Source organism: Dromiciops gliroides, chromosome 3 (genome assembly GCF_019393635.1).
Source record: "Dromiciops gliroides isolate mDroGli1 chromosome 3, mDroGli1.pri, whole genome shotgun sequence".
NCBI lineage: Eukaryota > Metazoa > Chordata > Mammalia > Microbiotheria > Microbiotheriidae > Dromiciops > Dromiciops gliroides.
The window spans coordinates 618,704,587-618,929,545 of record NC_057863.1 but is presented as its reverse complement, the minus strand read 5'-3'; the positions used below and the strand labels follow the sequence as shown (position 1 = coordinate 618,929,545).

At 44.5% G+C, this 224,959-nt stretch overlaps 4 protein-coding genes across 15 annotated transcripts; 2 read left to right on the top strand and 2 right to left on the bottom strand.

Moving 5' to 3' along the window:
• Positions 1-21,656: 21,656 nt before the first annotated feature.
• Positions 21,657-100,194, top strand: SPEN (spen family transcriptional repressor). Its single transcript, XM_043994657.1, is given in 18 exon segments — positions 21,657-21,804; positions 47,410-47,730; positions 51,131-51,610; positions 74,007-74,167; positions 74,947-75,128; positions 75,130-75,148; positions 77,864-77,889; positions 77,891-78,016; positions 80,989-81,114; positions 81,412-81,525; positions 82,573-82,686; positions 83,828-83,928; positions 87,948-88,126; positions 88,129-95,825; positions 96,742-97,149; positions 97,250-97,444; positions 97,838-97,996; positions 98,508-100,194. Coding segments are annotated over 18 exon segments (10,623 nt in total). The 5' UTR covers positions 21,657-21,721; the 3' UTR covers positions 98,640-100,194.
• A 2,528-nt stretch (positions 100,195-102,722) lies between these two features.
• ZBTB17 (zinc finger and BTB domain containing 17) lies at positions 102,723-158,428 on the bottom strand. 11 transcript variants are annotated; one of them, XM_043997977.1, is made up of 18 exons: positions 158,313-158,397; positions 140,428-140,544; positions 122,372-122,515; positions 113,452-113,658; positions 110,584-110,754; positions 109,747-109,896; positions 109,541-109,623; positions 108,411-108,464; positions 107,819-108,103; positions 107,589-107,731; positions 106,972-107,272; positions 106,497-106,584; positions 106,256-106,372; positions 106,027-106,147; positions 105,567-105,697; positions 104,445-104,660; positions 104,256-104,345; positions 102,723-103,097 (listed from the first exon to the last, which is right to left on the bottom strand). In XM_043997977.1, the coding sequence occupies exons 4-18, from the start codon at positions 113,654-113,656 to the stop codon at positions 102,829-102,831; spliced, it is 2,424 nt and encodes an 807-aa protein (XP_043853912.1). In that variant the 5' UTR covers positions 113,657-113,658; positions 122,372-122,515; positions 140,428-140,544; positions 158,313-158,397; the 3' UTR covers positions 102,723-102,828. The 11 variants fall into 11 exon arrangements, with proteins under 11 accessions (XP_043853912.1, XP_043853915.1, XP_043853919.1 ...); XM_043997980.1 differs by having other exon boundaries at positions 140,460-140,544; XM_043997984.1 differs by lacking the exon at positions 113,452-113,658.
• A 17,474-nt stretch (positions 158,429-175,902) lies between these two features.
• On the top strand, positions 175,903-180,952 carry LOC122748157 (steroid receptor associated and regulated protein). The gene is given in 3 exon segments (XM_043993849.1): positions 175,903-175,948; positions 180,553-180,654; positions 180,657-180,952. Coding segments are annotated over 3 exon segments (444 nt in total).
• Positions 180,953-203,096: 22,144 nt separating this feature from the next.
• HSPB7 (heat shock protein family B (small) member 7) lies at positions 203,097-209,721 on the bottom strand. 2 transcript variants are annotated; one of them, XM_043991041.1, is made up of 3 exons: positions 209,462-209,721; positions 208,270-208,403; positions 203,097-205,377 (listed from the first exon to the last, which is right to left on the bottom strand). In XM_043991041.1, the coding sequence occupies exons 1-3, from the start codon at positions 209,646-209,648 to the stop codon at positions 205,198-205,200; spliced, it is 501 nt and encodes a 166-aa protein (XP_043846976.1). In that variant the 5' UTR covers positions 209,649-209,721; the 3' UTR covers positions 203,097-205,197. The 2 variants fall into 2 exon arrangements, with proteins under 2 accessions (XP_043846976.1, XP_043846975.1); XM_043991040.1 differs by having other exon boundaries at positions 203,099-205,377; positions 208,270-208,406.
• Between the last annotated feature and the right edge of the window lie 15,238 nt (positions 209,722-224,959).

Here is a 224,959-nt window from a genome sequence, read left to right as displayed (position 1 = left end):
GACGATTTGCTTCTGCCCTTGTTGATCTTCCTCCAAATAAATGCTCTCTTCCATGCCACCAGCCTTTCCTTTTCCTGACCATTATTCACTCTAACTGGAATTTCTTCCTGTTCTTGGATTTGGTTTGAGCTGTTCTAAGCAACAACACCAACACGAGAGAACTCATGTTATGGGCTGTCCACTTAATGATAACAAGCAAAGATCACAGGACACCAGCATTCAAGAGAGCTGGAAGAGACCTCAGAGGACATGTAGCCCAACCCATACCAAATGAACACTACCCCCCTAAAACAGGTTTCCAGCCTTTGTTGCAATCAGCTATCTCACATAGGCACCCGGCCCACCTCCAGACCCCTTTCCTGATGTTGATTGTTCTCTGAGGCCAAGCAGAAAAAGTGATTCTCACTCATAGCAGGCCTTCACAAATATCTCTTCACCTCTCTAGGTTTGTTTGGCAAGTGTGGTATAATAGAAAACAAGGTGGAATTAAGAGTAAATAGAGGGGGCAGCTAGGTGGCACAGTAGACAGAGCACTGGCCCTGGATTCAGGAGGACCTGAGTTTAAATCCAGCCTCAGACACTTGACACTTACTAGCTGTGTGACCCTGAGCAAGTCACTTAACCCTCATTGTCCCACAAAAACAAAAACAAAATGAAGGGGGAGGACTAGAATTTCATTTCTCACCAGGAGACACCCCCGATGCCCACTTCAGGAACATATTCCCTTCCCCTGCTTCTCAGTTCCCTTTTATGTATTGTCTTATTCCACTAGAATGTAAGCCCCTTGAGGGCAGGGACTGGCTTTCTTTTTGCTTGTATGTGTATCCCCAAAGCCTGGTACATAAGAGCCAGTTTAATGAATGTTTAACTTGTTGACTTGACCTGACTTAATTAAACTAGCAGCATTACTCGAATGCTTAACATGTTGCCACAGAAATATAGAGGTTCTAGACTGTGTGTGTTTAAACAAATTTCCCATCTAACCAGAAGGGAAAACCCAGAGGTCAAATGGGAGTCTTGAGAAACCCAACTTCGCCAGAGGCACCCACATAAAGTCAGTATTTAAGTCCTAGTGGAAGGAGTTGGGGAAGGAACTCAAGCCACACCAACTTATAAATAGTAGTTTTAAGTAGGTCAGTATGTCTGTCTTACGATCCCACATGTGTTCCTTGCTCTGAATGGACTTAAGGATGACTCCATGCCTTAGTTTGACCACTTTAAGCTGGTGGGGCTGGTGCCAACTTCCTCTGTAATTATTGTTTGCCAGGTGCTTTGAGATCTACCAGATTAAAGGCATCCTATACAAGCAAGGCAGCCTGGTGTTATTGCTGCTGCTGTTGTTGACCTGGTATGGGCACTCTCACGGTTTCCTGAGCTGATGGATGGGAAAGCAACTTGAGATAGTATCCTGGAAAGGGGGCCTCTGGAGCCCAACAGCAACACTCACACATCCAAGCAGAGACATTTCACAGAGAATGAACTCCTGCATTGTGCCCAGGAGAGCTCCTGAGGGACTAATTAGAGAAACCCATATGCCACTTTCTGTTCAACATGGGGGTTGTCAGGACTGGGCTTGCATTGTTCAGCAAATCTCTAAGGTTTTCTGAGAATTCTGCATTTCATTTGAGGGATCCCAAAGAGTCCCATAACCCACCAGAGCAGGAGGAAATGCTGGTAACACAATCAAGGGTCCCCATATTGTATCGCTTATAAAATACACCCATGGGAATCCCAATGGATTCTAAACAACTAATTCTCAGGAGTTTAATCAGCATGCATCTTGCTGTTGTTTGTCCGTTCTCAAAGAGGACTGTGACATGGGGTGATGTCATGACTTGTACTGAATTGGATTTAAGTGAGGCAGGGCTGTGCAAGGTCACCAGTCTCACTCTTTCCCTCCAGAGCCATCTGGGTCCAGTGACAAGTTATACATCAGGATGACTGGAGATGACCCTGGATGTTTAAGGCAATTGGGTCACATAGTAAGTGTGTGAGGTGACATTTGAATTCAGGTCCTCCCAACTTCAGGGCCAGTGCTCAATCCACTGCACCACCTAGCTGTCCCAGAATACATCTTGGTGGGAGCTGGAAGGTCAGGCTCCAGTGACAAGGACTTGCATTTTGAAACTGGCAAGAAGGGTTGATCTGTTTCTAGAGGTACACCAAGGAGCAAGAGGGGCAGGCAAGCAAGCAGCATAGCATGCAGAGAGCTAGCCTCAGAATCAGGAAGATCTGGGTTCAAGTCCCGTCTCTGACACATACTATGTGACCCTCTCACTTAACCCCTTGGTGCTCCCAAGGAATAATTCAGGAGTTGTTTAATCTCCACCAGTGAAGGTCTGTTTCCACACCTGGACTTTCCCATACAGATGATATGAGAGGTTCAGAACAATAACAAAAACCAGGACCAAAGCAAGTGAGCCTTATCAAGGGCCTACTGTAACCAGCAGCAGGTACAGTGCTAGAAGATACAAAGGGAAAAAAAATGAACACAGCACCTATTCAAGGGTATCATTCCTCTGCATTGGAACAATATATAGTTGGATAAACACAACATATACATATGTATAGAAACAACACACATACACACATATATCTATATCTATAGAGATATATTTTGGAGAGGAGAAAGTAATAGCAAAGAAAAAAAGAATTAGGAAATGAATGAAATGGGGGTAACTTGGTGGCACAGTGGATAGAGCACCAGCCCTGGATTCAGGAGGACCTGAGTTCAAATCTGGCCTCAGACACTTGAAACTTACTAGCTGTGTGACCCTGGGCAAGTCACTTAACCCTCATTGCTCTGAAAAAAAAAGAAAAAGAAAAAAAGAAAAAAAATGAATGAAATGAAAAAACATTTATAAAATGTTAAGTGCCGGGAATACAAAGCAAAGTAAAGACAGTTCCTGCTCCATAGGACTTACATTCTAATACAGAGAGACAACTGATGACTCTAAACCTATGCGACTGAAAGAATGGTGGTGGTTGGGAAAGGTAAGTTCCATTTCGTAGATGTTAAATTCAAGGTGTCTGTGGGACATCTACATAGAGATGTTCAGTAGGTGAAGAGGCCCAAACTGATGTGGGACCAGACCTAAGGAGAGAGATAAAAGGTACATCAGTAGATATGGGAGGCACTTCAGAGACATAATGAGTTGAGATCATTAAGAGAATTCAAGAAATCCTGCTTTTCTTCAAACCCTACCAATTTTGACCATTCCTTGGTTAAATCATACTTGGAAAATTGTGTTTGGTGCTAGGGGCCACAATTTAGGAAGGGCATTGGTAAGTTAGAGGGCTTCCAGAGGAGGACAACTTCAGTACTGAAAAGTCTGAGTCAATATCACATGAGGATCAATGGGAGGAATTGGGAATGTTTAGAATGGAGAAGACTCAGCGGGGTTGGGGGTGTGGAGTAAGAGTGAGGAGTGTGGAACAGTATACCAGTCTTTAAACATCTGAAGTGCTATCAGGAGAACAAGCATTAACACTTGTTCTCTTATACCAGAGAATAGAACCAGGAGCAAAAGGTGTACTTGCAAAGAAGTAAATTCAAGACATTTCAGGAAAAACGTCCCAGTAGAGCTTTTCAAAAGTGAAACAGGCTGCCTTAGGAGGTAATGAGTGCAGGCCCCCTCATTGGACATCTTTTTTTTCTTGACAGGGCAATGGGGGTTAAGTGACTTGCCCAGGGTCACACAGCTAGTAAGTGTCAAGTATCTGAGGCCAAATTTGAACTCAGGTCCTCCTGAATCCAGGGCTGGTGCTTTATCCACTGCGCCACCTAGCCGCCTCCCTCATTGGACATCTTAACACAGAGACTGGAAGACTGCTTCTTAAGTAAATTGAGGGAGTTCTTGTTCCTATGTGGGCTGGAATAGATGGTCTCTGAGGTCCTTTCCAGTTTTTAAGTAGTTATTCCTTGAGAGAATATCCATGCCCGGAGTCCCTGGAATGGGTACAAATATAAAGTGTGCCACACAGGAAGAGTTTTCACTTTTCAGTGAAATGTGGCTTTTTTTGTTTACTCTAAGGTTTGCTATTCTTGGTGTAGTTAATCTTGGTTATTGTCCAATAGGACCCTTATTTTTAGTAGGAGCACAAGACTAAGTGGATGTGGAAAAAAATTAAGATTTTTTTCTTCTTGGCCTCAGAGGGCACAATGAGGAGCAGTGAGTGGAACCTGGAGGCAGATTTAGGATTGATGTCGATAAACTTCTGAGTTGTTCCAAAGTAAAATGAGTGGGTTGCTTTGAGAAGCAGTTTATTTCCTCTTGAGCAAAAGCTGGATGAGCATTCGTATGGTATGTTTCAGATATGAGCTGGATTAGGCAACCTTCCAGCTTGTGAGTTTTTGTGATTCTTTGACTCACTGGAATGTTGACAACAAGCCCCAGCATACCTCAGGGATCAAAAAGTTGGCAAAGAATCAAGAATTCATGAAACCTTCATCTGATTTCTTCTGCTCAAGTTCCCTCAGATACCTGTTTGGTTTTTTTCTCTAGCCATATCAGCTATAGTTGGCCAAACTGGTGGGTTAAAGCACAGTGCCAATCAAAACTATAGTGCAAGTTTGATATTGAAAGGGGCAGCAGAGAAAAATGGTTTCTGCTCCATAGAAACAGAAGTGTAATATCCAGCATTGGCCAACTGTTTCACATATGTACAATTGTCACTGATGATAAGGTGGCAAGGTACTGTTGAGGGCATGGTCTGAGAAAAGGCCTGGAGTCAAAGAAGACCAGAGTTTGAATTCAGCCTCAGATGCTTACTGTTTGTAACCCTGGGCAAGTCACTAAACCTTGGTCTCCTTCAAGTTTTTTTTCATCAGTAAAATGGGGATAACAGTATCCATCTCCCATGGTTGTTGTGAGGATCCAATGAGATATTTGTAAAATGTTTTGCAAATCTTTAAAGCGATATATGTTAGCTCCTTTTAAGATAAATCATTAAAACTACAAAGATGAGGAAAGAGGAGACAAAATTATCCCCATGTGTGCATCTATTAGTTTATTTAGTAAGGAACAAATTGGAATGATTAATAGCATTAGAAAAGCAGAGACACAAAATAAATTCATAAATATAATCGGCATTTCTATACAGTACTTGCAAAAATCAAGAATCAAAGAAATTCTGTCACATTATATTTGTGGTCATATAAAAATAACTATCGAGAAGACACTCTTTAAAACCAAAACAAGTATAGGGGGCAGCTAGGTGGCGCAGTGGATAGAGCACTGGCCCTGGAGTCAGGAGTACCTGAGTTCAAATCCGGCCTCAGACACTTAACACTTACTAGCTGTGTGACCCTGGGCAAGTCACTTAACCCCAATTGCCTCACTAAAAAAAAAAAACAAAAAAAACAAAAAAACCAAAACAAGTATAACCGGGGAGATTTATTGATCATGTTTGGGCCACACCAGGGTAAGAAAACTGATTGCTACTAATATCATCCAAATCAAAGCATGACAACAAATTCACACCAGACCTTAATCTATACAGAGCATTCCAACATCTTCAAAACAATTTGGTGCTGGTTAAAAACGGAAAGGAGAGCCCATGAATAGCTCAGTGCAAGACATTTCCCATTACTGGGAAAACTACTCCAAGCCCATTTTATTTGCCAGGAGATTGGGGACATCATCTTCCTATACAAGAAGCAGAAAAGCAGGCTGTTTAAGCAGAACAAGTATGGTTCAGTGGGACAACTGGAGCTGCAGAGCTGAATTGCAGTCCTGCTTCCAACACCAACCACGTGATTGTGGGCAGATATTTGGCAGGAGGCAGTGGCACTGTGTTATTGGAAACTTTTTGATTTGATGATGGTTTAAAGGCCTGGCTGGCTGAGATCTCTGGAAGGGAAAGGGGTAGAGAGATATTTAGAATGAAAACCACACTCATGCTCTAGATTAAGCATGGAGGGGGAAAACGGCAGGAATCCATTTTGTAAACATTTGGAAATGAGTGTTGAAAGGAAAACAATATTGTCACCTGAGTGATGTGGGACAAGTCACTACACCTCTCTGCTTTGTTTGTAAAATGTGGATGGGTTGGAATGGATGGCTTGTAAGGTTCATTCTAGCTCTAAATTCTGTGGTCCTAAAATCTAAAAACATTTTTGAACCTCTGTCTCATAAATGGTAGTAATACCAGTGTCCTGAGGAACTTTTGAATGCAAGTGTGCATGTGTATATAAACACACACACACATATAAATACACAGATTTTATATATGCATCTAGTTTTACACATAATTATAATAGCCCTCAGTAAGGATTTTTAAAAAACTAACTTAAAACTATTCTTTTTCCTTCCTTTCCCCTCCAAAGGAAAATCCTTGTCCTATCCTGTACCAATGAGAGTCTACCTAAATAACAGCTGGCAGTGATGCAGTACTTTTTAAGGTTTTAAAAACTCTTTACATACAATCTCATTTAAACCTCACAACCACTCTCTGAGCTAGGTGGTACAGGTATGTAATTTTACACATGAGGAAAGTGAGGCCGAGAGGTGACTTGCTCATGGTTATACAGCTCTTGTTAGATGGAATTCAATCCTAGGTCTCTCCCAATCCCAAGGGTGACACTCTTTCTACTACTACATTATGACAAATACGCATTAGAAGTTAAACTCAGAATTTAAGGAATGACAGCTAGGAATCAGGTTAGGGTTCTGGCTTTCATATCTAGTTGGCAATTTCTGTCATATTATATGACTTAGAGCACAGGTTCTAAACCTGGGCTCTGCAAACTTTTTCAAATATATTTTGACCTCTTATTTCAATATAATTAGTTTCTTTTATGATCTTTTATTTTATTTTATGCATTTAAAAACATTCTGACAAGGGGACCATAGGCTTCACCAGACTAACAAAGGGTGTCCAGGACACAACAAAGTTAAAGAGTTAAACCAGTTATTCTGTAATTCTTCTTTCAGAGCATGAAACCAATCCAACTTTGTTCTTATTGCAACCCTTGATATTCATTTGATAAGCATTTATTAAACACCTTAATGTTTGCAAAGCACTTTACTTATTTTACTTGAGTCTCACCAAAACCCTGGGAGGCAGGTGCTGATAGTAACTCACATAAGGTTCCATAGATAGATAGTGTCTGAAGTCCTGCTTCCTAGGATTAAGACAAGAAGTACACAGAATAGCAAAACATATCTAGGAAAGCAAACGAAGGAAAAAAATGCAGGAAAAACCAAAAACTGAACTTTGAAGGAAATTAAGGATTCTAAGAGGTGGAAGAGAGGCAGTCAGTGCATCCCAGTTTTGGGGACAGCCTATGCCAAGGGCATGGAGTCATGATGGATTGTCACATGTAGGGAACAGTGTGTAGGCCAGTTGTGCTGTAATAGACGTTAAGTAGTTTACTGTAAGTCTGGAAAAGTAGGCTAGAGCCTAGTTGTGAAGATTTTTTAAAAAAATTTTTTGCAGGGCAATGAGGGTTAAGTGACTTGCCCAGGGTCACACAGCTAGTGTCAAGTGTCTGAGACTGGATTTGAACTCAGGTCCTCCTGAATCCAGGGCCAGTGCTTTATCCACTGTGCCACCTAGCTGCCCCCTGTGAAGATTTTAAAAAGAAAACCCCATGGGTTTACTTTACTGAATCTTCCCTAGGCAAGGGGATACTGCTTCTTGAGCAGGGGAATGACAGGGTTAGAGGTATGCTTTAGGAACATCACTTGGCAGCTACTGAGGAGACTGGAGGTTGGGAGACCAATTAAAGCAAACAAGACGTTTTGGCTCCCAGCTCGAAATTCATCTCTATACTGTTTATGTTGTGTTTCCCATCCAAGGGTCTCATTAGAGAAGTTAGCTGACCGTTATCTTGACCTCAAATAACACCCTGGGCATGCAGGCAAGTCAAGTTTCTTTAGCTTACAGTTGGGGAAACTGAGGCCCCCCACATTTAAAGATTTTGGCCAAGTTCCCACACACATCAGCAGCATCCCTTTCAGGTGCTGTTGTTTTGACAAGGCCATTTAAAGCAGGGTATCTTATGGTGTGGAGGGCTATCATGCCACAATAACTACCCAGGCTCCATGTAATAATCTACATACCTCAAACAGGATTTCTTTTGTAAAGGTTACCATGTGTACCCTGCCTCTGGTGTCATGGAAACATTTTGGTTTCCATGGAAAATTTTCTATATACCCAGAAGTGGGTGTTTGTCGTTCTCCTAAGCAGTTCAAATTAAAGAAATAAAAGCGATTGTTTTAAAAATACACCGACTTGAGACTTTGCAATATCAAATATGGAATCTTCCTTTAAGAATGCACTGGGAAATCATTCTTTCCATTGCACTTACTGCCTAATGAAATCAAAGAGGAAATGAGATTTACTTTCACCTAAGAAGTAAAAACTGCTACCGACTATACCGTGTTGAAATTCTGGCGGTGGTGGTAGTATAGTCTAGTGGATAGGTCAGTCAGAAGGACAAGAGAGTCAGAAGGAACCTTGGTTAGTCTCTGTGCAGGACGATTAACCCCTAAATACCCCAGGCACTCCCTGAGAAAGAAAAGCCAAATTTCTTTTTCCCGGAGGGAGTTTCTCACACAGATAAACACAGGTCTGACATTGAAAAAAGGCAGCAGACTGAAGGCAGTTCCCAGGTCACTTTAGACATCTTTGAAGAGCAAGAGGAGACTGACACTCAAGCAAATGTACCTTTTGTCTCCGATGTAAAACACTGAGTATGTTGGAGCTCTAACTTTAGCCCACTGCATTTCCCCATCAACTTTCCTGGATACCAACACGTCTAATGTGACTAAACGATTAACAGACATTTAATAGACTCCTGTTTTGTGCCAGGCTCTGAGTACACAAAGACAAGAACTCCTTAATTCATCTTTGGCTTATTCCCAGAATTTTGTTTTTTGGGTGTTTTTTTTGGTCAGGCAATTGGGGTCACACAGCTAGTGTCAAGGGTCTGATGGCATATTTGAACTCAGGTCCTCCTGAATCCAGGGCTGCTGCTCTATCCACTGTGCCACCTAGCTGCCCCCTAGAATTTCAATTCTGCCCTTTTCTAGAAAATTATCACAGAAAGGCTTGGGTCAACCTCTTGATTGGGAAGACTATGGCAAGAGTCACCTTTCCACCTCCAGCTAATGCCAAATGCAGGGAGATTTAAAAGCAATTACAACAACAAAACAGAGGAATGGGCAGAAAAGGATTTAGTTCATACCAGGAGTCTCTCTCAGGACCAGGCAGTAAAATAAAAATTCACATTGTCTTAGGGCTTTAAAGCTCCCGGGTGTTTTACATGATCTCATTGGATTCTCAAAAAACACCTTGGAAATCGAGGTAGATGATACATGCTACAAGTATTAGCCCAATTTTAAGAGGAAAATGGGGGTTAGGGGGCTAAATGACTTGCCTCTTGTGTCACAGGGTAATAAGTAATGTGAGGATGGATTTAAACAGTTTTCCTGACTTGACTGCCCATAGTAAAGGGAAAACAGTTCCACTTAGCAAGAGAGATCAAACATTAGTCATAGCCAAGAACCTCAGTTTATTTGTCTTAAATAGCTATATATACACACACACACACACATATATTTTTTCAGATTTTAAAAAACACCAAGGGTGTAACTCTGGGATTCATAATCAGTTTGAACATTGCCATCCATCTATCCAAGAGTTCTTTTGTCTCCGCTAGTCAGAACGGGGCATTCCACGCCAAACTGTTATTCCTGAGTTGTCAGGTTAGTCTTACAAAGATCCCCCTGCCCTTAAAAAAAGCAAACTGCTAAAATGACTTAGAATGTAAGCTTAGTGAAAGCAGGGCTTTGCATTCCTAACAACTAAGCATAACAGAATATAGTTGGCACTGAATAAATCTGTTTAACTGCCATCCTAAAGATATGGGAGAAAGTGGCCTGTGGCAAACCATAGTCATTTATTGAAAAACTCAGCAATCTCACTCACTCACCTCATTATTTGACAAGGCAGTTTTTACAGTGGGCTCTAAGTACATTTATGGGTGCACAGTATTCAAATTCCATGTACTTATTCTGTATAGAATCCTCATGCATGTTGACCAGTAAGAAAATTACAAGGGTGTCCAAATGTGAATCCTTCCTTGAATTAGTGCATCGCTCTAAAGGGGCAGAATGTTTTGTAAACATTAGAAGGACCTAGCTGAACATGACCTAATTCGTCAGATAATTAAAAAAAAAAACCCAAACAAACCCCTAAACCCTGCTCTTGTTTTGCCAGTGCCCTGCAAACGTATTCCTTAACTTATATGATGTTCCTCAATCTCTTGGCATCCAAGTTTGTACAGGACTGTCCTCAAGTTAAGCCCAAAGCTTTAGAGAAGCTGAATTTAGTATGAAGCAGAAGTGTTTTTATACAACTCTCATCTAGAATCGAAACACATTTGGAATCTCAAGTGTGTCTTCCCCAGATGCTTCTTTCATCTGGAAGCTATCAAACGCAGACCGGTTCCATCTCTACAGTCATTGTGTGTCTCCTCCACTCATTAGGAGCTTTCCCCACTTATTACGGAGGCAGATGACGATTCTCTATTATGATGGTAAAAACACACACATACATGATTTTAGGAGTGCATGTGAACACACACGCACACAAAACCCGGCACAGTCAGGGCAGTGCGAAGGGTTGGCGCGGCCACGAGCTCCTGCTGCTGGGAACCTTCCCTCCCCTCCCCCCGCTCCAGAACAAAGGTTGAGAAAGCTCTCCCAATGGCAGCGCTTCAAGCCCAAATTAGCAGCATTCGCCTCCACGTCCTGACTTTGTAGGCTGATGTCACAACCTTCACTCGAAGACTCCATGATCCCCATTTAACTCTTTCCCTCGGAATAGACGAGACAATAGCCTTTTCCAGCGGCCAGAGGGGCGGGAAGACACGCGGGGGTGGGGTGGGGGGTGTGTGAATCGGCTAGCGTCCATCTCCGCTCGACCTCCACCCCCACCCCACTCCAGCGCGTGGGCCCCTCCTCTTCTATTGTTCTGGCCCAAGCCCGGAGGGGGCACGGTGCGGGGAGGGATAACTGCGGAGGGCCCGGTGGGCGGGGGCAGACCCACCCGCTCGGGACTCGCAGGGCTTGGCCACTTTTCCCCGAGGACAGCGGGCCCCCACGCCTCGCGAGCACACGTAAGCGCCGAGGCCGCCGTAATTTCCAAGCACTGAGGAAAGATTCCGGGGAAGAGGAGTATTTGGGGGGAGGGGAGATGTGTGACCCACGCCCTAGACTTCGGGGCTTCCCACAGCGGGGGTGGGGGTGGGGGGGCGTCTTCGACACGTGCTTACGCACACATTTCCACCCCCGCTTCTTCCCACGCCTGGCAGCCAGCCCTTCCCCGGGGGCTCCTCCTTCCCCGCTCCCCTCCCCCTACAGCCGCGGCTCGCGCTCCCCTCCTCCTCGCCTCCACAAAATGGCGTCCGGACTCCCCGGCACTACAAAATGGCGCCTGGCGGGGCGGGCGTAGGGAGACGCCGGCCCCACCTGGGCCGACTCCCGGCGTCTGCGGCCCAGCCCGTTCATCCCTCGGGCCAGGAGGCTGCGGCCCGGCTCCTCCGCTTGCAGGTCCAGATCGCTCCCCCTCCTCGGCCTCAGTAAACGGCCGGGCCGGCTCCGGCTCGGCCCGCAGCCAGCCCCCCCTCCCTCTCCGGAAGACACAGCAGCCTAGGCCCTGGGCCCGTTATTTCCCCGCGTCGGTGTCCGTCGGCCCAGGCCTCGGCCCGGCGCGAGGCGGACAGAAAGACGGAAGAAGCGGCGGCCCATCTCGCAGTGTTTGTGGCTAGACAGCGGAATGAGAAAAGGACGGACGGAGGGCGGCGTTCACAGCGGAGGCGACGGCTGCGCGGCGAAGACGGCCCTGCCAGGGATTTTGGCTTCCCTGACTCCGGGCTCTGGCTTTCTAGAAACTTCTCTGGGGAACTCAGCAAAAAACAAAACAAAGCAAAAAAAGCTCCCGAGTCGTCCGAACCGCCGGCTAGCTGCGCATGCGCGACAGGCTAGCGAGGGGAGGGGGGGGAAGGGGAAGGCGACTGGGGGTGGGGATTCTTTCCTCTACCTCTCCCAGGGCCAAGAGAACTTTTTCCCTCCCTCAACCTCTCTTTTTGCCGCATAGCCGCGCAGTCGCAGTGCGGGCCTTCCTAGGCCAAAGCGGGACGGGGGGGGGGGTGCTGGGGGAGGGGCGCGCCTGCGCCTTGGGGCCGCTGCAGCTTTTCCTTGCACATACGCGGCGACGGCGGCAGCGGCGGCAGCAGCACTTTCTTCTCTTGGACTTCGTCACCGTTCCTCGGGCTGCCTTTCGGCCCTACGTCGGTTCCGAGCGCTCATAGTTTCCATAACGTGGAGGCCTGCGCGGCCCGTGGGTCGGCCTCGTCGACGGGACTGGTTGTGGACGCTCATGGTGGAGGGGGAAGTCGAACCGGAGCCGCGCCCGAGAGAGCCTGCGAGGCGGAGACTCAGCGGGCGTTAGACGGCGGAGTGGGGCTGCGGTTACCATGGCAACGGCCGTTGGCGCCCCCGGCTCCCGGGCTGTGTTCTCCCGCCTCCCTCCCCCCCCCCCCTTTTCTTCTCAGCCGCGCCTTGGGAATGTAGTGGAAGCGACTCCCACCACCGTGTGACATTAAAAACAAAACCAAAAACAAAACCCAAACTTAAACGAAAGCACCGCCACTCGACCCGAGAACCTTAACCTTCCTCGACCATGGCTCTTGTACCCGCGCCCCCAAGTTCAGAGCCCAAGTTCACTCTGGGCCCGGGAGGAGAAGCCGGCTCCGCCCGAGCTTCCCTCCCCCTCTGCAGCTGTTCCACAAAGAAGGGTTGGCATTGGGCGTGCGCCCGCCCTTGCAGGTGCTTCTAAGGCGTCAGGAGCTATTCACAACCGTCTTCTCCCCCTCCCCCCAAAACAAGCAGCCCACCCCACTTTCCTCGTGTCCAGAAAACGAGGACTTGGTTGAGGACTTGGTTCTGGAAGGAAGCAAAAGTCATCATTCCTAAAAGCTTGACACGTCATTTCCAATTTGGTATTTTCTGAGGCTGTTGGCCATGACCTTGCCCTGAAGTGTCCTGGCGGGTGCTAGCATTCCCCCAGGTGTGTGTGAGAGTGTGTGTATGTGTGTACACGCAAGCGCGTGCACGATCCGACTATGCTGAGGTCACTTTAGGTCATCCTATGAGCCTTAGCCACTCCATGGTGGCTAACGAGGAGAGGGACCTTTCCTACTGGTGGGATTTTTGGTGGGGTGTGCCAGATCCCTTGTAAAGAGCTAAAGGCCTTCTGGAAGATAATGAAGCACTAAGAAACTATCAATTCTTAGTCCGTTCATATGGCTATCATTGAAGCTTCTGGTTCTGGTACAATGTTGCTTGCAAGGTTCACTGTCTGAAATATTTCTGTTGTGAACTCATCTTGTAGAAAGAATAGCTTAGGTGGGTCTCTGCCAAATTACAACTGGAATAAAGTTGACAAGAGAAGGAACATTCTTAGAATGTTACTTGCAAATATCCTTAAATAGGAAGCTTTTACATGGGTATTTCTTAGTGTTAATGTCAGAAAATTAGATTTCTGAGGGAAATTAGTGCGTTGACGTTTAAAATGATGAAAGAGCTATACATTTTGGGTTTAAAATTATTGTGCTGAGACTGGGCCACTAAGTAGTTTTTAAACGTGGAATTTGTGAATCAAAGGGTATGTTCCTGAGTTGTTTTTTGTTTTGTTTTAACTCAAGTATGTTGTGGGGTTGGAGGAGATAACAAAGAAATTCTCCAGTGAGTCGATAACACAGATATAGAATGCTCTTTAGAAATTCTGGAATTTAGGCAGCTCGACAGGTGTGGGTTTTTTCTTTTTCTTTTTTTTAAGAAAAAATAATTTTGGCGGTAATCCGGCATTTCACAAGTGAAATGTGGGAAATTTCTTAAGGTAGTCTGTTTTTTAAAATCTTGAAGTATTTTCAAAACCACATTCTAAAGTAGTTCTTAGAGCTTGTGAATGTGTTTTTACATGTATGTGTATTTAATACTTTATCCACAAACGCTGGAATTGAATTTAGCCATAAAATAAAAAAATGTTATTGTCTAATTCAAAAGTGCTTCCTGTTCTACCTGGTTTCCAAATAGAGGTGTGGTGATTTTCTTTTTAAGTTTGAAAGGTTCCAAATTCCCAACAATGGAATATTACAACAAATTAATAATACTATACCAACCTGAAGATTGAGTACCATCTAAAAAATATTTTTTTGCCTTAATACAAAAAAAAATTGGTGACAATTTATCAGTTTGGGTGTTGGTTTTTTGTGTTTCCAGTGCTTAACACATAATATTTACTTATTAAATACTTCTTGAATTGAAATGTTGAATCTTTAAATTTTTGCCTTCAGAGAGAATGCTGTTTATAGCATAACTGTTTTTCTGCTTAAATTCTTATCTTCCATCTTTTGCTGCACCTGTGATCATAGAAGTCACAAGGAAGCTTTAGACATTTGGGTTTGGGGTCAGTTAAATCTCTCCAAGCCTTTGTCAGGTTACTCACTTATTTTATTTAGAATGAGATTCCATCATAAGCAGTGTGGTGCATTTCTCTGAATTCATAGGTAGTCACTAAAGAGTAAATTTTGTTTACTTTTGTAGTAGTTCTAAGTTCATTTCAGCCTCTTTAGTAGATGGGGTTTCAATATTATACAAAGTTGTGGTAAGGATCTTTTCTCCAATGGGTTAATTATTGGTTGAATTTTGGGGATAGTATGCTTCCTATTTCAGAATTAGTATTTGTCTTAGGCGAATTCTTCAAAATAAGCTCTCAGATCTTGTGTATGCATAACTTTGGCAAATAATACTCCTGCCAGTTCTTTAGATGAGAGAATTTGAACTGATAATAAGTGATTGCTGAAAGAATCTTCATCAAATGATTCTAAATGTAGTCATGAATATCAGGTACTCTGGCAATGTTTTCTGAGACCTAAGGGATGGGCTATTTTAGTGGCCTCCAGGAAAACTGCTAGAAGCCTAAGAATTCATTAAAAAAAATTAAAGCAGGTTACTTCTGTTGGTTTTTAAAGGAACCCCAATTTAATTGTCTATCGTTCTTGGAAGGATTAATAGTTTAAGCTGGTTTACAAAATGGCTTCAGGGCCTCTGTAGATCGTCTGATGAAAATATATATGTCTTTCTAGGCTTTAGAGGGAGATTTAGCAATTTATTTATTTATAAATCAAAGGACCATAGATATGAGATTTAGAGCTAGAAGAGAAACCTTAGAGGAAATATAGTCCTCTGAACCTTATTTTATAGATGAGGAAACTGAAGCTTAGACTAGTTGAGAGACTTATTCAAGGTTACAAAGATAATAATTGGCAGAAGAGGCATTTGAACCTAGATTTCTTTATACCATACCATAGTACATAATTCCACCCGGATCAGTCTTCTGTTTCAGTACTTTTCAGTTGAATTAATGAGTGAAACTCCCATTTGCTAATGGCAGGAAGTCAAACATCTTTTTAAGCATATAGCTTCTCACAACTGATTTTATTTGCTATTCTCAAATGAAGCTGCTTTATATAAGATATTGTAGGAAGAAAAGAAAGAGCTTAACAGTTACCAGTGATTTATAGCTACAAAGTGTTCTTACACAAATATGGGGAACTCTTGTGCCTTGAGGTATGACCATTTGAGAGCTTTTTTGATGTAAGTGTCCTGCTGGCTACAGTGGTGGTGGTGGTGGTGGTGGTGGGGTTGATCTGGAGACCTAAGTGAGATTCCTGGCTCTGACCTCTAGCAGCTGTATGATCCTGGGCAAATCACAAGATCTCTTTGTGACTTAGTTTTCACATCTGTAAAATGGCAAGGATAATAATGTACTATCCACCTCACAGGGTTGAGGAAAGAAAATGTTGTAAACCTTAAAGAGCTATGTAAATGGGAGCTGCTAATGTTATTAATATCATCCATAATATTATATTTATATGGCATCTTTAGGAATAAATGGTTGCTTGGAAATTTAAAAAATATACTGTGAAAAAGATTCTTTTCAGTAGATTAGAGCAGGAAAGAAGTTAATTTATGAATGTATCCTTATGGAAGTGGGCAATATTTCTATTTGATACAACAAATTTATTAAAGTCTTAGTACTTAGGGACATCATTGAAGCTACAAAGACAAAATGAACATAATCCTTGCCCTCAAGGACCTTAAATTCTACTGGAGGTGGTGATGGTAGAATGATAAACATAAAACCAGATAATATAATTTGAGGAGAGAGAGAATACTAACAACTAGGAAGGAGAAAACAGTTGAACTGTGACATTTTCAGAGGTGGAGGTGAGGAGGGACTCATTAAATATCTGCTCACTATTCTGTACCATTGCTTAAGGCCTGAGGTATTGATTATACCTGATGTAGTAGCTAACTTAGCATTCAAATCGTGAGTGGGATGCCCAGATGCTTTCACCAACTGTGTTTCCATATGCATGAGTGAACCCTCTGAGCATGCCCAGAATCCTAAAGGCAGTAAGCATTCAGAGTGAAAAGAAGAGTCTATTAATAACAAGTATTTTAGAAATTTCCCTTTGCAGATGGCTGTTTTAATGTCACCTTCCTAAATCACATACAGTGCTCAAATGAGGAAATACCCTTCGCTGTCCATTTCTTACATGAAAGAGATCACACATCCTGCTTCCTGATCTTTTTTTGTTTTAAAGATATCAGTTTATTCTTTAAGATGAATATGATATTGTTAGAGATCAACAAAAAGCATGTTATCTATTTTTGTATTTTTTAAAAGATTAATTCTTTTGAAGAATTCTGTCTTTGTTACAAGACATAGGAAAGAGAAGAGGTTTGGCCAATTCCTCTTGATACTCTGTAAGTAGACAGGAATAAATAAGGTTGTGAAAGCTATCACAACAGGAAAGGTTACAATTACAGGGCCTGACTGCATGCTTCATATTTCAATCATTACTGCACACTGATTTTAATTGGACTTTGATAGTTAGTTAGACACACAAATGTGTAGCCTTTACTTTTACCATATATTTCAATTAATTGCATTTTGTTTTTTAAATGAGATTAAAGGTGTATGGTTCTCTATTACCCAAAGTTTAATGAAAACACCCCAGAAGATATAGACCATTTTCACACACAAAAATACTATGCTTACTCCAGCATTATCTTTTTTAAAATTAGTTTTTATTGAAGTCTTTTGCTTCTTACATCATCTTATTTATACCCAGTGTCCCTCCCTGTCCCAGAGGGCCATCCCATAGTATTTTTAAAGAGGAAAAAAAAAGCACAACTGATTGATACATGGAAAAAGTCTGAAAAATGTGCAGTGTGTTACACATGTGGACTTCCCACCTCCATGAAGGGTTATGTTGGAGGTGCTTTCTCATATTTCTTGAGTTTTGCTGGATTTTTTTTTGGGGGGGGGGTGGTGCAGGGCAATGACGGTTAGGTGACTTGCCCAGGGTCACACAGCTAGTAAGTGTCAAGTGTCTGAGGTCAGATTTGAACCCAGGTCCTGAATCCAGGGCTGGTGCTTTATCCACTGCGCCACATAGGTCCCCTGCTTGATTTTTTGATATGTTATTCTTTCCATTTACATTGTTGTAATCATTGTGTATAATGTTTTATTGGCTCTGCTTACTTTAGTCTGCATCAGTTCATATAGGTCTTTCCCTGCTTCTCTATAATGATCACATATCATACTTTACAGTGCAGTAATATTCTATTACATTGATATACCACAATATCCCTAGTAGATGGGCATCTACTTTGCTTCTAGTTCTAAACTATCATAAAATCTGTGCAGCATTAACTTTTTTTTTAGAAGTGTACATAGTTTTCTCCTGAATGGTTAGTTTCTCTAGCCTCTAGCCCAATATCAGCATAATGTAAGGTGGAGTTTTTCTTTCCAGTAAATTTTTTTAATTTAGACTAAGTGGCTTAATATTCTGTCAGAGGGGCACCTTTTTGTTCTTAGAAACAGTAAGCTATTTGTTTTACTCAGTCCAGTAACATGAAAATACATCTGTTTAGACATATTCTTTGATTAACGTAAGCTGAGAATTAATTAAATAATCCTAAATTGAGAAACATGTAGATTTGTTTTTTTTAAATTAACAGTTTGTTTCTAAAGCTATTTTCAGAATCCACTGAAAAGGGGATTTTTCTGAGGATACCAGTTTGAGTAACTGTGGGTTGAAAAGGAGTTTTGTTTACTTTAAATTTAAGCCATTAAACAAATTTCTTTTAATTGATGCACTTTTATTTAGACCAAAAGTGTTTTGTTGTCCTCATTTGACACTTGGATGTCAATTGTCCTGATATTCCCAAGGCCTTTATTCCTCTGGATACCTTACATTCATTTTCAAACTGTTAGTTTAGGTCCTTCTAACACCTAAACAAAAGAATAGTCAAAAGGACAATTAACAATATTTGTAATTTCAAATGAAGTTTTAACTTGTTTCTTTTGTGTACTTTTACCCCAGGAAATAGATTCCTGCCAGAAGACCTTTAGCCTACTCTCTGTGTATTGGTTTCTCTTTTTTTGTTATAAATATGCTTTTTAATTTCACTGTGTTCCCCTCATTCTTGTATCCTCAGGAATTAAATAGCTCTTAATTCATTTTTCTTTCTTAGGCATTCTTTTTGTGTTTCTATTCTAGATCCATAGATGGACACAAAATCAGCAATATATTATTTTCTGAACCATGCCAACTTTCATGTCACTTGCTTAAAAACAAAAATCCCTGTGTCTTGAGCAAAGTCTTGCTCTCTGTGGTGATGCTTTGGTCTTTCTAAGAGGTTACAGCTAATTTATAACCCATCAGGTTTTATATGAATAATTTGCATTGTTTCTTCAAAAGTGCTGTGATTGCTTATATTGAAACTTATACTTCATTGGAAAAGTACAGAACAGTTCAGTCTCACCAGATGCCATCTCAAGTATTGTAGGCCATTGACTCAAAGAGAGAGGGGCCACTAAACTATACATAAGGATCTCTGAGGGGCTGCTTGTTGACTTAGTTTTAAAATGTAATATTATCTATGTTTTATTGTATTTTAATTTATTTTGTTAAATATTTCCCAATTACATTTTAATACTGTTTGGGCCCCATGAGGCCTGTTGTAAGCCTCATGTTTGATACCTCTGTTATTGTCCATTAAACTTTCTGTAATAGTTTGCTGTCTTTCAGACTACTTATTGACATGTTCTGGTACATGTTCAGGACTGTGCCCAGTCCTGAATCTCAAGGCAGGCTGTTTTCTCTTTTCTCCTCAATTACTCAGGACCAGATCTTCATAGTTCTTTCACTGGCAAAAACTTGCATTTCATTTAGTGGGACTTTTGTTTACATAAGGACAATGAGATTGGCCCCTAAGGGTGGCACTGTTTTATGTTTCTTTCTATTATATTATGAATGAATGCTACTGCTGTGGTTCTTTGTGGCTGTTTTCAACCTCTAGACCTTCTTTTTCTGTCCCTCTTACTGAAGTCCCTAAAATAAGCAGGGAAAAAATGGCTGTTAAAATAGAAAATGGAAACCACACACACTTGGAAAACTCAGCATAGAAAATAAGGCTGTTAAATCAGTAGACCTACAATTTGAAGAATTTACAAGTAACTTCTCAAAATCCCAAACCCAATTTGATGGGAAAAACCCAACAAGATGGCAAGGTTAGCCCTTGAAACTAGCTTATCATGTACTGTAATGGTTGCTGTGGTGTATTTATTTCTTATAGCTTTCAAGTGTGGAAAGTGGGGTTTTGCTAAGCCAGAATGTCCTCAGAGATAGTGGAGAGAGATTAGGTCAGTGGCTCTAACTCTCGAGACAGAATAGAGTGAATAAAGAAATTGATGGGACTGGAGGATAGTTTGATGCTTTTATTCTTCCTTAACCATTAGAATATAATATTTTTATTAAACGACTAAAGTACAAAATGCATTTGAAGCTTGTCAGCAAGAGTTTGAGGCTCATATGACTGTAAAATACAAGTGCTAAGTCTTGTTATGGAAAAATGTTACTTAACAATGTTGATATTCTCTGCGAATATGAAAAATAACAAAGATTATTTCAGACTGAGAATTAAATCTATATTCATTTTAAAAATACAACCAAATGTTTGTTTTCCAGGAAGATACTTGGTATTTTCAGTTAACAGCTAAGTGTTAGCCCTAAAGTTGTTTGTTCTGTCACGACGTTAAAATCCTTGGGAGCTAAGTTCTCTTCTAGGCCCTTCCATTATGATTGAGCCCATAGCTTCGCCACTTAACCGTGGGAGTGAGTGACTGCAACTGGCTTAATGTTGTGCAAATTACTCCTTTAGGATTTTGCCTCTTAGCTGAGCCTAGTCTGGCAAGGGCTCGGGCATTACTGGGAAGAGGGTACCCACCTTAGGCCTGACTGTCCAGCTTTCCTCTACGTACACTTTTTAATGAATCTTGCATTTTGAGAGGTCTTATTCGTCTCCTTCCTGCCCCATCCCCCAAGGTTTAAGTTATTGGCAAACCCTTGGCACGGTTCCGTATTACTCATTAAACTGGTTTTGTCATAAGAAGCCGCCCCACGTTCTATGATAGCAGCTACTGGGGTAGTTTGGAGGTGATCTTGGTGGACAGGGCAGGGGACCAGGAGGGGGGTGGGCCTCTACTTGTCCTTCCGTGCCAGCGCTGGGGGGAGGGGGGGAGATGTGGCAGTACGGCCAGTCGGAATAATCATTGCTTTTATTTACAGGGTACTCTCCGTGCGTCCTCTCCTGGGAGATGTCTCTCGTCCCCATTTTACAGATGAGGAAGCTGGGTCTGGGGTGGGGGCAGGGACTTCCTTCCCCTCCCAGAAGGGTGACCCCCCCTATAGATTCCTTTCCTTTTCTCGCAGCTGGTCAGGGGCAGCGCATGCTTTCAGGGAGCAGCCAGGAGCTGCTCGGCTACCTCCTGGGCCCCCTCCCTGGGGGCCTGGGCTCCGAGGGCAAGGGGAACCTTAGCCGGCTCTCTAGTCGCGCGACTGCGCATTGAGGGAGCGGCCAGTTTTGGTCTCCGTCCCCTCCCTCCCACCCGCCTCCTGGCGCCTGCGCACCTGACGCGAAGGCAAGCGAAGCCGAGGCTTCACTGAGCGCGCACCCGCAGCCGAGAGCAGAAGAGCGGGCGGGCGGGCTGGCGGGCTGGCGCGCGCGTGCGCTGGTGGGAAGCGTCCGGACACAGGCAGGCGGCGAGCTCCGCCGTCGACGCCGTCGGCGTGGGGCTTCGCCCCTCCTCTCGCTCCCCCTCCCCCTCCCCTTCCCCCTCCCCCTCCCCTGCCCTCCCTCCCGCCCCCCGAAGCCGCCAGTGCGCATGCGCCGCCGCAGCGCGAGGGTCGGGTGCGAGTGTGTGGAGGAGCCAGAGCGGAGCGGGGAGTCCGGAGAGTCAGAACCTGGGGGAGAGGAATGGTGTCTGCACGGGGGGGAGCCGGAGGAGCCGCCGCCGCCGCCGCCGCTGCCGACGCCGCAGCCGACGCCGCCGACGCCGCAGCTGCCGCCGCCGCAGCTGCCGCCGCTCCCGCTCCGGCTCCGGCTCCCGCTCCGGCTCCCGCTCCCGCCTCCCGGGGCTGAGGGTCCCGCACGGAGCCGGGGGGGCAGGACGAGGAGGAGGCGGAGGAGGAGGAGGAGGCGGCGGAGGAGGAGGAGGAGGAGGAGGTGGCGGAGGAGGGGGAGGCGGAGGAGCCGCCGCCGCCGGAGCCGCCCCCGGGCCGCTGCCCAGCATGGTCCGGGAAACCAGGCACCTCTGGGTGGGCAACTTACCGGAGAACGTGCGGGAGGAGAAGATCATCGAGCATTTCAAACGGTGAGTGAACGAGCGAGCGAGCCAGCCCGTCCGCCCGAGCCGGGCCCGCCCGCCCGGGGCCTCCCCCAACTCGGAGCCGGCGCCGGCCGGGGCCCGGTCCGGCCGGGTCCGGAGAGCCCAGCCGAGCGGGCTGAGGGCGCCCCGCCCCCGGCCTCTCGAGCGGGGAGGCCCGCCGAGCCCGTTGCTGCCGGCGGCCCCCCCCACCCAGGCCCCGGGCCAGGCCCCTCGGGTAGGGTAGGACCGGGGATCCTGGCCTGGGCAGCCCGGGGCACTCACCTGCTGGCCCGGGGGAAGAGAACCTTGCCCCTCCAACTACCAGGTCTTACCTAATCAGGGGGTGCTCAGCGCCCCACACATCAGCCCCTCGGGGATGGGAACTGCTCCTCCTTCCACCCCCTCCCTCTCCACCCCCTACCCCCAACAATCCTCATGGACTCCAGGATGGGAAACTCTGGAGTCGCATAGCAACTCCTGCTGCTGCTGCTGCTCCTGCTCCTGGCTCGACCCGAGGACGCGGTGGAAATTATCTTTGCTTTTCAAAAAGGGCTTTTGTGCGAAAGAAAACAATGCAGAAAGGAAGATTTTGGGAGGGTGTACGGAGAGAAATCATGGAACTGGTCACCTGATCATGGAAGAAGCTGCTTAGACGGTTGGGAATCTCTTACATGAAAGCTATTAAGTGGAAATGGAAAACCTGGATTTGTATCGTTGGGAGTTCGATGCCTGGAAATAACAGCTGGTGCTTCCTTCCCTCTCCCCATTTTCTGCCTTCTCCCGTCTTTTGAATAAGGAAGGAGACTGATGGGAACGAAATGGTTGCAGTGTAGAAATCATTTTTTTGGAAGAAGCCACCCTCAAATAGGATCTGTTAGTCTACGAGAAAGCTCTGGGATCTCTTAATACTGCAGGCTGTGCTGGTATCGTTGACTGCATATTTATGCTTAAAAACGTGGTGGTTTGACTCACCATTGGCACCTTAAATGGTTAAGAAAGGCATGGCCCTGCTGAGAAGATGTAATCCGCCCTCCAAAGAGTTTTATTTGTTAAAAAGATGAAGTTTGCTTTTAATGCATATTTAAGGTGTGTTGGGTAGCGTTTTTAACATCTCTTTTCTTTGTGAAAGAGCCATTAGTGTGACTGATAGATGACTGAGAGAGAGTCTACTTGTATGAGATTCGTGATTTGCATTGCCTGGCTATTTTGATCGGGTAACAATCTACAAAATATTTTCAAATTGTCAGGCAGAAATCTTGCTAGTCCAAATTTCCAAGACCATTCGCTTCCCCCTGCCCTGTCTTTTTGAATTGAGTTCTCCCTCAATCCCTTCTTGCCACTGTTTCGGTTTAGTGAGTGTAGGGAAATTGTGGAGCGTCCTTCTTAGTGAGTCACCATGGGAAAAATAGAGTCGGCTGCTCGCACATGAGCAGCTCGGATCAGGAAATGGAAGCAGCCTGGGCAGAACTGCTGTCTGTCTTGTAAATGGAGGATCATTGATTATTGGGTAGTCAGTCGCTGCTTCGGAGATGAGAAAGCTTGCCCCGGGAGCGCGCCCAGGCGCGCCCCCGCGTGTGAAAAGGCGCTGTGCCGAGCGAGGCCATTCATAAGCACCTCCACCACGGGGAGGAGGGTCCGGGGTCCGGGCCCCTGTTTAGTGACTTTAACCTCATTCTTCCCCCCGGCGGCTGCGGGCCTTGGGGAGCTTGCGGCTCGGGAAGTGGGGCTAGGGAGCGCAGCGTCCTCTTCCCCATGCCCCGCCATTCGGGCCGCGCTTTGACTCATGGGGGGTCAGCCCCGCGGCCCAGCCGGCTCGGCCCCCCGCGTGGTCCTTGCCCCGAGGTCTGGGGCTGGGAATTGCCCGGGGCCCCCGGGTAAGCACGTGCCTGGCAGCCCCGGCGTGGCAGGGCGTGTGGGGCTTGCCGGCCGGCGGGCAACAGGCAGACCCGATGATCGGGCCAGGCGGCCGCGGCTTCCAGGCCAGCCTGCGAGCGGGAGCGGTGGGGCCGGCCCTGGGCAGGCGGGCGGGTGGCTCTGAATGGCTCTAAAATGGCGGCTGGCCTTAGTTTACGTGGGAAACGGCGGAGCCGCCGCCGCCGCTCTAGGACCGCGCCGCAGGGGGGAGGGGAGGCAGGGAGGGGGAGGGGTGGGAAGAGGGGCCGCAGCTGCCCTGTCCTTCCCTCCTCTCCTCTTGCCCTGCGCCTGCGGATCCCGGGGGAAGCGGCCGGAGCGGGCCGTGCTGGCGGGCGGGGCGGGCCCGGAGCCCCAGACACGCGGGACCAGTTGGGGGAAGCCAATAAGCATTTTTGCCTTTCTCCTGGCGCTCCCTAGTGGCTCGTGGGTACTCCTTGCTGAGGGCCCCACGCGTGGGGGCGAGCTCGGAGCTGCGGGGCGGGGGGCTCCTGCCTTTGTTTCCCTTTACGGCCATCTGAGCTTCCTTTTTCTGGATTTGCTCGCAGTTCCTTAACTTAGAACCTAGACCCCTTAGAAAGGTGCACGAGCCGCGAGAAGCCTGTGACCTCGAGCGTGTCCAGTCGGATCCAATAGACTGTTGGGGTGTCCGATGGCCTTTGGAGCCCAGACTGTAACAATGTCGCCGATGTGATTAAATTGGGAACACGTCTGGGGCGAGCTCCAGTGGGCCCGGGCTTCCTGGTAGGTGCCGCGTTTGCACAATAGAGCTCGTTCCCTTCCTTTGTGGGGGAAGGGGCCCCGGAGACGGGCATAGCGTTGCAGTCTTGTGGGGCTGGGGAGGACCCTGCACACATGGAGAGCAGCTTCCCGAATTTGTGTCGTGACAAAAGTCTTTTTCTTTAAAGAGAGCCTGCCGTACCTTAACACTGCTTTTCCTATTTTGCGGATCTCCTCTAGCAAATCAGATGAAGTTCCCACCCATCCCCCAGTCTGAAGACACAGTAGAGAATATGCAAAGAGGTTGAGCGAGCCGAATTACTAAATTCCTCTTCCTCAGACTGGAATGATTTTCCAAAGATATCTCTCTAGCCAAAGAATAAATGATAGCAAGCAGTGTTTTTCTGGTCTGGGGACGCTGAAATGTCATAATCATCTCCCTCGCCCCCCAGCTAAAAAGCAGTCGGTTAAAAGTTGTCTTTATTAAAGATCCTTCCCACCTGGTTATAAATAGAGTAGATTCCTTATCTGTACTTTATAACGATTAAAATGATTTCCCACCTTTGTAATAATTCGAATAATTTCTACTTGTACTGAAAAATCTTTTTTTCTGAAATCGAATACACAGAAGCACTCTACCTGAAAACCTATTTTATCCTGCCACACTTTTTGAGTGGGTGGGGGAGGTTATTCTTTAAAAATGGAGCTTGTCCCAGAACTACCTAGAAGCATACATTTTAAAAAATAGCACATATTGTTTAAGATGTGTTGGTAGTTTTTCTCTGGACGATGCTGCTTTCAGATTGGGAGGAAAACATTGGGCTTAGTGCCAAGGAGAATGACTGGTGTTTGACTTGTGTACAAAGCATCTTCCTCCACCACCATCCCAATTTCTATTGTGGACTCTCTGTTCCTCTTTCTTTGTACTGTTTTGGTTGATACTGAAGAGATTTCAGGCATTTGTTAGGAAGTTTTTAATATTATGCACCTTTATTTACACTTTTGGAAAAATTATTAGAATGTGGTAGTAACGTGAGTGGTGCTTTTTCAAAAAGAAAATGTAAATTACCTTTGGATTGGATTTAGAAATTTCTACCTTCCTATTGATTTTTAGTCTTTCAAGAAAATTGGTGCAGGCAAATGGAGCCTTATTACATTTCACTTTTTGGTCTCTGGTACTTAAGATTTGAACAACAGTATTTAATGTTATTAATTAGTTATTAATGTTGTAATCTGGAAATACCTTAAAAGTTTGTGCTGTTCCTCATTAAAATGAGGACCCAGAATTGCAGTCGGGGTGTTTTTCAGCACCATTGAAACAGATGCAAGGAAGCCTGAGGAAGGAGACTAAATATAGTAACATTTACCCCAGTACAAGTGCCAACCTTCCATACTTTTTTTTTTCATGATTCTTTTCCTCCGGTTCTCCAAGAATTTGCTTTTGTTGTCTTTCAGCTCGTCACATTTTAAATAAAAATACATACTGGTAGAAACCAATTAGAATGTTTAATCATTGTTATTAGAAACCATGTTATTTTTGTATGATAGCTAGCTGGCTTTCAGTGCGTGGGAAATAGCCTTGGTGGGGGAGGGGAGAGATGTTCTCAGAACAAATGAGTTTTTTTTTAAAGAATCCAATATACTGATCTCCCCCCCCCTTTTCCTATTTAGGTCCAGCAGTTTGAAATATCAGTATCTGCAAACACAATCTAAGAAATGGGACTGTCTTTTAGTCTAGTTTTTAGATACTCTCCTTAAATTTTGGATTTAGCTGTTTCTTTTTTTTCTTTTTTTTTTTGGTGAGGCAATTGGGGTTAAGTGACTTGCTCAGGGTCACACAGCTAGTAAGTGTCAAGTGTCTGAGGCCAGATTTGAACTCAGGTCCTCCTGAATCCAGGGTAGGCGCTCTATCCACTGCCCTACCTAGCTGCCCCTCTGTTTCATTTTTTAAAAAAGCATGATAGAATATGAATCAGTAGATTTAAGGTTTATTTAATGATAACGTTTTTAAGGAATGGCTGGATTTTGTGGTCCAATTGAAGATTTCTAGAAAAGGCCAAATAAGGGAACAACGTTTTGGCAAGTGCCTAGGTTGTTGAATCATTGAGACCCCAAACCTATTTGTTTGTTTCTTTGGCTTTGTCCTGGAGAAGTAAATTGTTGTAGTAGAAAGAACATTTGATTTTTATTAAGTACCTTCTATATGTAGGTACTATGTTAAGCACCGAGACCTGGTCTGGTCATATTATGTTACTGAGTATAACTCTTCATCTATAAGTTAGAGGTGACATTGATATAACATGTCATGTAGATGCTTTGAGGAATATGGTATATGAATGGACTTCCAATGATTATCTATAAAGTATTTCAATTAAGCATTAGCCAGCCATACTAAAAAATGGCATGCTTAACAAAGTTTGATATTTTGAAGTGTTTGATATTTTTTCATTTGATTCTCAGGTATTAGTTTGGCAACGCAGACAAATGAAAAAGACTTTCTAATGCCATGCAATATTTTGGTGTGATAGAGTTCTAAGATATTGCTATTTACTGAGTATTTTTATTCATCAAATGCTTATTGAACATTTACTTTGTGCCAGGTACTGTGCTAAACACTGGGGTAGAAAGAAGGGCATATAAACAGTCCCTGCCCTAGAGGAATGTGTTTAAACGAAGACAGAGTATAAATGACTAGGTTTAGAGTTCCCTTATTTTTCTATATTAATATAACCCTACATTTCTGTGTTAACATTAATCTTACTGATTTTTCTATATTAACAAAAGATGAACACTAGAAGTAAAGTTCTTGGTTTGAATCTCAGCTGTTGTTTACCACTGACCTTGGACCAGTCATTTAGGCTTCAGTTTCTTCTACAGGCTTCAGTTTTCTTTGTTGATAAAGTGTGAGGGAGAATGGATTCTAACTAGCTCATCTTTAAGGTCCTTCACAAGGACCATTTTCAGAGGATCCTACATCTAGTGCTATTAGGAACCTCGGGGATCTGCTATCCAACCCTTCCATTATAAAATGGGTAAACTCTAAGGCCCAGAGACGTTAAGTGTCACACAGATGTGGCAGGGCTGGGTTTTGAAACAAGGTTTTTTGGGATACAAATTCAATGCTTCTTCTGCCCCTTTGTTCTCCCACTTTTCGTTTATGTGATTGCCTTTATTCCAACTGGAAAACAGCATGCTATTTGTTCTAAAACCTTTAGAAATAATAGCTAAAAGATATGGGTGTGTGTGTGTGTGTGTGTGTGTGTGTGTATTTCTCCCATTTAAAATATAAGAACTGGGGGCAGCTAGGTGGCACAGTGGATAAAGCACTGGCCCTGGAGTCAGGAGTTAACCTGAGTTCAAATCTGGCCTCAGACACTTGGCACTTACTAGCTGTGTGACCCTGGACAAGTCACTTAACCCCCATTGCCCCCGAGCAAAATAAACAAACAAATAAATAAATAAAATCTAAGGACACCCCCCCCCCCGACTAAAAGTTTTGATTTTTTACCGAGGTTGAGAAGAGATTGCCAACAATTACATAACCAACTAATTTTATAATTGGCATGAATAGGGTTGGGCTACCTGAAAAAAATCTCAAGGTGTGCATGCAATCAGGAGTTTTAGGTAAGGGTTTTCAGCGTTCTATGAAAGCCAGAGAAGAACCAGGTGATGTCAGTTATTGGAGATGTTGTCTAAATTCCACCTGGTAGAGCCCCATTTTACAGGTGAGGAAACTCAAGTGACTTGGAAAAGCTGTGACTAGGCACTTCAGACTGGTCCATTCTCTCTATGATACTGTGTAACCTTTCAGCCATTGGAACTCCTTTGTTAGGCCAGCACCATATCTTTCATGCCTCTTTGCAGGCTTGCCAGGGTTTCCCAAGGTTGAGTTTTGGTGGATTTCCATACACAGTCTTGGGGTTCTTGGGATCCCTCGCTTTTGAGGGTGCACCTTTCAAATAGTTATAACAGCTGATATTGATGAAATACATTCATATTCACAACTTGCTTTCCTCACCACAACATTATGAGATAGGTAGCACTGCAGGGAGACAGTTAAAGGCTGGGACCAGGCCCCAAGGTCAGTGTCAGGACTTGATGAATTCTGGCCTCCTGACTCGGCTCAGCCTTCTTTCCAGTATTGTGCAGTGTATACTTGAGGACTTCTCAGGGATTAGTCTAAAGCACACCCATATTGAATTAGAATGGACTTCCATTATGTAGTGAATACTGCTTAAGTCAGAGGGCCAGCAGTGGTAATGATAACCTTCATAACATTTTTCTTAATGTATAGATTCTTTTTTTTTTTTGTGGGGCAATGAGGGTTAAGTGACTTGCCCAGGGTCACACAGCTAGTAAGTGTCAAGTGTCCTCCTGAACCCAGAGCTGGTGCTTTATCTACTGTGCCACCTCGATGCCCCATCTAATGAGCTTTTAAAAAGGTTTCTTGAAATGTCAAATTGTGTTGGAGTGCTTATATGTTTGTTGCTGAATGACTGAGAAATGTAGGATGATTTAAAGGCATCTCTTAGGATGTACACTTTCCCCAGGGTGGACATGGCTGTTCCTTTCATATAAATATTTGCTGTTGGGATAAATGTCTAATAAGGTACAAATTACAATTGACTTGAAAGAGACAGCTGTAGAACAACTCTTCTGAGTGCAGCAGCATTGGGATAGAGAAGACTGAGTGCTGGGAAACCTGCCATTCCCTAGAGCTCAGTCACAGATGTGTGTGATAAGAAAGAGAGAGAAGTAAGGCTGGACAGAGGGTCTCTGTTGCCATTAGACAAGGGCATGATAATCTAAAAGTTAATGCCAAAGATTAGGAGCATTAGGTTTTTTTGTTTGTTTTTAAACAAAGGTAAAGACTGTGGTCTGAGAAAAAGAGTGCTGACCAAAAAGTTAAACAACCTGGGCTTGTGGTATGTGACACGCTAGGCGTGGCATCAGGAACACCTGGGTTCAAATGTTGCCAAAGACATTTACTACCTGTATGACTTGGGACAAATTACTTAACCTCTTGGCCTCAGTTTCCTTTTCTGTATAAAAAGAGGGGACTGGACTTGATGACTTCTGATGTCCCTTTCAGCTCCACAGGTATAACCCTCCCATCTATGATACTGCTCTGTTTCTCTCTGGGCCTCAGCTTCCCTCTCTGTACCATGGCAGTTGGCCCTTCAAAGTTGCTTTAGTTTGTACCTGAGCTACAAAAAGAAGCTTGCCTCCCCCAGTTTATAGTGGTCTGGGTCACTCCAGGGAGTGGGAGGGCTGACAGAGCCTGGATGGCCACCTCCTCAGACCCTTGGCTGGTTTTTATTGTAAGAGTCCCTGTTAGTTTTTTGATTTATTGGAAAACACTGTTTACTGAGAAGGCTTCATAGTTCTTCTGGGCTTGATCTACTTGGTAAAAGTTACATTTATCTTATTAAGACCTTTTCATTTAGTCTGGCTAATGGCAGTTGAATATTTCCCAAAGTAACTTTTCATAACAATCTGAGATTTCTGGTAGTAAATCAAAAAATGTTTGGGGTTTTTTTCCCTTAAGAGCCTCACCTACCTTTGTTTTATTTGCATTCATGGGCTCACCTTGAATGTATTGGACTAAGTGGCATAACATAATTGGATTGGTTGAATTAAAGTTATCAATGATCAGAGACTGGTTTTCTAAAAGATTTCTGAGTAGGTTCACTCAGTAAATTACTTTTCTTTCTTTTTTTGCGGGGCAATGACTTGCCCAGGGTCACACAGTTAGTAAGTGTCAAGTGTCTGAGGCCAAATTTGAACTCACGTCCTCCTGAATCCAGGGCTGGTGCTTTATCCACTGTGCCATCTAGCTGCCCCCAGTAAATTACTTTTCAAAACAAACCATATTTACTGCTTTTTCTGTTACCAACTTCTAAAAAACTGACCTCAAGGTTTCTCCACAAAGATTGGTAGTTACAACCAGAACATTTATGAAAATGAACAAAATTGTGCCCAAGATGTGGCATCACTGTCTAAAGTAGATTCTTGGTTTTGAGGGTAGATGACAGCTCTCACCTGGGGAAGGGGCTGGGCTGTTCCTTTCTGAGGTCCCACAGCCCAAGAATGGGTGGTGGTTTATTTGGCTTAATGGAGAATGACTCAGCCAGTCAGCCTGGTGTGCAAGAGAATAGCCCTGAAATCCGGAGGCATTGAGAAGAACCAGATTAAGTAGTCAATACTAGAAAACCCATTTGAAGGCTCAGCTTGAATGTGCTGTGAGCCAGGTTGCAGGCTCCCTTGGGGGGGGGGGGACCACATGATCATGAGGATGGGAAGCAGACCTTGTGCAACCTGTTGATCCCTTGAACTGGAAAGAGCTTTGTGTTCTACTGTGGTAAATGGTTACTGAGAACTGGACAAAGGTTGAATTTTATTTAGCATCTTTGTAAACTGGACTTGAGCAAAGCTCCTGCTTCAGTTGCCATGTTTACAGGACAGTGGTGGTGATACCACTGAAGTGATTTGCTTTCTCTTGACTAATCTTTTGAAATTTTTTTTTCTGTCATGATTGTGGGTAATTGTTGATAGTGGTTATGCGTACCTATGCCCCAGAGCTTTGAATGTGCATGCCTGCATGTTTATATCTACATATATACACATATATCTTAACAGATCAGCTTTCATTTTACAAATGAGAAAACTAGGTCCCACAGAATGAAAATGATTGACACAGTGTCACACAAAGTGGTAAATAACAGGCCTAGAATTTTATGCCAGATCCTCAGTCTCCCTTCAATCCTTGTTCTTCCTACTATTCTGGGCTCCTTTCAAGCCTCAAATAAAACTATGCTTTGTTGTTTGTAAAACACTTTGCCTTATGTTAATGATTTTTTATGCAGAACTATACTCCATTGTTTCCAAAAAGAAGAGTTGTTGAGAGGCAAGGGCAGACACCTTATCTTTGGTGATTTCCACATTACCAGATCCTTTAGAAATAGATCATTTGGGCTCTGAGGAAACTGAGGCTGAGGGGTCAGGTGACTTCCCCAAAGTCACTTGCCTCAGCAGGAACTGGAATTTTTTAACAAAAGGTCTAATTGAGGCTGGTACTTTTTAGGTACCATCTGTCTTGTGAAAGGTCATTCAGTAGAGGCATTTGCCTTTGTGAAGAAACACATTTGTCAGAAAAACCTTTTGTAAAGGAAGCTAAAGCATTCAAGTGATAGAATGAAGCATTTAAAATAATTCATGAAGTAACCAATTAGCCAAATAACCAAAGTTATTTTGGGGATAGAATTTTTGGTACTTTTTAGAGTGTCTATAAAGGGTTAGTAAAATAAAAGCATTTTCAAATATTTGGCCTCAGTTATAATGGCCAGTGTGTGGCACAGTGCTTTTTGCATGTAGCAACGGGTGTTTACTGAATAGAATCAACATGTGAGTGAGGTTAGTGTGGTTCAGTGGAAAGTGCCTCATCAGGTGAGGCCTGGGTTTGAATCTCACCTCTGATACTAGCTGTTGACCTTCAGAGTCATAATCTATAACCTGAGGAGAGTCGGCCCCAACCCAAGGGTTGTTCAGAGGATCAAGTTAAATATGGACCAGAAAGTACAATTTAAACCTTCTGGTATGATGGTGACCTCCTGAGGCCTGTCTTTTCCAGCCTATAGCTGAACAAGGATCCCTTCCCCAGCATCTGGACATGTGGTCATAGAGCTTTTCTTTGAAGATCTGTTAAAGGAAGATAGATCAGCATTTGGGGGGCAGTGGCTGTTCCACCTTGTGATGGATAGCTAGCCCTAATTGTTGGGAAGTTTTCTCTTACATTTAGTGTGTTTGCCTCTGACAGTATTATTATTTAACTTTCTAATAATGAACTTTGGAGAATTTTTCTGATTCTTTTATGTTATTTCTTTTTAAAAAAATTTTTTTTTCAGGGCAATGGGGGTTAAGTGACTTGCCCAGGGTCACACAGCTAGTCAAGTGTTAAGTGTCTGAGGCTGGATTTGAACTCAGGTCCTCCTGAATCCAGGGCCGATGCTCTATCCACTGCACCATCTAGCTGCCCCTTATGTTATTTCTAGTTTTTTTTTTTTAAGTGAGGCAATTGGGGTTAAGTGACTTGCCCAGGGTCACACAGCTAGTTAAGTATTAAGTGTCTGAGGCTGGATTTGAACTCAGGTATTCCTGACTCCAAGGGCCGGTGCTCTATCCACTGCGCCATCTAGCTGCCCCCCTTATGTTATTTCTAATAAGAATTTTTGTTCATTTAAAGAAGGACATTTAAAAAAAAAAGATTGAATGGTTACATGTGGACATTTTGTACTTCCCCAATAGAAATGCATCCTACAACATGACACACTCTCAAACAGCCCTTCAAACTCAGAAAAATAACAGGATTTGATTGTATTGAAGAGAAAGCTCAGTTAGGTGTAGGTGTCTGCTTGAATGTACTTTTGTCTGTTCCTAGAATCATACATTTGCCAAGTTATCATTACAAAGTTAACCCTTACTACAGCATAACTGGAGCACGGGAACTGACCAACAAACTCAAGACATTTTATTGGCGAAATCAGCTGCAAGGACTGACAGAATATTGTTCCTATGGTTTTGAAACTTTATTTCAAAAGAGATCATACTTTAAAACTTTAAAAGAGTACTTTTTGTACTGGAAGTTAATTGCATTGCATCTGTCATTTTCTTTCTAAAGCTTGTTTTTAATTAGCTCTAAGCATTAAAATTGTGAACCTCAACATCAGTGGCATATTCTGTAATTGTGGTAGTCACAGTGGTCTAGGAGGTCCCCAAACAGGAATCCCTACTGCATTTATGACAGTGTCTACATATAGACCAATGTTGTTATGTCCCTTTTCTAGAAGTTCAATTTAGCAAATTCTATGGTTACTTCAAATTATCATTCTTCAACACTTAAAAAGATTTGTGATTTATTCCTCTTGGAATCTCTCTCCCCCCCCCCAGATTATAGTTTATCTCTGCCTATGCTATTACCACTCCTTTTTTTTTTCCCTTTTAAGGTCATTTATTTATTTGTTTGTTTGTTTATTTATTTAGGATTTTCCCCACCTTACATTTAAAAACAATTTGTAACATTGATTTTTTTTTAAAGTGAGGCAGTTGGGGTTAAGTGACTTGCCCAGGGTCACACAGCTAGTAAGTGTCAAGGGTCTGAGTTCGGATTTGAACTCAGGTCCTCCTGAATCCAGGGCCGGTGCTTTACCACTGCGCCATCTAGCTGCCCCCTGTAACATTGAGTTTTTTGAAACTTTGTGTTCTAAATTCTCTTCCTTCCTCCTTATCCCCCCTTAAGAATTCAAGCAATTCAATATAAGTTATACGTGTGCAGTCATGCAAAACATAGACAAAAATAAACTTTAGAAAAAGGAACTTAACAACAACAACAAAATATACTTCCATGTGTATTCAGAGACCATCAGTTCTTTGTAGATGGATTGCATTTTTCATAAGTCCTTCAGAGTTGTCTTGGATCATTGCATTGCTGAAAATAACTAAGTCATTCACAGCAGATCATCTTACAGTATTGCTGTTATTTTGGCTATTATCATTCTTAAATGATCTTAGGTTTTGTACAATTTCAAAGCTTTACTTAATTTTAGCTAGCACTTCCTTCATGCAGCTTACATTTTTACTTGGTTGATGGAATTAGATTGATTTGAATCCAAGCATTATTTTGAGTAATTCTGTTCTTTATGCTCAGGTCGTTTCAGACATTTTAAAGGACTTTGTGATGCCATACTTTTTTATAATATTGAAGAAATAGTAGTAAATGAGGGGAATCTCTGGCTTTACTGATTAATTTATCTCAGATGAAGATAGAAGTTTTTAGTCCTGAAGCTATGGTAAAAATGACCATTTGGGGCAGCTCTTCTTTAGTTGATTATACAAATTCAGACTCTCTAAGAGCTTCAGGGTTATGAAAATTGGAAAGCTAAATTGGTATTAGAAAATAGTCATTCCTGAAACTGAGTGGAAACAAGTCTACAGGCAGGTGGACTGGGTTGCAAGTGTAGTATAAGATGGAGAATTGGCCTCAGAATCAAGATCTGGGTTCAAGGTTTGCCTTTGACACACATACTGGTTGTGGTCCTGGCTAGTCACTTGATTTCTCAAACCCTACACAACTCTCTACTGACTATTCAATTGTAGAGAAAGTACAAATCTGCCTTGGTAGAGGGAGTTTCCACTCTTGGAAGTTTGTTATGTCAAGGAAATAATAGATCCAGTCTCTTTCCAGATCATCAATTAGTAATAGCTCTCTCATAAAGAGTTTTTGATTGTGAAAAATATTGACCTATCTTTTCAAGTAGAATGGAACAAGGGTAAGTAGCTCATACAGTCATAATGGATTGGAGTTTGTGAACTCACCGCCTGGGTCCTGAAGGAATCTTTTCTTTTTGTTATGTGGAAAAAGTCAGTTGGCCCTGCTGTGCCCAACTAAGCTTATAGTATATTGCTGCTTCCTGTGTCTTTTTTATGTTGTGACATGTCAGCTACTTTTGGTTTCCTATCCTCCTGCAACATTCACACATACATTTATCCTTTTCTTTTTTAAAGGGTCCAGCTTTGAGTATTAGGAGGATGGGGGCATTATATAGACTATTAGTTTGATGTATCAGATTGTTGCCCCCAAAGTGCTAGGTTGGGGTGTGGTTGGTTTCCGGAGGTCTTCCGTCACAGGGGTGTCAACCTTTGAATAGAGAGTTCCTCATCATTGAAGTATTGAAGCAGAGATTGACTGAAGGACCCTTTATTTGGTAGGTTGTAAAGTGAGGCACACCTACTATGTGCCAGACACTATGCTAAGTGCTTTACAAATATTTTAGCCCCTTTGAGGGCATTAACCCATTGAACCAAGAATTGGACTGGATGAAGTAGAAGACTCTTCCTCAGCAACTGATGGTGGTGAGACAGTAGGTCTACCAGAGCAATCTAAATCAGGTCCCCTCTCACCCTGCAGAGCTCTTGTGGACTAAGAGAATTGGAAATTTGGATACCAGGAAAGATGCGTGGAAGATGTATGCAGCTTGTAGAATTGTCACTTTAAGTTCTGAGCCAAGGGGAACATTGTGAAAATCCCATTTTCCTCTGGGGTGTAGTTCTGAAGACCTATTTCATAGTATGACTCAGGAAGGAGATTGTTCATTGGTAGGAGGGGTTATGGGAAAAAGAAGTTATGTGGTAATTCTTTGCTCTTAGGGTCAGTTGCAAAAGCTTTGACTGAAGTTAATCATTGTATTTGTATTGCTAATCCACCTAGCAAAGATCTGACAGCTGGTCCTTTTGGGAAATAGTTGAGAAATTATTAATTTTATTTATTCTAGCAAACTGATGACCCAGTTCCTTAGTTTTGTACAATTGCTGTTCCATTGGAAGTCACAAAGTCATTTTCTTTTGGTTCTTAATGAAAAGTGAATATTAAAACTAGAAAAGGGCAGAAAAACTGAGTACTGTTCATTAGTCACTCGAGGTAAGGTAAGGCCTTCAAAGTTGTGGCTTCCCCAAGGTCATGCTGCTAGTTAGTTTTAGCCAGAGTTTTGACTTTGTCTCCTGTCCATACCCTTTGAACTGTTTGACTGCTCCCAATCACAATATTAAGGTGTGATCTAGGGCACTGAAATATCTTATTTCCTTGAAATTTACAGGTTAAACATTTTGGAAGTTTGGAAGATCGTCTGTATCCTTAGGGAAATGGAATGCAGGGAATACTTAGGACCATGGTTTTGTTGATGTGGTTTAGGTTCCATCCAAATAAAACTCATTTGTGTTTTCTGTATTTTGAAATGTGCTCTTTGAGGTAATGGATGACCAATGGAGGCTGTTTCTTTGGGGGTAATCGACAATAAAAATAATTTCCTTGAAAAAAATCCCAAACCAGTGATGTTAGGCTTTTATTGAAACCTCTGGTCAAGTATTTATTTTATTAAGAGGTCTAAATTTTTTTCTGGCTAATTTTGCTACTTAAGAGGGCACATTAGATGTTTGAAATGTATTCTCTCAACAATACAAAAGAAGAGCACTCTGACAGGCATAAACGAGAATGTTAGTTGTTAGTGGAGTCTTCACTAATAGGAAGGTTAAACCATCACTTTTCTTCTAGGAGTTTTGTGGTGACTTTATATGCTAACAGCCATTTACAAGCCATTAGAGGTGCTCTTGGCCAGAAGAGCAGGTGGCGGTGGTGTTTTCTTTCCATTCTGTTCAGAAAGGGGACTGTGACAGACACTGGGTTGGGTTTGTGCTTTGGCTTGAATTTTCCAGTAGGGGCAACAGATCTAGCAAGGCAGGGGGCTTCAATTCAACATCAAGGCCCACAGAGATCAGGCAAAGGAATTGGAGATCATTGAATCTGGAGAGATGAAACCTCAGGGGGACATGATAGGGTGATTCCCCAAGTTTTGAAAAGCTGGCAGAGTGAAGAATGATTTAAAACTTGGTCTTTTTGGCCTCAGAAGGCAGAACTAGGAACAGGGAAAGTTGGAGCCAGCCACCCAAAGTAAGATGGGCTGTTTTGGGAGCTAGTGCTCCTTGAGCATATGAAAGGACTTGATTTGGACGCTGGCTGGCTGGCCACTTGTCAGCTTTGTAGAGATTCTAGGTCAGTGCTGGCTAGGAAGGGAGCCTCCCCACCCCACTCCCACAATGCAGATTCTATCATTTGTAGCAGTTTATGTATTTGGCCCTTAGGCCAGGGCCTACTTGGTCAACTAGTAAACACTGATCGGGTTACAGAAGTGTAAACACAGAACTTTCCCCTCTTATGGTCAGCAGACACCAAGGGAATGTCTTTATGTGGTGTTTGGCTAATGTTGGGGTGTGTACAGTCTGTCTGGTCATGGAAAGTAGACAAGGTTCTGGCCTTGTCTTCATTTGGTGCTCTAAGTGATACAGTTGCTAGGATAACGAATAGCTTGCACTTAGGGCACTTGGAGGTTTGCAAAGATCATCTCATTTGACTTAGCCCTGGGCGGGGGCGGGGGGGGGGGGTTGGTCCTGTTATTATCCCTCTTTTACAGTTGGGGAAACTGAAGTTGTGGGAGGTTAAGTGATTTGGCCATTTAGGTCTTCTGGACTCCAAGAGCAAGGGGATAGTCATGGTACTTTCATGATCATATGGTTCCCAGTATTTATATACTTTAGGAGTTCTTAATCCAGAGATACTGTCTTTGCTTAACCGTTTTCAGCCTTCTGGGGTGGGTAGTTTGTGGACAGAATCACCCGAGATTAGTACTAATTTATCACATCTTCCCACATGCTACATATTAGCAAATTTTCTTTTCCCTTTTAAAAACTTTATTTTGTGGTGCTCTTTTAATTGCTCAGAATTTAAGCCGCGGTTATATTAACGTTTGCTTTGTAGTTTGCTTTGTATTTGGTGCCTGTGCCTTGTGGTTATTAGTGTATGTAGTCTTTTCTTTAACCTAGTTCCTTTTGATTGATCCTCTTTTGTTCCCTACCTTTCTTTTTTCTTCCTTGAGCATTTTCATTCTTAGATCTTCACCTTGTATGAGGAAGTTAGAATTCTCTGACCCTTCAAGAAACACTTAAGCACTTAGAACCACAGACTCTTGTTGGAACTAACTGCAGAAGGTAGCATTTGCTATATATCGTGTTCAGTGGCCATTTGGGCCACTTGAGAGAATTCTGGTCATTCTGATTAGTTCTTATGGTTATTGACCTGAGATACTCTAACAGTCATCCTTACATGGTTTAGAGGAGTAGTGCATGACATTGCTACTGCCTGCTAGGAACATTCCATTAACATTTCTGAACTTCAACTTTACTGCTTATAAAAGAGGGATAATAGTTCTTGATCAGCCTACCAAGAAGATCTTTGAGAACTGCAAAGCATTAATAGAAACACAGCCTTGCTACACAACTTGCTTACAAGAAGTCGTAGTTCTTCTATGAACCTTAGTTATATTAGCTTCATGAGTTAATTCTCAGGTGACCAACCTCACCATACTTGATGGGTCTTTTGCCCAGTTCAGTGCTGGACCTAATGGGGATGGTACAGTGAAAAAGGTTTTGGAGCCCAACAATGTCTTCTTCTTTGGGTGGGGGATTGGCACTTGGAGTTAAATGACTTGCTCAAGGTCATAGAGCAAGTGACTTCAGTCCTCCTGACTCCCAGGCCAGTGTTCAATCCATTGCACCACCTAGCTGCACCAGGCATTGCTTCTTTCTTAATCCTTGTGGATTTGAATGAGTCACTTTCCTGCATCAGGCCTGTATCTTCATCCTCTTAAGTGAGGACCTGAATGGAATGAACCTGTTTCTGTTACCATTAACAGCCCTTTTAGTTTCTAAGTTTCTGTTTTCTATCCTTGGCTTCCAGATTATTCAGTTGATGGGTCATGTTGTCTTTGGGTGTCTTCATTGAATGAAGAGCTGTAGGGTAAAATTTTTCATTTTCCCCAAAGTATTGAAAATAAGATAGGTGTTTATACATTTGATAAGGCAAAGCTTACTAGGTATTGAGATGTCTTAATAGTAGTAGTAGCTCCTGAGACCGCTTCATTTTCTTTTGTGAAACCACAAAGACAAATGTTTGCCAGTCAAGACTTGGTATATATTTCTAAGAGCTTACCTTTATTAACAGCTTTTTTCCAAGGTGGATTTTTTTTTTTAGTGAGGCAATTGGGGTTAAGTGACTTGCCCAGGGTCACACAGCTAGTAAGTATGTGTTAAGTGTCTGAGGCTGGATTTGAACTCAGGTACTCTTGACTCCAGGGCCGGTGCTCTATCCACTACGCCACCTAGTTGCCCCCCAAGGTGGATTTTATTGTCAAGGTAGAGTTAACCATTACAGATATACTATATACTTTACAATGTTTAACTTGTAGGAACAAGAAAGAAGTAACAAAATAGAGGGTGCTAGCAGGTGTGTCTTGTATCCTATTTGATTTAGTGAGTTATTTGGTACTTTGGGGGTTTACTAGCAGTTGGGGCTGCTACATGGTTGCCAGTGTCACTGCCTGACACAGATCTGTCTGTCTATTACCAGTCAGTTACTTTATGTGGTAAAGTAATTGGTAAAGCCTAACCACCTTGGTCAAATTCCTTCCCCAGCCCAGTGCTCTATTTCCTCATCTATGAAATGAGAGGGACTGAGTTTGAACTTTGGTAGAGTAAGCATTTCTGATCAATATCTAATGTTCAGTGATTCTGGGCAGAAGCCTGCTGTCTATTTGCAAGGAAGCTTTGGCTTTGGAGGAGCTTTTAATGCTCTTTCCTCTTTCCTTCATAGGGTCCTGCTTTGCTTTACCTCGCCACATTGCTTAATACATTTCTTGGATTTTGTCCTTCCTTTCACTGGTCCTTCTCATGTTGGAAAAGAAAGTTGACACATTCAGAGGGAGCCAAGGTTGGCAGCATTTCTCACCTCAGATTCATTGTTCTTAGAAAGAGACAAGGGGCAGCTAGGTGGCGCAGTGGATAGAGAACTGGCCCTGGATTTAGGAGGACCCGAGTTCAAATCCAGCCTCAGACACATGACACTAGCTGTGTGACCCTGGGCAAGTCACTTTACCCTCATAGCCCTGCCCCCCCCCCCCCCAAAAGACAAAATGGAGAAAAATGTAGCCTGACACATCTAGTGGCTTGATTACTAGGGATACTCGAATCCAAAATACTGGAATTATAATTTTTATCTGCATGTTTCAGCAAAGCAGCTGAACATTCATCTAGCTTAGCATTCTACAAGGCCGCCTGCCCATTTTTGATCTGGTTCAGGGGAGAGGCTTCTCTGGAAGGGTTGTAGTTATAAGGGGAAGAAGGTTCAATTTGCAGGCCTAATGAATAATGACCACAGAATTAGATTTGGAATGGAAAAGAAATGGAAATGGCATTTTTGATCTGTCTGTTCCTAGCACCTACCATTGGTGTCTGTCTTACACACAGCAGGAAGCCCCTTAATAAAGGCTAATGGAATGAAGAGAGCCCACCTGGCAGAGTTATTACAAATGGGCCTCTGTATTCTTCTTCTTACCTTTCTTAGCTAGGCCCTGAGACCACCCTTTGGCATGAAAACTTGTGCAAAGGGATCTTTAGGAGGAGTGTGTGCCAAATTTATAAAAGGTTGTGGGGTCTGTGGTGCCCCTCTCCATTTGATGCTCTGAACACACACACAACCCCTGTTGCTCTTCTGGTGGCACATTTTTGATAATCTTTTAGCATTGGAATATAGTCATTGTAAGGATGTGTCCTTCATTTTACATCGAAATACTACTTAGAAAAGTAGTGTGTGTATTATGTTGCTTCATTAATGTGTCTTGTAAATAACATTGCAGTTCTCCCTTGGATCAGATGACATGTAGCAATGTAGTTTCCTGGGAGTCTAGCCAAGAAAGATGTAATTGAGGCCAGGGATGGAGCTGGTATGATCATGGGGCAAATTTATCCCTACCCTGGATGTGAAATGGGGGGGGGGAGCATAATGGAAATTAGGAGGATGGAGAATAGGAAAAGCACATCTTTCATACTCTTAATCGAGGCTGTTCTCTGATAGGTTCCTAAGAAAACTTTTGCAACAAGGAATGAGCTTAGGTTTTTTCCTCCAACCAGACCCAGTTTAACAACCAAACTGCAAGATTAGATTGGTGCCACTTAGTTAAAATTGGATGCCATTACTATTGGTGCAGCATTTATGACAAACCAGAATAACCAAACCTCATCCCTTTTCCCCACTTAGAATAAATACTGCTGTTATAATGGTGTCCTTTGACCACCAGACATAGTATGAAACAGCCCAAAAAACAAGCCTCTTTTTATACTCCCTATGCAAATCTTATAAAGAAAAATGGTTGTATAATATATTGAAAGTCTACAAAAAAATGATAAAGTTTTAATTTGTTTAAATGACGGCTTTTTGACTTAGCTTTGACTTTTTAACTTTGCTGTCAGGTTTATTTTATTTTATTTTTTTAGGTTTATTTTATACATACATTTCTATCACACATATTTTTCTCCAATAGAATAAAGTTTGCATTTGAGCTTAAAAGACATGTTTATTTTGGGGCAGCTAGGTGGTGCAGTGGATAGAGCACCGGCCCTGGAGTCGGGAGGGCCTGAGTTCAAATCCTGCCTCAGACACTTAACACTTACTAGCTGTGTGACCCTGGGCGAGTCACTTAACCCCATTTTCCTCACTTAAAAAAAAAAAGACATGTTTATTTGTAACCTCGTGATGAGATGCTGCCTTGATGATTGAAAACTCAGAGTCCATTGGTGCTCCCTCTACATGTGTGGACATGATGCCTCATCCATTCAGTCTTACCCTGTGACATTCTTCACAGCTTTCCATAAATCTTCTTATAGGACCCTCAATACACTGGGCGGGGGAGAAAACCAACCTGCTATTAAACGCTGAACTTCTGCCACATGATTATCAACTATGTAAATCTTACTACTCGTGCATGAAGATTTTTGTAATAGAATTTTAGGTTTCACTAACATTCTGATTTAAAAGGCTTTTTTTGAAAATCAGTTTGAATTTTAATTTCTTTAGAAATAGTTTTCTGTTATCACCTGTAAAATGAAAGGTTAACTAGATAAGTTGTGAATGGAGTGTAAGTTGGCAGGAAGTAGACAGTTCATTATGTTAGAGGTGTTGGTTTATAGGCCTGGCAGAAATGCCTGGAGGGGAAAAGGGTGACTTGAAAACATTCTGCATATATACATAATGAGCACGGACAAACAGTTGTCAGGAATCTGTTTTGTAAACACTTAGACCTAACTGATGGTGTTCAACTGGAGAGGAGGGAGGAAAACCCAATTACTCTCCTGGCTTTGCTGCAGAAGACCCATGTGCTTGTGGGCAGCTTCTCTCACTTCTCTGCCTTTTGCTTTCCTCAGGTGTAAAATGAGGCTAAACTAAAGGCATCCTCTTATCTCTGTCTCATGACCATCTACCTTTAATTAAACAAACAAAAGTTAGAGATGAATGAAATCACATCCTATTTTGGATCCTGGTTATTTTAAACATTTTTATTTTTGGAGGCAATAGGGGTTTAAATGACTTGACCCAGGGTAAGTATCTGAGGTTGGATTTGAACTCAGGTCTTCCTGACTCCAGGAATGGTGATCTTATCTGCTTGTATCAGCATGCCTTCCCTCCTGGTTATTTGTTAAAGTACTCTTAGAGGCTTGGGAGCAGAAACTGACACTTAATTCATCTTTGTTTCCCAGTGCCCTGCAGGAGCTCTTGAATAACAGAGGCATCTTTCTTGCTTGGCTTCTTCCCTTGTATTAGTCTCTACTCTTTCTCTCCCCTTCACTACTTGTCTTCCCCTTTATCCTCAATTTTGATACCTCTGCTGCTATTTCCCCACTAATTATTGCACAGACCTTGTCATTTGCTGGCTAACAAAAGTTGCTCTTTGAAAAATCTGTCCCTTTAACACCAGTGTTCTTAGAACCGTGATTGCATATCGCTGAGGCAAATCTTATTCAGTAAACATTTATTATGTGCCAGTCACTGTGTGGGCTCTGGGGATACAAATCCAAATAAAGGTGAAGGACAATCTCTTCTTCCAGGAGAACTTAAAATCTAATGAGGAAAGGCATCGAACAAAAGAAAGCTGAAAAGTGGAAAGGGGGTGAGGCGCTCCAAGTCAAAGAACATGCAGCTAGTTGGTGGGAAGAAGATTATGCCAGTGCCCTCCTTCAAGTGGAAGTTTTAGCGCTCATGGCTCTGCCCTCTGGTCAGAAGGTACTCATGAAAGGTGATCACCAAGGCTGATTCCACCTGGCAGGGTAAGAAGATTTCTCAAGGGTGAATTCTTAGAACTGACATCACAAGTTGCAGATACCTCAAAGGACAGTGGTAGATGCAGCTTATTTCCAGCTCCAACCTAATGATGGTGACATTAGGATTATCATACAGGAAAAAGATTTCTGAAAAGTGGGAAAGGATAGACAAGAAGCATGAAGAATGGGTTGTGACCTTGGGGGGGGGGTGGGGGGGATGGGGGGGTGGGTAATATTCAACCACATTGATAAAATGACAGATCCATTAAGTATTGCTGCCATTGACCAGCCGGCTAACAGATATGGCTTCCATTTCATTTTCAGAGGGGAGTCGAACAGTGAATTGAAGGAACCAAAATCTAAGTAATGAATGAATGCTTGTGTGAGTTAACAGTAGTTTTGTTCCCCTGATGACACCAGTAAGAACCACTAATTTATCTCAAAACACTGTTTCCAGAAGGTCTCTAAAGGAGTTTAAAATAGAAATATTTTACCTGGAAGGAACAAGTTATTAAACTAGAGCATCTTATCAGGATTGGTTTGCTAGATCTCCTTGGACCCTTAGGGAAGGGGTGGGGCATAGGTTAGATTTTGATGGGAGACATGGATGAGGTCCTGATGGGTGGGTATTGCTTGGAAAGAGGACTCTATTAGGTAGACAGCACATCAGCTGTTACCAGAAGACATGTTTTACATTTGTGTTTGTGAATGCTCCTATTTCTTGGTTTTTAAATGGAACAAAATAGTTCTGATGCCAGCCTAGACTGAAAGTTTCTAATATGCTTACTGATGAGAAGTGAGCAGAAATGGATTTTGTTACATTAGACTTTGGTTTATGTTCCTTGCATCAGCCATATAGACTGCACAAAATATCGCATTCTTTGTCTCCTACACACAAGGTATTCCTTGGTATCCCCACTAGTACATCAAATTCAGGGTGTCCAAAACTGAGCTTTCCCAAGGACGTCATCTTTTTCACTTGACAGTTTCTGTCGGTGGCACCATGTGGGAAACCTCGGTGTGTTATCTTTGATTCTTTTCTGTCAGTTTTGTCCTTGTGCAACAGTTCTTTCCTATTCTCTGTTCCCAACTGCCGCTGCCCTAATGTAGGCTCTCACGATCACTTGCTGTTACTACAGAAGTAGCTTTATTATATGAATCATGCTCTCCACTTTCCTTCCTCTTTCCCTTACTCCTCCAAAAAAAGGAAGGGGAGGAGCTCAAGTCATGGTCATGTCACTCAGACATTCTTGCCTGTTGGGAGAAAGTCCAAACTTTGCCTTGGCATTAGAGGCCTGGCCCAACCTGCTGCTGCCCGACCTCTCCATCGTCCTCACTGTGCTACCCTATGAGTGCTCTCTGTGGCTCTACTATGGGGTTGGGGAGGTCTTCTCTACTGTCCTCAGTCATAGAACTCTTCTCTCTCCCAGTCCCTTGCTAGGCTGCAAGGGTCTGTATGTATGTGTTGAACTGAACTAGATTGTTTTAATGCTCTGCAGTAGTTTTTATTGATCATGTAATCAGCTTTACTCTGCCAGTTGTAATAACAGTAGTCTCATTTTTCTCCAGCTTATGGGATACAACCATGGGCCTGGAAGAAGAAAAGGGGAACCAAATCACTCAGCTTCCCTTGTGAAAATCTCTGACTTCCCTTGGTGACAGTTTATCATCTCAATATTTGATCCATAAGTTGAGGGTGGCCAGAATCATAGTGCCACGGTGTATTTTCATAGGACATTTTTACATTGGTAAAGCTTTTTTAAGTTTGTCTTAAAAAATACCCAATAAGGAGTTGGAATTGTGAAATTGTTGTTCAGTGAGAAATGGTAGTCACACAGCTAGTTAGTTAGTTAGCTTGGATGAGAGCTTTGCTTTTATAACCTCAAGAAAACACAGTTGGGGCAGCTAGATGGTGCAGTGGATAGAGCACCAGCCCTGGAGTCAGGAGTACCTGAGTTCAAATCCAGCCTCAAACACTTAACACTTACTAGTTGTGTGACCCTGGGCAAGTCACTTAACCCCAATTGCCTCACTAAAAAAAGAAAAGAAAAGAAAACACAGTTTCTCTTTGGCATAAAATCACCATTAAAATTGCTTAAGCCATTTAATACATTTTTCCTTTCTGAGGGGGAGGAGAATACATTGTTTTCCACCCATTTTGGTATTTATATTCAATTTTTTTGATATTTCATAGTCTTTAGATTAATGCATTAATATAAATCTATCAAATTCCTATTTTTACTCCTTAGAAGTCGGATATAATGTTCTTGATCTGAAAAATTTTTACTGTTGTAAAAGCATGTGAAAAGTTCTTCCTAACTTGTTTTTAAGCATAGAATTTATAATCCTTAAAATAATATTTTGGGTCTTAAAATAATGAGATGGAAGTATGCATTAGATTAAATATTTGTTTCTAGTAATAGACCTGGGGCATAGCCCCTGTTCTGCTGTATAGTCACATGTATTTGTTGGGAGACTCCTGTTTCTTACAGTTGTCATGCATGGCTCCTCAGTGTCTGTTCCATAGTGGCATCTCCTTTAAGTCCCATCCCCATGATAAGGTATATTTTGGGGTCACACTTAGGAATAAAGTTTGTTTGCAAATAAACAACTCTCCTGGCATCCAAAGTTTGTTTTCTAGGTTTGTATAAAGAGAAAAGCTTATGTTCCCATGTCCTTTTGTGTATTCAAATGAAACAGAATAAGCCTGTGGAACAACACTTAGATAAAACCCACCCGCCAATTTCTTCATGCAGCCAGAGTGAGGAAGTTCTTCCATTTAGCTGGTAAAACCTGATGGTATAAACACCTGGGGCTGAGCAGGAAGTGTGAGGAAAAGCCTTCTGTCTGTGGAAGATGGCACTTTCTGCCAGGAAAGTATAGAATTGTTGTGACCTTGGGAGTTTATTTTACACGGACTCTATTTTCAGTCAGTCTTCTAGCATTTGAAATCACCTATGATGGGCCAGGCACTGGGCCAAGTGCTGGGGATTCAGAGAAAGGTCAGTGAAACTCACTGCCCTCAAGGGGTTCCCAGTTTAATGGGGGAGATAGCATACAGACAGAGAAGGTATAGACAGGGGTCTATTGGAGATAATCCATACAGGGAGGGCACTGACATTAAGACTAACTAGGAAAAGCTTCCTGCAGAAAGTGGGATTGTAGTTGGGAGTTGAGGGAAGCAAGGACAAGGATTGATTCTAGTATTTCTTTCTTCTTTCTTCCTTTTTTTTCCTTCCTTCCTTCCTTCCTTGGCTGTGAGGGTTAAGTGACTTGCCCAGGGTCACACAGCTAGTAAGTGTCAGATTTGAACTCAGGTCCTCCTGAATCCAGGGCCAGTGCCTTATCCATTGCGCCAACCAGCTGCCCCCAAGATAATTGCTAATACTCAGTTTTGCAGTGTGCAATAATGAAATACTCAAATTTGAGTACTTGGGTCTAAATGAATATATGAGTTTATTATCCCTTAGGAAAAAAAAATAAAGGAATTTTGCAAAAGGACCTAAAGTGGTTTAAAAGTAGAAAAGAATACACAAGTTTCCCTAAAGAATACTATTTGAATTTATTTTGTATTAGCCACAGAGTAGAAGAAACTTAATGGTGTTGGAAAAGATCTGTTTTTCAATGAGGTCATCATTTGGCACAAAATAATGAATTAAACTGGGATGAAGTTTGTAAAAGAGCTCTGTATGGTCACAGCTTTTATTTTTAAGGAAGGTGTTGTAAAACCTTATTTTTAATTCCCTTGCTTCAGTTAGGTTAATCATTCTCTTAGATCTTCATAATTCTTAAATTTTAGAGGTTTATCTTAGCCAAAGGCCTTTGGAATTAAAGGCCATTGATGTTATTACAGAAACGAAAATATTTCTTGTGCACTTTTTTTTTTTTTTTTTGGCGAGGCTATTGGGGTTAAGTGACTTGCCCAGGGTCACACAGCTAGTAAGTGTCAATTGTCTGAGGCTGGATTTGAACTCAGGTCCTCCTGACTCCAGTGTTGGTGCTTTATCCACTGCGCCATCTAGTTGCCCCACAAAAATATTTCTAAAAAGAGTTGATTATATTATCTGTAAAGGAAACATGAATAATTTTCAGATGGAGTGGTTTCATGACCTGACAGGTTCCCTCCTCCACATGTATATTTGTGTTGGAAAATGCCTATTCTTTCATTTATCCGGCATGAATTTGTGGATTATCATTAATATATTGGCTTTGTCTTTCTTTCCCCAGATATGGACGTGTTGAAAGTGTCAAAATTCTCCCTAAAAGGGGATCTGAAGGTGGAGTGGCTGCTTTTGTGGATTTTGTGGACATCAAAAGTGCTCAGAAGGCTCACAACTCAGTCAACAAAATGGGTGATAGAGACCTACGGACAGATTATAATGAACCAGGCACCATCCCGAGTGCTGCTCGGGGATTGGATGATACAGTTTCCATAGCATCTCGTAGTAGAGAGGTTTCTGGGTTCAGAGGAGGTGGTGGAGGGCCTACTTATGGCCCCCCGCCATCACTTCATGCACGGGAAGGACGCTATGAGCGGAGACTTGATGGGTAAGTTCCAAGGTTACACTAGGCAGGTATTTTGTATTTGATATGGTGAGAAACACAAACTCGTATGTAGGGGCCCCAGATGGATTTAAAGTTTGGGCATTCTCTATGTTGGGTTTGGAAACGGAAGTGATTACTCTCCCAGTGGCTGGTGTCTTGTGGAGTCGTGGAGGATGTGTTTCCAGCAGCTGGTTGGATATCGACTCTTGAGCTATGGTGGTGGAAGATTTCCTATGGCAGCACGATTACTGGAGTTACCTTTCTTCTAGAGCCGGTGATTTCCTTTTCTTGGATAATGTTAAGGCCTTCCTGGGATGTATATTTCCGACGAGATGGAGCTATCTGGGTTACTGCTTATGTTCCAGTTCCTGTGGAATATCTTTGGGATGTTACAGCCTGCAGCTTCTCGGAGAATTTGATGTCTGGTTCTCATTTCTCCCAACCTACAGTTTATGTGTTAATTGGATTGTCACCCCCCCCCCCCCCTCCCCCAGAAATTTAAGCCAGTTGCAACGATGCAACGGTTTGGATCCTACAAACAGCGTCTTAGACCTGGAAACGTGTGATTGGACGGAGAAGAGAGAAGGCGGTCTTTGATTTCGGATCTACACGATTTCCAAGTGATTGGAATGATGTTTTTTGCTGGTGTGAGAAAGAAAGTGTGAGATGATGGATGTTCCTAAATCTTGGAACCATAGCAATTTACCCTTTAAATGCTGGAGTAAGACCCGCGGCTTCGCTTGTACGGAATGGCGCGCAGACAAGACCTCGCTAGTCCAGGGGGAATGGATTGCTATCTAGTTTCTTAAGCGGGTTGCTGCACAGTTAAAGGTATTTTAGCTTTAAGGACTTGGTGATAATCAATCTGTGGATTTGTTTGTCAGAGGCGGACTTCTGGCCTGCAGCGATGCATTTCTCATCCATTCGGGCATTTCGTCCAGCTGCTTGATTAAGACAGGGATGGAAATTTTTTGATATTTGGATGGAATTATACATTTGCTATCCCACGAAAGAAGCCTGGGGTTTGAGAATTACAGTCTGTCTGGGACTGCTTGCTTCCAGTGGATTTTATTTTATTTTTGGTCTTGTTACTAAGATTTTTTTTTCTTGGTTCGTCTAAATATCATTTGACACCCTTGCCCCTTAAGAAGGTGGATTACCCCCATAAGAGGGGCCAAAATTGGGGAAGTTATGTTCACAATTCTCTCCCTAGCTTTAATTGGGATTATAGGTCGTGTTTCCACACTTGAAAAAGGTTGGTATGTCCTGCCCTATGTATTAGCCCCTCTCCTAACCCAAGTCAAACTCTTTCCACTAACTCCGATAGTACTTAGTACTAATAGATAAATCAGAAAAGCACTGTAGCCACTAGATTTTCAGCTCTGCTAGCTCTTATGCCTGTCTTCTTTGTCCTTTTTAATGTATGAGGACTTTTCATGTCAGCTCTAACCCTTGTAGAAGTATTTATTGCTTTGGTTACATCATTAAGACAGCTCTTACCAATTCACATTTGATAGGGTGCTAAATGCACTGACTTACTTATAAATTGTTGATATTGAGCCTTCAAAACATTCATGTTCAGACTTTGAAATATCTTAAAAGCCAAAGTTGGAAGTAGTTGATTAAAGGAGGACACAATGAATTTTAAGTTGGAAGGACATTATGGAATTTTTATTTTTCATTTGGCAGTGTTTGGTTGTTTTTGAGAGGCGGGTGGGGAAAAAGACTTAAGGCTGGGGCTGCTTCTCAGTGAAGCAGAGGGTAAGAACAGAGCTTAGTGAAAGCTGAGGGAATCGGCCTGGAGGAGACTGCCCTCATCCTGGGTGCCTTCGTACTGAGGGTAGAAGCTTACTCTGCCAAACCCTCCCTCATTGAGGAAGAGTCCGATTCCATCTTCTGATTTCATGTTCTTTTTAAATTGGAAGCGTTCCCTTGAGTTGCAGTTGAAGAGGAGAAACTTGCTAGTTAGGTTGTGAAGGAAGGGCCAGGGAACTGGACACCCATGGCACAGCGAGCAGAGGCTAGGGGTGCAGTGCAAGGTGAGGGTTGCAATCCCCAGGCTCCCAAACCCTTCAGAGTTGTGTGGCCCTCTTGGTGCCACCTTCACCTCCCAGGACTGTTGTGAGGATTGAATGAAATAATGTGTAAAGGGCTTTGTAAAGCTTTCACAGCTCTAGATAAATACCAGCTTATTCCTGTCACATTCCCCAGTGAGTTAACTGTCATCATAGTCACTGAAAATCACTGCATTCTAAGAGATCTGTAGGAAGACAAGGAAGAAATGATGTTTATAAAACTGAAATATCAAATTTTAACATTAATGCTATGTACACTGTAATATTTCAAACAGCGCATACTTTTTATTTAACCCTCAACAAATTATCGTTAAAATGCCTATGTTTTTAGTATAGAAGGAAATTCTTACTAGATCTACTATTGCTCACATTAGAACATGGAGCTATTCAGATATTTCTAGGAGTCTCACCTTAGGGAGTTTGACGAGCAAAGATTAAGAGGATATCTCTCTTGACTATCAAGTGCCCACAAAACAAAATGTGAGCTTCCCATCGGAAGTTTTGTTTTTAAATTAATTCGTCAGCATCAGAGAGACAGGAGCAGCCTTTGGCTATAGCTGTTTCAACATTAATTTTGCACAGAACAACATGTTTTATTTACCTAATATTTTAAAAATATTCAGATTTTTATGAGACTGTTCATGAGTTAATATTCTTTGGCCTTAGCACTTGGCACATTCTAGTGATGCTGGTAAATGGGGAATTTTCCTAGAAGGATCCAATGACCCCAAGAAGTCAAGATGTAGTGGCTCTCTTAAAAATGTTTGTTATGAGATAACCTGTCATTTTCTGGACTTCTTTGTGGGACATTTAACTCTTTGGAAGTGGCTTCTTTTTGCTGGACCATGCTTTGCACTGTGGCTTTCATGGCTGTGTTAAAAATGTATCTGGACAATTTGGCACAAAGAAATAGTTGGCAAAAGTTTAGCAACAATCTAAAGAAATCGGATGACTATGTGATGTTTCTGAGCTCCAAGCAAGTGGCAAAGCCTTGTTTAGTGCTGCTAAGCTTGCAATCAAAGAGGAGAAGGGCTTATAGCAACTCCTTCTCTATGAAATCCAGACTTGTGATGTGTGACACAGCCAGTCATGAAAGCCCAAGATCTGATTCAACAAAAGGATTGCTGAGCTCCACTCTATCTGAAATCATATTCGGTGTGAAGTACAATGTTCAGCTTGTCAGTGTTTGCTTACAAGGTTCATGCTATGTAAAGAAACCAATTGCCGAGAGGAAGTCAGTGCTGAAGTGAATGTGTTTGCATGACTTGCTTTCAGTTCTGCTTGCCCCTCTCTGATTGATTACATATTTTTCCCCCTCCCAAATGCAGGGCTTCAGATAACAGGGAGCGTGCTTATGAACATAGTGCCTATGGACACCATGAACGGGGGACGGGAGGATTTGATCGGACGAGACATTACGATCAGGATTACTATAGAGACCCTCGAGAGCGGACTTTACAGCATGGGCTCTATTATACTTCTTCTCGGAGTCGAAGTCCAAACCGCTTCGATGCACATGACCCCCGTTACGAACCTAGGGCCCGGGAGCAGTTTACATTGCCCAGTGTGGTACACAGGGATATCTACAGGGATGAGATTACACGGGAGGTACGAGGCAGAAGGCCAGAACGGAGTTACCAGCACAGCAGGAGTCGCTCACCACACTCATCCCAGTCTAGGAATCAGTCTCCCCAGAGGCTGGCTAGCCAAGCGTCTAGACCCACCAGGTCCCCTAGCGGCAGCGGCTCTAAGAGTAGATCTTCAAGTAGTGATTCACTCAGCAGCAGCAGTAGTACCAGCAGTGACAGGTAGGTTAACCAACAGCCTTCGCGATGCCAGGGGAGCTGTGCAGTCAAACTCACAGCCTTTCTCAATGGTCAATGGTTGTCAAGGTAATGGGCTTTTGAGAGCAGTCTTTGGGTTTTACTTATTTCTGAACAATCCATGCATTCGTTTCTTCATTATTCAATGAAGAACACCTCAATTGCTAGCGTGTGACTGCTGCTCTCACCATTTATTTCTAGTACCTGATTCGAAACGAGTATTTGGAAAGATTGTTTGATCCTTTTAGTGCTGTGAGAGGCAGTGTGGGGTAGTGGACAGTCCCCTGGGCCTGGTTCCCAGGCCCAACTCTGCTGCTCATTAGCTATGAGACCTTGGCAAGTCAGGTGATTTCTTTATGCCTTAGTACCCTCATCTATCTCTAAAATGGGGATACTCCTCCAACCTCCCTTCCCAGGGCTCTGGTAGAGAGGCTCCTAGGGTAAGTGAGGTCTGGGTTTGGTGTCCCAGGACCTAACCTCACATTCTGGCTGTCATGACCCCTCCGTGGGCCCCTGTCCCCTCCTCTAGGTCCGATCATCTTGGAGGCCTCCTTCAGCTCTAGAGCTAGGAGCCAATGCAAATGTCTGAGGCCAGTGAAGCATCAAAGTGTGGATTTGAACTTGGGCCTCAGAAGGCTGTGCCCTTGGGATGTCCACCTCTGAGAGGAGGCTTCCAAGGCCAAGGATGACCTAGTTTATTTCAGACAGGCTTCTCACCAAAAGGGTGGGCACTCCAGGATGACATTTTTGGCCACAGCATCTCCTGAAATTCCTTCAGGTGCCGATGCTGCACTGTGACCTATCTCTCGCTTTTGTCAGATCACGGCTCTTCAGTGGTAGCGTGTAGCCAGAGAGAATAGTAATGTTTACATTTTGGGAAAGGCAGCCTCTCTGACAGCCAGTCTGGTGGAGACTCCTGCCCAGGGTGCAGGTGGACCAGGGTTGAGATTCTGGGATGCTCACCTCACTGTTCTCGTGAATGCTTCACCTGTACATGTTTGTAAAAGGTGGAGCAGCAGCAAATGGAGATGAGGTAGATATGTGTCACATTGATCCCCATTTACAAAAAGCATGCAAGGTTTGACTGGCCCAAGCAGAGAAGTCCTCTTGAAATTGAAGTCTGTAGCCTTGCTTTCTGGTTAAGCCGAGGAAACACCACATTTCTAGAATTGAGGAAATACCTTTTAATAGACAATTTCTATTTAAGAGGTGAAAATGTCAAGGTCAGTGCCTTTTGTTTAGAGTCAGGGAACATAAACTGGGAATTGGTCATTGCCAGAATTCCAAGGGAAAAAAACACCCTATCAATCCCAAACCACAAGGGGGGGTGTCTTTTAACTTTCATCAAACATACTTTGGGAATCAGGAGGCCCAATAGCATTCTCCTGCCAAGTAGCTGCATGACATTGAGCAGATCTATTTTCTTGGGTCTGTGGAATGAACTTGATACTTAGGAAGTTCTTTTCAGAAAACCCTATAATTAAATCCACACACTAAGATCTAAAGCTGTATGACACCTATTTCCCAGCACTGGTGTTCTCAACATTGTATTAGAATAGATTTTTAGCCTGATGGGAGTCATTCGTTGACTCTTCTTTCTGCCGTGTTAACCTGCCTGAGTCCCCATCTTTTGTCTCCCACACTGTCCAGTGCTGAGATGATGCATTCGTGATAGAGTTTTAGCCTTTAAGATTTACAAAATTTATTTCATATCTTATCTCACTTGAGCCTCCCAACAGCTGAGGAGAAGTTTATTACTTCTAAGCCAAGGTGCCAAGGCTGTGATTTAACTCTAACCTCCAGTCAGGATTTGATCAGTCTACAAACTTTTATGAAGCACCTCTGTTTGAGTTGGGGGCTTTCTGACTAAAGGCCAGCACTCTCCAAGGACCATCTTGCCCTTATGAGTAAAGGAGATTCATTGGCTGAAGCAAAGTATGAAGAACAGTTGCAGTTAAATACAGCTGAATGTTTTGGGGAAACCAATTGAAGTGACCCAAGATTTATTGTTCAATTGTGTCTGAATTTTTGTGACCCCATTTGGGGTTTTCTTTTCTTTTTTTTCTTGGTGAGGACATTGGGGTTAAGTGACTTGCCCAGCATCACCCAGCTAGTAAATGTTAAGTGTCTGAGGTCGGATTTGAACTCAGGTCCTCCTGAACCTAAGGCCAGTGCTCTTTCCACTGTGCCACCTAGCTGCCCCTGGGGTTTTCTTGGCAAAGAGTCTGGAGTGGTTTGCCATTTCCTTCTGCAGCTCATTTTATAAATGAGGAAACTGAGGCAGCCAGGGTTAAGCAACAATCCCAGGATTACACAACTATTAGTGTGTCTGAGGCAGGATTTGAACTCTGGGAGATGGTTTGGCCTGACTCCAGGCCCTGTACTCTGAACTATGGCGCCACCTAGCTGCCTGACCAAACATTAGTAATGAATTAAATGACAGAAATGAAAAACAACTAGTGTTCAAACCATCAAAATTATTATTATTTTCACAGTCATTTTAAGTCCAGTTGTAAATAGTTCCTCCAAATTTGGCCCCAAATAAAAATATTTTGAGGGCTGCTACCTAAATTAAGATGGATTGGTTCCTTTGATTAAAGCTAACACATTTTGTTTTCATTTTTTCTTAAAAATCATCCAGTTATGAGACTTTTCAGAAATTCCTGAAGGGCATTTGAAGTAACTATTCAACATTCATTTATCATTCCTTGCCTTTCCTCCCCTATATAATTCACCTCTCTACCTGAGAACAGGTCTCTTTCCCATTTGTTTGGCTGACTACAGAATGTACTTTCCTCTCTTTTTCCTAATTAAATGGATAGTTTCAGTGAATAGGTTCATAGCCATGCGTTTCAAATGAGTAAACACTGCTTTAGGAGCAGCCTGGTTGTTCAGTTTTTCTAAGTGGCCAGACCTTATACTTGTGTCAGACTCTTCTTCATGGGAGTTTACTGGAGTAATATGACATGTGATTGGGTCACCAGCTTCCCAGGACACTCTCTTGTTGTTTTATGTTCTTTTTGACTATCTAAATGAGGCACTCAACTTTCATAAAAGATATTTGATGTCAGCTTCGAGAAAGGTATTTGTTTTTATGCCCCTTGATTGAAATAAAAACTGAATCCTCTGTCTACTTTAGTTTCTCTTTGCTTGATAATGGCAATTGGAAACATTTTTTTTCTGCTACCAATTTTCCATGCTTTGGTAGTTTATAGAAATTATAGAAATTATAAATTCACAGTTCAGATTCCTAAGGCCTTCTACCATCTTTAATAACATAATAACTGCCATTTATAGAATATTTTACTTGATCTCACTCAATCTGCACAAGAATGTAATGAAAAAGTGGGACAACTATTACTATCTCTTTTATAGATCAGGAAACTGAGGCACAGGGATAACCTGACTTGCCAAAGATTACACAGCTAGTAATAGTGCCTGGGTTTGAACCCAGGTCTTCTATTCTAAATTTTGTGCCCCTCAGGAGGTGATTGGACTGTCTTACTCTAATGAAGGATCATTGGTTAACTTTTGATTTTTCTGTCGGATTGGAAGGAGCCTGAAATTTGGATAATTTCAAATTCATTTCTGTTTGACTTTGAAATATATCAAAGTGTTTTTGTTCATAGGAATCCTTTCCTAATTTTGCTTTAATTGGGTGATATTAAGTTTGGTTTGAATCCCTTGTGGGGTTTGTAGCTTATAATGGGGTGAGGTGTATTGGGAGACAGGAAGATCCAGTCTAGAATTGAAAATGAACTGTGGGTAATTGACAGAAAAAGATAAATTTACATGTGGATAATTTGAAAGTTGATGTTAATTAAATTGTGAATGCATGTTAATATAAGTATTGAATTGTCAAAATTAACCTTTCAGTATGGCTAGCACTTTCCAACTTTAACAGGTTTTCTCTATTGTGTCTCTCTTCCAATCTGTCCCTTCCCCTCTTTCTCCCATTATTTATGTGCAGTTATTTCTTCTGAAGGAAAAAAAAAAAGAAGTAACTACAGAAGTTTATTACTTCTAAGCCAAAAAGCAAACATTTTAAGGAGATGAGCTCCTTAAAAGGGTACTGTGCTAGCAATAGCTATATATCTATATGAAAATGACTTGGGTTGATGTCTTTCTTTGTTTTTGCTCCATGACTTTGAGCAAGTCATATAACATTTAGAAACTGAGCTTGATTAATCGAGCTTTGCTTAATCAAGATTGCTTCTTTGCATGGGCTCTTCGATAAAGATGACTGAAAAATGTAGGATTTTGAATACCCTCCTTTTTTTCTGAATTATTTTTCCCCTTTTGAGTTACTTTTTAAAGTAGGTTTGGGATGGAGAATGTGTGTGTATGTATATATATGTGTTTTTCAGTGAAGGCTTGAAATGGCCCTTAATTAAAAAGAAAATTCGTTTAATTTTTATTTCTCTTGAGTGATTCTAGAATAATTTAGAAGAGAAAAGGTTGGAAGAAGAGGAAACAAAGTAAGAGAGACTATTAGGCTTTCCAGACAGGAAAAACCAACTTTTTTGAGAGGTCTGTGTGAATCCTACTGCTTTGAGTGTTACTTTGAGAACAACCTACAGAGCTTTGATAAATGAGCTCATGGGGAATTTTTCCTCTGTTAGGAAATAGAATGATTGCATTTCTCTCTTCCATAAAATGTGTTATAGAAATTCATTTTTAAAAATCTTAAAATTGAAAGAGAATCACCTATGTATCTCGTAGCAGACCTGTATCAGACATATTTAATAAAGTGATTTTCCCTGCTCAGTAGACCACTTCTCTGCTGTTCTTAGTTGCATTAATTTTGTTTGTCCTAAAGCTTTTCATTTTCATTGTAGTCACTTCTTGTTAAGAATTCCATAGCTGTGAAAAGCACTCAGAATAAGTGACTAAATTGTTCACATCCTTTAACTCAGTGATTTCCCCCTTGCTAGAGCATATACCTCAACAAAGTCGGAGATAAAAAGAAAACCTCCTTTTACACCAGCATACTTTTATCGACACCTTTTGTAGTAGCAAAGAACTGGAAACAAAGTAGATGCACTGGAATGTAATGTAAATATTACTATACTTTAAGAAACACTAATTATAACACATGAGGAAAAGCATGGAAAGATTTATATGAACTGATGCAGATTGAAGTAAGCAGAGCCAAGAAAATAATTTATTTGTCGATTACAATAATGTAAATGTGCAGAAGAGCATCTAAACAATTGAACCCAATGAATGCTATGAAATGAAAATGACCAAGCTTATCCCTAGAGACCAGATAAGAGATCCCTTCTTTGGGGGGAGGAGTGAAAAAAGTTGACTCTGTTAGGAAATAGAATGATTGCATTTCTCTCTTCCATAAAATGTGTTATAGAAATTTTTTAAAATGATTCCATTGCTGATGAAGCACCTGCTGTGTGCACAGAACTGGGTTATCCTCACAGTATTTAAAGTCAAGGAGGAGGAAGATAACCCAGAACAGATAACCAAAGAAAGAGGTATGGACAGATTGCTGAGAAAGTTTTGGGGGGTGGAATGAATTCCCTCCAGAGGGGAAAGGTGGGAGGAATTTAATCAAACACAGTTTCCTTCTCTTCAGGCTCTGTTTATTTAGCAAATAGTGTATTTTTTTTTTAATTTTCAAAGAGATTATAGAAAATATTCTTCTAATGCACTTAACAGTTTAGTCTGCACGTACTTGTTCACAGGGTGGGGAACTGGACGGACTGTTGTGAATAGGGGTTATCTGTGTTTTGGTGACGTTTGAGTTGCTTTAACTTCTTTGAATAGAATTTTCCAGGGTTTGGCTAAGGTATGTGGGAAGGGATAATTGCCATTAGTTATGACAGCAGCCCAGGGCTGTGATAGGTAATGAACAGCATCTGAAAACCCTGTTAGGGAGATTTGGAGGGTTGTTGAGAGCAGGACTGATTTTTTATCCAACATTACTTTAGTTTGTAGTTCTGTCAGCATGCCAGGGCATACATGTTGATGGAATGTTAGCTTGTTTAGTCATAAAAGCATACAGTGTATGAATTGGTCATTGACTTAAGTGAGCCCAGATGGAATAGCAGTTTGAGATGGTGGTGTTCAAATAATAAATGGATTGAGTTTCTTTATTAAGTTTGAGGTACCCAGACATCTAAGTTTTGCTGTATTGCTTTTTTCTTTTTTTCAAGCACTAGATTTTATTTCAGGGACCCAGATTTCTAAAAATTATTTTCTTCCCTAATGTACAAAATAAAGAGAAAACAACTGTCTCTGGAATTTAGTGCATTTTAATCACAAAACCTGATGCAGCCAGAAAGGTCTTGTTTGGACATTGGTGATTAGAAGGCATGCTATTCATTTGTTGGTGTTTTTCTTTGCAGCTGCTGTGAGGCTGGAGTGAAAGTAGAAATTAATTCAGCTTCACTGTAGAATGCCAGCCTTTTACCGCAACTCCCCTCCTTTCTGGTTGCTGTTGAGACGGCCAGCTAGAGATAAATCGCTCAATTTTAAATGGGACTTTTTGGTTCCTTTGAGTGTTCTGCGATGTCTAGCTGAGGAGGGGGAAATGGACGTTCATGCTAAAATAGCATGTAAGTTAGGAGGGCGAGCTGATGGAAGACTCTTTTTTTGGGGGGGGTGGGTTTGCGGGGCAATGGGGGTTAAGTGACTTGCTCAGGGTCACACAGCTACTAAGTGTCAAGTGTCTGAGGTCGGATTTGAACTCAGGTCCTCCTGAATCCAGGGCCAGTGCTTTATCCACTGCGCCACCTAGCTGCCCCGATTGACCTAAGGCTTGTGGTTAGTTAGACCTGAGCCCAGATTCCCCTGCGATGCCAAGTAGCTGTGTGACCCTGGGCGAACCCCTTGACTTTTCTCAGGCCGCGTTTCCTCCCTGTAAAGAGTGGGGGAGAGCCTCTGCCCCCCTTTGACTTGTCCAGCGCATCAAACCGGACAGTTTGTGTCAGGATGAGTTGTGGCTTCCGCTCACTTGGCCGGCTCGTTTCTCAGTCCTCCGTGCCCTGGAGCGGGTGAAGGTGGATGGGGGAGGGCATCGCCCTTGGCGCGTCGAGGCCGCCTCATCCCGTGCCCCCCGCGGCTTTTCCGCTCCCATTTCCATTTCTTTTCAACTTGGAAAAGACATGCGACTTTTGCCGGAGGAGGAGGGAATGGGGTCGATGGCCGGCCGGGGGAAGCCAAGTCTGGGGTGGGGGTCTTCCAGGCCTGCCTTGGTCGGGGGTCGGAGGCCGCGGCCTGCACCGGGCTTCCCGCCCCGTGCCCTCGGCCCAGTCTTGTCCCCAAGTTGGGAGACAGGCTGAGCGGGTCCTCGTTGGGGCTGAGGGCCCGAGGCCTGCCGGGCTCGGGCGCGGCCTTTGTTCGTCCGCCCGCCGCGAGGGCTGCGCCCGAATGGGGCGCGAAATTGGCGGCTGCTTGTTTGTGTCTCTGCAACCGGCCCGAACTGGAATCAGCCTGTCTCAATCGGCTGCGTGCGCCCCTCCCCCACTCCCTCCCCTTCCCCTCCCCCCGTGGGGCTAGGGGCGGGGCTCGGCGCCGGGGTTGCGGCTTCCTCCTCCCCCCTCCCTCCCGGTGACGGTCCGGGCTGTGGTTAAGGAGGGGGAGGAGCCCCGCTTACAAATGGCTGAGTGCAAAGCGGTGGCCAATTAACCCGGATGTGTTACTTGGGGAATCTAGGGAGAGGAAGGCTGAGCCTGGGCCTCGCTGTCTGCCAGCCAGCAACATCTCTGCCCGGGGCCTTCTCACCCCGGGGCAGCCCTTCCCCGCTGATCCGCAGGCTTTGGAGAGAAGAGGGGGCGGCGGTTGTGGGTGCAAGGGTGTGGGTTTTAGATACATTGGGTGGAGCTGCTTTTTGAAGCAGCTGTTGAAATCGCAGAATGACGATTTGGGTGCCATTTCTAATAGGATTCTCAGCCCGTAGCTTGGGGTGCAAGGAAAGCCATAAGAAGGAATAGTGGTGAAAGTTGTACTGCTGACTTAATAAATGGGAGGACATCGAAACCATTTCTGCTTCTTTCCCATCTTAGATTGATTAGCCTTCCTGATACGTCCTTGTCTCCCTCCCCTTCCCCCACCAAACAGTGCAGTTCTTTGTGGGTCTCACCCTTCTATATCTTTTGTTCAGGTCTTGAAGGAGAGACTTTGCCTGGCTCTTTTTAAAGTGTCTTGGTGTCATTTAATTTGTTTTGTGCACTGTGCTAATCCATCCAGTGGGCCTTCCTGCACCAAGACAATTGAAAGCTTAGCTTTATTGTTTTTATTACTATGAGTATTTCTGGAATATTCCATCGATACCTTCTGTTCAGAGCTCACCAAGTTTGTATTGAGATTTTACCCTATAGTTTTAGATCTCTGTGCCCTGAGGGTTCAGAACTCTGAAAAAGACTGAGGGCAGGGGGGGGGAAGGGGAAACTGGTAATTTCCTCACTTGAAGTGCTTTCTGGTCATTGATTAAATAAATTACAGTGCCAGGACAAGTTGAACACACTGCCTATTTTTATAGTAAGACCTGTCTTAAACTAATAAGCAAAACATGCAGGTGCTTTTTCATGGTGGGAAAACTAGCAAGAGAATAGGCTTTTATATCAAAAGATGATCTATGAGAGCCAGAAAAATCTTAATGGGAGCAGAGGCCCAAGAGGTTAAGTGAAGGCCAGTGTAACAACCTGTACTTTTCTTGAGAAAACTCGGGATTGTTGATGTCTTCCTTTGCCTTAGTTATAAGAGATTAGAGAAGAGGATGGTAGAAATCATTTGTGACATTCTAAGATGAGATAGTGGGAGACAGTTGTTCTATATTTAACCTAGCCAAATAAGAGAGGAAATTTTTGTCTGGTGTAAATTTAGGGCATCTAACCTAGTAAAGCATTGCACCATTTTTACTCAAGGTTGTAAAACTTGAAGAAAGTTTTACCTGATAGTATGTTTATAACCATAATATTTGACTTGACAAGATATATTTTTGGTTTTTCTTTTGGAATCATCATCCATTTATAGTGGATAGATAATTAAACAGCACAAAGGAAAAGAACAGTCCAGTATTGAATGAACATATGTTGTTCCCGTAATTTCCTCTGCTTGTTAAGATGATGGAAGTTAAATTTTGATTACATAGGAGCCAGTTGTCTAGCTGCAGGACCTTGTGTTAAGAGTGAGGCCACCACCAAAATTGGGGACAGTAGTATCCTGATGACACTGACACTAATTGCCAGTTTCCATTTGGTTCTTTGTTTGTAGACACCATTTTGAGAAGTGTTCAACTTTCAGAAAGTGATTCTTCCCATAAATGGAATTTCTCTATTAAAGCCTCACACATATTTTGGGCCTTGTTTTTGAGAAGTTGTGGATTTTGGCATGATTTTTACTTGGACGTTTAGTTGAAGAACATTTGTATTTGTTTATTGGAAAAGGTCCCTAGGTCCCAGTCTCCAGCAAAACAGACTTTTAATATATCAGAATATTACAGGTGATCTCTGTGAGCCTTTCTACTCTTCTTTTAATTTAAGAGAGAAATGAGCAGTTGTACAATTTTCTGTTGCATTTGGCCTTTCTGAATTATATATCACAGCTGGAAAGACTTTTTGTGAACTCTTAGGCTCAAAAAAGAAACTAAACTTGGCCAACACCATATTTGGTGAATTTGGCGCTGGTCATTCCAGGACATGTTTAAGGCATTTTGGTCTCTATGCACTTGAAGGAGTTTTTCTACTGTTGAAAAACTTTGAAATTCATAAATAACTTAGCTTCTTAAAGTGGAATATTTTTAAAAAGTAATGTAAACTTAGGTAAGATTTTTAAAAAATTAAAGCTCTGGGGGCAGCTAGGTGGCACAGTGGATAAAGCACCGGCCCTGGATTCAGGAGTACCTGAGTTCAAATCTGGCCTCAGACACTTGACACTTACTAGCTGTGTGACCCCGGGCAAGTCACTTAACCCCCATTGCCCCGCCAAAAAACCAAACCAAACCAAAACAAAAAAAATAAAGCTCCTGGGGCAGCTAGGTGGCACAGTGGAATAGAGCACTGGCCCTGGATTCAGGAGGACCCGAGTTTAAATCCAGCCTCAGACATTTGACACTTACTAGCTGTGTGACCCTGGGCAAGTCACTTAACCCCAACTGCCTCACCCCCCCCCCCCCCAAGATTAAAGCTCCTCTTTCATTTTTGAGATCTGTTTTACCAGCATTTAGTCATCTCAAAATGATTTAAACATGCCTTTAGAAAAACCAGTGGAAGTTTACATATCTTTATCGTATAACAGCATAGATCCAGAGCTGGAAGGGACCTTAGAATCTGTTTAGTCCAGTCCCCTCATTTTAATGATGAAGACATAGGCCCAGAGAGGTAAAAGATGAATTAGTTGTCCAAGGTAAGGTCACACGGATAGTAAGTGGTAGAGCCAGGGCACGAGCTCCAGTCCTGTGCCTCTAAGCTTGGCTTTCTCAACCATCTGTCTTGCACTACTCTGCCCTCCCCTAGTTTATAATACCCACTTATTAAAAGAGTGTAGTGATGGCCAAAGATTTACCCACATCGTTTCTGAGGAAAGATCCCAACCGTGCTTCATACCTCACCCAGACTCCCTCTGGAGTCTTCCTTGCTGCACTGCTGCCCTTAGAAACATCTACATCTGGACCCTTCTCCTTATTCCCTGGGACCACCATTTGGGGAAGGATCTCTCAGGAAGACTGCTCTTCATTCTCCTCAGAACGCCAGCCTGCCGAATGGCCACCTTGAGAAATGGCTGCCCTGGTGCCTCACTGGATCACCATTTAAGGAAGGATCTCAGCCATGTTTCACCTAAGTCATGCCTGGACCTTTCAGGACTCTTTGCCTGCTGCTGCATGGCCACCCTGAGAAACACCTGCGGGGCTGCCCTCCTTTCCTCACTGGTGCCTCTCTCCCAGGACCTCCATTGTAGGAAGAATCCCAGACGTGCTTCCCACTATTCATGGCTGGACTTTGTGGACTCCTCTCCACTTCCTCCTCCTTGAATGTAGCATTGCCCCTGGCAGGGCACCTACCTCACTCTGCTCCTCTTGTAGTTTCCCTATATATCCTATCTTCTTCCATTAGAATATAAGCTTCTTGAGGACAGGGATTATTTTATTTATATAGGTAGATCTGCTGTCACCTGACATATCTTCCTGAAAGCCAGCCCTTTGCAAAATTGTGGAGTATTAGCCACAGAATGCATGGGAAAATGGGGTTAGAGGCACACACTCAAATTTAGTCATTGACAGACAAGAACCTAATTTTTAAAAATCCTGCATGTTTTCTTTTTGTAAACACATTAAATGGTTACAAAATGCATAAAACAATAAACAGTAGCAACTTAGCCTGTGCCCCTCAGTGCCAGAGCAAGCTGGTCAGGGAGGCCCTCCAAAGTTAGGTAGGAGACCGGGGGTGGCGTAGTGCAGCCCTACCTCCTCCCAGCACCTCTTCAGCTAGAAGATAGATTAACACGGTGCCTGACCTGGACAAAAACCTGCAATTTGTTTGAGGAAAGGTCCTAGCTTGGGGAGTCACTGTGCCGTGATGGTGTTTTCTGCATTCTCGTGGAAGAAGTCAAGCAGGAGAAAACTTGACATTTGCATCATGCTCACAATGCTTTGTAAGGTTTCAGCTGCATTGAAATGGGCATTCTAGCAGAATTGAAAGATTTGTATTTCTAGTGCTTAGCTCCACATAGCCCAGAGTCAGTGCTTGGTAAATAAAGGCTTTCCTGAGACTGACATTTCAGTGGGATTGTTGCCATGCTGACTTTTTTTAAACTTTGGAACATTGAATAGTTTTAGCCATTTAGACAGTGGCTTTGTGTCCTTCAGAAGAATTGTCAGCTTGTTTCAGTTGAAGGTGGTTGTATGATTTGGAAATCACACATTGTTGTGGACAGGATCTACAGGATCTAACCTGTCTGTACCTTGGTAAACAAACAGCTTCATGAGCTGCTATGTTCTGTCTTCCCTACTTGGCCCCTGGTGCCCCCTTCTCTCTCTCCCCCCCCCCCCCCCAAAAAAAAAAAAAAAGGTGGGTCCCAGCCCTACTTGGTGATGAGCTTTCCTGGTCATAAATAAGTTTTTACTGGGCCTATGTTCTGATCCTCTTTCCACCTTGGTGATGGATCTGTCAGAGCTGGACGTCTCCTGGCCCTGTCTGTGAGAACCCAAGGTCAGTGCTATACCACAACCTTCAAAAATTTTTTTAAGCCTTTTGTTTTTCATACCAGTTATTTCTCAATACCATGCCAGTCGTCCCCCCCCCCCCCCCCCAATAATTATCTGGTTTTTTGGAAGCAATATTGGTGTTTGCATCTTAGTTCAGTGGGGTTTTCATTTGTGTTGGGATTATTATGGCATCTATTTTCTAGCTTCTTTCTTTCAGTCAATTCATACAAATCTTCCATATTCTGAATTCCTCATCTGTGTCATGGTGCAATAATAATATTTTTGTTTTGTTTTGTTTTTTTCAGGGCAATGAGGGTTAAGTGACTTGCCCAAGGTCACACAGCTAGCTAAGTGTCAAGTGTCTGAGGCTGGATTTGAACTCAGGTCCTGAATCCAAGGCCAGTGCTTTATCCACTGCACCACCTAGCTGCCCCCAATAATAATCTTGTATTACTACATCACAATTTGGTTTAGCCATCCCCCAGTAAATGACTCTCCAAACGTTTCCCTTTTTGTCTCCTATCACAACTGCTTTTCTGCAGTTCATAGACTAGCCAGAATTTGTATTAGCATCCTTATGTGTTTGAGAAAATTGGCTATGTAGTACATAGATACTCAAGGCTTGCTTGTTTGTTCTGGGGCTGTCCTGTATTGGAAGTGAGGACTTCCTTCACTCATACATAAGTACATTTTTAAGGCACTCCTGTCGTGGGGGGAGTTTCTCTTTAGGCTTGGGTTGGGCTAAGTAACATCTGAGGGTTCTTTTATACTCTTAGATTTCCTGTAGGGGATATTTGAGAATATTTTAATTGTATTACTACCACAGTTAGCCAATGACTATATTAAAGTTATCAGGAATTGGCAGGAAACTCACACGATGTTAGATTAGATGAAGAAATTAGATAGAATCAATGATTCAATGTGATACAGCTGCGGAGGAGTCAATGTATACAATTTTAAGGAAGGATTTGACTTAACCCACAAGGTCTCATTTCTGGGTTTGGAAAGGGCATTGATAAGGCTGATAAGGGCTACAGAGAAAGACATCACCTGAAGATGAATAATGGTTTAACTTATTTTCAGCATTGAATTAGTGACTGGGGTGGAATATTGCAAAAGAGTTGAAAATGAGACTTTACCTAAAGGTTGTCAGTGAATGTAGTAAGTTAAGTTCCCCCTCATTGTGTGTCTCCAAGTAGAATCTTCTAGATACTTTTTTTTTTTTTCCTTTGGAGGGGCAATGAGGGGTTTAAGTGACTTGCTTAAGGTCACATAGTGGTAAGTGTCAAGTGTCTGAGGCTGGATTTGAACCAGGTCCTCCTGAATCCAGGGCCAGTGCTTATTCCACTGTACCACCTAGCTGCTCCCTCAAGTAGAAACTTGATGATTATTTAATTATACAGACTTTAGCTCTTACCCTAAGTACTGGGTGAGGTGCCTAGGGATACAAAGACTGAAACTGAAAAGCCCCAGTCCTCAGAGCTAACATTCAACATGTACATGTGTACATTAGACTTTGTACAAAGAAGTCGGTTTCCCACGTTTGTGTCAGGTCCAAGCATCTAGGAAATGAGACACCACCTGCAAAGGAAGGCTGGAAATTGTAGGAGGGGAGGTACAGGAGATGAGTGTTTGTTGTGTGCAGAGCAGCTCGTAGGACATGAGGCCAGTCCTGGCTGGACCACAGCATTATTGGGTGTAAGCTTTAGAGTTCTTGAGTATGCTGTCAATAGAATGCTTGTTCAGGGGGCCAACATTCTGTGATTCTAGTGTTTAGAGACATCGACTAAGAAGGATTTTGTTTAAGGCATCCCACTCAGATTAACGCCATAGAAGTAATGACTAAAAAAAGAAAGCCCTCGAGGTTGTAGTTTTTTTGCCAAGTTTGGACAGGCTGATAGGTCAGTGTTTATTTGGGTTGTATAATCTGTTTCCTTCAAGTTTCTACCTTTGAAGAATTTAAATTTTGCTGTTACAAGGGGAAACTTTTCTATGTAAAACAAGTGTGGTTGGAGGAATGAGGAAACCTCAAGGTTTCCTAAGGTATCCGTTGAGGGTAACTTTGATCCTCTTTTCCTTGAGTGGGGAGTGCTTTGGTGCCCTGCTTTGTGGCCATTGTGCCTTGCATCCCCACAGTAGGCTAAGGTCTCTCATATCTCTGAGGTCTTGTTGGCTCTATTTTAATTTAGCAGCATACATCCAGGCTTATTTTACATGTTGAGTGGAGGCTTCAGTGAATGAATTATTGGTTTTCCAAGTTGCAAGATTGTGAAGAAGGGTTCAAATTTGCATTCCATCCATTTTGTAGCACGTGTGTGCAGGCATGCCATATATGTGTTGTAAGACACAGTTCAAGTATGTGGAAAGAGATGCTTCTCTCGACCTCCTTATCTTTCCATTGGAGAAGCAGAACCTTCCCAAATGCTTCCACAAAAGAGCCTGTTTCTTGATCATTCATTTACTGTTCCTCTTCACATTTTAGTTGAGGCATTTAAATGAAGAATTGAGTCAAACTTAGATGCATCAGAATAACTTAAAGAGTTGCCAAGAGACAGCAATGGAAGCATAGCCATTGCATTTTATTTTGCCCATTGTTAGGGCCTTAATCATTTTTGAGATCAAGCATGTTCAGGTTTTTATGCCAAGGCTTATGGTTTACAATAGCCAGGCTTTCTGGACGGCAGTTCCATTGACATGTGTCAGAGCTATGGAACATGACTCAGTGGTGGGTTCTCTCCTACCTCCCCCCTCGCCCCCTCTGTCCCCATGGGACTTGTTGAAGAATGACAAGTATATTGATTTGAGTTGTATATAAAGAACCATTGGAATTAGATTTTTGTCTTCATCTGTACCATGTTTCAATGAAAGTATTGTGTACTAGGATTTAGAGGCAGATGACTGATGTCCAGTTCCCAGCTCTGCTATTTATTCTGTATATATAGCAATTCATTTCCCTTCAGTGAACCTCAGTTTCCTCCTCTGTAAAACAAGGAGATTTGGATTAGATCTGGGGTTCTTACCATTTTTTCACATCATGGACCCCCATGGCAGTGTCGTAAAGCTTTATGGAACCGTCTCCAGAATACTTTTGGATGCATAAAATAAAATACGTAGGATTACAAAGGAAACTAATCATTGAAATACAGATCCCGAAATGTTTTTTAAAAAAGATTCAGTGGCAGCTAGATGGCACAGTGGTTAAAGCACCGGCCCTGGATTCAGGAGGACCTGAGTTCAAATCTGGCCTCAGACACTTGACACTTACTAGCTGTGTGACCCTGGGCAAGTCACTTAACCCCCATTGCCTGCCAGCAACCCCCCCCCCCCCAAAAAAAAAAAAAAAGATTCATGGATCTCTTTACTTAAGAAGCCCCAGAGTTAGATGAACTCTAATGTGCTTTTTCACATTCCAGATCCTAGGATCCTATGACCTTTTATAACTCCATGCTACTTTGGGAAGGTGTGGTTAGAAAAGGATACATTAGTGTTTTTGAGAAAACATGTTTGTAAAACAGACCAGTTTAATTTCTTATGTGTGAAATTTTTTGCTTCACCTAGAAATCCCTAGGGAATAATTTATTCCTGTTTTTGTTTATTAGTAATAAATAAATAGAGATGAGGCAAAGCCTTTTGGGTAATTTGAGAGGACTCCACCTTCTGTCACTAGCAGGCGGGGCAGAATCCAGAGAAACAAAATGGATAGGACAATATCTTTATTGTAGATAGTTGTTTCTCAGGTCATTCTGTAAAACGTCTGTGAATCTCAATCTAAAAAACAACACAAAACAGCCAATGTTGGTAGCATAAGCTATTTTAGAAGTGGACTCTCCGGGCAGCTAGGTGGCGCAGTGGATAGAGCACCGGCCCTGGAGTCAGGAGTACCTGAGTTCAAATCCGGCCTCAGACACTTAACACTTACTAGCTGTGTGACCCTGGGCAAGTCACTTAACCCCAATTGCCTCACCAAAAAAAAAAAAAAAAGGAGTGGACTCTCCTAGTCACTATTTTGTGTCTTTAGAAACAACTTGAATCTAAGACTTTGGAGGACTTTCAGGAAGCTTGGTCTGTGGAGTAGTTTATAATGAGGTGGCTGTTAGGACCCCTCTTCTTGCAATTTATTGAATTTAAAATCTAAGCCTATAATACTTTCCCTTTTCTGTGGCAATAATAAAAGCATCAAGAGCAGCAGTTAAAGCCCACTCAGTGCACACTGAAATTAATTCTGAGAAAACAGCAGTCATGCTTCCTTACATCGCACAAAGCCAAAGCTGGTGGTGAGCCTTTAATTCACAATTCAGCCCAGCCTTTTATTGACAATAGCAGCAGCAGGCATCCTGTTACATTGACTGATTTGGAATCAGGAACAAAAAGAAGCATTTGCTTTGTATTTTACTTTTCAAGAAGTATTTATCTTTGAGACAGAAATAAAATTCTTAAAAATTATAAAGCCAGATTTTATCTGTCTTAGCCCTTGGAAGATGGTTAGTTATTATGAAATGGTACTTGGGTAACCAGCAAAATTAGATTGTGATAAACCACTGTAAAAAGGGAAAGAGAACTCCAGTACTGAGTTTATCTACTAGGAAATCCATTTCAGCATGAGTAGAATTATTTCACTGATGCAAATCCTTAATTGGAAAGGGAATAGCAGAGGGAAAGGTTCTATCCCACTATATATTATTTATATATATATATGTATATGTATATGTGTGCATATATATATATATATATATATATGCACACATACATGTGCGTTAAATAACGTTTTAATAAAATAATAATAAAATAAATAATAAAATAAAATTAATAATATAATAAAATTTAATATAATAATTTAATAAAATAAGTTTTGTAAAACTGTAAGGACTTAGTATTGCCTGTAGTTGGTAAAATACAGCATACAAAAAGTAAATTCATAATATCAAGCCACTTCCTAAAGCCTGGCTTTCCTTTTTCCTTCTTCTTTATCTGAAGTTCTTAGCTCTCTTTGTGATCTATGACCAAAAGGGCAGAATTCCGCTTTGCGAAATCCTTATTTGCATGACCAAATGACCAGAGAAAGCCCATGGGATCTTCAAAATGAGGAAAGTCAAGGTAGGAGAAAGGGCCTCTGTGCTTCCCTGTGAGAGCATTTTAAAGCACATCCCTGGTTACTCCAGCCCACCTACCCCCACCCCAGGAAAAGTGCCGCAGTCCCCATCTCTCCACCCTCCCCTCTGCTTATTGGTTTATTGTTAAGGCTTTACCTTAAAAAGGCTTCCTTTCCCAGAAGCATTTATTAAGCACCAACTACATCCCGGCCTCTGGGCTGGCTGCTGAGGATGGCAGCCCCATGAGCATGTCCAGGTATACACAGAATAAAGAGCTCGTGTATGTAGTGCTTTAAGGCTTGGGAAGTGCTTCCCACATATTAGCTCATTTGAAAGGAAATGACTTCCCTTCCAGGGAACATGTATGGAGCATCTTGACGGAGCTAAACTTTTTTTTTTTAGTGAGGCAATTGGGGTTAAGTGACTTGCCCAGGGTCACACAGCTAGTAAGTGTGTTAAGTGTCTGAGGGGCAGATTTGAACTCAGGTACTCCTGACTCCAGGGCCGGTGCTTTTATCCACTGCGCCACCTAGCTGCCCCGATGGAGCTAACCTTTTAAGGAAGCTGGAGAGTTGGTGACTGTTTCAGGCAGGGAAATTGGAAAGTACTGAGGCCAAAAGAAAGGCAGAGAAATGGAAGAAAGCCAGCTGGACTGAACTGTCGAGCATGTGAAGGGGAGAACTTTGGTACTAGAGCTGGGAAGCGGGCTTTCTGTGCCAAACAGTAGAGGTGTGTGTGTGAGTCTGGTTTAAATGTAATTACCCCCAGCTTAGAAAAAGTACAGTTAATTTGTAGGGCCTCAGAATCTGTGCTGGGAAATAGTCTTCAGGCATCACCTGCTATCACCTATGCCAGAATACAAATGCCTAGACAGCGGCTCAGCGGTACTTCGTGTGACTATTAAATCCTGCTTTGCCAGAGGATTCTGGTGCACTGAGGCAGCCCATTCACCCTGCTCAGGGAGAACTCCAGTGGTTTGGGCAAGTTCTCTTTATATTAGCTCAGTCTGCTTGCTTTAACTTCTCTTTGTTCCTAGTTCTCCCCGTTGGGATCAGAGGGAAGTCTTCATTCCTTTTCCAGCCTTTGAATATTTGAGGATAGCCATCAAGTTGCCTCAGGAGTTGTTAGGCCTAACAAAACCAGTTCCTTTAAACAGTCTTTGAGGGTCCTTTACCCTTCTGGTTGCTCTTTCATGGATTCCAGCTTATATACTTCCTAAATTGTGGCACTCAGACCTAAATACGGTTCTGAGACATGCACTGGGTCTAGCCTTGGGAGAATATAACAATGACATTTCCTCTCCTAGTGATTGAACTAAAGAGCACATGGACTTCTTTGGCTACAATGTTGTACTGTTGAAGTGCATTAAACTTGCAATACACAAAATTCCCTGGATCTTTTCCAGATGAACTGTGGATTTAGAGGTCCATTTTATTTACAATTTAATTCTTTTAATTCACTTTTAAGTATTTTAAATGCAATTCACAACTGTTTTGCACTCTGAAAATCTTAAAATGTTAAGTTTAAAAAATGTTCTATGTAAAATCGCATGATTTTGTGCTTTGAAACTGACAAATTATCCAATATTTCCTCATAATTTTTCAAGACAAGATTGAAAGGAGAAACTTCTGTTACTAGTTATTGGGAGAAATTTTCATCTTAAAAAACAGCAAACTACATTTTTATACATCATAATCTGTGATGGTACTCTAATGATATGTCAGGTATAGAAAGAAAATTTTGTGTATTAAAAAATCACCCACCTAATGGGTTTCCCTCAGATTAATAAGCTCAGAGTTGTAGGAGTCCAGATTCAATGTTTTCCATTTTAATGCAGTAACCTTTAAGGCCATGCAAAATAGGAAGCAGGAAGAAGAGGAATCTTCTAGTGTAATGTAAATGCCTGGGTTTTGCAGCAGAATAAACATGGCATTTTGGCTTATAGAGAAGTGAAAGCCTCTTTTTGCACCACTGATGATTTCCTGATTAGTTTTTGTACCGTTTTGGGGTTTTTTTTGTTTGTTTTTGGTGAGGCAATTGGGTTAAGTGACTTGTCCCAGGGTCACACAGCTAGTAAGTGTTAAGTATCTGAGGCCAGATTTGAACTCAGGTACTCCTGACTCCAGGGCTGGTGCTCTATCCATTATGCCACCTAGCTGCCCCTTTACTTTTTAAAAAAAATACAATTTTTTGGTTTTATATATCATCAGTAACACATTCATTATACAGAGAAAAAGAGAAATCAGTAGCTTCTCTTAGGTACCCCAAGAATTGAATGACAAGGTTAATTCTAAAGCTAATGAAGTCATGATTTGGCCATGACATTGAACAGAGTTTTTAACTATTTCAGAATGTTTTACTTTATGCTATTGTGGTCATTAAAAAAAAAAAACTGGTTCTGCTCACTTCACTTTGCATCAGTTCGTATAAGTCTTCCCAGCTTTTTCTCAAGCCAACCCCTTCATCATTTCTTAATGTACAGTGATATTTTATTACATTCATATATTGCAGTTTTATTCAGGTCATTTCCCAACTGATAGGCACACACTTAGTTTTCAGTTATTTAATACAATAAAATGTGCTTCTGAAAATATTTTTGTACATATGTGTACTTTACCTCTGTCTGACTTCTTGGTAGTAGGAGAGGATGTATATGTCTAGTGGTGATATTAGTAGGTCAAAGGGTGTCCATAATTCAGTCCCATTTTGCTTCTCATTCCAAATTATAATGCATGGATCCCATCTTTGTGTGTTTTTTTCCATAGTTTCTACTTTAAATTGTGCTGCACCAAATTTTGCTTTGATAGCAAAAGGAGACCTCAAAGGAATTGCTGCTGTTTCTCTGATGTACTTTATTACAAAGCCTTCTAGATAGTAGTACTTGAGAACTGGGAGGTGCAGTCTGAGATCTTCTGCTACAAACCTTTCATAAAGCACAACAAGCAATGCTGTGAGTGAGTGAGTAAATGAGTGTGTGTGTGTGTGTGTGTGTGAGAGAGAGAGAGAGAGAGAGACAGACAGACAGACAGACTCCTTACTTCCCTGTGAAATGGGGATCAGCTTGTTCTGTGTATTTAAGAGTAGGTTGGGGCAAATGCCTTGGATTTTTGTTTGTTTTTGTTTTTTGGGGGGTGGGGCAATGAGGGTTAAGTGACTTGCCCAGGGTCACACAGCTAGGAAGTGTCAAGTGTCTGAGGCTGGATTTGAACTCAGGTCCTTCTGAATCCAGGGCTGGTGCTTTATCCTCTGTACCACCTACTGCCCCCCCTCAAATGCTTTTAAGTCTATAAAAATGTAAGCTGGCCCTATTATCTTAATAGTCGAACCTTATTGAGTTTTTGTCTTTTGTGTTCCACTGTTGATTACTCTCAGATAATACAGTATTCTTTTGCTTTCTGATTTACTTAAGTGTTTGCTCATGTATTCCCTGTAGATTGCTTTGGAGTTGTGTTTTGTGGCAAGTACCGTAAGAAGAAAATCCTCATATTTTTTGGTGGACTACTTCACCCTGTCTTCCACCTTGTAGAGCCTCTTCTCATTTTTTAGTCTTGTTACAGAAACTCTATTCTGGGGCTGCTTGTACACTGTCTTGTGTTCATGGAACAGCAGGTACTTGTTAGTCTTTCTGTAGCTGCTATTTGCTGAAAATGCAAGGTAGGAATTGGTTTGATAATTTCTAATTTCAGTATTATCCCATGCGTAACACTGTATTTCTCTTGTGTGTGTAATGACTTTTATCAGGGATTCTGTTAGCAGAAGGAGAAACTGAGCCAACCAGGTCCTTAGACTTTTGGGAGAAGTTAGCCAAGTGAGGACCTGCTCTTATCCTGGGGATCTTCTAGACTTGAATCTAGGGTTCTTTTTCTGCGGCAGCTTGGCTTTTATTGCAGTGGAGGCGAAGTCTTGGTATGATCTTGGTATAAAGGATATGCTTACTATGAAGTTACCACCATTGTTTTTCATCTTTTTCATTGTGCACTAGCTGGGCATCCCAGCTCCATAAGATGCTTCATCTTTCTGAGCCTATTTCCCCGTTTGCAAAATGGGAAACTGATTTCTAGAACCTTCTCTCAGGGTCCTCATTTTAAAGATGAGGGAGGAGACTGAGGACTTACGTGACTTGCCTAAGGTCAGACAGGGAGTTGATAGGAAATTGAACCCGGGCTTTCCGACTCTTAAGTCCACCATTGCTTCTGGTATGTCCCACTGTCTTGACAATTCTCTATAAACATGTGCTATGTGCTGCTTTGTCTAGCCCCCCTCCTCTTCCTTCCCCTCCAGCTGATGATGACCTGGCTTTGGGGACTCAGATTTGTTTGTCTGGGTTACAGATTTTTATACACATTTAATTTTTAGTTAAAAACAATTGGCAAAAATTGTAGTGGATTTTATGTGTGATGATTTTGATTTGTTACTAATATCATGTCCTACTTCACAGCTTAAAGGAGACTCAGTGTGGATCATTTTCCCTTTCTTTGGTTTGGGTATTCTGTTTCCATGGGTGAAAAGGAGTCTAAACTTCTCTTATTCCCTGGTTGTTTTCTGAAATTTAAATAAACTTTCAGGGGGAGAAAAATGTTGAGGCAGCTACCACACAACTCTGTTACATTTCACCAGTGGTTTGCAACATAAAGAGTTATGACATCTAAAACTGTTGTTCTCTTCCCCCCACCCTAAAATTGACCTTTGCTCTCTACTTGGTTTTAGAGGGCTGCCCGCTCCTTGGCCATGCTTGTTGGCCATAGGAACTCATGAAGAAAGCCTGCTAAACACAGAGGGTGGGCTGGCGAGCTTCGTCTCAGGCCCCCTGTGATGAAGTCACCACAGGGCTTTTGAAATACTGACCTAGTCAGGTTGAATGCAAACTGAGGCTAAGGGAGCTCAGGGCTCCCCCAGACCTGGTTCTCAATGGCAGAGGTGTTTATTTTAGTCCCTGTCTCCTCAAAGATACTTAGAATATTGCCTCTATTTTTAGAGTATAGAAGGGGGGAGGGGGTGGAGGTGGGGGAGAAGCAGGTTCTCCTCAAGTCTTGGCGTCTGCCCATGATTTGAGGGGTACCAAAGAGCTAACAGGGCTTGGGACCTACTGTTACATGCACTTGGCTGAAGCTCTCTTTCTGTCCTCTCACAGCAGTGACTCCAGCAGTAGTTCAAGTGATGAGTCTCCCGCACGGTCAGTTCAGTCCACAGCTGTGCCAGCACCCACTTCTCAGCTGCCTCCACCTCTGGAGAAGGAAGAGCCCCGCAAAAGTTTTGGGATCAAGGTTCAGAATCTCCCTGTGCGCTCAACAGGTAACTCACATTCCCCCCTCCTACCTGGGGGGAGCAGGAGAAAATGAACACTATTTTATTTGATAATCTGCAGTGAAGGCAACACTTAATGTGTTGAGGAAAATGCAATTCATCTTACCTGGCACTGCTTCAAACCTCTTGGTTTCTTAAGTTGCTGCAGTTATAATTGTAGAATGATCCACCTAGAAACGAAGCTATCTAAAGCAGTTCCCCCTACCCATAATATTTTGAGTTGGTGTCAGAAGTGTACCCTGGTTTGCATCCCAGCTCAGATGCTTAGTTACTGTAAGTAAGCAACCCCGAGCTCGCCGTTTTTTTTTTAGCCTCAGCTTTCTCATCTAAAAATGGGGAGAATTATGTGGTGCTGTTGGGAGGAAAGTGCTTTGTAAACTTTACATCGCCACAGAAATGTGAACTGTTTGTATTTCACAGACTGAGAAACTGAGACTCATTCTAGGGTACTTGGTACAGTAGAGTGGGAGCTGTGGTCAGGTGTGGCTTTAGGAAAACTTTGCCCCCTCACCAGCTGTGCATCCTACAGGCTTGGGACTCAGAAGCGAGTCAGCGCAGTAGCAGAGGGGCTGCTAGCTCGGAGGAGCCAACAGAGCCAGCACAGCGCAGCACAGTGCAGTGCAGCGCACGCCATCTCTCCCGGGAATGCCCGAACTCACAGAGAGAGAGGGAGAGAGGGGAGGCCCGTGCTGACTCCTTGCTTTTTGAGTGACTCAGTTACAATAGAAAGAGAAATGACTCTGGTTTCTGTTGGGGCGGGGATTTAGACACAAGCCTTAAAGATGGCCTTTTCCATGAGTTTAAGAAGTATGGGAAAGTGACTTCGGTGCAGATCCATGGGGCCTCGGAAGAACGGTATGGCCTGGTATTCTTTCGCCAGCAAGAGGACCAGGAAAAAGCACAGAATGCGTCAAAAGGAAAACTCTTCTTTGGCGTGCAGATTGAAGTGGACAGCGTGGGTAGGGCCAGGTAAGAAAAGTAGACACTATTGAACTCAGTGTGAATGATGTGCGAGCTTATGCAGGGAAGGGCTGTTACTGCTCCCCTTTCCTTACCAACACACTCGGAAGGTGGTGTGCGAGAGCTGGCCGTGGTGGACGCACTTGTGTTGAGTTAGGAGCTTATTTTGGGGAAAAGCCTCTGGATTCTGCCTCTGGGGACCCAGGGAAGAAGGCTGTGATGGTTAGAGGGTCCAAAGGCCCAGGCTAGTGGCTTGCTAAGAGAAGAAAGTGCCATTTGTTCAGAGGTCTAGAGCTGATCCGAGACGGCCAAGGTGTGATGATCTCCTGGGAGCAGGCAGCATGCACAAAGGATCCTCGACCCGAGGGGAGACTGTGGTTGCACAGGTTCTTTCCATTGTGCAAAACTCTAGCAGAAGTTAGATCACCTTTCATGACCCGGATGGACTCGCAAGGAGAGAGATTTTGGGTGGAAACTCTTGATTTTTGAGGGATTCAATGGCTGTAACCTGTGAAGCATTTGATTTGTGAAGACAGGAAGAGGTCATAGGGCATCACTTGAACTTAGTTCTTTGAGTATAAATCCCAATATGATGAAGCAGGAATCTAGAAGTTGATGACACCTTAAAGCCAAGACTGTTAATAGTGGTAACCTCCTCGAAAGTCTACTCTTAAATGTTGTCTATGCAGGATGGCATCATGCAAACTGATTTTTCTACATTTGAGCCTTAGATGGCTATATCCCTTCTTCTTCCTGGAGTCTTTCAGGTTCAGAGACTTGGGTATACCTCCTCCCCCCTTTCCCGGGCCTTCCTTCATCAGCTCCTGGCCTTGGGCATAATTCCTCTCCCAGGAGATCTGAAACTATTTCCGACATTCTGTGGGGGGAAATGGCTTTTCCCCTGCTTGGAGAGGATTTCTTAGATGAACAACTCAAAGCAACATATCTGTTTGAGAATTTGGCACTGTATGGCATTACTTATCGTTTATGGTTCATTCGATATTGGGCTAATTTTTTCTGTTAAGAGGACAAAGCAGCCTTCTTAATATTTTCTTATGTGGAAGTCCTATTTGAGCTTGGTCATTTTAATTGGAAGGTACTTTGCCCAGGACAAAGCTCACCTAAGTTGGAGGGTTCTATCTGGGTAAGGTGCTGTGACTTGGGAGGAGCTATCAAATTGGTCCAGCTAATAGGCTTTCCCCTTTGTTGTCAAACAGTACAGTTAATTTTTGCATCGTTTGATGGTGCTTCCAGGACTTTGGAATAAGGATATCTTTGGTTTTTATTTAAGTTATTCTCAGAGAAGCTTGGTGGTTTACTCATTGTGCACACTGGAGCAGTCTTTGCTTTGCAGCATAGTTTGAACGGGCCCAGTGGTTTGAGAAACTATGGTCCTAAGTCTTGGTCTGCCCGGCATATTGCCTGTTAGGGTCTTTTTGAGTCTTCAGCGGGCAGGGTTTGGTAGCTAAGGGAGAAATTCTTCATCTGCTGACTAGCTTTCTGTCTCTCTGGTGGAAGAACCTCTGGCTATGAAATGGAGTACGATTTCTGTGTTATTTTTTCCCTTTGAAAATTGCCGGAATTTAAATTTTGGTCCTTATTACCAGTTTTTTAGAAATGTAGGGAAAGAGAGTCTGGCAGGCTTGAGTCAATGGCTAATCCTGGACTTTTGAGAACGTGATTCTGGAGCCCACTGAAAGGTCAGACCACACCAGGGTTTTCCTTTACAACCAGTTTCATGTGAATTCACTTGAGCAATGATGCTAAGAATTTTTAATACTGTTCCTTTATGTGAATAGCCAGAAGTGAGACGTAAAAGTAATGCTGCTGTGGATCCACCGTTGTGTTGTATGTAAGCAGTGTTTCCTGCTGAGAGATAGATATAAGAAGAGCCCTTTCTAGAGCCAGGCCGTTAGTTGGCTGAATTGGAAATTGAAGCAGGGGAGATTGTCTATGTCCTCTCTTCCCCATCACATTGTACCCATCAGAGACCTGTAAAAACACCAGTGTCCTCAAGCAAAGATTTTTCAACCATGTGACATCAAAGGATGATTTCTATATTTGACAGATTTCTACATTCATGGTATTGGCTCGTTAGGTTATTTGGTATGGGCAGCAACCACCAGGGTGTTAGTTGAGAAGATCTTTTGTTTGAAGTAAGAATTAAGCTAAATCAGTTTTTAGCTGATTTCAGTTTGGGTGTTTATTAGGTTTTTGCTTTGCATCCTGAACCCTTTGCCAAAGGGTCTGCACAGCAACCAGGGGCCTAAGAGGGAAAGAAAACGATCGCTATTTTGGGGTTTGAAAGTGGCCAGGGGTGGTCAATTGGAGTTGTCGTTTAACCAGGCTCAACAAGCAGATTCATTTCTGTTTGGGCACGTTAGAAGTTGAGCAATTGCCTTTACAAAGGCTTCACCTGTAGTAGTTAACCTATGAGTTATAGAGACTGTATATATGAACTTGACTGTGTGTATATAGACACACGTATGTACATGCAGATACACACATAATACACATGATACATGTATATCTGCTCAGTTCATATGCTGCATATCTGTACATGTATCTATAACCCTATTTGCCTGCTGGACAAGCCCTGTTATTTATTAGATTAGTAGTTTTCTATTCATCCTAGAAACTAAATGTACTACATACAATTGTCATACTTTTATTTTAAAAGAAACCTTTTTTCCTCCTTTCCTCCTCCCCATGTCTCCCCTCTAGAAACAGAAAGTGAGAATGAATTTCGGTCCCCTGGATGAAAGGATAGATGAATTCCACCCCAAAGCAACAAGGACTCTCTTCATTGGCAACCTAGAAAAGACCACTACCTACCATGACCTACGCAATATCTTCAGCGCTTTGGAGAAATTGTGGGTATGTTACTTCCTAGAATACAAAATGTTTTTGACCTCTGTCAGAGAGCATGCGTGATAAAACTTTTTGAAGGATCCAATTAATTTGGTTTAATGAACATCTCACTTAACATCTCAGTTAATATCTCTGTGGATCTTAATGGTTAATTCAGCTGAGTGGCTCTTGCCAAAAGTTGCTCACAAGACACACACTAGATAATGTTTTCAATATGGTTTCTGTGCTTTGGGGTTGAAGGTCAACAAGATCTGGAGGGGAGAACCTGACTTCTCTTCCTTCAGGAAAAAGCTTTGTGCAGATTGGCTTACCGGCTGATTTGGATGTGAATGATCAATGTTGGAAGTCCAAATTCCATGTTAACATTTGTCACGATGACTTTGTTCTAGCCTGGGAAGCTGCTCGTTGACTTAAGTATCAAAGGGCTTTGGCAGTTCCCTCGGTAAAGTCACCATTACATTAATTAAACCATTGGATGGGTTATAGTCATGCAGACCTCAGGAGTCAGCTGCATGGTGAGAGTATTGTATCTCAGCCCCTCTGAACTCCAAGAAACTTATTCTATCTGTTTAAAAACAAACAAACAGAAGGACTAACGCTGTTTTTGTCTAGTCTTGTTTTAGAGTTGTGGTGGGAAAAGGAATGCGTACTAGGTGCTCTGGTGTGTTTAGACTTTTTTCTGGGTTAATGCCCTTATGCTTTGGAGAATAGTCACCTAAAGGTGCCCTACTTAAGCACCAGCCTCTTTTCTGTTTGTATGTTTTCTATAGAATATTATTTGGTGGTAAATATTTCCTACCTAACGAATACACAGTATAGCATCTCATGGGGGCGGTCGTATGTGTTCAGTAAACAAAATCCATATTCACTGCATATGACTAGAATGTTGCTGCTCCTTACCTGTTTTTTATAGGGCTCGGGTGTAAGAAAGGGAATGGAAGAAGAGATAAAGGAAAGGGGAGAGAGGTGTTGGTACTTGGGGAAATGGACCAGTACAATAGCTGCCTTCCTACTCTGTTTAAAAGGTTAAATTTTTTTTCTGTATATTAAAATTTTTGCATAAGTGGAATATACTTGTATCTCAAAGTGATATTAATTCATTTCTACTTGATAAATATAGCTAGCACTTCCACAGCCAGAGAGATTTGAGAGTTGGAAAGGATCATCGATTTGGTATAGGTGTAACTATCTTATGGAATTATTTGAAAGCACAGAATTCATTCTGATCCTGAAATAGGGTGATAATTGAATGCCATTTTAAAAACTCTTAATTCTTAGCAGATGGGGCACACCTGAGTATATTGTATTGATTCAGAATCAACTAAGTCTTACCATAGTGTTAGCTGATAAAACGAGGCCTAAGAAGACCCTGCTAGTTTAATTGCCATCTTGCCTTGAGCAGAAAGGCCAGCTTATCAGTAACTACAGCATTAATTTATAGGCAAGTAGAACTTTGTTACTAACTTCTTCCCATTCAGTCCTTTAGTTTTTAGATTTATTTATCGTTGTTTTCTATTTGATTCATTATTCCTCTGGTCTTCATTCCACATAATGGTGAACATTGGTTTCCCATTTACCATTGCCTTCATGCCACAAGTTGACTTGCCTTCGAAGAGCTCTCCTTGTATGGTTTTTTCCAGTATTGACATACAACTTACTGTATTCAAATGATCGTTTTCTGTCTTTAACTTGGAGCAGGTTGTTATCATTCAATTCAGCGTAACCTCATTTATCTGGTTCTCCTCCCCTCTCCATATCTCGGGGTTACCTGGTCCACTGGTTGGAGCAGGGAATCTTCTCCACTCCTCTGATGAGGCAGATTGCTTAGTCTAGTCAGTAATAAGCACACTGAAAGGGTTTCCTTGTATATAGCACTACCTCCCCACATTTCTGGCCCTTTGTTGACTATTTCAAGGAAAGAGTCTGGAGACATCTAGGAAATAGTTCAGATTTTATAAATTTGAATTGTTCTGGCCACAGTCTGCATGGATGTAAAGTTTTGCACACTATATTTACCGAACAATATGCTTAGGGTACATTTATGACAGGATACAGTTCTTCAATGGGCAGAACAAACTTAAAGTATCAGTAAATGTAATTTGTGATTGGACATTTCAGAAGTGCTTTTGATTTTTTGTTGTTGTCGTTTTTGTTTTTTCGCAGGGCAATGGGGGTTAAGTGACTTGCCCAAGGTCACACAGCTAGTAAGTGTCAAGTGTCTGAGGCCAGATTTTGAACTTAGGGAACTCCTGAATCCAGGGCTGGTGCGGAACTCCTGAATCCAGGGCTGGTGCTTTAATCCACTGCAGCCACCTAGCCGCCCCCAGAAGTGCGTTTGAAAATGTGGCTTCTTAGTAATTTTTAGTCTGAGTACTGTTTTGAAAGATACCTGGATACCTAACAAAAATTTCAGTATTGGAAGGAGATATTTAACTGGTTTTTATCCAGTTGATTTGACATGGAAAATGAGGCTGAATCATAAACAGAATCAAGGACACTCTGGTGTGATAATTACACCTCTTGACCCGTTGCCACAAATCCATATCGACTTGCACTATTTTAGGAAAGCGATTTCCACTGCAGGCTAGGGTTCTGTGCTGCTTTTTGTGTTCTCTATAAGGTGATTTTCTTGAAGAGCTGATTTTTGGTAGTTGCTGCAAATGACCCCCTGCCTTCCTAGTTATTAGTCAGCCTGAGCCTTTCTTAGGCTGGTAGCATTCAGTTGAAGTCTCTGAATAGTCATGAAATACTTTTGGGGGGTGGGGGGGGTGGAGAAGAGGGGTTTGGGTAAATCTTGATTTTAAAAAATAGTGTTGTGGTTTGAATGTCTAGTCCATTAATTTAAAGTTCCATTGAAATAAACACTTTAAGGAAATAATTGCCTAGGGGTACTTTGAACATTTGCAGCTCTAATTTACAGTGACCTATGTATATGCTTACTGGCTTATCATTGAGTATTATTAATTGTTTTTTCCTAGGATATTGACATTAAGAAAGTGAATGGAGTTCCCCAATATGCATTCCTTCAATATTGTGATATTACAAGTGTCTGTAAAGCTATTAAGAAGATGGATGGGGAATACCTTGGAAATAATCGGCTCAAGGTAAAGAAATCTGTATATGTTTTTCTGTGCTGTGACTTTTGGTAATTTTGTTAGCTTGTGAAATTGACACAGTGTAGTTTGATTGTATATTATCTTTGCATTCTCAGTACATTATGAGATCCTATGGTCGTGGTTGAACAGGTCGGATTTCAGAATTTTAACTTTTTGGTTTTTTGTTCTGACTTGATTTGCTCTCATTTGAAGAGCTAGTTAGTATGATCAGATCTCTATAGAAGAATTCTGAGGCTATGAATGATTGTGAATTTTACTGATGGAAATTTTGCCTTTTATATTCAGCTGGGTTTTGGAAAGAGCATGCCTACAAACTGCGTGTGGTTAGATGGACTTTCTACAAACCTAACGGATCAGTATTTAACACGACATTTCTGCCGATATGGGCCTGTGGTAAAGGTAGGTGGGAGGTTTTGGTGTGTGGCTTGAAATTTTTACTATTTTCTTTTCCTTATCCTGTCCTTTTCAACCCGTTTCGAGTGTGTTTTTATATAGCTTATGCATAGAAACTCTCTCTGGGCTGTAGGGGCTTACTTAGTATTTTTAACTTGTTAGTTTATAGTGTAGGCTAGTGTTTTGAAAAACAAATATTTTGAACCAGCCGAGATAATATATTTTTTTAACTGATCTGCCTTAACAGTGTAGTATAGGTACATAGAAAGTTTCCTAGGGATGTTTAGAATTTCAGTTTTACCTTAAAATTAGGCAGTCTAATTATGTGATTATACATATTTGCATTAATTGTGTAATTAGACTTAATTGCATTTTTGGAAATAGACTATGACTTCTGACCAGAGAAATTCATACAACAAAAGATTCATTTAGAGTATTACAGTTGTTTAACACACCTGCAAACACACTTGAAACCTTAACTGTGTACTCTATTCTAGTACTTTCTAAAAGTGAATTTCTGTTGGGTGTGTGATAGAACTTTCAACATGACTTTAATGTAGCTTTTGTTGTCTGAAAAGCATCGCCATCAGTGTGAATGGCAGGTCAAGCTGCTGTTTAAGATACCAGTCACCCTTGCCTATTAGCAGAAACGACTGGAATCTTGTTTGGTTTTTTACTCAGGGTTCCTATTTCTTTTTTTCCTTTTCTTCCCATTAGGAGGTTGATTTTTTTAATTTTTGGTAAGCCAGAAAGCCTAAACAAAGCATCTAAGTAATAAACGTAGTCTGCAAAGAAAATCAAGTAAAATACAGAAAAACAAAATAAAGGCATAATATACCTCAAGCCACGAAATCCACATGAAAACCAGTCCCTTCTCCTGTGATTGTCTTTACTTCATTGTGCAGCAGCAGAAAAGCCGGACAAGTTTCTGGAGTTAAAAAGAACTCTTTTCTCCAGGGTATCCTCATGACTTAGGATCTTGTTGGGACTGCCCTTAAGCCCAGTGGATGAGGCGCTTATTTGGTTTTTGTTTTGTTTTTTTGTTTTTTACAGGTGGTGTATGACCGCTTAAAAGGCATGGCCCTGGTCCTCTACAATGAAATTGAATATGCACAAGCAGCTGTAAAAGAGACCAAGGGGAGGAAAATCGGTGGGAATAAAATTAAGGTGTGCAGAGTGACCTTTCAAAAGAAAGGAGCAAAACTGTATTGAGATCCTGCCCTCCGGCCTCCCTCCTTAGACAGCTGGCACTTTTTGCAAACTGCCAGTCAGGGGACGACTTAAGGACCAAGATCATAGGTCCAGGTTTTTCAATAGGTTTCTTAGATTTTTCTTTTTTTTAGAAAAAAATACTCGGCTTATTAAGGATTTTAGGGTATTAGCCCCAGTAAGCCTTCTCTGGGATGCTATCATTTGTCTGCAAAGGTCCGGGATGCTTGGTGGGGATGGGTTTCAGTACCCATTGTTAGTTGCTGAACAGGCACATAGGGACTGTAGAAATCCAGGAATATGGAATGTGTCAGTACAGCCTTCTGAATGATCGTCTTCTCTTCTTTTTTTTCCTTCTCTCCTAAAGAATGGGTAACCACTTCAAGGATGATTCTTTTATTTAATGTATTTGTCTAAAAACTTGGTGTTTATGGTGGTTTTAAAGGAGTTGATACATTTTCTTAACTGGTCATTAAGTAAGTGTCTTTCTGTGTAACGCTTGGGACAATCACTGGTGGGTGCTCCCTACTTATATGAAAGCCCAGTGGTGAGGAATGTTAGGTACAAGGCTCCAGCAAACATCTACACAACTGGAATTAGTGGATTGAGTTGAAACTTTTAACCAAGAGGGATAGACTGGAATCTTGGTGTTTTACTGTGCCGAGATGATGGCCCTGACCTTTTAGAGTTGTGCAGTTTGCAGTTTGGTTGGGGATGCCTTTTAAGTATTTGTGGGGAGGACAGGACATTGTTTTGAGAAAGAGATTTCAGTTCAGCCAGATTTCCTTTTATTGTTTTTTTTGTTTTTTGTGGGGCAGTGAGGGTTAAGTTACTTGCTCAGGATCACACAGCTAGTAAGTGTCAAGTGTCTGAGGCTGGATTTGAACTCAGGTCCTCCTGAATCCAGGGTCAGTGCTTTATCCACTGTACCACCTAGCTGCCCCTGGATTTCCTTTTTCCCTTCATCTTTGTGCTCTTTTCAGGATTTAGTATTATATTCACAAGACAGGGTTCAAATTTATGGGTTTGATAATGTTTTATGCTATTAGAAATCTGATACTTTTGCAATACCCTGATTTTTCTTTTCTTTCTATTTTAGGTGGATTTTGCAAACCGTGAAAGTCAGTTGGCATTTTATCATTCCATGGAGAAATCAGGTCAAGATATCAGAGATTTTTATGAAATGTTATCAGAAAGAAGGCATGTATCAAATATTAAAATGCTTTATAGATTTCACAAAAACCTCTTAATTATAACTTGAATTCATTGGTGTTTTAGTATCTGAAATTGTAGGGAGGGTTCCCCCCACACCCAATTAAACACTTCAAGCCTCCAATCTCTCCTAAACCCACAAGTGGTTTGGCAAAATCAATTTCCATTTGACTTTTTTTTCCCTTCCTTGTAATATGAAGTGACCCATTTACTTTGCTTCATTGATTGTTCCTAAATCATGCTACATGTATTCTGAACAATATAAGAATTATTTCATACTTATTTTTTCATTGGCTTGGGCTTCATTAGCATGGAATTTCATCTATTTTAGTGAACTTACCCCAGGTGTGGGATATTTCTTGGATGACAATGGAGGCTAATTAATAGTAAATAATAGCTTCACACCTAAGGAATATGTGACAGTTTCCAAAGATTTTGCCTTCAATAATCCTTTGAGGTCTCTAGTGGAGATATTTTAACTTGTTTAATAAAAAAAGCAATTTTGGCAAATTTAAGCAATTTAGGTTCACAGAGGTGAGCTTGGCCTGTTGGTGGTTATTGTCCCTGTTAGTGGCAAAACAAGGGCTCACACCCAGGTGTCAGGGCTTCAGAGTCATTATGAACCCCAGGCCACTGAAGTCTGAAGGCTAAGAAGTAGACCTGAAGACTGCATAGTTCTCAAGTCTGAGACCCACCCTTGATAGTTTAATGGAAAAACAGTTCAAACACCTCATTTTAGGTGCCTTATCCAGAATTTTAAGAATCAAGTACAACCCCCCAGAGAAGGTCTTCTTAAAGAATGTGTGGTAACATATTAAAAATTGACAAAGCGAAAAATAGTATTCATATCCCATCTTTCTAGGGATGTGACTGGTACTTGGTTAAAGATCTTGAAAGCTTATTAAGAGCTTATTTTCCTGTCATGGTTCTGAATCATTCCTCTTGATGTTTGGGTTGTCATTATGAACTTAGCATTCTTCCCCAAAGTACTCAGACCCAAATGAAGACACATTCTATCATGGTATTGTCAGATTCTAAGAGTCAAATGGATTTGAAAGTGGAAATCATGACCTTTGGGGCATTATGAAGTGCTTTATGAAGCACTGGGCTTCTTCAGGCATTGTCAGAAGGATTTTGATTGCAGTTCATCAGACTTCAAACATGTGTGTCATTAGGTCCCCTAGAGATCATCTTGTACTTTTTTTTTTTTTTTTGGTGTGCTGGGCAGTGAGGGTTAAGTGACTTGCCCAAGGTCACACAGCTAGTAATTGTCAAGTGTCTGAGACCAGATTTGAATTCAGGTCCTCCTGAATCCAGGGCCAGCGCTTTATCCACTGTACCACCTAGCTGCGCTGCACGCGTGCACGCGCCGCGCCCCCCCCCCCCCCTCCCCATCTTGTACTTCTTTGAGGAGGTACTTCTATTCATCTATAGACAAAATGGATGTTGTGAGAAATGCCTTTTGACACTTGTCTTTACTCTTGCTTTTGGGGGCTTTGAATCCATTTTTGCTTTTGTTCACATGGGCCTCCAAACATCGCGATGACATTCTACTGAATAGAATTTTAAATTTAGTCTCTCAATGACAACATTGAGATATTTAAGAGATGAGAATGGCCTAACATCCATTTCAGAATCATTTTTATGTGAGAAGGGTCGGTCCCTTGTTGCCGAGTGCAGAGACCCATCTACCTGTAGTGTTAGAGCACTAGTATCAGCCCATAATCATGATTCCCATGGTCTGCAGAGATTGAGGTTTGAATCCCAGTTTTACTGTTTACGACTTAAGTGACTTTGGGCAAGCCAGTTAGAGCTCCCACTTCTATATGAGAAGTTTAGAAGAGATGATCCTCAGAGGCCCTTGCCATCATTAAATCCTCGAATAATGTCCTACAAGCAAGTCATGCTTACATTTGTTGCTCTGTTGAGCTCATTTGTGTGCCTGAAACATTGCCTGCCATAGGGTAGTAGTTTCAGGAAGTCTTTGAATTCAGTTTTCATTATGAAGTGCCACTTCTTCCACCAAGCTGTTCCTGATCACTTTCCTCCATAAACTTCCCATAGCACTTAATTTCACAACTCTGTCATGCTCTTATTATGTAATAGTTTATATTATGAGAACCTGTTTTTATTTCTCTGAGTCATAGAACACATTATAGTCTTCTTGAAGAGTTAAAAATATGATTTACTCAGGAGAGTGGGGAGGTGCATATTAATTTTGAACCGGCTACAACATGTACATCGATGGGCAAAAGCATAGTTCTTGCCCTCACGGAACTTACAATCGAATGAGGCAGACTGCTTGCTAACATCAATGTACAAACAATATATTTACAGTATAAATAAGAGATAATCTTAAAGGGAAGACACTAGGATTAAGCAGGACCAGGAAAAGCTTGCTTGACTTCAGCAAAGAAAGCCAGGAGGCAGATGTGAGAAGGGAGGGAGTTTGAGGCACGGGGGACAGCCAGTGGCAAGGCAAGTGTGGAGAGCTGGGGGCTGGATTCCCTAGAGTATGTGGAGGAGTGTGGAAAGAAAAGGGGAAGAAGAATGGAAAGGTAGCAGGGAGCCAGCTTATAAAGGTCTTTAAGGTGTTTGCTCTTTTAGAAGATAACCCCTGGAGTTTATCGAGAGTGTGTTTGCATGTGAGACAAGAGATATGGTTGGATGTGTACTTGAGGAAGATGACTTTGTTTGCTGGGTGTGGGATAGATTAGATTGAGGGGAGACTGGAGGCGGGGAGATGAAGCAGAAGGTAATTGTGACAGTCCAGGGGGAATGTGAAGAGGGTCTGCACCAGGGTGGTGCCAGTGTCAGAGGAGAGGAGAGCCTGTCAAGGTAGAAAGGACAGGGATTGGTCCTCAGTCAAGGATGACACCTAGGTTGTGAATTGGAAGGAGGATAGGATTTTAGAGAAGAGGGGGAGAAAGTGAGTTTAGCTTTGAAGATGTTGAGTTTAAGTGGTCTGCTGGGCCACTGATTGGGAATGTTCCATAGGACATCTCCAGTAGTTGGGGATTCGAGACACTGGAGGTCAGTAGGAATGTAGATAATCACAAAAGGTGATGAGAATAGGGAATCACCAGCAGACAGTGCTCATGTGGTCCCTCACCATCCCTGCCATGTCAGAAAATTTTGGGGAAGACTGCTTCCCTCTGACCCAGCACATTAACTAGAACACACGTGTTCAAAAACCCAGCAGGATTGGCAAGCATGTTTTGGCTGTGAGTTGTATCACTACAGGATATGTGCACTTTGATGATAGCAAAGGTCCATTTGACTATGGGAATCTGTCTCAGAAAAGATGATCCTCAAGATAGCCAGCGAAAAGGTGCATTTGTAGTGTTGTTACATCCATCTCAGCTCCTAGGAAGACAATGGAGGTTTCTCAGGCAGGGGGAAACAAAGTGGTGTAAGATACACAGCCCTTGCCCTCTTGAAACAGTAGCTACGGTATTCACCGTGGAGATTTATGCAGTTGTTGTGTGGAGGTTCAGAACTAAGGCCCTCATCAATTGGAGGCAGCAATCCTTAAAATACAGGCATCGGTTTTGCCAAAGTGGTGGTTGACAGGCATTCCAGAAGTAGGAACAGCTGGGGGCGGGGGAGGTGTGGAGGTGTGGTAGCAGTACCTGCATTTAGTTAGTGGATGGTTGTCCAGACTGGCTAGAAAGGACTGATGGGACATAGGCCTTTGTAAAGCCAAGTTGTCCCTTTCTTTCAGCTCTTCCGTGCAAGACGTGGTTTTAGACAGATTACAGTTGTGCCTTGGGCTTCAGTTAAAGGAGTTTGCACTTGATTACTGGACAGCAAAGAACCACTGAATATTTTTTAACAGGAGGCACAAAATGCCAAAATCTCTATTTGTAGAAAAAGTTGAATTGTGTTCTATGCGCAGAGAAACATCAGTACCTTTTAAAGATGTAACTTGTAATTTAATGTTTCATTAATGAGGGAAAGAACTAATGTGCTTTTTCCCTTTTTAAATTTTGGTTTTTTTTGGACAGAGATGAAAGACGAGGGTCCTACGAATATACCACTGATCGTACTTATTATGAGTCTGTTCGAACTCCAGGGTCATATTCTGAAGATCCTCGGAGGGAATATCCAGCCCGAGGGAGAGAATTTTATCCTGATTGGGATCCCTATCAAGGCGACTACTATGAACCACGATATTATGATGATCCCCGGAATACAGGGATTACCGAAATGATCCTTATGAACAAGATATAAGGGAATACAGTTACAGGCAGAGGGAGCGAGAAAGAGAGCGAGAACGATTTGAATCTGACCGAGACAGAGACCATGACAGGAGGCCGATTGAACGTAGTCAGAGTCCAGCCCACTCTCGGCGGGCCCCAAGCCCTGTAGTTCCATCTCCTCAGTCAGAGAGACACCAAAGTGATTCTGAGCGGAGGGTTTACAGCAGGTCTTCAGATCGGAGTGGGAGCTGCAGCTCCGTTTCTCCTCCGAGGTACGATAAGTTTGAAAAGACTCGCGTAGACCGTTACACAAAGATTGAAAAACCTGACAAAGAACGGATTTTTGATCCGGAGAGAATAGATAAAGAGAAACGCCCAGTGAGGAAGGAAAAACCTGAAAGGACAGAAAAAGACAAGCCCACTTTTCCACAAAGACGAAAAGCCAAAATCCACTCTCCTGGTTCTCCGTCATCAGAAACAGATCAAGAAAACGAAAGAGACCCCAGCCCTGAAAAATTGAAGAGCAACAGCAAGCAAAGTAAAGAGAAAGTTGACAAAGAAGGGACGGCTAAGAACCGGCTGGACCTGATGCCCTGTGTGGTCTTGACTCGAGTGAAAGAAAAAGAAGGGAAGGTCATTGAACAGCCATTTTTAGAAAAGTTGAGAACTAAGCTGGATAACGATGCTGTTAAATCTTCCTTTCCAGATCAGAGATTCCCGCTTTCTCAAGCTGATGCAGCTAAATCTGGTGATCAGACTAAACTCGACACTGTCAGATCCAAAGCGCCCAAAGAAAAGGTCCAGTTGAGCCATCCAGAAGTGACTGATAAGGAGGCAAAGCCGAAGCCCAAGAAGCACTTAAAAGATTCAACAACCGAAGCTGTGAGTGCTGCAGATCAGGATAAGTTGGAGGCTCGAAAAAGGCGTTTTGCTGATGTGAATTTGAAACCCGATAGGCAGAAACAGGAAGTCAAAAAGAGTATCTTGGATGAAGATGATTCCAAAGCAGTATTTAAACGGCAGCCTGAGACATCTGCGAGAGAAGTGACAGTCTTAAGGGAGGCTGAGCCTGAAAAAAAGCCCATAAGGAAAGACATATTTAGAAGAGAACCTAAAAAACTGGAGAGAATCAAACTGGAAAAACTTATTTCTGCTCCCAGCCCCAAAGAGTGTCAAGAGCTTGCAAGTATTTCTGTGGGGATTATGTCAAAGCCTCCCCTAGACCTGCACAGTAGGCCAGGAGATACGGTTGAGGAACCAGTGGAAAATCAAGAAATTTTATCCAAAAAGATTAACCTTATAAAACCACAGCACAAACAGCCCCAACCATTAGATGATCAAGGAACAGAAAAAGAAGAAATGAAGAAAAACTTGAGCGGTGTTCCTGAAGAAATGGCGGAACATAAACCTGGCCAAGAGAAACCCCAGTCAGCAGAGAATGAGGGGAAAATTGGCATTGATATCGATCACACACAAAGTTACCGAAAACAAATGGAGCAAAGTCGTAGAAAACAGCAGATGGAGCTGGAAGTAGCCAAGTCTGAGAAGTCTGGCAGTCCTGAGAAAGAGGTGGATGAATATGAAAGACGCAGCCTTGTTCATGAAGTGGGCAAACCCCCTCAAGATGTCACGGATGATTCTCCTCCGAGCAAAAAGAAAAAGGTAGATCATTTTGATTTTGAGATTGGCACTAAAAGGGAAAGAAATTACAGAAGTTCCCGCCAAGTCAGTGAAGATGCGGAAAGGTCAGCTGGTTCACCTAGCATCCGTCATTTTCCTTCCCATGAGGAGGATGAGACTGTAGATTCCCCTAGGCTAATACCACTAAAGGAAACCAAAGAGTCTCCCAAAATAGATGAGAAGGGTCTGCCACATTCCAACATGACCGTTAGGGAGGAGTCTCTAAAGTTTAATTACGATTCCAGCAAGAAAGAACAGATGGCAGATATAGCCAAAATAAAGCTCTCGGCCTTGAATTCTGAAGAGGAATCAAATCGGTGGGAATCTCAAATGAAAACAGAGCCCAACAGAGTTGATGTTAGCTTTCCAAGCAGCATCATTAAGAGAGAGAGTCTTCGAAAACGGTCTCTACATAGAGATTTGGAGCCTGGAGAAGTCCCTTCTGATTCAGATGAAGACGGTGACCAGAAACTGCATTCTCCCAAAGTTTCATCGTTATTAGAGAACCCCCGGCTGTCTTTTTTATTGAGAGACAGAGAAGACAAAGTACGTGAGAGAGATGAAAGGTTGTCTGGTTCTTTAGAAAGGAACAAATTTTATTCTTTTGCACTGGACAAAACAATCACTCCAGACACTAAAGCTTTGCTTGAAAGAGCTAAATCTCTCTCTTCTTCTAGGGAAGAAAATTGGTCTTTTTTAGATTGGGACTCTAGATTTGCTAGTTTTAGAAACAACAAAGATAAGGAAAAGGTTGACTCTGCACCACGACCCATCCCATCCTGGTACATGAAAAAGAAAAAAATTAGGACTGATTCAGAAGGGAAGATGGATGATAAAAAAGATGATCACAAAGAAGAAGAACAGGAAAGGCAGGAATTATTTGCTTCTCGGTTTTTACACAGCTCCATCTTTGAGCAAGATTCTAAACGGTTGCAGCACCTAGAAAGGAAGGATGAAGAACTCGATCTCCTTTCCAGTAGGATTTATGGGAGGCAGACATCATCGGATGGGTCAAACAGCACATCTGATTTGATTCAAGAACCAGTAGTTTTGTTCCACAGCAGATTTATTGAACTCACAAGAATGCAACAGAAAGAAAAAGAAAAAGACCAAAAACCCAAAGAGGTTGAGAAACAAGAGGATAAAGAAAACCGGCCTGAGACACTGGAATCTGTTCCTGAGCATAAAGAGCCAGAAGTGAAACAGCCTTCTGCCCTCGGGCCCCCTCCTAGCTCTACTGCATCACAAGAATCAGGCCCTTTGCCATTGGAGAAGGAGAAGCCAGTAGAGGCGCCTTCAGGAAAAGAAGAAAAGAGTGGAGAGCTGGCTTCTGGAACAGCAGAGCCAAAAAGTGTTCCTGAACATGCTGCTGTCATTATGGAGCAGCCGGAAAAAACTGACTTGCCATCGGTGTCGGAGACCAACAAAGAAATTGTTCCGGTTCCTTTGGTTTCACAGGAAAATTTGCCAGCTGAGCATCCTTCTTATTTAGATACCAAGCCTCCAACCCCTGGAGCCTCATTTTCTTCTCAGGTAGATATTAGTATAGATCCAGAACCTGAAAGTACCCCACTAATCTCACCACTTTCCAAACCAGTTCAGAAGCCTGAGGAGCCTAGTGAAGTGAAAGAGGAAAAACCCGCCCCTGCTGCTAAGACTAATTGTGATACAAGTCAGAAAGTTGAGGTCCTTCCTGAGGTTCAGCCTCCAGGTTCTGATAATGACTTGGAAGTGGAACCACCAGTTGTTACAAAAGATAAAAAGTCCAACAAAAGCAAACGTTCTAAGACACCAGTGCAGCCAACTGTAGTTAGTGTCCCAGAGAAGCCAGTCACAAGAAAGAGTGAGAGAATTGACCGGGAAAAACTCAAACGGTCTAGTTCCCCTCGTGGAGAAACACAGAAACTCATTGAGTTAAAGATGGAAGCAGAGAAGATTTCAAGAAATGCTGCTAAATCGCCCAGTTCTGCTGTAGAGACTGAAAATATTGAGCCAAGTTTGCCACTCAGCCGAACTCGGAGAAGAAATGTGAGGTCTGTTTATGCCAACCCGGGTGACAAGGAAGAACCGTCTCCTATAAAAGATCCAGTAGAACAGCCACGATCAACCAGAAAACGGGAGAGAGAAGCCCTGGAGATGGGATCACTTGCTGCTACTCCTAGGAGGGGGAGGCCTCCTAAAACCCGCCGCAGGGCTGAGGAAGACGCATCGCCTGTCAAAGCTGAACAGGACGCAGAGGAGGCAGAAGCCAAAGACACCGTGGAGCCTCTCAAACTTGCCGAAGGCTGGCGATCACCTAGGTCTCAGAAGTCGGCAGCTCCCACTGGACTGCAGGGGAAAAAGGGAAGAAGTGAGCAGAGAGTTGATGTTGCAGCCGATCCACCCGAAGAAACTAATGAGATGGCTGACCGGGAGCCTAATGTTAGTGACAGCAGTACAAAACCCAAGTCTGACAAAGAAGAGACGGGGGGAAATGAGCAGAAACGGGACAAAAAAGAAGGAGACCCAGACAAGAATCCACCAGAAACATCTTCAGTTGAGACTGTGGAGAAAAAACAAGTCCCAGAAAAGAGTTCCAAATATAAGCGAGGAAGGTCTCGAAATACTAAGCCTTCGGTGGACAAAACTTCTCTGTGTCTGAAGAATGTGGAAATTCGTCTCAATGTTGATGAAGTAAAAGGAGCTTTGCGACCCACCGATGAGGAAGCAGAACCAGTGGCTGTCCCATCCTCAAAGATTAAAAATCCCCCAAAGGAAGACAATCTATCGCCCCAACTTAAGAATGAGCCAGAAGATCTTGTTAATGAGTCAGAAAATGAAGTTGTACGTGAGCCCAAGCAGTCACCAGAGGCAGCCCAGTTAGCCAAGCAGATTGAATTGGAGCAGGCTGTTGAAAATATCGCAAAGCTGACAGAGACGTCGCTCACTGCCTACAAAGAGCCGACGGCCGAGGTGACGGGGGTCCACCCGGAGGAAGAGGGAGACAAGCCTGCCCATCAGGCCAGCGAGACAGAACTTGCAGCAGCCATTGGGTCCATTATCAATGACATTTCTGGTGAGCCAGAAAACTTCCCAGCTCCCCCCACTTACTCTGCTGAATCTGAAGCTGAAATACCAACTGACCCCCTTGTGTTGCCATCCCCTCAGGCAGAGATGGAGCCTGAAACCGATCAAGCTGTGTCTGGCATCTTGGAAACAGATGCTGTTGTAGAACCTTCAGTGCCACCGACAGGTGACCCTGCCCCATCAGCACTCCTGGCAGAGCCCAAGGAGCCTGAAGGGAGCGTGAATGTGTCTCCCAGCTCTGCCCATGAGCCAGAGGTGGTGGTACAGGATGCAGAGGTTTCCAGGAAGGATAGAGCGCGCCAAAAGGTCCCTCGGTCTCGCCGGAAGAAAAGTACCAGTAAGAAAGGGGATGCCGTGGAGGCGAATGCTCTTGGATGTGAGCAAGCCCAGAACAAGTGTCCTCTCACCAGTGAACTGAAGTTAAAACCCCCAGAAACGCCCAAAGAAGACAAGCAGAATAAAAATTCCCACCCCGTCTCTGAGCCAGCTCCCCCTGACTCAAGCAAGAATCCAGGCAGTGAGATGATCTCCGTTGAACATGCTCCTGAAGAAGATGCACCTGCTAAAGCTCCAGCCCCACTGGACCTGCCCCCTCAGGCAGTGCCAGTGGATGATGGGAGTCAAGCTAGTTTCAAGGTACGTTCAGCTAGTGAGAATGCACCAATTACCCCACCCAGTGTTCCAAGCACACCCACTCCCACGATTCCTTCTGCAGCTTCAGCCAAGCTCCCTGCCCCCATCCCATCTGGGATGGTCCCACATCATCCAAGCACCACTAAGGTGACCGACTGGATTACGAGGCATGAAGAGGCCCGGGCACGCTCCACCCCACCTCCAGCCCTTCCCCCAGACACAAAGGCCTCTGACATTGATACCAACTCCAGCACTCTGAGGAAGATCCTCATGGAGCCCAAATATGTTTCAGCCACAAGTATCACTTCCACTCATGTAACAGCTGCCATTGCTGAGCCTGTCAGTGCCCCTCGCCTAGAAGACGTGCCTCACCCCCCAGTAGAATCCATAAAACCAGTTTCAGAAGAGAAACCTGCTGTTCCAATCCCAAATGCTTCTGATCTGCCTGCAGCAGAGGCCCCAGTGTTTACTGAGAAAGAAAAGGCCACTACAGTCATTGCTCCCAAAGCCACTTCAGTCATTAGCCGGATGCCGACAAGTAATGATTCAGAAGAATCTCCACGGGTGACTGGCATGAAGCAAACTCAGTCGGTCCAGACGTGCCTTGGGAATGCGATGTCTTCTAAATACAAACCGTGGCCAAGCACCACTGAGAACAGCCGGTTCCACCCAGGATCCATGTCTGTGATTGAAGATCGGCCCTCAGAAACGGGCTCGAGTCCAGGCCTGAGAGTGAATACTTCAGAAGGTGTGGTGCTCCTGAGCTATTCTGGACAGAAGACTGAAGGTCCCCAGCGAATCAGCGCCAAGATTAGTCAGATTCCCCCAGCAAGTGCCATGGACATTGAGTTCCAGCAGTCAATGTCCAAGCCACAGGTCAAACAAGAATCTGTTATGTCATCCCAGCCAACTCCAAAATTGGCTTCTCAAACTCCCTCGGGCTATGGGAGTGTCCCCACTCATTCTTCCCTGGTTCTAGGATCCCAACCATATACCACATCTCCCGTGATAGCATCCATTAAGCAAGAGCGCCCATCCTTGGAGAAATTAGAGCCAAGCCACTTGTCTGTGTCCGCACCTGTCAACCAGGCTGGCCCAGGGAAAGTCCTTTCACAGGCAGCAAACACTCCGCCAGTGCTGGTTCACAGCCAGTTGGTCCTCTCCCCAAGTGTAGCTTCCACCAACAAAAAGCCTCCTGACCCAGTCTCACTCAAAATGGAGCCCAAGGCCCTCCAGCCATCCAATCTGAGCCCTGGGCTCAGTTCCCATCACCCACCTTCCCTCTCTGGCAAGCTGCATTCAGAAGCAAACCATGTGGGCTCTGGACCCAATACCCCAACAGATCGAGCCATCTCTCACTTGGGAGTCTTAAAGCAAGAGCCACCTTCTCCCCGCACAAGTGGGCATTCCCCATCTCCGTTCCCAAGGGCTTGTCATCCCAGCAGTACCTCTTCTCCAGTCTTATCCAATAATGCATCAGTCATGTTGGCACCAGGAATTCCTGTGCCTCAGTACATATCTAGCATGCACCCAGAGCAGTCTGTCATTATGCCACCTCATAGTATCACCCAGACCGTGTCCCTCAGCCATCTGTCCCAAGGGGAAGTGCGAATGAACACCCCCCCTCTACCCAGCATCCCCTATGGCATCCGGCCTGAGGGACTGCACTCTCCGAGGGCCACACTGCAGTCCCAGATAGAGATCCGACCTCAGCGATCGGGCACTCCCCAGCCAGCCCCTCTTGTCCTGCCCCCACTGTCCTCCCAGCATCCTCCTGAAGATGAAATGCACTATCACCATTCTGTGTGCAGAGGGTCGGCTCCCGTGCAGCCAGAAGTGTTAGTCATGCAGCCCGAGTACCGGATGCACCCTTATAACGTGCCCCGGGAGGTGAGGCTCATGAGGCACCCGCATGTGGCCAACGTCGGTGAACACCACCTGGACACAAGGCAATCCCGGACCCCGGAAGGGTCGGTGAAAACACCACCAGCCAGCAAGACACCTCAGCCGGGGAAGGAGACCCCGACCCCCAAAGCCCCCGAGGTGGCCATGGCCCCCTCCCCACACAGCGAGGCGCGCCTCCTTAGTGTTCCCCCCAGCGGCAGCCAGCTTGCAGGGCTCCCCCTGACCCCGCCTGCGGGCATGCCCCATGGGGTTCAGATCATTCGCCCCGCTGGGGATGTGTACCATGAGTACAGATATGGTGACCTGCGGAGCTATCACGCAGCGGCTCAGCTTGGGCACCCTCAGTTTCCTGGTGCTTCCCAGATTGGACTGTCTTCCCGGAGCGTGACCCCATCTCAGGTGAGAAAGCAGTGCTCTTCTTTCTCCTTGGGGTGTTGGGTGCACACACAGCTGCTGGACAGCCTGAAGGGCTCTCTCAAGGCCATGTTAGCAGCCACATGGACTCAGGTGGGCCTGAAGAATGAAGCGTAAAAGTAGGATGGTGGCTGGGATGTGAGGGAAGTGCACAGCCTTTTCCCAGAAGCCTTTGGAATTGGTGAAGGGTTTTGAGAGAGGGATTGACTCCCAAAGCCTTCCTCTGTGCCTCATTCTGGCTTGGAGGTGACCCTGGGCTCTCCAAAGGCTGTGCCAGTGGAATGCAAGCCCTGGGAAGGCCCGACACGCAGGAAAGGCCTCAAGCCTGAGCCTGGCCATGGACTGTGTGCCTCTTGTCCAAGGAACAGCCTAGTTCACAGGCTCATCACCAGAAGGTTGATCACCAGGTGATCTTTTCTTTCTTTTTTTAATGGCCGTAATCACTCACGAAGACCCATCGGCTAAGGTGTGAAGGGGGCATGATCTGCATTGGTGGAGAGAGCGCGCCCACCGATGAAGTCACAGGTCTTTAGAGTATTCGTGTGTCAGGGCTCAGCAGGTTCCCAAGTAGGCCAATGAGACCTGTGGGATGTCATTATCTGGAGGCTTTGTGGGACAAAGGTGGTTATCTTGAGGATAGTCCCAGTGTTCCTTCCTTGAGGCCAAGAGATGTGCTTAGGTTATCTTTGGATCCCCTGCAGCCTGACACCTCCAAAGCACATGGTTTAGGTCCCTCTTGAGTAGGTTGGAGCATAAGGAGAAGAAACCTCCAGAGCTTCTCTGGTCCTTCCCCAATTTTCTCTGTAGGATCATTTGGGAAGTCGGTGGAGGGAAGTTTGTGTTAAATGAAATGGATTCTGATGTTTGTTCCCTTCTTCCCATCCCACTTTTTCGTCCCTAGGTCCAGCCTGAAGGGGAACACACTCATCCTAGCCAGCCTGTGCGAAGCAGAACTCCTCAGGTCTCCCAGGACGTTAAGGCCACTCAGACGGGAGCCCCCGAGCAGACCCAGCACCCGGCTGGAAATAGACACTCGGGTCAGCTGGACTCCCACCTGCACATTCAGAGGGCACAGGCAGAAGCCAGTCAGACCTCCTATCCATCCCCCGTGGCCATCTCCATCAAGACGGACCTGCCATCCCCTCACACCCCCCAGGCGGTGCAGAAGCAGCCCCTCTTGATGCCTACGACCTCTGGCCCCGGGGCTCCATCAGGATTGCCGCGCTCTGAGTCTCAGCCTGTCATCAAGCAGGAATTGTCCCCTCAGCCTGTTTCTCAGAGACCTGTGGACATGGTTCAACTGCTGAAGGTGAGTCTGAGGGGAGGGAGGAGGTTGTCTGTTGGCCGAGCTGGGCCTGGCCTCGGTGCCCCCTTTCTGTGGGACTCACTCCCTTTTCCCTCCCCTATAGAAGTACCCAATTGTGTGGCAGGGCCTCTTGGCTCTCAAGAACGACACTGCGGCCGTGCAGCTCCACTTTGTCTCTGGCAACAACGTCCTGGCCCATCGGTCTCTGCCCACCTCAGAGGTGGGCCCCCCGCTGAGGATCGCCCAGAGGATGCGCCTCGAGGCCTCCCAGCTGGAAGGGGTTACCCGGAGGATGATGGTAAGTGCTACATCACCCGTTGTTTCTGGGTGAGCCATCTTGCATGTGGAGTGAAAAGGAGGGGCTTCATCACATCCGTGCTCCCCATGATCTCCCATGGGAATGGCTTGGGGGTTGGTTTTGAGAGAGCCGTCTGATCCCCCCTTGGTACAGGGGCTTCTTAGAATCCAGTATTGCCCCCTCAGGTGCAGACACCTTGACTAGGCCTGGCAGTTCTGCGTCTTTGTGAAGAGAGAAGGCTGGTACATAACCCTGGGCGAAGGCTTTCTCTTGGCCTGGGTGGCCAGCGGAGCACTGGCTCGCCATTGCTCTGGGGCCTCATTAGGGAGGGGAGAGGAGCCTTGGCCATGTGGTGCTGGTGGCTGGCTAACCAACTAGAATCTCTGACCCCAGGTGGAGACCGATTACTGCCTCTTGCTGGCCTTGCCTTGTGGCCGGGACCAGGAGGATGTCGTGAATCAGACCGAGTCCCTGAAGGCTGCCTTCATCACTTACCTGCAGACCAAACAGGCTGCGGGCATCATCAACGTTGCCAACCTGGGCTCCAGTCAGGTCAGTGCCTCCTCCCCCAGACAGCAAGAGTGGTTTCAAAACCGAGCAAGGGTAGGCAGGGATCCTGACTGTATATTCTGAAGTGTCTCTCTGATCTTACTAAAGAATTCATCTGTGGCCAAGTTTACATTGGAATCTTCATTGGGAGGGGGGGACAGGACAGGAAGATTCCCGCTCCAGAGCACTTGGCAGACAGGTGGATGAGCCATGAAGCTCCAATGATGGGGGTCCTGGGAAGCTGGAGAAAGGGAGGGGGCATTTCAGGGGGCCAGAAGCGGTGAGGGCTCCCAGAGAGATCTCTGCACTGGGGCGCCTGGACGCTGAGGGGCTTCCTCGTGCTTGCAGACGATCGCTGCCTGGGAGTGCTTGGGGCACTAGTGGCAGCAGCAGGACCAGTGTCTTGCTCCTGTCTCCTTTGGGATGGACCTTTTGGAGCCTGTCTGCTGGAGGAGATGGGGGGGGGGGCATCACCCAGAGGTCCGACTTAATGGTTCCTTCTCCTTTTTTGCAGCCTGCTTATGTCCTACAGATCTTCCCTCCCTGTGAGTTTTCGGAGAGACACCTCTCCCGCCTGGCCCCCGACCTCCTCGCCAGCATCTCCAACATCTCCCCCCACCTCATGATCATCATTGCCTCTGTGTGAGCCCTGGGCAGATGCTGTCTGAGCTGGTTTATTCTTTCCAAGGCCCTGCAGCAAAAAAACCCACCACCACACGAGACAAGGAAGAAGAGAGCGAGAGAAGCCGAGTGTGAAGAGAACGCTGCCGGATGCCTGGCCTCCTGCCCTCCACGGCCTCGGATCAGACTGTGTCGCTGGGCGTGGTGCTGCTACCTGTATGTTTACATGATGCTTTAGCTTACGGACAACGAGGCACTCAGCAGGCGGATCAGGGCCTGGGCCCAGGGGAAGGGGGAGGGGGAGGGCAAAAGAAATTTTTTAAACAAACAGAAAAAAGAAAAAAAAACCTGAACTGCCTTTGCACTAAATTAGTGACTTGGACTTTTGCACAGTTGAAGACATGCTGTGACTTTCTGGATGTCTTGATGTACATTAACACGCATCGCGGACTCAAAACGCAGGACTTGGGAACTTCTGCAGAAATCTAGGGGTCAAGGAACATTTCACTGGATTGTTTTTGTCCCCTTTCCCTCTTTCCCAACCCTCAGTTCCCCTTCTCTTCTGGATCCCCGTCATCCTTCTTAATCAACTCTCCCGCTGCCACCATCTTTAATTCATCTGGGATGTACAGTTTACATTGGGGAAAAAACAGCAATCTGGAAACTTTGGTTTCCCTTCCTGGTGGGATATGCAGAACTCAGTGGGTGTGTGTATATATAAATATATATATATAATATATATAAATATATATAATACTGACTTTAAAAAAATCAAAATCCCCTGACATACATTTTTTTTTAATCTGTGCCAAAAATGTGTTTTCAGAGAAAATCTTATTTTCATACTCAGACTTTGTATCGTCCCTCATTTGTAAGTGCGCTTCATTTAAATGTGGCTCACCCTCCCCTCCATCCAGTCTCCCAAATCTCCGTGTCCCCATACCCACCCCCCACCCCGCGATGTGGGAGTGTTAGACACTTGTACAAAGAGACTTTTTATCCCCTAGCCCCTCCTAACACTTATTAATTTATGGAACTGTTTTTTCTCAGCGCAGTTTTGTTTTGTGTGTCCATTGGATTACAAACTTTATTAAAAAATACAAAACATGTTGAGTTTTGAATGTGATTGTCAATCTTGGGAGGCTGGGGAGGGCAGGTAAACACTGGATTTTGCAGGCTCCTCCTGCAACCCACTCCAACATTTGTACACAGGACAAATTAGAATTTCTTAAGCCCTGCTCTGCTCAGCCCCCTTTCTTGTGAGCCATTTTACCTTGTACAAAAGAAGACATTTTTATCACAGATCAAGCTGGACTTAGACCATGTTTGCTTTGTGGTGTAAATATTCGTAAAACTTGGCAAAAGTCCAGATTGGTTCTTAAGTAACATTAAAGGCACTTAGAATTTTGATACACAGAATAAACAACCACCAGAAGGAACTTGCAAATTTTAAGCCAGCTTTGTTTCCTGTTTTTCTCTCTCCAACCCCTGAAATTGGGGATCAGTTCTTGAAGGAAGCCCCAAATCCTCTTAGGAGGATCTCTTGGGAGATGAGCCATAACCTGCTAAACAGATTTAAGACCAGTTATGTCTTTATTGGATGTTCCCTTGGGCTTGGGCTTCTCAAGTTCCTGAGCGCTATGTGTGCTCTGTGCTTTGGGGGATGGACATGGCAGCTTCCTGGACAACTGTGGTGCACGAGTGTTGGGGATGGGGGGGGCAAGCCTTAGTTCATGCTCTCCACTCCTGTCTGTGACGTCATCTTATTGCTGCCCAATTTGGTGACTGGTTCCACCTTAAAGTCTGGGTCTATGGGTGTGACAGCCACAACAAGAGAAGAGACAATGACTGGAAAAAACCTCTAAACCCAGAACCTGGGAGAACAAGGTCTCCCCCAAGAAGAGTGTCCCAACCTCATGCCTGCTGGGCCACAAACCTGCTGCCATCCAGGTAGTTTGTTTATTGCCCTTTACCCCCATTTTACAGATGAGGAAACTGAGGAAGACCTGAGTGGTTTAATTAAGTACAGTGGAAAAGATCCATGAGCGTGATGAGCTGGACCATTTGCAGCTCTACATCCCGTGACACTCAGGACTGTTGGAAGCTAAAGCCCTAATGAACTTCTGCCTTCTCTTTATCCTCATTGAAGGCCCATGCCCCTGACTCCACAAATCCTGGGCTAAGAAAGATCATGGCCAGCCTGTGGAACTGGACGGGATTAATCCTTACATCGAATGTACCAAGCAGCTCTTGTGTGAGAGGATAAGTGACTGCTAAGTCCATCGGTGTTGATAAGGATGGGAGGGTGAGAAAGGGCAACCATCCCATTTTTTCAAAAGAGAAAAGGAGAGAAGGAAGTCTCAATTACAAGCCAGTGAACGTTTAAGGAATGGTTGGTGACCTTGCAGAAGACCAAGTGATCAGGTGTTTTGTTGTTTGCTTATTTCTGGGCAGTACCCTTTAAAGAGGACATTGAGCCAGAGTGTAGGGTGAGGAGGATGGTGAGAGAGCCACGTAAGAGCAACTGAAGGAAGGGGGGAGATTAAAGGGTGCAGAAGACTTAACCATGGTCAAGCAAGACCATCTTCGTTTCTGGATAACTAGATGAGGGAGATGGGATAGGTGATAAACTGGGGTTTACTGAGTAGTGGATGGTTCCATGTCCACATAGTGGACTTTATTGGAGTGTCCCAGAGATCTGTGCTCAGCTGTGTGTTATTGAATCTTCATTACCAACTACTGGGATCAAAAGCATGGCTATAATGTTTATCAAATCTGTGTATGACAGTTGGGAAACTGAGTTCAGACACTGAAAGGAAAAAGATCTAAGATGAGGAAGGTCTAAGCAGAACACAGTTCATCCTGGGGGAAGGGGATGAATGGGAAACACTGGGTCCAGTATATGGAAAGCTCAATGGAACTTGGGCCTGAGAGGCAATGCCCACAACCAGAGGGCAACTTTTCTGGGCACCTTGCCTGGCCAGACAATATCTGGAATTTTGCTTGGTTCGGAGCAACCCAATTTTAGGATGATGTTGGCGAGCTGGAGCCCAACCCAAGGTGGGTGACCAGAATGATGGAGCTGTGGGTGTTGCGCACAAGACCAGAGGTGCAAGCTCAAAGCTCCATTGCTGCCTACGTGCCCCTCACTTGCCAGTTTTGGATGGCATCTTCACGTACTTGAGAGGGTCATCAGGTGGACAAGGGGTCAGCCCCATTCTGCTTAGCCCCGGAAGGCAGAATTAGGAGCACTTGGTTGGAAGGAACAGAGGCAGATTTGGACTCTCTAAAGGAAAAACGTTCCTAACCATCAGAACAGTCCCAGAGTGGAAAGAACTGCCTTGGGATGGAGCAGGCAGCTAAATGAGACAGTGGACAGCTGGGACCTCGGGTGAGCAAGACCCGAGTTCCAATCTAGCTTGGATGACCCTGGACATCACTAACCCACTGAGCCTGTTTCTTCGACACAAAAAGAGAACAACAGCCTCTCCCTCTCTGGGCTGTGAAGATTAGGTGAGAGAATGGAATAAAGTGCTTTGCAACCCATGCGGTCTGCCCCTCACTGAAAGTCTTCAAGCTGAGGCAGATGAGCGAGGGCATTCTGGCTGAGGCTAGGTTGCCTCCTGGGCACCGGGACAGCCTCAAGCATGGAGGAGGAGTTGGAGGCCCAGCCCCTTGCTTGGATTCCCCATTTAGTACAGAGGGCGGAAGGGGATGACAATGAGGGAACATCACCAGGATCACCTGGTCCCAAGGTTCCATCCCGTTGAGTCCTGGGGACGCCAGAGGCCATGGAACTTAACAATTCCATCCCAGGCCCAAGGAGCCTCCCCCAGGCTGACTCACAGAGTCCCCACCCTCCAGGTGCCCAGGGAAGACGTGGGCTTCTTCCCAGGCCATGGGTGGCTCCTCACAAGGCAGTGGTGGCCCAAGGCGCATGCCCAGAGTCACAGGGACACGCAGCACCTGGCCCAGAGCCCATAAGCATCCCTCACTCGCCAGTTCTTGGTGGCTATGCCGACGGCACCAGGCATTTCCCTCAGCACCCCTCCCGCCCCTGCCCAGTCCCACAGCGACTCCTGGAGCTTTAGAAAATAATCCAATTTATTCTCCCTAGGGATCCAGGGTGCTTTTTGTCCATCTTTAAATAGTCAGGAGGGGGGGGGGGGGGAAGTGTCTGCTGTGGCCCTTGCCCACCCACACCTCCACTGCCCTCATTCAGCCACAGTGGGTGGAGGGGGCTCTGCGAGGGCAGGCTGGCCCTCAGCCCCTTCCCGGGGGCGGAAGAGCAGTTCCCCGGCCTGCAACACCTGCTCAGCCTGCCATGTGCTGCTTGGGCCGTATTGCTGGTAGAAGTCCGTATCTGCTTGAAACATGACCAAGGCCTGGGCTGTGTGGATCCGGACATGCTGGGCCAAGCTGTTGGCGTCCAGGAACTTCTCACCACATGAATCACAGGCATAGAGGATCTGGGTGTTTGGGTCTGTCAGAAAAGCAGAAGAGAAGCCGTGTCGGGGTTAGGGAGCCATGCCTCTGGGCCCCAGCCTTCTGGACAAGCTCAGAACTGGGAGGAAGCCCAGAAGGCCCCCAGTGCCAGCTGTACCCAAGATGGGAGGCCCTCAAGTGGTCATCCAGCCCCTGTGGGGAGGCTCACTCCCTGTACTTTCACACAGCCTTCCCTTACACTGAGCTATGAGGCTCAGTCTGAGCCCATTCATTCTCAGTGCCCTTGAGGCCAAAGAGGAGGCATCTAGCCATGAGTTCGCAGGACAACCCTTCCAACAGGCGGGGTGGTAGCCAGTCTTCCTTCCCTATTTCTCACCGCTGACGCTCATGAGGCGCCGCCCCATTGCTGGGCGTGCTAGCGCACAAGAGGCCCCAGAGCAGGGCATGTGCTCAGGGGGATCTCTTGGGAAAGTCTGACCAGAGCGGGTTTGCTGGCAGAGCCCTCGTGAGGCTCCAGGGCCTTTTCACACGGGCTACTCTGCTGTGTGTCCCATGGATTCCTCTGAATCTGGCAGCACAAGCTGGGCTGTGACTCAGGCTGGCTCCCCGGCTGAGCTCCAAGAACGAGGTCCGTCCTGCCAGATCTGGAGGCTGCTGCCCACATCCCATCTTTCTCTCACCTACACATCTGATACACACGCCCTCTGTGCTGCCTTCCCTGAAGCCATGGATAAAGTGCACCACGTGTGTGGCCTTGAGTTGGCCACAACTTCTGGCCTCCGTGTCCACCTGTGAAACGAGGAGTTGGGAGGCGGTGTGGTGTGGCGGAAGGAGCACTGGGCTCGAGTAAGGAGACCCGAGTTTGGGTCCCAGCTCTGCCAATGACTAGCTCTGTGACCTTGGGCAAGTCTCCTGACTTCTCTGGGCAAGGATGAGGAAGACAGACCAGATGGCCTCTATGAGCTTCTGAGTCCATACACAAAAGCGCCTGGTGAAAGTGGCTGCCTTGGCAGGCAGCAGGTTCAGACGGAGTTGGGATGACCACTTGTGAGCCACTGGACAAGATGTTCCAGTCTGGGGATAAGCTGGACTAGAAGGTGGCAGGGGCCGGGCCCCTTCCAGCTCTGGGCCCAGACTCAAGTCCCTTCGCAGTCCCCTGCTGAGCAGCCCTCTCTCCCAAGCCCGGCATCCTCACCTGCTTCCTGCACCTGCTTCACGGCTTTGGTGATCTCCGCTTTGAGGGCTTCCGTCTCATCCGCCGTCACCGCGGCCCCAACGGGTACCACTGTGGGGTGGGGGGGAGGACAGGGGTCGCACTGAGAGAGGCCATCCTGACCCCCTGCGTGGGCCGCCTCCCTCCCCAAACCCCGCCCCCTCCTCCCACCTGTGAGCTGGGTGACTGCTGTGGCAGCCAGGGCCTCTGTGGCCAGGGTGACCATGTCATCCGAGGCCACGGTGACGATGTTGACCTCGTCGCCCTCCTCCGGCTCTACGATCTTGATGCCCGCCTTGCCCTGGTGAACCGTCTTCACATGGGAGCGGAGGTTGTCCACACGGTTGAAGCCGCGTCCGCATTTGTCACAGAGGAAGGGTTTTTCTCCTGGGTGAGGAGAGCGGCACAGCGTGGTCACAGCCCCGGCCCACCCTGCAGACTTGGCCTGCTTGTGAGAAGAGCCCCGGGCCAGAGGGGCCCCTGGGAGTGCTCTGGGGGTGTAGGTGGGCCGCCCACGGCCCAAAGGAAGTGGAGAATGAGAAGGGAGCCGTGCCGCAGGGACAGCACCGAGCTCAGAGCAGCCAGCATTGGGCAGAGGAAGGCTGGGATCTGCAGTTACAGGCCCTGAAGAGAGCGCAGATGAGGAAGAGGAAGGAGGGCCCCACCCTGCTCCATGGCCTAACGCCTCCCAGCCTGGCACCGGAGCAGGCCCCTGACAGGATCACGTGTGGGAGCAGTGTGTGACTCAGTGGAAAAGAATGCTGGGTTGGAGGTCGAGTTCCTCATGTTTAAAGCCGGAAGGGGCCTTTGAGGTGTTTGGGTCCCACTCACTTTATTTATTTATTTGGCGGGGCAACGGGGGTTAAGTGACTTGCCCAAGGTCACACAGCCAGTAAGTGTCAAGTGTCTGAGGCCGGACTTGAACTCAGGTCTTCCTGACTCCAGGGCCGGTGCTCTATCCACTACAGCGCCACCTAGCCGCCCCCCCACTAGCTTTAAAGAGAAGGAAGTGAGGTGCACGGAGGTGACGGGAGTGTGGAGCCCAGCTCCCAGCCCCGGGCTCATTCCAGAGGCCCACGGCACCTCTAGGCCTCCACAGGAGGCTAGGTGAAGTGAGCTCTTGGACTTTTCCTGCTCTCAGCCATGCGATCCTTTGGTTCCTGTGGCATTCTATCCTGGGGTCGGACTCAGAGCCAGGCCCGCCTCCCTTGACACCGATGACCTCTCCTCACTGTCCCCTGCCGCTGCCCCGGGCTCCCCCTGCTCCTCGGGGTGCCCCAGCCCAGGACCCACCCGTGTGTATGATGATGTGCTTGGACAGGTCCCCCACATTGACAAAGGCCTTGCTGCACACGCTGCACTTGTGTGGGCGGATGTTGTCATGGTGGCGGATGTGGTTGGCCAGCTGGCTTGACTGGACAAACCTGCAGGGAGGGGACAATGAGATGGGAGTGAGGATGAGTCATTCTCAGCTGCAGGAGATTTAGAAGGTTCAGAGTTCAAGGGAACCTCAGAGACCGGCTAGCAGAGTTTAGAGGGAAGGGACAGATAGCAAACGGGCAAAGGAAGGATTTGAACCCAGATCCTCTAACTCCAAATCCTGGAGCCGGCAAAGAGCCCTCTGGGATGGAAGACGGCCCAGGCTGGACATTGGGGAAGTGTGCTGTGGGCTCCACACTTGATGGGGCCTGGGAGCCCAAAGTCCTGAAGCACCGCAGTCGGGGCCAGGGGGAGGGGTGGTGTGCTCAGTCACCTTTTGCCGCAGCGCTCGCAGACATAGGGCTTCTCGCCAGTGTGCTGGCGCACGTGGGCGATGAGGGAGCTGGCCTGAGTGAATGCCTTTCCGCAGATGAGGCACTGGCACGGCTTCTCTCCTGGAGCAGAACGGTGATGCGGGAGGGGAGATGGGGTCAGGTGCGTCTCCCCTGGTCCAGGCTCGGCGCCCCCCGCCCCGCCTAGCCTCAGCCCGGGCCCCCGCTCACCCGTGTGGATGCGGACGTGCCTCTGCAGGGCGCCTGGGTCTGCAAACTGCCTCTGACAGTGGACACAGACATAAGGCTTCTCCCCACTGTGGATTCGAAGGTGCCGCTTCAGGTTTCCTGGAGGAAGTGGGAGTGGGGAGGAGTTGGTCAGCGTGGAGGGAGCAGATGGGGACAGAGCTCTGGAGATCTGCCCCGGTGGGGCTAGGGCAAGGCCTGGGTGCAGGAGGGCAGGGGGCGCTACCTGAGGTGGTGAATTGCTTGCCGCACTCCCTGCACTTCAGGGGTCCATCCGCGATGTGTATCTTTAGATGTGCTTTCAAGTTGCCCACCTGTACTTGGGAGAGGGAGGGAGAAGCCCCTCAGAGGAGGCCCTTGGGCCCCTGCCCCAGGCAAGCCGTCCAGAGACTGTTCCTCCAGGGATGGAATCTTTCTGGTGCCCAAATCAAGGGGCTCCATGGGGAAAGGGCTCCTAGGGAGCCTCAGGGGATGGACAGACAGCCATGGCTGAGTGCCCCCCTTCCCCCTCCCCACTTTAGCCCCTCAGGCAGTGCCTCTCCCCCACCCTAGCCTGGGCTCTCTCCAGAACAGCTTCACGGCCCTTCAGCCTTTCTCAGGAATGGCTCACAACGCAGGACTGTGAGGCGGGGTCTGAAAGTCCTGCTCAGCCCCATGGGCACATCGCTTGCCCGGCAGCCCAGGCCTTGCAGGGTCCTCACCTGGTTGAACTTCTTGTCGCAGTGAGGGCACTTGTGCTCTTTGTCGGTGTCGTGGGTCTCCAGGTGCCGCATCTTGGAGGTGGGGTCAGAGAAGGAGCGGCCGCAGTAGTCGCACTGGTAGGGCTTCTCGCCGCTGTGCACCAGCTGGTGCCGCTTCAGGTTGCCCGAGGTGGTGAAGAGCTTGCCACAGTCCTCGCAGCGGTACCGCGCCTCCCCCGTGTGGCGCTTCTTGTGCAGGTTGAGCAGGCTGATGAGCCGGTAGCTCTTGCCACATTCCTCACAGGCATAGGGCTTCAGGGGGCTGGGGAGGAGGTGGCCAAGGTGAGTGGGGGCTGGCCCTGGGCCCCAGACCAGCCGGCTCTCCACAGGGGCCTATAGCTGCCCTCTGGCGGGGGGCCAGGTGGGAAAGGATGGGGGGGCGGGGTGGAACAAGGTGAGAATGGGGGCAGGAAGGCAGGGCTAAGGGAGGAGGACCCTCTCTTGTCAGAGATGGGATTCTGGGGGAGGGGAGACTAGAGGACAGTCCCCTCCTGACCCTCAACTTCTGTGTCACAAGGAAAGCCGGGGGCGGAGTCAATGAGCGAGGGCCCTTGGCCATGGCCCCGGGGGGCCCGTACCTATGTGTCTTCTCGTGGGCCTTGCACGCCGCCGGATCAGAGAAGGCCTTGTTACACTCCCGGCACGAGAAGGGCTTCTCTCCAGTGTGGATGCGGATGTGCCGCTTGAAGTTTCCCGTGTGAGTGAACTCTTTCCCACAATCCTGTGCAGGACGGCAGAGTTGGGGTGAGGGGACAGAGGTGGATCCGGGGCATGAGAGGGGCGGAGAGGCTGGAGGGGAGAGGGATACCTCACACTTGTGGATGACAGAGCCGTAGGCCTTTGACTCGGTCCGGTCGCTGTAGGTGCCTGATCGTAAGACCCGGGCCTCCCCCACACTGTTCTCCTGGCCGGAGTCGGTGCCTCCAGACTCCTCATTCTCCTCCGCAGTGCTCATCTCCCCCACAGCCGCTCCTTCTGGGCTCTTCTCCTCCTGCTCCTCATCCTCCCTCCCTGGCTCAGCCTCCATCTCTGCCACGAAACAAGCTTTGGAGGAACTCTGGGGCACAGTGGGACTGTCTGTCCCGAGGGGACCCTGAAACGTGGCACCCCGAAAGGGAGGCCCTGAGCCTGGAGGTCAGAGCCCAGCTCCCCATGGATCGGAACCTGGGGCTCCTAAAAGAAGGGCAGGATTTCTTGGGGAAGGTTCAGTCAACCAAGAGTTGTCCAACACTGTTTAAGAGTGCGCGCTACATGAACACTTCAGGCTGCAGCTGGGAATCTGGAAGGGAGGGGCGTGGCTGGGGGAGACTAGTCTCAGAAAGGGGAGACGGGAAGGGGCTCCTCATGGGACAGGCTCCCTTGGGGATGAGATCAGAGGCACGATCGCCCTTGCCACTGACCTGCTGGACCTCCTGGGAGAGTGGCTTCACTTTTCTGGGGCTCTGCTTCCCCCTCTGGAAAGTGAGAATGATGGGAAATAGAGAAGAAGGAAGAAAGGTAAGATGAGGACCTGAAACAAACAGCACAATGATACTTCTACTGGATCAAAGTGAACAGGAACATTTTTACCTCTCTAAAAAAAGCTTACAGGTTCATATACTATCTTTGGACAAAACTAGTTTTGTGTCTTTGAAAGGTTGTCTTTAACAGGGGTCACTAAGTTTATGCTAAATAAAAATAAATCAAATGGAGACCATGGTCCCTGTACTGCCTCACAGCAACCAAGTTAAATGGTATATTTGTGTGTGTGTGTGTGTGTGTGTGTGTGTGTGTGTGTGTGTGTGTGTGTATGTGTATGTGTGTGAGAGAGAGAGAGAGAGAGAGAGAGAGAGAGAGAGAGAGAGAGAGAGAGAGAGAGAGAGAGACACACACACACACACACAGAGACAGAGAGACTCTTGAGGAAGGACTTGAATCGGCACTGGGGGCGAGAGGCAGAGATGGCATTGTGGGAAGGTCTGCACAGGAGAAAGAAGGGACAAGAGCAGGATTCAATAATTCATTTCAATCCAAACATAGTGGCCATTCTCGGCAGAGTACAGGGCCAGGGGCTAGGAGAGTGCCCCGCACCTATCAGAGGGTTCAACACACTTGAATGACCCAGTGTCTCCCTGTCCTAGCTGTGGCCTTTGCTCACACCTGGCAGGCCTAGAAGAGATTCCTTCATCCCCACTCACCCTCTATCGTTTCCCTTCAAAGACTGACTCATCAGATATGACCTCCTCCACAAAGCCTTCCCTGCCCCGCTCCCCACAGCTGACAGCAGCTCCCTCAGCCCTCAGCGTGGGCCTCTCCTTTGCACTTCTAGCTCGCCCTTCTCTCAATGATTTCAGTTCCTTGAGAAGAGGGCTGGTGCCACAGGCATCTTCTCCCAGGAGGTTTCTAACAACTGCCTGCATTCTCAAGGAGGAGATAGGTCTTGAGCCTGCAGCGGGGCGCTCCTAGGAGGAAGTGATGGCGCCAGGGAGACAACCAAGGTGTGAAGGAAGGGCTAGTCTCTACCTTGCTGTGATCTCTGTGACAGGAGTACCTCAAGGGGTGCACCCGCAGGGCTGGCTCTGGCTTCTGCAGGCGCCGGCTCCTCAGACCTGGCATCCTCCGTCCCCTCTGCACCTGAGCACCGGGCACAGCGTGAGGGGATGAGCTGGGCAGGTGGGGGGGCCGGGCCGGGACCCCCACCCATACCATCTTTGCTGAAGTTGTCCCAGGGCAGCAGGAGGGACCCCTACCACTCACCGAGCCCGTCCCCACGGCCCTCAGCCTGGGCCTCTGACTCGCCAGGCACTTCCACACTGGGTCTCGCAAGAGGGCCTCGCTCCGCTCTGTCCAGCTCGCTGAGGGTGGCGGCTGCAGCCTTCTTCTCCTCATCGGCTTCCTTCTCCTCTCCTGAGGACAGAGGCACGACTGTTCTCCCACCACCCACCCCAAGGAGAGGGACACCCGCTCCCGCTGGCCCCTCCCTGAAGGAGCCGGCCTCCCAGGACACAGGCAGTCAGCAATGAACGACCTGAGATGAGGGAGCCAGATGGGGGATCCTGGGAAGAGCAATCCTTCTCACGAGTGGAGGTTCCAAGGCATCTTAACTAATCATTAGATGAAGAAATGACAGTCCTCGGGGCAAGGTGAATTGCCCAAGACATACAAATCACAACCAACAGAGATGGGGCAGCTAGGCGGCGCAGTGGATAAAGCACCGGTCCTGGATTCAGGACCTGAGTTCAAATCCAGCCTCAAACACTTGACACTTACTAGCTGTGTGACCCTGGGCAAGTCACTTAACCCTTATTGTCCCACCAAAAAACCCCCAAAAAACCAAAACAACCAGCAGAGATGACATTTAGACCCAGGTCTTTTCATTCCATTTCATTTCATACTTTCCAAAGTCCCTTCCTACACCCCCTTCTTCCACAGCAACTTGATGAATCAACCGGGAAGATACCACTGTCTCCATCTTACAGATGAGCAAATGAGGTCTAAGAAGGTGAAAGGACTTGCTGATGTCCATGGACTTGGCTAATGACAGCCCCCCCCCCCCCGCCCCCCTGCCCCAGTGTATCCCCTGGGCCAGCTCACCTTCAGGCTCAGATGTGCTGGAGGCTGCCCCAGGAAGGGCCTTGAGGGCATTGCACGCGCTGACCACGTCCTGCATCTGGAGGAAGCCCGCCACTGCCAGCACATCCTCCACGTTCTCGGGGCTCAGGCTCAGCTTGGCCGTGTACATGAACTCCAGCACCTGCCCCAGACCTGCGGAGACACACACACCGGCTCAGGCCAGGGAGCCGAGCCTCCTGAGGACACAGGGGCTGCTCGTGTGCAGGCGTACCAGGGGAAGACACTGGGCATCGACATCTTCCTGCCCCGGGGACACCTAGTCTTTTTGGGAGCCACGTGGGTCCCTGCTAATGATGCCGCTAGTCAGGAGGCAACTTCAACTAGGGATTGTTGGAAGAGGAGCTTATCCCTTCTGGGTCACTGGTCATTCCTCAAGCACGCCCAGAGAGGAGGCTAAGCCTGCTTAACTTAGAACCCTGGGGGCTCTCAGGCCTCTCCCAGCCCCCAGGGACATGATGAAGCAGCTGAGCCCTCTGGTCCTGATCTCTTGTCTGAGCTACACCTCCCAACTGCAGGGGAAACAGAGCTACTGAAAGGCCTCACAGGCCTTCAGACTCAGCAGCTTCAAATCTGAGACCATTCCCTTCCCTCTTCAACCCACTCCTCCTTTGGAGGCTGTCATTTCTGTGAGTGGCACCATTGTTTACCCGGGTTCCTGTGTTCGAAATGTCAGGGTTACTGCAGGCTATTTGCTCTCCCTTAAATCTCATCTTTCCACCCCCTCCTCCGCTCCATGCCCATCGTGCCTAGTCCCCAGGCCAGCCAGCCTTCACCTGGGTACCAGACAGCCATTTTGAGTGCAGATCAGGCCACATCACCTCCATGGTCAGTCAAGGGAAGAAGTTCAGAAACCTTTGGCCTGGCATTCAATGACCCTCAACAGTTACAACTCTTTCCACCTTTCTCTCACATTTCCTTTTCTACTGCTACAGGATATGTGTGATTTCACCCGAATAACAATGAGGAACTCTGATAAGCTCTCACAGCCTTTAAGGTGTACAAAGCACAGATTTCACTTGATATTAGTCAAAACGACCTTGTGAAGCAGGTGCCATGATCACTGCTACTTTACAGACTAAGAAATGGGAAGTTCAGACAGGTTAGGTGTTGTTTGTGCCCAGGGCTGCCCAGCTAATGAGTTATCTGAAGTGAGTTCTGAACCCACTTCTTCCTGGTTCCAAGTCCAGCCCTGTAGCTACTGGGGAACTCCTGGTAAGGAAAGGCCCTTCCACAATGCAGATGAGCACTCGCAGGTGCTGTGACTGCCCCCTCCCCACTCCAGTGCAGATGGTCACCTCCTTTACCCCGTGGCACCTTTGCCTCACATGCTCTGGCCCGCCAACCCCATCCTGAGCATGGCCTGCATGGCTCTGGTGAATCTTTCCGTACTGGGCACGGACTGCTATCTTATCTCACCACTGGACTCCTTGGGGGCAAGAACTATTTCCCCTCCACTATCTCCCTGAGCACGTGGTCAAGTGCTCTGCACACAGAACTTTCTATACCGTGCTATGTGTATGACTGCCATGTAAAGACCAGCCTTGCTGAAGGGGGAAGGGCTCGTGCCTGAAAGGTGGAGGACCTAGTGAAGAAATGACTGAAACCACTTGTGTGAAGGCAGTGAGGAATCTGGGACGCCCTGAGCTTCACTCCTTCCTGGCCACCTCCTCACCACCCCCAACAACCGGACTTTAGCCCGAGGCCCGTCAGGTGAGGTGGGGCTGCGTCCCAGCCAGGGGGCCCTGACATCTGGATGAAGACATCCCCTTTGGGTCACGGTGGCATGGGCTCCCTCACTCCCTTGACCAGCGCTTGACTGGAGTGGAGCTCAGACGACAGGCTTGGGTATCGAGCGTCACTGAGATTAGGAAGGCAATGAGGGAGTTATGTGCCCTGACAAGCTGACAGTGGAGAAGGTTTGGAAAGCCTGCTTCTAGGGTTAAGGCTTCTTCCGTCACCTTCATGTAGTCAGCTATGGAGCTTGGGACTTAGAGCCTACAGGGTCTGAAGTGACTAGGAGCCTGACTGCTATCTGGACTGGCTAGAGCAAGAATTAGGGTCAGGGAAGTCACCAATGTACAATACTTTATTTTAGGACACGGGATACAGTTCTAGAAAGGCCATTCAAGATAATCTAGCTCATTTCTGTTTTTACAGAGAGCCATTAAATGACTGGCTCTGGGTCACACAGATACCGAGAAACTGAGCTGGAGATTAAAACCTAGGGCCTGGAACTCAAAATCAAGGGTCTAACCACTATGCCACATCTCTTTTCCCCCTTAAAAAAAAAAAAAAATCCCAGTCTTCCCTATCAGAAACGGCTACTCTCCCTGACATAAGTCATTGTTCTGCGATCATTCAGGCTGAAACACTGAAAGCCCATTGCTTCTCATCGAGGCTAACACAGAAGATGCAAGAGGTCACACACTGAAACATCTCACCAGAGATGCCCATAAGGGAACACAATGGCTCAGGGCCCAGACACCAGACAAGGGCCTTTCCCCCATAAGAAAACCTAAGTATGTCTGAATTTATGCCTGCCATCTTCATCCCGTTCCCTCATCTGCTCTCCCACCCCACAGAGGGCTCAAGCAGGTCTATGTTCCCCTGGGACTATAAGGGCTGGCCACGGCGGTGGAAACTGCTCTCTACAGGACAGGCAGGGGCTGGGCTGTGAGTGTCCTGGCGGGCGAGCTGATGAGCGTGCCAGTCCCTCTCCGTGCCGGTGGCAGACTCGGCACGCCAGCTATGGCACAGCAAAGCCCTTCAGCTGAAGAAGGGCTTCCCATCATCTCCTTGCAGAGCTCAACCTAGGTGTGGCCCAGGTACCTGCCGCGTTACTGATGTCCAGGTGCACCACGTCCTTTTGGTCCACAAAGAGCATCTTGAAGTACTCACTGCAAGCCGCCAGCACAGCCTTGTGGGCCTTAAAGTTGATTCCGTCCACCACAAAGGTGCAGTCACACAGCAGGCCCAGCTGCCGCTGCTGATTCAACTGCTCCAGGACCAGCTGGCTATGTTGCGGGAAATCCATGGCTGGAAGAGGAAAAGCCAGAAGGACAGCTGAGCCCTGGGACCCAGACTGGCCTCTGTCTGGTCATCAGTCACTGGGGAAGAAGGTGAAAGACTCCCACTGTGCTGAGAGCTATAGGGGCAACTCCTAATGATCTTTGTGGACGAATCAGGGAAAGGAGGAAGGAGGCTTGCCGGAGGTACAGGGTTATAGAAATGATGAATCATCGGTTTTCAGCTATGATTTTACAGATGTCCTCCCTGGTCCCTGTGAACGTGCATGACTCCACTCTCCTTTCAGACCAAAGCCAAGGTCATGTGCTTGTTGCACTGCAGACCAGGGACTAGAACCGAGGCCTCCTGACTTCTGGTCCCAGGCTTAGAGCCAGGCACTGCCAATCAAGGTTAGGCCAAAGATGTGGATGGCATAGCTGGGGTGCTCTGGGAAGCGAGAAGAGATAAGACTGTAAAAATCTAAGCTTCTCAAAGGCAGGACCTGAGCCCACAGCACAAAGATGTACACCAAAGGCATCCAAAGTGCTGGCTGAGATGGAGTAGGTGGTGGCCCTCTATGTGCGGCTGACATTACAGCTGTCAATAGTAAAAAAAAAGCATTTATTAAGCACCTACTAGGTGCCAAGTATGGTGTGAAAAACTGGGGATACCATGAATAAAATCCTTGTCCTTGAGGAGCTTACAATCTAATGCAAGAACCCAATACAAAAAAGAGTGGTAGGAAGAGAAGGAAGAGGAGAAGGTACCTGGGCCAGAGGCAGACTGTTCCGGTCCCGCCTTGGAGCCCTGGCTCTACCCTCCAGGCTAAGAGTCCAGTCAGAAGGGCACTTGGGTTGCTGTTACAAGATCACTAGCCTAATGGTCAACTCCAGTAGCCCTTCTGACAATCCTTACCACCCTCAACTTCAGAGTCACCATGTTTCTGGTTCACTGCACCTTCTTTGTCTTCTCATTTTGTTCCCGACCTCTCATTTCTGCCATTTTAAAAGTTGATGCCTTTTGTATTAGTCATTTCCCTATGGGTGGATAAGGTAGCACAGTGGATAGAGCGCTAGGCCCGGAGGGAGTCAGGAGAACTCTTCTCCCTGAGTTAAAAAATGGCCTCAGGCACTTACTAGCTGTGTGACCCTGGGAAAGTCATTTAATCCTGTTGCCTCAGTTTCCTCATCCGAAAATGAGCTGGAGAAGGAAATGGCAAACCACTCCAGTATCTTTGCCAAGAAAACAAAATGGGGTCACAAAGACTTGGAAACAACTTACCAACCACCAAAACATTTCCCTTTATAATTCACACACCCCTCGATCCTCTGAGTCGTTCAACAAGAAAACAAGTAAGCATAACCAAGCTAGACAATACATTCTATACTGTACTCCCACAGTCTTTCATCCCTTTGCTACAAGGAGGAGGAATGTGTGTTATATCCATTGTTCTTCAAAACTAACGTCAGTCATTTTAATCAATCCAAGATGAGCTTTTTAGTGTTGTTTTCATCTAGATTACTGTTGTGAGCCTGTGTCATTCTCTCAATGTTGCTCTCTTTGTGCTGAATCACTTTGATAGATCTCATTTCTTTAAATCCCCAATATTCATCGTTTTCATTGTGATATTTCATCACGACACGTGCCACAATTAGGATAGCTATTCCCTAAACTCAAAGGGGGTTATGAGCACCCACTTCATTTCCAATTGTTTTACCACTACAAAGAATGCTGTTCTGAATGTTTTTTCATATATGGGGCCACTGGGGTATCCGTCCAGTAAGACACTCATTGGGTCTCACAGTTGCCAATAATTTTTCAGATCCACTGGACCGATCTAAAGCTCCACCAACAGTGTTAATGTGCCTGTTTTCCTAACAGTCTTTTCCATTTACCAGACTGTTGAAAGGGGTTCATAATTCCAAAAAGCTTAAGAATCTCTGCTGAAGAGAGGCTTAACTTGTATTTATGCAAATCTTTTATTAGGAGATTATCAAACAAATATTTTATATGTTTGTAATTATTCTGAAGGGAATGAATATTTCTGGCTCATCCTCCTGGGTTTTGTTAGTAAAACTGAATGTTTTACACACATTATCTTATTATAAACTCACAATCTCCCTGGGGCAGAAGTGATTATATCTTTATTTTATAGATGAGTAAACTGAGGCTGAGTGTTTTAACCCAGATTTTACCCAGTCATACAACGGTAAAAATCTGAAGGCAGAATCAAAACCCTTCTATCATCTTTACTTCTTCATTAATTAATTATACTGGCCACTTCTCCACTACCCAAAAACCTGCCCACGTGTCCCTCAGCCTCAAAAAACCTTCATTTGACCCATCAATCCTTACTATTGCCTATCACTGCTCCCTTTCCTTTACTGGCCACCTGTACAAGCTGTCTCCTTTCACATTTCTTAGCTCTCTACAATCTGGTTTGAACCTCAATATTCAACCCAAACTGCTTTCTCCAAAGTTACTAATGAACTCTTAACTGCCAAGTCTAATGACCTTTTCTCAATCTTCATCCTTTCTGACCTCTGTGGTGCCTTTGACACTGCCAATCATTCTCTTCTCCTTGAAACTCTTTTCTCTAGAGTTTAGTGACTACTCTCGAAGTCAGTCAATAAACATTGATTAAGCAGCTACTACATGCCAGGCACTGTGCTAAGTGCTGGGGATACAGAAAAAGGCAAAAGATTGTCCCTACCCTCAAGGGGCTCACAATCTAATTGGGGGAGGGGGCTAATACATAAAAAGAAGCTAAAAAGGTGGGGGAAAAGGAGGTTAAAGTCCAGGGCATGATGAAGTCAAGCAACTTAGGCGGGGTTGATTTCATTTTGCAGAATTATGAGTTTCTGGGGCAGCTAGGTGGTGCAGTGGATAGGGCACCGGCCCTGGAGTCAGGAGTACCTGAGTTCAAATCCAGCCTCAGACATTTGACACTTATTAGCTGTGTGACCCTGGGCAAGTCACTTAACCCCAATTGCCTCACCAAATTGCCTATCTTCCTAAAACCCCCTCCCACTTCCCATCTTTGCCAATTTTCAGAATGTAAGATGAAAGCTGTTTGGGTTTGCATTCCTCTTATTATTAGTGATTTGGAGTATTCTTTCATACCGTTGTTAAGTTTGTGATTCTTCTGAAATTATTTGTTTCTATCCTCTGACCACTTGTTTACTGATCTAAGGAATAGTTTTTGCTCTCTCTTACACACACACACACACACACACACACACACACACACACACACACACACACACTCCAAAAGTCTCAGTGCAATTTTATGCCTTAACACCTTAAAAGTCCACCAAGAGTTTTAGAACACCCGACATATATCTGTTAATTGTTGAATACCTTGAATATCAATCCCGTCTTAGAGAAATCCAATATGCAAAGCTGTTTTTTTCCTCCCCATTTGACCATTTCCCTCCTTCTCCTAGGTACATTAATTTTGTTTATATAGAAGTTTTAAAATTTCATATAATCCAAGTTATCCATTTTATCCGTGCCTCTTTTCCTTGTTTAGTTATCATCTTGTATCCACAGCTTTAAAGGGGATAATGATTTGCTTCTCTTCCAATTTTTTAATAGTATGATCTTGAATATTAAATTCACATATCAGTTTAGAATTTATTATAGAACATGGCATAAAGTGGCAGTATATGGTTAATTTCTTCAAGGTTTACAGTTTTTCTAGTAGTTTTTTTTAATCAAATAGGGACTTTTAAAAGTATTTTAAGTTTTCTAGTTTAGTGAACACTAAATGGAATTTCATTGTTCTTTGTTCCTTGTATATTCTGTTCCATTGAGCTACCTCTCTATTTTTTAGGTTTTTATTATTGAAATGAATAAGTGTTACATTTTAAGGGTTTTTTCTTGCATCTATTGATTTATGATTTTTGGTTTTTACTAATAACATGATTTATTTATGTTTATAGTTTTTCTAATATTGAACCATCCATGAATTTCTAGTATTAAAATCCAATCTGGTCCCAGTAAATAATTTTTTGAATATATTGTTAAAGTTTCTTTGCTAGTATCTGATTAAATATATTTAAGTCAATCACCATTACTGATGCTGGCCTATAGTGTCTATTTTTTACTTTATCTCACTAGCTTGGGCCTTAGGACCATATACATCTCATGGGATGAGTTTGGTAAGGCATGTTCTTTCTCTAATTTTGTGAATAATTTAATTAACAGAGGGGTGAACTTTTCTTTAAATGACTGATGGAATTGAATTATAAACTGATCTAGATTTTTTTTATTGTTTGGGAGTTCATTTATGGCTTACTTAGCCTGTATCGTTAATATGGAGGGTTCATATTTTTATAAATATTCATTTCCTTTATGTATTTTAAATTTTGTTGGTATATAACTGAGCATAGTAGTTCCTAATTCTTTTCTTTAAGGATTATATATTTAGAACTATGAGATTTGGTAAATCCTCTGTTCTTGGTCTTGATTTAAATTTTTTTAAAAAATCAGATTAGCGGGGCAGCTAGGTGGCACAGTGGATAGAGCACTGGCCCTGGAGTCAGGAGGAGTACCTGAGTTCAAATCCGGCCTCAGACACTTAACACTTACTAGCTGTGTGACCCTGGTCAAGTCACTTAACCCCAATTGCCTCACTAAAAAAAAAGAAAAGAAAAAAAAATCAGATTAGCTAATTATAGGCCTCTTAATGGTCTTTTGTGGGGGAAGTGCTAATTTTCATTTATCTGAAAAGCTTTTTGTTTTAAAATTTCTACATGTTTTTGATTTTCTAAAAGTTTTATTTTACTATGAATATTTTATCAGTATCTTTTGTTTTTACATCATAATTTCTAAATATACTCCCTAGAAATTAAACTATCCATATAACAAAGCAAACAAAAGAGCTCAACCCCAAACAGCAAAAAGCAGCTAAGCAAAAAGCAACCAATACCATGACTTTATGTAGCAGTGTAGACAAGACATTATGTCCTAGTAGATCCTGGGCTCCCTACTGAGAGGCAAGAAATAGGTTCACCTTCTGATTCTTCCCCCTGCAACCCCTCCTGATTCTCGAGTGTCATCCTTGGTCTTCCAGTTACAAGTCAGGCCCAACTGTTGTCACTGTGGATGGATGCCACTGTTCTGGTTCAGTTTATTTCACTCTGCACCACTTCCTATCTTCCTGGTTTTTCTCAGTTTCTTATATTTGACATTTTTAATGCACAACACTATTCCATAAGTTACATACCACAATTCGTTTGGCCATTTCCCCTATCCCTACTTTCTTTCCAGTTCTTTGCTTCCATAAAAGTGCATATATTGAGCCTTTCTTTCCACTTTTTACCTTCTTGGGAGATAAGTCTCATAATCAAAGGAACTGGGTTTGGAGAGTCTGGTCACTTTTACTGCAAGATGCCAAATCAGAATAGCTGATGACTCCACAGCTCTCCTGATAGTGTCTCATTGTGCCAGTCTTCCCAAGGCCTAACACTGACTTCCCAATTTTCTTCATCTTTGCCAGTTTGAACACTATAAAGTAAAACCTCAGAGTCATCATAATGTAACTTCTTCTTTTAGTTAATGGTTTGGAACATGTTTTCAGGTGGGCAGTTATGGTGTGCAATTTTTCTTTAGACAGCTATTCTACTTTAGTTTATATTCTCTGTACTGATCCCAATTTTTATTGTGTGATAGACTGGAAAAGATTCATTTAATATTTCTGCCTTTCTGTACTTGTGACATCTTTGTGCCATAGCACAAAGTTAACTTCGGTAAACATGCTGTGCTTAAAAAATATCCTCCTTAAGATTCCTATGCAGCAATTGCCAAAGGTAAACTGCATCTAAAATAATTTCCGACTATTTCGTTTGGACCCTTAACTTAGTTTCTATATTTCTTTGTTACTTTTGTCTGTTTGAGAAAGACACACACTGACATCCCTGACAATTACCAACAGACTATTCATGTCTTCCTGTAATTCAATTAACTTAGATCTTGTAAGGCCTTAGATGCTATATCATTCAGTATACTTGCGATTAAAATCAACATAGCTTCATATCTTGGTACTCACACCTCACCAGTTTCCAAAGTCCCTCAGATTGGAGGGTGGAGCCATGAACTCCAAGCCCTCCTTCTTTTCTGTGACCTTTTGTGAGCTGTCTTCCTCCATTAGATTGTAAGCTCTTTGAGGATAGGGACTATTTTTTTTTTTTTAATTTCTATCCCCAGATTTCAGCACAGTGCCTGGCACGGAGCAGACCCTTAATAAATATTTGCTGACTAACTGTACCTGCCCTGGTTGTCTTTCAACCATATCTTGCTTTAACATTTGCTGCCTTCTCTGAGATTAAGGTGGCTATTTTATCTTTTTTAAGATATAACAAATTTGGGGGCAGCTAGGTGGCGCAGTGGATAGAGCACCGGCCCTGGAGTCAGGAGGACCCGAGTTCAAATCCGGCCTCAGACACTTAACACTTACTAGCTGTGTGACCCTGGGCAAGTCACTTAACCCCAATTGCCTCACTTAAAAAAAAAAAAGAAAAAAAATCAGATTAGCTAATTATAGGCCTCTTAATGGTCTTTTGTGGGGGAAGTACTAATTTTCATTTATCTGAAAAGCTTTTTGTTTAAAAAAAAAAATTCTCCAGCCCCTCATTTTAGCTGTTCAAAGTGTTTCTTGCAGACCACAAATAGATAAGTTCATTCCATTCACGTTCATGGGTGTAATGATTGTTTATTTTGCCCTCTCTGTCAAATCCTGTTAAAATATTTCCTCTCTTCCCTTCCTTCTCCTCCTTCCCTGCTTCCTTCACTATTTCCACAGATCATCTGTGGAGTCTTGTCAATTTGCACTTTGCCTCCTGGTTCCAATACTTCTGGGTAATTTTCTTTGATGAATCCTTGAACTATGGTATCCAGCTGATTTTTTTTTAATGGTCTTGTGGGAAGCCTGATGATTCTTAGATTAGGTTCCCATTCTTTGTTTTCTAGGTCAGTTATTTTTGATATCTCACTCATTTTCCTAATTTTTTTTTGCATTTTAAACTTTGTTCTAATAGTACTTATATCACAGAAATTTTTAGTTCTGTTGCTCCATTCCTCAGCCTCTTCCCATCTCTCCCATCTCCATTCCTGGGACAAGGGGTCCTGGTTTCTGTACTTCAGCTAATTCGTCCTTTTGGCCACTTTCAGAATCATTGGAGCTATCGTCTGTTCTTTTCTGGAGTCACTGAAGAATTACCATCTTCTGGAGTTTTATACTGATCAGATACTTTTGCCCTACACTCATCCATCTCTTCATTTTGCTAGTTTCCCTTTGATCATTTCAAGGCTCTGACCTCCCTCCCTTCATTTTCTTGTGATGGCGGAACTCCTAAGCCTCTGCAGAGAAGTGCTGGACTCTGATGGAATTTCTGCTAAGAAAAGACTATCAGGAGTGGCTAATGAAGGCCTAAGGCTTTGCCCCAACCTTCAGTGGGCTAGTTTCAAGCTGTCCTTGACTCAGCAGTCACTGGAATCACTATTCTGATAGAAAGGTGGGATGAACAGTGCCATCAGGGGGAGCAAGGTAGGTAGCTGGTGACTACAATAGACAGCGAGAGGGGCTGGAAGGACCTTTGATCCTTTTTTTGTCCTGCTTATAGTCAGTTTCAGGATCTCTGCATCAGGAGCCACTGTAACTAGCCCTCTAAGCAAAGGGGATGTCCCTCTTCATAAGGCCTCTGGGGAGACAGAAGAGACTCTCCAGTTGTGATGGACTCTGGGACGGTCACTGAGCTCTCCAGAAAACTCCCATTTTTCTTCCTCTTTGGAATTGTTTCCCTTTGTGTTTTCAGAATTTCAAATCTGAGTCTCCTCATTGATCGTGGGCTGACTTACCCTGGAAATTTTTAGTCCATGAAATCTCTATGCCCTTCCTCTGAAACCTTTGAAATTTGCTCTCCCCAAATTTAGCCTGTCTATTAAGGTGTATATATTTCTCATTCTCTAGCACAAACTCTAGGAGGGGTCACTTCCACCACAGCAATCCATTCCTCCCTCTCAGAGGGAAGCAGATCCGGAATGGATTTCCCATGTTGATTTCTCCACTTTAGGAAGGATGACTTAAGGCAAGGATCATTAATGCAAGTCAATAAATGAATAAGTGCTTTTCTATAGGCGTAGACATAGGCAGAGGTCTGGATAAACGAAATATTCCCTGATGATGATGTCACGACACGTGCTAGGCTTGTGTTTCCCAAATGCTCATCTCATCTCTGTGGAGCAGTCTTCATTTTTACCCCAATGCTTTCCCCATCAAGTTTCCCTTCTGGATTTCCTTACAGCCAGCCCCATCACCCTTCCCCTTCTATAACCTATCCTGCTTCTTTTGAATGAAGTGTATCCATCCATACCACATTCTAGCCGTGGGTCCCATCCCACAAATCTAGATGGTTCTAGGACAAATTTGTCTCCTTGTGTTGGAACCACACATTCATCTTGTTTGTTCCCTAAATTCAGGACATTAAAGACATTTGAATCAATGGGTTTTTACCAATTCCTTCCTTGGATTTAGATTCCTGTGAAGTTCTGGGTGTTTCTGGTGGCTGTTTCTCAAGTCTGACATGCATTCCTTCTTCACCTCCACCTCTTAGAATCTCACATTTTCTTCAAAATTCAGCTCAAAATCCATTGGTTTTTGCACAAATCCTTTCCTAGTATCTTGATTTTACCCCCCATAGCTGCTAGTACACCCTTGATAAATGATTTTGTATATACTTACATGTGTAGAGGCAGCTCGTGGTACAGTGGGTAGGGTGCCGAGCTTGGCTTCGGGAAGACGTGAGTTCAGATCCGACCTCAGGCACTTACTAGCTGTGTGACCCTGGACAAGTCACTTCACCTCTGTCTGCCTCAGTTTCCTCCTCTGTAAAACGGGGATAATAATAGCACCTCTATCCCAGGGTTGTGAAGATCAAATGAAATCATATTCATACAATGTTTAGCACAGTGCCTGGCAATTAGTAGGCGCTTTATAAACACTAGCTATTACTGTTGTTGTCATACATGTCTTCCTAACAGAATGCAGACTCCTTTAGGGCAGTCTGTTTGATTTTTGCCTTCCTATCCCCAGGGCCCAGCCCAATGCCTGTAACCAAATCAGTGCTTAATGGTCTCTCTACTGTTACTGACAAAATTCTTGAACAGGGAGTGCCAGCCAACACTATTCTTCTTTCCTCCCCCTCCCTCCCAATTTTAAAATTATGTAATTCATTTTGTTTATTAAATCATTAAGAATTTATTTTCTCTCCCTTCCATTCTTGTTACCTCACACAAAAAGAGAGAGAAACAAAACACTTTTTAATAAATATAGTCAAGTAAAAAGATGCATACTTCATTATGCAAACGAAATCTATCACCTCTCTGTGATGAGCGGGCAGACGGTTCTTTAGCAGCCCTCTGAAATCATGGTTGATCATTGCATTGATCACAGTTCTCAAGTTTTTCAAAGTTGTTTATCTTTACAGTGTTGTTAGTGTATAAATTATTCTCCTGGTTCTGCGGGCTTCCCTTTGCATCAGTTCAGACAAATCTCCCCAGGTTTCCTTGAAACTATCCATTTCATAACTTCTTATAGCACAATGACATTCTATTACATTCATACCATAACTTGTTCAGTAATTCCCCAACTGATGGACACCCCTTTAGTTTCCAATTCTTTGCTACCACAAAAAGAGCTGCTAGAAATATTTTTATATGGATTGGTCTTTTTCCTCTTTGATCTCTTCTGGGGACAGGCCTACTAACAGTGTTACTAGGTAAAAGGATATGCACAGGTTGGTGACTTCGGGGTCATATTTCCAAATTTCTTTAGAAAATGGCTAAAACAATCCACAGCAGCACAGTACATGCATGTGTCCATTTTCTTGTAGCCCTTTCATCAACTGATAGGTATGAGGTAGAACTTTGGAGTTGCTTTCATTCCCATTTCTCTTTTAGTGACAGAACATTTTTCCCCCACATGGCTGTTTATAACACGAATTTATTCATTCAAAAACTGTTAATATTTCTTGACTATCAGTTGAAGAATGGTTCTTATATATCATGGAAATCAGACCTTTTTCTTCAAAGATTCCCAGTGGGGGTGGGGGTGCGAGGGTGTGTGTGTGTGTATGTGTGAGTGATTAATAGCTTCACTTCTAATTTCAGCTGCATTGCTTTTGCTTATACAAATGTATTTAAAATTTATATAATCAGAATTATCTTTTTTATCCTCTGTGATCCTCCAGCCTTTAGTCATGAAAATTCTTTCAATGATAATATCCATCTTGGTATATGGTATGAAATGCTGGTTTAAATCTAATTTCTGCTAGATTCCTTTCCAGTTTCCCCATGTCTTTTTTTTTTTTAAAAGCCAAATAGTAAGTTCTTCCCCCAATAACTGGGGTCGTTGGGCTTACTGAACTGATGGTTTTTGTGGTATAGTTTGATATCTTATATTGCTAGTCTCCCTTCCTATCCATTTTTTATCATCTCCTTAAGATTTCTTGATCTCTTACTTATCAAGGTGAATCCCATGATTTTCTCTAGCTCTATATAGCAATTCTTTGGTAATATGTTTGGTATGGCACAAAGTAAATCAATTTAGGCAATACTGTCATTATATCAGCTCAGTCATGAACAATCAGATATGTTTTTATTTCCACAGAATGTTTTGTAATTGCATTCATATTATCCCTTTGTGTGTCTTGGTAGAAAGACTTCCAAATATTTATACATTTTGTAGTTAAATGGGATTTCTTTACCTATCTCTTCCTGCTCTGTTTTGTCCATATACGGAAATGATGATGCTTTCATCTGGAATTATTTTGTATCTTACAACTTTATCCAAGTTTTTGTTTTAATTAATCCATCTTACTGCCTGGGAAAAGCAATAATTTTCTTTCCTTTTGGTAATGTCTTCTTTTATTCTTTCTTTAACTGTGTGTTTTTTGTTTTTTTGGGGGCAGGGCAATGGGGGTTAAGTGACTTGCCCAGGGTCACACAGCTAGTAAGTGTCAAGTGTCTGAGGTCGGATTTGAACTCAGGTACTCCTGAATCCAGGGCTGGTGCTTTATCCACTGCGCCACCTAGCTGCCCCCCTTTCTTTAACTCTTACTGGATGATTTTTCATGTACCTAACAGACTCAACTTCACTCATTCCTTGGGGGATCAGCGAGTCTAAATAGCTAGGTGGCAGAGTGCAGAGAGTGCCAGATCTGGAGTCAGGAAGCCCTGAGTTCAAGTCTTGCCTCAGATACTAGCTGTGCAACGCTGGGCAAATCACTTAACCTCGATTTGCCTCAGTTTTCTCATCTGCAAAATGGAAGATAATAATATAACCTACCTTCCCAAGGCTGCTGTGAGGACCAAATGAGATGTCTGTAAAGCACTCAGCACAATCCCTGGCACACAGTGGGTACTATATAAATGCTTATTCCCTTCCCTTTGCCTATATAAATGCTCAGTCCTTTCTTCCTCTCAATGTACAATCTTATAATCTGACTTAAAATCTAATGTCCTTTCCCCTATGCCATGCCGCTTTAAAAAAAAAATAATAATTTTGAGGCAGTTAGGTGGTGCAGTGGATAAAGCACTGGCCCAGGATTCAGGAGTACCTGAGTTCAAATCTGGCCTCAGACACTTGACACTTACTAGCTGTGTGACCCTGGTCAAGTCACTTAACCCCCGTTACCCCGGAAAAAAAAAAAATTTATCTTTTGTTTTCACATTACTTTCATTCCGAAATACATCTTTCCCTTCCTCCTCTTAAAAAGGCCCTCCTTTATAATAAAGAAAAAAGGAGAGAAAAAGCAGTTCAGCAAAACCAAACACATCAACCAAGTCTAACAACACGTGCAATGTTCCGTGCAGATTCATTTTCTGTTACTGTAGTTCTTTCCATTTGCATCACAGTTGTCAATTATTTTCTTGGTTCTACTGATTTCACTCTAAGTCTTCCCTTGTTTCTCTGAATTCTTTATATTCACTGTTTTTGTGACACCTGGATCTTCCTTCACATTCATGTACCTCAATTTCTTCAGCCATTCTCCAGCTGATGGGCGCTGACTTTATTTCCAGTCCCATGCTGCCCCCAAAGGCGGCTTCCATTATCATGGGAGGCACTCACGAGTGAGAAGTTCTCAAGACTTCTCTAGCAAGTGACAAATGTTGAGGGCAAGGGAGGGGAGAATGGCGGCACTGACCAGCTTTCACGCCACTGAAAAATGAACTTCATTGCTTCATTGGCACACGGTCCTAGGGGGCTACATAGAAGGCAATGACCTAGGAAAATAGTCCCTCTCTTTCCCTTTCCTCTAATAACTCCTTTACTCACTAGGAAAGAGGTTGCCTGTATGACCCAGGAAAACTTTCCTGGCTCCGGACATCTACAAATAAGCTCTCAAACACAAACTATGCTTCTGGGATAAACCAGTTATGTTCATAAATGCCTGTGGTTATTGCTCTGAAGTGTAAGGCAGGGGAGAGAGTCTGGTCCACCAAGGAGCCCGGGGTGATCAAAGTCCACCATGAGCTGCCCTTCCCCCTGCTGAGAGAAGCTTTTGAGGTGGTTTCGTGCTAAGAACGTGCAGGACAACTCCTTCTGGAGCCAAACCAAGGAGGAGAAGTAGAGAGCAGTGTGAGGCAAAGTTCTATTAGTAACTCTAAGCTTCATTAAGAGCTTTCTCCCTAAAACCACAAACTGACATTGGGAGATCAATTTCTCCTAGGTAATGAGGATCCAAGAAATGTCCTCCTCTTAATTCCAGGATGAAGGGAACAAGAAGATTTGCTCAGTAAATAGGGAGATTTATAAATAGAGAAAAGGACTCATTTTCTATTTGTGGCTTTAGGTGACCACTCCTGGAAAATGGAAGAAACTAGGTGAGGCTTAAAGGAAGTCAAGAAGCAAACAAAGATGAATATAGAACACCCCCCCCCCCAAGTCATTTCTTTTTTCCTTTCTTTCTTTCTTTTTTTTTGCAGGGCAATGAGGGTTAAGTGACTTGTCCAGGGTCACACAGCTAGTAAGTGTCAAGTGTCTGAGGCCGGATTTGAACTTAGGTCCTCCTGAATCCAGGGCCGGTGCTTTATCCATTGAGCCAGCTAGCTGCCCCGCAAAAGTCATTTCTAAAACCAGCTCTACTATAAGGTAAGTACACAATCTATGAAAGACAGGTATAAGGAGCTCCAATGCATATTCCAACACTTCACGTCTTAGCATAACTTTATTATGAAGCATGCAGAGGTGAATGAACCCAAGTCTAACAAAATTCACAGCCTCTGAGACTCCCCCCGACTTGTAATATCTTCTGTGTTCAGGGACCACCCCAGAAGCAGCTGGCAAGCACAGAAAGGCAACACGTGGTGCCCACAATGGGGAGGGGGCTGGCAGTGCCACCTATCTCAGTGGTAATAGGCTGACCATGAGAAAACTACGCAGCCCAGGACACACACACAGGTCAAATCCTTCTCTTCTGGTAGCACCAGCAACATGGTGCATGGGACCCAAAGCCAGGCCTGCCTGCTCCCTCCTTTGCCAAGAGACAGTTTGAAAATGGAGGTGGGTCTTTGCCAAGCTCTAAACAACCTCTGCAGCTCTGGAGGTTTTCCATGCCTGTCTCAGAAGCAAGTAAATATACTGAAGTGGAGAAGAGGCCCCTGAACGCCCCTTGGCCAGAAACCTCTTTGAGTCAGAGCCCTCAGGCCTGGAAAATACCTAAGTCACTAGAAAGGACAAATGTGTGAAAAGACTTACAGCCGACAGTGACCCTGAGCCTGCCAACCTCAGAGGTGGGATGCTGAATTTGCCCAGGCTCTGACCTGTGCTGAGCAGCCCTGTTTGACAAACACCCCAGTGTTCCCACGGAAAGGGCAGGAAAGTATTGCTCTGTGCAAACACTACTGCCCACTGAGTCCTTCCTCTCTCCACTACGAGCTTCCTAGGCTCTGGCCATGTCAGCCTAGCCGAGAAAGCATGTTGGGGGCAAGCCTGACAACCAAGCAGCCAACTTCCAGAGGCCACTGGGGAATCTGGGGGAAGGACGCTGGAAAAAGCAAGGTTCCCAAGGGGCGGCTCTTGTGGGAACAGAAGTGGGCATAAAACGTTTCTAAGTAACTATTGCCAACAGAAACATGGGGGACAGAATGAGCAGAGAGATGCTTTGGGGGAGGCATCATTGAGTGGATGAAAATACAGGAGGCAACACCAATGAGCAGTTGTTAATTAGGCTTTGGCTTTCCTCACAATGCCACAATTGGGGCACTGGAAGTCTGCAGGGTGGAATAAAATAACTTTTTAGGTTCTTCACGATAACATTCCCTTTTCTAAGGTCCAGAGCTCTCAGCTCTGATATTGTGTGTTCCGAGGTTCCTCCCAGTTCTGACATCCTGTGTTCTAAGGGCCCTCCCAGCTGTGATGTTTTATGTTCTAAAGGCTTTCCCAGCTCTGACATCCTGTGTTCTAAGGGCCCTCCCAGCTGTGATGTTTTATGTTCTAAAGGCTTTCCCAGCTCTGACATTCTGTGTTCTAAGGGCCCTCCCAGCTCTGACATTCTGTGTTCTAAGGGCCCTCCCAACTGTGACATTCTGTGTTCTGAGGCCCCTCTCAGCTCTGCCAAGCTATGGCCCTGTGACTCTCAGTAGCTTGGTAGGCAAGGTCCTTTACCCAAACTGCTTCAATGCACACACTCATAAAAGGGCATGCCATCAGCTCCAGCAAAAAGGAGCGCTGTGCTTAAATAAACAGATGAGCATCAGTTTAAAAATATGCTCCTGAACAATCTCATGACAACCCCCCACCCCCCAAGCTTTCTTCTGTGCTGGTCCCAGGGAAAAGAGAAAGCTGACCAATGACCCATTCTGGGACTTGTAGCCAAGAGTTAAGTGCAACATCAGGCCCGCACATTTCAGTAAACGTCAGAGGTGCTGGAGAGAGCAGAAATAAGACAATGGGTTTCTATCTTGGGTGACATTATTCAAAGAACTCCTCACCTTCAGCAGCAGCGCCAGAGATAGAACACAAGCTAAAATTGGCCTCGTTTCCTCCCCCTAGGAATTTCTAGAAGCAATATGTTCCCTAAATGCTGGAGAACACCTGCTAGAGGTGACTGCTCCAAGAAGGCCCTCGGAGCTCTGTGCTGTTCGCCATAACTTGGCAGCCTCCTTTCTGCCCCCTCGGCCTGCTCCAAAATACCTATTTTAAGTGAGCTCTGTTTGTATTACAGAACTCCTCCTGCTGCTGGTTCTCCATGAAAAGGAATTGTACCAGGCTTGGCACCTCACCAAGATCGGAGTCTGGGCAGATTCCTGCCTTCGGGGAGTGGATGCCCCAGGTGGCATCTGGGGCATGGGTAGACAAAGGGTTCCCTCAGCCAAGCCAGCATTGTGCCTTACATAAGAATACCAGAGAGTGGCTTATCTAGAGCTTCTTTCTGACTAAACACTCCTCCGGACATGGCTCTGTTTGGGCCTGAAGAAGATATGGAGAGAAAAAAGGGCACGGCCTCTGATCTCCATGGCCTTACCGTGGGGGGGGGGGGGGGGGGGGGGAGAGAGCAAGACGGACACAAGCATGTACTACAAGGCAGAATACAAGTGGATTAAAAAGAGGGGAAGTGATATAAGAGGTCAAAGCAGTGAGATGGTACTTCTCAAGGAAGATTTCATGGAGAGGGGAATATGGGAATTGGGCATTAAAAGATAGAATGGACTTTAACAGGTGGAAGAGATGAAGGAGAAGCCTTTCCAGGGAATGGCATGGAGAAAGAAGTTGCCCGAGAGGAGAAGCAACTGCTTCAAGAGGCATCAGGTCCCCTCTCCTCAGAGGCCTTTGAGCAAGGGCTGCATGACCAGCTGTTGGGGAGGCAGCGGAAGGGATGCCTACTTAGGCCTGCATTGCACTAGATGGATATTCTGACCCCTTCCAACTTTGTGGTTCTGGCCAGAATCACTGGTCCAGACCTGGAACTCTTATCTGAAAACCAACATGCTTTCCTAACCCGTTTCCAGGCTCCCCTAGAAGGAAATCCATTTCCTACTGGAAAACTGGTACTGTGCGCCATGCCACAGGACAGACTCAAACTGCATCACTACAGAGGCTAGGCCCAGTGGGGGTATTTTGTTTTTATACCATATTCATTTCTAAATATGTCTTTCCTCTATCCCCGCCCCCTTTTTTTAAAAAGTGAGACAATTGGGGTTAAGTGACGTGCCCAGGGTCACACAGCTAATAAGTGTTAAGTGTCTGAGGCCGGATTTGAACTCAGATCCTTCTGACTCCAGGGCCAGTGCTCTATCCACTGCGCCACCTAGCTGCCCCCTTTCCTCTATCCCTTACTCTTGTACGGGGTCATCTTACAATGTATCATGCACCATCTCTTGTAACAGAGATTATATAAAACAAAAATGAACATAGCAATTCTGCCTGCCAACATATGCAATACTGCAGATCCACGTTCCCTCGCCTCTGTAATGTGAGCAGGGCAGGTGGCACAGCATGGAGAAGTACCTTTCTTGGTTCTTCTACAGGGGCCAAACTTGGCCATTTCACTTTATTGTTCTGTTTAAATCATTGTATTCACTGTCAGTATTCTTTTCCTGGCTCTGTTTACTTCCCATCAGTTCAGAAAAGCCTTTCCAGGTTTCTTCTTCACATTTCGTTTTTTCTTTTCTTTTCTTTTCTTTTTTTTTTTTTGGCGGGGCAGTAAGGGTTAAGTGACTTGCCCAGGGTCACACAGCTAGTAAGTGTCAAGTGTCTGAGGCCGGATTTGAACTCAGGTCCTCCTGAATCCAGGGCCAGTGCTTTATCCACTGCGCCACCTAGCTTCCCCCCCCCACTTCTTCACATTTCTTATGATATACTAATATTTCCTTAAAAAACCTACAATTTGTTTAGTCTTTCCCCAATGGATGGGCACCTACTTTGTTTCCAGTTCTTTGCTACCACAGAAAGAGCTACTGTGAATACTGATATAGTTCATCTATGTGATTTTATTATCATCTGACCTATAGCTATTCATCTTCTCTATAAGAATAGCAGGAGGACAGCTAGGTGGTGCAGTGGATAAAGCACCGGCTCTGGATTCAGGAAGACCTGAGTTCAAATCCAGCCTCAGACACTTGGCACCTACTAGCTGTGTGACCCTGGGCAAGTCACTTAACGTTCATTGCCCCAGAAAAAAAGAAAAAGAAAAAAATAGCATGAGGTACTTTATCAAAATTTTTGCTAAAATCTAGATAAACAACATAAACTGTATTCATCTCAGTGTCCAGTACACAGTAGTAACTTAATATTCATTCCATTTTGCATCTGCTGCTCTGCCTAGTTTCAACTCCATAGAACAAGATGAGCTCAGCAGTTTCAAACTCACCACAATTCTGCTGACTCAAGCCTTGATTGACACCATTTCCCTTAGCTTCTTCTCTCCCCTAGGAAAGGAGGGCTGGAAGGTGGAGTACCAAACTCCCCCCAGTGACTCCCTTTACAGAAACTGGACTCTGCTCACTCCACTTTGCCTTTCTGCTCTGCTTGGTGTCAGCTCCAAGTGGCCACCTGGAACTGGCTGGCTTCCCTGCCTCCTTTTGTGTGTTGTCTTCCCCATTACAATGTAAGCTCCTTGGGGGCAGGGGCTGTCTTTATTGAGTGCATCCTCAGCCCTCAGCACAGTATCTGGCATGTAGTATGTGCTTAATAAATATTGATTGGATTAGATTAATAAATCCTTCCTCCTTTCCTCCCTCCCTTCTTTCCTTATCTCATTGGAAAAACAACTAACCTGGAAAACAGATCAAGAAGAATTCATTTAAAAATTACCAGATTACCTAAAAGTCATGATAAAAAAAGCACCTAGGCATCATATTTCAAGATCTTATCAAGGAAAACTGCCCTGATAACCTAGAACCTGAGAGTAAAATAGGAACTGAAAGAATATACTAATCACCTCCTGAAAGAGATCCTAAAAGGAAAATTCCCAGGTATATGCCAAATTCTAGAACTCCTACATCAAAGAAAAAACACTGCAAGCAGCCATGGAGCCACAGCAGGTTCTTATATTAAAGGATTGAAGGGCTTGAAATATGATATTCTGGAGAGCAAAGAAGCTAAGATTACAACTAAGAATCACCTACCCAGTGTGTGTTTGGATATTTAATGAAATAGAGGACTTTTAAGCATAGAAAAGACTTTTAAGTCATATAGAAAATATGACTTTCAAATACAAGACTCAAAAGAAGCATAAAAAAGTAAACAGGAAAGATAAATCATAAGAGATTCAATAAGGTTAAACTGTTTACATTCCTACAAAGGAAGATATTTGTAACTCCTAAGAATTTTATCACTATCCAGGCAATTAGAAGCAGTATACATAGACAGAGAGCACAGGTGTGAGTTGACTATCATGGGATGATTATTTTAAAAAATGAAATTAAGGGGTGAGAAAGAGGATTCTGCTGAGAGGAGAAGAGAAAGAATGGAGAAAATTATCTCACATAAAAGAGGTACAAAAGTAAGAACTTTACAGAGAAGGAAAATGAAGGGTGGTGGGTAACACTTGAACCTTACTCTCATCAGAACTGGCTCAAAGAGGGAATAACATACACACTCAGTTGGGTATAGAAACCTATCTTACCCTACAGGGAATTAGGCAGGGAAGGGGATAAGAGAAGGAAGGGAAGAGGGGCTGACAGAAGGGAGGGTGGGTTAAGGAAGGCACTGATCAGAAGCAAAACAGACTTTTGAGGAGAGACAGGTTAAAGAGAGAGAGAAAAGGATAAATGGGGCTGGGGAGGTGGTGGGGGGGGAGAGATAGGATGGAAGGAAATAAAAAGCTGTTAATCATCACTGTAAATGTGAATGGGATGAATTCACCTATAAAATTTAAGTGGAGGGGGCAGCTAGATGGCGCAGTGGTTAAAGCATTGGCCCTGGAGTCAGGAGTACCTGAGTTCAAATCCAGCCTCAGACACTTGACACTTACTAGCTGTGTGACCCTGGACAAGTCATTTAACCCCTATTGCCTGCAAAAAAACAAAAACAAAAACAAACAAAAAAATTTAAGTGGATAGCAGAATGGATTAAAAACCAGAATCCAATAATATGTTGTTCACAAGAAACACATTTGGAACAGAGAGACACACACAGAGTAACAATAAGGGGCTGGAGCAGAATCTATTATGTTTTGGCTGAAGTTAAAAAAAAAAAAGCCTGGGGTAGTAATTATGATCTCAGACAAAGCAAAGGCAAAAACAGATCTAACTAAAAGAGATAAGCGGGGAAACTACGTTATGCTTAAAAGGGACTACAGATAATGAAATATATCAACACTAAATATATATGTACCAAATGGTATAGCATCCAAATGCTTAAAAGAAAATTTAAATAAGTTACGGGAGGAAATAAACAGTAAACCTATACTAGTGGGGGACCTCAACTTTCCCTCTAAGAACTAAATAAATCTCACCAAAAAATAAGCAACAAAGAAGTTTAGGAAATTAATAGAATTTTAGAAAAGTTAAATATGATAGATCACTAGAGAAAACTGAATGGGAATAGAAAGGAGTATACTTTTTTTTTCAGCTATCCATAGAATCTTCACAAAAACTGACCATGTATTAGGGCATAAACCCTCACAAACAAATACAGAAAAGCAGAAATGTTAAATGCAACCTTTTGGGATCAAAATGCAATCAAATTATATTCAATAAAGGCCCTTGGAAGAATAGATTAAAATTAATTATAAATTAAATAATCTAATCCTAAAGAATGAGTGGGTCAAAGAACAAATAAAAACAATAACTTCATTAAAGGGAATGACAACAATGAGACAATATACCAAAATTTATGGGATAAAGCCAAAGCAGTAGTTGGGGATGTGGGGATTGTATCTCGAAATGCTTACATCAATAAATTACAGAAAGAACAGCTTGATTAGTTATGCATGCAACTAAAAAAAAAAAACTAGAAAAAGAACAAATTAAAAATCCCCAATTAAACACCAAATTGGAAATCATGAAAATCAAAGGAGAAATTAGTAAAACTGAAAGAAAATCATTAAACTAACAAATAAAACTAGGAGCTGGTTTTACAAAATAACAAGACTAAACCATTAGTTAATTTGATTTAAAAAAAGAAAACAAAATTATCAGTATCAAAAATGAAAAGGGTGAATTAATTACCAATGAAGTCATCTTCAATCAAAGCAATTATTAGGAGATATTTTACCCGATTCCATGCCACTAAATCTAACAATCTAAGTGAAATGGACAAATATTTACAAAAATATAAATTTCCCAGATTAATAGAAAAGGAAATATAATACTTAAACAGCCCTATCTTAGAAAAAGATATTGAACAAGTCATAAATGAGCTTTTTAAGAAAAAATCCTCAGACCAGAAGTGAATTCTATCAAACACTTAAAGAACAATTACAATATAAACTATTTAGAAAAACAGGGAAAGATGAAGTCCTACCAAATTCCTTATGACACAAATATGGTGTTGATACCTAAACCAGGAAGAACAAAACCAAAGAAAACTAAAGACCAACTTCCTTAGTGAGTATTAATGCAAAAAAAATTAAAATTAAATACTAACAAGGAGATTATAGCAATATACAGTGGTATATAGCAATATACTGCAAAGATCACACACTATGACCAGGTGGGATTTATACCTTAAGTGCAGGACTGGTTCAATATTAGGAAAACTATCAGCATAACTGACCATATCAATAACAAAAAAAACACAAAAATCATATGATTATCCCAAGAGATGCAGAAAAAGTTTTTGACACTCATTCCTATTAAAAACATTAGAGGGGGCGGCTAGGTGATGCAGTAGATAAAGCACCGGCCCTGGATTCAAATCCGGCCTCAGACACTTGACACTTACTAGCTGTGTGACGCTGGGCAAGTCACTTAACCCCCATCGCCCCGCAAAAAACCAAACCAAAACAAAAACTATTAGAAAGCATAGGAATAAATGAAATTTTCCTTAAAGTGATTAGTAGTAGCTATCCAAAATCATCAGCAAGCATTATTTGTAATGAGAATAAGGTAGAAGTCTTCCCATTAAGATTAGAGATGAAGCAAAGATACCCATTATTACCACTATTCAAATGCTCCTTATAGCAATGAGAAGAAAAAGAAATTGAAGGAATTAGAATAAGCAATGAGAAAACAAAACTATCACTCTTTGCAGATGATAGGATGGTATACTTTGAGACTCCTAGAGAATCAACTAAAGAAACTTATAGAAGTAATTAACGGGGCAGCTAGATGGCGCAGTGGATAAAACACCAGCCCTGGAGTCAGGAGGACCTGAGTTCAAATCCGGCCTCAGACACTTAACACTTACTAGCTGTGTGACCCTGGGCAAGTCACTTAACCCCAACTGCCTCACTTAAAAAAACAACAAAACAACTTGAGTAAAGTTGCAGGATATAAAATAAACCCAAAGAAGTCAGCATTTCTATATATTACCAACAAAGTCCAGCAGCAAGAGATAGAGAAATTTCATCTAAAATAACTGCAGACAGTATGAAATACTTGGAAGTCGACCTACCAAGACAAACCTAGGAACTATATGAACACAATTACAAAACACTTCACACAAATAAAATCAGATCTAAACAACTGGAGAAATACTCACTGCTCATGGGTAGACTGAGTCAATATAATAAAAATGAAAATTCTACCTAAATTAATTTACTTATTCAGCGCTATACTAATCAAACCATCAAAAATTATTTTCTAAAGCTACAAAAAAACCCAAAATTCATCTGAAAGAAAAAAAAGGTCAAGAATATCAAGGAGGGGCAGCTAGGTGGCGCAGTGGATAGAGCACCTGGAGTCAGGAGGATCTGAGTTCAAATCCGGCCTCAGACACTTAACACTTACTAGCTGTGTGACCCTAGGCAAGTCACTTAACCCCTATTGCCTCACAAAAAAAGAAAAGAAAAGAAACAAGAATATCAAGGAAATCAATGAGAAAAAAATTTTGATGGAAGGTAGCTGAGTAGTACCAGATCTCAAATAGTATCGCAAACAGATTAAATCAAAACAATGTGGTACTGGCTAAGAAACAGAATAGTGGATCAGTGGAACAAATAAGGCACACAACACACAGTAGTAAATTACCATAGTTGGGGCAGCTAGGTGGCACAGTGGATAGAGCACTGGCCCTGGAGTCAGGAGTACCTGGGTTCAAATCCAACCTCAGACACTTAACACTTGCTAGCTGTGTGACCCTGGGCAAGTCACTTAACCCCAATTGCCTCACTAAAAACAAACAAACAAAAAAATTACCATAGTAATCTAGTAACCCAAAGATCCAAACTTTTAGGATAAGAACCCACTTTTTGATAAAAATTGTTGGAAAAACTGGAAATCAGTTGGCAGAAACTTTGCATAGACCAACATCTCACACCAAGATATACCAAGATAAGGTCAAAATGGGTACATGATTTAAACATAAAGGGTGATATAAGTAAATCAGAGGAGCATGGGCAGTTTTGTGTGTTAGATCTATGGATAAAGGAAGAATTTATGACAAAATAAGATAGAAAGCATTACAGGATATAAAATGGATAATTTTGATTACATTAAATTTAAGTCGTTGAGCCAAAAAACCCCAATGCAGGCAAGATTAGAAGGAAAGCAGAAAACTGGGGGGGAAATTTTATAGAAAGGTTCACAGATAAAGGCCTCATCTCTGAAATATATAGTGAACCAAGTCAAATTTGTAAGAATGAGTCATTCCCCAATTGATAAATGGTCAAAGGATATGAATAAGCAGTTTTCGAAAACAAAATCAAAGTTATCTATACTCACGCGAAAAATTGTTCTAAATTACTATTTGATTGGAGAAATGCAAATTAAAACAATTCTGAGGTACCACTTCATACCTATCAGATTGGCTAATATAACAGAAAAGGAAAATGACAAATGTTGGAGGGGATATGCAAAAATTGGGACACTGATACAGTTTTTTGTTTTTTTTTCCCCACTAATGCACTGTGGGTGGAATTGTGAACTGAATCATTCTGGAAAGCAATTTCAAACTATGCCTGAAGGGCTATAAAACTGCATACCCTTTGACCCTGCAATACCTAGTAAGGTCTGTGTCCCAAAAAGATTTAAAAGAAAAAAAAAAAAAAGGAAATGGATGTATATGTACAAAAACATTTATAGCAGCTCTTTTTGTGGTGGCAAAGAATTATAAATTGAGGGGATGCCTATCAATTGGGGAATGGCTGAACAAGTTGTAATGGATTGTGATGGAACACTATTGTGCTATAAGAAATGACAAACAGGATGGTTGAGGAAAGATAGTATTGCCAGGTTGTAGGAATTCTGTTCTCAATCTTTCTCTTCTTTTATTATCTTTCAATAAACCCTCAGAAACCTAAACTTGTTTTATCAGTGATTTTAGTCAGTTTCCCCCAAAACTGGGGGAACAGATTTAGGACCCACCTTTAGAATTTTAAATTATACACCCCTAAGCCCTCCCTGCCTCTGAGGCCCCTCTCACCCTCTCATTTGAAAAAGTGGGGGGTGGACAATGGAGAACATCTCCCAGGTTCTCCTTAAATGGAAGGTGCCAGGGCATTCAGCGTTATCATTTTCCATTAGCTAGCTGTCTGCCAAGACTTTATGATCTTCAAACTCATCTTCCTGCAAGATGAAATCAACCTTGCAACTCATACCTCCTGAGATCATTTCCTGCCCAGGCTGCAGGATTTCACCAAGCCCCCAAGCTGGGTATTCAGCTCCCCCTGCCCCTTTTCAGGTGGTTTCCCCCCATTAGACTGTAAATTCCTTGAGGGCAAAAATTGTCTTATCCCTTTCTTTGTATCAGCACTTAGGAGAGTTTGGCAAATAGTAAGCACTTAATAAATGTTTACTGATTGACCAATAAAAAGGAAAATTAAGGAAAAAGAATGTTTTGCCTTATATAAAGCCAAAATCTACTTTCTTCAATTGGTCCTAGTTTTTCCCTCTTGGGCTAAGCAGAACAATTCTAGTCCTTTCGTGTGATCATCCAGGCAGTCAGAAAGCTCTGGAGGAAGGAATACAAGGGTTGCTACACTTACAAAACATATTTCACATTCATTGTGGCCTTGAGTCTCAATACAACTGCAAATTTCTTTAAGAAAGAGTTTTTTCTGAAAGACACTTAACACTTTTGGTTTTAGATGCTTCTAAATCCAAGAATGTGACCTACACATGCACCTGTCTGAAGCTGTAAATTCTGTCTTCTTTTCATCAAAGAAATGAGGATTGATGAGGAATTAAAATATATTACCGAATTATAAAATCTCTGATATAAGACTTAGTTCCATTTCCCCCCTACAGATCTTTACTAATCTACTTATCTTGGTGCATTCAAGGAATAAACTGACTTGACAAAGCCAAGATGTTGTCATCACAATGGTTCCATCCCTCCTGAATGGGGAAAAAGCAACCTAGACTAATTCAGAAGCCAGTAGAGCTAGAGAAAAGAGGGTGGAAGGAAGCTAGGACTAGGCAAGAGCCATAGAGAATGATCTCCTGTCAGGGAGGCACTTTATATTGAACAATTGCTCTATTAAGTGCTGATGACTGTCCCCAGGTGAAAGCTAGAGTACCCACCCACAGTACTAAGTGGCTTCATACTGTGCCTTTCCATTTTATAGACAGAATGACTACTTTCAGACATGAAATATTACCCAGGTTATTAGCAAGCATTAAAAATGCAAGCAGGATTCTCAAAAATGACACGAGGGGGAGCCCATTAGGGGAAATGTCACCAGTGTGCCAAAGAGGAAAGAGACACTTTCCACAGATAATATTACTTGCCTGCCCGAAATGCTTTGCACCCAACTTCAAACCTGAGACAGGAATACTTCCACTCCATTTCCACTGGGTCTTTCTGGAAGAGGGGATGGGGAAGGCAGGTCAAATGACCACCTGGTTTTCACTTGTTAGGAGCACCCTGATGCTTCACAGAACTTAGAATTAATGTTCCTGAACAGAAGGAATGGTGGTGGAGACTGGTTCAGTCTTGTGAGAATGGATATTTTTGCCAGTTAAACAAATCTTGCAGTCAATCTACTAGCCCTGTAAGGTATGCACCAGGAATCAAATTAAACAAAATGAGTCACCTTTACTGCCTGGCACTCATTCAAAACAGACGGGTGCTCTATAGACAAATGACTAGTGGCAAAACTGGTTCAATGTCACAGGAGTCTGGGACTGTTTGGAATCTCAAACTGCTACTTGATGTGAAGCTCAATGAATCAGAGCTTTGGATGTGAGAGGGCTGGCAGAGGTCACCTTCTCTGTATTTCCAGGGTTTAGCTTCTAACCACAGTGCCTGGCACATAGCAGGTACTTACTGACTGACCTGGTCTAGTCTTTCTTGAAGGGGAAAAAAAAGATGAGGAAACTGAGGCCCATAGAGGAGGCTGTTACTTGCCCAAGATTATGCAATGACTCTTCCTTAGGCCTGGTGAGAATGGTTCACACTCTTGCACAAAGGCATGGTGGCTTCATGTCTGTGGAGTTAGAAGACCTGAGCTCAAGGACAGCCTCTGAAACACACAGATTGTGACCCCAGGCGGGCCGATTAACTTCTCGGTGATCCAAGGCACTCTCCTAAGACTCTGGTCTTAGCTACAGTCGGATAAAACAAACCTACTACTTTAAGACTGTGACCAACGGGCAGAGGACAGGAGGTAGGAGCTCATACAGAGTCAGTGTGGGGGAAGCCTGCAAAGTATGGGGAAATGATGAAGTACGTGCTAGCCTGTCAGCTGAGCGGGGGAATGAGGAAGGTGCTAGCTCCAAAAGCAGACTCAGCATTGGGCTTGCCACTGGGAAGAGGCTGGGTTTTCTCAAGTTAGGCAGCAGGACCACAAGGCCAGCACAGCGAATGGCTAAGTTGGGAGAGGAGGCTGTTGGATCAAAAATCTAGAACTCAGGGCCGCTAGGTGGCCCAGTAGATAGAGCACCAGCCCTCGAGTCAGGAGTATCTGAGTTCAAATCTGGCCTCAGACACTTGACACTTAATAGCTGTGTGACCCTGGGCAAGTCACTTAACCCCAACTGCCTCACCCCCCCCCCAAATAATAATCCAGAGCTAGAAGGGACTTAGAGATGACCTGGTCCTAATCCGTCATCCCACAAATAAAGAAATAACAATGGACCTGTCCAAAGTCACCAAGGTCGTAAGTGGCAGAACTAGGATTGGAACCTGGGTCCTCAAGTTTCAAATCCAGCATTCTTTCCACTGCACTCTGCTGTCTCTTTATCCCAGAAACTCATGGCAGCTATCACTGGCCTGATAAGGGATATTTGGGGATACAATTCCTGTGCTTAGATCACAGTACATGTCTGTCCTTTGAATTTTGTTTCACTGTTTCCTTATCTAAATAAATCTGATTTTATACTGTCTAAATAAAAATTATTTTAGAAACCCATTCTTGGTCTAATAGTGCACTCTGGGAAGAAAAGAGAGTATCCCAGTTGGGTTAGGCATAGGTTGGTGGTCCAGAGGCCAAAGCAGAAGGCGACTCATTAACCAGCATGGAATGAGGGTCTTTCTCCAACATAGGACGCTGAGGTTAGAAAGTATCTGAGGATGTCCCACTCTGAAGAGGATCCAGCCAAACTGGGAGAGTGCCATGTGTGTGTGGGGAAGTGGGGACATGGTTCTTGCTTTGTTGAAACTCAGCAACATGGATATACAAAGGAGTCAGGTACCGGGCTGAGCGTGTAACTTCACCTTCCAAGGGGAGGATACCTTCTGGTGTGACATACCAGAAAGAATACTTGATCTAGATTTAAAAGACCTGGGTTCGAATCTCAGCTCTTCTGCTAACCATCACTGTGGCCCTGGGCAACCCATTTCATCTCTCTGGACCTCAGCTTCTTCACCTGTAAAATAAATGGGTTGAGGGTAGAGCCACAATAGCAAACTAGGGAGGAAAAGTACAGCAGCTTCCTCCTCCCGCCAAAACCCCTCTAAACAGATCTAGAAAATGCACCAGACTGCAGTCTGATAGAAAACACAAGAACATGTCACAGGATCATTTTCCCAGCACAGGCTGGCATAGGGAGACAGAGAAGTCTTTGGACACTGGGGTCAAGGGTCTATCCAGGACCGTGCACAGAGTACCCAGTGCAAGGGAGAGGCTGGGCACCAGGGCAAGATGAAATCCTCCATCTGTCCTGGGGCATGTGGGGCAGGAAGAGCGCAGATAGAAGAGGATATGTGTGCCCACGGAAGGGGTGCCAAGGTAACAGCAGGGGAACAAGGTCTTGGGCCTTGTATGGAGAGAGGAACAAGTTCAGGAGTACACAGCAATCATGTGGCTCAGGTCCCAGAAGCAGAGCGAGTTCTCAGTTCCATTATCTCTGTCCCTCAGAACCAGCAGAGCTTCCTAGCAATCTCCTGCTGCTCAAAGCCAGGTCAGGACCTTGCAGGGCTCCAACCAGGGGGCAGTGATTAGACAACTCTGGAAGCATCAGGAACTCGCAGGTCTCCAGCCTGAACTGTCCCCCCAAGACCCTGAAATAACGCAATACTCAATAACCCCAAGAAAGCAGCAGTAGGAGCATCTCTGACTTTCCCTCCAAGTGTATGGATCCTGGGCCTAACACAAAATTTAAAGACAAGAAGTAAGCTGGAAAAATTAGCAAAGGAAAAAAAAAGTCTACCATAAGAAGCTATTATGGTGACAGGAATACTCAAGACATAAAGCCAGAAGAAAAGAATGACTCCAAAATACTGTAACAATTGGAATGACGCCACCTGCTGGAGACTTACTGTAGGAAAGCTCCAACATGAGGAGAGGGCCTCTGAGGGCAGGACCATGCAGTTTTTCTTGGGCATCAGGAAGTGACGTTGACTTGTGGGAGGAAGAAGGGGGAGGCTGGCGTGCTGGCTCACTCTCTTTCGTGTGGACTCTGGGGGAGAGCGGAGCTAGGAATGCTCTCTCCCTTTAATAGATAGATGAATCTAGGCCCTTCTCTTTCTCTTCACCAAATTCTTATTCTCTTAAATAAATGCTTAAAAGTCTAACTCTTACTAAAGCTCATAATTTATTGGCAACCACTCATTAGATATTTTAGACAGTATAGCTAGAATTTTAGCCCTTACAATACCTACAAGCAAAGCATCAAAGAAAATTGGTGTTGGCACAAATTCAACTAGAATTCCTAGAAGAGATGATATAAGAGTTAAAAAAGTGTTTTTATAAATCAAACGAGAGCACAAGAGGAAAAAACTGGAAGAGAAATGAGAGTTGTGCAAGAGAGAATTGGAAAGGAAATTAATAGCTTGGCACAGAAGGTACGAAACCTTGCCTAAGCAACAAACTCCCTAAAAATGAGACTAAACCAGAGGGAAGCCACTAATTCCATGTGACAAGAAAAAATATTAAAACAAAGCTAAAAGAGCAAATAAATATTAGAAAATGTAAGGTACCTCCTAACAAAAATGACTGACCTGGAAATAGACCAAGGAAAATAAAACTTGAGAATCACTGGACTACTTGAATGCCATACCCAAAAGGATGAAAAAAAGCCAAGACATCACGCTTCAAGAAAGCTTAAAAGAAAACCACTCAGATGACAAAGTGGAAATAGAATCTATCAGTTATCTCCTGAAAGAAACCCCGAAATGAAAATCTCCAGGAAAATGACAGCCAGAGCCTCCAGGTCAAAGAAAAAATACTGCAAGCTTCCAGAAAGAAAGAATTCAAGTACTGAGGGACCACGGTCATAATCACACACTGTGTAGCAGGCACCACTATGAAGGAATGTAAAGTGATTCTAGAAGGCAAAAGATATAGGCTTAGAGCCAAAAATAATTTACCCAGCAAAACTGATTATAATCATAGAGGCTAAAAAAAAAAAAAAGGCCTCTGATGAAACAGAAGACCTTCAAGTGGGCCTGATGAAAATAACAGAGCTTCATAGAAGGAGATGATACAAGTATGTAATATGAGCCTTATCATCATCAAGGGTTATACAAGGAGTCTAACTGGACCAAAAGTCCAATACTGTTATGTCTTGATGTTAAAAGAAGAATGGAAAGAAAGGAAAAGGGGGAAAGGGATGTTGGAGAATATGATCTCATATAAACAGGGCACACAAATAGAAGTCTATATAACAAGAAGGAAGGGCGGGGAGAAAGGCTGCTGCTTGAACTTCACTGTCATCTGAACTGGTCAAAGGAGGGAAGAATGTATACAAATATAATTAAGAACAGAAATATATTTCATACAAAATAGAAGGGAAAGAGAAGGGGGAATTAGGGGAAGGGTAGATTAAGTAGGGGATTAGTCCTAATCAAAACAAGCTCTAAAGATGTATAAAAATGTTTATTGTTCCTTATGAGGTGGTAAAGAATGGGGGGGCGGTGCCCATCTACTGGGGATTGGCTGAACAAATTGTGCTACATAAATGGGATGGGATATTATTGTGTATGAAGGGAATGATTTGAGAAATCTGGGAAGAATTGTATGAACTGATGCAGAGTGAAGAGAACCAGAACAATTTATATAGCGAAAGACTTAAGAACTCTGATCAGAATGACCAATCACGTTTCCAGAGGTGTCATGATGAAACATGCTGCCCCCCCCCTCCTGACAGAGGTGAAAGACTTAAAAGTACAGAATGAAACACATATCTGTATACATCTATGTATATATTTCTTGGTCAATGCAGAAATTTGTTTTGCTTGACTATCCATGTTTGTAACAGGGCTTTTTCTTTTGTTAATGAAGGGGTAAGAAAAAAAAGGCAGCATTTTGCTGATTGGAAAAAAAATTTAAATTTTAAAAAGGTGAGGGGCAGCTAGGTGTCGCAGTGGATAAAGCACTGGCCCTGGATTCAGGAGTACCTGAGTTCAAATCTGGCCTCAGACACTTGACACTTACTAGCTGTGTGACCCTGGTCAAGTCACTTAACCCCCGTTACCCCGGAAAAAAAATATATATATATAAAAAGAAGGTGAATGGGTTAGACTAGACGACTCCCCAGCTCTAAATCTATGATCCTATCACCTGAGTTTGAATCCTGGCCTTGCTACTTCTGACTGGGTGATTTCTAACAAAACACGTAAGCCCTCTGGGCCTCTATGCTGGGCACCAGATATGGAATGCTGGAGCTGGACTACTCATCTTTGAAGCCTCTTCTATTTCTAAATCTCATTAGCATATCACAAGTAACTAGTGGAAGCCTGCCAAATGATTCCTTTTCACACTCCCAGCCACAGATGTTAGTGCTTCCTAACAATAGCTAAATGATTTGAAGAACAGAGTTAAGCTTTTGTTGGAAGAATCTGAGCAGGAAAGAACATAGGCAGGTGAGCAGCTGATTGTAACTTACAACTAAAGGTAGATAATAAGTGTAGATCCTCTGTGGTTAGTGAGTTCTCCGTTGCAGAGAAAGAGCATGTGCTTGTGGGGCTGGCTATGAGTTGAAGGACCCACCGATAGCATATGATGTAGTACAGTTCACTTTACAATGGATAAAACCTGGATTACGCAACAGCAAAACTTCATGATAGTGCGGTGCTGACTCTAGGCTGCAGGGGCTATTCTACTGGAGTATGATTCCATGAAGTTAGAAAGGCATTAAGGACAGGTCCAATGACCTACGCTGGCCACCTAAGTCCATCCAGGCTGTCTGCTAGGTGAATTTCCACCCCCACACCTACCCCAGCAGCAATTCTCAAAAACTAAGCCTTCAGAAAAGTGTTGCCCTGTCAGTGGGGGTAGGATCCACATTGATGAAATCATTAATGTTTGAGGTAGAGAAGTAACAGAAATGAAAAGGAGATCACCCCTCAGTACACTGTGTTGAGTGATACTTTCCCCCATAAAGCTGTCTTAGGGATTCTGACTTGCGTATGGACAAGGCCTAAGGTAATAATAATAATAATAATAAGTGCCTCCTCCTCCAACAAGTTAAGAATAAAGAGAAAGATTTGCTAACCTAGATAAGGTAAGATTTAACAAGCAAGAGAGGAAATCTGAAAACCTAAGGCCAAGCCCTAATTAAAAGTTGTAGCAAAAACTGAACTTTTCCATTATTTTCTTAAAAGCAGTCAATCAAAAGCATTTATGAAGCACCTACTATGTGCCAGGCACTGGGCTATGTATGCCCTGGGATACAAAGAAGAAAGGCAAAAAACCAGTCCCTACCATCAAAGAGCGCACAGTCTAATGGAACATCTCAAATGTCCATCAATTGGGGAATGGACAACAGAATATTACTGCACCATATGAAGTAAGGAGTAGGAAGAATTACAGAATCATAAGGAAATTTTACACAAATTCCTTGAAAAGGTCTACACTCCTTGAGTCCATCTCTTATTTTTCTCATTTTCTTCTAAACCTTTTGAAATCTGGCCTCCAACCTCATTATTCAATTAAAACAGCTCTCTTAGGGGCAGCTAGGTGGCGCAGTGGATAAAGCACTGGCCCTGGATTCAGGAGTACCTGAGTTCAAATCCGGCCTCAGACACTTGGCACTTACTAGCTGTGTGACCCTGGGCAAGTCACTTAACCCCCATAGCCCTGCACAAAAAAAAAAACCCCAAAAAACAACAAACTCAAAAAAACAGCTCTCTCCAAAGCTACCAACAATCTAATTGCCACATCTGATAGCCTTTTCTTGGTCCTCATCCTTCTTGACTTCTTTGAATCATCTAGAACCGCTGACCACTATCTTCTTTGGGTTTTCAGGACACTCCATCATCTCTTGGATCTTCTCTTACTTGTCCCCTTCTCAGTCTCCTGTGCTCAATTTTCATCCTTGTCAAGGACCTGCCTGTGCAGGGCTAGACCTACCCTGGGCCTTTTCTCCTTTCTCATGACACCATCTTGCTTGGTGACTTCATCAGATCCTACTGGTTTAATTATCAACACTATACAGATCTATAAATCTAGCCCTAGGCTTCTCTCCCAAGCTCCAGTCTCAACATAACAACCTACTAGACATTTAGAACAGAATGTCCTACAGACATCTCAAGCTAAACATATCAAAAGCAGAGCTCAAACAACTTTGAAACACTTAGGAAGGAACCCCAATCAATGTAATGACCAGATAACTCATGATGAAACCTGCTGCCCACCTCTTGACAGAGAGGTGATGGGCTCAGAGCAATGAGGTTTTGGGGGCATTTTTTTGGGACACAGCTAATAAGGCAATTTGTTTTGCCTCTTTTTGTATCCCCAGTTTAGCACAAAGCCTGGCACATAGTTGGTGCTTAATAAATATTTACTGAATTTATAGCATCTCTTTTTTGTGGTGGCTAAGAATTGGAAATCAAGGGAATGCCCATCCATTGGGGAATGGCTAAACAAGCTGTGGCATATGATTGTAATGGAATATTATTGTGCTATAAGAAATGACAAGCAGGATGATTTCAGTAAGGCCTAGAAAGACTTATATGACCTGATATATAGTGAAGTGAGCAGAACCAGGAGAATGTTGTGTACAGTGACAGCAATATTGTTTGATGAAGAACTGTGAATGACTTAACTATTCTAAGCAAGACAATGATCCAAGACAATCCCAAAGGACTAATGATGAAGCAGACTATCCACCTCTAAAGAAAGAACTGATAATGATGGAACACAGACTGAGGCATCCTATTTTTCCACCTTCTTTCATTCAAGTTTTCTTATACAAAATGAATAATATGGTATTGTTTTACATAATTTCACATGTATCTGATTGCTTACCACCTTGGGGAGGGGGAGGGGAGGAAGAAGGGATAAAATTTGAAACTCAAAACTTTAAAAGAAATGCTTGTTTTCAAAAAAGAAATATTTGTTTATTTATTGATTTGATCATTGACTAATATTTGCATGACCTTCCTTAACGGAGTGAAAAATACTTTCTAAGCCTTAAAACACCCAGAAATAGGAATTAGTAGGTAGTATTATTCTGAAGTAAATGAACCCAACCTTAACCAAAGATCCCAATCAGTTCTGGTATGTTCTCTGTGTACACTGGCTTTGCTGCACTTTGGGGGAGTGATTCAAGTGGCTTTTCAAGTTTGACTTAGAAAAGTGCTCACAAAAGTAGTCTGCTGAAAAAAATGATGCCACTATAAATGATCAGGTAACATTCCTGACTCAGACTATAGGTGACGGGGATTTCTGTGTCCCTTTCCCCCTTAAAAATGAGTTTATTTACTGCCTTTTCATTCCAGAAAATGTCACCTCCCCTCACAAAACCACCGTCAATCACAACACCCCTTTGAGCGAGCTATCCAACAAAGGACAGATCATTCTGCCCCAGCAGGAGAGACTAAGGAGTCCAGGATGACTCGAGGTTCCAGCTAAGGAAGCTCAGAGGTGAGGAAGATAGAAAGCATTATCATTTCCATCTTACACATGAGGAAACCAGGGTTCAGACGGGCTAAAGAAGCTGTGTGGAAGTGCCAGAGCTGGGATTCTAAGGCCAGGTGCTGCACTCTCTCTGTCATACCCGGACAGAAGACTAGAGACTGAGGCTCTTGGCAAGCCAACTGGGGAAAACAGTTTCATGGTTGACTTCATGGAAGAATTCCTAATTCGTATTTCTAGCTACAAGTAATTCTGTTTGTGGATGGGAAACCAGCTAGAAACCTAAGGGTTCTGTCTGATCTCACAGACTCGGGGCAGTCACAGGACTACCCTCCCATTCTATGAGCCCCACCTCTGTATCTCCCCAATCTTCCTAGATGGATGCTGAAAGTCAATCAGGAAATAAGAAGCAAGGTGTTCTTTCATTTCCCAGACATCCTCCCTTTTTTTACAGGCACACTAACAGCCAATTTGCTGACCTCTTTCGCTTGCTGCGACTTTATCAGCTTTAGTTCCCCCTGAGAACTTAGGAGCAGTTCTATTATTTCTTTTGTCAAAGGTTCATTTACATTAATTAGCTATGTCACCAGAGCAATCCTTTAATTCCCTTTTGTTCAGTTACCCCATTAAAAACCCTGTCCTCAGTTCCCATCTTGGGGGATTCCTAGCTTCGGAGCTATAGTTCCTCTGTCCCATGAAAGACCTTATTTCTCCTGTATTGTTTCCTTAATTTCCAGGCTAACACCCCAAAGCACTATTCCCACTGCACTCCAATGTTTTCACACCGGTTTTTCAAACTGGCTTTAGATTCTCTGAATAAAAGTTGATTACTTCTCAAGGCAACCTGAGGATATTTGGAAAATCCCTGGCTCTGGAGTTCTAAGGCCTGGGTTTGGATCCTACTTCTACTACTTAACGCATAACTTTAAGGCAACAAGATAAACAACCTCTAAGAGGCTCAATGTCTTATTACTAACAGCAAATTAACAAATAAGGCAGTGTCCAAATCTGCAAAAAACATTTAATGGGGCAAAATCCCTTTTCCCTGCAGATATGATACTGAGAGCTCACATTTATATAGTTTTAAAATTGCAAAGCAAATTCTTTACAAAAACCCTGAAGTAAGTAGTATAAGTATTATGACCCCCATTAGGTCACAGAGAAGAAACTGCCTGCCTGTAGTTACACAGTGCTCAGCAGAGCCAAGATCTGAACCCAGGTCTTCTGAGTTCCATTATGCCAGGCCCCGAATACAAAAGATGCCTTATTTCCCAATCTGTTAATTCATAAGGGCAAAAGGATCTGACAAAACAAAGTACCGACAAACTGAAACACTGACATTACTGGGCACAGAAGCTGTAAGCCCTGAACAGAGAAGATTCTGGGTAAAAGAACTCTCACAATGAAAAAGTCTGATAAAGAGCTGGAAGAGCCTTTTTACTTTTTGAGATAATCCACTGATTTGAGCAAAATTAATATAACCTCTTAGGCCCAGTCAAGTAGATCTCATTTTGTGGTAAAACCCTGCATTTTTTTCATGTCTTAAGTGACATAGAAATGAATGTCCCTACTTAACACTTTCAGTGACTAAGACTTCTTTCTTACCCAGCCCAAACAACTTTCTTTGGCTACATCCATCATCACCATGGGGGAAAAAAGGATATGCATCCACTCAAAGGGTGACTTTCACTTGCAACAGGAAAAGATCAGAACAGAACATGGCTCATGGGCTTGAGGGGTAAAGGGAGGGTGTGTGTGTGTGTGTGTGTGTAAAAAATGTGAGATCTGAAGATGCAATCAAAATATCCTTGTTGGATACTTTCAGAAGCTCTGTAAAAATATTTTCAAGACTGGTAAAAGACAGCAAATTATGGCTTGGACAGTGGGACCCAGAGGAAGAGTGCAGCCTTGCTGATAAGCTGCCACCTGGCCTTAAGGGTACTTCCTCTGCCTTTATGTTCTGGGACTAAAACAGGAAGACAGGCAGTGAAAATAAATCCGTAGTTTCGAGGGGAAAGAAGGGATCAGCTGAGAAAAGTCCCCAAAACCAGGCTCTTGAGTTAAGAATGCTTTAAGGGCTGATATCCGAGAAAGTGTCTATCAGATTCAATCCTCTTGCCACAACTTAGGTCCTGGACTCAAGAGCCGTCACTCATCTGACGTGAGAGTATTTCTTAGGTTCCTGAGAAAGGAGAAAAAAAAGCCCAGAATCCTAAGTAGAGGAGAAACTGAAGACCCCAAGAATTCACTTTACAGATGAGGAAATTGAGGCCCCAAGGCCAAGATCACAGAAGTACTTAGTGACATCCCTAGAACCAGTCCTGGCTTCCTGCTTCCCAGCGAGGAAGCGTGGTGCTCTTTGCACTGATAACCCCAGCATACTTGTATAGCGCTTTTAATGTTTGCAGAATGCTTCATACATGGTATCTTTGGGGCTGACAAGACAACCTTGTAGAGTAGGTGTTATTATGATCCTCAGTCTACAAACAAGGAAACTGAGGCAAACAAAGTTTAAGTGACTTACGTAGCTAATAAGTATTGGAGGCTAGATTTGAACTCTAGTCTTCTTGGCTCCAAGTCCTTCACTTTTCCCACTACTTCAGCTGCCTCACCCTCCTTAATCTTTTCCCAGCTTGCCCATGCAAGCTAGACCTGGGGATGGTTTGAGAAAGACCAAGGGAATACATGAGAGCTGTGCTCTAACACCTAAAGGGTTGTCATATGGAAGAGGAAGAAGGCCCAGTCTGCTCTGCTCCAGAGGGAAGACCCAGAATTTATGGGTGAGAGTCAAAGGAGGCAATCCATGACCCATTTCAATAAGTAATTTTTCAACAACTAGCATTAATCAACTCTTTTCCCTTAACACTAGAGTCATATGACAACAGCTTATAAAACCCAAGAATGAAATGTGCCCTATTCCCCAACTTTAGAATTGTCTGTTGTCACAAAGAAAGTTAGAAACTAATTAAAAGTACAGCTTGCTTTACAAAGGATTAAATAGGTAATTTTTATTATATGAAGCTACTGCATAAACAAATTAATGCACCTAAGATAAGAAGGGGAGCAACCAAATAGTAAAAAACCTCCCCAAAACTGTATAAAATTTCTCTGAGTTTGGTATCCAGGATATATAAACAAATAACATATATATATATATACACACATTTATTTACGCATATAGTTATATAACTAATAGCTATTCCTCAATGGATAAATCACCAAAGGATATGAACAAAAAATTCTTTTTTTTTTTTTTTTGGCGGGGCAATGGGGGTTAAGTGACTTGCCCAGGGTCACACAGCTAGTAAGTGTCAAGTGTCTGAGGCCGAATTTGAGCTCAGGTACTCCTGAATCCAGGGCCAGCGCTTTAACCACTGCGCCACCTAGCTGCCCCAAAAAATTCTTGAAAGAAGAACCACATGGTTTTCACAACCTTGTGAAAAAAAATGTTCCAAAGCACAAATAAGAGAAACACAAATCAAAACATCCCTGAATAACAATAAGAGAAAAAGTCCTATTTGTACAAAAATATTTATAGCAGCTCTTTTTGTGGTGGTTAAGAATTGGGAATCAAAGGGATGCCCATCAATTGGGCATAGCTAAACAAGCTGTGGTATACAATTGTAATGGAATATCATTATGCTATAAGAAATGACAAGCAGGATGATTTCAGAAAGGCTTGGAAAGACTTATATGAATTGATGTATAGTGAAGTGAACAGAACCAAGAGAACATTGTGCACAGTGAGAGCAATACTGTTCAATGAAGAACTGTGAAATGACTTAACTATTCTTAGCAATACAATGATCCAAGACAATCCCAAAGGACTCATAATGAAGCATACTATCCATCTCCAAAGAAAGAACTGAAATCGATTGAACACAGACTGAAGCATGTTTTCACTTTCTTTCTTTTTCCCCCTTTATTAGAGTTCATAAACAAACAAAATAACATATTAGTGTTCATAAACAAAATCACCAATATGGTAATGTTTTACATAATTACACCTGTGTAACCTATATTTGATTGCTTACTGCCTCAGGGACGGGGCAGGTAAAGGAGGGAGGGATGGAATTTGGAACTCAAAAAAAAATTGGGGGTGGGGGGTGTGAGGCAATTGGGGTTAAGTGACTTGCCCAGGGTCACACAGCTAGTGTCAATCGTCTGAGGCTGGATTTGAACTCAGGTACTCCTGACTCCAGGGCCTGTGCTCTACCCACTGCGCCACCTAGCTGCCCCTGGAACTCAAAACTTCAAATAAAAATATTTTTTAAAAAACATCCCTGAGCTTTTACTTTACTCTTTGCACTGGCAAAGATGTAAAAAAAAAAAAATGGCAACAGTCAATGTAGGAGGGATTGTGGGATGATAGGCACACTAATACATTGTGTGATGTTTAAAATATAAATTGTGGTCGCCTTAAATCAGAAGCTTCAGCACCAGTCTTTAGGCATTAAACATTTATTAAAGCATAGAGGTATTCACAAGGAGTTAAGAAAAAGAAGTCCTACCTAGCCTAGAGTTCTAGCCTGGTTGGAGTCCTCCTCCACGAGCCTGCTTTAATCAGAAACTCCTCAGCAAGCTGTTTGTGGAAGCTTTTTATAGGTCTGGAACAGAGGCAGTCCTTACACACTGCTTCAAGGTGATTGGTTGGTGTCATCCAAATCCATTGGCTTTGAAGGTGTTCTCAAGTTGAGTTCACAGTCTAGCTTCTGAGAACAATACCTTCTTAAGGGATAGCCAGGTGTGATTACAATCCAGTTAACTTGAAGTAGGCTAATCAGCAGTCAATCACTCTCACTTGATTCAATCAGTCTAGATTAATCTCCAGGTGGGTCTTTGAGTATCTGCTAAATCCCATTATTTCATCACAATTGTTTGGTGAAGCCATGAATTGGTATAATCATTTTGGTAAGCAATTTGGAATGAGGCAAATAAAATGACTAAAATGCCCATACTCCTTGACCCAGAGATTCCCTTACTGGGTTTATATCCACAAGAAAGCTACTAATGAGAAGAAAGTCTCCAAACACCTCAAAATATTTATAGCTGCACTTTCTGTGATAGCCAGGAATTGGAAATAAAATCACCATCAAATGGGTAAACAAACTGTAGTAAATTAATGGAATGGAATGTTACTGTGTATAATGGAATATTACAAATGACTTCCTTGGGGGCAGCTAGGTGGCACAGTGTATTGTAAGGGCTAAAATTCTAGCTATACTTTCTAAAATATCTAGTGAGTGGTCGCCAACAAATTATAAGCTTTAGCAAGAGTTAGACTTTTAAGCATTTATTAAGGAGAATAAGAATTTGGTAAAGACCGAGAGAAAGGCCTAGATTCATCTATCTATTAAAGGGAGAGCACATTTCTAGCTGCCTTCTCCACCAGAGTCCTCAGGAAAGAGATCGAGCCAGTGCGCCAGCCACCCCTTCTTCCTCCCACAAGCCAATGTCACTTCCTGACGCCCAAGAAAAACCGCATCGTCCTGCCCTCAGAGGCCCTCTCCTCGGCGCTTTCCTACAGTAAGTCTCCAGCAGGTGGTGTCATTCCAATCCTTACAGGATAAGAGTAGAGGCCTGGAGTCAGGAAGACTTATGTTCCTGAGTTCAAATCTGGCCTCAGACACTAGCTGTGTGATCCTGGCCATGTCACTTCGCCCCATTTGCCTGTTTCCTCATCTGTAAAATGCACTTGAGAAGAAAATGGCAAACTATTTCAATATCTTTGCCAAGAGAACCCCAAATGGGATCACGAAGAGTCAAAACAACTAAAATGACTTAACAGAAGAAACAAATACAGAAAAGCATGGACTTACATTAAGTGAGGCAGAGTAAAGTAAGCAGAGCCAAGAAAATAATATATTCAGTGACTACAACAAACAGGAAGAACAACCGAACACCCCCAAATCAAAAGCGAGTGTAACAGAATTCTCAAGCTCAAGTAGGGCTTAAGAGAAGAGATATGAGAGGACACTTCCAACCCAGCCCTTCATGGAGGTCCACAAGTGTGGAACAGAGCACACATTTTCAGACGTTTTCAATGCCTTGAATCAGTTGTGTTGATTTCCTCCTCTCCTTCCCCTCTCTTTCCCTTTCCTCCACCCTCTCCCTTTCCCCCTGCTCCTGCCTGTCTGTCTGTCTGGGCTTTAACTGCCTAAGTTCTATTAACAAATGCAGGGGCAGCTAGATGGCACAGCGGATAGAGCACCGGCCCTGGATTCAGGAGTACCTGAGTTCAAATCTGGCCTCAGACACTTAACACTTACTAGCTGTGTGACCCTGGGCAAGTCACTTAACCCCAATTGCCTCACTAAAAAAAAAAAAACAAATAAAAAAAAAAAAACAAATGCAGAGAAGTGACTCTGCATACACAGGACCCCACGTGAAGACCTTTTGGCTGTTACTACAAACAGCTTACTAACTGGCTATCTTGACTGATGAAACCCAAGTACTTCAAGAAAATAGTCTCAAGATCTAGAGTATTAACACCCTACCCATGTAAATAGTTTAAATCAACTTTGGCTGTTAAAAAAAAAAAAAGGCAGGGGCAGCTAGATGGCGCAGTGGATAGAGCACCAGCCCTGGAGTCAGGAGTACCTGAGTTCAAATCAGGCCTCAGACACTTAACACTTACTAGCTGTGTGACCCTGGGCAAGTCACTTAACCCCAACTGCCTTACTAAAAAAAAAAAATACCAAAACCAAAAAAAAAAAAAAAAAAAAAGGGCAGCAAGAAAAATCCTTCAAGGTCTCAATCTGCCAGCCAACCTAAGGTATTTAATAAGCAGTTTTTCCCTCAAGTGAGTTTAAGAACAAAAAGTGCCTATAGCTAAGCACACACTGTGTCCTACCAAACCAGTCAAGCCTGCCCTCTTGCTTTCATATTCACCAGTCTTCCGTCTCCCACAGAACTTCCCTTTATGGATGAAACCAGACCCCTCCAATCCTCAAGGCAAATTTCTCCTGTTCACATCAGAACTCAAGATCCATGTATTAGAAATCCCTGCCTCCTCCTTGATCAACAAAACGCCAAGCCCTTTGCCAACATCTCACTACGACTTGTGGGTGACCCTGGGCTCTTGAAGGCTGTGGGCAGAGCACGAAAAGCTCAGACATAAGCTTGGAAAAGCTCTACATACCAAGTCTGGGGAAGGCCTGTGGGTCTCTCATGAAGTCTGGAAAGGCCCACAAGAAGCTGATAGATAGGCAGGCCCTCCTGAGATCCCCCCTGCATCCTCTTCTCTGCTCACACAATCACCTTACTCCTGGCTCTCATGGCCTCCTGCCTGGACGGCCTCTTCACTGCATTCGATCCCTTGGCCCTTGCAGATACAAAACTGTCATCTGAATGCACAAGTCTGAACATGCCACGCTCCTGCCCGAGAAGCTTCAGAGCCTTTGGGTTAGAATACAAGTCTCTTTTGCTTAATTCCATCATGCAAAATCTTCGAGCCCGTGCCCCGCCCCCATCCATGCAATCTCTATGCTCTGACCAAAGTGGCTGTGCCCAAGTGTCCTGGGCTTGGGATGCTCGGCCTTTTCACTCCCACCTATTAGGAATCCTGTCAAGGCTCAGCTCAAGTGCTGCCTCCAAGACGCCTTTCCTTATCCTTGTTACCCCCAGTGTTGGCGAGGCCCCTAGGCCCCTAATCATTGGGTATTTCTCTTCTTTTTTTTTTTTTTAGTGAGGCAATTGGGGTTAAGTGACTTGCCCAAGGTCACACAGCTAGTAAGTGTTAAGTGTCTGAGGCCAGATTTGAACTCAGGTACTCCAGACTCCAGGGCCCGTGCTCTATCCACTGCGCCACCTAGCAGTCCCAATTGGGTATTTCTAACCTGTATTTATCTGTGAAAATGTCAGCCCCCTGAGGGAAGGCACTGTGTCCCTCACCTTGGTATCTCTAGTGCCTGGCAAATAAGAGACACTTGCTGATTGGCCTGAAGGGATTTCTCAGCTACAGCAAGTCTCAAGCTGGTTCTCCTCGAATCAGGGGACAGAATTGTCAGAAATCTGCCCTGACAAGAATGTCCAGTCCCTCCAGTGCAGGCTCTGTGTGCTGAGAGCAGAGGCTACACTTCATCCTTGTTCAGCACCCTTCGGGGGTTGGCTGGGAGAGGGGTGATTTCACTCACAGCGGCCGGACCCCCATCCCATCAAAACCACTTTGAAAACAGTCACCTTGCTTTAAGCCAAGAAAGGAGGCAGCCAATGATCTTCCTCTGTGATCATATTTCATACAAAGAACAACAGTCTCTGGAGAACTTGGTTTGTTCCTCTAGGTTGGGGTCCCCACCCTATTGTAAGATGCACATGACACAGCAAAATGTCACCCTGTCCCACACATCTGGAGGGGGAGCCTGTTTGAGGACTTCCAATACGGTAATGGTAGTGGAGAAACTAGGTGAGAGCCCACCAAGCACAGCAGGATTGGAGTGATTCATGTGGTTGATTTCCCGGCAAATGGTTCGAGTGCTGTACAGAACCCAGAACTTCACCCTGACCCGGAAGATCGAGAATGTTCAGGAGCCGAGTGTAAGAGCAAGGGGGCCAGCTAATCCTAGCCAAGGAGACAAGTTCTAAACCAGAGTTCCTCAACCTTCTAATGAAGGGGACATGGGGGGCCACTTGAAAGTCTTTCCTTCCTATTTTCAAACAGCTTAGAAACCTGGGGTATAATAACAGCTAACATTTATTTAACATTTACTAGTGCCAAGCTCTTTACAACTGCTACCTTACTGGATCCTTAGAACAACCCTGAGAGGTAGGTACCATTAGTATTGCCATTTTACAGGTGAGTACACTGAGGCAAACAGAGCTGAAGTGACTTGCCTGGGGTCACATTGCTCATAAGTGTCTGAGGCCAGATCTGAATTCTAGATCTTTCTGACTCTAGGTCCAGCACTCTATCCACTGAACCACCCAGCTGCCTTCAGCACTTTTTTTTTTTTGGCAGGGCATTGGGGGTTAAGTGACTTGCCCAGGGTCACACAGCTAGTTAAGTGTCAAGTGTCTGAGGCCGGATTTGAACTCAGGTACTCCTGACTCCAGGGCTGGTGCTCTATCCACTGCGCCACCTAGCTGCCCCCACTGCGCCACCTAGCTGCCCCAGCACTCTTTAAAATCAAGTTATTTTGTTCACTTTTATACTATCATTTAAAGTTTGTTTTCTTCTGTACACCTTGCTTGGGTCTTGCCTCTGAGCAGTTCCATTCTTACCAGATCCCAACCACCATCTCCAATGGGGTATTTCTGACTAATGCAAACTGAAGAAGACATAAGGGGGTCCCCTCCCCAGGTATTTACCTTTACCAGATATTTCCCATATAAAATTTCACGCCAACAGCAAACATAGTTAACTATGATCTCCTCTTCTCTCAGCTAACAGCATGGCAAATGCTAACTCCTCACAACCACGTGCCAGCTGGACTCCCTGGGTGCTTGGCGTGACAACCAGGACACAGTAAGCACCTAATAAATGTTTGCTGATTGATCTATAGAACTCCAGGTAAAGTATGATGGAAGGCAAAGGAGAAATCTAAGTAAAGTGCTCTAAGAAAAGCTGAGGAGGGGGCGGCTAGGTGGCGCAGTGGATAAAGCACCGGCCCTGGATTCAGGAGTACCTGAGTTCAAATCCGGCCTCAGACACTTGACACTTACCCAACTGTGTAACCCTGGGCAAGTCACTGAACCCCCATTCCCCCGAAGGAAAAAAAAAAAAAAAGAAAAGAAAAGCTGAGGAGGAAAACCAGGCAAAAGTATTATGCACACTTTGTATGGTAAAATAGAATGCTCAGGGGGCAGCTAGGTGGCACAGTGGATAAAGCACCGGCCCTGGATTCAGGAAGATCTGAGTTTAAATCCAGCCTCAGACACTTGACACTAGCTGTGTGACCCTGGGCAAGTCACTTAACCCCCATTGCCTCGGAAAAAAAATAATAAAGAGAATGCTCTGCCCACAAGCAGTCCTGTAGCTCTCATCACTCTGCTTGTCCTGTCCTCTACACCTGGAATTTATTCTCTCCTTCTTGTCACCTACAAAATTCTCACAGATCCTTCAAATGCCCAACTCAAGTGCCAGCCCTAATCTCTCTCAGCACAGTTTGCACCTCTTGGATGTATGTAAAACATATTACGGCAATCTACTTTGGTGTTACTCCAATATAAACTAGAATGTAAAGACCATTCAGGAAAGGACTAGGCCTTATTTAAAATTTCTACCTAAAATGCTTGATGGAATGAATGAAAATACCCTTGAGGTAAGGACTGTTTTTGTTTTCTTCTATATCCAGACCCCATGCACATCACAGGGCCTTTTTAAAATTTTTTTATTTGGGGGGGGGGATCCTCACCTTCAAGTTCATCTTGGTAGTCAAATCAATTAGCATTTATTAAGCACTGGGTTCAGTGCTAAACTTTGGGGATAGATATAAAGAAAGGCAAAAACAGGACCCCAGCCCTCCAGGAAGAGCAGAGACAGCAAGTCAATAATAAGCAATTATTAAGGATACCGCCCCTGCCCTCAAATTCTAAAGGAGGAAGAAGACAGCAGTAACGAGCTAGTATTTTTATTATGTGCCTAAGGTGTGCCAGACCCGGGGCTAAGCACTCCACCACGGCAGATCACACCCTTGTAAGTTTCTCCGGTAACCCGGGGGTGGGGGGGTGGGGAGGGCGGATCACCGAGAAATTTGGTGACTTGCCCAAGGTCACATGGCCCGCAGGGGTCCGGGTCTGGATGCACCCTCCTCCCACCAGCACCCAGGAGTTTAGTCTGTCGGAAGGGCCGGACGCAGGGAGCCAGACCTGATCCCCTCTGACCAGGTTAAGGGCGGGAGTCAGCACTGGGGCTGCCCCCTCCTCCAGCGCCGGGGGAGAGTTGTCAGGCAGCTCGGCTCAGCTCATGCGGCCGTGGGGGAAAGCGGCCGGCTGAGGAAGGAGCTCCCGGAAAGCTGGCCCCTTCCCCGGCAGGCGGCCCACCCACATGCCCGCTCTCCAGCCCCAGACAGCGCAGCCCAAGGACTTCACCCCCCATCCCGCCGCGGCCCCCAGTCAGGAGCCCCATACGCGCACGCGCGCAACCTCCCTTCCTCCCCCGCCCCCTCCGAACGCTCCACTCCACTCAGCTCCCCATCTCCCCCGCCCCCTCCGAACGCTCTCCTCCAGTCCGCCCCCTCCTCTCAGGAAACTGCCCCTCCCCCCTCCCGCTTCGGGGGGGGGGTGTCCCCCCCCTTTCCCCACACACAACTGCCCCAGTCCGTGTCCTCCCCCGCCGACTTCTCAGACTCCTATCAACAGGCACGGCTGTCTTCCCTCCCTAGGCTCCATGCCCCTCACCTGCCATATCCTAGACCCCGCCGCAGAGGGAGGCTCATCACTGCCGGACGAAGGCCGGGGACGGCACCTCAGAGCAGACAAAGGGCGCCGCCATGTTGGAGCCGGGCGGAACCGACCTCGCAGTGTTTCCCACGGCCGCCGCTTCCGGCGCATGCGCCGCAGTCGTTCCGGCCGGCCGACAAGCAGAGAGGGCGCATGCGCCATGTCCCAACTTCGACCCTCTGGAACCCTGGGGAATTTAGGGAAAAGAGGGCCAGGGAGTCACGTGGAGGCCTCCTCTGGGCGCTGCCATGACACCTGGGCAGAACCAAGGCTGGAGGGGCACGCTTGAGTTTTGGAGTCATGTCCCAAATATGTCGACCTCCTCTCCTCCCTCCAACATATAACCAGAACCAATTGCCAATTTAATTAAATTCAAAAAGTATTTATTTAAATTATAAATTCAAAAAGTGCCGGCTAAGTGCCAGACATTGTAGGAGGCCACAAAGAAACGGACAAAAAACAAACCTTGTCCTCCAGACACTTCGATTCTGCTGATACGGCTTGTATAAGCGCTGGCTCTATGCCAGACACTCCTAGGCGCTGAGAAAACTGACAAAAATCAGTCCCTGCCCTTGAGACACTTACAGTCTACTGATACAATTGTAGAGGTAATAAATACAAAGAAATGTAAGTCGGTAAAGCACTTTCTATCAAGTGCCTGCTATATTCCACCAATTGGCTAAGTGCTAAAAATCGTGTTCAGGAAGCACCTAGTACAGAAAAAGTGACACCTAAGCTAAGTCTTTTTTTATTATTATTATTTTTTTTTTCTAAGCTAAGTCTTGAATGAATCCAGAGACCGCAAGAGTTACGGCTAGCTTGCCAGGCACGGAGGATGGCCAATGCAAAGACCTGGAAGCGGGCAATTGTATGGGATAGTTACCTCAGTTTACCCAAATAATTTGAGGAGACCAGCAAGTCAAACAGAGACAGATTTATTTCATTCTCATGAGAATGGGCAACCCCATGCACTGATGAGCTCATGAGTTGGGTTTTTATGGAAGTTTTTTTTTGGGGGGGTGCCCTTGTGCACAGGGTAAGCTCACAATCTAACATCCAATCCTGTCTCACCCAGTATGTGTGTTCAGTGCCTGATCATGGTATGGATGCATGCTCAGCTACATCTGAGAGCTGGGGGAAAGAGGAGGAGGAAAGGGTGAAACCATGGGAGGGGGAAAGGGTAAAACCACTCCACCCATGTAAGGAGGGGCAAGGGGGAAGAGAGGAGAGATGGTACCAGGAGCTAGGACATAGGAATGCAAGAAGGGAGGGGTAGTATCAGGGTGGGTCTGTGCTAGCAGGAGACAGCTCTCATGTTTGGTCATTGAACAAGGGGGGAGTATGAGGTGTGTTGTAGCAATGGAACAAGGACTGGGGGCTTTGGAATGTAGGTGGGGTGGGGGTGGGGGAATGGTACCAGTGTACATCAAGTTCAGCAAAGCAAAATACATGATTCTGTTATTAGCAAAGAGATGAACCGTGAACATAATGATCTGACAATAGCAGGGACTGGGGGCTGGGGACTTTCCAGACCCCATCCTCAGAGTCTGAACTGACTCAAGTCCACCATATCCCACTCAGCAATGTAAATGAGAAACATCAAAAGCAGGCCAGTTTGGCTGGAATGGTAGTACAATAAGAAATGGCACTAATGGCAGATAAGTCAGGAATGATATCGACTGGAGCCAAATTGTGAAGGGCTATACATGCCTGACACAAGAACTGGGTTCTAAAAACTCCATTGCTCAAGTGTGGGAGGGAGGCTCCTGGCTACACAATAACAACAACAGAAAAAATCTTAGGGATTTCGGTGAACTGTGAGCTCTGAGCCAGGGGTGGAGTGGAGAAGACCATACTGGTCCAGTTTGTGTTAATATCCATTTGTTCAAACCCTATCTGGAGTATCATTTTCTAAAACATTAAATCAGCATTTTGCGTTTGTTTTATTTCTAGCTATCCTATATGTACTTAAATAAGGTGTCATCACACCCATTTGAATCTAAGCTTCTTGAGAACAGAGGCTTATTCTTTTATCCCCAAGTGCCCCACAAATAGTAGATGCTTACTAAGTACGTGGTGATTTTTACTGATTTTGTAAATTGGTTTTTTTTACTCCTTTTAGGCTTTTGCTTCTGGATCAAGTCAGAATCCCTACTGTTGAGCGTGCAGAGCACCCCAGAAGTTCTCTGGGGCACATTGAGGAATCTTCTCCTTGAGACACTAAACCAGAGGACAGATATGCCTAGAGAGATAAGTAGAACCAGATCTGACCGAGCTAGCTTTGGGACCTCCACCCTTCATTCTGATCTCCCTTACCCCTGGGGAGATAACTCTGGGTGTGGCTGCTGCCTTTGTGTCCTGAAGAGAGAGATGGCTTGAGAGATCCCTAGCCACCCCTCACCCAATTCCTCTAGCCACCACCAGTGGGGGATGGTCCTCCCTCACTAAAGGAACTTTCCACAGGCAGATGGTCACCCCCATCAGTCCCCTATAAAAGTACCTGCCAGTCTCCTGCTCGAGGAGATTGGTACCTCAGAGCCATGTGCTTTGTTCCATACCTATCTCCCCATGAGAAGTCCAAGGATTTCTTTCATGGTTTCCCTTCCCTCCCCACTTCCCTTCCCTTGCCCCTAAATAAACTACCACCTTATTCTAACTGCTTCTGTGTGCAAGAGGGTGTAATCCTTTAAAGAGGAATTCCTAAGAACCCCTACCCCTAACCCGTACCCCATTTCCCCCATAACACTACCCATACAATTTCTATTGAAAAATACATATTGCTCTTGAAAACAACAACAACACACAAACAAAACTCTTCAACCAGGTGCCAATCACCTGCTGCTGCTTTGTAGCAAACGTCAAGAGGGGTAGGTAGAGAAAATGTTGAAATATCTCAAAAATCAAAGCCTGTACCAAAAATAAATTCAAGCACAACTAGAAACTATTGAAGTTCAGAAGGCCTAGTCAAGTCTTTTTGTTTTGTTTTTCTGTTAGAGGAATGTTGCTTTAAACAGGCTCTGGGCTATTTGCCAAATAGGATGAAAAGAAAGAGCCAGGTACAGCTGAAGGCTTTCAAAGAACCCACACTTGAAGTAGCCATTTGGAATTTAAAGATTTTGAAAGAGTGGGTGTTAGCAGATTCCCCCAGATGAGACTGAGGGCAATCCGGTGTTAGAAAAAGCAGGTCTCCGAAGTTAGAGGCAGCAGGACATAACCAGAGTTGTGGCTTGTGCCCACCAGTACTGACCAGTACTGAGTACAGACTCATTACACTCTTCTGTTTGTGTGAAAGCACCTGCCCAGTTATTAATAGATGTAGTTCTTTCTGGTGAGAGACTTGAGCTGGACTTTGGACTCCAGAATTTAGTAAATATTGTCTCCATTCAAGCCCAGTCTACATCTAAGCTAGGTGATGCAGTGCATAGAGCACTGGCCCTGAAGTTAGGAGGACCTGACTTCAAATCCAGCCTCAGAGATTTACTAGTTGTGTGACCCTGGGCAAGTCACTTGACCCCGATTGCCTCTTGGAGAACTAAGGACAAACAACATCTCTCTATTGACTGAATCAGGTGCCAAATAATGATGAGGCAGCAGGAAGAAAACTCAGACCTTGCTAGAGATTTCTTGCATCACGTTTGGTACTGTACAGCTACAGGTGTGTATAGGATATTTGGTGCGTGGTTTCTCACAGGGAGGAGTCATCTTCTTGTATATAGTGGTTTATATGCTGGCTCCCCCATTAGACTGTGAGCTTTTTAAGAGAAGGCACTGGGTTTTTCTCCTCCTTTCTGTGTATCCTCAGCACTTAGCACAGTGCCTGGTACTAGTGAGCACTTTAGTGCTAAATTATTAACTGATCATCATGAGTTCAGCAGCAAGGATGAAGTGCATTTGTGACTGCATTTGTACTGTTGCTGAAGGGCAGCTAGGTGGCACAGTGGACCAAGCACTTGCCTTGGAGCCAGGAGGACCTGAGTTCAAATGCAGCCTCAGACACGACACTACTAGCTGTGTGACCCTGGGCAAGTCATTTAACCATCTCCAGTTGTCCTGATCTATATCATTCCCCTGGACTCAGATGGCTCTGAAAGAGAATGAGGCTGGTGACCTTACATAGCCCTCCCCCACTTAAATCCAGTTCAGTGCAAGTCATGACATCACCCTGATGTCACAGTCCCCTTTGAAAATGAAGGACAAACAACAACTGTTGTTGAAGGAGCTGAAGGTATTGAATTTTCTGGGGTGAGAAAAGTTCATTACTGATGCCATCAATATGGGGGGATGCTGGACCAAAGCAACCAGGACTTGAGGTGGACTTCTGCATTGTCCCAGAAATTAAAAACATTGTCAAGACATTGTTAAGACCCTGCAGGAATGAAGTGACTGATGTGTAGCATGCAGTTCTATTAGGGACTGAGAAGCAGCTTCTGAAAGCCAATCAGTCAGCAGACAAGCATCTATTAAGTATCTTTTTCTTTTTTTTGTGTGAGGCAATTGGGGTTAAGTGACTTTCCCAGGGTCACACAGCTAGTAAGTGTTAAGTGTCTGAGGCTGGATTTGAACTCAGGTACTCCTGACTCCAGGGCCGGTGCTCTATCCACTGCGCCACCTAGCTGCCCCTGTTAAGTATCTACTGTCTACCGGGGGCTGTGCCCAAGATCTCATCTCCTTCAGGAGCTTGCCCCTTTGGATCAGTCCTTTCTTGTGCATCATCAGTCTCTTCATATAACAGCTCCTTAGCATCTACCTACAACCCACTCAGGTCTTTCACCTCCTTTAAAAAGAATTTTTTCACTTGACTCTGTCATCCCCTCAAACCAATCATCCCCTCTTCTCTTTCCCATGGAAAACTCCTAGAAAAAAAATAGCCAATACTGGTTGCTCCCACTTTCTTACCTCCGAGTCACTCCAAGTCACCTATTAGGCTGGCTTCCTGTGAGAAATGGGTAGTTGTCTCCTCTCAATGTGGATATAACAGTCAGTCATACTCCCCCTGACCTGTTTGTAGGACAAAGGTCTCAGATCCCCTCCTCCCCCTCAGGTTAGCAAGGTCACATGGTTCAAGGAGCCCTGGTCTCATTAAGGTCCGCTCCAGAGTTGTGTCCATATAAGGAAGTATAAGGTCCACTCCTGAGTCATGCCCTTACAAGTGTAATGATTGGAATGATGCCACCTACTGGAGACTTGCTGTGGGAAAGCTCCGCCATGAGGAAAATGCCTCAGAGGCATTGTGGCTTTTCCTTGTCCTCAGGAAATGACGTTTACTCATGGGTGCTGTCTATCAAGGCTACCAGCCAATCAACTTGAGGAGCCTCCTATTTTTCTGGGAGGAGACAGGAAGGAGGAAAGGGAGCTTGCGCGGAGAGCTCTCGCTCTTTTGGGTTCCTGACCTGATGGTGGTGGTGGCGGCAGAGGACTTCACAGGAAATTTGAGGAAAGATAGGAATGCCAGGCTGTTGGAATTCTGTTGTCAATCTTTTTCTTTCTATTTTTCAATAAACCCTTAAAAACCTAAACTCGTTTTATCAGTGATTTTAGTCAGTTTCCCCCAAAACTGGGGGAACGGATTAGAATCCACATTTAGAATCTTAAATTACACACAAGGAAGAGGGGTGGGAATACTGTGTTCTGATTAGCTAGTTTTTTGTGCGTAGATTGTAACCCCACCAGTGATGAAAAAGGGGAAGGTCCATTTGCGTTAGGGACTAGGGTATAAAACAGGGCCTGTGAGGCCCCTTTCTGGGCACACTAGGGCGCCTCCTTCTCATGAGAAGAATATAAAGCCTTTGTCACCTCGCTGCTGAGTTCCTGAGAATTATTGAGAAGAGGATGGATTTTTTCCCTCACAATTGGAGGTCCCACTGAGATGTAAGGAGCTGCTGGTCTTCTGGGTTCCAGCACTCCCAGCGCCCGTCACCAGCGATGGTCAAGGGGGTAAGAATTTATCAAAACAGGGATTGCCGTGGGGAGGAAGGAAAAGCCAGCGCTCTGATTTGTTAGGCTCATGTTGGGGAGTCACTTGCTATACGTCTTTTGCAGGGGTATTGGGTGAATTTATGAATGAAAACTTACCTCCCAGGATTGTGAGGATAGAGCAAAATGTTATTGGGGTTTAGTATAATGTTTTGTTTGGGGCGGGGGAAGCCAGGAGAGAGGTCCCTGAATTTCATCTCAGAAGAGAGCATGGTGTGGAGATGTGGCTCGGTCCCATAGGGTCATCATCTAAATGATGACCTTGTTGGGGGAGGGCCATCCCCCACTGGTTTTGGGTGAGGGGCAGCTCCAGATCCCTCAGGTCATCTCTCTCCCCTCCTCACACCACAGGGACAGCAGCCACACCTAATCTTGTCTCCCCTGTGGGTGGAGGAGACTGGAGTGAAGGGTGGTGGTCCTGGAGTTACTCAGAGTGTCTGTCCTTTGGTTTGGTTTTGTGGGGAGGGGGTTCTTTTAATTTACCCCAGGGAACTTCTCCGGTAAACTAGGCCCATTAGAAAAACAAAAGGGTGTGCTTGGGAAAGGTGGGGGAGGCCTTTGGGTCATTCAAGAGTCTAGGATTGGGGCAGCTAGGTGGTGCAGTGGATAGAGCACCGGCCCTGGAGTCAGGAGTACCTGAGTTCAAATCCAGCCTCAGACACTTAACACTTACTAGCTGTGTGACCCTGGCAAGTCACTTAACCCCAATTGCCTCACTAAAAAAAAAAAAAAAAAGAGTCTAGGATTAACAAAGATCTGTTAGCCCCAGGCAATTAATTTGCTTGGGAAAGGGGAGTGTGAATTCAGTGCCTTTTCTTAGAAAAGAAAAAGTTAAAAAAAAAAAAGTTTGAGAATTCCACTTTAAAATCCTGAGAAAACTGAATCCATGTTTTAATTGGTAAACTGTTGACAGATGGAAATTATGGTAATATTTACCAATTGTTGCATGCTATTGTAAATTGGTTTTATGATTTTGCCAAGGTTTAAATACTGTTTGAGCTTATTGATTAACTGAAAGCTTTCACTGCAGCTTTTGTGTAAGAAATCGTACCTACATAGCCCTCTTCCTCATTGATCAGATAAAAGTTTTCTATTCATAGAGATATTCATTCTTTTAAATTAATTGCCTCTATTCTGAGTTATCAGATCTGAGCAAACAAGGTGCAAACTATCTACAGGGAGAGAGAACTCGGTTTCCCCTGCACTATATTCCATGCAGCTTGGCAACTTCTGTTCTTTTATGGTAACCCCCACGATCATCCCAGGTGGCATGATAAACACAATGCTGAATTTGGCCATGGCATCTGGTACCAATGGTATTAGATTCTTTATGAAACAAAGATGAAAATTCTATTCTTAATTGTCTTATATTAAATTAGAAGGGTATAGGAGTATAACTTTATGGACTCCTTTGCAGGTGGCTTGGGGAACTTTTTAACATCTCAAGTTTCTTTCAAGAGAAGTAGAGGAGGGTAACTTATAGAATGTTTTGTTATGTTAAATAATTTGTTAGATAAAGCTTTGAACAGCATGGGGCATTCTTGGCATCTCTCAGTAGAACAGCTTTTCACTCCTGATGCAGGATCCTGGGGTTCCTGGATTCTCTTTCTTGGTTTTGGGTGTACCAAGGTACCAGGCGGTTAGAGTCTGTAGGTACCAGGTTTGCCAACCAGTGTGCCAGGCGGTTAGAGTCCATAGGTACCGGGTGCCAGGTGGTTAAAGTCCATAAGTGTCAGGTGTGCCAAGGTGCCAGGCTGTTAGAGTCCATAGGTGCCAACCAGGGTGCCAGGCGGTTAAAGTCTGTAGGTGCCAGGTATGCCAACCAGGCCAAGCAATGTGCCAGGCGATTGGAGTCTGTAAGCACTGGGTGTGCCAAGAAATGTGCCAGGAGATGCCAAGCAGTGTGCCAGGCAGGGTGGTCCCCAAGAATTCAAAGGGTTCATTAAAGATGAGGAATGCCATCTCTAGTGATACAGAAAAGGAAGAAACTACACCTCCCCCAGAATTCCCAAAGACAGCCCTTTGGGAGACAAATTAGAAATCTGGGGTAAACTTGAGAAGTATAGAGGAAAATTCAAGAAGAGAATGATAAAATATTGTTGCCTAATATGGACTGGGGTTCCCCTCAAGGGAGGTTTTGCCTAAATTTGGGTCTAATGAAAATTGGGTATGCCAAGCCTTAAATGTATATGTGATCCTTACTTGAGAAGGGAAACAAAGTTCCCAATAATAGAAATGAAAAGCATATTTCTCAGATATTTCTGGCCTCTCTGCCTCTGTTTCTTTACTCTGACAGAAGGGACTTCTGGCCCAGCCTCCTCTTCTAGAGTTTCCAGCTCACCAATTTAAGCCTGGAGACTGGGTATTGATAAGAGCCTGGAAGAGCAACAAGTTGGAACCTGATTGGGAAGGGCCGTTCCTGGTGTTACTTTTCACTGACATTGCAGTGAGGACTGAGGAGCAAAACTGGACTCACTACTCTCAAGTAAAAGGGTCACCTTTTCCAGAAGAAAAACCAGAGCCAAAACATGAGCAGTGGACTGTTAATAAGGAATCTGATTGACTGAGGGTGAAGTTTAAAAAGACTTTAATGTACAGTATACCAAACCTGGTACAAAAAGGGGGAAGGGAGGTAACATTTTGGGGTAGTGGGAGCTGCTCAGGCAAACAAGTAGTGGAGGAGCAAAAAGGATTTTTTATATGGGCATCTGAAGGAGGAACTGATCCCGTAGGAAGAATAGGAACATCCTTTGAAGATCTCATGGATCCTACATCCCCTTATCCTTTTAAGACTCCAGAAATAACCTCTCCAAGTCCAGAAGGGAAATTAGGAAACCCTGAAACTCCTGAGTTACAGGCCAGTGAAGTTAAGGAGGTGAGACAGACAGCAGAGACAGAGACTGGGTTTGGAAATTCAAATGTTCAGATGGAATAGGTCAGCGCTTTGGGAAGACCAGTTGCCCATACTCTAAGTCCACATTTTAGCCTGAAGGGGTTCTGGTGTTTCCTTCAATTATATCAGAACGGGTTGCCAAAGGGTGAGAGTTGCAGGGATTTGGAGCTACTCTTCCCTGTAATAAAAAAGACAGCAGAAAAGATCCTACCCACTTTTGTTGGAGTCCCAGGAAACCATCCCACCTGTCTCTACAGATGGGTGAGAAGTTTTCTGGTCTTGGGTAATATGAGTTGTGTCCAAACATGGGAAGTAACTGAGAACAACTTGGTAGATTTTTCATCCCTGATCCTCCTCCGAGACAACCTATGGTGGTATTGTGGTGGAAGATCAACCTTACCCCCTAATTGGGCTGAGACTTGTGGGTTGGTGTGGCTGGCCACCACCTTTACCATGGCATCTGAGTATTTCTCTGAATCTGAGTCTAAATAAAGAAACACAGCCCAGAGGGGCAAAAAGGGTCATCTGATGATCTAATCTGCCTAGATAGCATAGGTTTCACAGATTTAGACCAAAAGGCAGAGGAAATATTCAATAAATGGAAGGAGAGGAGCCAAATAGTCAAAAATAAAGAGGAGGGATTGTGAGAAATGGGTAGTTGTCTCCTCTCAATGTGGATATAACAGTCAGTCATACTCCCCCTGACCTGTTTGTAGGACAAAGGTCTCAGATCCCCTCCTCCCCCTCAGGTTAGCAAGGTCACATGGTTCAAGGAGCCCTGGTCTCAATTAGGTCCTCTCCAGAGTTCTGTCCATGTAAGGAAGTATAAGGTCCACTCCTGAGTTATTCCCATACAGGAAGAGGGGTGGGAATACTGCGTTCCGATTAACTAGTTTTTTGTGCTAGATTGTAACTCCACCAGTGATGAAAAAGGGGAAGGTCCATTCGAGTTAGGGACTAGGGTATAAAACAGGGCCTGTGAGCCCCCTTTCTGGGCACCCACTAGCTGCACACTAGGGTGCCTCCTCCTCATGAGAAGAAAATAAAGCCTTTGTCACTTCGCTGCTGAGTTCCTGAGAATTATTGAGAAGAGGGTGGATTTTTTCCCTCACACTTCCTGATATACACACTGAAGAAAAACTGCTCTCTCCAAGACTTACCTGTCATCTTGTAATGCCTAAATCCACTGGCATTTTCTCAGTCCTCCTCCTACCTGACTTTTTCTCTATTCTCTCTCTCTTTCTGTTCCTAAGTCTTTATATCCAGTCCTGATCTCTTTCTTGAAAGCCAGTCCTGGATCCCTGACTGTCTTTACCTAGATGCTCAGACTCAACAAGTTACTATTTCCCACCTCTCTAGACCTGCCCCTTCTCCAAACTTCTCTTTCCTATTGAGATCACCGTTATGCTTTTCAGCTCTGGTCTCCCTGCCTTCACCTAAAGCCTGGATCCCCTTCCTCCTCCCCAGTGCCTCTTGGGAATCCTACCGTTCAGGCTATGCTCAAATGTCACCTTCTTTTCCAAGAGCTATTAACTCAGGGTCTACAGAACTTAAATAGATTTCAGCGATGAATTTAGATGGGGAAACAATGCATCTTTATTTCAACATGATGATTAAATTAAATAAACTTGGAGTGGGAGCACTGTGTAATAGATTCCTTTGTAATCCTACGCATTTTATTTTACACATTTAAAGACATCATTCTGAGAAGGGGCCCTTAGGTTTCACCAGATATTGCCCAAGGGATCTAGGGCACAAAAAAAGTGAAGTGAAGAACTTCTGTTCTCACTTGGGCCTTTCCAGATCCTTCCGGTTGTTAGTACTATCATCTTCCTCAATCTATCTTGTATATGTTATTATAATAATTATTAATAACAATAACAGCCAGCATTGATAGAGTTCTTTAAAGTTTTCAAAGTGTTTTACATGTTATTTGAATTGATTGTCACAACACCAACCCAGTGAGGAAACTGAAGCTGAGTGAAGTTAAGTAACTTGCCTAGGGTCACACAGCTAGGGATTGGCTGCCTCCCTTCTCCTACCCAGGAGAATGTAAGACCCTTGAACTCAGGTTGTCTTCCAAAGTTACCCCTCGTGGTGAAACCACAGAATATTAGAATAGTTGAGTATTGAAATATCTTTGATCTGCACAGTTGCTTATGGACTGAATAGGCACGGAAAGGGGCTTGTAGACCAAGTCCCTCTTCTCATACATGTTGGACCAGCTGTCCCCTGGGATCCCTTCCCACCAAGAAATTCTTCAATTCTGGTGTCCCCTCTCCGGGTCACAAACCCCAGGGTCTTCTGGGAGGTGTCCATGCATAGGGGTGCATGGGAAAGCCTGGGTACTGGGAATGTGATTGTCATTAACTAGCCTGGTAGAAAGAACACTGTAGGGGGTGGCTAGGTGGCACAGTGGATAAAGCACCAGACTTGGATTCAGGAGGACCTGAGTTCAAATCCAGACTCAGACACTTGAAACTTACTAGCTCTGTGACCCTGGGCAAGTCACTTAGCCCCCATTGCCCAGCCAAAAAAACAAAAAAGAAAGAACACTGTGATTTTATGATTATCATGATGGATGTTTCTGTAGCACAGTGTGAGAAATGGGTAGTTGTCTCCTCTCAATGTGGATATAACAGTCATACTCCCCCTGACCTGTTTGTAGGACAAAGGTCGCAGATCCCCTCCTCCCCCTCAGGTTAGCAAAGTCACATGGTTCAAGGAGCCCTGGTCTCAGTAAGGTCCACTTCAGAGTTGTGTCCATATAAGTGTCATGGGGTGCACCCCAGAAGTTCTCTGGGGCACATCAAGGAAACTTCTCCTTGAGAAACTAAACCAGAGGACAGATAACACCTAGAGAGATAAGTGGAACCAAATCGGACTGAGCTAGCTTCGGATTCCTACCCTTCATTCTGGTCTCCTTTGGGTGTGGCTGCGGCCTTGGTGTCTTGAAGACAGAGCCACCCCTCACCGAATTCCTCTAGTCACTACCAGTGGGGGATGGTCCTCCACTCCTCACCCAATTCCCCCAGCTACCACCAGTGGGGGATGGTCCACCCTCACTAAAGGAACTTTTCACAGGCAGATGGTCCACCCCCATCAGTCCTCTATAAAAAGTACCTTCCAGTCTCCTGTTCGAGGAGATTTAGTACCTCTGAGCCATGTGCTTTGTGCCTATCTCCCCATGAGAAGTCCAAGGATTTCTGTCATGGTTTCCCTTCCCCGTACCTGTGAGGGAAAAATCCATCCTCTTCTCAATAATTCTCAGGAACTCAGTAGCGAAGTGACAAAGGCTTTATTTTCTTCTCATGAGAAGGAGGCACCCTAGTGTGCAGCTAGTGGGTGCCCAGAAAGGGGACTCACAGGCCCTGTTTTATACCCTAGTCCCTAACTCGAATGGACCTTCCCCTTTTTCATCACTGGTGGAGTTACAATCTAGTACAAAAACTAGCTAATCGGAATGCAGTATTCCCACCCCTCTTCCTTGTATGGGAATAACTCAGGAGTGGACCTTATACTTCCTTATATGGACAGAACTCTGGAGAGGACCTAATTGAGACCAGGGCTCCTTGAACCATGTGACCTTGATAACCTGAGGGGGGAGGAGGGGTTCTGAGACCTTTGTCCTACAAACAGGTCAGGGGAAGTATGACTGACTGTTATATCCACATTGAGAGGAGACAACTACCCATTTCTCATATCACCTTTCCCTTCCCTTGCTCCTAAATAAACTACCACCTTATTCTAACTACTTTTGTGTGCAAGAGGGTGTAATTCTTTAAAGAGGAATTCCTAAGAACCCCAACCCCTGATAAAACCCGTACCCCATTCCCCCCATTACATAAGGAAGTATAAGGTCTACTCCTGAGTTATGCCCATACAAGGAATAGGGGTGGGAATACTGTGTTCTGATTAGCTAGTTTTTGTGCTAGATTGTAACCCCACCAGTGATGAAAAAGGGGAGGGTCCATTCACATTAGGGACTAGGGTATAAAACAGGGCCCCCCTTTCTGGGCACCCACTAGCTGCACCCTAGGGTGCCTCCTTCTCATGAGAAGAAAATAAAGCCTTTGTCACTTCGCTGCCACCGGGGTTTACATTTATTCTAACCAAATGGTCTTGGTTTAGATAATTACTCTTCTCAGGCAGCTAGGTGGCACAGTGGATAAAGCAATGGCCCTGGATTTAGGAGGACCTGAGTTCAAAATTTGACCTCAGACTCTTGACACTTACTAGCTGTGTGACCCTGGGCATGTCATTTAACCCTCATTGCCCCTTGAAAGAAAGAAAGAAAGAAAGGAAGGAAGAAAGAAAGGGAGGAAGGAAGGAAGGAAGGAAGGAAGGAAGGAAGGAAGGAAGGAAGGAAGGAAGGAAGGAAGGAAGGAAGGAAGAAAAGTTCATGATAATTACTTTTCTCTACTTTTGAGAAATAATCACACAGAGCCTTGGACTTGGTATCTGAAAGACATATGTTCCATTCCCTTCTATACCACATTTGTGTCCTTAAGCAAATAATTTAAATTCTCTGAACCATAGTTTCTTCCTCTATAAAAGACCCATATGTCCTACCCTGGCCTGCTCCATCTTGTGTACCTTGAAGAGCCATGGTGAGCCTCAGATGATGGGTTGTGATTGGAAGGAATTTGGGAGGGGAAAGGAATAAGTATTTGTTTAGTGCCTACTGTGTGTCAGGCACTGTTAAGTACTTTGAAAATAGTATCTTGGGTAGCCAGGTGGAGCAGTGATTAGAGCGCTGGCCTTGGAGTCAGGAGGACCTGAGTTCAAATCTTGCCCCAGACTTGACACTAGCTGTGTGACCCTAGGCAAGACACTTAACTCAGATTGCCTTACCAAAAAAAAAAAAAAAAGAAAGAAAGAAAAGAAAATGGTATCTCATTTGATCCTAACAACAACCCTAAGAAGGTAACTGCTCTTATTATCCCTAATTTACAGTTCAGAAAACTTGGGGCAGATAGAGGTTGAGTGCCTGGCCCTGGGTTACACAGGTGGTAAGTGTCTGAGGTTGCAGTTGAACTTGGACCTTCCTGACTCTATGTCTTGTGTTCCACCTAGCTGGAAAAGAAGGTCGTGTACTGTCCAGTACTTCAAAAATATGGGTTGCTTTTATGACTTTGGGGCTGTTTTTGGAGCCCAGCCTTGCCCCCAAATCCATTTTATTTTCTTTAGAATGAAACCCAGGCAATGACTTGCCATCTGTGAGAAATGTTTTCATTTTTATCTATCCCTACTTTATGCCTGGCAAATAATAAGTGCCTAATTAATGCAGGTTGATGATACCTCATTTTAGATCTCCTTTCTTAATCAATCTTGGCTCAATCTGACTTTTAGACATCTCAGAAAAAACAAGCCCACCAACCAAGGGTAGGGATTTGACTTCAGTGGGGGAGACTGCAAGGAACAAGCATTGTCTACAGTCAGAAGACCTCCATTCAAAACCCTCCATTACTATTTACTGCCTCAGTGACTGTGGGCAAGTCACTTAGCCTTTCCAGACTTCAGTTTCCTCATCTGTAGAATGAGGGAGTTGGACTAGATAGATGACTTCTGAGGTCCCTTCCAACTCTACACAACCCTGTATATGATCCTATACTGTGGGGAGAGCTTCGAAGGTGGTTAGTTTCCAAAGGGAAGGACAAGAGTGTTGCAATCAACTGGCAGTTTCCTTCGAATAAGTATGCAGTCTCTCTGCCTTGTGTTCAGTTAGGCCAGGGTTCAAATTGCATGTACTTCAGAGAGTTAGTGGCTGAAATAGGCAGTCAGTTAATAAACATTTATTAAGTGCCTACTGTGTGCCAGACACTGGAGTAAGTGCTGGGAATACAAAGAAAGGCAAGAGGGAGCATCCTCCCTCCTCGAGGAACTTACAGTACAATACAATACATAAAATACATAAAAGAATACATACAGAGACAATACGCAAAGACACAATACATATAAAGAAGCTGAAAAGGAGTAAGGAAGGGGGAGGGGAGCAGGGTACTCCGTAATTTAGGCAATGATGAGGCGGCTGCCCCAGGGCTGAAGATTGGGAAGGATTCTCTACTGTCAACCCTCTACCTTCTCCTATTGGAGGGAGGGAGACCCAAGGGGCAGGGGATTCTGAGGAGGGATGAGTTCATTCCATCTTGCAGGGAAATGAGTTTCTAGGGACAAGGATGAAGTCCAGGAGAATGGCCAGATGGGAAAAGAAGGGGAAACAACGGTATAGAGGGAAGAGAGGACCTGAGTTCTGCCACTAACTTGACCATTAGACCTGTCTGGTCTTTTTTTTTTTTTTAAATTTACAAAATGAGAAGGTTAAATTAAATGATCTCTAAGATCCCTCCCAATGCTAAAGCTATGATCTTGGATAAGTAATTTAGCTTCTCTGAGATTAATTTTCCTCATCTGTAAAATGGGTGTAATAGGAGCACCTTCCTTGTGAACCTCAAAGAATAGACTTATAGATGAGAGGGGCCTTAGAAGTCATCTCCCTCATTTTACATTCGGTTTTTTTGTTTTGTTTTGTTTTTTTTGCAGGGCAATGGGGGTTAAGTGACTTGCCCAGGGTCTCACAGCTAGTAAGTGTCAAGTGTCTGAGGCCAGATTTGAACTCAGGTACTCCTGAATCCAGGGCCGGTGCTTTATCCACTGCACCATCTAGCCGCCCCATCTCCCTCATTTTACAGAGGAAGGAATGAAATCCCAGAGAAGCGCACAGCTTCATCCAACGTCACACAGGTAATATCAGTGTAGCAGGTCTTCTGACTCCAAACACTATTATTTTCAATATCCCATGGATATTAAGTTGTGAGTCTCAGATAAAGATAATGCACTTAAAGCACATTACTGGACATCTCGAGCTATAGGAATGGCCAGCTGTGCATTAAACACTGTTCAGTTAATATTCAATCAATCAACCAGTCTGGCTTCTACTTTATCATTCTACCCATATTGCTCTTCCCAAAGTTATGCAAATTCAGCCTTTTCTCCATCCTCATTCTTCTTGACCTCTCTGCAACTTTTGACACTTGAAAAAAAATTAATAAACATTAGGGGACAGCTAGGTGGAACAGTGGATAAAGCACTGGCCTTAGATTCAGGAGGACCTGAGTTCAAATGCAGCCTCAGACACTTGACACTTACTAGCTGTGTGACCCTGGGCAAGTCACTTAACCCCAACTGCCCCACTTAAAAAAAAAAAAAAGAATTACACTGGAGAAGTGGTGTAAAGAATATAACCAGGGAGACAATTAAGTAGAAAAGAAAGTGAACCAGTAGTGTATTGAAAGGTGGATAGATTGCCTAATTGCTACATTGGTATCTGTGAGTCACATACCTCACCTGGATCTCTATTTCCTTGTCTGTGGATGACACTCCAGGAAAAGGATGTACCATCTCTCCATTCCAGGCATTTTCTCTGACTGTCTCCTACACCTGGCATTCTCTCTCTCTCATCCCTGCACACTGACCTCCCTGGCTTCTTTCAAGTCCCAGATAAAATACCACCTTCTACAAGAATCTTTTCCTTACCCTTCTTCTAGTGCCTTCTGTCTGTTGCTTGCTTCCTATTTGTCCTATATATAACTTGTTTGTACATATTTGTTTGCATGTTAATCTTCCCCATTAGATGATGAGCTCCTTGAGGGCAGGAACTGTCTTTTGCCTTTCTTTGTAACCTTAGGGCTTGGCAATACTTGGTATATAGTAGGCACTTAATGAATGATTATTAACTGATTGACTGATATTCATATTCCTTTATAGTCTCATCTAATAGTATTTACCTCAATTCATGGGCCTGGAAAGATTGATTCCCAACTGAACTGAAACAATACATAAAATATTTACAGTAAGGTTCCTTTCCTGTTCTTTGTGGATATTATTTACATGAGAAGAGGCTGAGAAAATACAAATGTCCAAACTCAAAGGAACTGGATTGGATTATCAAAGAAACCCAGCTAGCTATACCTGAGAAAGCAGGGCATATGCCCCAGTTTTCAAAAAAGAAAAGAAAACAGGGGCTTGACCTTTTTGGGAAAAGCCTAGAAGGGACCATTAAAGAGATGGTTAGTGAACATCTGGAAAGGGAAGCAGTGATTACAAAGAGCCAGCATGACTTCGTTAAGAACCGAGGATGCCTGACTAATCTTGTTTCCATTTTTTTTCCTTTGGTGGGGCAATGAGGGTTAAGTGACTTGCCCAGGGTCACACAGCTAGTAAATTAGTAGATGAGGGGAATGCTGGAGACATAGATTACCTAGATTTTTTAATTTTAATTTTAATTTTTTTGAGTGAGGCAATGGGGGTTAAGTGACTTGCCCAGGGTCACACAGCTAGTAAGTGTTAAGTGTCTGAGGTCGGATTTGAACTCAGGTCCTCCTGAATCCAGGGCCGGTGCTCTATCCACTGTGCCACCTAGCTGCCCCGATTACCTAGATTTTTAACAAAGGTTTTGATAACGTTTCTTACACTATTCTCAAATGTGTGAGAGTAGGAAATCCTTTGTGTCCTATGTGTTGGACTAGATGGTTAATGTGGTCCTTTCCAACAGTCACATCCTGTGATCCCATAATTCCCAGTTATTAGGAATAAGAAGGAGGTCAGCCATGGTTTTTTTCCAGACAAAGTTGTCCTTGTCCTGCTCCCTGTTCCATCCCTGCCTTCTCTCTGTCCTTAGGAATGAGCTGGCAGCATGACGATCCCCTTGGAAGGCTGCCCAGGAGGTGTAAGTTGGAAGGAGGGATTTGGAAGGACAGGTAGAAGGTTCCTGGTAAATAATCTCTCCTTATATTTGTAGAGGAGTTTATACTTGCAATGAGTCCAGATAAGGGCTGGGGACATCAATCACCTCTGCTCGTCCTTATGCTAAGCTTGTCAGGTAGTTGAGCCAATAGAAAACCCCAGAACGCCAGAGCTGAAAGGAATCCCAGCTGTTCCACCTGCTATCTGTGTATCCTTAGGCAGGCACTTAATTTTCCTGGGCTTGAATGTGTCCTTGAATGGCCAGTGGTCTAAGTCTTAAACTTCTGTGATGAAAGAAGGAAACATTCATTAAGTTCATATTCTGTGGGAGACATTGTGCTAAGCACTTTACAAGTATCTCCTTTGATCCTCACATTAGTCCTGGGGAGGAGGAGGTGCTATTATGATATCCATTTGACAGATGAGGATAATTGAGGCAGATAGAGGGACTTGCCCAGGGTTATACAGCTAGTAAGTATCTGAGGTTGAATTCAAACTCCAGTTTTCCTGACTCTAGGTCCAGCACTCTATCCACTGGGCCCTGTGGTCACTAACCTTTTATCCTTTTTATTTTATTTTATTTTATTTTATTTTATTTTTTTGCAGGCAATGGGGGTTAAGTGACTTGCCCAGGGTCACACAGCTAGTAAGTGTCAAGTGTCTGAGGCTGGATTTAAACTCAGATCTTCCTGAATCCAGGACCAGTGCTTTATCCACTGTGCCACCTAGCTGCTCCTTATCCCTTTTATTTTAAATTTTTATTGGAATCTAAGGTTTTCATATCACTTTCATTTCACAATATATCCCTCCCCTACTCTCTTGCACAAAAAACATCCTTTATGACAAAGGTTTTTAAAAAGAGAGAAAACAGTTAAAATAGGTCAGTTAAACTAAACCACTCAAGTCTGACATTATATGCAGCATTTCACACCCATAATTCCTTACCTCTGCCAGGAAAGGAGGGTCTCTTCTTTGGGCATTGGAGGGATAGAGATCAGAACTAGCTTAGGATTTATTTGGGATGAAAACTCCTCAAGGAGAAGGAAGCCCCCTTTACTATTGCAGGCTGACATCTTTTTCTGTAGCTGTTGTGGGTCAGGGAAGGAACAGAAAAACAAATCCCCCCAAGCCATTGAAAACCCCCATAAGATCATCTTTCTACTGTAAGTATCCACCAATTAAAAAACCTTCGGTTTCAGTGGCAGCTAGGTGGCACAGTGGATAGAGCACCGGCCCTGGAGTCAGGAATACCTGAGTTCAAATCCAGCCTCAGACACTTAACACTTACTAGCTGTGTGACCCTGGGCAAGTCACTTAACCCCAATTGCCTCACTAAAACAAACAAACAAACAAAAACCCCAAACCTTCGGTTTCCTTGTTGCTAAAACGAGGTGATTGGAATAGATGATGCTTAAGGTCTCTGCCATCTTGCTCTATTATCTGTAAGCCCTAGGTTAAGTGCTAATATTATCACCATTTTACAGCTGAGGAAACAGAGGCTCAGAGAAATGACACATCTAGCCCAAGGTCATAGCTTGGTGTGCTTGTGGGCTCTGGGACTCCTTGTGATGACTCTGCAGCTTCCTAAGGGTCCACAGTCCTCAGGTTGGCAAACACTGATGGAGTCCAACCCTCTTCTTAGACAGATGGGGAGAGTGAGACCCAAATAGGTGAGTATCTCTGTCTAGGTCACTATAGCTATTTGGCAGGGCCAGGACTATGTGTATAGCTCAAACCTCCAGCTCTTCCCTCCCACCCTTTCACTTATCCACCCACCAAGAATCCTATCTATGCTACCTATGGGGCAGGCACATAGTAGCTGCCTAGGCAAGGTAGGGGAGAAGGGAGGTAGTTAAAGCCTGATGGGGGACTAGGATGGGGATGCAGACTGCAGTGGGGCAGGAGGGAACAGAGAGAGAGAGAGAGCTTAGGTTACTGCTTATAGCTTCGTCTCCCCTCTTTCACACTGTTGCCTGTGGTGGCCATAGGGAGCCAAGCATCTTGGGGCATGACAGAGGAGGATAATTTGAGTTTGGGGAGACAGAAGGCAGGCAGCTCTGATCAGGAAAAAAAATCCTCCCTCATTCTCTTTTTCTATTTCTGTACCAGATTGTTTCAGGGATTCTAACTTGCCTTGAAAGCAGACTGGCTAGTATCATTGACTGAGAAAGTTTTGCTCTTATTTTAAAGAGGCTTCAGATAAAGCGATTTCCTACGTCTTCTCTCGCTAGGATGTTCCAAGGTCTTGGGTGCCCCTCCTGATGGGGAAGTTCCCCCCATGTGATTTAAATCCCTACTGTTTAATTGTTTCTTCTTTTCTGCAGTCTCTGAATCCTTCCTCTGGTCTCCTGTAAATAATAATAATAATAATAAAATAGCAAGCATGCCTATAGTGCTTTATAAATATCATCTCATTTGATCCACACAAGCACCCTGGGCTGTGGAGGCTATTCTCATCCCTATTTTATAGATCAGAAAACTGAGGTGGACAGAGGCTAAGTCACCTGAGTATCTGGCAGCAGATCTGACCTCAGGTCTTCCTGTTCCAGGTCCTGTGCTCTATCCACTGCACCACTGGGCTGCCTCTCCATATTAGCTTAGGACCGCATCACTTCTCATTGGGCTTGGAGTCAGGAGACCTGACTAATCTCAGCTGTTCCACTTATTAGCTGTGTGACCACAGGCAACTCAGTCCCTCTTTCTGGGCTTTAGCCTCCTCTAATCTCAGAGTTCTCAGAGCTCAGAGGTCTTTTGGCCCCACCCAAAATGAACAAGAATAACTCCTGTAATGACTGGTAGTCATTCGGCCTTTGCCTTGCATTCCTCTGGTTGCTCTCCAGCTTTTATACGTCCTTCCTACAGTGGTACCCAGAATGATGCTCCAGATGTGGTCTGACCATTGCAGCATGCAATGGGTGTATCACCTCCCAACTCCTGGAAGTGAGGCCCCACTTCGTGCAGCCTGAGGTGACATCCATTTTCTTGGCCATACTCATGGAGCTTGTAGTCCACTGAAACCCCCACATCTTTTTCACACTATCTGCTATCTGGACTTGCTTCTCCAATCTTGTATCTTTGAAGTACATCTCAGTTTTTTTCACCAGTAAAAAAGGGATAATAATATGTTCACTACCTATATTTCTTGGGTCATGATTAAAGCCCTTTGCAAACCTTAGAGTTTTAAAGAAACACAGACTCTCATTATTACCATTATTCATGTCTCACCTATTACAATATTCTCCTAACTGAACTCCTGACCTCCAGTCTCTTCTCCCTTTCAGTTTTTCAGATTAATCTTTATAAAACTCAGCTTTGATCTAGTCACCTCCCTGCTCAAAAATCTTCAGTGGCTCCCCATTTTCTTCTTCTTTTTTTTTTTTTTAGTGAGGCAATTGGGGTTAAGTGACTTGCCCAGGGTCACACAGCTAGTAAGTGTTAAGTGTCTGAGGCTGGATTTGAACTCAGGTACTCCTGACTCCAGGGCCGGTGCTCTATCCACTGCACCATCTATCTGCCCCACCCCCCCATTTTCTTCTAAATGTTTGAACTCTTTAATTTGATATTCAAGGTCCCTCACAATCAAGTTTTGGCCATATTTCCTACTATCCTTCTCCCTGAAACTTCTACTACAGTCAGCCTGATTTATTCACTGTTCCTCAAATGTTTTCTCATTTTGGAAAGAGCCCTGGGTCTGGAATCATAAAGACTCAAGTTCAAATATGGCCTCAGACACTTACTAGCTGTGAGGGCCCTGGGGAAGTCACTTCTCTTCTGTCTGCCTCAGTTTCTTCAGCTGTAAGATGTGGATAATCAATCATAGCACCTACCTACCAGGATTGGTTTTTTTGGTTTTGTTTGTTTGTTTGTTTTTTGAGGGGCAATGAGGGTTAAGTGACTTGCTCACGGTCACACAGCTAGTGTCAAGTGTCTGAGTCCATAGGATTGTTGTGAGGATCAAATGAGATAATATTTATAAAAAGTACTTGGTGCACTGCCTGGAACATAGTAGGCACTATATAAATGCTTACTCCCTTCCCTTCTCTTCCACCTTCCCTTCCCACATGTGCTCATGCCCTTTGCCTGAAATGCTGTCTCTCTTCATGTCCGATCCATTCTTTTTTTTTTCTTTTTTTTTCCAATCCATTCTTCAAGGCTCAGCTTACAGTCCTCCTCTTCCAGGAAGCTCTCCTTGATGTCATCTACTACTGCCATGATAGCTATTTATGCCTTCATCTTGTCTCCTGTGTTGGACACAAACTTCTCAGGGCCAGGGATTGTGACTTAATTATCTGTACCTGGCACAGCCCCACAGTAGGTGCTCAGCAAGAATAGAGGAAAGAGCACAAGATTTCTACTTAGAGGACCCAAATTCAATGCTGCCACTTACCACCAATATGATCTTAGTTTACTCATCTATAAAAAGAAGGGGCTGAATTCATTCATCCCAGTTCTAATTTGGGCCTGACCCCAGGAATTGCCAAGATGACCCAGCCCACTTTAAATCCTGTGATGCTGTGATTATGTAATCAAATCTGGTATTCCTTTAGCTAATTCTAACCACCCATGTTTGGTTTCCTCCCTCCCCAGATGGTGATGGGGAGCTGGCCTGGAGCTGGAACACCAAAAGCAGGGCCCATCCAATCTTCCTCATTGACTATGCCAGTGGGAAGCCTCTCGCTTGGCCTGGGCCATGCCCTCTACTCCCCAAAGACCCCACTTGGGACCCTTGTCCCCTCACATGGAAACCTACATCCTGTTCTGCTGGGACCTGCAGAGGCCTCCTCAGGAGATCTCCCAATGTGGAGAAGTTGTGACAGAGCTGGGCAAACAGCTGAGCAAGGGTACCCAGGTCCTGGCTCCTTGTCTAGTCAGGCAGCCCAAGTCCAAAGCAATGTCTTCCAAGTCCTTCTTGCCCACAAGGGCTTGGGACACAGTCAAGGGCTCCCTGAAAGCATTCTGTTCTTGCATCTATGGGCAAGAGGATTAAAGTTGGGGTATGGCAATTCAGTTCAAGTCAACACACATTTATTGAGTGCCTACTGTATGCATGGCCCTGGACTTGACACTAAGGAGACAACTATAAAAAGGGAAACCCTCAAGGGGCTTACAGTCTAGAAAGCAAATACAGTATCTGTTAAAAAGCATTTGTTTTTTAAAATAAATTTTTGTTATCTTTTATTTTTACATTGTCTAAATTTCTCTCAGTATTCCTCCCCCTGTCTATCCCATATAATGAAGATTTTTTGGGGGCAGGGCAATGAGGGTTAAGTGACTCAGGGTCATACAGCTAGTAAGTGTCAAGTGTCTGAGGTCAAATTTGAACTCAGGTCCTCCTGAATCCAGGGTTGGTGCTTTATCCGCTGTGCCACCTAGCTGCCCTAATGAAGAATATTTTTTAAGGAAAAAGAGAGGGGAAAAAGCCAAATCAATTAATGCATTAACATTCAGAAAACTGTATGCAATGTTCCACACTGATATAGCCCCTCACCTCTGAAAAGGGAGGGGGTGGGAGTGTCTTGTGCCAGCTTCTCTTGGGCGCTGTGATTGTTCTTTGTAATTTCCAAAGTCACTTTGATTTGTTTTATGATTGGGGGTGGGGGTCTCTCCATTTACACCATTGTAATCATCGTGTATCAGTTGTTTTCTTGACTCTTTACTTTGTTCTATACCAATCCATGTAAGTCTTTCCATGCTTCTCTGTATTCATCACACACTTTTTTTTATGTGATGAAATTTTTCCCAATTACATAGGAAAAATTTTTTTAACATTTTATTTATTTATTATTATTTTTTTGCGGGGCAATGGGGGTTAAGTGACTTGCCCAGGGTCACACAGCTAGTAAGCATCAAATGTCTGAGGTCGGATTTGAACTCAGGTACTCCTGAATCCAGGGTCGGTGTTTTATCCACTGCGCCACCTAGCTGCCCCTTAACATTTATTTTTAAAAATTTAGAGTTCCAAATTCTCTCCATTACTTCCCCTCCCCCACCCCTTGAAAAGGCAAGTAATAGGATATTGATTGTGCATGACACACATCATTTTTTTTTTCGAAATTCAATTTAAATTTTTTTATTACATTTTGAGTTACGAATGTGTGTATGTATGTATGTATATGCATATATACATATACACATTATATACACACATATAGACACAGACATATACACAGAGACATATATGTATATCTGTTTATGTCTATATATCTATATGTATATCATCTATGTGTGTGTGTGTTTAACCATAAAATACATATTCCTATATATCAGTTCTTTCTCTGGAGATGGATAGCATTTTCCTTCATAAATCTTTTGTAGTCAGTTTGAATGAACACATCACTCAGAACAGCTTAGCCTTCCTGTTTGACACATCATTTCTTTTTTTTTTTTTTTTTTTTTTTTTTTTCGGGGCAATGGGGTTAAGTGACTTGCCCAGGGTCACACAGCTAGTAAGTGTCAAGTGTCTGAGGCTGGATTTGAACCGAGGTACTCCTGAATCCAAGGCTGGTGCTTTACCCACTGCACCACCTAGCTGCCCCCACATCATTTCTTATAGCACGGTTACATTCTATCGCATTCACATCCCACAATTTATTTAGCCATTTCCCAATCCACAGGCTGCTACTTGGTTTCTAGTTCTCTGCTATCACACAAACGCTGCTTCCACTATTTTGGAGTACGTGGGGATTCCTGTCTTATCAATGGCCTCCTCAATACATGTTTGCTAATTGATCACTATATGCTGGATGCTGGATATGCAAAGACACAAATGAAACAACCCTTGTCCCTAAGACCGATTTATAATTTAATGGGAGCTGCAACAGCAGTCAGTTAGCAAGAATTGTTATTATGCTCAATGTGTGTCAGGCACTATGCTAAGTGCTCAGGATACAAAGAAAAGAAGGAAACAGTCACTGTCCTTAGAGGACTTCGGAGAAATGGTAGGCATACACATCGGTTGTTGTCCAAAATGACCAAAATGACATCATGGTGGAGTCGAGGTGCATTGTGTCCAACTCTGGCTGATCAGACCAATGCGAGCTTGGAAGGCTTTACCATAGGCAGGGAACAGATAGTCCTTGTGAACATTTGGGGAGGGTTTCCTAAATTTGCATATCTCACGGTCTTTTTTTTTTTTTTTAGTGAGGCAATTGGGGTTAAGTGACTTGCCCAGGATCACACAGCTAGCAAGTGTCACGTGTCTGAGGCTGGATTTGAACTCCGGTCCTTCCGAATCCAGGGTCAGTGCTTTATCCACTGCGCCATCTAGCTGCCCCCTCACGTTCCTTTTGAGCTACAGCAATTCTGCTTTGTTCATAGAGCACGGGGCCTTCTCTGATTGAGGGCATCGCCATGCAGGGCGTCTGTGTCTGCGTCTCCCATGTCACAGAATCAATTCCAAAGTTCTTCAGAGAGACCTTGAGAGTGTCTTTTAACTGCTTCTTTTTTTTAGTGAGGCAATTGGGCTTAAGTGACTTGCCCAGGGTCACAGAGCTAGTAATTGTTAAGTGTCTGAGGCCGGATTTGAACTCAGGTACTCCTGAATCCAGGGCCGGTGCTCTATCCACTGTGCCACCTAGCTGCCCCCTTTAACTGCTTCTTAATGAGTTCTCTATAAAATAGCCTTTTAGTGGATAACTACAAGAAGTGTAGAGAGGACATGGAAGGTAAATTTTGAGAGGAGTGCTGGGATTTGGGGTGGGGTGGAGGGTGGCTGTGGGGACCCCAAAAGGCCACTTGCAAAAGGTGATGCTAGAACTTGCCCAGGGTCACACAGCTAGGGAGTTTCAGAGGCCAGATTTGAACTTGGAAAGATTTGACTCAGGTCTTCCTGACTTCAGGCCTGGCATTCTAGCCACCAAGCCACCTAGCTGTACTAAGCAATGGGGATACACATTTTAAAAAAGAGATAGTTGGGGCAGCTAGGTGGTGCAGTGGATAAAACACCAGTCCTGGATTCAGGAGGACCTGAGTTCAAATGGGGCCTCAGACACTTGACACTTACCAGCTGTGTGACCTTGGGCAAGTCACTTAACCCTCATTGCCCCGACCCCCCCCCCCCAAAGAGATAGTCTCTTCCCTACTGGGGAAGAAAACACACAAAAGAAGCTGAAAGGATCCAGGTGAGGAGGCTGGTAGCTGGCATAGGGGTAAGATGATGATGGTGTGATGTAGGAGGTGAAAAAAGGGTTAATAGAAAAACCTAAAATCCAAGCTCTAATTCAGATATTAGCTCTAAAAGGGAGTCAGACCCCAGTTAATGGATAACTTACAAGTCAAAATGCTAGGTTCTTGTACCCACAGTGATCAGCATCCATAACTGACAAAAACAGGTCAGGTCAAAGAACAATAAGGGAAAAGACAAGTTTATAGAAATTCTTTTTTTCTTTTTTTGGTGTGAGGCAATTGGTGTTAAGTGACTTGCCCAGGGTCACACAGCTAGTAAGTATTAAGTGTCTGAGGTTGGATTTGAACTCAGGTCCTCCTGGCTCCAGGGCAAGTTCTCTATCCACTGTGCCACCTAACTGCCTTGGTTATAGAAATTCTAATGAAAAATGGAGATATTTTGAAACTAGCCAGGGGAATCAGAAAGAGACATGCGCAGAAAAGGCCAAATATGTCCCCAGATTCACCTTATGACGTGTAAACCCCCCAAACCAACCTCCACTGAAAAAGGTACCCGCCTCAGGGGTTGGCTTAGGACCCCAGGAACTCCAAATTAGGATAAGCCCTCCCCTGAAACACCCCAAGGTGGAGAATATTATAATGAGAAGGACAGGCCCTCCCCTGTACCTCCCCAAGGTGGAGATTATTATAATTAGGCTGATAATCAATTTATCTATACTATAAATATAACTGTCTTTTCTTTCACTATTGGAGAGATAACTTTTCACTATTCTGGTTCTCTCCCTGTGATCACTCACAGTATTGTAATAAAACCTGGGAAACTGAGTCACTGAGTCTTGTAATTCTTTTGGGATGACTCACAATCAATTTGACCCCAAATTCCATCCCACATCAGGTGGAGGACAGCTGGTGGCAAATGGAGAGATGTTGAGTCCTCTGAAGAGGAAGGCTATGGGAAGAATTTTCTGTTCTACTCTCCAGTCCTCCAATCAGAGGGGCAGAAGCAACTGAGGGTACTGAGGAGCTGAAGCAATCGCCATGATGATACGATTTCCTGGTGATGAACTTATCCTCGGAAGAGGGGATGGAGAATGAAGAGTTTCTTGGTGATGAGCTTCAAGCAAAGCAGCTGGTGGCAGATGAAGAGACATCTGTGTTGAGATAATTAAACCCATGGGAGATGATGAGATCATCATATGAGAGAATATAGCTAGAGAAGCAAAGAGGGCTCAAGACAGAGCCACATGGAACACCTCTGGTATGAGGGCTGCTCATCCACCTTTGGTGTCCACCCTAAGCACATAAAGACTTCCCTGGTGGGATGGGCAGATGAGAACCATTTGTTCCAGTGGCCACAAAGGCTGCTGAAGCAGGTGCTGTGGAGCACTTAGAGCAATTGAAGATGCCAAGGTCACCCACTGCAATTGTCTTCACCTTTGGGGCAGCTAGGTGGTGCGGTGGATAAAGCACTGGCCTTGGATTCAGGAGGACCCGAGTTCAAATCCAGTCTCAGACACTTGACACTTAACTAGCTGTGTGACCCTGGGTAAGTCACTTAACCCTCATTGCCCTGCCCCCCCCCCCAAATTGTCTTCACCTTTGTTTTGCCCCTGGACTTTGATGACTCAGGAAGAGAGAGTAAGGCTGATGACTTGGAACAACTCTGCTTCACTTAAATCCAATTTATGCTCAAGTCAAAAGGCACCACCCACACCATTTGACCATTTTTACCTACCTCAAAGTCCTGTGGTGACAGGCAAGTGATGAAGCAGCAGGTGCAGATACACTGGGAGCTATAGTCACCATGCTGCACACAGGTGGCTCAGGCCATAGGGTCATCTCCTCGCTGGACTGAAGCAGCAATGGAATTCGGCAGCCCCCTGGGTGTCTGAGCAGCCTTTTGGAAAGACCAAACTGCTCACTTCCTGGTGTGAGGAAGGGGCTAGAAAAAGTGCCCTAAAAATTACCTGCTTAAAAAAAAATTACCTGCTTCACTCAACCCTGGCCTGATTACTGTAGCAGGCAGGGATCCTACCATGTGGTTGAAACACAAAAAAAATGTACAAAAATTTCTGCAAAGATGATTTCACTAGCCATTGGTGCATGGAACTTGTACACACTTATAGACAACACCAAAATCCAATCGGCCTGAAAGGCAAACAGCTCTTATTGTGAGAGTGAGTTCTCTCACAGGTATTGCATCCAAATAGCAGCCCTGAGTGAAACAAGGCTGATGGATGAAGGTCAGCTTACTGAAGCTGGAGTCAGATGCACGTTTTTCTGGATTGGCCACAGTGAAGGAGAACATTGTGAAGCTCGAGTAGGTTTTGCAATCAAAACTAATCTAGTCAAGCTTGTATACTTACCAAAAGGAGTGAATGACAGGCTCATGACAATGTGATTACTTCTTGCAGGAAAGCACCACACCAACATCAGCAGTACTGTGATGTTTACAATCTAATTGTGGGGCAGCTAGGTGGCACAGTGGATAAAGCACCAGCCCTGGATTCAGGAGGACCCAAGTTCAAATCTGGCCTCAGACACTTGACACTTATTAGCTGTGTGACCCTGGGCAAGTCACTTAGCCCTCATTGCCCCACCAAACAAACAAAAATATCTAATTGTGATGTCTAAAAAATCTAATGTGTGGTCACCTTAAATGAGAAGCTTTAGCACCAGTCTTTGGGCAGTAAGCATTTATTAAGGCATACTAGATATTAGAAAAAAGAGAACACGTGGAGTTCAGAAAGTTAAGAAAAGGCCTGTTTAGCCTGAAGTGCCAGCCTGGTCTGGTTCTTCCTTGAGTCCTCCACCATGAGCCTGCTTCAACCATGAACTCCTCTCAAACTGAGTGTGGAAGCTTTTTATAGGTCTGAAGCAGAGGCTTCGAACTGATTGGTAGGCGTCATCCAAATCCATTGGTTCACTGAAGACTTGAAGGTGGTCTCAAGTTGAGTTCAAAGTCCTTAGCTTCTGAGAACAACGCTTTCTTAAGGGCTGGCCAGGTGTGGTTACATTCTAATTAACTTGAAGTAGGCTAATCAGCAAAGTCAATCACTCTCACTTAATTCAATCAGTTTAGATTAATCTCCAGGTGAGCCTTTGAGTATCAGCCAAATCCCATTTTCTCCCAGTACCTATGCTACCACCATGACAAACCCTGATGAGGTTAAAGAAAAATTTTATGAAGACCTGGAGACCCCCATCATCAGAATTCTGGGTGACTTTAATGCTAGACTAGGCTCAGATTACCAGACATAGCAGTGTGTTCTTGGGAAGAATGGAGTCAGAAACAGAAACATCAATGGTCACTTACTTACTACTGAAGACTTGTGTGTCTCAAGACCTTCTCATCACCAACACTATCTTCTGTTTACTTAAATGGAATAAAACTTCTTGGGTGCACCCTCGCAGCAAACACTGGCATGTAATAGACGATTTCATTGTAAGGAGAAGAGGCAGACAGGATGTGAGAGTGACAAAGGCAATGTGTGGTGCAGAGTGCTAGTCTGATCATAAACTTAGCCTCTTCAAGCTAAATAATCTCATTCAACAAAATTTGAGGCCCCAAGGCAAGGCAACTACCAGAAGACTTAATATCAACAGATTAGAGTATTTCTTCAAGCTTAAACAGTTCATTGCTAACTTGGAGGGAAGCTGAGCCAACACATGGTTGGCAGCAGTAGAGCAGAAAACAAGTGACAGCTTTCAGAGAGTGGTGTACAGCACTGCTTTTCCTCATCTGGGCCAGAACACTTGAAAACATCAAGATAGGTTTGATGAAAATGATGGCGAAATTCAGAAACTACTAAAAGAAAAACGAGAAATCCTCAGGGCTTATCAGCAGGATAGTTCATCCCTCTCTAAAAAGGCAGCATTTAACTCCATCAAAAGCAAAATGCAAGCGAAGCTTAGGGAGATACAGGATTCTTGGTTCAGTAAGAAGACAAATACAATTCAATTTTACACTAATAAACAACCTAAAGCACTTTTATGATGCCCTGGATGCTAGTTATGGGCCAAAGACCTATGGATCATCTCAGCTACTCAGTGCTGCTGGAGCCACATTAATTAGTGATGAGGACATGATCCTAGAGAGATGGAATGAACACTTCCATAGTGTTCTCAACAGACCACCATCAATCAATGCCGAAATCATTGACTGTTTACCTCAGGTTGAAGTCAAACCCTCTCTAGACAAATTTCCAACTAAAGGAGAGGTTTTGAATGCCATTGGGCTCCTCTCTTGCGGCAAAGCACCTGGTGCTGATTCTATTCCAGCTGAGATTTACAAGGCAGGGGTCCACTGATCTTATAAAAGCAGATTGAAATCTTCTGGGTTATATGACAAGAGGAGGTTATCTCCCAGGACTTTAAGGATTCCTCCATCATCCATCTCTATAAAGGTAAAGGAAATAGGTTGTCTCTCAGAGGGGTCTCTCTGTTAGTCATTGTGTCAAGATTCTTGCCAGAGTCCTCTTTGAAAGGCTAATTTTTCACCTGGAAAGTGATCATCTGCCTGAGAGCCAGTGTGGCTTCAGAATGGGCTTCAGAATGGTTGATATAGTGTTTGCTGCCTGACAACTCCTGGAGAAATGGCAGGAGCAGAACAGAGGTCTGTATATAACATTTGTTGATTTGACCAAGGTCTTTGATACTAGGAGTCATGAGGGCTTGTAGAAGATCATGGCAAAATTTGCTGAGGGAAGTTCATCGATATTGTACATCAATTTCATGATGGCATGCTTGCACAGGCTCTGAATAATGGAGGATGCTCTCACACTTTCCCACTCACCAGTGAACTGAAGCAGGGCTGTGTGCTTGCTCCCATGCTTTTTAGCATGATGTTTTCAGCAATATTTTTGGATGCCTTTAATGAGGACAAAAATGGCATCAATGTCAGCTACTGGACTGATAGTGAATCATTTAATTTGAAAAGGCTTAGACTAAAACTGGAGGGAGAGTTGGTATATGACTTTTTGTTCACAGATGATTGTGCACAATGCAACCTTTGAGGGGCAGCTAGGTGGCGCAGTGGATAGAGCACCGGCCCTGGATTCAGGAGGACCTGAGTTCAAATCGGGCCTCAGACACTTAACCACTTACTAGCTGTGTGACCCTGGGCAAGTCACTTAACCCTCATTGCCCCACAAAAAAACAAAAAACAAAAACAATGCAACCTCTGAAGTTGAGATGCCACCAAATATGGATCAATTCTCTGCTGCTTGTGATAATGTTGGCCTAACAATTAACACCAAGAAAACATAGATGCTCTATCGGCCAGAGACACATCATCTATACATGGAACCATCAGTTACAGTAAATGGAGATGTTTTGAATACTGTAGATAAGTTCACTTACCCTGGCAGTATACTTTGCAGGGATGTACACATTAATAATGAGGTTGACACATACATTTCCAGAGCTAGCTCAGCATTTAGGAGGCTCCAAAGCAAAGTGGGGGAGAGAAGAGTTATTAGATTGACTACCAGACTGAAGGTCTACAGAGCCATTGTGCTGATCTCACTGTTGAAACCTAGACAGTCTACTAGCACCATGCCAGGAAACTGAATTGCTTCTATTTGAATTGTCTTGGAAAGATTCTGAAGATCACCTGGCAGGATAAGATACCAGACAGTGAAGTCCTTTCTTGAGCTGAACTGCCAAGCATTTAAACTCTATTGCAGAGAGTGCAACTCCTATGGGCTGGCCACATTGTTTAAATGACAAACGTACTAAATGTTTGCCTAAAAACTATTTTGTGGAAAAGTCACACAAAGGAAGTGCTCGCACAGGGGTCAGAAGAAGTGACACTAGTTCACTCTCAAGGTCTCTCTTAAGAACTTTGGAATTGGGCAGCTAGGTGGCACAGTGGACAGAGCACTGGCCCTGGATTCAGGAAGACCTGAGTTCAAATCCGACCTCAGACACTTGACACTAGCTGTGTGACCCCGGGCAAGTCACTTAACCCCAATTGCCTCACAAAAAAAGAACTTTGGAATTGATTGCATGACACGGGAGACACTGGTACAGGATGGTCCAGCATGGTGTGGACACATCAGAGAAGGTTCCGTGCTCTATGAGCAAAGCAGAATTGAAGTAGCTCAAAAATAAAAGTGAGACGTATGAATTTAGAGCCATGTCCACTCCAAATGTTCATGTGGGGTATTTGTGCCCAACCAGTGGTAGAGTGCTCTGAACTTGTATCGGTCTGATCAGCCACAGTCAGATATGCTGTACCTTGACTCCAACATAGTGGTGTCAAATTCCTCTCTGAGAATGAAGGACAATAACCACCATAAAGCATCAAGAAAGGACCCAGTATATAGGGAGGGATTAAAGACTACAGAGAGAAAGAGAAGACAATGACAGCTATCTGCTGCAGGAAATGGGAAGGGGTGGGATCAAGGCTACAGTTATTAGAAGGGTTGACCTTGACCTTGGCAAAGAGAAGGGCCATTCCACCTGAAATGGGGATAAAGGAGCCTTCTACAGAAAGCCTTTTCTGATCCCCCTTAATGCCGGTGCCTTTCATTCCCAATCTATCCTGTCCATATCTTGTTTATACAGAGCTGTTTGCATGTTCTCTCTCCTATTAGGCTGGAAGCTACTTGAAGGAGGGAGTCTGTTTGCCTTTCTTTGTATCTTCAGCACTTAGAATTGGTGCCTTGTCCGTGTTGTTGCTATTTAGTCATTTTTCAGTCGTGTCCCATTCTCCCTGACCCCATTTGGAGTTTTCTTGGCAAAGATATTGGAGTAGTTTTCCATTTCCATCTCCAGCTCATTTTACAGATGAGGAAACTGAGGCAAACAGTGTTAAGTGACTTGCCCAGGGTCACACACCTAGTGTCTGAGGCTGGATTTGAACTTAGGAAGATGAGTCTTCCTGACTCCAGACCCATCACTCTGTGTACTATGGTGCCACCTAACTGCCCCAGTAGGAGCTTAATAAATGCTTGTTGACTTGCTTTGCAAGGAAGGATTCAAATCCAGTTCTTCCTCACTTTAAGGCTAGCCTTATCACCTGCATCACAGTACCTCTCTGCTTCTCCTGCCTTTTAGTATCTGGGTGATTAGAGCGGGTGGACTCATTTAACTCTAGATGTCTTTTTTCTTCCTGTGAAAAACGAGGGAGTCAGACCAGATGAACCTGAAAGTCCCTTCCAGGGACTTTCCAGATTCTGTGAGTCTTTCTGTGTAGCAGGTTAGTGAAAGAGGAGGGAGAGAAATTGGCTGGCTGCGGGACGGGCCTGTGTGCCCCCCATCACCACTAGGTGTCGCTCCATCACCAGGCTGGAAGTGGGGAACGGCCAAAGTCCGTAGTTAGGATGGCTTGGGTTCATATTCTGCCTCTGAATCTTACCAGCTGCATGACACAGCAGAACCTCTTTGAGCCTCAGTCTCCTCATCTGTAAAATAACACCTCCCTCCCAGGGTTGTTGTGAAGATCGCTCACAAACCTAAAAGCCCTCTGTAAATGTGAGTTACTATTATAACAAGCCTGTGTTTTCTTGTTCCATCCAGGCCTTTCTGCTTGTTGTTCAGTTGTTCCTGACTCTTCATCACCCTATTTGGGATTTTCTTGGTTGAGATTCTGGAGTGGTTGGCTAGTTCCTTCTCCAGCTCAATTTTCAGATGAGGAAACTGAGGCAAACAGGATGAAGTGACTTGGCTAGAGTCACCCAGCTGATAAGTGTCTGAGGCTGCATTTGAACTTAGGTCTTCCTGACTCCCTGCCAAGCACTCTAGCCACTATATGGCTTCCCCATTCAGGCCTTTTAGCATCCTATAAATTCTCCCAAGGGGATCCTTGGGAGAATTTATAGGATACATGACACATTGAGGGCCCTCAACCGGTTCTTTTTATATTTTGTGGGTGCCAGTGAGAACTAGGACTTTCCCTTGCTTTCCAAAATACTCCTCTTTCCATTCCATGTATTCTGAACGTATCTTGTATATACCTAGTTATTTACACGGTGGCTCCCCCATTAGGGTATGAATTTCTTCAGTATAGTTCTTTTTGTTTTTCTTTTTTTGCAGGGCAATGGGGGTTAAGTGACTTGCCTAGGGTCACACAGCTAGTAAGTGTCAAGTGTCTGAGGCCGGATTTGAACTCAGGTCCTCCTGAATCCAGGGCCGGTGCTCTATCCACTGCGCCACCTAGTTGCCCCTGGGTATGAACTTCTTGAAGGCAGGGGCTGTATTTCCCTTTCTTTGTATGCCCAGTGCTTAGTAGGGTGTTTAGTACATAGTAAGCTCTTTGTGTGTGTGTGTGTGTGTGTGAGGCAATTGGAGTTAAGTGACTTGCCCAGAGTCACACAGCTAGTAAGTGTTAAGTGTCTGAGGCTGGACTTGAACTCAGATCCTCCCGAATCCAGAGCCGGTGCTCTATCCACTGTGCCACCTAGCTGCCCCTCTTTTTTTTTTTTCAGGACAATGAGGGTTAAGTGACTTGCTCAGGGTCACACAGCTAGTAAGTGTCAAGTGTCTGAGGCTGGACTTGAACTCAGGTCCTCCCGAATCCAGAGCCGGTGCCTTATCCATTGTACCACCTAGTTGTCCCCCATAGTAAACTCTTTAACAATTGTCCATTGGATGACTTTCTTTTCTGCTCTGGAATGTCTCTTTTATGATATTTCTCAAGGATAAATCAGTGTTAGGGACTATAATGCCGTCTGCTTACACACTCAGTGGGTTTTTCTGCTTCTCATTGGACCCTTTGCCATATTGATGCTCCAGCAAGCCTGGCATCCCATGATTTGAAATCACACAGCCTCATTTGGAAGAGCCATGTTGGAATTTCACCTCATCCAAGTGGGTACTCCTTCCATCCAAGGTACTGGCAAACCATCTGTGCCAACCCATCCTCTGGGATTCTTCTCTGTTCTCCCGCAGACCCTCCACAGGGCATCCACCCAGCTCCCTTCAAGTGCCAGCTAAAATTCCACCATCTACAGTAAACAGTTTCTTGATCCCCCTTAGTGCCAGTGCCTTCCCTCTGTTGATTATCTCCAATTTATGCCATAAGTTTTTTGTCCATAATTGTTTGAGTTTTGTCTCCCCATTAGACTAGGAGCAGGGATTGTCTTTTGCCTTTCTTTGTATCCCTGGGGCTTAGCATGGCGCCTGGCACATAGTAGGGCTTAATGAACACTAGCTGACTGACTAAAGCCTTTCTCTAGGCTTTTAAAATATTTTATTCTTAACAATGGTATTCACTTGAGCTATACATCCATTATCCTTTGTTCTCGTTACATGACTGGCTCGCTTTATTTTCTGATCAGGCATTTAGATATCCCTTTCAAGATACAGCATAGAATAATGGATAGTGTGCTGGGCTTATTTCAGATCCTGCTTCTGATACTTAGTGGTTGTGTGGACCCAGGTAAGTCGCTTCACATCTCTGTGCCTCAGTTTCCTCACCTGTAAGGTGGAGGTTATAATGCTGGTCCCAGTATTATTGTGAAGATCATACGAAACGTCCATAGAGTGCTTGGCAAAGTTTAAAGCACTATTTAAATGTCATTATTTTTATTTCCCTCTGCAAACTTCTGATCTGATGCCTCAAGGCAACATGAATGTGACCCTGGGTTCTTAAAGGATACTCCAGCAGAGCACAAGTTTTGGCATGTCAGAAAAACCACAGACTGAGTCTGCTCCTAGACCAGCCTCTATAAGTACAGAGAGGCTCGTGTCCTAGGGGTCCCACTCCTGATGATACAGTCCTTGGTCACGGCATCCAGGAAACAGAGACAATTACAAAGTGGCCCTTGGTCCAGTGCCAGCCTCTTTTACTCCTCTAGTGATGGTGGTAGAGCAGCAGGGAAAGGTAGAGCAGAGGGTGCAGACTCACAGTTTTGGGGTCATTTGTCAACTTTACTAGGCTATTAGTCCTATAAGTGGGATACCCTAATCCAATGACTTTTACCTTCTTCCAGAGGAACTGAATCATATCAATGCCGATGTTCTCATTGTTATAAATGAAACCAGGAGTCAAGAGGAAGACCCAACTAGATTTGGGGATGGCTCATGGGCTCTTCTTGGAAAGGCAGTGGGTGGGGTTGATTTTGTCATGACCCCAAAGGCAACCCCAGCCCATCAATTTGGGTTATATTTGGTCATCTTTCATTGCATAAGTATTTGCCAAAATATCACTGTGGCCAGGTGGAGTGTTAATTGGGAGTTGCCTGCTTGGGTGGTTACCTGAACAAACAGACCTCTCATGGCTACTGGCTTCCTTGTTAAATCTCTCTTTTGAGTTCACAAGCAGTTTGGGGTATGAATACCACAGAGATTACTAATACTGGCAAAAATGTTCTCTCTGATTGGCTATCCACCACTATGTCTGCCTGAGAAGAGAAAAATCTACTTTCCCTTTTGAGTTAATTTCCTCTTTCTCAATCTTATTCCTGATACTTTTGTTGAGTCCTTTCAGTTGTGTCCAATTCTCCTGACCCCACTTGTGGTTTTCTTGGCAAAGATACTGGACTGGTTTGACATTTCCTTCTCTCGCACATTTTATGGACGAAGAAACTGAGACAAATAGGGTTAAGTGATTTACCTAGGATCACACATCTAGTAAACAGCTGAGGTCAAATTTGAATTCAGGTCCTCCTGACTCTAAGGCAGGTGCTCTATCCACTGCACCACCTAGCTGCCCTCACTGTCCTCACACTTAAGTATCGTAAATGACCATACACTTTGAAATGAAACTTTAAATAGTGTTTAAAGGAAGATGTGCACATACTCCCAGTGGCTCCAGTAAATGGCCTTGACCCTCTTCCCCTTCCTTCCCATTCTCCCATCAAGAGAAGAAATGGGAAATGAATGGGTCAGGTAGGAAAATAGATGGCTTCCCCCAAATCCAGGAAAGCAAGAGGTAAGAGAGGTGCTGTGAACTGGATCTGGGTCATACCACTGGTCATCACAGCTGCTGATCAATTTGAATCTTTTTCCTCAGCTCTCTCTCCCTACCTCTACACACCCTCTGCCATGTTGGGAGGTCTCAGCTCCCAATGCTGTTACAAAGGCAATGGCCACTCTATCCTCTCTCTTGCCTTCTCTTCATTATCACCTGTCGGGGGAAGTTCCAAAGACTTGGGGAGCTCTGTGTAATATATACCAGTGACAGACACTCTCAGACCCACCAAATCTCCCTGGCAACAGTCTGAGGGAGAAGGACCACAGCACCATGGGAGTAACTGTGTTTTATAAGCCAACATCTGTTGCAGAGAATGAAGAGGTAGAGACGTTTTTACAAAGAACTAATAAGACCACCCAAATTAAATCATTTGGGGTGTATACATTCAACACACACACACACACACACACACACACACACACACACATACACATACGCGCGTGCGCACACACACTTTAATATTTGGGCAATTAGGCGGTTCCATAATGCATAGAGCACTGGGCTTGGGATCAGGAAGACTCATTTTCATAAATTCAAATCTCACCTCAGACGCTTACTAGCTATGACCCTAGGCAAGTTACTTAACCCCAATTTCCTTAAACATCTGGAGCCATCTCCAGTTGTCCTGATGTATATCTTGCCACTGGACTCAGAGGGCTCTGGAGGAGAGAGTAAGGCTGATGACTTTGCACAGTCCTCTCTCATTTAATCCAATTCACTGTAAGTAATGACATCACCTCCCAATGTCATGGTCCTCTTCGAGAATGAAGGAAAAACAACAACTAACCACCACAACCACAGGTATGTAAAACATCTCTAGGTGGTGATAGAGTGCCAGGCTTGGAGTGGGAAAACCTGAGTTCAAATCCAGATTCAGATACTTTCTAGCTGTGTGACCTTGGGCAAATCACTTCACCCTATTTGCCTCAGTTTCCTCATCTGTAAAATGAGCTGGAGACTCCAAACCACTTCAGGATCTCTGCCAAGAAAACCCCAAATGGAGTCATGAAGTGTTGGGCATAACAAACAACGAACAACAACAAACAACATGAAAACTCCTCCCCAAAAGTGACCATGAGAACAGACACAATTATTGCCCTTTGTGCCTATTTTCCCACCGATTTGATAAAATTTTAATGAGGACCATTTATGTAAGCATCAAGCACATCCTTGGTAATAGCACTGCTAGTAAAAAGGCCAGTTTTTGTTAGGGATAGTCCTTAGCTGGACACATCTGAAGCATTACACAATTACTAAAAGTTGTTAAGAACACAACATTCAGGGGGCAGCTAGGTGGCGCAGTGGTTAAAGCACCGGCCCTGGATTCAGGAGTACCTGAGTTTAAATCTGGCTTCAGACACTTGACACTTACTAGCTGTGTGACCCTGGGCAAGCCACTTAACCCCCATTGCCCCGCAAAACAAAAAAAACAAACAAAAAAACAAACAAAAGAACATAACATTCCACTGTGTTCAATGTTTGTTGGTTCTTCAAGAGCCTTTGAATTGGTAGAGCAAAATACCACCTCCAAGAGCCTCCTTCCATCCAAGTTTCATGTGGCCACAGCCAGAATTACTCAGAATCTCTTGAATGATATGTGTATATCTTGGACAGATGGTACAAATGGACAATGAGTTTGGGCCAAAATCAGATAAGAAGAGGAGAGAAGTTGGATTGCCTTAGAAAAATTTCAAAGCTCTTTCCTGATTCCAAATGCCTCTCAGAAACAAAAGTAAGTTTTTTTTAAATACAAATATTGTATTAATGTAGCTGTTGGCTACACATGAGTGTTGCTAGTTGTTCATAGGGCAATGAAGAAACATGAGGTGGGTGTGAGTAGGCTGCAACACATAATGAACAAGGAACTTTGTAGAAAAACAGGAGTCAAGAATGTTATCAGAGCGGGCAGCTAGGTGGTGCAGTGGATAAAGCACCAGCCCTGGATTCAGGAGGACCTGAGTTCAAATCTGGCCTCAGACACTTGACAATTATTAGCTGTGTGACTCTGGGCAAGTCACTTAGCCCTCATTGCCCCGCAAAAAAAAAAGAAAAAGAAAAAGAATGTTATCAGAGAAATGTATGCTTTAAAAAGGCTGGGCTGGGTATGTGGCAGGAGTAATATAACCAATGGACTGCCCATATGTTCTGCTGGTGTGTTTGTGATGATGGGGGAAGTCAAGCAGGGGATTTAGCATGTTGGTTGGACCCCCTGTGATGGACTTGTGGAAGGACATGGACAAAAATCACCCAGGAAGGGTAGGCATGGGTGGGTTGCAATCTGCACCACTGGAAGGAACATCAGCCAGTGAACAAACATTTATTAAGCACCTACTGTGTGCTGGAAACTGGAGAAACAGAGAAAAGCAAAAAGCATGGTCCCTGTCTTTCCTGCCCTATCCTATGGGGGATGGGTATGTAGAAGAAATGTGCAAAATAGATGAAAGTAATGGGAAAGGGGAGGGAACTAGGAACTGGGGGATAGGGAAAGGTCTCCTGAAGAAGGTGGGCTCCAAGCTGAAGCTTGAAGAAAGCCAGAGAAACTAAACAGAGGTGAGAGGAGCACAGCAATTCAGGCATCAGGGACAGCCAAGGCAAAGGCAGGGAGATGAGAAACGGAGAATCGTGTTCTCTGGTACAGGAAGGGGTGGGGGAGAACTGATCCAGAACTGATCCAGGACTCCCAATGGGTCCTCCTTTGGAGAGGTGTGAGACAGGCATGACTCTGGAGGAGGGCCACTTCTACATTCGGCTAGGAGGTGGATATGGAGGGGGAGGGGACTAGGGAGACAAAGAGCCCTAGGCCTTCTCAGAGTCCAGCTGGGTGGAGCTGTTGAAAAGCTGCCATCCGGTCTCTCCAGCTGGCAGCCAGAGCCAGAGAGGTGACCTTGGCAGGAGAGAGAGAGAGAGAGAGAGAGATAATGGGAGACACAGAGACACAGAGTGAGAGACAGAGAGACAGAGGGGGAGGGGGAGAGAGAGAGAAAGAGAGAGAGATGGGAGAGTAAGGATAGGAGAGGGAGAGGGGGACAGGAAGAAGAGGGAAAGAATGAGAGAGTCTGGAAGGAAGGTCAGGAGAGATAAGGAGAGGAGAGGAGAGAAGGAAAGGAGACCTAAGTCTCTCTGATACATAGTCAAGGTTCCCCATCCCATCCCCTCCCAGTTCCTTCCGATGTCCCTGAGCGGGGTTTGAGATAAGTGTGACGGGCCCAGAATGGGATTCTGGGGTGAGGAGGGACAGAACTAGTTTCTGTGTCCCCCCTGGAGGTGGGATACATACGGATGGACCTCATCCTGAGGGGGGGGGAAGAGGTTGATAGCCTCAGAGGACAGATCTTCTGACACTCTGTGCTCTTATGGGTGCCCCAGGTTCCATTGTGTCCCCCAAATGAAGTATCACCATTTTCCCCTCCCAATTCCCATTCCTTCACCATGCCTCCCTACAGAAACCTTGAGGAGAGAGCAATAAGGTGACCTGGAGAGGGGAAAGCTGTGTGGGAGTAGACCCTGGAACCCCTCCTTCTGCTCTCCCATCCCCCCACACCGGGCAGCTGAGTGGACTGCGCTGCAAATAGCCAGGGGAATGAATGAGTCAGTGAGGCTGGAAATAACCCCTCCCCGGCCTCCCCAGACAATGGGGGAGGGAGAGGGGCAGTGCCCCCAGCTGCCTGAGACCTAGAGGCTGGAATCCAGAGAAACTGGTGCCCAGCTCCCTGTGCCAATGGACTCTGGAGTCAGGGAGGGGGTGGACCATTGAGCTGTGAGCAAGCTGGGTAGAGCAGTGAGCGCTGGCTTAGAACTATGATTGCTGCTCCTACTTCTTTATAAATAAAGGATCCCTCCCTCTTCCTCCCCACACCCTCACCAAGTCAATCATCAATCAAGTGTTTACCCAACTTCCAGAGGTGGGAGGTCCTTTTTCATGGGCCACCAAGCCAGACCACAGGGCTCTGCCCAGGGGAGCTAACGCCAGGATTGAAGTCTGAGCCCTCTGGCACCTGTCCTGTAGACATGAAGTGACTCATAGTGCAGCACTTCCCCTACCTCCCCTTTAGCCACAAGACTCACAGTCTTCGACCCCACTCACCGTTCTGCAGAGAGGAAGGCTGAACCCTCACTCTCTCCAACAAAGGACCAGATAACCGAAGGGCCTGAGGGTCCCATGAAAGCCCTAATCCCTAGGGGCAAGAGGGTCATGGGTTTTATTAGTGGTTCCTATAGTGCATATACACTGATACTTCAAGGACCTGTGATTTCCCTTGGTGTGGGAACTCCTCCACTTAGAAGGGTGCCTCGTGCCCAGAGGAGTTAAGTTGACTCACTCTTGGTCACATAGTTGGTAAGAGTCACAGACTATTTAAGCCCAGGTCTTCAGGATTCCAAGTTCAGGTCATTTTCTCCTTCCTCTTCCCTTTTCAATTTAAAACTGTTCCGATTAGATTTTTTTATTAGGGGAAAAAAACAACCCAATCCAAATTGTTTTGATTAGCATCGGAGGGCTCTAGGCAAATACATTCTTACTCTAAGCCTGTTGAGGCAGACTCCATCCCTGGTCAGAAGACTGTCCTTCCTATATTTTAAGTCCAGATCCAAATATCCAATTTCCTTCTCAAACAACTTCCTCTTAACTGTTCACTTCCCAAACCTTCCTTTTTCTTTTAAGTTTTCTTTAACTTCCGTGAGTAGTAGAAATGAAAAGAACACCTTTGTCTTTTTTTTTTTTTTTTTGCGGGGCAATGGGGGTTAAGTGACTTGCCCAGGGTCACACAGCTAGTAAGTGTCAAGTGTCTGAGGCCGGATTTGAACTCAGGTACTCCTGAATCCAGGGCCGGTGCTTTATCCACTGCGCTACCTAGCTGCCCCCACACCTTTATCTTTAAGATTTTTGTTTTCTTGCCAAAATTTTCTTAATCTTTATCAGTATTGAGGTTTTTGTTGTGACCGTCTCCATCTACTTGAAACAATTTCTCCAACATGTTCAAAAAAGGAACTGGGATAAGAAGGGTCTTACATTGATGTAGACTGGGAATAGATAGAGATTATAAGTATTAAAGTCACCAGAAGAAAAAAAGGTGAATTGGTAGGAGGGAAGGTAATTAGGGAAAGACAATACTAAGAAGTATGTTTGTTGTTCTGTCCTTTCATTTATTTCTGACTCTTTGTGTTTTCATTTGGGGTTTTCTTGGCAAAGATACTGGAGAGGTTTGCCATTTCCTTCTCCAGCTCATTTTACAGATGAGGAAACCGAGGCAAACAGGGTGAAGTAACTTGCCCAGGGTCACACAGCTAGGAAGTATCTGATTCCGGATTTGAACTCAGGTTCTCTTGACTCTAAGCCTGGCACTCTATCTACTATACCACCTAGAGATGCTTTTTTTTTTTTGGTGAGGCAATTGGGGTTAAGTGACTTGCCCAGGGTCACACAGCTAGTAATTGTCAAGTGTCTGGGGCCGGATTTGAACTCAGGGACTCCTGAATCCAAGTCCTATGCTTTATCCACTGCACCACCTAGCTTCCCCCTAGAGATGCTTTTCACACCTGTTGTTATTGTTTGTTCTTCATTCTCGAAGAGGAGCATGACATTGGGAGTTGATGTCATGACTTGCAGTGAATTAGATTAAATGAGGGAGGACTATGCAAAGTCACCAGCCTCACTCTCTCCTCCAGAGCCATCTGGGTCCAGTAGCAAGATATACCTCAGGATGACTGGAGATGGCTCCGGATGTTTTAGGTAATTGGGGTTAAGTAAGTTGCCTAGGGTCATAGCTAGTAAGCGTCTGAGGTGAGATTTGAACTCAGGTTCTCCTGACTCCAGGCCTTTTGCTCTATGCACTACAGAGTTACCTAGCTGCCCTTAAGAAGGTATGTCTAAGAGGTAGCTGGGGTTGCAGTGGATAAAGCACCAGCCCTGGATTCAGGAGGACCCGAGTTCAAATCTGGCCTCAGACATTAGACACTTACTAGCTGTGTGACCCTGGGCAAGTCACTTAACCCTCATTGCCCCACAGGAAAAAAAAGGAAGGTATGTCTGACTCCATTTTACTAAATCAACCTTATCTCATACTATTTCCTTTAATAAACTCCATTTGACCCAGTCAGAACTATCTACTCCAGCCTTCTCTGGAGTCTTAATGTCATTTCTCACACCTTCCTCCATTCCCCAACCTGGAAGGAATTCCCATCCGCAACCCCTACCCCATCCCACTGTTAGAATCTTTCCCTTCCTTCAAGCCTTCACTCAGTGGCTGCCACCTCCATGAAGCCTTCTCTGCTCACCCCTCATGCTCTTCTTCAATGTGTGTGACCCTGCACGATTTGCTCACCTCTTGGAACACTATTTTTCTCATCTCTAAAATGTAAAGAACAGTTCTTTCCCTCTCTTCCCTCCATGCCATTGTAAGGAAAGTGCTTAGCAAACCTATAAAGACTTTAAGATTCTGCGATTTCATCTGTTCGGGTACTCCATGCTGAAGGAGATCTTGACCCTAATGGTCTCAGAGAATTGCTGTGGCCCCAAAGATCATTACCCCACAGCCAACCTAGTGATACTCTTCAAATTTAGCCAGGCTGGTCCTCACGCAGCTACTTGGCCTGTGGATAGAGCCTAAGATCTAGAATTGGGAAGACCGAGTTCAAATTTGGCCTCAGACATTGACTTGCTATGTGATTCTGGACATTTTAGTTCCTGTTCGCCTCAGTTATTCTCATCTGTAAAGTGGGGACAATTATAGCATCTCCCTCCTGTTGTGAGGATCCAGTGAGATGATATTTGTAAACTGCTTTGCAAACCTCGAAGGGCTACATAAATTCTAATTCTTAGCCACAGGCTATTGCTGGAAGGAAGCTCATGAGCTCTGTCACTGGCTTGTCATGGCTTTTGAGGATGTAGAGTCGCTTCTGCACCACAAGTAGGCATCAGAAGAAGATTTCAAAGCAGGCAAATTTTAAAGTACTCTGGAAAATGGTAGAGTTGTTGTTTTAAGCTGAAAGAATGACTAAGGGGGGCAGCTAGGTGGCGCAGTGAATAGAGCACCAGCCTTGGATTCAGGAGGACCTGAGTTCAAATCTGACCTCAGACAATTAACACTTACTAGCTGTGTGACCCTGGGCAAGTCACTTAACCCCAATTGCCCTGCAAAAAAAAAAAAGAAGAAGAAGAAGAATGACTATGTATGATTGGTATGAATGGTATAGACACAAACTCTATATTCCCAGACCTCTAGATGAGAGAAAGAAAGCAAAACCTGGAGGTGCTCTAACCAGGGAGGCCCCCAAACAAAGGTGCTCCTCCCTTCATCCCAAGGGCTTTCCCCTCCTCACACATTGCCTAGTACTTATTCTATCCCTATTTCAGACAAATGTGTAAAAGGCAATGCAACCTAATAGGTAGAGGATCAGCATCAGAGTTACTGAAGTCTCACCTCTGACCTATAAGAGGTTGTATAGTTGACTTCTTGGGGCACCAGGTGACTCTGAGACTAAATGACAGAGAAGTCTGCCTTGGTAGAAGCACTGTCCTGATCCGGAAGTTCTGTATAGCAATGGAGTTCTAGTACCCAACACCCTAGATTTATAGAGAGTTCAATGTCTATGGGTTGTCTCCCCTGAATGTAAGCCCCTTGAGGGCAGGGATTGCTTCATTTTTGTGTGTGTGTCTTTGTATAGCGCCTGGCATATTGGAGGCACTTAATCAAGGCTTCTTCATTGACTTATTGATTTAGGAAGAAAGATGGAAGCTGAGTTCCAAAGAGGTTAAGTGACATGTCCAAGGCCACACAGGTAGCAAATGATAGAGGTAGAATTTGTACCCAGGTACTCAGACTCCAAAATGTAGCACTCCTTCTACTATATTAGGCTGAACAACCCTTTAGAGCCTTGGTTTCCTCATCTGTAAAATGGTGTAACCATAGTGGATAGAACTCTAGGTCTGGGGCCAGGAAGACCTGGGTTCAAATCTAGCCGCAGACACTTCCTAGCTGTGTGACCCTGGGAAAGTCACCTCACCTCTGCCCGCCTCAATTTCCTCATCTATAAAACAGGGATAATCCCTTCCAGGATTGTTGTGAGGATCAAATGAGATTGTATTTATAAAGCACTTGGCACAGGGTCTGGCACATAGTAGGCACTATATAAATGTTTATTTCCTTCCCTGCGCCCCATAGTGCCTCCCTCACAAGTTTTACGCTGAGTCTGAAATGGGATAATCTGAGTAAAGCTGGTTTCCATCCTTAGAGGACTGTGTAACTGTCGATTTTCATTGTTATGATTTCCTGAGGGACTGAAGCTGAGACTATTAGGCGGTAGACAGCAGGAGTCATAAATAATTTATCAGGAACCAACCCAGGTTAGAAAAATCCCTATATACAGACAGGACCTAGATGGGCAGCTCCCCCTGCCCCAGGGCATAGGTGATGGCTAGGCCAAGAGCCCCATAGGACTAGACTGGGTACACTGGGGAGTCAGAGTTCAGCTATGGGGAGGAAGAGGGAGGAGGTCGTGTGATGACCTTGGAGTCTGGTATAGAGTGGAGGGTATTGGCCTTGGGGTCAGGAGGCCTCTGTCTGACTTTCAGCTCGAACACTTACTGACCATGAGGAAGTCCTAACTCTAAGCCTCAGTTTCCTCTTCTGAATAATGGAGGGAGGAATTCTCTCCTGGTGCTTTTGTGAGGAAAGTGCTTTGAAAGATGATACGCTTGCCCACAGTTAGTGGGCTACCTGTCGTCCCCCCGGGTCTCTCCTCCCCTCGCCTTCCACCACAGGCTCATCAGATGGTAAAGCCAGAAGGAAATGCAATGATCTAGTTGGGTTTGTGGGACCTCAGGAGAAGTCCAGGTGAGGCTGGGGACAATGGGGTTGGGACCCACCAAGGAGAGAACACGGTGAGTGGGGCCACTACCCTGAGCGGCTCCCCACAGCCTTCTCTCTGTCCCTTGGGCCAGGATGAGGTCCAGACCCTCAGAGGTCCAGAGCAATGCTGCTGGGTGGGGGCTGGCACCCAGGGAGCAGAGTGAAGGCTATGAGGATCGAAAGATGGCGATGGAGGAAGGCACAGTTGGTGTGTCACGGCAAGCCCAAGTCTGGTTGTAGAACTGAGATCCACTCTAACAGGATGCAGGCTCTAGAATGGGAAGAGGCCTTAGAGATCTTAGGGTCTGAGCCACTTAGCATACAACTGAGGAAACTGAGGCTTAGAGAGAGGTTAGGTGACTTTCTCAAGGTGATAATGGTGGTCAAGAGCAGATTTGGGGTTTGACCTAGGTCCGCTGACTTCAAGTCCAGAGCTCTTTCACTGATGTTTGAAGGACACAGGGTGGCTGGTCATGGGAGAAGGGTTACCATGATGCAGTAAGTGATTAACGATTGTTTGTTAACTGACTGCTGTGACTACTGGCCTCTTCCCTTTCTGAGCACTGTTGAGTGCCCAGGCAAGGACAATCCACTCAGGCTTTATCTAGGGATTGAGTGGGAGAAGAGAGCCAGTTTAGGTCAAGTGTTGGAACTTCCCGAGAGTTCCCCCACCTCCCTTGGATGAATCTCTATCCATATTTGACTTCCTGTCCTAAGAAAAAAGGAGTCTTAGTTCACTCACTGAGAAGACCCCAACCTCCTATTTTCTTTCCCCCATATACCTGGGACCCAGGAGGGACCAAGGTGTGCTCTAAAAACTTTTCTCTTAGTCTCCATGCTGTCCCGGCTTCCAAAAACCAAGCCCCCTTCTCCAAAGCTCTCTCTTCCCCCCAAGCTTCTTAGCCCAGAGGTTGAGAATATTCCCTTAAGAGAGGTTCTAAGCCGTCCAGATCTAGCACCCAGAGCCAACTAAGCATGAGTCCCAATGTATTGATCTAGAACTTACATAGGGTACAGGGGCAGGCCTGCCCTAGGGGTGATAAAGAGGATCACACTTTCCACCCCAATCTAAACCACGTGCCCTGGGCTTCTGGAATGACCCACCAGGGGCCACACAAGGGGAGCTGGAACCAGGGTTGGGGTGGGGAATTGAAAGGCTTGGAACAGAGACCCCAGGACCAAGATCTAAGATGTGGAACCTGGAACTCTATCCAAGGTCCAGCCAAGAGTTGGGGTAGCGGGGGAGGAGAGAACGAAAGCTTTTCTATCGGGCCTGTTAGTGGGGGGAAGGTAGAGGATGCTCCCCTGGGGCAGGCCAGAGAGGATCCAGGCTGCGGCCCCTCAGATTTTGATCTCAGTTCTGAAGGTCTGCTGCACATGCTCCGGGTGGGGGTGGCGTCGGGCACGGATGGTGAGGCTCCCGTCATCGCCAAGGGCTGAGGTCACGGATGTGGGGTCCACATCTTCTGGGAGCTGGCATTTGTGGGTGAAGGTATTCATGACAGTGCCATCCGGGGCCAGCTGGGGGTAGAGGAGGCAAGGGGTCAGTACAAGTCAGTTGGGCCTTGCTGTGACCTTCCGGAAGGAAACAAGTCCCTCATAATCTTCCCTTTTCTCTCTAAACCCTGTAAAACACAGACTAAGATGTGCTGGGGCAGTGAGGAGGGTGTGGCCAGGGTGGGGTGACTGTGAGCTAAGTACACCAGATGGTGGCCAGTCCTTAAGAGCCTATACAGGGGGGCAGCTGGGTGGCACAGTGGATAAAGCACAGGCCCTGGATTCAGGAGGACCTGAGTTCAAATCCAGCCTCATACACTTGACACTTACTAGCTGTGTGACCCTGGGCAAGTCACTTAACCCTCATTGCCCTGCAAAAAAAAAAAAAAAGAAAAGAAAAAAAAGAGCCTACACAGGGGGCAGCTAGGTGGCACAGTGGATAAAGCACCAGCCCTGGATTCAGGAGGACCTGAGTTCAAATCCGGCCTCAGGCACTTGACACTTACTAGCTGTGTGACCCTGGGCAAGTCACTTAACCCTTATTGCCCCTCCAAAAAAAAAAAAGAGCCTATACGATATGTCCAGGTATGTTCCCCCCGAACTACCTTTGTTCAGTTGAGTATGTTTAAAATGCTCTCAGACCCAGAATGGGGTGGGGAGGGGCACAGGGGCACTTAGTGGCAGGGGGACCTCAGCAAATGGAATGGAGGTTAAGTGAGGGGTATGGAGGAGAGAGGGAGGAGGAGGAGGATGGAGATCAGTTAGGGAGGTTGGGCCTCAATTGAGGGGAATAGGAGCCCAGGGAGGCAAATGGGGCTTAGTGAAGGGGCTGGGGGCTCAGGGAGAGGTGACTGGGAATGAGTAAAGGAGTTGAGGAGTTAAGGAGATGAGGTTCAATAAAGGGGATGGGACTCAGCAAGGGGAAGGAGTTTCTGATCAGAGAGGGGTTTGGCGAGGGGGAGGAGGATTCAACGAGGAGATTAGTGAAGGAGATAGCGACCCATCAAGGAGAAGGAAAGAGTCCCAGGGAGAAGGATGCAGGTTCTCTTCTAGGGGCGGGAGTGGCTTATGTTGTTCTCAGGAATCCACTCTAGGAACCCATAGGAAGAGTGTCCAGATCCATAGGAATGAAGTGTCTTTCCTGGAATTGCTTTCCCTTCCTTAGGTACCTGTCTTCATCAAGTGCCCACCACATAAAGCCAGCTTAATACTCAGGCCTACGTGGCTCCTCCCAGTGGCCCCTGGCCAGGACATAGCGTTCTGAAGGTGGCAAGAGGGAGCATGAGTCATGTCCAGCTACTGGGCATCAGGACTGGCACATGCCTGGGCCGTCTGGGGCTGGCACCAGGGTCGTCTGCAGGGACAACTGTGGGTGGTAGCTATGCTGGTTTTCCCTTCCTGCTCCCTGAAAATAGGACGTGGTCCAGTCCCCCAGAGTCCATCTTTCAGAGCTGACTACATTCCTGACCCGTTGCTGGTACCCACCCGTGGCTCACTTTGAATCAACAGGGCATCCTAATGGGATTTCTACACCAGTGCCTCCCCTTCTACAAACAGGGAAACTGAGACAAAGGATGAGAAGATGGCTTGTGGCAAGAGTCCGGTTATAGACGCAGATTGACCACTACTCACCATTGGTCTCATTGAGAAGACCTGGGCCTCAGGACTGGCCCTGATATTTGTTAGCTGAGTGACTTTGGAAAATCATTTCTCTTCTCTAAAGCTTAGTTTCCTTCTCTGCAAAATGGTCATAATAATCCTTGCACCACCTATCTTACACAGCCTTTTCTTTATAAGGAAAGAACTTTGCAAACTCTAAAGGATTATGTAAACATGAGTTATCACTGTTATTGTTTGAGCATCTAGTAAGGTCTTGATAAATACTTGTTCATTCATTGATAGGTTGCAGACAGATTTATTGTGTCCAAGCGGGCCATATTTTCATTATTTTGGAGCACAGTCTCTCTTTTTCTGGGGCTGCTACTGAGAAATGAGCAGTGAGGCAGGGGAAACCCTTAGTGAGGTCCCTGGTGCCTAAATTGCCCCCAGTGGCACTCTGTCTAATGTCTTCTTTTCTATTTTAAATTTTTATAGGGCAATGAGGGTTAAGTGACTTGCTCAGGGTCACACAGTGTCTAATGTTTTCTTTCACCCCACAAGCCTTAGAGGCTTCAAGGGTGGGCCAGGGCTGGGTAGGAAATTAGGTTTATGAATCCTGAAAAGCAGGGCTCCCAGCTCCCTGAGGAAGGGAGAATTGCTGAACGGGAGACTGGCTGATACTCACTCCCTTCCTGTCTCCATCGGGATCTGTCCCCTCCGTGTCCTTCCCAAGCATATCTCCCATCCAGTCTCTGCTTCTGTCTCTGATACCCTGCCCCATTCCTTTATCTCCTACCTCCTCAAACCTTGCCACACCTCCCCTTATGCTTTGTTTTCACATTAGCTTCATTTCCAAATATGTCCCTTTCTTCTCCCCTCCCCAGACTGATATCCTCTTGCAACAAAGAATAGAAAAGAGGAGTAAATTAGTTAGTTCAGCAGAACTAACCAAGACACAGAGTCAGGCAATATATACGGTATAACAGACCCATAGTCCCCCACCTCTGCAAAGACAGTCAGAAAGTGAATTTTGTCATCTCTTCTCCCGAACCAAGCTTAGTCATGGTGAATCATCATGCTGCTTTGCATCCTATTGCCTCCCCCCCATCTCCTTTTGCCCCCTCCTCACCTAATTTCTCTCCCTTTCCACTTCTTCTAATCCTGTTTAGGTTTTCCTAACCACTCCTGCTTGCCGATTTTGCCTGGGGAGGCTGGAGAAGCCTGTCTGGGGAGATCCCAAAGGAAGAAGGCAGAGGAGGCTGGGCCAGGAGGGATGGATGGGATGCTCAAGCCTAACTGGGACAGGACATAACTCACCTTTTCAGCCCGCACCTCAATCTGGTTGTTGGATGTGGTGACAATGATGTCCTCTGGGGAGAAGTCACTCACATCCACTGCAAACTGGTAGGAGTCTCCCAGGGTCTTGATGTTGCCTGTGCCCCCAGAGCGGGCTGCTGTGGCAGGGGTTGGGGATGGGGAATAGGAGATGGAGTGACTTTAAGACCTCATTGTGAGGAGGCTGACTGCCTCTCTTTTCTCTTCCCAAACACCCCTTAGATGATCCATAAAAAGTTGAAGCTGGAAGAGACTTTAGTGATGATCTAATCTCTAAGATTAGATGAAAGAGACCTTAGAGATGATCTAATCCGCCCCCTCTTTTACAGATGAAGAAACTGAGGCACAGAGATGAAGGAGTTGCCTGATTAGAACCCAGGTCCTCCCTGTGACTCCAAATCCAGTGCTTTTTCCATTACACCATGCCATCTGGGTTTTTTCCCATTCCAGAGTGATGACAGTCCTGGGCCCCACATGTCTCAGCCGTAGCCCCTCCCCAACTCCTCCCCTCCTAGTTTTTCAGCTACCTCCAAACCCTGACACATTTCTCCATTCTCCCTCCCTCCCTTCCGTCCCCCCCCCCCGCCAGCCATCTTCAGAATAGCGGGCCGTGGGTCCTCTCTGAAAAACTCTAGGCTCCTATCATTACAAGGAATCAATACACTGGAATCCTGATCATTTCCCCAATTTTCTTCCTGACAAGAATTGCTCATAGGGTTAGAGCCAGAAGGGGCTTTAGAGGTCATCTGGTCCAACCCTCTCAATTTACAGATGAGGAAACTGAGGCCCAAGAGGTTAAATGACTTGCCCAAGGTAATACAGGAAGCACGTAGCCAGGATGCAAACGAGATCTTCTGACTTTGGCTAAACAACAGCAAAGAACCTCATCGACCTTTTGGGACCACACCTGATTCTCCACCTGTTCTTTGGAGCGGCTTCTTTCCACTTTTTCCACTTCTATTCTCTTGGCCACACCTGTCCAGCAACTCACACCTGCCCCACCCCAGCTCCCACAGCACCTCCTCCTGGCAGATTTGGCTATAACAGACTTTCGGAAAAGAGCGTCCTGTGGGTCGGTGCACGCTTATGCCTCTGTCTCCCTCCCAGCTGTGACAAAGAGACCACGCTCCCTGGATCTCCTACCTTCTCTCTTTCCCTACACACCCCAACTTGCCTGGAAAGCCCAAAGGCTCAGTGTGGGGCCGCATGAAGCTGCCGAAATCCTCAGAAAACATGCTCAAAGCCTTCTCCATGGGCAGGTCCCGGGTGGTGGGGTTGTGGGAGGCTGAGGAGGCTGAAGAAGAGGAGGAAGAGTGGAAACTGTGTTCCGCTCGGAAGGTAGAGGAGGTCTTGTGGCTCATTCACTAGGTGGGGGGAGGGCTCTGTCCCAGGAAGCACAGGGAGGCACAGCCAGGCAGGCAGGCTGCTCTAAGGGAATGCTTGGGGCCCTGGTGATTGGGGCTTTATAAGGCCCTTGGCCACTCCAGGCTCTGGGCCAGCCCTCTTGTCCACTGGCTAAATATAGGTCTCTGGCAGGCAGTAGCAGGCCAGAGGAGGGGGGCTGGCGGGCCAGTGGGTGGGGACATGGGGGGTAGAAGGTTTTCCCGCTGAGATGTTGGTGCTGACATTCCAAACAGACTGGAAGCAGGGAGTGAGGCTGAGCTCATCCAGAAGCATTCCAGCCCTGCTGATAACGGGAGGGGGCTGTGAAGGGGGCAGGAGGGAGGATGGAGAAATGGAAGGTGGGGGGCAGTGAAGGTGGTGGCCACGGGGACCTGTTTAGGAAAAAAAAAAGAAAGAGGAGGATGAGGCAGAGGGAAAGACGGGGAGGAAGAGGGGGACTGGCATATAGGAGATCTGAAGCATTGGACCAGGGGCAACCTCCCATAAGGACCTGTTTAGGAAAGGGAGAAGGAGGAGGATGAAGACGGGGAAGGGTAGGAAAGAGAGAAGGAAAAGGGAGAGGAGAGTGAGGAGGAAGGAGAGAAGGGGAGGAAAAAGGAGACTACTGGACGTTAGGAAGGATGGGAGCACTGGATGAGGAGGGATCTTTCATAAGGACTAGTTTAGGAAAGGGGGAGGGAGGAGCGGGAAGGGAAAAGGGGGAGGGGAGAAAGAGAAGGAAAAGGGAGAGGAGAGGAACTGGAGGAGAAAGAGAAAGGAAAGAGAGAGAAGGAGAGGTAGGGGAAGAGAAGGAGAGGGAAAGGAGAGAGGTAGCCCCTTCAGCACTTTCAGACACAGGGTGTACCAAAGTTTGCTTTTGTTGATTTGTGACTTTCTTGCAAACCTATACCCTCTTCCTAACTTCCTGATTTTTGTTAAGGACACCGCCCTTTCAGCCACTAGGGATTATAACTTCAGTCATCCATGACCCTCTCTTCTCTCTCCTCCCTCACATCCAACCCACTGCCAAGTCTTTGTCTCTTCTATGTTGGCAAAATCTGTTGCATCCATCCTTTTCGCTTCACTCACATAACCGCTGTCCTGATTCAGACCCTTGTCACCTTAGGTGGCAAGGTTGGAGCAAGGTAGGAAAAGGCTTGAAAAGCCAAATGGGAGGCAACAGGAAGTCAATGAAGTTTCTTGAGCAGGGGAATAACATGGTCAGACCTACACTTTAGGAATATCACTTTGGCAGTTTATGTGAAGACTAGGCTGGAGAAAGAAGGGACTAGCCAGATGGAAACCAGTTGGAGTAATTGTTGCAATAGTGCAGGTAAAAGATAATGGGGGCTTTCACTAGGATGTATGAATAGGAAAAAAGGGGGATGGCTGTAAGAGCTGTGAAGGTAGATTAGCCAAGACTTGGCAGCTGATGTGGAGGGTGGGAGATAATGAAGAGTCAGAATGACTCTAAGTTCCTAACTGGGGTGATGGGATGCCCTTGACAGAAATGGGGAAGTTAGGAGCAAGGGTGCAATTGAGGGAAAAAATAAATTCAATCGCAAAGTAAGCATCATATGTAATGGGGATACATTAGAATCTTTTCCAGTAATTAGGGAAGTAAAGTAAAGATGCCAACCCTCCCCACTATTATTCTGGAAATGGTAGTAATAATAATAAGACAAGGGGCAGCTAGGTGGCACAGTGGATAGAGCACCGGCCCTGGAGTCAGGAGTACCTGAGTTCAAATACCGCCTCAGACACTTAACACTTACTAGCTGTGTGACCCTGGGCAAGTCACTTAACCCCAATTGCCTCACTAAAAAAAAAAGAAAAAAGAAAAGAAAAAACCAATAAGACTAGAGAAAAAAAGTAAAGGCAGAAAGATAGATAAAGAGGATATGAACAATCCCTACTTGCTGATATGATGGATTACTTGGAAAACCTCAGGGAATAGGCAACAAAACTAATGTAGACAATTAATAGCTTTGGCTAAGTTGCAGATGACAAAAACCTTCTCAAAAATCAACTGTATTTCTACATAATAATAAAAAAAATCTAAGAGAAAATAATAGAAAGGGAAATAGCTAGAAGAGGCACAAAACCTTGGGGATCGATGCATCAAAGCTCACAAAAGACTTGTATAGATTTAATTACAAAGTGCTCCTTAAAGAAATAAAAAATAACTTATATAGCTGGAGGAATATTCAGTGCTCATGGCTAGGCTGTGCCAATATAATAAAAGTGACAATACTGCCAAGGTTAATTTTCAATTGTAATGCTATGCCAATTGAATTTCCAAAGGGATACTTTATAGAATTTTGTATGGAAAAATAAAAAGATCTAGAATGTCAAGGGAAATTATGAAAAGAGGTAGTTATGGGACAGCTAGGTGGCATAGTGGATAGAGTACTGGCCCTGGAGTCAGGAAGACCTGAGTTCAAATGTGATTTCAGACACTAGCTGTGTGACCCTGGGCAAGTCACTTAACCCTGATTGCCTCACACAGAAACAAACAAAAAGAGATAGGGACGAAAGGTGAATAGTACTTCCAGACTTCAAACTTTTATCAATCATCAAAGCCATCTGGAATTGGTTAAAAAATAGAAAGATCAGTGGAACTGACTAAAAAAAGAAAAATCAGAAACAATGGAACTCAATAATTCATTTTTTATAAACTGGAAAACACAATCAACTTAGGAAAGAACTATCCATTTGATAAAAACTGCTGGGAAAGTAGTCTGGCAGAAATTAGACTAATATCTTATGCCTTATTCCACAATAAATTTTAAATAGGTACACAACCTTAATATTAAATATTATACTATAAAAAGAAGAGAAACAGATCATATATCTCTCACAGACACAGTTAGAAGATGTATTCTCTACTAAACAAGGAATATAGACAACTACAAAAGATAAAATAGATAACTTTGCATGAAACTGAAAAGTTTCTGCAGGGACAAAATTAATGCACATACAATAAAAAGTCAAGTAGTCAAAAGGGAAAGAGTCTTTGATTCAAATTTCTCTGATAAGAGTCTGGTATCCAAGAGATACCTATATCTCTATGTAAAATCTACACAATATAGGTATCTCTTGGATACCAGACTCTCCATGATACCATAGGATATCAACAAGTAGTTCTCAAAAGAAGAATTGCAAAGTATTATTGTTGTTCTTGTTCTTCATTCTCCAAGAGGCCCATCACAGATGTCATGACTTGCACTGAACTGGATTTAAGTGAGGAAGGGCTGTGCAAAGTCACCAGCCTCACTCTTTCCTCCATAGCTATCTGGGTCCAGTGGCAAGGTATTTAGTTATCAGAATGACTAGAGATGGCCCCAGATGTTTAAGGCAATTGGGTTTAAGTGACTTGCCCAGGGTCACACAGCTAGTTAGTGTCTGAGGTGAGATTTGAACTCAGGTCCTCCCAACTTCAGGGCCAGTGCTCTATCCACTGCACCACCCAGCTACTCCACAAAGTATTAACAACTACATGAAAGAATGCTCCAAATCACCAATAACAAGAGAAAGGAAATCAAAACCCTGGGTTTCAGCTCACATCCTGCAAATTGGCAAGGGTAATGAAAGATCTGAATAGTTGTCGATGTTTAAGGGTTTATTGTAAGATAAGCTCGCTAATACATTGTTTTTTTGTTTTTTTGCGGGGCAATGGGGGTTAAGTGACTTGCCCAGGGTCACACAGCTAGTGAGTGTCAAGTGTCTGAGGCCGGATTTGAACTCAGGTCCTCCTGAATCCAGGGCCGGTGCTTTATCCACTGCGCCACCTAGCTGCCCGCTAATATACTGTTGTGTTTTTTTTTGGTGGGGCAATGGGGGGTTAAGTGACTTGCCCAGGGTCACACAACTAGTGAATGTCAAGTGTCTGAGGCTGGATTTGAACTCAGGTACTCCTGCATCCAGGGCCAGTGCTCTATCCCCTGCGCCACCTAGCTGCCCCCCGCTAATATACTGTTAATGGAGTTCTGAACACATACAACCATTTTGGAAAGCAATTTGGGAATAAAGAAAATAAAGTGACTAAAATGTTTAAAAACTTTTCACCAGAGTTCCATGACTAGGTTAATTCCTCAAGAAGGCCATTGATAAAAAAAGAAAGTCCCTATATGTACCAAAATATTTATAGCAACATTGTTTTATAACAAAGAATTAGAAACAAAGTAGATGTCTATTGATCGGGGAATGACTAAATAATGAATTGTGGTACAAGAAGATAATGGAATGACTCCACTATAAGAAATAATAAAATGCATATAATACGGATTCATGGAAAGATCTATATGAATTGATGCAGAGTGAAGTCAGCAGAACCAAGAAACGACATACACAGTGACTGCAACAATGTGAACAGAAGAATAACTATGCACAATCACACACACAATCAAAAGTGAATATTGCAATATTATAAAGATTGCAAGATTATATGCTGTTCAGTCGTGTCCAACTTTTTGTGACCCCATTTGGGGTTTTCTTAGCAGAGATACTGGAGTGGTTTGCCATTTCCTTCTCCAGCTCATTTTATAGATGAGGAAACTGTGACAAACAGAGTGAAGTGACTTGCCCAGGGTCACGCATCTAATAAGTGTCTGAGGCTAATTTGAACTCAGGAAGATAACTCCAGGCCAGGTACTTTATCCACTGTGCCACCTAGCTGAACAACTATAGCACAAAAGAAGAGAGATAAAACTCCCCTGGCAACACACCTTTGCAGAGGTGAGAGGACCACAAAGGTTACACATTGCACATATTTTTAGTTCAGTCATGTTGGTTTTTTCCTGTCTTTTTTGTCTTAAAAATACTATTTGGTACAAGGGATGGCTCTCTAGGAGAGGGAGGAGTGGGATACTGGGGAGTATTATGGTGATGTTTGAAAAGACATCAATACAAACTTATTTTTTAAAAAAAAATTGGTCAGACATGTTGAGTTTGAGGTGCCTATTCTGTATCTGCTTGGAGATGCCCAGCATGCATCTGGTGACATGAGACTGGAGCTCAGGAAACATTAATCAATCAACAAGTGCCAGGCACTGTCCTAGGTGCTGGGAACACCTTCCATTTGCTCTCTACATCTTGTATGTACCTACAAGAAGTAGCCTTTCCCAGTCCCTTCCCTCAGGACTAGTGCCTTTCCTCTCATGAAAATCTTTTTTTTTTTTTTTTTTTTTTAGTGAGGCAATTGGGGTTAAGTGACTTTCCCAGGGTCACACAGCTAGTAAGTGTTAAATGTCTGAGGCGGTATTTGAACTCAGGTACTCCTGACTCCAGGGCCGGTGCTCTATCCACTGTGCCACCTAGCTGCCCCTTCTCATGAAAAACTTTAATCTATCCTGTCTATATCTTGTTTGCACATAGCTTAAACTATTGTCTCATCCATTAGACTGTGAGTTTCTTGTATCCCCGGTGCCTGCCACATAGTAGGTACTTAAAAGATGGTTGTTGATTTGACCTAGTTATTTACACGTGGTCTCCCCTATTAGAATGTGATCCCCTTGAAAATTGGAACACTAATTCATTGTTGGTGGAGCTGTGAACTGATCTAACCATTCTGGAGAGCAATTTGGAATTATGCCCAAAGGGCGATAAAGCTGTGCATACCCTTTGACCCAGCAATACCACTTTTAGGTCTTTTCCCCAAAGAAATCATGGAAAGGGGAAAGGGACCCACATGTACAAAAATATTTATAGCTGCTCTTTACATGGTAGCAAGGAATTGGAAGTTGAGGGGGTGCCCATCAATTGGGGAATGACTGGACAATTGGGGAATACAATGGAATACTATTGTGCTGTAAGAAACGATGAGCAGGAGGAGTTCAGAGAAACCTGGAGGGTCTTGCGTGAGCTGATGATGAGTGAGATGAGCAGAACCAGAAGAACATTGTACACAGTATCATCAACATTGAGTGTTGACCTACTGTGATGGACTATATTCTTCTCACCAATGCAATGGTACAGAAGAGTTCCAGGGAACTCATGATAGAAGAGGATCTCCAAATCCAAGAAAAAAAAAAAAACTGTGGAGTATAGATGCTGAATGAACCATACTATTTCTTTTGTTTTTGGTGCTGTTGTGTTTTTTTTTTTTCTATTTTGAGGTTTTGCATCATTGCTCTGATTTTTTCTCTTATAACAGGACTAATGCAGAAATAGGATTAATGTTATTATGCGTGTATATATATGTGTATATAGATATATCTATATGTATATAGATATATAGATATAACCTATATCAGATTACCTGCTGTCTAGGGGAGGGGGGAGGGAGGGAGAAAAATCTGAAATTGTAAAGCTTGTATAAACAAAAGTTGAGAACTATCTTTACATGTAACAGAAAAAATAAAATACCTTATATGTAAAAAAAAAAAAAAAAAGAATGTGATCCCCTTGAGGGCAAGTTCTGTTTTTGCCTTTCTTTGTCTCTCTAGCACTCAGCACAGGAGCTGGCACATTGTAAGCACTTAATAAATGCTTTTTGATTGATTTACAGATAAAAATGAATGAGTACCTTCCCTCAAGGAGCTTACATTCTCATAGGAGAGACAAAATCTACACATATAAGTATATGCAAATATATATGTAAATTAAATAAGGTTTTTTTTTTGTTTGTTTTTTTTAAGGATAGAGAGACCTGGGGTAGGAGGGGAACATACATAGTTCATTACAGGCTTCATGTGGGAGATTGGCATTTGAACCGAGCTCTGAAGGAAAATAAGGGGTGAGGGCTGGCCAGTTAGATTTGGGAGCCAGCTGCAAAGAGATTGATAAGTAAACCCACAGAAGCTGTTGAGATTATTGAGGGGGGCGGGGGTTGGTTGGTTGGCTGGCTGTTCTACATTCTCAAAGAGGACCAAGATGACATCATTGTATTGGAGTATGGTGTGTCTGACTATGGCTGATCAGACCAATATGAGAGAGTGTAGAGGGAGGAGAGGAGAGGGAGCTGAGCAGAGCATTGCTGTACCCCCTTACAAGGGCATAGGGTGTAGATGAGTCAACAAAGGAAACTGAGAAGAAGCAATTAGATAGTTAGGAGTGCAACTGAGAGAGACAGAGACAGAGAAGAGCGAGAGCAAGAAAGAGCGAGAGAGAAGGAGAGCGGGAGAGCGGGAGAGAGACCAAGAGAGCGCGAGAGCGAGAGCGCGAGCTCGAGCGCGAGCGAAACAAGAGCGAGATGGGGAGAGAGTGAGAGCGAGAGCAAGAGAAAGGTGGGGGGGTCACTTAACCCAGGAGGAAAATGTCCAGGAGGAGAAGGTGAACAATACTGTTAAATTCTACCGAGGGCAGGGAGGATGAGGGCTGAGAAGAGGCCAGTAGTTTGGAAAATGAGGAGATCATGATTCTGTGAGATCATGATTCTGTGTAACCTTGGAAAGAGTGCAAGTGGTTGAAAAGTGAGTGGGAGGTAAGACAATGGAATCAATGAATAACAGATTAAGTTAGTTAAGAGGATTTGACTTAACCTTAACTGGACCTCAGTTTCCTCACTTGTAAAATGAGGGGTTTGGACAAGATGACATGGAGAGTCTCCTCCTGCTCTAACTTGATTAGCCCATGATTTAAGGTCCCTTCCAGCTCTAAATCCCGTTATCCTAGGCTATGATGGTCTGAGCTCAGACCATGCCCAATACCAGCCTTGTCCTCAGCCCTGGTGCCTGCTTCCTAGGTTCCCAATGCAAAGCTGTTTGTTTACAACTTCATCTCTCAGGAAAGGACACAGCAGCCCCATAGGGAAGGAGACAGAATGTACAGCTGTCTGCTGACTAGCTCTCACGTGGAAGGGGATTCCACTCCCTCTGTGGTCTTTGTACCTCTCCTCTCTTTTAGAATCATCTTAGTTGGGTCTCGGAAAAGAGAAATTTGGTAGGGGAGGGGAGAGGGACAGGAGGGATAGAAGGAATCACTTTGTTGTGGGGAGAATATGGAATTTGCTGTCAGAGAGCCTGGGTAGAGTGGGAAGTGCTCTGGATTTGTGACAGATGACTTGGATCTGCCTCTCACTATCTCTGTGACCATGGGCATTAGTCTTCTTTGCCTCACTTTCCTCATCTGTAAATAGGGATTGCACTAAATGACCTCTAAGGTCCTTTTCAGATCTATCTCTGTTGATGAATTTCAGCTCCGGTATTTACTAATACCGGACAGATCAATTGCCTTCTTTGGACCTCAGTCCAGATGGTGGCACCACTTAGTCTTTGCGGTCCTTCCCAGCTCTAATTTCTATGATTCTGTGACCTTAGTTGCTGTCTTTCAGTTTTGGGAAGTTTATATTCTCAGGACACTGTCTTTCTGACCTCCATTTGTCCCCTGGGGAAAAGTTAGGGCTGTGGGGGTATGAGAAATTCTCTTCAAATACCTGAATTCCTTATACCATATGGAAGAGGCATCAGGCTTTGTGTGATTCTAGAATACAGAACTAGGGGCAATGGGTGGAAGTACCAAGGAGGGGGTAATTTTATCTCAGTTCAAGGGAGGATTTTCTAATAGGACTATTTAGGACTGAAATGGCCACTTCATGGGGAGGTGGGTAGGGTTTAATCTGTCAGTTAATAACCATTTATTAAACATATACTATGTGTCAGGCACTGTGCTAAGTGCTACAGATACAAAGGCAAAAATATGGCTCCTGTCCTCAAGGAGCTCACAATCTAGTAAGGGAAGATAAAAGGTAACCCTTTGTTACAGAAGTTTTGTTTTTATTTTTTCCTTCTTAATAGGAAGATAGAAAACAAATACTTATTAACTTTACATGTCAATTAATTATTTAAAAGTATTTTAAAGTGTTTTTAAAATGTTATAAAAAATTTATTTTGGCAACTGAGTAGAGGACAGAATGGAGTAGTAGGGAGAGATTTGAGGCAGGGAGACAACTAGAAGGCTACTACAAGAGCATTGAGCTTCTTGTAGTGGAAAGTATTCAAGTAGTACCTGGATTTCCACTTCTCAAACATGCTTTAAACAGAATTACTTTACTGAGTGTAATATTGGAAGAGATGGCATCGAAGGTTCCTTTTTTCTATACCATGTCTGAAGAGCCAACCAGATTCAGCTCACTGGATTGAAAGCCTCTTGAGGGAAGGAGAACAATGACATTCCATTGCCTGCTGGTCTCCTAACCTGACCTCTTCCCGCCTAGAGGGTACCCTTCTTGCCTGTAGGGGACAGAAAGACACCATTCCTTCCCGCTCATTCCACCTATCTCCTAGCTCATCTTGTCTGCAGGGATAGCAAACACTTTTCTTTCTTTCTTTTTCTTTCTTTCTTCCTTCCTTCCTTCCTTTCTTTCTTTCTTTCTTCCTTCCTTCCTTCCTTCCTTTCTTTCTTTCTTTCTTTCTTTCTTTCTTTCTTTCTTTCTTTCTTTCTTTCTTTCTTTCTTTCTTTCTTTCTTTCTTTCTTTCTTTCTTTCTTTCTTTCTGTTAGGCAATTGGGGTTAAGTGACTTGCTCAGAGTCACACAGCTAGTGTCAAGTGTCTGAGGCCAGATTTGAACTCAAGTCCTCCTGAATCCAGGGCTGGTGCTCTATCCACTGTGCCACCTAGCTGCCCCCTGCAAACACTTTTCTATGAGCTCCCCATGATACTTCCCTCCCCACAGTTGCCTAATACCATTGGATGACACAACCCTAAAGATACTAATAACTTTCTTGAATTCTTTGTCCAATGGTTAACTAACTCTCTCACCTGATCAAACCATTCCATACCAGACCATTCCAGTAATTCCGAATCCCCAGCTGTCATTATTCAAGACCTGTTCTCCATCCCCCATTGCTCACTCCCTTATTCCCATCCTCCTCAGGCCACCTTTACTCTCCCCTTCCCAACAATGTCATACTCTAAAGCTACCCACCCTTCCACCATGCTCTGAGGGTAACAAACTTGCCTTCATCTTAAATCTTTTCCTTTCTCATGCCTCATATTCTGAATCCCACTGAGATCTGGGTCCCTCCTTGATGATAACATGGCCTCTAAACCTCCCTTTCCAGCATTAGTTGCATTTCCACTTATTCTCTCTCCCAATCCCCTCATCTCCTTTTGCCCCATTGGTTCAGGTGGGGAGGTTGGAATCCTCCTGGCTCCTCACTGCTCCTTCCAGGTTGTCCCTCTCTACCTCCATCATGTAGTAACCTTTCCTCCTTTGGGGTTCCCTTAGTTCACATTTATTACCAAATCAAAATTCTGGTAGCCAGAGAAAATCATGCAACAGTGTTGATTGGGTCTACTATAAATTTGCATTATGTAATTTCAACTGGGCAGCTAGGTGTCAAAGTGGATAGAACCCTTGACTTGAAGTCAAGAAGACTCATCTTCCTGAGTTCAAATCCAGCTTCAGACACTTATTGGCTGTGTGATCCTGGGCAAGTCACTTCACTCTGCTTGCCGTAGTTTTCTCATCTGTGAGATGAATTGGAGAAGAAAATGGCAAACCGCTCCAGGGGTCATTAAGAGTTGGACATGACTGACCAACAAATTTTGACTGAGCTCTCACTGCTGCTAAGTAATCTTCCTACTATCCCACTGTCTAGAGTGGCTCTTCCAAACCTTCCCATCCCTCTTCAAATCTTCCATGGCTTCCCCTCTTCCCACCCTCTCAGCTCTGAGCCTTGCCTCTTATTTCACTGAAAAAATTGAGTTTCCTCTTCTCCCCTCCTCCTCCTCGCATCACATCTCCCAGATCCCTTCTGCCACTATCTCCACCTTTGCCTCTGTCTTACATAATGAAGAGGTCCTTCTCCTTGCCAAAGCAAACCCTTGTACATGTATATGTGAGCCCATGTCTTTTCCATTAGATTGCTCAATCTATCGTCCCCATTCTTACATATATCTTCAATCTCTTCTTGTCTACTGGCTGCTTCCCTACTGCCCATGTCTTCTCCATCCTCAAAAAACTCTCCCTTCATCCATCCATCTCCATTAACTGCTGTCCTGTATCTCTATTCCCTTTTGTGGCTTAACTCCTTGTTGAGAAGGCTGTCTACAATAGTTATTTCTACTTTCTGTCCTCTCACTGTCTTTTTTTTTTTTTTTGGTGAGGCTATTGGGGTTAAGTGACTTGCCCAGGGTCACACACCTAGTAAGTGTTAAGTGTCTGAGGCTGGATTTGAACTCAGGTCCTCCTGAATCCAGGGTCAGTGCTCTATCCACTGCGCCATCTAGCTGCCCCCTCTCACTGTCTTCTTGACAGAATGGCAGAGTGACAGAGCTGGGAAGAATCGTAGAAATGATCTAATTCCTAACCCCTAATCTGACAGAGGAGAAGACTTGTCTAGACAGGCTAAGGGAGCTGCCCCACCCCCAAGAGACGGGTTGCCACTGCATCTCCAGTGATGGGGGGTGTGGGAGGGGAATAGAGAGGGACTAAAGGGGGCAAGAAAAGGATGTCAGGAATCACTGTGGGAAGAAATTCTGGTCCAGCCTAGACTTACTTCCTTGCCAGCTGGGTACTGACTTGGCAGGAGTCTAGGATACTCTTCTCCAACCAGGCTTAGGGGTTCCCAGCATCCCTCTTGCCCAAAGCCCAGGGCTGCTTCGTTGTCCAGGGTGAGCCTGACTCACGATTCTCAGAACTGGGCCAGTGATGGAGAGGAAGGGGCCATGGGAAGAGGGCAGGGCAGGAGCAGTCCAGGAATAAGGTGCCAGACAGGGAAACAGGAGATGGCCAGCTAAATGCAGACACCCCGTCATGGTGGCAAGGCCCTGAGTCACTGTTCCTGAGTGACAGATTATCTTCCCCAGCCCCAGGGGAGTTGACCCCCTCCCCCTTTCCCTTTCCCCTTGATCCGGGTCTCTAGGCCTTTGACGCACACGCTGAGAATTGATGTTCCAAGGGACCTTGGAAGGTCACCAAGTTTATACCAATGCCTTTGGTCAGAACCTGTGTCCCAGAATTATTTCAAGTTACATCTAGAAGGTCCTTAGAATACAGAATGTCAAAGCTGGGAGGGCCCTTAGAACATAATGTTAGAACTGGGAGAACACAGAATGTCAGAGGTGGGAGGGCCCTTAAAACACAGAATGTCTGAGTAGGAGAGATCACAGAATATCAGAGGTGGAAGGGTCCTTAGGACACAGAATGTCAGAGGTGGGAGGGCCTTTACAACAGAATGTCTGAGTAGGAGAGATCTTAGAACAAGACATCAGCTCTGACAGGAACCTTAGAACATGGCTGGAAGGGGCCTCAGTGATCATTTAAGTGCTTGGCTGGGCAAGGCTGAAGCCTAGAACTGGGCCAACACAGGATACTCTAACACCAGGTGCCCATGGGAATGTTGTCACCCATCCCAGGGGGACCAGAAGCCTGTGATGACCTCTCTCCCCGACTAGGGCTGGTTTTTCCCTGTTCAGAACCCAGGGGTGAGATGACCAGACCCATGAGGCCAGCCATGGGAGTTCATCCCAGCCCAGCTGTCCAGCCAAGCTGGGGGAGCAGGAACCTCAGGGCACACCCAGTAGACACACCCCTGCTCCCTCCAGCATCTGCAGCCCCTTTGAGGGGAGGGGGACCTTGGCGGCTCTGATACATGATGATAATCTCCATGACCCCCAATGCACCCCCATTACTGCTGCGGTGACCCCCAGCCGCCAAAAGGGAAGAGACTGGCCCTGGGGCTCTCTCCTTCTCTGCCTCACCCTCTCCCCAACTTCCCTGACCTGCTTGGCTCCCTGTGTATACAGTAACAGGATCTGCTGGCAGGCCCCAGGGTTTTCTTGTTGATAGCCCAAACCCGGCCTCAGGCAGCAAATGCCTTAGCCTATAGCCCCAATGGTTGGCACACTCAAAACATTCCACCTGTCCCTCTGCTTCCTAGACTTCCGGTACCCCAGAGTAATTTGGTGGGGGTACAGTGTGCTTTAGTTCTTCTTGCCCGACCTGAGGCTAACCCCTTAGAGGAAGGGTCCCTATGCCTAACCTCAATCCCGGGCACCACTCTTCCCCTCTGTGTGCCTAGGACAGAGAGCCTCCTCCATCCCAGCTGACCAGGACCCCCTTACTATATGACTCTCCCTCCCTATCCACCCCCGACCTTGAAAGAGAACCCTGGGCAAGTGACTTTGCCATCTTGTTTTTCTGGGCCTCAGTCTTCTCATCTGTAAAATAGGGATAACAGCAGCACCTCCATCACAGGGTTGTCATCATGAACTGTCAGTTGATAAACATTGATCAAGCACCTACTATGTGCCAGGCAGGGCACTAACAGCTATTACATTGAGTGTGAAGCCCTTGTAGATAAGCCTGGAGGGTCAGGGTTAGAAAGCCAAGTAGGAGGGTGCATTTGGAGCTTGTGGGATGACCCGGCCCAGAGGGCAGGTGTTCACAGAGAGAGGTCGGGCCCAGGGTAATTCTCTAATGAAGAGCCCCGGGGTGTGTTTGGCCTTGTGTTGTTTAACATCAGACCAGGACAAAGGCTCAGGCGGGGTCCTTGACTAGTTGACAGATGATACAAAGTGACATCTGGATCTCTGAGGTCTCTCCCAACTCTGACATTTTGTGTTCTAAGGGCCCTCCCAGCTCTGACGTCCTATGGTTTTGTTTTTTTTTTTGGCGGGGCAATGGGGGTTAAGTGACTTGACCACACAGCTAGTAAGTGTCAAGTATCTGAGGTCGGATTTGAACCCAGTTACTCCTGAATCCAGGGCCGGTGCTTTATCCACTGCGCCACCTAGCTGCCCCTGACGTCCTATGTTTTAAGGGCCCTCCCAGCCCTGCCATTCTGTGTTCTAAGGGCCCTCCCAGCCCTGCCATTCTGTGTTCTAAGGGCCCTCTCAGCTCTGACATTCTGTGCTCTAAGGGCCCTCCCAGCCCTGCCATTCTGTGTTCTAAGGGCCCTCCCAGCCCTGCCATTCTGTGTTCTAAGGGCCTGCTGATGCACTGTGAGCCAAATCACAGCATCATGCAAACAAAGGTCCCCCCCTGCATCTGGAGTCAGAAGCCCTGCCCTAGAATCTCAGGGCTCTGCTACTAATCATCTGTGTAACCTTGGACAATGCCTTCCCTTCTCTAGACCCTAGCTGCCTGCTCTGTATGATGGAGATGCACTAGATGGCTTCTAAAGCCCCCAGTTGGCTCTGAATCTGTGATTCTGGGGACTGGCTTGTGGAGCCCTTTGACCTGTCCTTTGTCTGTGGAGTCCTGGGATGTTTCATCTTACCAGCTTCTCAGCACTGGGACAGAACTGAGACAGTCTCTGGGCCGGCTGGCTCATGGATTCATTGTCTTCTGGAGGAAGCTGGGACCCTTGGAAGCCAGGAGCCAGGCAGGGGGATGCTAACCCAAACTCTTGGCTTCCTACTTCTAGCTCCCTCCCCCTCCCTAGAGTAACTGGCATGTCCTGTTCAGGTTGACTTGTCAAGGACATTCTAAATAGCCACTGTAAACTCCCCAGGCTTTGGGGAGGGGGGAGAGGGGGGAAGAGGCTGATTGGTGGAGCTCACACCTGTCCAGGTGCAGCTGAGCCAGAGGGAGAGACTCTCAGAGCAGAGGGAGGACGAGGGTGAGTTAGTCAGAGTGAATAGGATCCCCAAGAAAAGCCTGGATCAATTGTGGGGCATTGTGGGATGGTGCGTGTGTGAGTGTGAATTAGTTTGTGTGTGTGTGTGTGTGAAGTAGTCTAGGGAGAAGACTGTTTGAACAGCGCTGGTGTGATCAGGGCAAGTGGATTGGAATCCTCACTTTGCTGGGTCCTAGCTGTGTGACCTTGGGTAAGTCCCTTCCACTCTCTGGTTCTCCTCCTCTATAAAATGAAGGAGCTGGCCTAGGTGAGACCTGAGTTCCCCTTCTGGGTGTAATTCCTATCATTTTAGTTCTGGAACAAGTTCCTTCTCTCTGGGGAGCTAAGGAAGGAGAGATGGAAAGAAGCCTGGGAGCCAGGAGCCAACCCCAGGCCAGGCTTGTCCTGGAGAGGTTAAAGGGCCGGGGGGTGGGGGGTGGGGTGGGGCAGAACTGTTCAGTAGGTACCACTCAGGCACTGACTGCTCCCCACTTCCAAGCCTTCCCAACTCCAACACACACACAGTGTGGTTAGGGGCAGAAAGGGGGGGCCTGCTTTTGTTCAGGGTCTCCCTAGCAGCTCTCCTTCTGCTCCAGGGGGCTAGCTGGGGTGGACAGAGACAGCCAGGGGACCCAATCCCAGAGAGTGAGGCAGAGGGAACACTGGCGGAGGCCAGAGAGGAGCCCAGTGGGGTCAGGCAGCCTGGCTGACTAGGTTTGAGAGGGCTGCTCTTTGCTACCAGCCCGGAGGGACACAACTGAAATGGGCCTTGGGGAGGAAGGTATC

Excerpts from the sequence above, each read along its gene's own strand:
- HSPB7 (XM_043991040.1), bottom strand. The coding sequence starts at position 209,648 with ATGAGCCACAAGACCTCCTCTACCTTCCGAGCGGAACACAGTTTCCAC. Across the intron at positions 208,407-209,461 it reads TGAGCCTTTGGGCTTTCCAG|CAGCCCGCTCTGGGGGCACA; the intron begins GCAAGTTGGGGT and ends CCCCTGCCACAG. Across the intron at positions 205,378-208,269 it reads TTGAGGTGCGGGCTGAAAAG|CTGGCCCCGGATGGCACTGT; the intron begins GTGAGTTATGTC and ends CTCTACCCCCAG.
- ZBTB17 (XM_043997975.1), bottom strand. Across the intron at positions 109,624-109,746 it reads GGGCCGTGGGGACGGGCTCG|GTGCAGAGGGGACGGAGGAT; the intron begins GTGAGTGGTAGG and ends CCCGGTGCTCAG. Across the intron at positions 105,698-106,026 it reads TGCGAGCGCTGCGGCAAAAG|GTTTGTCCAGTCAAGCCAGC; the intron begins GTGACTGAGCAC and ends CCCTCCCTGCAG.